This window comes from Delphinus delphis, chromosome 5, assembly GCF_949987515.2.
Source record: "Delphinus delphis chromosome 5, mDelDel1.2, whole genome shotgun sequence".
Classification (NCBI taxonomy): Eukaryota; Metazoa; Chordata; class Mammalia; order Artiodactyla; family Delphinidae; genus Delphinus; species Delphinus delphis.
The window spans coordinates 30,256,140-30,544,497 of NC_082687.1; the positions used below are offsets into that span (position 1 = coordinate 30,256,140).

Consider the following 288,358-nt stretch of genomic DNA (forward strand, 5'->3'; position numbering starts at 1 on the left):
TTCAATTCCCACCTAAAACCAGCAGCAATGGCTGTATGGGTATCAACAACAACAACAAAAAATGTGAGTGTCCCTAGGATGTGTGCTGTCCTTAGTGATAGCAATGGTAATAAGGAATCCTGTTTGATTGTACTACTGTACTTCTGCAATGACACTAATATCACTGTGCACAGATACAATCTCAGCCTTCCTTCTCAATTGTCTTGCTTTGCTCCCTGGACAAGTTCCTTCTTCCTGTCTGCCATCCACAGCAAACCACACAGGCTGAGTTAGGCAGGGGAAATGGCTCCAACGAGAGCGACCCTTGATGTTTAACAAGGTCGAGGACAGCGAGGTGTTGACATGAGTGTGAGTGGGCAGCTGAGACAAAGCTAGATAGTAAATCTGACATTTATTTTGGATAGAGAAAAAGAGTTAACAGTTACTGAGTGTCTACTATGTGTTAATCCCTGTGCTAGGCTTCCATTGTATATTGTGTCATTTAAACTTTACAAGTACCTACCAATACCTACCAAGGAGGTAGGTATTATTCCCACTTACCGGTGAGAAAACAAAGACTATAATATAAAGTCACATAGTAGGTGACAGAGCAATGATTTGAAACCAGGTCTGGCTTCAAAATCCATGTTTTCCCACTATACCTCGTGGCCTTTAAACTTTTTAAAGTCCTTTCCAAAACTTTATTTTCTTATTTTCAAATATATCATCTCCCTTATATAACTCTGAAGAGCATCTTCAAGAAATTTTCCAGGCCTTTAATGTGTTTGGCATGCCCGATAAGATATTCTGCAGCAGAATCCAGCTGATCCTTTGTTGCAGTGCAACAAAATGTGCCAGCTGGCAACAAGATGAGCTTAAGCTGGAATGCAAATCACAGTACTACTTCCTCAGTAGACGAAGTTTTACTATGGAAAAAAACAGTCAACTGAACTAAACAGTGTATTCAGTGACATAATTGATTTCATTCTCTCAAAAGCTCCTTATTTCATTGCCAGATGATCATAGTTTGTTGACCTGTACTGTTCTGATCATTGTACTTTGGGAGAAAACAGAGTACATTTTCATAATCACACCTGGAACACCTCTACAATGAGAACTCATTATACGTACTACTTCATTTTGCAAATAGAAAAGAAAGGAGAAAAGCTAAATTTCCAACAAAAATGTGTAATCTGACATAAAGCAAAAATATTACTCAGGATTCATCTATTGACTGAGTCATTCATTCATTCATTCGAGACTAGTATACAAAGAGAGATATGTAGGACTGTCTCTGCCTTCTTCTAAGAAGGGGATGGGGTAGGTAAGCACCAATTTAAAGAAAAATCATTATAGTAAAATGTGATTATCCTTGATTCCTTTTTGTCTTCCCGTATCAATTCATCAGCAAATCTTTTTGGCTCTTATCTTCAAAATATAATCAGAATTTTTGCTATGCCCTTCCACCCAGGGCAACTGCACTTCACAAGTCCAGAGGATGTCATCTGCATTTTATTGTATTTATTGTACTTATTTATTTATTTATTTATTTGGCTGCATCGGGTCTTGGTTGCAGGATCTTCGTTGTGGTCTTTTGGCATGTGGGATCTTCCGTTGCAGTGTGTGGGCTCTTCACTGTGGTGCACAGGCTTCTTTCTTGTTGTGGCGTGCGGGCTCAGTAGTTGCAGCATGCGGGCTTAGTTGCCCCATGCATGTGGGATCTCAGTTCCTTGACCAGGGATTGAAGCCGCATCCCCTGCACTGGAAGGTGAGTTCTTGGCTACTGGACCACCAGGGAAGTCCTGGGGAAGTCATTTCCATTTTGGTCTCCATGAATAGTGTCCTGTTTCCACAGCTCTCCACCCTCTGCACTCCCTCCTCTATCTCCCTAGACCAAGCTACCATCATCTCGTTTAACTTCTTGTTTCTACTCTTGCTCCACCACTCTTGCTTATTCTCCCCACAGTAGCCAGTGTCACTCTACTGCTGAAAAGCCTCCAATGGTTTCTCATCCCACACAGAAGGACATTGAGTCCTTCCTGTAGCCTGCAAGCCCCACCTTATCTGAAGTAGGCGACAAGGTCATTTTATAAAAATGACAGGGGACAGGCTGAGTTGGGGGCAGGAATAGCATGGTGAGCAACTGAAATATTGAGAGGAACAGGAAGGGGAGCTGACAGGTAAAAGGATTCTCAGGGACCCAATCCTTTAATACCATTAATTTCTAGTAGTTCCAGTCTGAAATGTGCAGTCTTCTCTAACCATACCATGAGGGTAAGGGTAAATGTAAGGGTAGAGAAAATACATGCTAGTTTTTGCTGCAAATCAAATTCTCCCAATACTTAATGACTTAAAACAGCAAACATTTATTATTTCTCATGATTCTATGTGTCAGCTGGGTCGTTCTTCTGTTCTGGGCCAGCTCAGTTGGATTAAATGGTCTAGGATGGACTTTTTCAAATACCTGATGGTTGGTAGACTTGTTGTTCTGGAAAGATCTCAGCTGGGCCTTGTTATTTCTGCTTCAAATGTCCTCTCGTTCTCCAGCAGGCTAGCTCAGGCTTCTTCACTTAGTGAGCTCAGTGTTCCAAAGAGCAGAACGAGCAAAGCCCACATGTGCCTGCATCTTTTAAGCCATTGCTCAAGTCAGAGCTGCTAATGTCCCTTGACTAAAGCAAGAAACACTATCAGGCCCAAAGTCAGTGTGGGAGGGGACAACACAAGGTCATAGATACAGGGAGGAGTGAAAGAACTGGGGGAAATACTACCATGGGAAGGTTAATTACGCATTGAACTAGGCTTAGGGTTTTCTGGGCAGGGTCAGAGAAGGCTAAGGCTGCAAGGAAGTACAGAGTTTTGGTGAAAAAGTATGTTGTTTACATGAACAACCATGGGCTGCAGCTGAGAAGAAAAGGAAATGAGGTCGGGGGTGTTTACAGACTGGGAGAAAATGATGTTACAACAATTTTGGAACCCATTCCAACATGGGCAGCTGCCATTCCCACACCAACAAGCAATTCTTGGGCACCAGCTGGGTGTCCTACAATTTAACTCAAATCTCAGTTCGACAGGTTAACGGCACAGTCTTACAAGACTGCCCACCCCGCTTCAGATGTCAATCACAATTATGCTTACTGGGTTTAGATCTATATCGAAGATGTCTGAAAGAATAAGGAACAACAAAGTGATATAAATTGAACGCATGAAACTTATATGATGTTATAAAGCAATGAAACCTCAATAAAAAATAAAGTTTAAAAAGTGAGAGAAACTGAAAGAGGATGAAATGGAACTTTTAGAAATAAAAAACATAGCAATCAAAATTCAAAAAATCATTGGATGGATTTAACAGATTAGTCACAGATGGAAAGAAAATTAATAACCTGCTACGGACACCTTTCTAGGTTTGAGGTACTCATGTTTTTCTGTTCCATTTTATTCTATCTGAATTTTGAAATTCCTAGATGGTTGAGACCCAATAAACTGATTTCACACCTCCCATGCTATCTTTTATTCAATATAATTTAATTAAAACTGATGATTGCACCATTTAATGTAACAGTGTAAGGGAAATACAATTTATTTTTAAAAAACCTTTCATTACAAGACAAAGTTGAGGACTGAAATTTGTACCTCTGACAAATCCCTTAGGTGCTGGTTTCTCCAGAATAAACTAGATGCAGCTGACTTCATTAACGCCTCCCCTGTGGCTCTTTCACTCTTGGGCAGAAAGAGGAATCAGACTTACCTTAGGTAGAAGGTAAGTTCAGTTTTTGCTTTTGTCTTTTTCCAGTACGCGGGCCTCTCACTGTTGTGGCCTCTCCCGTTGTGGAGCACAGGCTCCGGACGCGCAGGTTCAGCGGCCATGGCTCACGGGCCCAGCCGTTCCGCGGCATGTGGGATCTTCCCGGATTGGGGCACGAACCCGTGTCCCCTGCATCAGCAGGCGGACTCTCAACCACTGCGCCACCAGGGAAGCCCTAAGTTCAGTTTTTAGTCTGACCTGGGGGTCGATAACATTTTCCATTGGGAAATTTTTAAGCTAGTGAAGTGCCACATATGAAGTAAATTTAGTTAAGGTAACTGTAAGTATAGAATTAATACAGAGTTTATTAGACTCAATATTATATTTGGAAGGACTCATTGATTTCCACTGGTTACTAGTACTCACTAATTTGCGAGGAGACAAGAAAAATAAGGTCTGTGGAGTTTTTCATAAAGCTGATTTATTTATTTAAAAGGACTGACTTTTTAGAGGATATGTTTTTTATGTTTATTTGGGGGGTCAAAATATAATTTTTAAATGAAATGAGGCTAATAGAAAATGGAAGTTGTTTCTGGTTTTGTCTCACAGATTGTTGAAATTTTAAAATTGCTGTCATGTTGATTCTCAAAATTATTTTGAAAATTTAGACTGACCCACCAAGTTCAAAAGACTGGGAATATCATCAACGTTGTCTACTATTATTTATTCAGCCAACAAATATTATGAGGGCCCACTATGTGCTAAGAAATGGGCACAAATAAGAAAATGACTGTACTGTATGCCCTCCTGCTTACAGTGAGAAAGGGACACATTGATCTGTAGTTACTAACAAGTTAAGTAGTGTTAGGTCTTCTGGGAGCAGGTGTGAGGGAAAGCCTGTTTGGGGAATCAACCTCTTAGTGAAAGAAGAAATGAAGCTGAGCTATCTTGAACATGCACAGGTATTTGCCTGCTGATGAGGGGAAAAGCAATGGAGGCAAGAGAAAATTTTAAATAGCTCCAGATGGCCAGAGTTGGGGTATCCACTAAAGACTAAGATAAGGAGAGGATGAAAAGGGAGGTAACTCAAGATGAAAGAGGTTTTATAGGCTCAGCTAAGGACTTTGATTTTTTTTAATAACTGTGATAAAAAAACACAACATAAAATTTACCATTTTAACCGTTTTTAAGTGTACAGTTCAGTAGTGTTAGGTATATTCACATTGTTGTGAAATAAGAACTTGACTATCCTATAAGCAACTGAGATGAATGGAATGGAAAGATTTTAGGCTAGGATTGGAGATTTAGGAAGATTGTTTTAGAAAGTGAGGGTCATAGGAGGTAAGGGATGTAGGTTAGAAAGACTGGAAGAGATTAAAGGACTCAAAGGCTTGTGGGAGTGATGTGAGTCGGGGTAGGTTTCTGGCTTGGTTGCAGGTTTTCTTGCCAGACGGGAAGTTAGAGAAGGGAACTCAACATACCACTGGCTGAGTACCAAGCCTGTATGGGCCAGCTTTCCAGGGACGTCACACTTGAAGCTAGCAGGCCACATCTAGCCAGAATGTATTTCGTTATCCCCTGCAATTAAAATAAACTTCTCTTGAGAAATTGAAGTATCAGGGAACACTGGAACCATAGTCCATCAGGGAAAAAATGAGCAGAACTCACTCCATTAAAACAAACAAAATATCCAACACTTTTTATTAATGTATAAGAAACTTACAGAAAAGTACACAAGTAAGTGTACAGTTTGATGGATGTTCACAAAGCGAACGTACTCCACTAACCAGCATCCTTATCAACAAACCTTTCCAATAACCTTACCAGTACCTTAGAACCTTACCAATATCTCAGAAGTTATACATATTTAATCCTAACAATCTTACGAGATAGATCACACTGCTGCCTCCATTTTAAATACGAGGAAACTGAAGCACAGACAGGTCACAAGGCTAAATACTGAAATTAGCTTATGAACCTAGATCTGCTGTCTGATCTCTAATCCCACGCTGTTGGAGAAGAAACAGGCTTGAAGGTGAGTTCAGCTTTGAATGATGCTGAGTGGGCGTCCTCCCACGGAAACCTACTTCCGGGCGTCGGAGCCACGGGAACCCCAGGTAACCAAGGAGTCCGCACCTCAGATTGCCAGCGCCACCGCCTCCGAGCGCAGCCCCCGCAGCGAGCGGCCCGCGGCGTGCTGTGCAGACTCCCCCCACTGGAGGGCGCTGTCGCAGCCACGGTCAGACGCGTGCCTCTCTCTGTTGTCGCGATATTCTTGAGGCCGGAAGAACGTAAGATCGAAGGTCATGTAGACAGCGCGTCCCGCCCCCGTACCCCTAAGATCTCGCGTGAGTGTAATTTCCGTCCTTTTGGCTCTCGGAGCAGCACCATGGCGGTCGGAAAGAACAAGCGCCTTACGAAAGGCGGTAAAAAGGGAGCCAAGAAGAAAGTGTAAGTGGTAACTATCGTGCCCCCCCCCGCTATTGGGGCTCCTACTGGAGTCGGCGGGCGGTTTCTCAGTCGTGGTGTGGGCCGGATGGCGAGGATGCTAGTTGGATTGAGCGGGCCGTGCCGGGTTTGTAAATTCCGAACCGCGGCCTAGCGGATCCGGGTGCTGCCCTGTTGCGGACCCGTTGCTTCCCTCCTGGCCTTGGGGGCCTTATGCGCGCCCCTTTTGAGTCGGATTGCTGCCGTGACTAGGGACTGGCGTGTTCCGTTTTGTGAGTTCACGGGCCTTGTAAGTTCCTCGGGTAATGCCCTTCCAAGAGCTGGAGTTGTGAAAGGCACTTTTTTTGTCCACCCGGGACCTCGCGTCCTTCCCCTGCTTGGGCCGGGTGGAACCTGGGCGCTCCTGATAGCTTGAGGCCGTAAGGAGCCCGGGTTACCAGTATGTGTCTTAACGTACCAGTAAAGTTGAAGAGACGTGCATGTTGTTTGGAGTCAGTGTTGCCGGTGTAGTGGAAGCACCGATGGATGGGTGGGTGGGGTGGGAGTGTATATGTTCGTGGCATAATTTACCACAGTGTCAGGCCTGCACAGTGAAATAGACATGGTGGGAAGAACTAGATTTTACATATGCGCCCCTCACCTAACCGAGAGGAATAGTTTACACCAGTGTCTGCATGTCAGTTAGCCTTTTAGAGTAATTGAAATGAGGGAAGTTAAAAAAAAAAATTATGTGATCTGCGATAAAATTTAAGCATGTTTTTAAATCCAGGGTTGACCCATTTTCTAAGAAAGATTGGTATGATGTGAAAGCACCAGCTATGTTCAATATAAGAAATATTGGGAAAACACTAGTCACGAGAACTCAAGGAACCAGTGAGTATATTCTTCTTCGTTTGTATTTTTCTTAAACTGAGACATGTATGTATCTTGGTCTACTTTTCGTTGTGTGGTGGGATACATTAAGGAAGTGTCAGCTCTGGTTGCAGCTTTGGGCCCTTTGGGGCTTGTTTTTAGTGCAGCACTTGTAGAAGCAAGATGGCACTTTTAGAATTACCAATGAAATGTGCATGGGTAGTTTTGAGGTTCTAATGAGCGCTGTCAGTAAGTCGTTGGTGTCCATATGGATTTAGTTGACAGAAGTTAAGGTCTTTATAATTTATGATTAGGTTTCTAAACTTAATGCTTGAATATTAACTTGACTTTGCTTATGTGGTTCCTAACATTAACAATTGATTCTTGTTTTATAGAAATCGCGTCTGATGGCCTCAAGGGTCGTGTGTTTGAAGTGAGCCTTGCTGATCTGCAGAATGATGAAGTTGCATTTAGAAAATTCAAGCTTATTACTGAGGATGTTCAGGGCAAAAACTGCCTGACTAATTTCCATGGCATGGATCTTACCCGTGACAAAATGTGCTCCATGGTCAAAAAATGGCAGGTGAGAATAAAAGTTCTCTAAAGTGCATGGTGCTGTGCCGTGCATGACCAGAGATGTCATGATTTAATGTCAGGAAAGGAGCGTGTTGTGCATTTGAGGTTTAGATTTCATTTTAAGCCCTTGATGTTTTCTTGCTGTTATTAAGTGTGCGGTCTTGGATTGGCACTGTTGAACTTGAGCAACAGCAGTGAGGCTGTTTAAATTAAATTCAGTTATTTGTTTAAATTGAGTTCAAGATTTAATATTGGATTATCAGGGGTTTTTTGCTGCATGGATTGGTGGCTGGTTGAAGAACATTTAGGTGCAGGTTTGCAGTTTTAGCTTTGCCTGTCTTCAGAATACCTTTGGACATCAGAATCTAGTGAATTTTATAGTGAAAGGATGGATTGGGCTAGTTTTGATTATCTATTGTGCTATAATAGGAGTGTGAGACTGAAATTTTGGCTCTTTTTCCCAGTTATGTTCTCTTTGGAAAGTAACTTAAAGCTTGTTAAGCCTTGGTTTCTTTATCTGTAAATTGTAGGTAAGAATATTAGCTCATGGAGCTTCCCTGGTGGAGCAGTAGTTAAGAATCCACCTGCCAATATAGGGGACCGGGTTTGAGCCCTGGACCGGGAAGATTCCACATGCCGTGGAGCAACTAAGCCCGTGTGCCACAACTACTGAGCCTGCGCTCTAGGGCCCTCGAGCCACAACTACTGAAGCCCGCGTGCCTAGAGCCTGTGCTCTGCAACAAGAGAAGCCACCTCAGCGAGAAGCCCGCGCACCACAATGAAGAGTAGCCCTCGCTCGCCACAACTAGAGAAAGCCTGCGCGCAGCAATGAAGACACAGCTCAGCCAAAAAAAAAAGGAATATTAGCTCATGGAATTATGAGGATGAAATAAAAGATCCATGTAAACATGCTTAGTACAGAGCTTGACACAGCATTTAGTACCCATTGGTTTAACTACAGGAAATGATGGTTCAGATGTGTCTGGCTAACCATCACGTTTGGGGATGTTTTTGTGTGGGGAGGAATGATGACAAAATGTTGCGGTCTCGTATGATATGATTATTTTGTTACATTTATTTCTGATACTCTCCTAAGGTTTTATAGTTGCATTTCTGGAAATATTTTAAGGTCCTTTCACTATGATTGTATTGTATTCATTTTTTACACTAAGATAAAGTTAACAAAATGCAAAGAAGGCAATTCAGTTTTTGTTGGTAGCTAATTTTTTTTTTTTTTTTTTGGTGGTACGCGGGCCTCACTGTTGTGGCCTTTCCCGTTGTGGAGCACAGGCTCCGGACGCGCAGGCTCAGCGGCCATGGCTCACGGCCCCAGCCGCTCCGTGGCATGTGGGATCTTCCCGGACCAGGGCACGAACCCGTGTCCCCTGCATTGGCAGGTGGACTCTCAACCACTGCGCCACCAGGGAAGCCCTAGTTTTTGTTTCTTGAATTTAGGTAGTAGTAAGACTAATGATGGATTTTTAAAAATTATAGTTGTGAAATTGAATATTTAATCCTCAGTGTGGCTTTAGTTTGGAACATAAAGGACATTTTAAAACGTATGTATTTAGTGTTACTACAAAATTTCAACTATTCAGAGCACATTTTTTTAAATGGAATAGGTTTAGATGTTGGTATTGTAGAGTCCCTTCAAACCTATTTTTCTCTTCCTTGCAGAGTTAATTGATTGGGGGAGGAGCAGTGTCTGTAAAAGGCATGTATATGTGAAAGGGGGTGTTGCTGTGGGGAGATAGTGATAATGAGATAGAGAAGTTACCTAGAGGGGAGGGGCGAAGACAGCTGAGAGGACTCCGTACTTATTTAATTAGATATGGAGGATAGTAAGAATTTGGGGTAATTGTTGGTAAGTTCACTTCAAGGAGGTTAACTCTGTAAACTAGTCATTTATGTTATACTTAATATTGTGTAATGAGTACTTGGCCTCCACTTAAAAAATTTTTTTTAAAAAAATTTATTATTTTTGACTGTGTTGGGTCTTCATTGCTGCATGCGGGCTTTCTCTAGTTGCGGTAAGAGGGGGCTACTCTTAGGTGTGGTGCGCGGGCTTCTCATTGCGGTGGCTTCTCTTGTGGAGCACGGGCTCTAGGTGCGTGGGCTTCAGTAGTTGTGGCATGTGGGCTCTAGAGTGTGGCCTCAGTTGTGCCTCGCAGGCTCTAGAGCGCAGGCTCAGTAGTTGTGGTGCACGGGCTTAGTTGCTCCGCGGCGCGTGGGATCTTCCCAGACCAGGGCTTGAACCTGTGTCCCCTGAATTGGCAGGCGGATTCTTAACACGGCGCCACCAGGGAAGCCCCACTTTTCTTTAAATTAGATTTGAGAGGTAAAAATAGATAACATTAAAACCTGGCGCATCTTTTTTTCACTAGACCATGATTGAAGCTCATGTTGATGTCAAGACTACCGATGGTTATTTGCTTCGTCTCTTCTGTGTGGGTTTTACTAAAAAACGCAACAATCAGATTCGGAAGACCTCTTATGCCCAGCACCAGCAGGTCCGCCAGATCCGCAAGAAGATGATGGAAATCATGACCCGAGAGGTGCAGACAAATGACTTGAAAGAGGTGGTCAATAAATTGTAAGTATTTTCCCTCACAACACAACCCTCAGATGAGACAAGGTGGGGTCAGACCTATGTTTAATTCTATCTGTGAAACCGTCTATCTGCATCTCTTGAAATGAAAGCATATTAAGTGTTCAGTAAATGTTATTTGTTGGTTTATTTATCCTTTTTTTGGATGAAGGTCTCTCCTGGCAGTGAGACTTGAAGCCCAGGACTTGCCTTTGCCTTAGAAGAGGCATTGAATAGATAAACTCTTCACAATCAGTAACGTATGGGAATAAGTGATGATAAAATGTTTCGGTCCCAGATGATGTCCGATGATAAAACTGTTAATATTTTTCTGATGTTCCCATGCAGTTGGCTAAGAGGGGTGTATGAAAAAGGCATAAGGCTTGGACTCAGAAGGCTCAAGTGCTAATTTTGCTATTAACTAGCTGTATAATTCAGATCATTTAACCTTCACCTATGAAAGGGCAATAACAGAATGAGGATTACTGTGGATTAAATGAAGTGTAGGTTTATTCTATATTCTAATTTATCACTACTGGTTTGCAGGATTCCAGACAGCATTGGAAAAGACATAGAAAAGGCCTGCCAATCTATTTATCCACTCCATGATGTCTTTGTTAGAAAAGTAAAAATGCTGAAGAAGCCCAAGTTTGAATGTAAGTGAGAAACCACAGGATTCCTGAAAGAAAAAATTGTGTGGACAAATACATTGTTCGGTGGTTTTATGTTGTTGTTTTGAGGCCAGGTGATGGCACTTCTTTTTGTCTTGCCTACATAGTATTGAAGATAACTGTTTCAAGATATGGTACGCTATAACTAACAAAATTTCTTCTTCCTTTTAGTGGGAAAACTCATGGAGCTACATGGTGAAGGTAGTAGTTCTGGAAAAGCTACTGGGGACGAGACAGGTGCTAAAGTTGAACGAGCTGATGGATATGAGCCACCAGTCCAGGAATCTGTTTAAAAATCAGACTTCTAATGGTGACAAATAAAAGACCTCATTTGTGATACTTAATTTCTGATCACTCTTTTTAAATAATCTGACAATAGTCAGGTGTTCTGATTTGATAGTAATGTGGTGAATTTTTCTGACCTTTTGTGTGGATTTTATTCACTGCTCTTAGTTACTAAGTAGCTGAGAAAGGGTAGTGATCTGTTTTCACCTGGAATGGTTTGGACGTGTTAGAGATGGTGAATAAAAGGAAACACCTCCTTACATGGGTTAAGTTTTTTTTTTTTTTTTTTTTGGCTGCGTTGGGTCTTCATTGCTGCACGTGGGCTTTTCTGTGGTTGCAGCGAGCGGGGGCTACTCTTCGTTGCAGTGCATGGGCTTCTCATTGCAGTGGCTTCTCTTGTTGTGGAGCATGGGCTCTAGGGCGCGGGCTTCAGTAGTTGTGGCACATGGGCTTAGTTGCTTCACGGCATGTGGGATCTTCCCGGACCAGAGCTTGAACCTGTGTCCCCTGCATTGGCAGGCAGATTCTTAAACCACTGCGCCACCAGGGAAGCCCTGAGTTAAGTTTTTAAGGTGGTTCTCACATCATCTAGAAGGTTTGTTAAAACATTGCAGGGCCCTGCCCCTGGAGTTTCTGATTTAGTAGTTTTAGGGTGAGCTCTGAAATTTTGCATTTTTAACAAATTTTCAGGTGATGCTGGTGGTCAGGGACCATGCTTTGTGAACCACTGTGCTAGACTGATAGCATAGTAGAAACGGAAGAGCTCATTGGCATTTGGGTTTTTGGGTTTTTTTGGGGGGGGGGTTAAAAATCTAAATGCTCTCTTTCCTCTAGCAGTAAATGCCCCACTGTATCCCTTAATGGTCAAGCTGAAGTTGGCTAGAGAGAGAGAGAAATTGGTTATTGGTCTCCTATTAAGTGGGTATTTAATGCTGCCCACTATCCAGTATTTCCTCCTAGTCGGTCACCCATTCTGTTCTATACCTCTCTTCCCAAACCTCCAACTTTCTCATTCTCAGTTCAGCTGATGACCTTGCTTCTTGAGAATGGATGACAAGAGAACCTCATCAATGCCTATTATTTCTACCCTGCCATCTGTGCATGTGTTTCTCACTTTTTCTGCCTTCCCTCTTGTAACTGGGTGAATTATGCAAGGACAAGCATCAGATTCCACCTTCTCTTGCCTAGTCAAGTTCTGGGCTCCACCAGTTGTCACCTTTATCAATATTCCTTCTACAAGTTCTATCAGCATACAGAAATCCTCTGCCCTTCCAGATATCCCCCTATTCAAATCCCTTATAGCAAAGTTCAAAAGAGTTAACCATATTTCTTGTATTTAATTTTACTTTTCTTGAATCTACTCCAACCAGTCTAAGGAAACTGTTGCCATCAAGATTACCAGATGTCGTTGCTAAGTCCAGTGGTTCATTCTTGGCCTTCATTTTACTTGGTCTCTATTAGTGACATTTGACAGTTGATTTTCCCTGTGTTTCTTAACTGTCTTCTGGAATTGCACCTCGGTTTTTCCTCCCATGTTGCTGGCTACTCTCCTTTGCTAGTTTGTTTCAGGCCTTAGTGTTGGAGAGCCCTAGGGCTTAGTCCCTGGACGTTTGCCAAATACTCTTTCTAGGTATTCTTACTCAGTCTCTTGGTTTTAAATAAACTGTCAGATTTTTACTTCTAATCTGTACCTTTCTTTGAACTCCAGGTTTGCCTGTCCAACTCCCTACTTGATATCTTCATTGGATGTCAGTGAGGCATTTAACATGTTTGAAATGGTGTTCCTGAGCTCAACAATTTTACCCACCTTTCTGTTTTAGACCAGAGTCCTCTGTGGTCATCCTTGACCATTCACAGTTCATTCAAAATATATCTGAAAACTAACCAGTTCTTACTACCTCTGTTGCTATCACTTTGGAGCAAGTCATTACCAACCTGGATTTTTATTGCTTACCTGGTCTCCCTGTGTCATCGTGTCCCTGTCTGTCCCCCTGCCCACACACTTTGTGGAAGTTTATTTTAGATGGTCAGTTCACCCAAAAGGTCTCATGTGATCTTGCCTCTGACCTGTCTCTTACTACCACTTCCCTTACTCTTCTAGCCAGACTGTCCTGGACAAGCTAGGAACATTCTTACTGTAGGGCTCTGGCACTTGTTCTTCCTGTGCTTGGAACACTCTTCACTTAGATGGCCACAGTGCTTGCTCTTTTACCTCTTAAGTCAGACCCTGCTGATCGGTTCATTTTATTAAAAACCCTGTCCTTCAGTCCTTGTTTTCCCTGTTATTTTTTTCCCTATAGTTTCACTTGTGGCTACTAGAAAAATTCCATGTGGAGAGGTTTTTTCTTTTATTTTTTGGTCCAGCTCACTGATGACAGGGGCTTTTCAGGGTAGAAAGAAATTGGGTCAATAGCGTGGTTGTTGAGGGTGGGGACCAGGAATTGAGTTACGTAAGTGGTGGTTTTCTTGATGGGGGACATCATTTAGTCAGATGATGCTGCAAGTCAAGCTCCCATCTGCTACATCTCTGAATAGGGCTTGGCATGGTTCTCTTTTAGAAGGGTTCATTTGAAAATGCTTCCAAAAAGAATGTTTCCTTTTTTAAAAATGGTTTGGCTTGTTTGATGATTGATATAATCAAGTTACTTTCTTATAGGCCAACTTGAGGGAGTTTTAACATCCATCTAATAAAAAATACTATAAGAGGTAATTCTTAAGTTTCCCATTTAATATCTTACATACTTAATACATAGATATTAACAGGTGGCTTTTCTCTACTTGATTCTTTCCACCCAGAGCAATTTATCTTGGTCTTTCACAGGAAAATTTCTGTAACCAGGGATACAAATTTTGAGTCTTTTGAAAATGTTATTGAAGATCTTTATGTTAAGGTATGACTGAAATAGCAAAACTAAATAACACTTGATTTGAAATTGGTTTTTGCTTCTTTAATGTGTACATTTCAGCAGCACCACTAATTTGAGAGTGCTCATGTGGGGAGAAGAGATACTAGGGGGAGTATCCTAGATTATTAGGGTGAGCCTAATGTAATTATACAAGTTCTTAAAGGTGGAAGTGTGAGGCTGAAGAGGAGGTTGGGATAATGTGATGTGAAGACTGCCCGATGTTGCTGGCTTTGAGGATGGAGAAAGGGCCAGGGGCCAAGGGAAGTGAGTGGCCCCTTAAAGCTGGAAAATGCAAAGAAGTTCTCAGTGACATGTTGACTGATAGAATGTCCCATCATTATCCCACACTGCATGCGTAAGTCTCAAAATAACACCACCACCAATATAATTACTGAGAACAGTTTTAAAACTTTTTGGCCTATGGCCCACTACATTTTTACAGTATTGTGTTAACACTGCTTGAGCACATGGCCAGAACTTACATTCTCCTTCTTAGCCCTGTGTAGTCTCAGTGCTACAAGTATATGTTCTTAATGCCCACTTCCAGTCCTTAAGTTCTGTGCTCTAGTTTTTTTGGTTGAAGCTTGTTCTCTGGTTGATTGCTCAGGAAGTTCATTTTCTGAGTTCTTGTATGTTGAATACAGTTGGTTATTTGCTTTATATCTGAAAGTCACTTTTACTGGATCTAAAATCCTCAGTTCGCTCTTTGAGCACCTTAAGTATACCACTCCTATTTCCTTCTGGCAATAAAGAATTGCTAATGGAAGTCTGAGGATAATTAATTTTCCTTCCCTTACAAGTCACTTTCTGGTTTTGGCTAAAAGCCCAAAGAATTTTTTGTTTCTTTAAAATCGAGTAATTTTATAAAATGGGTTTTGGTAATAGTCTGATTGAATAGTCTCAGGTATGCAGTACAGGCATACCTTGGAGATACTGTGGGTTTGGTTCCAGACCACCTCAATAAAGTGAATATCACAGCAGAGTGAGTTCTGGGAATTTTTTTGGTTTCCCAGTGCATATAAGAGTTGTGTTTACCCTATACTGTGGTCCATTAAGTGTGCAATAGCATTGTCTTAAAATGTATATAACTTAATTTAAAAATACTTTATTGCTAAAAAATGCTAACCATCATATGAATCTTCAGTGAATCATCTTTTTGCTGGCAGAGGGTTTGAAATATTGCAAGAATTGCCAAAATGACGGGAAATGAGCAAATGCTGTTGGAAAAATGACACCAGTAGAACTGCTTGGTGCAAAGCGTAGTCAAACCAAGGAATGTCTGTACACTCTTTACGTATAGTTTCAAAAAAAACTGTTTTGGGGGGGGGGTAAAATTTTCCTAAATTACAGTTTTTGGCATTTGTTCTGTTTACTTGACTTTTTAAAAATTATTTTTGGCTGAGTTGGGTCTTCATTGCTGCGTGCAGGCTTTCTCTAATTGCGGCCAGCGGGGGCTACTCTTTGTTGCAGTGCACGGGCTTCTTATTGCAGTGGATTCTCTTGTTGCGGAGCACGGGCTCTAGGCGCTCGGACTTCAGTAGTTGTGGTTCACGGGCTCTAGAGCGCAGGCTCAGTAGTTGTGGCTCACGGGCGTAGTTGCTCTGCGGCATGTAGGATCTTCCCGGCCAGGGATCGAACCCACGTCCCCTGCATTGGGAGGCGGACTGTCAACCACTGCGCCACCAGGGAAGTCCCTCTTGACTTGTTTTTAACAGGACCTTTGCCTATAATCTTCTGGCAGCTGCTGTAGTCCCTAACCATCCATGGTGATAAACTCCTTGGGATGTATCTCTGTAAGACACGTTGGCCAGTTACTGCTCATGGAATAAATTTGGCCAGTTTTTGTTTTTGAATGGCTTGCAAACTAAGAATGGCCTTTCAATTTTTATATGGCTGAAAAAAGTTAAAATATTTCACTACATATGAAGATTATATGAAATTCACATTCCGGTATCCACAAGTAAAGTTTTATTGGAAGACAGCCACATTCATTCATCTTCATGTATTGTCAGTTGCTGCTTTTTGCACTACAGTGGCAGAGTTGAGTAATTGTGACAGACCATATGTGGTACCCTCATCACTTTGCACTACACTGCAAATCGCAGTGACTTAACTCCACGTTTTGAGTGCCACATCTATGACCTGTGTAAGAAAATATCCTCAAAGATGTAATACATAAAATCTCATTACACATAAGCATTAACAGGTGAATCAGTTTTTTCTCACATGTACAGATGAATCTTTAAAAAAATAGCACTTCAAATAAATTAAAAGGGACAATCATCAAGTGTTCAAATTGTGAAGAAATAGTTGAAAACCTAGACTCAAAGCTGCCAGGTGAATTGATTTAATGATGGAGGATCCCTAACTTTGAACCCTAATTAGGTGAAATGTTATACTCTTCCCCAAAAGAAAGGTCTGTATTATAGAAAAAAATTTACTCAATAATCATCATAGTTTGACTTCATTAATAGAAATTTTATAGAGATTTGTTTCCTCTCTTTATGCTTATGTAATATCCTCAATTTTGCCTCTTGGCCGTTTACAGAAAAAGCTTACTGGCACATGCTGTAAATAAGGAAATAAAGCATTCAAATCCCATGGATAGGGTTTCAGCAAAACTCACAATGAAGAAAAAGTTATTTTATTTATAAAATAAATATTTTATGAGTATTTATGTATGTGTGAGGTCCTCTGGGCCAGTCCAGTGTACTATTACACTTCCATTGCTAAAAGTGAGATTGACTGAAAGGAGGCCTGACTCCTTTTTGGATGCTTTGGGTATTGGGAGACCTTCCTGGTCAAGTAAAAATAGTGTTTTCTGGAATGCGCCAGCCTCAGAAACTCTTGGAAAACTGTCTCCCACCCCATTACCTGAAGCATAGCTGCTGCCTCAAAGGGACCCTCACTTCACAGAGACCCTTAAGTACCTGGACCTGAATCACCAGTGGCTCAGCTAAGTTAAAAGCTAATGGTATCCACTGTGCTGCTGTGGCTGTCCAACCTCAACGCCAGCTATACAGAGCTAAAGTGAATGAGGTTGGTCACTGCTCAGTGAGCTGAACTCAGGGGTGTTCTCGTAGGTCTGGTCATGAACAGTCACCTTTGCTGACTCTTGGGCCTGCCACTTCCAAGACTATCAGGCAGATTAAAACACCCCTTTTAGAGGCCGTATGTTGTGGGAACAAATTGTGGCTGCTGGTTGGACCATCTGGGTCACTCATGTAGATGCCTGTGGTAAAGGCCAGTTCTCTGATACGACCTAGTAAAATCAAGGTGCTGATCAAGCCTGCACCACCCAGACTGCCCTCACACATGGCTACATGTCCACCATCATGGGCTGTGCACACAGTAAAGAACTCTTCCTCATGCATGGCAGACTTGTGACTCCTGCCAAAAGTCAGCCCATTTGTCTTGAGGTAGTTGAGGCCATATCACATAGACTGACTACTGATGGACTAACTACACCGGTCCTTTGGTCACCTTTCAGGGTGGCTGATGGTGCCTCAGCACCGTTGACACACTTTTAGGTTACAATGTTGCTGTCCCAGTCGGATCAACTGACTTTGGCCATACAACTGCAGCCCTTCAAGCTAATATGTCATATGTGTCATGTTCTTAGTTTTCCGGACCACTTGCAATCTAGCAATGCAGCACTTCTTGTTACAAAGGCCACCTGGCAATAAGCCCATAGGGTATTTGATGGCTATTTCACAGCTGCCTACCATCCACGGATATCTAGCACTCTTGAGCTTTAAAAAGGTTTCTGACTCTGTCACCCTCACCTCCTGTACTACATACCTTACTGGGTCACAGAATATGGCAATCCCCCAAAAAGGATCATCTCATCTTGGCTGCCTCCAGGATGATAATCAGGACAGAAGGTCTAGGTCAAAGTAGGGATAACTGGAGAAAATACGAAATTATAGGTACAGATTTTGTGGCAGTGGAGGGAAGACAACCATGGCACCTGGGAAGAAAACAACTTAGATCCCAGGGAAGGGGAACAATTAATGCACTCTTTCACCCCTAGGTCATCAGTTCTCAACCTTGGGCCTATTGGTATTTTAGGCTGGATAATTCATAGTTGTGAGGGACTGTCCTGTGCATTTTGGGACATTTCGCAGTATCGCTGGCCTCTACCCACTAGAAGCCAGTAGCACCTTTCCCCAAGTTGTGACAAAAATGTTTTCAGACACTGCCAAATGTCCCCCACGGGGCAAAATTTCCCCCAGTTGAGAACCACTACTTTTCATCTAAAACTGCTACCTGAATCAAGTAGCAGTTGCAGCTAACAGTCTGACTTGCTACTGACTTGTCATTTCTGTCCATGTGCTATGTAAACAGGAAAATTCATATAGACATGGTTGGTCCTGAACTATTCTGCTGTGCCTGGTGCCATCAACAGCAGCTTCCAAATGCAAATGAGTACAAATGTACAAACAGAACAACACAATCTTGATTCAGTCTGGCTGATCACATGCTTTTTTAAAACAATTGAAATATAGTTGATATGCTAGTTTCAGGAGCATTACATAGTGATTTGACATTTGCATATATTATGAAACAATCACCACAATAAGTTACTAAACTATTCCGAAAGTTATTACAATACTGACCATATTCCTTATGCTGTATGTTATATCCTCATGGCTTATTTACTTTATAACTGGAGGTTTGCACCCCTTAGTCCCCTTCACCTATTCTGCTCCCCACTCCCCGGCAACCACAGAAAACTAGTTTGTTCTCTGTATCTAAGTCTTTTTGTTGTTTGTTTCTTACATTACACTTACAAGTGAGATCATATATTTATTTCTGTCTGACTTATTTCACTTAGCATAATACCCTCTAAATCCATCCATGTTGTCACAAATAGCAAGATTTTTTTGATGTCTAAGTAATATTCCATTGTATGTATATACCACATCTTTATCCATTCACCTATTGTAAAAATGCAGTGAACACTGGTGCACATATCTTTTCAAATTAGTAAATACCCAGAAGTGAAATTGCTGGATCATATGCTAGTTCTGTCTTCAGTTTTTTGAGGAAACTTCATACTGTTTTCATAGTCACTGCACCAATTGACAATCCCACCAGCAATGCATAAGGGTTTCTTTTTCTCCATATCCCAGATACTTGTTATTTGTTGTCTTTTTTGATGATAGCCATTCTGACAGGTGTGAAGTGTGGTTTCGATATGCATTTCCCTGACAGTGATGTTAAGCAGTTTTTCATGTGTCTGTTGGCCATCTGTATGTCTTCTTTGGAAAAATGTCTATTCAGATCCTCTGCCCATTTAAAAATTGGCTTTTTCTTTTTTTTTTAAATGTTGAGTTGTATGAGTTCTGTGTAGATTTTGGATATTAACCCCTTATTGAATATATTATTTGCAAATATACTTTCCCATTCAGTAGGCTGGCTTTTTGTTTTGTTGATGATTTCCTCTGCTGTGCAAAAGCTTTTTAGTTTGATGTTGTCCCATTTGTTTATTTTGGCTTTCATTTCCCTTGCCTGAGAAGATAGATCCAAAAAAATATTGCTAAGACCAATGTCAAAGAGCATACTGCCTATGTTTTCTTCTAAGAGGAGTTTTATGGTTTCAGGTCTTATATTTAGGTCTTTAATCCATTTTGAATTTATTTTTGTATATGGTGTGAGGAAGTAGTCCAGTTTGATTCTTTTGTATGTAGCTGTCCAGTTTTCCTGACACTATTATTGAAGAGGCTGTCTTTTCCCTATTGTATATTCTTGCCTCCTTTGTCATAGACTAATTGCCCATTTAAGTGTGGGTTTACTTCTGGGCTCTCTATTCTGTTCTATTGATCTATGTGTCTGTTTTTGTGCCAGTACCATACTGTTTTAATGACTGTAGCTTTGTAATTAGTTTGAAGTCAGGGAGTGTGATACCTCCAGCTTTGTCCTTTCTCTAGATTGCTTTGACTATTCAGGGTCTTTTGTGTTTCTATACAGATTTTAGAATTATTTGTTTTAGCTCTGTGAAAAATGCCTTTGGTATTTTGATAGGGATTGCACTGAATCTGTAGATTGTCTTGAGTTGTATGGTCATTTTAACAATATGAATTCTTCCAATCCATGAGCATGGTGTACCTTTCAATTTGTTTGTGTTGTCATTTTCTTTCATCAGTGTCTTATAGTTTTCAGAGTATAAGTCTTTTACTTCTTTGGTTAGATTTATTCCTAGATAATTTATTTCTTTTGATGTAATTGTAAATGGGATTGTTAACTTCTCTTTCTGGTAGTTCATTATTCATGTATAGAAATGCAACAGATTTCTGTATATTAATTTTGTATCTTGCAGCTTTACTGAATTTATTAGTTCTAACACATTTTTGGTTGCATCTTTATGATTTTCCATATAGAATCATGTCACCTGCAAACAGTTTTACTTTTTCCTTTCTAAGTTGGATTTTTCTTTTCTTTTTTTTTTTTTTTTGGTCAGATTGCTGTGGCTGGGATTTTCAATACTATGTTGAATAAAAGTGGTGACAGTGGGCTTCCTTGTCTTGTTTCTGATCTTAGAGGAAATGCTTTCAGTTTTTCACCTTTGATTATGATGTTGGCTGTCAGTTTGTCATAGATGGCCTATATTATGTTGGGGTACATTCCCTCTATACCCACTTTGTGGATAGTGTTTATCATAAATGAATGTTGTTTTGTTAAAAGCTTTTCCTGCATCTATTGAGATTATCATGATTTTTCTTCAATTTGTTAATGTGTATCACATTGACTTATTTGTGGGATAAATCCCACTTGATCATGGTATATGATCCTTTTAATGTGTTGTTAAATTTGGTTTGCTAATCTTTTGTTGAGGATTTTTGCATCTATGATATTGGCCTGTAATTTTCTTTTTTTGTGTGTCTTTGGTTTTGGTATCCAGGTGGTGCTGGCCTCATAGAATGAGTTCAGAACCATTCTTTCCTCTTCAACTTTTTGGAATACTTTGAGAAGGTTAGGCATTAACTCTTCCTTAAATGTTTGGTAGAATTAACCTGTAAAGCCATCTGGTCCTGGACTTGTTTTGTTGGGAGTTTTTTTTTAAATTACTGATTCAATTTCATTACTGGTAATTGGTCTGTTCATAGTTTCTATTTCTTCCTGATTCATTCTTGGGAGGTTGTATGTTTCTAGGAATTTATCCATTTCTTCTAGGTTGTCCATTTTAGTGGCATGTAATTGATGTAGTAGTATCTTATGATCCTTTGTATTTCTGTTCTCTTCAAAGAATCAGCACTTAGTTTTATTGTTTTTTAACCCTCTATTTCATTTGCTTCCACTCTTGCCTTGAAGAATTCTTTCCTTCCATTAACTTTTGGGTTTTTTTGTTCTTCTTTTCCTAGTTCCTTTAGGTATAAGGTTAGGTTGTTTATTTGAGATTTTTCTTGTTTCCTATGGTAGGCTTGTATTGCTATAAATATCTCTCTTAGAACTGCTTTTGCTGCATCCCATAGGTCTTGGATTGTGTTTCCATTTTTATTTGTCTCCAGGTATTTTTTTATTTCCTCTTTGATTTCTTCAGTTGTTTAGTAGTATGTTGTTTAGTCTGCATGTGTTTGTGTTTTTTTGCAGTTTTTTTCTTGCAGCTGATTTCTAGTCTCATACCTTTGTGGTCAGAAAAGGTGCTTGGTATTATTTCAGTTTTCTTAAATTTATTGAGACTTGTTTTGTGGCCTATCCTGGAGAATATTCCATGTCAGGTGAAGAGAATTCTATTTTTGGATGAAATGTTTTGTAGATATCTATTAATTCCATCCGGTCTTATGTGTTATTTAAGGTCAGTGTTGCCTTTATTGATTTTCTGTCTGGATGATCTTCCCATTGATATAAGTGGGGTATTAAAGTCCCCTACTATTATTGTATTACTGTCAGTTTCTCCCTGTATGTTAATATTTGTTTTATGTATTTAGGTGCTCCTAAATGTTGGATGCATATATATTTACAATTGTTATATTTTCTTGTTGGACTGACCCCTTTATCATTACATACTGCCCTTCTTTGTCTCTTGTTACAGTCTTTGTTTTGAAGTCTATTTTGTCTGATGTAAGTATTGCTCCCCTAGCTTTCTTTTCCTTTTCATTTGCACAGAATCTTTTTTCATCCCTTCACTTTCAGTCTGTGTGTCTTTAGACATGAAGTGAGTCTGTTTTTTTGGCTGTGCCACGCAGTATGCAGGATCTTAGTCCACTGACCAGGGATCAAACCTGTGCCCCCTGTAGTGGAAGTGCAGAGTCCTAAGCAGGGAAGTCCCTGGAGTCTCTTGTAGGCAGCATATATATGTGTTTTGTTTTTTTGAGTTTTAAAAAATCTTATCAGTCACTCTGTCTCTTGGTTGGAACATTTAGTTCACTTACATTTAACATAATTATTGACAGATATGTACCTACTGCCATTCTGTTAATTGTTTTGGGGTTTTTATAGTTCTTTTTTGTTCCTTCTTGTTTTGCTCTCTTCAGTTGTGATTTGATGACTGTATTTACTGTTATGTTTGCATTCCTTTCTCTTTTGTGTATGTGCATCTATTTTAGGTTTTTCGTTTGTGGTTACCACGTGTGTATGTGTGTGCATAAATTTATGATCTCTTATGTTTGAACACATTCTAACCACCCTACTACATTTTTACTCCCCACCACATTTAATGTTTTTGATGTCATACTTTACTTATTTTTGTTTTGTGTATCCCTAACTACTTATTGTGGATATAGATGATTTTTCTACTTTTGTCTTTTAATCTTTCTACTAGCTTTGTAAGTGTTGATCTACTGCTTTCACTGTTTTGCCGTTACTGATGAGATTTTTCCCTTCATAATTTTCATTTTCTGGTTGTGGCCTTTTCTACTTAGAGAAGTCCCTTTAACATTTCTTGTAAAGCTGGTTTAGTTGTGCTGAACCCTTGGCTTTTGCTTGTCTGTAAAACTTTCTCTCTCCTTCAAATGTGAATGAGAACCTTGCTCGGTAGAGCATGCTTGGTTGTAGGGGTTTTCTTTTCATCACTTTGAATATATCGTGCCACTCCCTTCCGGCCTATGATTGTGATATTCCTCCCGTTTGTGGGTCATCAACCCGGGGTGTGGGTCCTGACTATACTGAGTCTACACCCCTCATACCCATCTTGTTGGATTCCTTCTTTATGTCTTTAGTTGCGGAAAATCTTTTCTGCTAGTTTTTCGGTTTGTCTGCATAGATAGTTGCTCTGTAAGTAGTTGTAATTTTGGTGTGTCTGTGGGAGGAGGCGAGTTCAGCCCTGATGGTAGTAGTCCTTATTGCTAAATACTAAAGAAAAAAAGCTTACTTTCTGCAGCTGAGCACCAGCTTGAGTGATTTGGGTCCTGGCTTTGTGGGGAACATCAGTGTGAGGAGTCTGCTTAGCAGCTCTATTTGTGAATGTGTATCTCTCAAATAGAATATGATATGGAGGCCATCCATTCCCATCCAGCAGGGATAGCCTGACACACATGCATAGGGGCAGTCGTCCCACTTGGTAGTTAGTCTTATAGATGCACAGTGTCTTGGTGCCCTATTTTCTGTTGCTCTCTGACCTTGCCCCCAATTCCCTCATTGCAGTGGACAACTAGGCTTTTTCATAGCCCAGCCAGGCCCCTCTGGCCAGCAAAGATGGAGGCCTTTGCCTGCACCCCCGCATTCATCTTCCCTAGAGTGCTCTGTACGTAGAGAATAATCAGATACTTTATCACCACATTTATCTTTTAAAAGCTTTGATGTTTTATATGTCTAAAGAGAAGACACCACTGTTTCCCTAGCATAAGCTTAGGCATAGTACTGCACTGAAGAGTTAGCCACATGCTCTAAGGCTCTTTTGAATTAACAACAACTCTGCTTTAAAGCTGCTGGCCACATGGTGGCCTGAGAAACAATGTGGTGGGCCTCAGTGATCCTTTGAGTCTGAGCTCTATCAATCATCAATCATCTATTAAAACCCTGGATATGATTGGAGAGATAAATGTAGTTGTTTCTTATTTTAACTGTAAAGAAGTTACTAAATGTGGGCCAATATTTTTGTATTAAGAGATTGTCAGTCAATTCCTGTTAAAAGAGGACAGGTAACTGGCAGGTAATGCTCCTTTCTGAATAATGAATTTGAATCATTACTTTGCCTGAAAAAAGTTTCATTGAGTTGCCTTATTTGTAGTATTTGTAGATAAATAAACAGTCCATGGTGTACATACAATTAAGATTCCTTTAAAAATCCAAAATGTGTCCCAGACTCTGAAATATCAATTTATTGGCGTAAGTAGTTGAGCTGATCTATTAGACTCCAAAATACTAAAATAATGTTTTGTACTGCATGTGTATGAAAACCTCAGCTTAAGATTGCTTTGCTGTTGCCAAGAGCACAGCTCTGCAGACACAGATCTTTTCAAGATCTGATGTTCCAAGCATTCAAATATTTCCTATTAAACTAAAAAAGGAATCCCCATTAATGGATCAGTCCATGTTTGAGTTTCTAGGTAACATCAATATGAATTGCCTATATAAAACTGAGAAGCCAAGCACGAATCTTCTTCTTTTTTTAAATTGTCTTTTTTTTTTTTTTTTTTTTTTAAATATATTTTTGGCTGTGTTGGGTCTTTGTTGCTGTACATGGGCTTTCTCTAGTTGCAGTGAGCGGCGGCTACTCTTTGTTGTGGTGCACGTGTTTCTCATTGCAGTGGCTTCTCTTGTGGAGCACGGGCTCTAGGCTTGCAGGCTCAGTAGTTGTGGTGCACGGGCTTAGTTGCTCTGTGGCATGTGGGATCTTCCCAGACCAGGGCTTGAACCCATGTCCCCTGCATTGGCAGGCAGATTCTTAACCACTGCACCACCAGGGAAGCCCCTTCTTTTCTTCTTGAAAGGAATAAATTCAAGGCTTTGTTCTCTGCATTCATTCTAATAATAACTATTATATTGAGAAGTTACAACTTTTTACAATAAAACAAATCAATTCTACTTGTTTAACTGTTAAAGAGAAATATATCACTTTAGCAAAACAAATATAAAAAGTACTGAATCGGGAATCAGTAGAGCTAGGTTTTGCTTTAGGCTTTGCCATACCTTTATGACCTTAGGCAAATCATTTAACCTCTGCAGGTTGAGCTCTGATCCTCAGACTTTTCTGTGGTTTAACAAACAGGATGAGACTGCAATTAGGTGAAAAGCCCCTAGATGGTGGTGTTGTTCTGAGTTAGGCTTTGTATTCCCCCCCTCTGTAACTACAGTGAAATAAAAAGGAGTAGGTTAGAAAATTATTTCCTATTTAGTTCTGAAAAATTCACTGTTAAGCATTCGTTTAAAATGGCATTCAGAATGGCACTGAATTATGAATCATATGGTCCATGTACATCTGACATTAATTAAAAATAAACCATTAATGATTATACCAAATATCCCCTTATAATTAGCCTATATCATCACTATTTCTCTACGTATATTTATCTAAGCTTAAGAAGCTGAACAAAAACTATAAACAATTATTGTTAAGAGTACTGATATATAACAAACCCTACAGAAAAATATTTTTTGTTTTTTTCAAACTCCATTTCTAAAATTTTGATAAATGTACTGATTTTTCTTTCATTATGAATGTTTTAGACTGTATTAAAAACCTGTGATTTCCATGAGCACAAATGACAGCCATATAAGCAAGGGCATCTTTTAAAGAAATCTGCTGTCTTTTAGTGTTCAAAAGGGTAAGAATAACATATTAAATGACTTCGCTAGTTTTAACCCACCAAAGAAAAAGGATTTGGAGATTCTCGTTTGAGGAGGATTGGATGAACATTAGGTTTTCAACTAAAATTCCTGAAAGGAACAAGAATACATTTCTATTTCTTCACTAGGAAATTCACTGAGTATAAAAATCATGTTCAGTCAATATACAGAATAAGAGAGTACCTATGAAGGGGCTTCCCTGGTGGTGCAGTGGTTAAGAATCTGCCTGCCAATGCAGGGGACACGGGTTTGATCCCTGGTCCGGGAAGACCCCACGTGCCGCGGAGCAACCAAGCCCGTGCGCCACAACTACTGAGCCTGTGCTCTGGAGCCCATGAGCCACAATTACTGAAGCCTGTGCACCTAGAGCCTGTGCTCTGCAACAAGAGAAGCCACCACAATGAGAAGCCCGGGCACCACAACGAAGAGTAGCCCCTGCTCGCTGGAACTAGAGAAAGCTCGTGCACAGCAACAAAGACCCAACGCAGCCAAAAATAAAATAAATTAAATAAATAAATTTAAAAAAAAGCACCTATGAAAAACCTACACCATGCTACATTTTTACTTCTTGTCAGTTGAGTAGGTAATAAATGGCAAGCAAAAAATGTAGCATGATGGAATGGAAGACATAAAACTGCAAATTTTGTTTCAATAAAGATTTTTGTCAATAAAGATTTTTGTCAATAAAGAGGAAAGATATTGGAGCATATTGGATCCAAGATAGTATCACTATTATGTGAAAGTTGTCCAACCAGCCAGCCAAACAACCAACCAACCAAAAACCCTCTATTGAGCCTATATGGTGCAAAGGGCTGGAGCTATAAGATACCAACTCTGTTCTCAAAAACCTCAGTCTAATATGTATGAGAAAAGGACTTTGAAAAGTTCAGTTCGGTTTATTATAGTGTCAAGTAGATTTACAACTATTGCACTTATCATTCTGCTGACAGAGGCCAAAATTTAAAAGGAATATTTTTCTCCAGTAAAGCTAGGTTTTCATGATCTTTGATATAAGATGTTAAAATTACACAGGCAAAGAAATATACCTCATGTCCTATCCCAGACACTACCCCCCCACTTCTCTCTTTCCTGCTGTTGTACAAGCTTGCTGCAAATAGGAATTTAGTTGGGATAATATGCTTTAAGTCATCCATTTCTTATGAAATAACTTGAGTGAAATTTGACCAGTTTTCTTTATACTGTCCTCTTTACCCAAAACATGTAGAACAAACAGCCCCCATATTCCAAAATCAATTTTAACCATATACTGGGAAATGAGCTTTAATAAAAGAGTAAATATCTCCTCCCTTACAGAACCCCACATGGTGTTCACATGATGGTTTCACCACTTACTGCCTAACTTTGAATTCAGACAGTGGAAACAAAAACAAAAGCTAAAAAGTGGCCCAGCATATGAAACTCTTCTCAAAAATAGAAGAAAGTTATGAACATAGTTGGGAAAGTGTTTTACATTTTCAATGAAGTTCTGTTCCATTGATCTGTTCGGAAGATTGTCTTCGACCTATCTGGCTTTAGCCCATAAACTGTAATTGATTCAGTGTTGCAAGGAACCACTTTTATCTTAAGCCTGGAATGCATAACAATGGATAGCAGGAAAGTGGTTTTTTATTTACTCTAATAACTGTGCAGGGAAGAGCTGGAGAAAAAAGAAAACAACCCCAAAAGTATCAGCCTTCAGATTCTCAAATTATTTTTCGCTCTGATTATACTTGGAAGAATGAGCTGGGGGTTTGGCATTGTTTTCCATCTTAACAGTTGCTCTGTATTCTGAGATATATGTGATTCATAATGTACCACTATAACAAGACATAGTTTTATATATTACTGGGGTAACTCAAAGAAAATGAATTTTTCTTTGGGTACCAGTAATTGTCAAAAGAATGATTGCAGATTCAGAAAATGTGCTTATAATAACCCTGTTAACATAAAGTATACACAGAGGAAAGAAATTAAGTACTGTAGGTATGTGGAAGGGTTAGTTGTATTAGCAAGGCATTTCAGGATGGTTTTGGTTCTTTTGACTAAGATACATCAAATTTCAACACCTTTCAAACACTGGGACAAAGGGGAAACACCTGCTACCACAGGCGCATGTGGTGACTGTGAGCTGATTCACCATGTGCTCACAAAGGCTCCCACTAGTCAATGAACTACCCTTTCCTGGAGCAAGGCTTGGCTCCAGTAATAAGGATAATGCGCTCAAGCTGTTAGAATTAATTTGAATATCAGTGATGAAATTTAGGTTACCAACCATGGCCTGATAGTTACAGCATGTAGAATAACAAATATCCTCTTTTAAAACTAAAGTAGAAAATGAAGAAGCAGGTTAATTTACTTGTGCTGATGAACACAGAGGTCCAAGTGCAACTTCTGCTTCTAAGTGTCCTCATGCTGCCCTGTCACCAGACACTTTCCCGGGGGAAGGGTCCGCCTGCCTTGCTAATCCTGCTTGATGTCCTCCTTGGTAGAAATGTGCTCATGGGTTTCCGTGTGCACGTTTCTACTGTGAATGAAAGCTAACTACAAAATCAGATGTTTTCTGCTTTCAGAAAGTTCTAATATACCATGTACAGCATAGATATTTCTTTCAGTTTAAAAAAATAGTGCAAAAACATATCTGATAGTCAAAGTGATAGTTCAAGTGAGTTCTTGTGCCAAGGAACACAGTCAAGCTTCACCTTTAGCCGACTTGTAAAAACTGAATGTAGGTTTTGGGAAATATTCCAGATTTTCCCATCAATTCTCCACTCATCCAGTCATCATCTACAGATTCCAGCTCTGTTATTATGTCTCCAGCCTGTAAGAAGACAGGAATTGAAAATAATGATTAGTTTCTATTGAGGATAAGCATGGTAAGCAGCCCACCTGGAGAGGCATGTACATCTCCTCTTTATATAACTCATTTATCTTGATTTGCCAAGAGGATTAAACAATGTACCACAAAGATGATCTAACCCTAATGATGCCATTAGCTTGTATGCTCTTTTCGTCAAAGCGCATTCCTTTGCCATTGTCACCCTTGTTGCACTTTTATTTTCCTGGTTGTATTTTGTGCCCCCCAAATTCACCACTCGTAATCTAAAATTCTTCTTTAATAAATAAAAATACCAGCTATCATATATATAAAATTTTTTTTCCCCATCTAACAATTATTTATTGAGTACCCACTGTGTGTCAGACACTATTCTGGGCACTATGGATACAGCAAAGAGTAAAGACCTTATTCTAGAGTTGGGAGATGAATAAGCCAACAGAGGAGGACAGAAAGTGTGGGCTGCCATCTCTTTAGGGCAGCCAGGTGACACTTAAGCAAAGATCTGAAGATGAGAGAGTGAGCCATATGTTTACTGTATGCCTTGCCCTCTTCTATGTACTTCATGGGAATTAACTCATTTATTTTATTTTATTATTATTTTTTTTTGTGGTACGCAGGCCTCTCACCATTGCGGCCTCCTGTTGGGGAGCACAGGCTCCGGACGCACAGGCTCAGCGGCCATGGCTCACGGGCCTAGCCGCTCTGCGGCATGTGGGATCTTCCCGGACCGGGGCACAAACCCGTGTCCCCTGCATTGGCAGGCAGACTCTGCGCCACCAGGGAAGCCCTATTTTTATTTTTTAACAAACTAAGAATAGTGGAAATTAATTCATTTAAACAACAACACAGTCCTAGAAGTGGGTACTATTATTATCCCCATTTTTGAGAAATATTTTTATAGATTTCCTTATTTTAAAGAAAAGGAAACTGAAGGTCAGATTACGTGACTTGCTCAGTGTTGCATGTCTAGTTAGTGGTAGAGACAGAATTCAAACCTAGTGTGATTCCAGGGCCTGTATTGCTATTAGGCATGAGGTCACCACGTTTTATAGTAGACCTTTTTACTTAGAAAGGTTTTTACTGCAATTGCCTTTTCTCAACATCCTGAGCACTTTGTACTCTATATTCTTCCACATAATGGTATTCTCCTCTACCATTTGGTTTATTCCATTCCTCCACGGCCTCAATATCAAATTTGCATTCTTTCCTGTCTTAAAGAGCTTCACCCTGACTCAGCACATGATTTATCCTCATCAGGTTAGTCAAAAGGGTTGTGTATCTTATTCGTGTATGAATTATAATTCCTCAATTTCAAAAATTATGTCTTCTGTTATCTCCTGGAACTATTTTGTTCTTTATGGTTTCTAACTGTTGCTTAGAATCTGGGTTTAGGATTCTATAATGGTCCAAGATGACCCTGGCTACTTTTAAGAATATCTTTATCAGGCTAAATGGATTTATTTGTAGCCCTAGGACATTGCCCTTTGGAAAACAGGTTTGATTTAAGCCTTTCTTAAGGGAAAATGCTGACTATCCCATGTCATTAATTTACCTTGCTAAAATCTGTAAAAATTCTGGCATTCAAAGGTTCTGTTACAAGTAAGTTCCTTCCATTTCCTAAACTATAACATAATCACTGACTAACAAGTAAGTTCCTTCCACTTCCTAAACTATAACATAATCACTGACTAAAATTATTTTTCTTAGCTCTGGTCCATACATACATACTATGTCAGTTTTCTGAGGGCTAGGACAATTTTAAAAAGTTTTATTTACTAATATTCTGTGGATATTTAATAAAATATTAATGATCAACAACTCTGAAAGTGGTGCAGAATCCCTTAACTAAAAATCTCTAGAACTGTCTTGCTTACAGCCAGGCATTTGTAAAATGAAGACAACCTATCTTCTGGATGATACTGTGAATTCTGTTACATTGACATAACCTAAATGAAGGCCAAAATAATATCCCAAAAGTCTGAATCCAGAGTGTTCACTTGCAGTAACATTTTATGTAAAGATAAAAGGAATTAATTTTGAGCCACTGACTCTCAAGATTGAAAAGGACTAGGGCAACAGTTTCTAAACATTTGGATTTTATGGACCAATAAATTAAAAAAAAAACTGATATAGGGTTACCAATTATAATTTTGCATAAGAAATCTATACATTTACTAATAATATTTTATAATAGAAATGACATTTTAATATGAAAAGGAAGAAATTCTCAGAATAAAGTAAAACTCCATCACAAAATAGAAAAGTTAGCAACCTTATATATCTAGGCATGCCTCCCCTTCTCCATGGCTCCCCTAAAGCCTGCACATACCCAATATCACTGTTTTCCTCATTTTGTTGTAGACAGATGAAAACCTTGTTTGGGTACCCTCTGTCTTAAGTCTCATCTTGTCCAATCACTCCTGGATGCTTTAATTCCTTCTATGGCACCCCTGCCTCTGAGCATCTCCGATAATGGAGAATTTCCCACTGTCTGACACAGGCTCTTCTGACAGCAATGACTTACTAAAGCCACCCTCCTTCCTCTGGCCCAATCCCAAAGTACTACCCTGGGTGCTTTCCTCTGACCACCGTCGAACTGTGGACTGCGGAAACAGGATCATGGAAGTATTCTTTTTACTTTAAAAAAATAAAAGGTACTTCCTTGATGAAGTAAGATTAAGATTAGATTTTAGGCTTCTAAAAAAAAACTTGTGCAAAATACCTTAACCTTTTGGGATCATTTCCCTAAAGTCTAGTCAGTGTCTTTGTGGACAAGACTCCGGTGTCTTATGAGGCACTGCTGCAGAGGCCAGCTGTAGTGGTTGCCACCTGATTTCTCCGCTGGTTTCAAAGACATGAAGGCTGCAAGGGCCATGTAGAGGATCATCCTTTACTAGGGCTACCAATGAAACCTCCAACATTAGTGAGACGTGTTATAAGGCTAAGGAGTAAGGAATTTGGTAGGCGACTGTGGTGCTATGGATATCAATCAGGCTTTCTTTAAGTACCTAAATTCCTTGCTGATAATTTACATTTGCCCTATTCACTTTCTCTAATCTCATCCTTTAGAATGAGGGTCTGAGATCTGTTCATTTTTTTTTTTTGCGGTATGCGGGCATCTCACTGTTGTGGCCTCTCCTGTTGTGGAGCACAGGCTCTGGACGCGCTAGCTCAGCGGCCATGGCTCACGGGCCCAGCCGCTCCGCGGCATGTGGGATCTTCCCGGACCGGGGAACGAACCCGTGTCCCCTGCATCGGCAGGCGGACTCTCAACCACTGCGCCACCAGGGAAGCTCTGTTCATTCTTGACTAATGATCAGTACTCCACCCAAATGTTCCACCCTTCAGTGGAAGACATTTCAAAATTTATAGCTGCTTAATGCAATTACAAAAAGATACACATTCTGACCTTGAAGGAAAGCTCATCTTCATTCTCCCCATGGAAATCATACAAGGCTTTGGCCTTCCTCCCCTTCAGTGCTAAAGCAGCCGTACTTTTAGCCTCAGCTGTGAAGACACCAAAAATTCAAATATATAGAAAGACATTGGACTAAAACACAAGTCGAACATTTTAAGAAACCCCCTTGTCATTCCCAGGACATAATACTTCCAATTAATTTTGAATTTACCTAACTTGCAACAAGATGAAGGATGCTGTCTTAGCAGGAAAAAAATTATACAAAATATATTAACATTTAGGAGACAAAATTAGCCATTATTAATTGAAGGCATTTTAAAATCTCTTTTCCCCATAACTTCAATAAATTATATGAAGAAAGTTTGCATGACTTTATGAATCAACTTGCAAATGTAGGCAAACAACTTAAATTGAACATGGCCAGAGGGAAACGGAATATGTATCATTTCAAAGGCCTCACACTTCCCTTAGAGGGTAAGAGCCTTCCTTGCAGCTGTCGCACCTGGGCAGGGCCGCACGAAGACTGCGGGGAAGATGCCCTCCCTGTCGCGCAGTCTGCCCTTGTACCAGTCGGAGTCCACACGTTCCATGATCAGGATCTGGTCTCCTCTCTTGAAGGACAAGTCATCACTGGTCTCCGCTGTGAAACTGTGAAGAGCTTCGCACCATTCTGCAGAAAGACTGTTCTCCTGTTTCAAATCAGAAGTTTGGTAAGAAATGTGAGATTTTGTTTGAGAGTAATTTCTACAAAGCTTAAAAAGTGGTGGAAAAAAAGCTAAGGGGTCATAAGATTTCAACGCCTGAAGGCCACTTTAAATCACTCAATACCTTATGTCACTATTGAGTTTCAGAAATAAAAGTTTCCAATAACTTTTTCTTAAAATAGAATTCTAAATGACAGACGTGATAAAATTTGTGACTTTCTGCTTTAAAGGGCTATATAATGCTTAAGCAAAATTTTTTTCTAATTATTATCTATGACAGTTACACTAAAATTAGATAAAAGCTTGCAATTTGTGTATAGTATTTATGACACTATGAAAACATTCTGGCAAAGCATATAATTTTCAGTGAGGTTCTTCTTTATCTAAATTAGGAAGGATCAGAATGGGCAGTCTGTTAATTCCCAGGTCTCTACATGTTTCAGAGGCTATCAGATTCCATGGCACAGGACTTCATTAGTTCACACTTTTAATTTTTTTTTTTTTTTTTTGGCTGCATTGGATCTTCGTTGCTGCATGCGGGCTTTCTCTAGTTGCAGTGAGCAGGGGCTACTCTTCGTTGCAGTGCACGGGCTTCTCACTGCGGTAGCTTCTCTTGTTGCAGCACATGGGCTCTAGGCGCTCAGGCTTCAGTAGTTGCAGCATGCGGGCCCTAGAGCACGCAGGCTTCAGTAGTTGCGGTGCATGGGCTTAGTTGCTCCACAGCATGTGGGATCTTCCTAGACCAGGGATTGAACCTGTGTCCCCTGCATTGGCAGGCGGATTCTTAACCACTGTGCCACCAGGGAAGTCCCCACACTTTTAACTTTATGACGCATAGTTAGCTCCAAGGCTGGCAGGATAATCACCCAGATATGGTGGGCTAGTGTGGGGGAATGCTCCAACAGTAATGCTTTTACTGCAAACACATCAGAAGAAGGTTCTGCCCTGAGAAGAGGCATCACTGCCAAGTCACGATGGGAGCCCTATGTTCAAGAAGCCCAAGCGAGAGGCAAGGATAACACTAAGAGCAAAGGCTTGGAGCCCGCCAGTCAGCTCTGCCACCTCCTTGCTGACACTGGGCAAGAAGCTTCTCTACTCTGAGCCTCAGCTTCATCTTAGAGTTGCTTTGGGGATCAAATGAGGTAATGCGTGTAGAATGCTTAGCACAGTGCCTGGTACATCTTAAGTTCTCATCAACTGATGGCTTGAAAGAAAAACAAAAAATTAAACAAAAAACCCTAACCCTACCGTTTTGTTCCTGTACTTGGGTAACCAACCCTAAAGAACGGTACTTGTCACTCCCAAGAAATACAGGGAACCATGTGAACATTTCCTTTTGGAGAACTGTAGTCCCTTTCTTTCCTGTTTGACTTTAGCAGTGGGGGGAAGATGAAAGAATTGAGAGACACACAGCCTAATTACCACTGACATTTTTGACAAACAATGACCCCATCAGGCTCACTCTTCTAAAATAATGTCACAAAAAACAATGGGAAGTCACCCACATTCCTATTCAGTTTAAACACTTCTGAAGCCATGTTATACAGTGTAAAAATTTTAATCCATTTTTTTCTCTCTCCCATTATAAAATAATACAAATGCTCCTAAACACTTGGCAGTTCGGAAATATATGAAGAATGGGAAGAACACCCAACCACCTATAATCTCACTACCTAAGGGCAACTGAATGGTAACAAACACATTTCCTCATAGTCTTTTTATGCTATATATTCAACTTCCCTATAATACATGTTTTCCTCCCATGCCATTTACTTTACAAATCTAGTTTTTAATGTCCTCAGAACATTCTCCCGATAATGACCATATTTAGGTTATTTCCAGTTTTTTCTTGTTACAATAACACCACCATGACCATCTTTGTGACTAAAACCTTGTCTCATTTTTCATCCTTTTCTTAGGGTGAGAAATAAAAATAATGATAACAATAATCTGCACTTTCTCTGTTTTAACATTCACATACTTATAATTATTTACTGTTGAGTTGTATTGAATCTTCATTAGATACGTTAAATGGTATTTTATTGTCTCTTTACAAGGCATTTCTTTGATTACTATAAGGTTAAATACTTTTTTAATATCAGCCACTTATAATATCTCTTTCATGAATATTCTAATAATATCTCTCCTTGTTTTTTATCAGGGTTCGCATGTCTTTCTAACTCATTTGTACGAGCTCTATATGCAATAAAGATATTAATCATCTGTTTACTTCAAATATTTGCTACATGAATTAAAAAATGACTTACAGGGCTTCCCTGGTGGCGCAGTGGTTAAGAGTCCACCTGCCAATGCAGGGGATATGGGTTCAAGCTCTGGTCCGGGAAGATCCCACATGCCGCAGAGCAACTAGGCCCGTGCACCACAACTACTGAGCCTGCACTCTAGAGCCCACGAGCCACAACTACTGAGCCCGCGTGCCATAACTACTGAAGCCAGAGTGCCTAGAGCCTGTGCTCCGCAACAAGAGAAGACACTGCAATGAGAAGCCCACACACTGCAATGAAGAGTAGCCCCCGCTCTCTGCAACTAGAGAAAGCCCGCACACAACAACGAAGACCCAACACTGCCAAAAATGAATAAATAAATAAATTTAAAAAAAAACACAAAAAATGATTTATAACATTTTCTTTTGATAATTATGATTTTAATAGTCCTCCCAGAGATAAAACTTGGCTTTCACTACAGTTATCTATTCAAGCAGCCTACCTGATAATTTGCACCAGAATCTTCTTTTTTGGTTTTCAGTGGTACCTTTGTGCCTGTATTTTAAAAAAATGTCAAAACTTCAGCTGTAAAGACCATATAGTATTGGAGAAAAACTTTGGGGGGAGAGTGAAAAGTCTGGGATTCCAGATCAGTCTCTTCATGTACTGGCTGTATAACTTTGCCCAGCACTACCCTCTCCAGATTTGTTTCCTTTACTGTAAGGTGAAGGAGGATACACATTAGTTATATTCTATAGGCCATTTCTGTTTGAAAGTCAGTGATTTTTTTTTCTGCCATTTCTAATATGAAGCCACCACTAACTACCTAAAACACCAAAGCCAGCTCTTTGAGAGACTGCCACAACAATGACTATCCCAATAATGATGTTGACCATTTAAAAATCATTTTTCCTTCTACCTTAAAAAATATGGCAATGTAGATTATTATGCAACTTAAGAATTAACCTATTATCTGGTTTATTTGAATTAGGATAGGACATAATAAAAAACCATATTCTCTGTACTCACTTAAAACATTTGTACCAGAGGTGGGATGATCCTCAATGAGTTCCACAAAGTTAAGGGGGAAGATCCCAGATCTCTCTCGAAGTTCTCCTCTCGCCCACTCGTCATTCACATACTCTTTAAGAATAATAATTTCTCCCTCTGAGAAACTTAACTCATCCTTCTGGTCTCCAATATACTCAAATCGAGCAACACATCTTGGGCCTCTGAAGAAAGAAGACCACATTTGTGGGTTAAACTAGAGAGTACTAACTTTCAGAATGCTTTAAAACCTTCATTTAGTCTTTCAATAAATATTTATTCTGTGTTTACTGTGGAACAAGGTATACTAGGCATAGTTTAAAATTTTCCATGAAAAAGAATAAGCTATATTTCTAAATGATAGTCCTTACTTTTTAGATATGAACCTATTCACTCAGAAAGGCTAAAGTCAAGGTCACAAGTACAGGCAGAATCCCTGATAAGCAGCTGGTGGTTGGTTAATGTTGCACATCTTTTGATCACCTTTTCTTCATGACAGAATCTCCCCAGTCTCCTTGGCTTTGTATCCTTGGGCCACAGTAATCCAGGGCCAAGTCTGAACCCTCAGTCATAAATGCACTGAGTTTAGGAGTGTTAACCCTGAGAATCTCAGGGCAAGACATCAAACTTCCATGGCAGAAATGCAATGGGCACCAGCTGGGCAGGGTAGATGCTCAATGTATGCTGAATCAGTGAGTTGTGTATATAGATGAATGGCCTTCAAAACTAGAAGGTTCGAAGAAAACAGAAACTCGGCTTATTATCTTATAACATTTAATCTTATATCTTACACTGTTGTTTTAAAAATTATGTTTGTATCTCCTTTAAAAAGGCTTCATTTCTGAGAATTAGAATGATCTACAATTTTGACTGAAAATAAGATAAAAACAGAGATGAAATTGTGTCCCTAGAAGACATGACTGATTCCCAAACTTTTGATTTGAGGCTTTAGAAAGGAAGTTTCAACAGCTATGACTAAGGAGATACAATTGCCTGAAGAGAATAGGTGGGTACTCGCTCCAATCTAAGTCTGATTTAAGTCAGGTCAATGCATCAACAGCCATGAAAGCCCACTTTAAATTCAACCTGCTGACACAGTAAACACTGCTTAAAAATAGGAGAAAAACTGAACCTGAAACAGAATTAAACTATTGTGGCATCAGAAGTTTCCTTATTTGTGATAACCTTTGCATTTATTTTCTGAAGTCCTCAGGGAGCATATCTTCTTATGTCTGACCGATTCAAAGACAGGTTTACAGTCTTCAGCAGGTACTGAATTCTATTAATTTGCTCATTTAACTGGAATATATAGTTGCATTGTGGCAATGTTTTAAATCACAAAGGAGTTACAGTGATGCAGAAAAGGGTACATAAATTCACGGAAAGGTCTTCAAACATAAAGACGACCCCTCCAAATTAACTCTTCCTTTACTTTCAAAAACAAAAACAAAACAATACAAAATGCCTAGCAGTTTTTGTAGGGTTCATATTTCTGTTAGGTTTACTTTTTTGTTCATTAAAAATATATATATTTATTTATTTGGCTGCACCGGGTCTTAGTCGTGGCATGTGGGATCTTCGTTGTAGCATGCGGGATCTTTTAGTTGCGGCATGTGAACTCTTAGTTGCGGAATGTGGATCTAGTTCCCTGACCAGGGATTGACCCCGAGCCCCCTGCATTGGGAGCATGGAGTCTTAGCTACTGGACCACAAGGGAAGTCCCTCTATCAGGTTTAAATATTTTCTATTGTTGCAGGAAGCGGGGGGACCCCTTCCAGGGCCTAAGAGTGGGCTCTTGTCTAACACTCAGAAATGAATTGTCCGAGGAGACACACGTACTGACAAAGCAAAAGACTTTATTGGGAAGGGGCGCCTGGGTGGAGAGCAGTGGGGTAAGAGACCCCAGGAGAACTGCCCTGCCACGTGGCTCGCAGTCTCAGGTTTTATGGTAATGGGGTTAGTTTCCGGGTTGTCTCTTCCCAGTCATCTTGGTTGGCCCATATTTAGTCTGACTGAGGGTCCTTCCTGGTGGTGCGCCCATCCTCAGCGCACCATTCCAGTGTGAAGGATTCTGGGACTTTGGTAGGACAATATTATGGGCTAGTGTATCCTCCCTCCCTTTGGCCCCTCCTGAATTCTTCTAGTTAGTTTTACAAGACATATTATGGGCTGGTATCTCTTCCCTCTTTTCAGCCCCTCCTGAATTCTCCTGGTTAGCAGCAAGTTCCTTATCAGGACCTCCTGTTGTGAGACAGCTCGTAGAAGTGGTTACCACCGTGCCTAGCCAAGGTGGGTGGTTTCGGTCAGCAGTTCCCTAACACTATGACAAAAATATTTGAACCTTCTAGAAATCTGTTGGTAGATAAACAGCAGAAGCAACACAAAATGCCCTGGATGATGAAACCTCTCTGCTTGGGTGAGGCCAGGCTGTGGGACACACCGGGATAGACTGTTTGTGCCTGTCTATATGGCCTGTATTGATATGGGGAGTTGCTTCTATCAGCATGTTGCAATTTCACCAGAATTTTTAAACAAGTAGTTTTCCTCATAATTAAAAAGACACATTGAGAATCTGAATAATCATACATCTGAAGTGTTTATTCTGTATGACATAAATGCTCACATCCTTTGTATCTTGTGCAAAACAACACAAGTAAAACTTACTTAACACAATGAGATGTGACGGATTCCCTTTTCCCATTTCCTCCTGGAACATCAGTCTAGTAAAGACAAAAATCAAGACAACAGCTGTATTCTTTCAGATTTTAATAAGATAAATTTAAGCTAAGTAATTAGCAAATTCATGACTAAAGTTAGCCAGTTTAGCTAGGTGTTAAACCGACGAAATGTACCACAGGTGCTACGAAGGTATGAAATCCAGAATTTGGGTTTTTAAAAATATGCGTAACTTGTGATGTAGCCTTCCTTGAATAACCAATCAATCCTCTTATTTGCTGGAATAAGCACATTAATGTCATTCTACCCCTGACTGAGTATACTCTACCCCTTATCCCCTAAGTTGAAAACTTCAGGTGAGGAGGGCTTAGGATAGAAACTAGGCATCAGGCACTACATAGACACCTATTCAAACTGTTGGTAGAACTCTGCAATACTTTCATGACCCTAAAATAAAATCTTTTAATCAACTTGTGGATTCTCTCCATTTTCATAACCCTGGAACACTTTTTCCCCTTCAACGTGAGTAGGGAAGGAAGAGAGGACTTAGTACTCAGTGAGCATCTACTAAGAGGCGAGCACTTTATATAATAACTCATCTACAAGGCTCCAGAGAACTGGGTTGTGATGAAATATTTGACCATAATGCACCATAAGTCTGAAAACTACTTAAGGCTTTGAGGTTTACATTAAATAAATCAGTGCCCTTCTTAATGAATTTCAAAAGTTCGAAGTCTTAAAACAATTTTTTAAACTTGTAGGCTTAGAAATAACACTTACACCAATAATCTGGCAAATTCAGTATGATTGATTTCAGTGTGGTAATTGTGCTTTTTAAAGTACTGCTACATTGGGCAGAAGAAAAATGAGGAAGAGTGCTAAAACTAACATTACTCTTTAATATTAATTTAGAGAATGTGGTTGGATTTCTCCAAAGAATCAGGGAATTTTTATATACCAGACAATTTTTAAGACCCACACTTCGTAATTCAAGAGACTCAACCTCATTCATACTTGAAAAATACAGGTTTTCTGTTATATTTGTTTGCTAAGTTTCTGATGTAATGGAAAATCATTTTCTTACCCCCACCCTGCAAAGCAGTTAATGCTCAACTATTTAAGCCAGGTTTATTGATATGTTCCAGTATCGATAAGTTATATTAGAGACTGAGTCATTCTCTTCCTACTGATATAAACGTTCAAGTGGCAGTCTGATTTCATCCCCATGTTTCTCAGCCACCCGGGCTTAGCACTCAGGGCTCTACTTACACAAGTTAGGCTTTGAGGGTGTATAAAATTCGGACACTTTAATATATGTTTCCCAGTCAGATTTGGAATTATTATGTGAAAAATCATTAATGGACCATTACCGCCAATGAAAGTACTTTGGTATTCCCAAATCTATTTTTTTAAAGGTTGAAATAAATGGGAATGGAAAGGATGAAAGAAACCAGTAACGAAATGTACTCCAAAGAAAAGGAGAAGTGGTACCATAACCTCAGAGAACAAACATTCCTTCAGGACAATCCAGTATCATTTAATTCTTTTTTTTTTTTTTTTTTTTTGCGGTACGCAGGCCTCTCACTGTTGTGGCCTCTCCCGTTGTGGAGCACAGGCTCTGGACCCACAGGCTCAGCGGCCATGGCTCACGGGCCCAGCCGCTCCGCGGCATGTGGGATCTTCCCGGACCGGGGCACGAACCCGTGTGCCCTGCATCGGCAGGCGGACTCTCAACCACTGTGCCACCAGGGAAGCCCCTCATTTAATTCTTGTTTGCCGAATGTTGCAAAGAATTAACATATACCCTCAAGTGCTTATCAACCCTCCAAGAATAGCTGATTCACCAGTGGACCTGTAGTTTTTCACCTTAGGATTTCCGATAGCATTTAAGCATTAAGTGCTAATACTCCATAATATATGAATAATTAACTAGTATCTAATTGAACAAACCTTTATTTCTGAATTTTTCAAACACCAAATGAATTAATGGAAGAGAGAGAACCAGAACCCAAGAATCTAGGCTTCTGGTTATTTTTTTTCCAAACTGCAAATTACACAGAATTCACTGAATATATGACCAATTTAAACAAGCACAATCTACTTACAATCACTTTGACGTAGGTGGCAGGAAATACACCAGTCTGGTTTCTACATTTCCCCCTGTACCAATCTGTACCTATTTTTTCCAGAAGATAAACAATTTCTCCTGAAGTGAGGTTCAAATCATCAACTTGCTCTGTAACATAAAATAATTATGTATGATGAATTACCCTGCTTGCAGATCTGATTAAAGTAGCATTTAGTTCTGTCCACCGAGGCAGTATGTTCTACTGATTCTGAGAACAGGTTATACTAATCAAATTGACTTTAAAAATATATTATTTTTTCCTGGATATCGTTGTTATGAGCCTCCTCTTTTAAGATCAAATTAGATATATTTACCAGGCACTGATTGATAGGAAATGGTTAAACACACACACACACAAAACATTGTGCTGGCCAAGGATTTTTCCTGTGTCAATATAAACCCTCTGCTGAATACATATTTTAACAATGAAAAGAGTTTTATAGACATGGTATAATATTCATATTATTCTCAACCATGCTTAAAAATCATTTCAATCTCAAAATATTAACTAAGGGAGTCCTACAGCTCTTTTGCAAATAAATTTACTCACAGTGAAATAAAAATCAGTCTACCAAGTGGATAAAAAACAGGTTATAAATAAATCAGGAATTTATTTTATTTGTAGCCTTGGATATAAAAGGTATTTAAAAATTGATTACAAAAATTTATATTATTTATTTATTTATTTATATTTATTTATTTTTGGCTGTGCTGGGTCTTCGTTGCTGCATGCAGGCTTTCTCTAGTTGTGGCTGGGGGGGCTACTCTTTGTTGCAGTGCACGGGCTCTAGGCGCATGGGCTTCAGTAGTTGCAGCACGTGGGCTCAGTAGTTGTGGCACACGGGCTTAGTTGCTCCGCGGCATGTGGGATCTTCCCGGACCAGGGATTGAACCCGTGTCTCCTGCATTGGCAGGCGGATTCTTAACCACTGCGCCACCAGGGAAGTCCCTATTTTTTATTTTATACTCATTTCATAAGTAATAGCTGAGCTATGTGCGTTGGTTTTACAACCCTTAGGAGAAAAGAACTCCACTTATTAAATTCAAATTAATTTCATTATAACTGGTATTTGGTACCCCATTTTGAAAGAGTGAAAAAGTTTGCAACTGGTAGGCGATTTGCTAATTGTTCATTTGTAAGGGAAACACTCCTCCTCTCTCTGTCACAGGGAGTTTCAAAGGCAAAGCTATTACAGCTAAGCTTTCTGGAATGCCTCAGTACAACTGACTTTTCCTGAAGGTGGGGTGATGGATGAGATGACCTCTCCAGTCCAGGGCTCTGCTGGTGCAGAAAATGAGAAGGATGTCCTTGAGAGGTTAACCTGGGGAGGATGCCTGATCCCAGATCCTAAGGTTCTACCACTTTATTACTTACGTCCTTACCTGCCGGAAAATCATGAAGAACGACAGCATGAGGGGCACCACTGTCAACAGGCTTCTGAGCGTGGCTTGGATCCTTAGGGGGAAAACAGGGCGGTGAATGGAGTGTGCAGGATGGACGCTGGATTTATTATTCACTCTGAGACCATTTTATTTTTCCTCATTAGGGTCCTCTTGACACAATTACATTATGAGTGCAAGATGCAAACCACACAGTTGAGCCACACAAGGGAATCATTACCAAGTTGAAAAGGCATGTGTCCTTGCCAGAGGAAAACAGAAATAACTCTCAATTATAATATCCCTTAGCATTTTTTAAAGCAAGAGAGTAAAACAAAAGGAAATTACTTAATTTTTTTTTTTTTTTAAAAGCAGTACCTATTCTATCCTGAAGTAGTGGTTTTTGACCTTTTTACCTTTCAAGGGTCACTTTTCCCATAAACTGTGATCAGGACTAAACCTTAAGAACAGAGCCTTAAAAGCAGTCTCTTCATTAAGATGGGAAAAGAAAGAAGTTCTGCAATTTATGCTCTCGTCTTTTGTAATGAAAAGAGCTAATGACTTCCACAAAAGTATAATTCACAAAAAGTTAAAATCCATTTCGTTTATTACCACTTAACTGAATGCTTTCTCTAATTTGAAAGCCAACGCTACCTCCCATGCCTGGCCTGGATTTCCTATTTAATCTGAACGGTTTATTCACCAGTAATTCTAAGTAAACTAGCAAAGAGAATTCAGTATTCTCTATCCATCTAACCAAGTGCTTAGACTGGCCAGAGGAGAAGCTGAATTTGAAGAGTGACCATTTCTTATTGACAGGCAGCTGTTATTCTTAGTTTCTTTATATGAAGAGACAGGCTTATCCACATCAACATCATCAAATCTGACTGAAGGATATTATTTGAAATTATAACATTGGCAAACCTGTGGAATAAATGAAGGCAAATTTTGTGCCCTTTCTTTCTTTTTTTTTTTTTTTTTTTTTGCGGTACACGGGCCTCTCACTGTTGTGGCCTCTCCCGTTGCAGAGCACAGGCTCCGGATGCGCAGGCTCAGCGGCCATGGCTCACGGGCCCAGCCGCTCTGCAGCATGGGGGATCTTCCCGGACCGGGGCACGAACCCGTGTCCCCTGCATCGGCAGGCGGACTCTCAACGACTGCGCCACCAGGGAAGCCCTGTGCCCTTTCTTTTCTCTTCCCTCCTTCAATGGCTCCTGTCCCCTCAGGGCTCGCCCATCCCCTGGCCATGATGTTCAGCAGGGATCGAGGTCCACTCCTTCCACTTCTGCCCTGCAGCACCTTTGCTCGACTCTTTTCTGAATCAGTCAAAACGCACCTGCACAGGCACGCTGTCTTCTCTCATGTCAGCTGAATGGTAATAGAGGAACAGTTAATGGCAGCTCAGTGTATTAGTTTACCAAAGCAACATTGACATTTTCTTAGAGGATGCTCAGCGCTTTTCCCTAAATAAATGGGCATTATGGGAATTTCAGGGATTGTGGAAAGGAACTGTGAGATATTTTAAGCCTAGAGGGCTTTAAAAATTATTATTTACACAATTTATTACATGTGTGTATGTGTGGTTTTCATTTTTTCTGATTTACATCTGTGGAAAAAGGAATGACCGCTCACTAAGGGGTGTTAGGCTAGATGGCTTTCCATCTGCTGGAAAAAGTAAAGTCAGAGACCTACCCCACACCAAACACAAACATGAACCTCCAGATGGACCAAGATCTAAACACAAGCCTGAGAAGGTAGAAGAGGTGGGATAGTAACCTGGGCCTCCCAGTTTCCCTTCTCTGCCTTCCATGCATGGCTACCCCTGGAATGCTGCTCATCACCTTGGCCTGGCAGATGAAGGGGGAGAGGCACAGGTGAACAGGGTTGCCCACAGGGGTCTGTACAACTCACACCATACCATTAGGGTGGGTATCTGGGAGGAAAATTCAACATATTTCAAAGCTCTTTCTAGTATGACAGTATGGCTATAATGGTTAATACTAATGAGTAAAAAGAATAGCTAACATCAGGACTTCCCTGGCGGTCCAGTGGTTAGGGCTCCGCACTTCCACTGCAGGGGGCACGGGTTCTATCCCTGGTCGGGGAACTAAGATCTCATATGCTGCGCAGTGCCGCCAAAAAAAAAAAAAAAGCTGATATTCACTGTTCACCCACTATGCACTACTCACTGTGTTAAACACCTTATATGCATTAATTAGCTCATTTAATTTTTTAAGCACCTTTGAGATATAATTCATATACTACAAAATTCACCCATTTAAAGTGCACCTAGGTTTAGTATATTCACAGAATTGTGTGACCATCACCACAATCTAACTTTAGAACATTTTTATCACTCCCTCAGGAAGCCTCCCACCCATCAGCCGTCTCTCCCCACTCACCCTCCCCTCCGCCCTGGGCAACCACTAATCTACCTTCTGGATTTACCAATTCTGGACTTAATATAAATGGAATCATAATGATAAATCAATTGTATAATCAACTCTGTGAGGAATTACCACACATATTATTTCACATATTAAAAAAATGAAGTTCAGAGAGGTCAAATCACCGCCTCAGGTAGTGGGAGAGAAACTGAAACCCGCGTCTGTACTGAGAACCAAGTGAGGTGATGATCCCCCGCCTCCCAGCTCTGACAGCCCAGCCTCAACTGATAATCTGCAGTGCCTTCTGTTGACTCAGGTAGGGGAAAGCATAACACATTTTTAGAAATATTTACCTTACAACTAAGCTTTCAAATAGGTTAAGTTTTATTTTTCTAAAAAAAATGTCCTGTTAGCCATGACCCAGAGCCTAAGAGAGGCTCCACTTTAGTGTCACCAGCTGTCGGCCCTCAGCGGCCACCTCTCTGCCAGTCTACAGCACAAGCCTGAGTATGAATGTTTCAAGTGGACAAAACTGTGGGCTTCTATAAAAGAACAACTTGTAATTTTTTCAGCTTCTATTTTCATCGAGGAGAGCTTTTTGACAGTACCACTCCCATGGTTACCCATCAGTGTGCTCTGAGAGAGGAAGAAGAGCGGTGACAGATGTTATGCTACATCAAAACAGAGAGAAAATGAGTTAACAGAAGAACCCTCCCCGTGTGGACCCAAGTCAGAAATCTCAGTATCCCGGCTGCAACTAGCGTAAGACATAGCTTTGCTGCTCTCCAAAATTCAAATTTTTAGTTTCTTAGCAAACGTCAAATGATAAGCTGCCTTCTAAGAAGAAAGAATTGGACGAGATTATGAAAACTAGGCTGAATGACAAACGAAGTTCTTTACTTGGTTTAAATGACAGATGGGTCTCATTTTTCATGTTTGCTACATTACCTAATAGATAGTGAAAATTTAACTGGATACCTTAAGAAGCTCTTTTAAAAGTATAACTCTAGGGCTTTCCTGGTGGCACAGTGGTTAAGAATCCGCCTACCACTGCAGGGGACAGGGGTTTGATCCCTGGTCCGGGAAGATCCCACATGCCGCGGAGCAACTAAACCCGTGAGCCACAACTACTGAGCCTGTGCTCTAAAGCCCGCGAGCCACAGCTGCTGAAGCCCATGAGCCTGGAGCCTGTGCTCCGCAACAAGAGAAGCCACTGTGATGAGAAGCCCGCGCACCGCAACAAAGAGTAGCCCCCGCTCGCCGCAACTAGAGAAAGCCCGCACCCAGCAATAAAGACCCAACTCAGCCATAAATAAATAAATAAAATAAAAATAAATATATATAACTCTATAAACTGTCCAATGGCATTTTTCTTGCTGAACAAACGACCTTCAGTAATCATTATATTGGCGCTCCCACCTCTCGGGGATGGGTGTGTGGGGCGGGAAGATGGGAGCGGTGATGGAGGACGGGGGCGGGGAGGGTGAAGTCTCAGATTCCCAGGCGAGATCTGGGGTCCTGCAGCAGGCTGGGCGTGGAGAGGCTTCCAGGGGAGGCGTGGGGTCGGGCTGCCTCGGGCTGGGGTGTGAGCTGACCAGGAGGAGCCGAGTTGGGCGGGGGGTGGCAACCCTCGGAGGTTCCAGTTTGCCAAAGGGCGCAGGTTGACGTTTGGTGTGGGGAAGCCTCGGGAAGCGGGTCGGGGTTTGGGTAAATGGTAACGGGGCGGTGTGGGTGTGTGTGTGCGCGAGTGCGCGGGCGTGTGCAGAGACCACCTTTTTCCCCCTTGGAGAAACTTTAGGGACGGAAGAGTAGATAAGCTTTGGGTCAACGAGACGAAGGAGTAGGTGAACTTTGGGATGACCTGGGCGGGAAGAACAGGTAAGCTTTGGGGTGCAGTTTGGTGGGGGTTGAATTTAAGGGAGAGTCGCTTAGAAGGTCAAGGCCCTGACCTCGGAATAGTGTTTGGGTGAACTGGGGAGCTGGTTAAAGACCTAGATCTTAGGTTACAAAAAATGACTTTGGATTTGGTGACGGGAAGGGGTACGTGGGGCGTCAGAGCAGTCCGTGTCCCAAGGCGGGGCTCGGGTATGCGGGCAGAGCTATGAGGACTGTGGGAGAGTTGGGGTGGGGTGGGGTCAGACGCCCCCCGAAGTTCAGAGGGCTCCTGGCGGGTGAGCCAGCCCCTCTCGGGTTCTTTGTGCCTCTCCAGCTCGGTAGCGCAGCGGGCAAGGCAGGTGCCGTGGCCCTGACCGAAGGGGTGGGTGATGAGGTGACCATCCTTTTCGCGGTGCGTGCGTGCCTGCCTTCCGGTGCTGGCTCTCGCCTGTGCCTCAGCACACACTGCCGAGGGCGCTGACCCACTGCCCCAGCCGTCAGGGACCCCGACACCGACACAGCCCAGAGGAGCCATGGCAGTCACCAACAGCATCGGAGGGGAGGCCCCAGGAGCCGAGACCCCCAGCCTGAGACGCAGAGGTCAGGCTGCACAGCCAGAGCCTGGCGTGGGGCTCCCAGCAACGCCGCCGCCTCCAGAGCCTCCCCAGGAGCCCCTAGTACTTCGGCTGAAATTCCTCAACGATTCAGAGCAGGTGGCCAGGGCCTGGCCCCATGACACCATCGGCTCCCTGAAAAGGACCCAATTTCCTGGCCGGGAACAGCATGTGCGACTCATCTACGAAGGGCAGCTGTTAGAAGACGACACCCAGACCCTGGGCAGCCTTCACCTCCCTCCTAACTGCATTCTCCATTGCCACGTGCTCACTCGGGAGGGTCCCCCACACCCACCCTGCCCACCGGGGTCAGAGCCAGTCCCCTCTGGGCTGGCCGCAGGTGGCCAGCTGCTGCTGCTCTGGGACTGCCAGATCCAGTACCGGCCCTTCTTTCCCCAGACCGCCACTCTGGGTCTGGCCGGCTTCACCCTGCTCCACAGTCTTCTGGCCTTTGCCGTGTTCCGCCCGTAGTGCCTCCGCGGGCTCTTGGCAGTGTTGCTGGCCCCTCCGGATCTTGCTCCCCATGACACGGCGGGAGCTGCTGTCTGCCTAGGCCTGCCTCTCCGACCTGCCTCTTCCCGCTACCCTGGAGCCCAGCCCTGTGCCGCAGAGCACTCCAGGGGCCAGTGGAGGCCCCTCCCTGTGACCTTCATGGCTCTGGGCCATCCCCCGGGGCAGCTGGCCCTCCGCACCCACTAACAGTCAGCTCCTCTGGGTCAGACAGCTGCTGTTGCTGCCCCGGTGCTGGGCAGAGCTGGGCCACGCCCCTGGGCCCTTCTTTGTGTTCTGCCTGAGAATCCAGCCTCCTCTAGTCCCTGACAGCTCCTTGGGCTGATTTAGGGACTCCAGGACTGAGGGGCTGGAGAAGGGGAGCTGGGAGGGGTGGAGGGGGTTCTCTGGAACATGTGCAGATTAAATAACTGTGAAGTTTAAAAAAAAAAAAAAAATCAGGCTCGACAAATTGTTAGGCCTAAATTGTGACTTCAGGTTGTTGGAACATCTCATTTCATTATGTTTATGGGCTATAAGCAGAGAAATGAGGTTTATATTAAGCTTAAATCTTAAAGGGAAGTATTTTTTAATGTCAGGCTTAGCATTTCTAGGGCCGCCTTTAAAATAATTATCCATTCTGTTAGAAAACTAATCTCTAGTACTTTGGTAAACATGTTTACATTACTTCACAAATAAACAGCTCTCACGGTTGAAAATTAATGACTGAGTGTCCTGGCTGCTGTAAGTCAGCACGATGCGAGAAAGGCAAAACACATGGTAGTCACTCTGTATCAAAGTGATTAGTATGGTAGTGGCAAGTCTCTCAGAAGTAATTTACTCTTAAAATGGAATAAAACGCTACCGTAATTTTTACTCTGGTTAAAATAAACGTGCTAATAAAAACCTGAGAATGAGCTATAATTAATAGTTCTATGGAATGTGCTGCCACGTGTGATATGAAGGCGGTACAATATTAATTCCTCACGTTCGGTCTGCTTCTGAGATGTTCATCAAGTGGGGTGATGATCTTCATGTGAGACAGGTGAACTCTGCCAGCGGCGGCTCCCTTCCGGCACTCCAAGTAATTACCTTCCACCTGCTTCAGTATCACAAGGACGTCCCCACGCTGGAAGGTACGATATCACTCTCTGAAGCAATTATTATTTAATAGAACATTATTACTCTTTCCACATTTTAATCTTTGGAGCCTAAAGCATTTATAATAACGTGTAAAACAGTAACAGAGGCCAGAGGTTTTTTTTTTTTTTTTACATTAGTCAGTAAAGAAAGAGCTGTACTTTACCTTACAAGAAAGTTCTCCAGGGTTTTGCGGGACAATGTCTTCACTGGCAATTCCGTGAGGCACAGACAGCTTAAACATAAACCAATAAAAGGATTATTCACGATCAAATAACCTCGTCCTAAGCGGCTGATCACGCGGGGATTTGGCACATTCGCCTGCAGTATAACCTCCCGCAGTTAAGCTCTTCACTCGGCTTCCTCAAGCTCGGGATCTAGTTGGTGGGGCTGCCGTTTCTCAGGCTGCTCAGAGTCCTCGGGGGCCTGGGGCTGAGCCCACAGGACCTTGGCAGCTGAAGGTGGCCTAAAGTTCCCTTAACAACCACATCCAGGAAGTTCTGCTCTACAGGACAAGGTCCACCAAGTCCCCAGGGCGTCGGAAGGGTAAACACTCAGCACCTGACCTCACGGCCTTTAGTTCAGGGGCGGCTGATAGGGGACTGGTGCCTCCCCTGCGGGGTTGGACTGGCCGCTTCCATCCGCCTTCAATCTCATCTGCTCCTGCAGTCGCTCTGGTACAAGCATCTACTTAAACCCATCTCACTGCCTGACCTCAGTCATTCCTGGTCCACTCAGCTCTGTCTGATCTTAGAATGGCTTTTACTCTGGCCAGAGAACTCTGTTCCCCGCGCCTTGGTAAATTCTGGCTGTTGAGCGCGGGTCGGAGGGCCTGGGCAATATAAAAGGCATGCCCAGGACATGGGATCACACAAGCTCGCTTCCAAAAAGGAAAGGGAGGCTGCACTCGGGAGCAAAGCTGTAGAGTACGAGGGTGTGGCCCTGGGGGGCTGCTCCCCAGCATCTCTGTCAGAGCACCAGGGCGCCCAAGGTACCCAGGTTACCCTGGTTAGCAATTTAATGGTGGGGCGGCCACAGGAACAATGAGGGATTTAAGGAATTATTTCGTAAAGAGACACACTAATACACCGTCATTTTGAATTTATTAATTTCTTTGAGTTGTTCAAATGCTTTGTTGACATGATACCGCTATGCTAAGACCTATAAGCGAAGTCTCATTCCCCCAAATGAGGCTCTTGACACGGGACAGCCAATGCAAGCGGAGACTTTACAGTTAGTAACACTATTTTCTGGGTTGTTTTTGGCTGCACAGCATGGCTTGCGGGATCTTAGTTCCCCGACCAGGGATCGAACCAGTGCCCCCTGCAGTGGAAGCGCAGAGTCCTAACCACTGGACCGCTGGGGAAGCCCCACTAACCCTATTTTCTTAGTATGGCCTAATGGTAAAGAGCATGGGCTCAGAGCCAGTCAGTCTGTGTTCGAATCTTGGCTCTACCATTACTGGATGTGTGACCCTGGACAGGCTACTTAATCTCTCTGAGTCTTATTTTCTTCATCTGTATAATAGAGATAATAATAGTATCTACTTCACAGGGTTGGTGTGAGGAATAAATGAGTTATTTATACATAAAGTGCTTCGAGGAATGCCTGGCTTATAAGTATTCAACACATCAGCTACTGCTTTTATTTATTCATTATTTTTAAGTATCCTATCCCAAAGTACACCCCTGGGTTTTAGCAATTAAAATTTTATCAGTTTAAATGAATATGAATATATATGAATATCCTACACCTCCTTCTTATCTGTCTACACCCTTCCCTTAGGAAGATGAAAAAAATCCTAAATTGCTTAAAGTGAAAACAATTTCCAGCTCAGTGATGGAAATGTAGAACAATATGAAATGAATAATTGCTGTTCTTGTTAAGACCTACTGTTGTACAATTGTTTTAAAAAGTGCCAACACCCCTGCTCTCCTTATCATCTTAATTTGTTCTAGATTTCATCAGGTTAACCTGACCAAAATAGAGAGAGCACATCAACTCCGAAGACAAAGGCTTAAGGTCATATGATGAGAAAAACATTCAAAGGGAACAAAATTAATATCTCAACTATCTCAATTACTGATGAAAACTTCTAACTGGTAACTATTAAATGGACCATGATAATCAGGTTTACAAAAGTGGAAAATGAGGGAAAAACCATCCATTTTAATAAGAACTTTCTACTTCAAATTTTACTCTGTGGGCAAGGCAGCTATAAGATATAAACTATATCAAGATACGAATATAATATCTGGCAGAGATACTCCCATCAGTGTAACCTACTGGGTCAGGTTTTTCAGAGTTTCTGTTTGGTCAAGCCAGACAGCAGGTTGCAATCCTTGTCTGCCCTACTTCCTTTTCCTGTATTTCTCCTAATAATGAAACCCTGTTTTAAAAGACCTAGGTTTAAACATGGCCTACTTGTCTAAAGCACTCAGTGTCAAGGGGCAATTCCACAGTTGTCTCATCATCTTTTTCTAAGAAATAAGGATCTTACGTATACTTTAGGACAAACCTCTTGACCACAAACATTTTTAAAAGCTACATTTACCATGTATTTCCTGTAGAGAGGGTGTCCTGGTTTGGGGCGAGGGGGCAGCACCGGATCTTGATTTTTAAGGACTTGACTCTTGGCTTTTGAGAGTCCAGACGCCAGGTTACTTGTTTTTTTCTGAAGATCCATGTCAGAAGAAGACCGATTAAAAGGCAGCTTTTTATCTGCTGCTCTGGTTGCAGGAAGTTTTGGGGGAGGTGGTCTCTCAGGGGCCCCCTTGGGAGGAGGCTGTCGAGCTAGTATGCCTTTTCCATTCACAGGTCTGAAAGTCAACGTGGTAGCTGTGAGTCAGTGTTTGATCGACAGTAGGTTCTGTTTTGTCCTTTCTTACACACACACACACACACACACACACAGCGTTTTGCTAGTGTAAATACCATTTAATGAAACATGCAGGCTATGCTATTTTTTAGCAAATGACTGCTGCATTAAACATTATATTATTTGAAGAAATGCCATGATGTTCCAGCTTCCTCTTATCTTGTACTACATATTCATTAGTTCAAGACAAACAAGCATTTACTATCATGAGCTCTTTAAGGCTCCATTTGCTTTTAAACACACCATGACTGTTTCAGAAAACTAAGGACTTTCTACCAAAATCTGAGATGAAAAGCTTATAGTAAGATATCAGGTATATGTGATGGAGTCTTGTACATGATTAGAAAAGGTACATCAAACTCCCCTAATGTTCATGTTATAGGAATCATTATTAAAACACTAATTTAGATTAATATAAAGAAAGCTAGTTCTGAAAATGGGACAATTATTACTTTGAAAGCCTTTCCTTAATCCCTATGATAAAAATAATGTCGAACATAGTAACGTCTTATGATAACATCACAGTTTTTTGTCTAAATAGCCCTGGAATTCAGGAGGGCTGGTCACCTCTGAGCTCATGAGGCCTGTCTCCCTTTGGAAATGCCAAAAACCAGGCTGGTTTCTGGGAACAGGGAGAGAGCGAGCGAGTGTGTGTACGTATGTATGTGTGTGTATACACGCGTGTGTGTTCCAGAAGTGGAGTTTTAGGTTCAGAAAGGAGTCTTGTTCATTTGTTTGAGGAAAAGTAATAGATATCCATGTTTGTGCTCTGTCAGTTTTTGGATTGCATTAAAAAAGGAGCAGAGACTCCTACACCTGCTGTCAGAAGCAAACTGTGGGCTAGTGGCCTGGGTGAATTTGTGAGTTAAATGTATCTCTAAAAGAAGATCGAAGGCCAGCAACACTCAGTTTTCATGATAGAAAAGAGAGTCCAGTCTCGGAGTCATTAGTTTTTCTCTAACTGACTTTTTAGAAGTTTTCCCATGCTTACTTACCTCGGTGGCAACTTTGGGGGTCCTCGCACAGAACCTCCTGACTGACCAGCATGGTCAGATTCCTGCAAGTATCAGAGAATGATTTTTAGTTAAGATGAATCTGAAACAAGAGCTTTTCAAGAGGAATTATGGACAGATTTTGGGCTGGATCTATAAAGTGGAAATGTAGCTGAATTACAGAAAGGAGATTAAAAGAATTTTTTAGTCTTAAGCAATATTAACTCATTTCTCATTCCTACCTACATTGTCCATGTCACAATGCAAGTGAAAACAGAGGAAGAGGCTGGCGCAGGGAGGGGGGTGTCCTGCTACTGTGGACACCAGCCCAACCAACTGCACTGCATGGTTACACATCCAGCATGTTCTGAGGAATTAAGGATGCTGTTTAAATCATGTTGGGTTACACAGCAGCAATTTAAGCAGACATTGTAGGGAATTTTTAAAAAATATGGCAGCTATCTATCCCATGACAACATTTAAGATATGCAGTGCTCCTAAGTTTAAACACATAGTAAGTGAGGTGGTGATCAGTTTGTTTTGCTTAGAACAGGCAGATCTCTCATACTGGATGGTTTCCACATTGTGTGGTGGGTTTTGAACTGGAAGGAGGTGGAACACAACAGAAGCTTAAGGGGTGGCCTGAAAGGAAGGCATGTGAGGAAGAACAGAAAAGGCCCAAGAAAGCAGACAGCTTAGCTTGTACCACTACAGCAAAGGGGTTGGATGTACTGAGAAGAATTTTGTAGGAAAAAGAAAAGGGGGACAGTGCGAAAAACAAAAGATAGGGAGAGTTGGAATGTTTTGGCCTGAAAGTAGATGAGAGAAATTGGAAGTATGGGGATCAACAAGAAGATTTTTTCAGAAGGGGTTCAAACTGTGCTAATTAAATAGGTTTTCCGAACATGTTATGGTCCAGGGATTGGGAAATGAGTATAATACATGGAAAACATTTTCAGATATTCTGTTGAATGAGAAGTCAAAGGATCTTAAAGCCAAGACTTCTGTTTTTTAGGGAAAAGTCTTCACTAAATCCTTCTAATTCTGATTCTCTTTTTTCACCTTTCCTACTTTCTAAGCCCTCATCACTGACCTCCAGGAAATAATATTTCTCCAAGACCACCTGAGAGGGAAAAATGCCAGCTCTTTAAAATTATACTGCCTTTTTAAAAAATATTTATTTATCTTATTTATTTATTTATTTTTGGCTGCGTTGGGTCTTTGCTGCTGCGCATGGGCTTTCTCTAGTTGTGGCGAGCGGGGGCTACTCTTCGTTGCGGTGCGCGGGCTTCCCATTGCAGTGGCTTCTCTTGTTGTGGAGCATGGGCTCTAGGTGTGCGGGCTCAGTAGTTGTGGCACGTGGGCTCAGTTGTTGTGGTTCGTGGGTTCTACAGCGCAGGCTCAGTAGTTGTGGTGCATGGGCTTAGCTGCTCCGTGGCATGTGGGATCTTCCCGGACCAGGACTCAAACCCGTGTGCCCTGCATTGGCAGGCGGATTCTTAACCACTGCACCACCAGGGAAGCCCATATACTGCCTTTTTCTGTAAAAGAGGTTTAACTATAGCTTGGAAATCTTTGGGCTAATTCAGGCTGTTTTCCCCCTTCTTATCTTACAAATGAGTTAAAACTCACTTCTATGGTTTTTAATTCAAACTGAATGTTTACAAGTTTTCCTTAAATACCAAATGATTAATTGCTAATAACTGCGATCGTGTGAATATGTTTCAGCGTTTTATAATCCCATTTTGAAAAACAAATTAAGCTTGCCCTTAAAACTTGGTTTCACTAATGAACTCAGTTAATGTAGTGAGGCAAGTCACCAGCTCATAAACCCTGCAATATTCCAGGCTATCATCCATGCCTTATAAATACACTGTTGCCTATGTGCCCCCTGACAAATAACTGCTATGATACTTGAAAAACTCATTTATTTCTTTGGCTGCCTTTAAAATTAAAACAAACAAGCCAAGAGAAAAACACTCTAGCAGATAGGTAGGAACTTTTATAGCTTTCCTCAAAATTACAGTTGTTAGACACCTTAATAATTAGGGGCAGATTTTTAAAAATATAGATATATAAATCTGACATGGAAAGTTATAGATGGTGTACTTTAATAAACACATACCATAAAATGCAAATCTTGTACCAAATATAGTTTTCTCTGATTGGTTTTACTTTTATGGGAAATCTTAAATATATTTTTAATTTCTCAATTTTCTATAATGAGCAAAAATAAATCAGCAAAAAAGGCAGCACACTCAAATCCCCCGGGAATGTTAGGCACATTCCAAAAGGCACTGCTGCACCTGACACGTCAAATACTGAGAGTAGGGGCTTGGTTCCTGTAGGAGCCACTGTCTCGTGTTTGCTAAAGTCCAGGTTTGTGTGCAGGTTCTGCTGACAGTCTTTGGAAGATTACTGATTAGGGATTTCCTGCTCTTCAATAGTCCACACATGAATGGAGCTCCTCTGTACCTGCTTTTTGTAGTTTTTCTCTAGCTCTGACATCCCTGAACTTTGGCTTCTGATGTGTTCCGGTAAGCATTTTAGCTCCTGGTGAAGTTGGTTTTTCGGCTTGTACTGCCCTGTAGATGCCATCTTTTTTTTTTTTTTTTTTTTTTTTTTGCGGTACACGGCCTCTCACTGTTGTGGCCTCTCCCGTTGCGGAGCACAGGCTCCGGACGCGCAGGCTCAGGAGCCATGGTTCACGGGCCCAGCCGCTCCGCGGCATGTGGGATCTTCCCAGACCGGGCACGAACCCGTGTCCCCTGCATCGGCAGGCGGATTCTCAACCACTGCGCCACCAGGGAAGCCCGCAGCCATCTTTTTGTTCATGTTCTTTGGAATGGTTTCCTATATTCTAATTTCAAAATAATTCCCTGTTTTTTTGTTTGTTTTTTCAAAAAACAGATATTTCTTCCAAAACCATATTCTTGTCTGTTGGAATCACTGAGCAGCCTCTGAAGATGTGCCTTCTCTTTTTTCTCCAGGAATTGGTACCACTTCTCATGTCCTGAATTCATTAGCCATCTCCTATGCTGCAGCTGTGACTCCTTCCACCTTCTGGGCAGCGTCCCCTGACTCTCCTCTGGCACCGGCTGGCAGACACCTCGCGGGCGGCTCTGGCAGCCTTGGGTTTCCACAGAAGCGTCTGTTCCTGCTGAGAGAATAGTGCCAGTGGCTCCTGTGGTTCCTCACCCTGGATTCCCTCATCGTTTAAGCGAAGAAAGTGGGATTCTGCAACTACAGCCACCTTGTCCTGCGATGGAAAGTTCCCTGGCACTCAAGGCAGGAGAAATAGTCAAGGGTCTTTGTCCTGTGTCTCATCAGAAGACACAACTTTCAAAGACCGTGCCTTTCCTCATGGATCATCACAGTGGTGAAACACTCTTTCTAGAGACCCTCCCCACCACCTGAAGCCATTCTGGCCTCTGATCTAAAATTCACTCAGTAACTGTAATTCTCAAAACCAAAGGAATTTCTCAGGCACAGTTTTGACTTTTGGGCCCTGGAAATCTAAGTGCATGACTTCAGCCAAATCATTTAACTTGGGGTCTTTTTCTCTCCTCTTCTTCCTTCAGACCCAGTGTGTCTATTATGGTATGTATTCATTACAGTACAGCACAGAGTGCTTTGACCACGCCCCCCTCCGGCCCCCATCCTTTGTAAACAGCGCAGGACAGGATTTCCCTCATGTTGTTTATGCGAGATACAAACTGTTATGAATATGGTCCCTCTCCAGATGGCTTAGTTTATTCTAACTTCCTTTCCTTGTTTTTTCTAAAATGTTTGAGTTGCTTTGTGAACTGCTTAACACCAAATGGAATAATACTTAATATTTTAATAGAGCTTTATGGGTTTACAAAGCCCATGACATGATTCAGTGAATGCTTTTGTATGCCTACTCATCATCCTCTCATTCCTCGTTACAACCCTTTAGAGTAGAAGCCAGTAACCTTCTCAAGTAACTTTTCCTCTATGGAAATTTGGGATTTTCCCATTCAACAATAGTATGGTGGGAGCCCTATCATCCTCTTTTGGGTCATCTTGGCCGTTTTTTTTTTTAATTTTTTTGGCTCTGCTGCACGGCATGTGGGATCTTAGTTCCCTGACCAGGGATCAAACCCGCACCCCCTGCACTGGAAGCGTGGAGTCTTAACCACCGGACTACCAGGGAAGTCTCTAGCCCAGTGTTAATAAAAATTTATTACCAAGTATTTTGAAATGCAAGTGATCACTAAATTTTAATTCAGCCCACAGAAAAATCTCATTAACTTGACATTGGCTAATTCAATTTAATGTCTCCTTCAAAGAAATTTCTCTTCACTAGATGATTAGATGGGTTTGCATGTATAATAGCATAGTTAATGCACAAGTGTAAAACTATTATGAAGTTTGAACTGAAAATTTTGCTCAAAGACTTTAAGAACTGGTTTCTTTTGAAACAAACCTTAAAGATAATCTATCATATGGGAATTTGAAAAAGTATAGAAAAACAGTATCGAGGTTGAAATTAAAAAAAAAAACTTTTTACCACCATCTGTTAACAAGTACATGATAAAGCACTACTTTTTAAATTTAAAAAATAATTCTCTCCTAAATTTCAGATGAACAAATTCTTATGATAATTATCTTAAAATTATGTCACTATTTCAGTATTTTATTTTTTTAAAGATCTATTTATTATTTATTTATTTTATTTTTGGCTGCATGAGGTCTTAGTTGTGGCATGCAGGATCTTCACTGAGGCATGTGGGATCTTTTGTTGTGGCGCACGGGCTGCTCTCTAGTTGAGGTGTGTGGGTTTTCTTTTCTCTAGTTGTGGCACGCAGCCTCCAGGGAGCATGGGCTCTGTAGTTGTGGTGCACGGGTTCCAGGGCACGTGGACTCTGTAGTTTAAGGCACATGGGCTCTGGATGAGGTGCGTAGGCTCAGTATTTGTGGTGCACGGGCTTAGTTGCCCCGTACGCGGCATGTGGGATTTTAGTGCCCTGACCAGGGATCGAACCTGCGTCCTCTGCATTGTAAGGCAGATTCTTTACCACTGAACCACCAGGGAAGTCCCTAATTTGGTATTTTAAATAAAACCTGATAATTGAACTAAATCTTTACACAAAAATTAAAGGGTTTTAGAGATTTTCAATAACTTTCTCATTACTAGTGCTATTTAAAAGACAATGCCATAATATCGGTATAGGGCAAATTATTTTATGATGAAGTACAATGAATTAGCCTAATTCTTTTATTTTATAGGAATTTAAAAAATATTAAATAAGTACATGGAGCTTAGAAATTGGTTTTATCTGGCCAATAGTAAAATAATTTAGACATCAGCTGATTACTTAAAATTAGTGCATAGCTTAGTCTTCAACCTAAGATTACCTATAATGACCACTTACCAAGTTTCTAGTTCTGTTAGCATTACCGAGTTTTCCGGATACTGTGCTGAAGGTGTTTCCAATGGGTTTTTCAGTAGGGAGAGGAGGTGGGCTTTGTGGATCCTCCTCATGTGAACCTGGAAAAATAGCAGTAATTAATTAATCAATAATTTCTAGTCTTCTGGGGTTTCAAGGGATGAAATGATTACAGCTTGGTTCCCTATTAAGAAAATGGCTATTGTAACAGATGCACACAGGGGCTTCCCTGGTGGCGCAGTGGTTGGGAGTCTGCCTGCCGATGCGGGGGACGCGGGTTCGTGCTCCGGTCCGGGAGGATCCCACATGCCGCGGAGTGGCTGGGCCCGTGGGCCATGGCCACTGAGCCTGTGCGTCTGGAGCCTGTGCTCCGCAATGGGAGAGGCCGCAGTGGTGAGAGGCCTGCGTACCACAAAAAAAAAAAAAAAAAAAGATGCACACAAAGAATGGAGAGCTAAGCAAATGAGAAAGGTATTCTGGCAAACCTCAGAACATTGACGAGCTAGTAGGCATCGGTTACTTTTTACCAAGTGTTTTATAGAGATTAAAAATAATACTAAATAATTATAACAGCAAGCCAGCACTTGTTGAGAACCGTCTATGGGCCGCGCATTAAGTTAAGGCACTTTATTCATATACATTTCTCCAAACCAACCTCAATCTAAGTGCTAGATCTGTTGAGTCTACTGGCTAGTAGCCACATGTGGCAATTTAAACTTAAATCTTAATTAAAATTAAATAAAATTAAAATTTCAGTCCCTCAGTTGCATTAGCCACATTTCAACTGCTCAGTAGCCACAGGTGGCTATTGGCTACCATATCGGACAGCACTATACTAGATAATATCCTACCCATTTTACAGATGAAGAAACTGACGCTGAGAAGAAAATAAATGCGCTAGCCAGGTCTTAATGCTAGTAATGGTCAGATGGGTTTGAAACCAAAAGCCTGTATGCATTGTAGTAAGGCATGCGGCTTCCTAATAGGTGGTGTATCCAACCCTCCCCCATCCAAATAATTAAATGTGTTTTCTAATATATTAGCTCCAGATTAATGGGCTTCATTGCTCCCATTTTAACAAGCAATAACTTTACATCCAAACTACATCCTTAACCCAGAGATAGTGCACTCCCAACTTATTTTAAAAAGAAGAAAACAAAGATGACCAGATTTAATTAGTGACAGCTAATTAAAATCTGTGTGCAAAACACTTGGAGAGAGCATGACTGTAACATACTAAAGGAGGCTAAAGCCAACTTTCACTGGTTCGGGCATTTAAAGGAGAGAGAGGAATTTTTCCCATTCAAATGAACACTCTCTGCTTCCATTTCACATGAAAAACCTATAACAAAACAAGAGGATGATTTGTCAGGTTCCTGTTTTATCCACAGACAGGAAAACACTCTCAAAAGGGGGAAAACACCCAGGCCAGCTCCTAGGAGAACAATGATTTAGAGACAGACGAGCGTTCTTAGTTGAGAAGCAGTGCTGCGTGGGGAATTAAGACACACACAGGGATGGTCCAACTCAGTCACCATCTTGAAGATTTTCTCTGTGCTGCAGTTTCCTTACTGAAGGGTACAAAGCAGTAAGAATATGAAAGCAGAGAGGAGATAGCTTATGGGAAGGAAGGGACATAGTAATTATCTGGTGTGGGTATGTGGGGGAGGTGCAGATTTTCAATTTCAAACTGTGTGGTCAGCAGAGTGCTCAGTGAGAAAAGTGACATTTCAGCAAAGACCTGAAGGAACAGTGAAGGAGCGAGCCATGCAGAGATCTGGGGAAAGGACATCCTAGTCAGAAGAAACAGGTCCCCAGGGGAAGAAGCTGACAGGTTCAGAGCAAGGAGTTTTGCACCACAAAGCTGTTCCTTTCTTTTCTTGTCCATTCCAAGTTCTTTTTCCTCCACAGCAATATACGCATTGCTTAATAATCGTAATAATAAAATTCTGGGGAACTGGTTTTTTTTTTTTTTTTTTTTTTCCAGTACGCAGGCCTCTCACTGTTGTGGCCTCTCCCGTTGTGGAGCACAGGCTCCGGACGCGCAGGCTCAGCGGCCATGGCTCACGGACCCAGCCGCTCCGCGGCATGTGGGATCTTCCCGGACCGGGGCACAAACCCGTGTCCCCTGCATCAGCAGGCGGACTCTCAATCCCTGCGCCACCAGGGAAGCCCTAGGGAACTGGTGTTTGATATACATAGAATTCCCTAGGAACTGGCACTTCAGTTCTCTCACATATAGCGGTACAGAACTCAGCTTTCTAATAGTTCCTGGAGCTTTGTCAGGATAATAAATAAAGGTGCTTTCTCAATATACCCTTCTCAGGATTTCAGGACTATTAATCCAATTTATAAGTGTGTAGAAAAGAGTAAACACAGCAGGCCTGAGTTACAAGGTTGGTCCTTGCTGGCACCTAGGAACTTGCATTTTTGGAAGCTTCGCACCATTTCTAGAACAGATAAAACAAAAGAATATGGTTTATGCTGAACACCTGCTTTCCTTCTGGGAAATCTGGAATTTTGATACATGCCCAAATTCCTAGAGGTGTCCATGTAACCAGCCCCCAACAAAAACCCTTGGGTATTGAGTCTCTAATGAGCTTCCCTGATTGACATTTCACATCTGAGTGGAGTTAGGTACACCCTGTGTGACTCCACTGGGAGAGGACTCCTAGAAACTTGTGCTGGTTTCCTGCAGACTTTGCCCCGGGCACCTTTTTCCTTTGCTGATTTTGCTTCGCATACTTTTGCTATAATAAATCACAGCCACGAACACAACTATATGCTAAATCCTGTGAGTCCTCCTAGCAAATCGTCAAACATGGGGATCTGGGGGACCCTGACACATAGGAGAATACATTTAAATGTAAAAGTTATATTACATAAAGCCACATGAGCTTCAGGTAATATTTATTATCATTCTATCTCACGCAGCTTATTAAAACTCCAAATACTTTTTTTTTTAAATGCTTGGCTTTTTTTGTTTGTTTGTTTTTGTTTATTTATTTATTTATTTTTGGCTGTGTTGGGTCCTCATTTCTGTGCGAGGGCTTTCTCTAGTTGTGGCAAGCAGGGGGCCACTCTTCATCGCGGTGCGTGGACCTCTCACAATCGCGGCCTCTCTCGTTGCGGAGCACAGGCTCCAGACGTGCAGGCTCAGTAGTTGTGGCTCACGGGCCCAGCCGCTCCGCGGCATGTGGGATATTCCCAGACCAGGGCTCGAACCTGCGTCCCCTGCATTAGCAGGCAGACCCTCAACCACTGCGCCACCAGGGAAGCCCGCAAATACTTTTAACAAGGTAACAGTGAGCAGGCCGACAACCCGATGAGCGGTCCTGTCACTAATCTGTAGGCTATATAATACTGTCAAAAGAAACATACGACCAGTTCTTCAGTCTAACACTACCATATAAGCTCCTAAGAAGCGAGAACCCACTAGAATTTGGTACCCTTGACTTTCTCTCCTCCTCATTCTTCATAGAAACTCCGTTCAATCTTCTCACTACTTGGCTTAGAGCCATCAGTTAATAAAACCATCAACAGACTAAAACCAATATGATTCTTCCAGGTAGTATTTTATAGAGAAACCATACCCCTAAACTAAGTTTCATGGCATTCCAGGGGATGCCTACAGTGTAACCCTGGGATGCTGCAGGTGAAGGACTGGGACACTTGCTCTGCTGTCGGCAGGAATGGAGTGGCAGAATCTTGTTAGACAAAGGCAAGGATGCAACTGGGCTGTGCAAAAGCACTAAAGGAAATGAAACGAAAGCAGAGGCTCACAGAGAAAGCTGTGTGATCACCCAGGAACTGCTCTGGAACCCACTGTACGTGCATTCACGTGCATACATACTCAGCTTTTTCTAATCTCTAGGGCCTAAGGTAAACAGTTCTGGCCCTCTTGGCTTCTCTCTTATGATAATATCAGATGTATCTGCAGGATTTATTAAATAAAATTCATCCAAAATTTCATTTATTGTAACACTGAAAAATCAAGTAAGGAAGTGTATGAAAACGTAGTGTTGGGGCTTCCCTGGTGGCGCAGTGGTTGAGAGTCTGCCTGCTGATGCAGGGGACGCGGGTTCGTGCCCCACACCGGGAAGATCCCACATGCCACGGAGCGGCTGGGCCCGTGAGCCATGGCCGCTGAGCCTGCACATCGGAGCCTGTGCTCCGCAACGGGAGAGGCCACAACAGTGAGAGGGCTGCGTACCATAAAAACAAAACAAAACAAAACAAAAAAACCCCGTAGTGTTATACAAATTAAAATAATATTTTTATACACTGTTATGTTTTTATAACTCTTGGTTACTCCCCTTCAGACAACTCACACATAGCTATATTTAGATTATGCTCATTCGAGTAATACATTCCTGACAGACATATACAACTGTATTTGCTATCAGTTTCAAAACTTTCCTACCAAATCTTTACTACTGGCACTAACATACGATATTACAATTACTCTGAGTTTCAGCCTCCCTCTATTGTTTCTGCCTCAGACAATGTTAAAGAGAAGTAAAAACCAAATTTACTGTACTGGACTTCCCTGGTGGCACAGTGGTTAAGAATCCGCCTACCAATGCAGGGGACATGGGTTCGAGCCCTGGCCTGGGAAGATCCCACATGCCACGGAGCAACTAAGCCCATGTGCCACAACAACTGAACCTGCGCTCTAGAGCCCGCAAGCCACAACTACTGAGCCCGTGTGCTGCAACTACTGAAGTCCGTGTGCTCTAGGGCCCATGTGCCAGAATTACTGAGCCTTCACGCCTAGAGCTCATGCTCTGCAAAAAGAGAAGCCACCGCAATGAAAAGCCCGTGCACTGCAACAAAGAGTAGTCCCCGCTCGCCACAACTAGAGAAAGTCTGCATGCAGCAACGAAGACCGAATGCAGCCAAAAATAAATTTAAAAAAACCAAAAAAATAAAATTTGCTGTACTAATTGTCTAAAGAATTATGAGAAAACAACTTGTTTTTAAATGTTCTCGAGGGGAGGACCTTCAAGATGGCGGAGGAGTAAGACGTGGAGATCACATTCCTCCCCACAAATACATCAAAAATACATCTACATGTGGAACAACTCCTACAGAACACCTAATGAATGCTGGCAGAAGACCTCAGACTTCCCAAAAGGCAAGAAACTCCCCACGTACCTGGGCAGGTCAAAAGAAAAAAGAAAAAACAGAGACAAAAGAATAGGGATGGGACCTGCACCTCTGGGAGGGAGCTGTGAAGGAGGAAAAGTTTCTACACACTAGGAAGCCCCTTCACTGGTGGAGATGAGGGGTGTGGCGGGGGGGAAGCTTCGGAGCCACAGAGGAGAGCACAGCAACAGGGGTGCAGAGGGCAAAGCGGAGAGATTTCCGCACAGAGGATCGGTGCCGACCAGCACTCACCAGCCCGAGGGGCTTCTCTGCTCACCCACTGGGGTGGGTGGGGGCTGGGAGCTGAGGCTCGGGCTTCCGAGGTCAGATCCCACGGAGAGGACGGGGGTTGGCTGCGTGAACACAGCCTGAAGAGGGCTAGTGTGCCACAGCTAGCCAGAAGGGAGTCCGGGAAAAAGTCTGGAACGGCCTAAGAGGTAAGAGACCATTGTTTCGGGGTGTGCAAGGAGAGGGGATTCAGAGCAACGCCAAATCGAGCTCCAGAGACGGGCGCAAGCTGCGGCTATCAGCACGGACCCCAGAGACAGGCATGAAATGCTAAGGCTGCTGCTGCAGCCACCAAGAAGCCTGTGTGCGAGCACAGGTCACTATCCACACCTCCCCTCTTGGGAGCCTGTGCAGCCCGCCACTGCCAGGGTCCCGTGATCCAGGGACAACTTCCCAGGGAGAGCACATGGCACGCCTCAGGCTGGTGCAACGTCACACCAGCCTCTGCCACCACAGGCTCGCCCCACATCCGTACCACTCCCTCTCCCCAGCCTGAGTGAGCCAGAGCCCCCTAATCAGCTGCTACTTTAACCCCGTCCTGTCTGGGCAGGAAACAGATGCCCTCAGGTGACCTACATGCAGAGGCGGGACCAAATCCAAAGCTGAACCCCAGGAGCTGTGGGAACAAAGAAGAGAAAGGGAAATCTCTCCCAGCAGCGTCAGGAGCAGCAGATTAAATCTCCACAATCAGCCTGATGTACCCTGCATCTGTGGAATACCTGAATAAACAACGAATCATCCCAAAATTGAGGCAGGGGACTCTGGGAGCAACTGTAGACTTGGGGTTTGCTACCTGCATCTAATTTGTTTCTGGTTTTAGGTTTATCTCAGTTTAATATTTAGAGCTTATTATCATTGGCAGACTTGTTTATTGATTTGGTTGCTCTCTTCCTTTTTTTTTTTTTTTGCGGTACGCGGGCTTCTCACTGTTGTGGCCTCTCCTGTTGCGGAGCACAGGCTCCAGACGCACAGGCTCAGCGGCCATGGCTCACGGGCCCAGCTGCTCCGCGGCATGTGGAATCTTCCCGGACTGGGACACAAACCCGTGTCCCCTGCATCAGCAGGCGGACTCTCAACCACTGTGCCACCAGGGAAGCCCCCCTTTAAAAAAAAAAAAAAAATATATATATATATATTTTTTTTTTCTCTTTTTGTGAGTGTGTATGTGTATGTGTATGCTTCTTTGTGTGATCATGTCTGTATAGCTTTGATTTTACCATTTGTCCTAGGGTTCTGTCTGTTGTTTTTTTCTTTGTTTATGGTTATTTTTTTAGTACATTTTTTAGCACTTGTTATCATTGGTGGATTTGTTTATTGGTTTGCTTGCTCTCTTCTTTTTCTTGTTGATTACCTTTTTATTTTAATAATTCTTTTATTTTTTATTTTAATAACTTCATTTTATTCTTCCTTCCTTCCTTCCTTCCTTCCTTCCTCCCTTCCTCTCTTTCATTTTCTCCCTTTTCTTCTGAGCTGAGTGGCAGACAAGGTCTTGGTGCTCCGGCCAGGTGTCAAGCGTGAGCCTCTGAGGTGGGAGAGCCTGGTTCAGGACATTGGTCCACCAGAGTCCTGCCAGGTACACATAATATCAAATGGCAAAAGCTCTCCCAGAGATCTCCATCTCAACACTAAGACCCAGCTCCACTCAACGACCAACAAGCTACAGTGCTGGACACCCTATGCCAAACAACTAGCAAGACAGGAACACAACACCACCCGTTAGCAGAGAGGTGGCCTAAAATCATAATAAGGTCACAGACACGCCGAACCACACCACAGGACGTGGTCCTGCCCACCAGAAAGACAAGATCCAGCTTCATCCACCAGAACACAGGCACTAGTCCCCTCCACCAGGAAGCCTACACAACCCACTGAACCAATCTTCCCCACTGGCAGCAGACACCAAAAACAATGGGAACTATGAACGTGCAGCCTGCAAAAAGCAGACCCGAAATGCAGCAAGTTAAGCAAAATGAGAAGACAGAGGAATACACAGCAGATAAAGGAGTAAAGTAAAAACCCACCACACCAAACAAATCAGAGGAACTAGGCAGTCTACCTGAAAAAGAATTCAGAGTAATGATAGCAAAGACGATCCAAAATCTTGGAAATAGAATGGAGAAAATACAAGAAACGTTTAACAAGGACCTAGAAGAACTAAAGAGCAAACAAACAATGATGAATGACACAATAAATGAAATCAAAAATTCTCTAGAAGGAATCAATAGGAGAATAACTGAGGCAGAAGAACGGATAAGTGACCGGGAAGATAAAAGAGTGGAAATAACTACCACAGAGCAGAATAAAGAAAAAAGAATGAAAAGAACTGAGGACAGTCTCAGAGACCTCTGGGACAATATTGAAAGCACCAACATTCAAATTATAGGGGTCCCAGAAGAAGAAGAGAAAAACAAAGGGACTGAGAAAATATTTGAAGAGATTAGAGTTGAAAACTTCCCTAATGTGGGAAAGGAAATAGTCAGTCAAGTCCAAGAAGCACAGAGAGTCCCATACAGGATAAATCCAAGGAGAAACACGCCAAGACACATGTTAATCAAAGTATCAAAAATTAAATACAAAGAAAAAATATTAAAAGTAGCAAGGGAAAAGCAACAAATAACATACAAGGGAATCCCCATAAGGATTCAGCTGATTCCTCAGCAGATTCCTCAGCAGAAACTCTGCAAGCCAGAAGGGTGTGGCAGGACATATTTAAAGTGATGAAAGGGAAAAACCTACAAGCAAGATTACTCTACTGAGCAAGGATCTCATTCAGATTCAACGGAGAAATTAAAACCTTTACAGACAAGCAAAAGTTAAGAGAATTCAGCACCACCAAACCAGCTTAACAACAAATGCTAAAGGAACTTCTCTAGGCAGGAAACACAAGAGAAGGAAAAGACCTACAATAACAAACCCAAAACAATTAAGAAAATGGTCATAGAAACATACATATCGATAATTACCTTAAATGTAATTGGATTAAATGCTCCAACCAAAAGACACAGACAGGCTGAATGGATACAAAAACAAGACCCATATATATGCTATCTACAAGACAGCCACTTCAGACCTGGGGACACATACAGACTGAAAGTGAGGCGATGGAAAAAGATATTCTATGCAAATGGAAATCAAACGAAAGCTGGAGTGCCAATTCTCATACCAGGCAAAATAGATGTTTAAATAAAGACTATTACAAGAGACAAAGAAGGGCACTACATAATGATCAAGGGATCAGTCCAAGAAGAAGATATAACAATTGTAAATATTTATGCACCCAACATAGGAGCACCTCAATACATCAGGCAAATGCTAACAGCCATAAAAGGGGAAATCAACAGTAACACAATCATAGTAGGGGCCTTTAACACCCCACTTTCACCAATGGACAGATCACCCAAAATGAAAATAAATAAGGAAACACAAGCTTTAAATGATACATTAAACAAAATGGACTTAATTGATATTTATAGGACATTCCATCCAAAAACAACAGAATACGCTTTCTTCTGCTCATGGAACATTCTCCAGGATAGACCATATCTTAGGTCACAAATCAAGGACTGGTAAATTTAAGAAAATTGAAATTGTATCAAGTATCTTTTCTGACCACAACGCAATGAGACTAGATATCAATTCCAGGTAAAAATCTGTAAAAAATACAAACACACGGAGGCTGAACAATACACTACTAAATACCCAAGAGATCACTGAAGAAATCAAAGAGGAAATTAAAAAATACCTAGAAACAAATGACAATGAAAACACGATGACCCAAAACCTATGGGATGCAACAAAAGCAGTTCTAAGAAGGAAGTCTACAGCAATACAATCCTACCTCAAGAAACAAGAAACATCTCAAATAAACAACCTAACCTTACACTAAAGCAATTAGAGAAAGAAGAACAAAAAACCCCCAAAGTTAGCAGAAGGCAAGATCATAAAGATCAGATCAGAAATAAATGAAAAAGAAATGAAGGAAACGATAGCAAAGATCAATAAAACTAAAAGCTGGTTCTTTGAGAACATAAACAAAATCGATAAACCATTAGCCAGACTCATCAAGAAAAAAAGGGAGAAGACTCAAATCAACAGAATTAGAAATGAAAAAGGAGAAGTAACAACTGACACTGCAGAAATACAAAGGATCATGAGAGATTACTACAAGCAACTCTATGCCAATAAAATGGACAACCTGGAAGAAATGGACAAATTCTTAGAGAAGCACAACCTTCTGAGACTGAACCAGAAAGAAATAGAAAATATAAACAGACAAATCACAAGCACTGAAATTGAAACTGTGATTAAAAATTTTCCAACAAACAAAAGCCCAGGATCAGAAGGATTCACAGGCGAATTCTATCAAACATTTAGAGAAGAGCTAACACCAATCCTTCTCAAACTCTTCCAAGATATAGCAGAGGAAGGAACACTGCCAAACTCATTCTACGAGGCCACCATCACCCTGATAACAAAATCAGACAAAGATGTCACAAAAAAAGAAATCTACACACCAATATCACTGATGAACATACATGTAAAAATCCTAAACAAAATACTAGCAAACAGAATCCAACAGCACATTAAAAGGATCATACACCATGATCAAGTGGGGTTTATCCCAGGAATGCAAGAATTCTTCAATATGCAAATCAATCAATGTGATAAACCATATTAACAAACTGAAGGAGAAAAACCATATGATTAATCTCAATAGAAACAGAAAAAGCTTTCAACAAAATTCAACACCCATTTATGATAAAAACATGCCAGAAAGTGGGAATAGAGGAAACTTACCTCAACATAATAAAGGCCAGATATGACATACCCACAGCCAACATTGTTCTCCATGATGAAAACTGAAACCATTTCCACTAAGATCAGGAACAAGACTAGGTTGCCCACTCTCACCTCTATTATTCAACATAGTTTTGGAAGTTTTAGCCACAGCAATCAGAGAAGAAAAAGAAATAAAAGGAATCCAAATCAGAAAAGAAGAAGTAAAGCTGTCACTCTTTGCAGATGACATAATACTATAAATAGAGAATCTTAAAGATGCCACCAGAAAACCACTAGAGCTAATCAACGAATTTGGTAAAGTAGCAGGATACAAAATTAATACACAGAAAACTCTTGCATCCCTATATACTAATGATGAAAAATCTGAAAGAGAAATTAAGGAAACATTCCCATTTACCACTGGAACAAAAAGAATAAAATACCTAGGAATAAACTTACCTAAGGAGACAAAAGACCTGTATGAAGAAAACTATAAGACCTGTATGAAGAAAACTATAAGACACTGATGAAAGAAATTAAAGATGATACAAACAGATGGAGAGATATACCATGCTCTTGAATCAACATTGTGAAAACGACTCTACTACCCAAAGCAATCTACAAATTGGATGCAATCCCTATCAAACTACCAATGGCATTTTTCACAGAACTAGAATAAAAAATTTCACAATTGCTATGGAAACACAAAAGACCCCAAATAGCCAAAGCAATCTTGAGAAAGAAAAAACGGAGCTGGAGGAATCAGGCTCCCTGACTTCAGACTATACTACAGAGCTACAGTCATCAAGACAGTATGGTATTGGCACAAAAACAGAAACACAGATCAATGGAACAGGAAAGAATGCCCAGAGATAAACCCATGCACATATGGTCACCTTATCTTTGATAAAGGAGGCAAGAATATACAATGGAGAATAAGTCGTGCTGGGAAAACTGGACAGCTACACGTAAAACAATGAAATTAGAACACTCCCTAATGCCATGCACAAAAATAAACTCAAAATGGATTAAAGACCTAAATGTTAAGGCCAGACACTATAAAACTCTTAGAAGAAACACAGGCAGAACACTCTATGACATAAATCAAAGCACGATCCTTTTGACCCACCTCCTAGAGAAATGGAAATAAAAATGAAAGTAAACAAATGGGACCTAATGAAACTTAAAAGCTTTTTCACAGCAAAGGAAACCATAAACAAGATGAAAAGACAACCCTCAGAATGGGAGAAAACATTTGCAAATGAAGCAACTGACAAAGGATTAATCTCCAAAATCTATAAGCAGCTCATACAGCTCAATATCAAAAAGACAAACAACCCAATCCAAAAATGGGCAGAAAACCTAAACAGACATTTCTCCCAAGGAGATATACAGATTCTCAACAAAGACATCAAAGGATGCTCAACATCACTAATCATTAGAGAAATGCAAATCAAAACTACAATGAGGTATCACCTCACACCAGTCAGAATGGCCATCATCAAAAAATCTACAAACAATAAATGCTGGAGAGGGTGTGGAGAAAAGGGAACCCTCTTTCACTGTTGGTGGGAATATAAATTGATATGCCACTATGGAGAACAGTTTGGAGGTTCCTTAAAAAACTAAAAATAGAATTACCATACGACCCAGCAATCCCATTACTGGGCATATACCCTGAGAAAACCATAATTCTAAAAGAGTCATGTACCACAATGTTCATTGCAGCTCTATTTACAATAAGCAAGTCATGGAAGCAACCTAAGTGTCCATCGACAGATGAATGGATAAAGAAGATGTGGCACATATATACGATGGAATATGACTCAGCCATAAAAAGAAACAAAATTGAGTTAATTTTTAGTGAGGTGGATGTACCTAGAGTCTGTCATACAGAGTGAAGTAAGTCAGAAAGAGAAAAACAAATACCGTATGCTAATACATATATATGGAATCCTAAAAAAGAAAATGGTTCTGAAGAACCTAGGGGCAGGACAGGAATAAAGATGCAGATGCCGAGATGGACTTGAGGATATGGGGAGGGGGAAGGGGAAGCTGGGACAAACAGAGAGTGGCATGGACATATATATACTACCAAATGTAAACTAGATAGCTAGTGGGAAGCAGCTGCATAGCACAGGGGGATCAGCTCAGTGCTCTGTGACCACCTAGAGGGGTGGGATAGGGAGGGTGGGAGGGAGGGAGATGCAAGAGAGAAGAGATATGGGGATATATGTATATGTATAACTGATTCACTTTGTTATAAAGCAGAAACTAACACACCATTGTAAAGCAATTATACTGCAATAAAGATGTTAAAAAATTAAAAAATAAATGAGGGAGGAGATATGGGGATATATGTATAGGTATAGCTGATTCACTCTGTTATACAGCAGAAACTAACACACCATTGTAAAGCAATTATACTCCAATAAAGATGTTAAAAGAAAATGTTCTCGACAGAAAAATAATAATAAGTGGCTGATTACACATAATTTCAAAAGCAGACATTGACAATTAGCATATATTTCTCCCTGGCTCTTGGAGAAGCAAATAAATGAGGCAGAGAAGTGCTTACATTTTCCTGGTTTGGCTGGAATTCGAATCACAGTGGGCTTCCTGGTGGGTGCTGGTTGAACTGCTCGTTCCTTTGCTGGTTCTGTTCTTGTGGGGAGCTGAAAGGGATCTAATGAAAAACACAGTGTATTTTGCATGTTTTAGTTAACATGGACTCAAACAAAAAAACCTCATTCATAATTAAAGAGTCATATTTTTCATGCTCTAGGGAAAACTATTCATGGATAAACAAAATCTCAGTTTGCAGAGACAAAAACAAAGTCAGGGCTCATGAAAGGAAATAACTTGGCGCTCCGTAAATAATTCATGTGGCTTTTCTTCCTCTCTGATGAGAGAGATCCGGGACAATCTTCAATTATGTAGAAGCTATCTTTCACAGGAGTGTAATCATTCCATAAGTGTCTGCCTGAAAATGAAGGGCAATTGAAACATGCAGCCAATTTCCCCCCTATAGTGAAGCTTCCCGGATCCCCCAGGAAGGAAGGTCTCTTTGCCCCACCCCTGTGCCTGCATTGGAAAACCTCCCTGAAGGGCTGGCCCTGGGCCTGGTCCCCACCCCTCATCCCACCCTGCCGGAGCCTGGCAGCAGCACTCTCGGATTGAGTAGTGAAGTGAAACTACACCTTGCTAACATGAAAACGGAAAACGTTTTATCCTGGAAATAAAATAAGACATCTCCCTTCAAATATTTAATTTTGGGCCAAGGATATATATTCTCCATCTTAACCCACTCATTTAAAATGGACAGTATGTGCTTAGGGAGAGTATTTTAAATAAAAGCACAACCACCAAACTTTTTTCTTCCTTTTTTCATTTTTGGTCATGCCGCAAGGCTTGTGGGGTCTTAGTTACCCAACCAGGGATGGAACCCAGGCCCTCGGCAGTGAGAGCGTGGAGCCCTAACCACTGGACCGCCAGAGAAATCCCCCACCAAACTTTTTTACTGAAAGAAATAGTCTTTTCTTCTTTAATGTAAATGTTCTTTTTAGTAGTTTGGGAAGATGACCAAAAAATTTTTAGAAGATGAAAAACCTAAAAATAAATAGATGAGCAAAAATAAAATCAAATACTGTATAATGCATACTCTATACGGTGCACAGGGTCTCGAGAGGCCGCTTTTGCCTTTATTCAGCAAGAGGCAGAATGAATACATACTGTATTCAGAACCTGTTCTCTGGATCTCGCCTGTAGGGAGATACTCCCTATAAACAATGCACTTCACAGCACTTGTGATGAACAGCATTCATGTTCTGCCTGTTATGAGCTGCAGTTCAATAAAGCATCTTTTGCTGACCAGATCTTTTCAGAATACACGAAGAGCTGAGCTAAGGATAAGATGGCCTTTCAGCTCCTTGATACTTGCCCTTCCCTTCCACCCAGCTCTCAGGCAACCCCACTCTCAGACCTGCTACCAGAGCATCACCCACTCACTAGTCACTTGATCTCACATGTCTGCTTACCATGTGCCAGTAACGGTGCGAGGTGGGGAGATAGGATGGTTAAGTACAATCCTATTTTAAGTTTATTATCTATCACCTAAGTAAGGCCCCCAGATGGCATGCTAGGTAAAATAATAATTATTAGGCTAGTTAGGAAAAAAAAAATTAGATGACCCCTCTATGGAAACTGGTCTATTAGCTTATTAGTGAGGCGAGTCTTGTCTATGCTCAAAAATCCAACTCAACATCATCAAAACAATATCAAACTTTCAAAAAAGGCTCTTGTAATAATATCACTTTCTTCCATTGTAACCTATATCTCCAGAAAACAAACAAAGCTTCTTCTTTTAGGTCTAAGGAAATTCGTCAATTCCTTATTTTGTTATAGCATTATTTTTCATTTCAAAAGTAACATTTATTGTAAAAATAGGAAACATTAAGAAATATATGATAGGGACTTCCCTGGTGGCGCAGTGGTTAAGAATCCGCCTGCCAATGCAGGGGACACAGGTTCGATCCCTGGTCCGGGAAGATCCCACATGCCGTGGAGCAACTAAGCCCGTGAGCCACAACTACTGAGCCTGCGCTCTAGAGCCCACAAGCCACAACTACTGAAGCCTGCATGCCACAACTACTGAAGCCCGTGCACCTAGAGCCTGTGCTCCACAACAAGAGAAGCCATCGCAATGAGAAGCCCTCGCACCACAATGAAGAGTAGCCCCCGGGCTTCCCTGGTGGCACAGCGGTTAAGAATCTGCCTGCCAATGCAGGGGACACGGGTTCGAGCCCTGGTCTGGGAGGATCCCACATGCCGCGGAGCAACTAGGCCCATGAGCCACAACTACTGAGCCTGAGCGTCTGGAGCCTGCGCTCCACAACAAGAGAGGCTGCGCACTGCAATGAAGAGTGGCCCCCGCTTGCCGCAACTGGAGAAAGCCCTCGCACAGAAACGAAGACCGAACACAGCCAAAATTAAAAACAAATAAATTAAAAAAACCTTAACCTGAGTTGCCAAAACTCAGGTTAAGATAGTGGTGATTCTTCAGATGCCTTAAAAAAAAAAAAAAAAAAAAGAGTAGCCCCCACTCGCCACTAGAGAAAGCCCGCACGCAACAATGAAGACCCAACACAGCCAAAAATAAATAAATTTATTAAAAAAAAAAAAGTTGATCTTTAAAAAAAAAAAGGAATATATGATAGAAAGTCTCCTGTAATCCTATCCCTGCAGTAATAATTATTATCTAAAATATGTGTATCTGTCTACAGATTTTTTTTCTGTATCATATGTATTATTACCTACGTATTTTGAAAAACACAAACCTGTATCATAAGTATTATTACGTAGGTATTTTGAAAAACACAAACAGGATCATTTTATACCTATTTCTTTGTAACTTACTCTTTCACTTTTTTTCATTCAGTATTGATCGGGTGCCTGCTACACATCAAATACTATTCTAGATGCTGGGAATACGTCATTGAACAGAGCAAAGAACTCTGCCCTTGTGATGCTTACACTCCAGCAGGAGATGGAGACAATAAACAGTAAATATATTGTTGATTCATGTGGTATATTAGAAGGTGAGACATGCTACTGAAAAAGGGAAACGTAGAGCAAGGCGGAACTTCAGTTGTGGGCAGAAGGGAAGCAGGTTGCAGCGTGAAACAGGAGTGCAGGGGGCGAGGGAGAGGAGGGCTCCATGATCCTCTTTCCAACAGATGGATTTTGCATATTCTAACAGTTCTTCCAAGCTGAAAAATACACTTTGGGTTTTTAGGAAACAGCAGTGCTGATGGATAAACAGGCGAAGGTAGGCTGGTATTAAAGCCCATTATTGCAAACATTACCTGAAACTGAACTCCCTGAACGTGTCATCTGTTCTGAGTAATGCTAGCTAGAATGAAAGAATTTGAAGACCCCAATCTCGGCATTTATTTTATTCAAACACAGAAACATAGTATCTCTCTTGTGGGCACACCTTTCCTTCCTATTCGTCTCTCTCCCCTGCCGTTGCCCCTGCTCTGCCTCCTTGGCCCTCACTGGAACCCACTGACCTCCAAGGAGCGACTTTCCTTCCCCCACTGCTGCAGACTTGACTGTCCCCCGTCCTCTCAACCTTGGCTGTAACAGCCCATCCTCTCAGGGCTCTGTTTCCTGCTGGGAAAAGGACCAAAATTCAAGAAAAGGATTAAGGCTGATAACTGTTCACAGTGCTCTCCCATTCAAGTGGTATTTCTGCTTTAACAGCTGCTTTGGGCCCCTACGATCTGGTGGTTATTAGGATAGGTTTTTAGTTGGTGATTTTGGGGAGGTGAGTGTGGAGGGAGAAGAAAATCTTGAGTATGGAATCACTTCAATTATTTCCCAACCCATCTGATGTTCTGGGCCAGGATACCACGTACAGTCTCTCTCTCTCACATCCCAGGAGTGAGAGCACGAACAAGGGGGGCAGAGAAGGAGAAAGAGGCCACTCAGTGCCCTTGGAGGGCTGGGCACAGGGGGATCCCAAATGTGCTTGTTCTTGGAGGACCAGCCTCAGAGAACCCCGTCCCAAATCCTGCAGGTCTCAACTACCGCATTAAAGGGTCCAGTCATTTTTTAAAACCTGCTAGATTTAAACTGAAGTAGCAAGATACAACTTAAATACAAAGTATTCAAAGTGTCCTAGCTACCCACTTTCTCTCTCTTTCTTGGTCTTTAATTTTAGTATCATTAGCTGCTCTTTGATAACTGGCACTCAGATCATGTGTAATTATTCTAGTATACATGTCTCCAAAACAAAGAAGAAAAAAAATTCTTTGTCAGTACAGTGAAGCAAGGAAGTCTGAGTGTTCCAGTACTGTGGCTGTTTGGCAGGAGTGGGTCTGCTTCATGACTTCCCCTAGCTGTGCTCCCTGAGTCAGTGAGCTCGGCCTGTGCCTCGCTGCGCCCTGTCCCAGGCTGCCTTCCAGAAGAGGCATGCCGATGAGCGGAGAGGAGAGACAGCATCACTTCAGTGAGAAGGTGGAGCCAGAGGCCTGTTTTTCATCTTGATGATGGTGTGAGAGTCTCCCTCTAGCTACACAGTATGCTTACTTTTTGCGTGAGAGGGGTATTTTTCTCCAACAGCAATGTTAAGGGGGCAACCTAGAAGGCAAGGATGGTACCTCACGTTTGGGAACTCCTGGCACTGCCAGGTGGGAAACTGGATTGTTGGTACTGTTAATAAGTTTAAAGTTCATGATCTTTAAGCCAGGAGTCCCACTTCTGGAAATTTCTTTATAAAAGCACTAGTAGAAGTAAAAATATTTACAAGAGTGTTTACAAGAGCATTTTTTGTAGTGGTGTCCATCAATAGGGGAAACGTGGACTTGCCTGTGCTGCGCTCATACCAGGGAATATCAGGTAGGTATCAGGGAACAAGGAGTCAGACTTAGATCTACTGACCTGGAGAGAAGTCCCTAAACCTCATTACTAAATGAATAAAGTAAGCTGCTGGGTAATGGGTACAGTTAGGTAAGTAAACATTTTTGCTGCTGAGTAATGGGTACAGTTAGGTAAAACTTTTTGTAAAAAACAGGAAGAAGTACATGTACGTGTACGTGTTTGTAAGCTTTGGCTTGGAATGTCCAAAGGCACAGAAAGCTACATACAACATGGTTCACACTGGTTATTCTGGGGATTTGAATGGATTGGAGGGAGATTCATTTTTGCCTTTTACTAAATGTTTATATTGTTAGACTTGTTACCGCAAATATATGTTACTTTGTGACTGAAAAAAAAATCCAATAAAATAAATTCAATCACATGAAAAAAGTTACAAAATGAAGCTGAAATAACACCCCTGCCAAACAAACTGAAACAAAAATCACTTAGAAATAAGAGGAGGGACTTCCCTGGTGGAACAGTGGTTAAGAATCCGCGTGCCAATGCAGGGGACACAGGTTCGATCCCTGGTCCGGGAAGATCTCACATGCCGCGGAGCAACCCAGCCCGTGCGCCACAACAAAGAGTAGCCCCCCCTCACCGCAACTAGATAAAGCCGGCACGCAGCAGCCAAGACCCACTGCAGCCAACAATAAAAATTAAAAAAAAAAAAAAAGAAAGAAGAGGAAAAATATGAAAATACTTGTCCCTTTCGCTGCTTTTTCAAGACAATAATGGCCATAAAATTTTCCATAAAGTAACGAGAAAAACAAAAACTCTTTTTTTTTGGCTAATACTCCTCAGTGATTCTATTTAATAGGAAATAATGCAGATACATATTTTTGAATTTGTCTAATTTAGACATATTTAGTTCATAATAATTAGCTTTTATTTGTAACCTTGAATAATATAATTGTTTAGAAAAATCGCATTTTATTATTCTTAAAATTTCTACTCGTCACAGGCTGAGGAACAGTGTGGGGGGCAGCTCTTTCTCTGTGGCAAAGACAAGGGATATGCCTCCTAGTTTCTTTCATCCTAATTCTGCTTACGGTCATCTATTTGAAGACCAGCTTCCCCCATCCTCTCCTGCTGATGGAGTTCCCTCATAAAAGACCACCTTTGTTAGCATTTTTAATACGTCTTCCAAAGACACAGCATATGTACATGTAAATATGTGTTTTAACACCAACACTATAGCTAAAATACCATGAATACTATCTATACCTTGCATTTTTCACCCAGAGTACCTTGGAGGTTGGTCCATAGTAGGGGATAATAGGTGGTCTGCCTCTTTTTTAGCTACTGCCCAATATTCCATTGTATGGATGCAACCAGAATTTATTTCAGAAGTCCACTGAAGGCAATTTCCAACATTCTGTAGACGTCCTTAATCTGGGTTCCAAGAATAGGCCCTTGAAGCTCTGGAAACTGTACCTCCAACTGTGCATACGTGTGCAAAAGGGTTATTTTCAAGGGAGAAAAAAGATTCATAGGCTAACTGAGCTCTGTGATCCAGAAAGGGTTAAGAACCCCAGTGTCATAATTTCCTCTATCACAGACTCTTTGCTCTTGCTTCTATAGAGAAAACACAACTACCTGCAAAAGCATCTCCTAACCAAGTCTAAGGAAAGTCCATGGCATCTTTCTCTACTTTTATTTGCAGTGTTTACTCTGCCCTCCTTCCAGCCCCCTCACACCTGCTGCCCCTTTACACCTATAGCCACATGGTCTTCATTACTGGGTTGGGAAAAACACTGATGATAATGTAGTTTTCTGCCCATTACCTGTCTCCAATAATATGCTTGTCATCATAATTAGTTTCACCATCCTTGGCTAGCTTTTCTGTCATTTCTGTCTTTCTTTCCCTTGAGTTCTGTTAATAGCAGAAATTGGCTGCTACACTATCATTCTGGTCTGTGTAATGGGGTTGACAGCAGAAGTATTCTGCTTTTTTGACACCTGGGTATGATTTGTAAAGGTGTGAAGACGAATTGCTAATGCTTCTCAGCTCCACTACATTAACCTGGAAGGCATTCTACCTAAGAAATGAATCCAGTATTAAATTGCCTGTTTTATGAGTTTCCCTTTAATAATTTTTCTAATCCTTACAGTGTTTTCATAGCTTCAGTATTTTCTAATCTCTATTTCCTGAGATTAATATGGCAACTTCATTTTATGAAAACTACTTTATTGGATTTTCTTTATTTTTTGAGGGAAAAGAAAAAGAAGGAAAGACGTATCTGTGAGTTTCTCTCCTTTCTCCTGTGTTCCTCCCCCAGTTTTTGGCTGATGCCAGGACGATTAAGCAAGGTTTCACCAAAAGACCATAACCCTTTATCTACAAGACAATGCTATTAATACACCATCAAAAAGTCACAAAGCCTTAGAGCATGGGGAATATAGTTAATAATACTGTAATAACTTTGTATGATGGCAGATGGTAACTAGACTTATGGTGATCCTCTTGAAATATCAACTCACTAGGCTGTGCACATGGAACTAACATAGTGCTGTATGTCAATTATACTTCAATTAAAAAAATGTGTAGCTCCCCCACCCCAAAAAAGTCACAAAGCCCCAGTCAGTAAACAAACAAAAATTCCCTCTGCATTTTGAGGAATTCAGAGGTGATCTTGAAGGCCTCTGGAGGGCAATAAGCAAGGAAGCAACAAGGTCCAATGTACACTGTAGAAAAATCCGTTGGGTAACCATGATATGATGATGGGTTTGAGGCAGAAGCAGAGGCTCAATTTAGGAGGCTACTGCAGGAATCTGGGCCTAAAGATTAGAAAAGTGGGCCAGTAGCAGGAGTGATGAAAACTAGAGGAAAATTTAAGAACTATTCAGAAAATAAAACCAGCAGGACTTGACCACTAACTGGATGTGAAGGACAAGAAGTAAGAATAATGACTACCACTTATTGAGCACATACCATGTTTCAGACAATGTGATAAGGCTTCCCTCCATAATCATATTTAACACGTGCAATGCCTCCAGGAGGAGTATTATTACCGTGTTTCAGACAATGTGATAGGGCTTTCCTCCATAATCATATTTAACCCTACAATACCTCCAGGAGGAGTATTATTATCGTGTTTTACAGACGAGGAAACCGAGGCATTGTGGAGTTAAGTAAATTGCCCAAGGTCACATAGCATTTAAGTGGTAGACCCCGACCTGCCTGACTCTAAGTCCAAACAGCTAGTCACTGTGTGTGAGAGGTAGGAAGGCTCAAGGATGATGGATAGGATCCTTTGTGGGGGCTGGTGTGTGATGGTGTCACTAGGACAGGAGCAGAATACAGGAAGAGAAGCAGGTTTAAAAAGAAGACAGAGTGGACTTCCCTGGTGGCGCAGTGGTTAAGAATCTGCCTGCCAATGCAGGGGACATGGGTTAGAGCCCTGGTCCGGGAAGATCTCACAGGCCGCGGAGCAGCTAAGCCCATGTGCCACAACTACCGAGCCTGCACTCTACAGCTCGCGAGCCACAACTACTGAAGCCCGCGCACCTAGAGCCCGTGCTCTGCAACAAGAGAAGCCAGTGCGATGAGCAGCCCACGCACCGCAACGAAGAATAGCCCCCGCTCGCAGCAACTAGAGAAAGCCAGTGCGCAGCAACAGAGACCCAACGCAGACAAAAATAAATAAAATAAATAAATTTATAAAATTAAAAAAAAAAGAAGACAGAGTGTTCAGTTCAGGATAACTCCACAGGTAAGAGCAATGGTTAAAGTCAGGTGGGGCAAGCAAATTAGACCTTTTGCTGAAACACTGCCTCAGTAATTAAACATTGTGCAAGGAAGTGGTAGAAATCAAGAAACAGAAAAGGCTGAGTAGGAAGCACGATACTGTATTCATGTTGATATATACTGCTGACCTTCCTTTTTGAAGATGACTGTAATTATCTGCTTGATGACACAGAATAAATTCTCAGCAATTATTAACCAAGGTGCCATTCCCACAGAGTCTAGCAGCGTCTACAGAAGGTGGTTATTATTTTGGCTTGTACTGTTTCCACCCCTGAACAGCCTGCGGCTGTTGGATCTACCCCTCCCTGTCCTACTCTGAACCCTGTTAACACCACAAGGGTTTAAGTAAGAAAATGGTATAACAAAAACTTGAAAAGTTTTTAATGTGTTGCCTGGTTTAAGGATTCGTGAAAATGCTGAGTACTAACATGATGGAGTGAACATTAAACTAGACTTAGAAAGAAAAGACGGACTTTGAATCCTGCTTTGGAAAACCGAGTAATTACCCTTTGATCTCTCTCAGTCTCATTTTCTTCATCTGCAAACTGAGGCCAATGATGCCTTGTAAAGGGTTAGGGTAAGTATTAAATTAAATAATGTATGTCTGGACATCTAGCAGAGGGTCTGGAGCTAGGCAGAAGTTCAATATATCCTAATGTTTTTCTTTCCACTCCTTATGGACAAGAGGCATGCTATAGCCAGTTACAATGTTGTGTGCATGATAAATATTTAATAAATATGTGGTTGTTATTTAAAATATGCCTGTACTTAGCAGAATTTGGTTTTGAATCACAGAGCTTATATCATTTTGATGCATGTTAAACATTTAGAAGATGACAGCTAACCTTTTGAAAATACTATTACGCTTACATGTTCATAAATTCTGCCCAAGTAAGTAAACAGCAGTGAAAGGAATCTTAGCAATGACAAGTACAGCAGTTTAGTTTGACAAATCGAAGATAAGCTTTACCATCACACTCTCCATTTGAACAGTGTGAGGAAAGAAAACATACTCTCTGCCTCTTGGGAAATCTAATTGTCCCGATCCTGGCAGGAAACTTACAACTGTTGTAGTTTATTTACAAAACTTTCCATTCCCAAGGGAAGGTGTTCTGTGAAGATTATGGAGCAACATATGGCCGGGTTTACTGCTCCTGCCAGAGTCCTCCGCAGGGCTGGCCCCTTTCCCGGCACTCCCGTGGGGCTGGCTCCATCTGAGGAGCCCTTCTGGGGCATGACTTCCCCACTCTGAGAAGTTTCCCTCTCTTCCTCCTAATGCTTGAATCTCCACCTGCCCGAGGAGGGAGCCGGCCTCTCATCTAGTTAAGTCCCTGGTCCCAGTCTGCTTATGTCTGGCTCATGTGAGAGTAATCAACACGTGTGCCTCCCTCTTTCTCCGTCACCATCTCCCCATCCCAGATTTTCCCTTCGCTCTGATTCCATCTCCCACCCGGCTCCTTGTTTCTTTTTTTTTTTTTCTGTACGTGAGCCTCTCACTGTTGCGGCCTCTCCCGTTGCGGAGCACAGGCTCCGGACGCGCAGGCTCAGCGGCCATGGCTCACGGGCCCAGCCGCTCTGCGGCACGCGGGATCCTCCCGGACCGGGGCACGAACCCGTGTCCCCCGCATCGGCAGGCGGGCTCTCAACCACTGCGCCACCAGGGAAGCCCCGGCTCCTTGTTTCTTAATCTCGCTGTGTTTCTCCCTGTCTCTACACATCCACACACACACACGTCCACATGCACGCATGTGCACACACATGCACGTCCACGCCTCAATAACTTATTGCCAGAAACGCAAACAGCAGCGCCACTTGAGATGTCCTATGATGAATTTAGATTGCCCTCCTCTTCTGAGTTTTACTCACCCAGAACCATCTCTGAATCAATAGAGTCTTCAGCCAGGTTCCCAGATGGGGCGGGTAAAACCTCATCGTCAAAGCTGATGAGGTCGATGTCCCCCGGAGGCTTGCTTTGCAGAACCGGGACTGGGGGGCTGGCCGGGGGTCCTTCTCCCAGGGACCTGAACGCTTTGGCTTGTGACGCCACGGAGAGTCGGGGAGGCACAGTGATGGGTTTCAGCAAAGCCGCAGGGTAGGGGGGCGCTTCTGAGGCCGCAGGGTAGGGGGCCACTCCTGCAGAAGCTGATTTCTTGGGCAGCAAAGGCCGAGGAGCCGGAGTCGGGGCTTTCTTCCCACTGGCGGGGCTCTCGGCCATGGACCCTCCTCCCAGACTCTCGGGATTAACACTTCGTATGAGGCCAGGATTCGGTTTCTTTGGCAATTCGGGTTTGGTTGCAGGGACGCTCCCTGCTTCTTGCGGTGGAGAGTGTGGGGTGAGGACTTCCCTAGAGGCCCCCCGGAGTCTGTTTGTGGTCCAGGAGTCCCAGCCTCCAGAGGCTCTGTCAGCTGCCGGTTTGGGAGCCACGGAGGGTTTCCCTGAGGCAGGAGCAGGCCTCGGGGGGACTGTGCGGGGGGCAATTTCTGGCTTCTTGGGCAGTCCCACGCTTTCCGCATTTGTCTGACCCTCAAGTGCTTTGATCCTGGAAACGACGGTATTTGGGCTCCGTTCTGCGTTCATAATGTTCATCACTGCCTGACTGTCCGAGTGGCCGGTATCGTCCCACAGAGGCTGGGGCCGGCTCGGGGTTGCCTCCTCTGGCGTGGCCGCTGGGCTGCTTTTCTGGGTATCCGGCTCTTTAACGTGAGGCTCTCTGGCCACTGGTCTGAGGTTGCTTTTTGATCTTGGTTTGGGCACTGGACATCTTGTAGCACTGGAGTTTTCTGGACAACTCTGTTCTTCAGAAATATCAAAGACTATTAAAGGCGTCTCGTCTGTCGGAGGATCGCTGGCTGAGGCTGCTGGGGAAGGCAGGAGAGGTTTCAGAGGTGCCGGCAGTGCTGACAAGACCAAAACGAACAGAAGCGGCCATGTTATAATTTCAAAGAAAAAGGATACACAGAGTTTAACAATAGACATGTAGACTATCAAGAGATTCTGGTTTCCTTCCTTAGGAAAAAGTAATTCTAAAATCAATGGAGAGATGTTTATATTCAGCTTCCTGCAGGAGGGTTCTTCACATTATATTTATTCATATAGAAATATTCATTATATAATATTTTATTTTTATTTATTTTTTTGTCACACTGTGCAGCATACACGATCTTAGTTCCCCGGCCAGGGATGGAACCCGTGCTTCCACTGCAGTGGAAATGCAGAGTCTTAAGCACTGGACCACTAGGGAAGTCCCTATATAATATTGTAAAACACCATTAAATTCCTGATTCTCAGTAGACTTATCAATGACCATTTCTCTCTTGTCAAAATTCCCAAAATTCTTGCTTTACTTTTCCAGAGTAACTTACTCTCATTTGTTATCTTAATATAATGCTTTTTAAAAGCCTAACAGGACAACCACTTTTAGCATCCTATCAAGTTAAGTGCTAAATATAACAGCTTTCTCAATGGGAATAAAGGGCATCAGCAGTATGAGTTAAAAGGATAATGAGTTAAAAGGATGAGTTAAACCATGAGTTTAATGAGTTAAAAGGATGATGTTTTGGGGACTTCCCTGGTGGCGCAGCTGTTAAGAGTCTGCCTGCCAATGCAGGGAACACGGATTCGAGCCCTGGTCCAGGAAAATCCCACATGCCGCGGAGCAACTAAGCCTGTGCGCCACAACTACTGAACCTGTGCTCTAGAGCCTGCAAGCCACAACTACCGAGCTCACATGCCACAACTACTGAGCCCGCGCACCTAGAGTCCGTGCTCCACAACAAGAGAAGCCACCGCAATGCGAAGCCCGCGCACCGCAATGAAGAGTAGCCCCTGCTCGCCACAACTAGAGAAAGCCCGCACACAGCAACGAAGACCCAACGCAGCCAAAAATAAAATAAAATAAAGAAATTTTAAAAAATAATAAAAAAAGATGATGTTTTTGTGATATGAACTAGGGTGAACCCCAGAGATTGGGGCTGCGGCTTGTGAGGATGAAGAATGGCCTATTATAATAATCACAGCAAACCCAAATAAAGCAAGCACACAGTGATCACGACGACTGGGAAGCAGAGCTCAATGAATTATGCACAAATCGCAAATTATTTTAAAGGCAGGAGCCTACTGACTACTTCCCTAGAACTAGGTCAGAATTAGGGAAGACAAATTACTTGCATTACTTTGAGGCAGATGGTTGTCTATTTCTTCTGAAAAGTCAGTCTGAGTTGCTGAAGTAATAGTGTGCCTTGGAGTGGCAGCAGCATTATTATTATTTGTAGTGTTAACTTGAACTTGGTTGATTTCTTTTATGACTTGTTCATACGATGGTGGGAGCTGTAGAAGGAAGGATGAAGATTTTAGACACCTATGGGTGATAGCCAAGGTGTTAACGGTCTCACTGTTCTTATCTTTGAACTTCATTAAAAATAAAATGCAGAGAGATAATGCGATGTTTACTCACCTCGGCAGGAACCAGCTCACTGGGCCTCCAAGGGCCTGCTGTGGAAGATGGGGGAAATGCCAGTCCTGGGGGTGGGGCTCCTGGAAACCACGAGGTCGGCCTCAGTGGCTCAGCTGCCACAATGGTGATCTCTGGGCGCCTAGCAGACAGAAGCCTCAGTGAGATTTTACAGCCTGGTAACAAGCTATTGTCTATTTGTAAATGTTCAAAGATTCATGAAAATAACTACCACCCAAGAAAGTGACATAAGAACTGCCATAGTCACAGAAATGACCTGTCTGACCTGCACTTTTTCTAACAGTACACCGAGGCAGGCTTCGAGGGAGCATGTGACAGCCATCCTCCATGACACTGGCCTCAGAGAGTTAGAGATGTACCCTGAGTACACTTCGCTCTGCCCTGGCTGATAAGAAAGAGGACCAAGACCCATACAACCTCTTCAACCCAGGGCTCTGCTATCTAGCCTATGGCACAAACACAGGGTATCGTAAGACAGAAAAATGCACTGGTTGAATGGAAATGTTTAGTTTTCCGTTATTATAAAGTACATACTCTGAAATGATACTATGTATTAGAAGAACAGCGCCCTCCTCCTCACTCTACCTCTCCCCCATTCAGAATGATCTTTAAGTGTTTAGAGTTTACTTGTTCACTTCTAGACCCTGATGTGTGTGTCTGTGTTCCTGGTCAGTTTGTATAGGAATCTGATGCTTAATCTTCAATACTTGGAGCCACAGTGATTTAGGTGTGGCTTCTTTCATCATTTTCTTAACCTGATTCTACGGTCTCATGTTTACACTTTATTCAACCTGATTTCCTAACAAATACCAACTGCGTGACTCTGAGCAAATCAGTCAAGCTCTCTGAGCCTCACTTTTCTCATTTAACAAATAGGTATGATGATACCTCCTCTGCCTTTCTCTAGAACTCTATGGAAAATAAAAATAAAAAGCACTGCCATTATAAAAACTGTACACGTACACACACTCTCATGCTAGCCTGTGAATCAGGAGAAACTGCCCATTGATTAAATGAACTGCATTACCTAAGAACCTCTACTTATAGCTTTTAAAAATTTAAATAACAAGGATTATTTATTAGCACAAATAACTGAAATAAGAACACATATATTCAACATGAGAAAAATGATTAAACAAAGAATATGATCACCTCACAGACAAATATTATTTAAACACAAACAGTCATATAGTAGAAGAGATTGGATTGACAAAGGGAAATATAAGATCTAATTATAGAGAAAAATGAGATTCTGAGATGTATGTACAGAATCCTGTTACCTATCTTCATAATCTGGAATGTACTATTCAAAGCTATTAACTGTTGCTGTCTTTATGTAGGAGAGTGAGTACACTGTGCTTTATTCTTTATATTTTTATTAGTTTTCCAATATTTTCTGTAATGAGCATGTATTATACTCAGGGTTAGAAAAAGCGGTTCACAAATTGCGTTTAGCCAATCCCCTCTTAGACATTATGCTAAGTGTGCCACAGTGAACTTACTTTCACTTCCCCGTGTGGAATCCAAATGAGTCATTCCAATTGTTATATAGCTTTTATCTAACTAGATAATGAATTACTAGTTAACAAATGTTAACCACTATACACGCATTAACCCTTATGACAACCCTATGAGGTAAGTATGATTAGCGCCATTTTAAAGGTGGGGATATAGAAGCTAAGAAAGGTTAAGGAGCTTGCCCAAGGTCACATGGTGAGAAACGAAGTCAGGATTTGAACTTGGCTATGTCTGACTATAAACTCCTTGCTCTTCATTAGTCAACACGATACTTTAAGAAATCTGACAGTAGGGACCATAAATCTATCTTTCTATTTATCCACCTGTCCACACTTCCATCCATCCTGTCATCCGTCTGTCTATTGGTCCTTCCTTCTATCTATCCAGTGACTCACTCCTCCCTGCTCCCCTCCATCCCTCCCTCCCACCAGCCATCTAGCCATTTTTATTCATTCAGCTATCCACCTAGTCTGCCTGACTCTTTTCCTTTCTTTATCCTTCCTTTATTCAATTTTCTATGCTGTCATCAGTTCATTCATCCATGTGACATTTACTAAGTAGCTATGAGGTACAAAGCATTTCTTTGAAGTAGTTACAACAATGCTTCCCATACAGCAGTTGCTTAATAAACATTTTTAGATTGGCTTCAGTAAATAATTACTGTCAAAAGAAGATTTTCAGGCTTGTACTGCTTCTTCTCTCAAGCGAAATCATCATTCAAACTTACAGATTAATTCAGAAAATGTACTGATGAGGCTGTAATACACTCCTTATGAGAGAGAAATATTTAACCTGCTAACTGATGACACACTTTTACTTCATAATTAGCAGAATATATGTCCTCTATTATAAATATAACCATACCTCCTATCTCGATGAAGCTCACTCTGAATAGAAGTCCGAGAAGCTATAAAAGAAAGAATACACTGATAAAGTACAAAATTCGTATATTCAATAAAGGTTTAAATTTTTATAGGATATACTATTGGAAAAAGTTAGCTTATATTTGACATCAGAGAGAATGTATGAATTTTAACATCCATAGTAGAAAAGCAAATCAAAACAATCTTTTCATATGGCATAAGGTTAATTATAGTTATATATCTGAATTGCATAAGAAAATATAGATTTCAAAAACTCCTCAAAGCACATTCCATGGTTCTGAAAAATAATTTGAAGAATGAACAGAGAAAAGACGACAGCTACTAAACAGAAATTGCATGGCAAGAGCATTATGATGACATGAAATAACAACGGGCAGAAAAAATTCTAAATATCTATTCTAATCCATATTACTACACTTTTGTAATGTTTGTTTATAACTCTATTGTAAAGAGAGTGGAAGTGGTCAAATTTCCATCTATTTTCTAATTTTTCTGGAGTTTTACAAGCCTTAAGTTGTTTTATTACTTACATTAAGAGATAATAATAATACATGCAAAAAGTGTTCAAAGCACTTTTATAAAAATGTTTATAGCAGAGAGTATTATTGTATTTGCAGCACTAACTCTTCCCTTAAACCTCAAACTCAAAAAGCTAGATGGTTTAAGTTTTTTCCAAATTTTATTTTAAAATTAAATTATGTCTTAACCAGATGACCTGGAAAATGTGTCACATATGGGATCACATATTACACACATGTGTAATAGAGAATAGTATTTCTATTTTAAGGAGCACATTTAAAAGATACCTTTCAAAAAAAATCTTCAAATACTATACTGTAAAAATTTGTGGACAAAGGGGAATTTGTTTCAGATATAAACTACTTCTACTTTCCTATGTCTCCAATACTCTACTTTTTCAATTCTTCTGACTTGAAAAGGTTGAAGGTATGAATCTTTTCTTTCTTCCTCCTATTAAGTTCTGGTTCTCTCTGAACAAGGAGGATGCCAAAGCTGGAAGGCAGGGGTGAAGACGGGAGGTGGGGATGAAATTTAGGCTGGGGTTGGAGCTGTGACAGCGAACCTACGTGGGGTTAGCAAAGCAAACCTGACATCTGAAACCATAACCCTTGGATCTAGAGTTGGAGGATGTTCTGTACTCATACCATCAACGGGTATGATGGACTAGTACATTTCTATCAAGAGTTAACCAAGTTGAGGTGCATTTTCTCTACTGGAATAAAGGAGGACTGAGAGGCTAAAGCTCTGAGTGGCAGGTCTGATTTGTAAGAACGGTTTCATTAAGGCAGAGGCTCACCGAGCGTGCTACAATCCCATCACCACCATCACTAAAGCCAGAATCAGCAGACACAGCACTTTTAAAAGACATCATGTTATTTATCGTCACACACATACCTCGTCCACGGGGCATTTTTGCTGTGCACTATTCATGAGTGCTAAGGGAAAAAAAGATGGGGTTACAGAAGAGGAAAGGGAGAAAAAAGAGTGAATGCAGTTGCCTAAGCTCTAAAAAGAATAAGCAGCAAAACTGTCTTGTCATGCCACTGTTTCTACCCACCTCTGTGCTTCGATGGAAAAGTTGATGAACCATAGTTTCAGAGAGTAAAGAAATATGTTGCAGGCAAAGATATATCTGTACAGACCAGGATATCCACACATATAACCACGGTTAAAAAAAAAAAAAAAATCTTCCTACAGTTTTTAGTAACAGTGCCAAAAAAAAAAATCTAAAAATCATTCTGCAAAATCGATTTGCTACTTCGACAGGGATCAATTTTAAAGTATGAATAGTACTCAAAAGGTAATTCAGTAGTCAGTTTACATCTTTCAAATCAGTGGCCTTCCACTTGATTCTGCCCCTTCACCCCAGCGGTCATTAGTAACAGCACCCCAACCCCCGGTTGGCACAGTGGTATTCCCGCACTGCATGCAGCAGGATGAGGGGAGAGAAGAGCTCCCAGTCATGCTTACAGACCTTCTCCACACTCTTGGAGAAACACTTGCTCTCCCCTCTCCTGCTCTGAGTTTTTTTTTTTTTTCTCATATTCACTCATCTTTGAAATCTCTTTTTTCTCTTGATCCTTATAAAATGACTAGCACTTTTTGTCAGTTTTGAACAAGTTTAGTAGCTAGAAACACTTTAGATTTTCATGGCAGATTTTCATGTAGTGCCTCACATTCTTCCTGCTAATTTCTCAACTATCTGCTTAATCTCATTCTCACTTTCCCAGATTAAACAGATTTGATGTGGTTGTTACCAGGAGACTCAAATTTGCCCCCAGGGCCCACACAGAACATGTTCCTTTTAAACCCTGCCACACAAGGCCGGTCTTCCATGCATTTTGGATTAAGGCCGCAGAATAAAGGCAGGTTTTTCAGTCAAAGTTATATCATTTTACAGAATTATTTTCAAACTTTTCTAGTTCATATGGCTAAATTCTAAGTACAGGGCAAATTCATATTCAGCTGTTTATAAAAGACTGCGATCTGGATTTGCATTATTAGCACTAATAAAGAATTCTCCTAAGTTTCCACAGGATCATAAGCCTGGAGGGACCCCCCACCCTTTTTTTTTTTTTTTAGTAAATTTCTGCTTTAAAAAATTTTTATTTATTTATTTATTTTTGGCTGTGTTGGGTCTTCATTGCTGTGCGCAGGCTTTCTCTAGTTGCGGTGAGCAGGGGCTACTCTTTGTTGTGGTGCGCGGGCTTCTCATTGCGGTGGCTTCTCTTGTTGCAGAGCACGGGCTCTAGCGGTTTGGGCTTCAGCAGTTGTGGCACGCGGGCTCAGTAGTTGTGGCAGGAGGGCTCAGTAGTTGCGGCTCGTGGTCTCTAGAGCGCAGGCTCAGTAGTTGTGGCGCACGGGCTTAGTCGCTCCGCAGCATGTGGGATCTTCCTGGATCAGGGCTCAAATCTGTGTCCCCTGCATTGGCAGGTGGATTCCCAACCACTGTGCCACCAGGGTTGGAGGCACCCTTAATGATCATCCTACTCCAACCTTACAGATGAGGAGACTGAGATCAGAGAGGGTCAATGAATTATCCCACCTCACACAGCTCATATGGGAAGGGCTGGGAGCAGTTTGCTTCTTGAACTAAACTCTTTGTGGAGCCAGGAGAGCTGGATGCTAATCCTAATTTTAAATAATTCAAAATTATCAATTAAATGATTGTCAGAAGAAAAAAACACAAAGAAGGATTATTATATTACAAGCATCCTTGCTCCAGTGCTACCTTACCAATGAAAATCACAATAATAAAAATAACTCACTAACTACATTTGCTTGGGACAGGGTATAAACTAGAGGTGTTTGACACGATAACAGGAACACCCAAGGAGTGGAAAGCTCAAAATGGCCCTGGAGTCAGGAAGTCTAGGTTCACATCTCAGATCTACCTTGTGAGGCCATTTAATCTCCGAGACTCAGTATCCCTACCATCTGTAAAATGGGGTTAACGCCGACCACGCAGAGTGTTATTTTACAATGTAAGTGAATAGTTCCTGACTCACAGAAAGCAATAAATACTAGTTAAGTCTGTGAATTTCAAAGAATAATTTTCTCTTAAAAAGTCAATGAAAGGAAAAGCACGAACTTCCAGAAACATCCACTTAGAACACTTTCAAGATCTTTGCCCAAAATATTTAGGGCTCCCAAGAAGGAACACAAAAAGAAGGATCTCAAGTCTTGATTGGATCCAGAATCATTATGAAAGAATTTAAAATACAACCAGTTAAGGAATATTACTTTAACAATGTGATAAAGTCTTTCTCCTTGCCAAGGACAGATGACTGAGTCTGGGATAGGAAAGCAAACATTTTAATGAGTTGGCTAAGGCAAAATTTGCTTACAACTTTTTCTTATAGAATGGGCAAAAAGGGAAAACACAGAGGGAATGACACAATTATTCTTCATTCTGTATTTACGTGGCAGCACCTGAGGATCTGTTTGGCCTTCTTGCCTAAACGTCAGGAATAAATACAACCAACACATATTTCTTCAGTGTATACAAAGTGAGTGACAAATAAGAATTAAAAGATCACTGGGCTATTATTATTTTTAAAGACACCTCAAAGCAGGCGTTTTCCCTCTGTTTCATCTCCTCCTCCCTCCCTCTCTCCTAGGGCCCTGCTTCACTATTTCCTCTCTTCTCCTGCTCCAATCTGGTCTCACCCCTAGTTCCTCCCTCCCCAAGTCTCCAGACTTCCTCATCCTACACAGTGTATAAATGTGCCCAGATTTCCTCTCTGCTTGACCCTCCATCCTTCTCCTCCTGTTTACCACCACGGTTCATGAAAGAGTAGCCTACTCAGCTGCCCCAACCTCACGAGCTCCATTCATTGTTGAAATGAAGTGTGGCTTCCAGCTTCAACGTTCTCCTGAACCTGCCCGCTCCAAGGTCACTGCTGAGCACCGCACTCAACGGCCTATTCTCAGCTCCTGTCACCTCACCTGCTGCAGCATTAAGAGCTATTTGTGGTTCACTCATTCTCTTTGAAAACCTCTCCCCCCTTGACCTCTAACATATAGCTGTCGCCTAGTTTTTCTATTACTGGGATCATTCTTTTTCAGCTTTTTTTGGCCCACTCCTCCTTAGCTGCCTTCTCCTAAGCCTTGCAGGGCACCGGGGCCTCAGTGTAAGCAAGTGCCATGCTGGAGGACCTACGGGAACTCAGGAACGGATTACAGTCCCCAACAAATCCCTTCTGAAACCCAAGAGGGAGGAAAGGTAAGAAGCCAGGGAACAAAGGCAGGGGCCAGCAGACAGGACTCAGTGAGAGGACCTCACGCCTCTCTGGCCCTATGGAACCTTAAAGGCACAGCTTGATCTCTGACACCAATATTTCCTAAGATTCTGTCTTTTGTCACCTTCACTATTCTCTTGTTTTTTTTTCTTTTTTTTTTCGCCTTCTCTGTTCTCAACACTATCTCCTTAAATACTGAGCGACTCCAAGGTTTTTTCCCTATAAGCTTAATTACCCCGAATTGTATCTTCAGCAAGAACATCTTGCCTAAATTCCAAACCCTACTTTCCTTTTTAAATTCCCTCCCTGCCTCATCTGCCCCTTTCTCCCCAAGGGCTCTAAGGCATATAAAGTTACCATGAATTTTTCATTTTCATATATGAATTCCCATCGATATCCACCGTGGCATTCCCACACCTTCATAATTCACCACCACCAACAAAAAATTAAATGTGGGAAAGCGTGGAATATCTTTCTGTGTTGCCACCTGACAACTTTTTTACTGCAATGGCTCAAATGCATGCTCTTCACACCTGTGGAGATCCTAAATTCATACTAAATATTATAACTTATGTTTCTAGAAATAGGATACATTCTCCTCAGGGTGGTGACCTCAGCTCAAAGAATGCGAAGAACATTTAATATTCCTTTCTTATCTTTTTAAAAATAAAAACAGGTAATCCATGCGTTTTTTGGAAAAGGGACATTTGCAGAGCCTTTTATTAAAAAGAATGTTGAACTCCTGCACCCAAAGCAAGTTTTAAGGCTTTAACCAAGAAGTAAAGTCAGAAAGTATGAACGCGCCATTTTAGAGAGAATTCTGTTACAGCACTTCTAGCATGTATGTGGAAGTGTGAGCTGATCTCCATAAGCATTTATTTACAGAGTCAAATTAAAATACTGTGGAAGTAAATCAATAACAAAGGACAGGGTTTGATATTTTTGAAACCCATCAGATGTCTCCACCTATAGAAAATGGTTACATACAATTTATATTAGATCATTAAAATTGACTACATAATATAGTTTTTTTTTTTTAACAGCTTAGTTCTCTAGAGAAAAATACTGTTCTGAGGAACTCGCTTATCAATAAACAGAAGTTGAAAAGAACGCTGAAAACCTAGCTGCTTGTCTGAAATGGTTTATTATTCCTCAGGAGAAGCTACTCTTGTCAGATTCTTTGTAAGATTCATCAAATACAATCACTTGCTGGAAATCTAAATCATCATTCAAAATTATTGCAGAGGAAAATACAGAGCAGGAAGAAACAAACTTACATCTCTTGATTACTGCTCTAATGGATGACAAGGGTCCTTGGCTAGAAAAAGAAAGAAAGAAAAATTATTACACATTGATTAATCCTTTTAAAGAAGGATTACTTACAATGCCAGGTCATTTCTGGGACTCAAATGGCTCCAAGCAGCAAGTTTGATACATGAGTTACTGGTCTATCCTATTTAAGAAACATAAATTTTAAAACTTTTCAAATTGCCTTTGATATTTAGGATGCTTTATGGGAACTGACGAGGCTGGTGAGGTGTCTACGGCATAAATAAAATTTTGCCTTAAGCTTGCTTTCATAGCTATCTACATACTGAGTCTTCCAGTGAACTTCTGGACACTACTTGAAATCAGGTAGAAATTACATGGTGCCCCAAAGAATTCTGACCCCCCTATATCTCTTTTGTGTTTGAAATCAGAATTCCTGTCTTCTCATATCAGATCAAAATACATCATTTTTAGAGTCAATTTGACCTCAGGCCCAACAGCATTTCTTTCAAAGATTAGAATTAAAAGTATCACCACCTAAAAATAGAAGTCTTCTGCTTGCTTTGAGTTTTGTTCAATAGCTGGTTGGTCCTAGCTACCCCGGACTATGTGACCTTGGGCGAGTCACAGAAGCCTTCTGAGCCTCACCTTACTCACTGGCCAAAACTCTCCAGCCGCAAAGGTTAGTGCTTCTAGTTTGCAAGGTTGTTTGCTCATTTGTTTCTTGTCTTTATTCAAACCAGCTGGATTAATTATCTTTGGAGTCATTTAGAAAAAATATACAACCATGAACTTTTAATGATGTGATTTAGGGAAAAAAAAACTTGTTTATAAATTTTTTTTTCAGAATGGTTTTAAAAAAATTTATACTTATTTTTGAATTTGTGCTCTTTTAAAGTTTATGCTTGTGGTAATCTGTATAAATCCTCTTGCCAGTTACTTAGGTAGATAAGATAAAACTTCAGGAAGATACAATGATATATCAGTTCATTTTATGGGAGGGATACTTTAAGAATATACTATTCTGACAGACAAGAAAAAAAAAAGCTCCAGGAGGTCTCCAATATTATGAAGCTAGGATCGTAATATAAAAATATAAGTATTTTCAGCAATACTTATTTTTTTTAAAAGGTTCTTGAAGTCTTTCTGTAGACAACTACTTAAAAAAATTATATAAGGTAACACAGAAGAGGCAACAGCACTAAAATGCAAATAGGATGACTGAAGTTTTCAGAAGAAACTTCTTGGTGTAAAAGTGCAGAGACTGCATGTTAGTATTATGTTGACTCAGGTACAGTAATTAAAAAGATCAGAAACTGTACTTAGAAGCAGGGCTCAAAAAGCCAAAGTTTAGGGGACTTCCCTGGCGGTCCAGTGGTTAATACTCTGCGCTTCCACTCCAGGGGGCAAGGGTTTAATCCCTGGTCAGGGAACTAAGATCCCGCATGCCGTGTGGCAGGGTCCAAAAAAAAAAAAAAAGCAATGCAAAGTTTCATGTATGTATCCAGGCAGGGTATAAGGGATGTTATTGAATGTCTCTACTGATCTGAAGGGATGTTACAACACTGTTACCTTTGTGAAGGAGAAAGGTATATTGACTAGGGTGGAACACGGTAGGGGTCATTTGGGTTGAACTGTTTCCTCCCTAAAAAAGATACGTTGAGGTCCCAACCCCTAGTACCTCAGAATGTGACCTTATTTGGAAATAAGGTCAATACAGATGTCATTACTATAGTGAAGATGAGGTCATACTGGAGTGGGGTGGGCCCCTAATTCCAATGTAACTGGTGTCTTTAGAAGAAGACCATGTGAAGACACAGACGCAAAGGGAAGACGCCATGGAGGTGGGGAGACAGGGATGCAGCTGCAAGGCGAGGAACACCGAAGACACTGGCAGACCCCCAGAAGCTAAGAAGAGGCAAGGAAGGACCCCCTGCGGCTTTCAGAGGGAGCGTGACCCCTCTGACGGGCTGGATTCCAAACTTCTAGACTCTAGAACTGTGAGACAATAAACTTCTGTTGTTATAAGTCACTCAGTTTATAGTATTGTTAGGGCAGCTCTAGGAAACTAATACAGGGTGGCCTTCAGGGGTGCTGAGTAGGTGTGATAATTCGTGGCGCTGTACACTTTGTGTATTTTTCTGTATGTTATACTTTAATAAAAAGTTGTGTGTCGGGGGTGGAAACTTTGGCACAAAACAGAATTTTGACTGAGGTCAGCTCAGGTTCTACAATTCAAGACTTGCAGCATCATGTTCAGGCTAGATCTAAAAACCAACCAAACCAAGCAACCATCTTATGTCTAAAACAACATCTTCCAAGCTCTAAAGTTCTCCTTTAGAGGTTGACAGGTTTTGTGGAAGGGAGAATTAGAAAGAAGGCCAGTGGTCCAACACATCTCTATGGGAAGTAGTTTTGGGAGATGCTGGAGTAGCCTCCAGGCTGTGCAGTGCATACAATGTCTGTATCTCAAACATAGCTGTAGGTGCAAAATCTGGGGTTTTGAAGATGCGCCTTTATCTCCATCTTTCTGCAGAGCCCAGACTGCAGTGGAAGGTACCACTCTCTAGTCTTAAGACCTCAGAGGAATCCTCCCTCAGCACGAGCTCAGGCTCATGTCTCAGCTGGGAACATCCAGGCAGGATGGCCACCACGGGACAGTAGACACGGCCACATGACCCCTGGTCAGAGGAGGGGGCAGCAGAGCCTGTTCTGGGTCCAACTGCCCATATTCACTTTTGGCGCCTCTGCCTGTCAGCTGGTGTGACTTTGTGCAAATTAAATTACTTAGCTTCTCCAAGGCCCCTCGTTTCCTCACGTATAAAATCAAGAATAACTCAACTCCCGCATGAGGTCATTGTGAACAGTAAGAGAGAGAATCCATTAAAGCATTTGACACAGTGCCTGGAACAAAGTGTGTGTTCGTTCAATAAACGTGAGCCGTTATTAGCATGATTCATGTTTGTTCACAATCTTTAAGGCCATCACAACACATCTGACAACACACACAACCCTTGACAGGGTCTCACTTTGGGGTCTGATATCATACAGATAGTAGGCCTAACAGTTTGTGTTTTTAAGAGATTTTTTTTCTTTGAGATTCACTTGCTCTCCTCTGGTTTCTGCCGTTCAGACAGAACCTGAGCCCAGGCCCCTTCATGACAAAACACAGGACTGTGAAACTGCATCTTTACTCCATTCTAATTTTATAAGCCCACGTCCTGGCGCCTGGCAGAGCTGACCCAGATCTTTTGCCTTCTGCTCTTCAAGCACTGCTGCCCTATTATCAGGTGCCCTTGTTCTTGGTGCGGCAGATAAACCCACTACAGAGTATGAGAGTCAAAGAACCTTCCAAGGGAAACGAGGGCTTGGGGAAATGGCTTTCGATCCTGAGGAGGAGAACCAAAAGTTGCGGTCAAGACAGAACTGTCTCAGGTGTGACTCCTGATGCTGATTTGTCTTCCTCCAGGACTCTGGGGTCCCCAGCTGTTCACGGTCCCCTTCTATCCTTTCTTCCCACTTTCTCCCAATAGCCCTTCCCAGGCTGTGCTGTAGGATCACTCTCTCCCACTGTTTTTGCAGAGAACCTTGCTTAGTTGTTAAGAAAGTGTCTTTAACAAAGAAAATTGCATTAAAAAAAAGTTTCTCAACATAATGAAATGAGATTTCAGCAATGAAGATGACGATGAGAACAGCTTATTATTACGTGTGCCAAACACACGATCCATTTTGAAAATGAGGAGGAAACTGAGGCTTAGAGGTTAGGGCTGCAGTCACACAGCTGGTGAGTGGCAGAGCCAGATGTGGATTCACTAGTGTCTGATTATAATCCAAAAGTCTACAATTCAGGCTTGGGTGGATGGGTGTTAAGTTTTTGAATGTTCCACTGTTCCACAAAGTTCAATATGTAAGCAAATTGCCCCTAGGCATAAAGCTGGCCCCCAAAATTTCACATTGAAGTTTCATCCAGACTCTGCAGATGACAGGAAAGAACAAAAGTTGCTAAGTATGACACTGTAATGTTGTCAACAACAGCAAACACAATGGTTGTTCTTAATCTCATCTAAGAAAATCCAATCTCTCTTTATTTTGGATCATGTTTTATCAAAATAAAACAGACTAAAAAAAATCTTTATCCAACTTTCAAAGCAACAGCTTGTTCCCAAGTTTCAATTCATTGCCCCACCACTCTCTCTGGTAAGGAAAAAAACTGTTTTCCCAAATCCAGGAGTTGCTGGATTTGGCTTGTCTGGTAAACAAATCAGAACAGTGCCTGCAAGTGCCCATCCCGCAACATCTTATAGGTTTTGGAGTTCTTTCTATGTGCAGAGGCAACTGAGTATATTTTAAAAAATGCATTCTATATAAAAATCCTCAATAAAGGCCATGGGCATATCATTAGAGTACTAGTTAATAAAGCCATCAGCTTAACAAGGAGTTAAACTAATGTGATCTAGAGGTACAGCCCTCTAGTCAAGCTGATAAAGCTGCCAATGAACATAAACGTTATCTCCTTGTACGTAGCATCTTCTCCAAAGGCTCTCAACATTTGGACTGATCTATCTCCACCTCCCAGCAGAAAGGTTTAACCAGATCCGTGCGATATTTGCAGGCTGGAAGAGGTATTCTGTCTTATCCATTCTCTCATACATCTAATACTTATTACATGTATAATATGTACCAGGCACCAGAAATGCCTTGAAAGCACAGACTCTGACCTTGGTGAGAAAGACAGATACTGCAACTGCTTTTCTATTAATAGTATACAGGGGTAGGCACAAGGTGCTGTGAAGGCACAGAAGGTATACATCACTCAATCTTGGGGTCCAAGGAGAGGCTTCTAACATGTGACATGTGTCTTGACTGAGACCTGAAGAATGTGTAGGAGGAAAGGTTCTAAAGAGAGAGCGTCAGGTAGCAAACCATCAGGAGTAAAGAGATTGAGCATGGTTTGAGCCCCACATTTGAAGAAGCCATAGTCAAAGATAAGAAGGGAATGGAACCCAAATGCCATGCCAAAGGATGTGGGAACATGCTACAGAGGGCAGTGTTGATGCCAGGCATGACTAGCTAGGTCAAACACTAAGAATCCATGGGTCAGGGATATGACAGCAAAGTGCTTCAAAAGCAAGTAGGAATTTGTCTGGGACATCTCCCTAGAACAAGCCCTGTTGACTGTAGCTGGTCTGTATGCACCAGCCATGATGTTTATGGCATGCCTGACATTTTTAAAGGGTTTATGAATAAACCCAGGAGTCTGGCATTACATGTCTTCTTTTTTTTTTTAACATCTTTATTGGAGTATAATTGCTTTACAATGGTGTGATAGTTTCTGCTATATAACAAAGTGAGTCAGCTATATATATACATATATCCCCATATCTCCTTCCTCTTGCATCTCCCTCCCACCCTCCCTATCCCACCATATGTCTTGAATTGTGGGTAGATCCATATTTTTAGGAACTAAATATATGAATGATAGGGTTGACACACTCACGTTTTAAAAAATAAGTAATGAGTAGATGTAGGAAAAAGAAGATAAAAGTGAGCAAGAGGAGGTTTCTGGAAGTTCCAGAAAGGCACTGGAGAAGTCTAGGGTGTCTTATTCAAACATGCATTTATTCACGTATGGAGTTCTCACTATGTATCTGACATTTTGCCACAAACTGGGGACACAAATATTGGTAATCAATACCCTCTTCCCTCAAGAAGTATGCAATCTTATTGACAAGATCAACAAATAAAAGATATAAACAGGATATGAAAAAAATGTTATACAAGGTATTATGGGAGTTCAAAAGAGGAATGTCTAAGTTTAGCCCTGGGAGAGGTGAGGAAAAGACAGAGCTGATGCTTGAATAGAACTAGTGCAGGTTTTCTCACCTTTGGTACTGCCGACATTTGTTAAGGGGGCAGGGGTAGGGGGCTGTCCTGCGTATTATAGGAGGATTCGCAGCATCCCTGGCCTATATGTACCAGATGCCAAAAGCACACTCCCCCCACCCCTCTGCAGTTCTGACAACCCAAAATGTCTCTAGACATTGCCAAATGTCCCCTGGAGGAAAATTGCCCTCAGTTGGACCACTAAGCCAATGGCAACAAAAAAGAGTAACAGTGTTTATACAGATGGGAAAGATGTTGGCTTTGCCATTTCCGGCTGCCAAGTTGATGGTGGCAGCAGTCGGAATAAATGGGGCAGGGGTAGAGGCTCAATGCGAGGGAATAGGACAAAGGCAGTGATGAGAAGAGAAGAAGTAAAAGAAATTTCTAGCACCAAGAACAGTTTTAGAAAAGCGGTACTATGGCTATATCAGGTGAAAAAATTAGTCTTTCTAAGAAGGAACATAAGAAGTCAGTCATTCTATGAAAATAACCTTTTTAAGTCAGGTGTTTACAAACCAAGGATTATGTGCACGGATTTTTTTATGATACTAATTTCAGGACTACAATAAACCTTGACTTGCTGCACTGCAGAAAAACAAATCATCACATACATAGCACTTTTATAAACAAAGCCTTGGGCCAACCTTGATTTGCTTCTCAAAACAGAAAGCACTAGTGTTACAGAATAACAAAAATACTTGTGCTTTCATCTTCTGCGTGCATCAGTCAAAATTTATCACCCTATATTGCCTGCTAGATGAAGACAATATCATGTAATGGGAGAAGAAAGTATGAGTTAGTAAATAATATTTTGCCACTGAGACAAATATAAAGCTATGATGTCATTTTAGAAGTGTCTAAGTTAATATCATCATCATAATATGTAGAGCCAGATCTGATACACTGTGGGGAATGGAAAAAAATAAGATTAAGTGTAGTTATCTGAAACTAATGAAAACAAATTATGTTTTAGGTTTAAAACTCTGATTGGCTTCCATAAAGTTTGGGTATGGCAAGGGGAGTGAATTCCTTCTTCAGAATTAGAAAATAAAGGTTAGTAAAGAAAAATAATTGAGGTCCAATTAGAATGACTTTTGCTAAAGTTAAAAACTAAAACAAAACGATAAAATACTTCTATTAATACTTTGAAAGCTTTAGGCAAAAAGTTGTATGAGTTCTGAGTTTACTAACTTTCTTTTTCATCACCTTGACAGCTCAAGTATAATCACTGAGATCTATAATATAACATCAAGTTACATCAGGTATTTTTCTACTTAATCTTTTTCAAAGACAAGAAAATCATATGTATAACCTTTATTTACATATTTGGTTTCTGGACAAAAAAAGTTAATACATATTTAAATGAGTTTCATTAACACACTCTATGTGTTACAAAATTTGTAAAATGAGTTCTATTGACAGTGTGCCGGTGAACCTGAAGAATACAGAGGACAGGCAGAAAGAAAGCAAACAGAATGCATGATGTACCTCCGGGGTATCATGACTGCAGTGGGAAAAGGACAGAATCTGGAGCTGGCCAGAGACCTGCTTTCCTATTTGTGTGAGCTCGGCCAATTTACTTCCTTGCTGGGATTGTTTCTTATTTGTAATATGTGGATACGAATGCCCATCTTTTGGCTTGTTACTAAAACTGAATGAAAAAATACTACATAAGATACACAGCACGGTGCTTGGCATTTATTAGAGTCTCAAAAAATGTTAGTTCTCTTTCCCACCCTGTTTGCCAATAAACTTCTGGAGTCCATAATTACATGTGGTTGAAATTTTTGGAGCTATTCTGCCCACGCCAGTTGAGTTGCCCTGTAGTTATCATAACCCTACCTTATAAATTCACATAATTGACCATTCGCATTTCAGTTGCAATGATTATTCACAACTTAACAACCATTCTGAGTTTCACAATGCATGCTTCTCATGTACCTAATCTCTTACGAAGCTGAAGCAACAACAAAGCCAAGAGAACAAAGCAGACCTCCAGGCTTTTGTGAGCGCTGTATTTTCCCCATTGAGAACACAGATCTCTGTTCCTTTAGGTCATGCTTCCCATGACGTTTTTCACAAAATGGGCATGGTGATCAGTAGCTCTGCAGAGTTTCATATTTCTCTAGCTCTATTAAAAAACAAATCCCACAAAAGTGTTCAAAGATCCTGCAAAGAGGCTTTCAACTCTACTATTAATAACTAGAGTACATTTAAAATTAGAATATGTTGTCCTTTCCAATGCTTTTTGTTTTTTTCTTTTTTCCCACACTTGCATGTCTTGACTTCCTAATTAGCCTGCAAACTTCTCAAGGAAAGAGACGGTCTCCACTCGTTTTTATAGTGCAGCTCAGTGGGATCACGTGCTCACTGAACTAATGCAAACTCAATCCTACTCACAGACAGAAACACATGTAACTTGAATAGTACAGGTGATCCCACCTACAATCTACTTAATAAGCAAATCCCCAGAAATAATTTTGCTGCTGGCTTTGTTCTGTTGGTTTCAGTTCCCAGGTACATCTTGTATGCACATCTTGCCGAAAGTGTCTGGGTCTGATGTTTAAAAATAGGTATTTTTCCTACAAAATGTCACCTTGATGAGCATCTGGTGCTCAAAGAAGAACAGAACTCTCTCCTAACAGTAGATGGAAAACTGGCCAGGTTCACCTTATTAAGAGATGGCATCGACATGGCACCTAATTTGGCAACAAATACTGTACTTTAAGTGTCAATTAATGGAATTTCAGGGGTAATTTTATAAGTTAAGCCTCTGGTAATTCCCAACCCATAAGCAGCACAAACTTCACTGGTGTGCTGCTAAATTTCAAACCACGTCTCATACACAATAGCATACAGTGATATTAATCAGATGCAACTGTGGGTTATGTTATATGATGTAGAGCACGTACAACTTACTCTGAGAAGAGGAATAGGCATAATGTCAAGTCAGCACCTAAGAAAGGTGGCGTTTACTGCAACATGTGAGAATAGGGTCTTTAGCTGGATCTTCAGATGTTAACACAAAAAGGGTGAAAACTGTGGGTCTGATGTACAACTGTGTTCAACAAACACCTATTGAATGAACCAAGGAAATAATAATCAGAATAAATCTTTTCTGGGTTTATATCTTTCCTTTATAGTCAACCTAAAGTGATCTACAGAATGAGTTTACATAGAAAACCCAGAAAGAGAAAAAGGGCTAAAATTTACCCCTCCCCTTGCTGGATATATAGCAATATAGGAGGATTAAATTTTATGATTAAAAGTTATTTGTTGCGGGCTTCCCTGGTGGCGCAGCGGTTGAGAGTCCGCCTGCCGATGCAGGGGACGCGGGTTCGTGCCCCGGTCCGGGAAGATCCCACACGACGCGGAGCGGCTGGGCCCGTGAGCCATGGCCGTTGAGCCTGCGCGTCCGGAGCCTGTGCTCCGCAACGGGAGAGGCCACAACAGTGAGAGGCCCGCGTACCGCAAAAAAAAAAAAAAAAAAAAAAAGTTATTTGTTGGTAAAGGGCATGAAAAAGATCTCACGGTTCTAAAGGGGCGTCCATTATATATATGCCAGGACAGAGTGAGGGATAATAAAATGTCAAATAAATAGATAGCAGCTTCAAGCAGTTTCAAGTTTGAAGCACCCAACACATCCAGAGCCTGATTTTTCAAACTTCTGTCTTATTAGCTGATGATGTCTGTATTTTTGACCAAAAGACAGGCATGTACCCAGTTACGAATAGAAATTTTTCATTTTCAACCAGGAACTTTAACGCTTATTTTATTCCAGGTATTATGCTAGATACCAAAGAAATAAAATCTACAATTAGGACATGGTCCCTGGCTGTAAGATGCTCATGGTCTAGCGAGAAGCCTGTGGGCAGGAGCTCACAATTTGTGTGTAGTTCTGCTTTTCTTAAAATTAGGTCTTTCATATTCTTGGTACCTTGTATTAGAGGTGTTTTGTTGTATTATTTCCTCTGCTAGTCTATAAACTCCTTCTCAGGCAATGTGCATATTGGAATGATGTTGCATATAAACCTTAAGTTAAAAAAAATAAGTACGGACAATTTAAAAAAATTAAGACAACTTTTAAAGTACTTTTGGCATGTTCAGATTCCATGCCATAAAATATTTTAGATCATAAGTAAAGAAAAAGTCTCCTAAAGACAAATGACTCATGCAATTCTACCCTATTTAACAATGACTTTTAAATTTTTTAAAGAGAAGTTCTTTTTAAAAAAGAAAAAAAAGAAAATCCACACCTTTCCCTAAAATCTGTCATCCTGCAGCAGAGCTTCTACTGGAAAAGGCTGCCACATCCCTTTGGACACTTCCTTATGGATGTTAGGGAAAACCTGGGATAAACTCCTGTGACAGACAGGAGACTGGCAGGGGACTCTACCTGGCAAGAAAAATTAGGACACAGGAAGCTTGGTGGAAATCCAGAGTCACTTGGTCACACTACAGAAGGAACAATTAAAGGCAGATGTTTCCTACATCACAGACCATATACAGAGTCCTAATGCCTAGATGATAAGAAGCAAACACCAAGTGAAAACCCTCTGCTCAAGGATGAAAAAAATATTCAGGGAGAAAAGAGAAGGAGGAAGAGTTTCTCATAACATTAATTTATCACCTACCTAGAAAAATCTGCTTTTTGGTATAAGTGTGTTTTTTTATGACAGTTCTCATCAGAACATGTAATCTATTTTTCTATTCTCTTGGTCCTATTATGCAAAAGGATGGAAGAGCGTGGGACGCAGAAAGAGGTAATGACCCCACCCCTTCACTGCTGCTGTAAACTCAGAGACGTAGCTGGTAACACTTTTTGATGTCAGTTATGGAGATGAGCTCTTTTCTAACATTTCTGGTTACAGCTTTTATTTATCTTTTTCCTTCCTTAGTACATGAACAAATCTAACACTTAAAAAATAACCTGAGATTAACTCTATTCCTTTGGAGACACTGAAAAAAAATCAAAGGAATATATATGTAGATAAGTAAGGGAGAGTATCTGATTAATAGATTAGTTGAATTTTAGGTCATATAAACAAAGGATGCAGGAGGACAAGGTAGGAAGGATGGAAGGAGGAAAAGAGGAATTACACTCTACACACAACTTGATAAATCTATCAGAGTGAAAGTGAGGGGATTGATTTTTAGTGGAGGTACAATTAGGTACAATAGTATAGACCAATATTTTTGGCCTTGGTTTTGACATCATTCCTAACTCACTTTGAATAATTCAGGATTAACTAGAAGAGATAATTGCATAGCATAGATGCTTGGCGTCTCCTGATGACATGGGCAATCAAAATCAGTACCAAAGGACTTCCCTGGTGGCGCAGTGGTTGAGAATCTGCCTGCTAATGCAGGGGACACGGGTTCGAGCCCTGGTCTGGGGGGATCCCACATGCCGCGGAGCAACTAGGCCCATGAGCCACAACTACTGAGCCTGCGCATCCGGAGCCTGTGCTCCGCAACGGGAGAGGCCACAACAGTGAGAGGCCCGCGCACCGCGATGAAGAGCGGCCCTCACTTGCCACAACTAGAGAAAGCCCTCGCACAGAAACGAAGACGCAACACAGCAAAAATAAATAAATAAAATTAATAAACTCCTACCCCCAACATCTTCTTTAAAAAAAAAAAAAAATCAGTACCAAAACTCAGAAGTTCCAGAAGCAGCTGATATTTGGAGCTGGGCTAGCAACAAAATATGTTCCAAACAAAGGAGTGTGTGCAGGCATATGAATATTTGGGAAGATGCCTTAACCTCAGCATGTGGTAGTTTTCAAATGAGATCAAATTCATCTCAATTAACCACTGTAGTATCCTCTTGTAAAAAATGAACTCTTACTATTAATAATAGCATATGAAAAATCAGTGGGTTTAGTAGAAGGCAGCAGGGAAAGAAAAAAGGTGAGAAACATGATTTCGTGTTTCTCCATTATTTATTTATTTTTGGCTGCATTGGGTCTTCGTTGCTGCGTGCAGTCTTTCTCTAGTTGCGGTGAGCGGGGGCTACTCTCTGCTGTGGTGCGCGGGCTTCTCATTGCAGCGGCTTCTCTTGTTGCGGAGCATGGGCTCTAGGTGCGCGGGCTTCAGTAGTTGTGGCTCTCGAGCTCAGCAGCTGTGGCTCGCAGGCTGTAGAGTGCAGGTTCAGTAGCTGTGGCGAATGGGCTTAGTTGCTCCGCAGCATGCGGGATCTTCCCCGACCAGAGCTCGAACCCGTGTCCCCTGCATTGGCAGGCGAATTCTTAACCACTGCGCCACCAGGGAAGTCCCCTCTCCATTCTTTATGGGATGAAAATAAAACTGCCACAAGGCAGTTTTGCTATTTTTCATTGCAAAAACAAATATATATTTTAAGCATCTGAAACTGATCAAAATATCAGTTAAGTGATGCTTCCAATAAGATAGAAAATTAGGTCAGTTTGAAACCTTGACTTTAAAACTTAACAAAGATATTATTTCTAAAATGTTGGCTCCATTTTTTATTTGAAATAGTGAGGCAGGTATTTTTTAAAAGCTAGGTTTAAATGTTATTAATAAAAATGCATAAATTATTTGTTATAAGGCACTACAAGATTTTTCTAGACCAATACTTTTTTAAAAATCTCTTTTAAAAGTGAATGTCGTAGCCACGCATTTCTTAGCTTTGTAATTTCTTGATCAAAGGTTTTAGGTTGGCTAAGTCTTTCCTTTTACCCTTTTATAGTTTCCTACAGCATTACATGTCTATCTTTTCACCAAATCTCAGTGATGTCTAAGCCAGAATAAAATAGGCTCAATCAGTGGTGGAGGAAATAATAATGAAGCAATAAACATAACAAAACAGAAAAATCTGATCATTTTCATATGTTGAAGGCCTAAAAAAAGGCTTTTGTTTTGCTAATAAAAACAAATACATTAAAAAAATCATTTAACCAAGTACTTCAAAAGCTGGCAGTTCTTAGAGTTTCTGTTAAAGCTTAAAACTTTGACTAAGAATTGTAAAAGAGAACACAGAGATAGCTGAGCTCATTCTAACAACAAACATGCAGACTTGTTCTCCTCTGGGAACTGGAACAGAACTTTAGCAGCGGGTAGGCATGAGAACGTTTACTGCGATATTCAACAACTTCTCCATTACAATAAGGATTGCAAGCAGCGCACCTACCAGCTAATACCTAGTTTTTGCAAAGCCACTGGAAATCTTTCTCATTGTAAAACAAGAACATATTTGGCAGCCAAAAGACTTTAAAGGCATTTAAAATGATGACTACTAAGAATTACATGAAATTACCTAACAGGTACAGTAAATCGCTAGATTAGGGAGCCCACAGAAAAACAGGTTTTAGGATACACATTAGATATTTGAAGATACCTTCATTTAAGGGTATGACTGTTGATGAAGACTGCAGACACCGAGTACAACTGCCCCCAAACTAGCAGTTCTATTTTTTTTTTAAATATTTTTTATGTTGACCATTTTTTAAAGCCTTTATTGAATTTGTTACAATACTGCTTCTGTTTTATGTTTTGGTTTTTCGGCTGCGAGCCATGTGGAATCTTAGCTCCCCGACCAGGGATCAAACCCACACCCCCTGCACTGGAAGGCGAAGTCTTAACCACTGGACCGCCACGGAAGTCCCAGCAGTTCTATCTTTACAGGACATTTTAAAAGATTCAGAGAGAGTAAATCTGCCTGCTATAAGCACTAGAAAACAGCAGAAAGGAGGGAAGCAAGAAAATGCCGAAGAGAACACAGGAGAGAATGGCAGGGATGGGGTCCAGCTATATAGAATGTGGATGAGCCAAGGCTCTAAAGAGAAGAGGAATGAGCAGCCCACACCAGTGCCACACCATGATATAACCGGCCCGCTACTCAGGAGATTTCTGGGGTCCCCTCCCCATTCTTTCTTTCCTCTTCCCTCCCACACTGGAGAGGAGAGGCGTTGTATTCAGCCATTCTCACCCAGTCTGCCTTGTGACCAGCTATACCACAGTGAAATGGCCTAAAGTACAGTCTGTGGCAAAGCAACAGAGTGTGACCAGTACAGAATTTACTTCTATAAGGTAGATAAACAGATCCCCAAACTGAATATTCAGTGTGATCCCAATCTTATTTTTTCAATCTTACCTAAAAAACCATATATATACACATATACATATTAATATATATACCCACATTATATATACACATATATAATTTATATATTTATATTTTATATTTATACAAGAAAAGTGAGAACACATCTACCCAGCAGTGCGCTGGAGACAGCTCATACTGGCTCATGAAAGCTGACAATTAAATTTTCAGAAATTCTACAGGCCAGTTTTTAAACATAGCCATTATTAAAAATTATATAAACTTATTTAAATTATATAAACTTACAAGCAAATAAATCACATAAAAAAGGTAATAAATACTCAAAACTTATCATTTCCTAATTACTTTACTACATTTCACTATTATCTATGCTCTTGAGATGACGTATGCCTATCATTTCTGAATGGTGGAAATACTATAATAATGATGTGCTACTGTGCAACTTTTTCCAATTCATCATCAGTGGTGTCATGTTGGTCAAGGTGGGAGTATTTACACCGCAAAAGTTGGCAAACCAGGGTTGAATTTATCATTTTACTGATTGTCTAGACTTAAGAAAGTGATGGAGAAAATGTTAATAATGCAGCTTCAAAATAAAAGTATGTTGTGTTTGTAGCTGTTCCATGAGGAACATACCCCAAAATTGAGGAAACAGTCTTCCAGTATTTGAAAACTATTATCTGAATCAGCAAAAAATTTGCTCAGGTCACTGACAAAATGGGTGGAAATTCTGACCTATGTTTTGCTTGTTTCACTGTCATCTTATTTATATAAACAAAAGTATCAACCAACATTCATACTGCAATTACACTTAGCTGGTTGTTGAACATTTATCAGGACACCACTGCATATGATCTGTTATCGACCTGTATCTCTGTATTTTCCAAGTTTTATGTAATGAACATTATTACTTTTGTAATTTATTTAAAAAAAAGATCTGTTATGGCAAAAAGCAAAAAAAGTGACCGGTTTATATCAAAGTCATGACTTTATAATTATTAAAATTACATTCAAACCATCAGATAATGAATCACTTTATGGAAGTAGCAGGCTAGGTCAAACCTAAATGCCATTATGGGGTGAAAATCCCCCAGAATCCTAGTATGGATAGCAGCATGCATACAACTTCACGACAGTTTACAAAAAGAAAATGATCTATATATTTTACAAAGCCCTATTGCTCCAGCATGAAAATTTAAAAGAGGGAGTTAATAATCAAATTAAATGAACATGAACATCTAGAGTTTAAAAATCATTAGTGTAACTACTACTTCCTTAGTGTGTTCTACGTTCCAGAGATTCTCCTAGGTGCTGGGGATAAGAATAAAAATGGTGAGCCCCGCATTCAAAGAGCTTATAGTTTAGTGGAAAAGACAGAAAAGTAAACAGGTAAGCTCCTTTTCCTTTTTTTTCTTTTAATCAGGCAATTTTAATCTGCATTAGGAAGTGTGGGACAACCTAAGGACATCTCCAGATATCCTTTAAAAAATAATATTGCAAATATAAAACAAATCAGGAATGTCAATTCAAATGAAATGCAATTGAAAGAGATGGTAAAGTATAATCAAACTTCAAAAAATAATAAAATGGGTTCTGAGTGGCAAGACGGTGCAGATAGGAAGAGTCACATCTACCTCCTTGCAGCAGCCAAAGCCAGAACCACTCCTCAAGCTCCCAGCTCGTCCTGGGCTGGTGTTTCTAGAACAGGCTTAGCACAACAATCCAGTCCTAACTCAAACTTCCAGGGGCGCCAGGGACATCCTGCTCACCTGCCACCAATGCCTATGTCACCTTAAGAATGCCTATAAGATACGTCAATTGTTTCCTGGGCCATGGCCCCTCCTGTTACAAGCATTCCTGACAACGGGAATCAACTGAAATGAATGTGTGGATGGACAGATGGATGGACAGGTAGGAGGGTGGGCAGAGAGGCAGATGGACGGGTAGACAGACTTGTTTTTTCTTAATGATGTTACTTTTAAAAAAGAAGATACATTATTTAGTAACTCCTACCACCTATACATCCCACCTATCTAGGTAGCAAATATCATTCCTGCTTTAATGGAGTTGCGAAAACAGGAAAGGCCCCCCCACACCTGAAGGTGGTGTGATAATATTACACATTTTACTTCTAGACAAACACTCTGTTAAAACTGGGGCCATAGCTTTCCTAGGAGAGATGTACCACTGTTTCAGTCTGAGTTGGACCCAGTCCAATGATACTTAGGGTTCTTCCTGGAATTTCAAGAAAAGAAGAAAAAAGGAGATGGAGACAAAAGAGGAAAGAAATATAACTACCGATGGTGGGGTTAGAATCTAAGACATGTTTCTCACCTCATTCCCACAAGCCACAACCCTGATGGCAAGGGTCTAAGAAAGACGGGGTGGGATTCCCGGGACAGAAACAGCAAAGGTTCCCTCTTCGTTCCCACCAGCACCTCTACCAGAAGGTTTGCTGATGTGGGACTATGCTTGGTGGTGGGGCAGCAGGGCCTCTGGAGGATTTCAGCAGCCGGAGAAAACAGCAGTGCGTGGAGATAACCGACACAAGTACAAACCAGAATGCGTTTTCTACATCATTTATTTACTTTTGCAAGTAGCCTCAAAACGGGGTACACTTCTTGAGATCCTCAGATTTCTAGTTGTTTCTAATTCATTTGAAAGTATCTCTTCTCAAGTTGGGAAACTAACTGATCATCTGTCATGTACCAAACCTGGAGATACAAAGATGAACAAGTGCCTTCAGTTGGGGAGTGAGACTTATAAACATATAATGATGAACTATCATGCAGGGTGATCTGTGCTCTAGACAGAACTATGCCGAAGTAATTAGGAAGCAGTCTTCAGTCGGTCAGTTTGTTTCTTTTAGTCCCTGGATATCAAAATGTTGCAGACAATGACTTTAGGCCCCATTTTAAATTTTTAACATAAAGACTGTACTCATATTCCCTTTTACATCTAACATTTCCTTAGAAACGTTTGTTTTCAAACTAGGACTTCGTATAAGAATAGTGACCTTTCTCTTATTGAAGTGATTCAGCCTTGACCATTTTATCTTAGATTATCTGGTAAAGTAGAATAAAAACTGCTCACTGTGCTAATACTGAATTGCTGTAACTTATTTTGTCACAGTAATTTTATATGTATTTTGGGGTGGGGGGAAGACCTTTTTAAAAAATAAAATTTTAAATTTTGTAAATAGTTTTAGATTTACAGAAAAGTTGTGAAGATTAGTAGTTTCCATATACCCCACACCCAGTTCCCTCCGTTGTTCACATCTTACATTAATGTTACATTTATCACCATTGTGTGTTTTTAAACACCCTGATTGGGACTTCCCTGGTGGCACAGTGGTTAAGAATCCACCTGCCAATGCAGGGGACATGGGTTCAAGCCCTAATCTGGGAAGAACCCACATGCTGCGTAGCAACTAACCCCGTGCGCCACAACTACCGAGCCCACGTGCCACAACTACTGAAGCCCGTGCGTCTAGGGCCCGTGCTCTGCAACAAGAGAAGCCACCGCAATGAGAAGCCCATGTGCCGCAACAAAGAGTAGCCCCTGCTCGTCGCAACTAGAGAAAGCCTGCACGCAGCAACAAAGACCCATCGCAGCCAAAAATAAAATAAATTAAAAAAATATATATAACAAAAAAACCCCCACTCTGATTATGCAGATTCTGCTTTTCCATGTTTTATTTGTAAGAGATTACAGGAGGTACTAGAAAAGCTCCCCTACAGGAATTGTAACTTTGTCAAAACCCAAATATTTTTTTCTCAAGGTGAGGTCACATTCAAAATGAGGAGTGAGGTCAAGAAGACCCAATCATGGGGCTCGCCACTTTGACTAGCACCACTAGAAGGAACATCTGGAGTGCTGTTTTACAGAGAAGAGAAGTACTAGTAAAAGGAAGACAGAAAGACTGCTAACCTTAAGAATGTAAGGTAAATCAGGGAGGGGCAAAATTTCTGTAGATTATTTTTTAGGGTTCCAATTCCCCAGATTTAGTATACAACTACCTCAATGCCCTATAAATGCTTATCACACACAATAACTACTTGTTGAATATAAGTGAATCCCACTTTCAAATATATCATCATACAGAAACCCCAATACATTGGTTTGATATCAAATTTGCATTCATCGATGTTTCAGGGAGATTTTTTTTTTAAGTCACGATCCTTTCCCAACATGAGGCCTACCCTAATGCGAGTTGTGGTTTTGCCTCAGACTTAAGCAGAACAAACCTGCGGGCGATCTGAAGGCTATATTCTCAACAATCACTATTATAAAATAATACCAAGATCAAGTCTCTACTCTATTCAAGTAAGGGCCAAACAGAAGAGGGGAGAGGTGATCCACCCCTGTAAAGCATCTGATAGCATTAATGCTACAAGTGAATTCCTGGAGACACAGGGCATGTAGGGCTCAGGACCAAGGATCCTGACAGTTGTCAGACACAGAGAGTGGACCGTGAGAAGAGTTCAGAGGTCCGAGGTCCAGTTACAGCCATGCCACTACTCTGAGCATAACCGTAATGTCAGTTTCCTCATCTATCATATACTTTGACTGGATGATCTCTATTCTACCTTCTAAATATTTTTTCAATATGAAACTTAAAAAACTCCAAGATCCCAATTTAAATTCCACTTAATAAGAATCAATTACTTAATCCACCTGGAATGAAGGACATTGGAGTTGATAACATCCATTCCAATGGTAATAACAGCCAACCTTATTGAGCACTGCTCTAATGCCTTACATCTTTTAACTCACTTAATCCCCACATCCACCCTTAGAGGAATGTACTATTGTTATCCCAATTTTACAGATGAGAAAAGAGTTTATGTAATTTAAACATTCAAGATCTCACAGCTTGCAAATGATGAAGCCAGGATTTAAACTTTGATAGTCTGGTCCCACAGCCTGAGTTCTTAGCTACTACTGTTCATCACTGCCTCACCTACAGCTGAACATTGAGAGGAAATCACCAAAAAAACACTTAAATAAGTAAGAATTGTGAATCAATTACCAAGGAACCTTGAGAACTTGTCTTCTTTCACTGACTCTCCATGGGTGGAAGGTTTAAAATCAGAGGAAAGGGGAAGGTGTCTTGAAGAGTATTAGAAAATTATTTAAGACTTTCATCACTTCTGGGATTTATTCATAATATATAAAATGTCAAGGAGTATATGCAAATAAATGTTTGAAAATTCATGGGTCTGGCTGTATTTTGTGTTTTACAAAATCCTACATTAAAGAGGGGTGTTAGCCTCAGGAGCAGCGGATTAAAGCTCCACAATCAACTTGATGTACCCTGCATCTGTGGAATACCTGAATAGACAACGAACCATCCCAAATTGAGGAGGTGGACCTTGGGAGCAACGATATATATACTTTTATCCCTTTTTCTCTTTTTGTGACTGTGTATGTGTACGCTTCTGTGTGTGATTTTGTCTGTATAGCTTTGCTTTTACCATTTGTCCTAGGGTTCTGTCTGTCCTTTTTTCTTTTTTTTACTATAGTGTTTAGCACTTGTTATCATTGGTGGATTTGTTTTTTGGTTTGGTTGCTCTCTCATTAATTTCTTTCTTTTTTTCTTTATTACTTAACAAATTTTCCTTTTAATAATTATTTTTTATTTTAATAACTTCATTTTATTTTATTTTATTTTATTTTATTTCTTTCTTTTTTCCCTCCCTTTTATTCTGAGCCGTGTGGATGACAGGCTCTTGGTGCTCCAGCCAAGCATCAGGGCTGTGCTTCTGAGGTGGGAGAGCCAAGTTCAGGACACTGGTCCACAAGAGACCTCCCAGCTCCACATAATATCAAACGGCGAAAATCTCCCACAGATCTCCATCTCAACGCTAAGACCCAGCTCCACTCAACGACCAGCAAGCTACAGTACTGGACACCCTATGCCAAACAACTAGCAAGACAGGAACACAACGCTATCCATTAGCTGAGAGGCTGCCTAAAATCATAATAAGGCCACAGACACCCCAAAACACACAACCAGACGTGGACCTGCCCACTAGAAAGACAAGATCCAGCTTCATCCACCAGAACACAGGCACTAGTCCCCTCCACCAAGAAGCCTACACAACCCACTGAACCAACCTTAGCCACTGGGGAAAGACACCAAAAACAATGGGAACTACGAACCTGCAGCCTGCAAAAAGGAGACCCCAAACAAAATAAGTTAAGCAAAATGAGAAGACAGAGAAATACACAGCAGATGAAGGAGCAAAGTAAAACCCCACCAGACCTAACAAATGAAGAGGAAATAGGCAGTCTACCTGAAAAAGAATTCAGAATAATGAGAGTAAAGATGATCCAAAATCTTGGAAATAGAATGGAGAAAATACAAGAAACATTTAACAAGGACCTAGAAGAACTAAAGAGCAAACAGACAGTGAAGAACAACACAATAAATGAAATTTAAAATTCTCTAGAAGGGATCAATAGCAGAATAACTGAGGCAGAGGAACAGAAAAGTGACCCAGAAGATAAAATAGTGGAAATAACTACTGCAGAGCAGAATAAAGAAAAAAGAATGAAAAGAATTGAGGACAGGCTCAGAGACCTCTGGGACAACATTAAATGCACCAACATTCGAATTATAGGGGTCCCAGAATAAGAGAAAAAGAAAGGAACTGAGAAAATATTTGAAGAGATAATAGTGGAAAACTTCCCTAATATGGGAAAGGAAATAGTTAATCAAGTCCAGGAAGCACAGAGAGTCCCATACAGGATAAATCCAAGGAGAAACATGCCAAGACACATATTAATCAAACTATCAAAAATTAAATACAAAGAAAAAATATTAAAAGCAGCAAGGGAAAAACAACAAATAACATACAAGGGGATCCCCATAAGGCTAACAGCTGATCTTTCAGCAGAAACTCTTCAAGCCAGAAGGGAGTGGTAGGACATATTTAAAGTGATAAAGGAGAAAAACCTACAACCAAGATTACTCTACCTGGCAAGGATCTCATTCAGATTTGACAGAGAAATTAAAACCTTTACAGACAAGCAAAAGCTAAAAGAATTCAGCACCACCAAACCAGCTTTACAATATATGCTAAAGGAACTTCTCTAGGCAGGAAACACAAGAGAAGGAAAAGACCTACAATAACAAACCCAAAACAATTAAGAAAATGGTCATAGGAACATACTTATCGATAATTACCTTAAATGTAAATGGATTAAATGCTCCAACCAAAAGACATAGACTGGGTGAATGGATACAAAAACAAGACCTATATATAGGCTGTCTACAAGAGTCCCACTTCAGACCTAGGGACACATACAGACTGAAAGTGAGGGGATAGAAAAAGATACCTCATGCAAATGGAAATCAAAAGAAAGAGGGAGTAGCAATTCTCATATCAGACAAAATAGACTTTAAAATAAAGAGTATTACAACAGACAAAGAAGGACACCACAGAATGATCAAGGGATCAATCCAAGAAGAAGATACAACAACTGTAAATATTTATGCACCCAACATAGGAGCACCTCAATACATAAGGAAAATAATAACAGCCATAAAAGGGGAAATCAACAGTAACACAATCATAGTAGAGGACTTTAACACCCCACTTTCACCAATGGACAGATCATCCAAAATGAAAATAAATAAGGAAACACAAGCTTTGAATGATACATTAAACAAGATGGACTTAATTGATATTTATAGGACATTCCATCCAAAAACAACAGAATACAATTTCTTCCCAAGTGCTCATGGAACATTCTCCAGGATAGATCATATCCTGGGTCACAAATCAAGCCCTGGTAAATTTAAGAAAACTGAAATCATATCAAGTATCTTTTCTGACCACAATGCCATGAGACTAGATATCAATTACAGGAAAAAATCTGTAAGAAATACAAACACATGGAGGCTAAACAACACATTACTTAATAACCAAGAGATCACTGAAGAAATCAAAGAGGAAATCAAAAAATACCTAGAAACAAATGACAATGAAAACACGACGACCCAAAACCTACAGGATGCAGCAAAAGCAGTTCTAAGAGGGAAGTTTATAGCAATAAAATCCTACCTTAAGAAACAAGAAACATCTCAAATAAACAACCTAACCTTACATCTAAAGCAATTAGAGAGGGGGGAACAAAAAAACTCCAAAGTTAGCAGAACAAAAGAAATCATAAAGATCAGATCAGAAATAAATGAAAAAGAAATGAAGGAAACTATAGCAAAGATCAAAAAAACTGAAAGCTGGTTCTTTGAGAACATAAACAAAACTGATAAACCATTAGCCAGATTCATCAAGAAAAAAAGGGAGAAGACGCAAATCAACAGAATTAGAAATGAAAAAGGAGGAGTAACAACTGACACTGCAGAAATACAAAGGACCGTGAGAGATTACCACAAGCAACTCTATGCCAATAAAATGGACAACCTGGAAGAAATGGACAAGTTCTTAGAAATGCACAAACTTCCAAGACTGAACCAGGAAGAAATAGAAAATATGAACAGACCAATCACAAGCACTGAAATTGAAACTGTGATTAAAAATCTTCCAACAAACAAAAGCCCAGGACCAGATGGCTTCACAGGTGAATTCTATCAAACATTTAGAGAAGAGCTAACACCTATCCTTCTCAAACACTTCCAAAATATAGCAGAGGGAGGAACACTCCCAAACTCATTCTATGAGGCCACCATCACCATGATACCAAAATCAGACAAAGATGTCACAAAGAAAGAAAACTACAGGCCAATATCACTGATGAACATAGATGCAAAAAATACTAGCAAACAGAATCCAACAGCACATTAAAAGGATCATACACCATGATCAAGTGGGGTTTATTCTAGGAACACAAGGATTCTTCAATATACGCAAATCAATCAATGTGATATACCATATTAACAAATTGAAGGAGAAAAACCATATGGTCATCTCTATAGAGGCAGAGAAAGCTTTTGACAAAACTCAACACCCATTTATGATAAAAACCCTGCAGAAAGTAGGCATAGAGGGAGTTTCCTCAACATAATTAAGGCCATATATGACAAACCCACAGCCAACATCATCCTCAGTGGTGAAAAACTGCAACCATTTCCACTAAGATCAGGAACAAGACAAGGTTGCCCACTCTCACCACTAGTATTCAACATAGTTTTGGAAGTTTTACCACAGCAATCAGAGAAGAAAAAGAAATAAAAGGAATCCAAATTGAAAAAGAAGAAGTAAAGCTGTCACTGTTTGCAGATGACATGATACTATACATAGAGAATCCTAAAGATGCTACCAGAAAACTACTAGATTTAATCATGAATTTGGTAAATAGCAGGATACAAAACTGATGCACAGAAATCTCTTGCATTCCTATACACAGATGATGAAACATCTGAAAGTGAAATTAAGAAAACACTCCCATTTACCATTGCAACAAAAAGAATAAAATATCTAGGAATAAACCTACCTAAGGAGACAAAAGACCTGTATGCAGAAAACTGTAAGACACTGATGAAAGAAATTAAAGATGATACAAATAGATGGAGAGATATACCATGTTCTTGGATTGGAAGAATCAACATTGTGAAAATGACTATACTACCCAAAGCCATCTACAGATTCAATGCAATCCCTCTCAAACCACAATGGCATTTTTCACAAAACTAGAACAAAAAATTTCACAATTTGTATGGAAACACAAAAGACTCCGAATAGCCAAAGCAATCTTGAGAAAGAAAAATGGAGCTGGAGGAATCAGGCTCCCTGACTTCAGACTATACTAGAAAGCTACAGTAATCAAGACAGTATGGTACTGGCACAAAAACAGAAATATAGATCAATGGTACAGGATACAAAGCCCAGAGATAAACCCACGCACATATGGTCACCTTATCTTTGATAAAGGAAGCAAGAATATACAGTGGAGAAAAGACAGCCTCTTCAATAAGTGGTGCTGGGAAAACTGGACAGGTACATATAAAAGTATGAGACTAGAACACTGCCTAACACCATACACAAAACTAAGCTCAAAATGGATTAAAGACCTAAATGTAAGGCCATACACTATCAAACTCTTAGAGGAAAACATAGGCAGAACACTCTATGACATAAATCACAGCAAGATCCTTTTTGACCCACCTCCTAGAGAAATGGAAATAAAAACAAAAATAAACAAATGGGACCTAATGAAACTTCAAAGCTTTTGCACAGCAAAGGAAACCATAAACAAGACCAAAAGATAACACTCAGAATGGGAGAAAATATTTGCAAATGAAGCAACTGACAAAGGATTAATCTCCAAAATTTACAAGCAGCTCATGCAGCTCAATATCAAGAAAACAAAGAACCCAATCCAAAAATGGGCAGAAGACCTAAATAGACATTTCTCCAAAGAAGATATACAGATTGCCAACAAACACATGAAAGAATGCTCAACATCATTAATCATTAGAGAAATGCAAATCAAAACTACAATGAGATATCATCTCACACCAGTCAGAATGGCCATCATCAAAAAATCTACAAACAATAAATGCTGGAGAGGGTGTGGAGAAAAGGGAACACTCTTGCACTGCTGGTGGGAATGTGAATTGGTTCAGCCACTATTGAGAACAGTATGGAGGTTCCTTAAAAAACTACAAATAGAACTACCATATGACCCAGCAATCCCACTACTGGGCATATACCCTGAGAAAACCAAAATTCAAAAAGAGTCATGTACCAAAATGTTCACTGCAGCTCTATTTACAATAGCCCGGAGATGGAAACAACCTAAATGCCCTTCATCGGATGAATAGATAAAGAAGATGTGGTACATATATACAATGAAATATTACTCAGCCATAAAAAGAAACGAAATTGAGCTATTTGTAATGAGGTGGATAGACCTAGAGTCTGTCATACAGAGTGAAGTAAGTCAGAAAGAGAAAGACAAATACCGTATGTTAACACATATATATGGAATTTAAGAAAAAAAAAATGTCATGAAGAACCTAGGGGTAAGACAGGAATAAAGACACAGACCTACTGGAGAACGGACTTGAGGATATGGGGAGGGGGAAGGGTGAGCTGTGACAGGGCGAGAGAAAGGCATGGACATATATACACTAACAAACGTAAGGTAGATAGCTAGTGGGAAGCAGCCGCATGGCACAGGGATATCGGCTCGGTGCTTTGTGACGGCCTGGAGGGGGGGGGATAGGGAGGGTAGGAGGGAGGGAGACGCAAGAGGGAAGAGATATGGGAACATATGTATATGTATAACTGATTCACTTTGTTATAAAGCAGAAACTAACACACCATTGTAAAGCAATTATACCCCAATAAAGATGTTAAAAAAAAAAAAAAATGGGCAGAAGACCTAAATAGACATTTCTCCAAAGAAGATACACAGATTGCCAACAAACACATGAAAGAATGCTCAACATCACTAATCATTAGAGAAATGCAAATCAAAACTACAATGAGATATCATCTCACACTTGTCAGAATGGCCATCATCAAAAAATCTATGAACAATAAATGCTGGAGAGGGTGTGGAGAAAAGGGAACCCTCTTGCACTGTTGGTGGGAATGTTAATTGATACAGCCACTACGGAGAACAGTATGGAGGTTCCTTAAAAAACTAAGAATAGAACTACCATACGACCCAGCAATCCCACTACTGGGCATGTACCCTGAGAAAACCATAATTCAAAAAGAGTCATGTACCACAATGTTCATTGCAGCTCTATTTACAATAGCCAGGACATGGAAGCAACCTAAGTGTCCATTAACAGATGAATGGATCAAGAAGATGTGGCACATATATACAATGGAATATGATTCAGCCATAAATAGAAACGAAATTGAGTTATTTGTAGTGAGGTGGATGTACCTAGAGTCTGTCTTACAGAGTGAAGTAAGTCAGAAAAACAAATACCGTATGCTAACACATATATATGGAATCTAAAAAAAGAAAAATAAAAGTTCATGAAGAACCTAGAGGCAAGACGGGAATAAAGACACAGACGCACTAGAGAATGGACTTGAGGATATGGGGAGGGGGAAGGGTAAGCTGGGACAAAGTGAGAGAGTGGCATGGACATATATACACTACCACATGTAAAACAGCTAGCTAGTGGGAAGCAGCCGCATAGCACAGGGAGATCAGCTCGGTGCTTTGTGACCACCTAGAGGGGTGGGATAGGGAGGGTGGCAGGGAGGGAGATGCAAGAGGGAAGAGATAGGGGGACATATGTATATGTATAACTGATGCACTTTGTTATAAAGCAGAAACTAACACACCATTGTAAAGCAATTATACTCCAATAAAGATGTTTAAAAAAAATAAAAGAGGGGTGTTTTGTTTTGGTTTTTTTTTTTTTGGCCTTTTGTTGAAGAGGACAGAACAATAAAGCCTTCTATTACTCACCAAGGCATAGATATGCTGTCAATGTTCATAAGACAAGCAATACATTTTCTTCTACACACAATATATTGTATGGCAGGGATTTGGTCAATATACTCATGGTACCCTAACCTCTGTGGAAATAAATCCTAGAATCAAGGCTATAGTCTGGGCTAGTCCTAAAGTCAATGTAAGTATTTGATTTTCATTTCTAAATTACAGTATTGTTGATATTCCTTCTAATGATATTATATTAACTCACGAGGTTAAAAGCAACTGAAACCCTTTCAACTTGAATTAAATAAAAGGAATTTTCATCATGAGTATACAAGGTTATCTCAGGAATTCCCACAAAGAGGAAGTACACCTGAACTTCATGCAGCACTGGAAATAAGGTAGTTTCTTACACAAGCTCTCTTCCTCTGAGACCACACTATCCCTGCCTCTTTCTTTAAAACTCCTGCTAGAGCTGGACTCTTTCTGCTTGTTCATCAGCATACCTCGGCAGCGTTAATCAATATATACGCCCCGACCAACCCCAAAGCTAAATAATTAAAAAAAAAAAAAATTCCAAAGAGTGCAATTCAGCGTATAAGGACTTTTTCTACTTACAGCATCTCTCTGGAATCTGTAACCAAAGAGAAACTACTGGGCAAGGGATGGTGATAAACTTTAAGGCCTGCTTGTCATTCTGTGATAACATCCCTGGACTGTCTACACAAGGCAGTGCAGCCAGGGACAATTTTATCTCTAGAAAACAGATTTACAATTGATGGGATGTTTGTATTTTAGACACAATGTTACTCTGAAGCATTCAGACAATCTATACTTTCCTTCTATTCTTTTATTTTCTTAATTATCAAAGGGTACTCATTCTCAATTCTCCTTTCCAAAAGGAGAGAGAATCACACAAAGTCCTTCTTTGGCACACCTGCCTTATTTTTGCTGCATTTATCAACAGAAGTGTTGTACAAGGGTGGGCAGGCTCACTCTGCATCTCCTGAGAGCTGCTCTACAACTGGAACGAGATGGAAAGTGACAGAAACTTCTCACGGGGCAGAACTGAATGCTCTGATTTGGTGTCCAGAGGAACCCCTCATCAAAAAGGAAGTCCTCAACCCCGAAATTATATTTTTGGGAGCAGGCCTGATTTCTGGTTTCAAGAATGGTTTCATGACAGTATGGAGGTTCCTTAAAAACCTAAAAATAGAGCTACTGTATGATCCAGCAATTCCATTCCATATCTGGAAAAGATGAAAACTAATTCAAAAAGATACCTGCACCACAATGTTCACAGCAGCGTTATTTACAATAGCCAAGGTATGGAAGCAACCCAAGTGCCCATTAACAGATGACTGGTTTAAGAGGATATGGTATATATACACAACAGAATGTTACTCAGCTATAAAAAGAACGAAATACTGCATTTGCAGCAACATGGATGGATCTTGAGAATATCGTACTAAATGAAATTAAGTCAGAGAGAAAGACAAGTATTATATGATATCACCTATATGTGGAATCGAGAAAATAATACAAATGAATCTATATACAAAACAGAAACAGACTTACAGACATAGAAAACAAACTTACGGTTATCAAAGGGGAAAGGGAGGAGAGGAAAGACAAACTAGGAGTATAGGATTAAAAGGTACACACCACCATACATAAAATAGATAAGCAACAAGTATTTGCTGTATAGCACAGGGAACTATATTCAATACCCTGTAATAGCCTATAATGGGAAACAATCTGAAAAAAATACATATAAATACATATATATAACTGAATCACTTTGCTGTACACCTGAAATTAACACAATATTGTAAATCAACTATAGTTCAATTTAAAACAAAAAGAAAATAAGGAAGGGTTTTATGTATGAAACAAGACTGAATTTTGATCAACAGCAGTTTACTGTTAACGAGACAGCAGATGACTGGGCTTCTGAATGACTGTTTAGGAATTCTGTCCACACTAAGATGCTTCCAGGAATTAGTTAGTACACTTTTATGGTTTATAGTCCTATTCAATACACACACTGAAAAATGTGATCATGCTCTGCCAGTAAGGGAAAGCACTTAAATAAAAAATAAAAAATTAAAGTCTAGCTGTACAAGGATATTTATTAATCGGGGTAAAATCATAACCTAAGGGCAGATAGAGATCCACAAAGATGTATACAAAGTTCACTCAACTAAAGGCTATTTAATATAGATTTTGTAGAACTGTGTAAATAACTGCTTCTAAATTATACTGCAGAAAAGTAAAGAACTAATATAAAATATAACCCAAGGGAAAGAGAGAAAAGAATTAGGATGAAAAGATTTAAGGGCCAGGATGTCCACATGCTCCCTGGACTGCTGAGAAGTACGGGCCGCACCTGCCAGTTTTGAGAAAAGCAGCAAACACAGAACCAGCTGCTGTTCCAAAGTTAACTGCCTGCTGATAGTTTAATTTGAAACAGCTTCAGAGAGGCCCCCCCACCCCCCCACACTAAGCACTAGGGCAGTGATAGGCCAGCTGATAAAACTTTTCAATTACCCAACTGATAAACCATATAAATGCTTCATTTTCATTCCCATCACACTAGGGGGGAATGCTAAAGTCATATTTCTGAAAACCACAATAAAAAGTATATATTCTCTGTAGAATGACATAAAATGTTAATAATCCTTTCTCATCTCCCATTGCAAAAGGATTTTTTTCCCCCAAAACCTGCATACACTTTAATTTTTCATCTTGTTTACAGCATTAGAGATGCTACAGCAAAAGTAATGTTTTTCTTATAGCTTAGAAAACATAATGCCAGAAAGTAATTACACACAAGTTATAGTTTATAGAGGTATGGGAATCAGAACATAAGGGTAGGGAAATGCTACAGAATGACAGTAGTTAAACTAAGCCCAGCAGAGCATGACATTTTAATAGACATATTTAGAAAGGAGAAAAGCAAAAACAAGTTAAATCTTCTGCTTTTAGCTAATCTATTTAAACCATAATGTGATAATGGTAAAGTGTCAAAATCCTAAACATCTTTATAAGACCAACAGTAGGGTACCAATGCAGAAAACCAAGACCCTTTCAAATTCTTAATGATAAAGTGGTTGCTATGAGTTTTAATATCATCAACTATTAACTGTGAGTGCACCAAACTATGTGCTATAAATATTCTTCATGTTGAGTACACGTACCTCTCTGTGTGGGTGACAGTTCAGGCCCATTATGGGGACAGTGGTTGCAACAGGCCCTACTGAACCCGCGCTGGGACCAAACCACCATGAAGCCATCTGAGATTTGCAAAGAAAACAGAAATGTAGGGTATATAAAATGTCAAAATTTAAGTGTGAATGAGAATAGGAGTTCGACAGAAACGAGTAAAAAATTTATCTCGTAAGAAGCAAGAGGTTTTCTCACACGTGTACACAAAGGTATGAACATAAAGATGTTTACTGCAGCATCATTCCTGTTATGCTATCAATAAGCAATCCAAATGCTACCAATAAAAGACTGGTTGAATAAATAATAATATAACTACACTAGAAAATTCTATGTAGCAGCTGAAAAAAACAATGAAGTGGAAAGTGGCATGATAAAACTTTCTAAAATACAAGTGAAAAGGCAAGTTGGCATAAATATATATATGAATATATATACACACATATATATATATATACATATACACTACACACATATATATATCCTCATTTATTGTAAATATTATTTGAATATATACTATGTATGTGCATAGAAAGCAGACTAGGATAGACAATGAACCATCAGACTCCTTTAATAATAGTTGCTTGTGGAATAAAGACAGACACCACATATTTCTATACTACTAAAAAATGTTTTCACGTGTTACTTGTTTAACTCTTGGGTAACAAAATGAGATAAAAATCCACAGAGCAATAAATAGTGCTTTGAGTAGTGGGAACTACAGGAGTAGACTATGAGTAGAAATGAAATGGGAGCAGTGTTTGATCATGTTTTTTTCTGAACATTCTTTTTCTTTTTTTTTGCGGTACACGGGTCTCTCACTGTTGTGGCCTCTCCCGTTGCGGAGCACAGGCTCCGGACGCGCAGGCTCAGCGGCCATGGCTCACAGGCCCAGCCGCTCCGCGGCATGTGGGATCTTCCCGGACCGGGGCACAAACCTGTGTCCCCTGCATCGGCAGGCGGACTCTCAACCACTGCGCCACCAGGGAAGCCCCTCTGAACATTCTTGATTACTTCCTCCTTTTTGTTTTCCTCTTTCAGAAATAATCAAAGAAAATTTCACTCAATTTTACACTCATGTCCTTATAAAAACCATTTGCTGACCTCTGCTTTACATATACGGTATCATACTGTACCTATTTTTCTTCTACAACTTGCTTTTTTTTTTTTTAATTGAAGTAGAGTTGGTTTACAATGCTGTGGCAATCTCTGCTGTACAGCAAAGTGACCCAGTTATACACATACACTCATTCTTTTTTTAAATGTTCTTTTCCATTACGGTTTATCTGAGGAGACTGGATACAGTTCCCTACAACTTGCTTTTTATCATCCAAAATTCTGTTTCTGAGATTTATCTATGTTGTCACACGTAGCTGTAGTTCCCTCAGTCCAAAGAGTGCTACTTTCAACATTCCTATACATAGTTCCTTTGGCACAGGTGAAAGAATTTCTCTAGGGTATATAACACCTGCTGGGTTGTATGGTATGGGCATTTCTAGCTTTACCAGACATTGCTCAATTACTCTCTAAATATGACGTACCAAATTATTTTCAACCTCTGAGAACTGTTACTGTCAATCTTTGAGATACCTGTACCAACTCAATGGAAGTGAAATGGTACCTCATTATCCCATGGAACACATCTTCTTAGTAGTAGCAAGGTAAAGAATCTTTTCAAATATTAGTTGGTTCCTTAGGTTTCATCTTTTCTGAGCTCCCTGCCCCTATTTTACTGAGTTATTTGTCTTTTTCTTTCTGATGCATAGTTTTTTATTTATGTTGGACACTAACTGTTGTTGCCTATGTGCATCGCAGTCATGACTTGTCTTTTCACATGCTTTTGCTGTCTCGATGTACATAAGTTTAAAGTTTTCACAGAGTCAAATTTATCATTTTCTTTGTGGTCTGTACTTGTCTAAGAACTCATTCGTTACTCTAAAGTCATAAAGATATCCTTACGTATTTCTTCAAAATGTTTTACTTTTTTACTTGTATGTCTTTAGATTCTACCCTACAGGATAAAGTAAAGCAAATTCCATCTAGATTTTTAAATACGGGTAATCAACTGCACCACTTGTTGACACATCCGCTTTCCCTGCTGACCTGTACTGCTAGCTCCGTCACAGCATGTGACACAGAACCATGCGCATACATCTGTGTCTTTGCTGGACTCTCTATCCTGTTCCCTTGACCTGTTTCTCTGCTGACAAAACACTTGCAAGAGTCTACCTCCTGGTCTTGATCTTTAAAGTTTCCTTGGTTATTTGGTTATTCTTGTTCTTCCTTATAAATTTTAGAATCATTTTGTCTAATATTTAAAAAATTTTGTGATTTTTACTGAAATTCCATTGAACTTTATAAATGGGTATCAAAGGGGATTATGACAGGCTTTAGGAAGACTAATATTCAAATGATAATTTTTTTTTTTTTTTTGCGGTACGCGGGCCTCTCACTTTTGTGGCCTCTCCCATTGCGGAGCACAGGCTCCGGACGCGCAGGCTCAGCGGCCATGGCTCACAGGCCCAGCTGCTCCACGGGATGTGGGATCTTCCCAGACCGGGGCACAAACTCGCGTCCCCTGCATTGGCAGGCGGACTCTCAACCACTGCGCCAGCAGGGAAGCCCTCAAATGATAATTTTTGAGAAATAGATTAAGGGTTCTCTGTTTTGTTGCCTTCTTTTTTTTTTTTTTCCTGCTATAAGTTATTTCCTTGCAGTTGGTAAAGCATTTAAGGCAAAGTAGCTGGTTTTTCAGCCTCCATAAGTCACTGGGATCTATTATTCAGAGCTGGTGGGGTGATAAAAAGAGTTCCTAATTTTCCATTGCTGGCATGGATTGCCACCGGGCTTAACTTTCTTCATTATCTTTAGCTCTTACCTCCCTCTCAATTAGTTTCCCAAACTGCCATTCCATAGTACATTTTTCTAGATGTTATTAATAGCTGTGTCTGGGAAAGGAAGTAACAAATTCAAACAAATTTTAAAAATCCTTTATAGTAAGTCTCTCACTTGGAGTTTTATAATGCACTTCAGTATATCAAAGACTCTCAGTAAAGAAATATGTCTAATTTTGTCTTAACTCACCATTTCCAAACTTTTTGCATGCATTAATTATTCACTTCTTGTATCCTAACTGATATCCCACAAAGAATGTTCCATGGGACAGCAATTTGGGAAATGGTATATTTAAACTAATAACGAAAAGACAAGAAGAATTCAGGTATTTCTTACTTCTACAAAACAAACTAATCAAATAGCACCCAGCAAGCCTCTTGAAAATGCCTTAGTGATGTTTTTTAGCTTGGGGTCTTAGTGTTGACCTATACCTAATAAGACTTTTCCTTTAACTTGACAAGAGTTTTACTTTCCTTCTTATTTCAGCACCGACATGAAAGAACAGGCAGCCGTCCCAGATTTATTCACCTCTCACTGTGAAAGCTATAGGAGTGTTTGGCCTTAGAAAAACACAAACCAAATAAATGCATCTCTTATCCTTGCTGGGCGTTGAGCCCATGTTCTTGCTGCCAAGTGGCCTGAGGAGAACCAAAAAACATACCAAAATTAAGTGACTTTTATTTATATTTTCTCCTTTCTGCTCTGTTGATGCAGCAGGTATTAATTTGCTTGATGCACTGCTGGACTGGCAGGGTGGCCTGGCTCAGCTAAGGATGGGAGGGGAAGAGGAGGTCGCTGCCAATCTCAGCAGACACCCTGGACAGACAACGATGGCCTTTCCTGGAAAACATTTCTCCTTTCTTACAGGGCATTACTCCTTGCTGCTGTAGTAACAAACATTCAATAACAGTCATGGGTGGGCTTTTGAGAGTCAGGTTCTTCCCAACCTGCAAGGGAAAAACACTGGCACTTCCTTTCTCTCTTCGTGCTACATTTGACATTTATTCCATTATTCCATATTCATTTATTAAGTGCTCATTGTGGACCAGGCACAAAGCTAATTGGTAGGGAGGGTTACCAAGACCAGCAGCAGAGTCCTTGAGAACCTGAAAGTTTAAATTAGAGGCTGAAGACGGAGTACCACAAGCATTGCCTGAAGCAGAACTAGGAAGACTTGGATCCTGACATGAGAGACTGGGAATGTAAATCCCAAACAATGGGCGCTCTGTGCTCCACGAAGCTGGAGACTTTTTCTTGTTTTCTGTTGTATCCTGAGCCTGGATATTTATCTGCTACTGAATGATCAAGCGCTGGAGCCATCTAAAATCATGATTTAGCCATGCATCAATCTTTCCTATTTTATCCCAGCACTAGTTTGTCCAGCTTTTCCTTGACATGTTCCCCTACAGAATGGCGCATTCCATCCTTGGCCTGCTACGCCTGGAAATCTTTCCTCGCATTGTGCAGAAATCCACCCCCTCAAGGTTCCACCCACAGACGCATATTCTACCCTCTGGGATGCCACAGAACACACAGAACCGTTCCCCTCCACTGCTACTTTTTATTGTGAAAATTTCAAGTCTACAGAAAAGTTAAAGAAACAGTACAATGAACACCCATATATACTTATCATCTGTTCACCAATTATTAATATCTTCCCATATTTACTGTTTTATCTCTTGCTGTTTTTTTCTTCATGAATTATTTGAGGGTATGCTGCAAACATAACCCTGCATCACCTCTAATACGTCTGCATACATCTAAGAATAAGGACATTCTCCCACATAACAGCTTTCCTACTATACACCTAAACAAAGTAATATTAATCAAATATTATCTAAAATAAAATTCGTATTTAAATTTTCTTAATTATCCCCAGTGGTTTTTTTATTCTTTTATTTTATTTTTATTCTTTATTTTTTCTTGGCCACACTGCGTGGCTTGTGGGCTCTTAGTTCCCTGACCAGGGATCGAACCCAGGCCCTCGGCAGTGGAAGCATGGAGCCCTAACCACTGGACCGCCAGGGAATTCCCCAAAGTGTTTTCTGGTTTTTTTTCTTTAAACCTGGATTTTAGAATTCCAGATTAAAAAAAATCACAGCCTTTTTTAACCTAGAATATTTTTCTAGCCTTTTTGTATTTTTCATAACATTACCTTTTTTTTGGCCGGGAACACTACTACATAAGTGATATCTGTGGTCTTGATTAAGAATGTGATCACCAGATCTCTTCATTGAAAAGGTACATTTTCCCCTTTATAATTAAAAACTTAAATATCATCTTATGGGAGTGTGAATATCTACTCCTCCAGCAATTGTTTTACCCAAGTTTTAGGAGCCACTGGTGATCTTTACCTGAATCAACTATTACATTGAGAATTATAAAATGATAATTTTCTGATTCTATTTCTTCTTCTACATGGATTTTTAAAAATCCGGTGTGTTAGAATCCACTATTGTTTAAAAACTTTTTGCTACTCAAATTGTCCCAGATTTGGCCAGTGGGAGCCTCTTGAAGCTGCCTCCTAGGCCTTTTTGACATGACCCCATTAGTCGAGCACTTCCTACTTTCTGTCACTAGGGGTCCAAGCTTACCTGTACTTTCCCCTTCCCAGGACCTAGAATTAGCCATTCCTCTGAGGCTCCCTGGTTCCTCTTAGAGGGAACAGCACTTATGAGGAACAGTTTTGCTAGTCTCTTCTATACAGCCCTCCAGGTGTTGGAAGCCAGTTATTTCTGTCCCATACCCCCCCCCAAACTTCCAAACCGAGGCTAACTTCACCCAATTTCTTACACAAGTCTTCCTGCAACTTAGCTTTGATTTCTACCCAGCTCGTCTCTTTCATAGTCCCTGTCCCAACTCAGCTGCTGTCTTCTATCCCAGTGGTTGGTTCCCAACCTGGCTCTGCATCAGAATCACTGGAGGACTTCTTTAATACACAGATTCCCAGGATCCACTCACTCCACACTTACTGGATGAGAATCTCTGGAGTAGATCATGGGACTCTGTTTCTGTTTTCTTAAGTTCTCCAAGTGATACCAACATAGCCAGCCCACTGCGTATGCCAATTTTTTAAGGCCTTGTGGACCCAGTATTGGATACAATATCAAAAGTGTGGCCTAGAGCTACCCACTTTTCTTGTACCGGACCTTAGAGTTCTTTCAGCATAACTAAATCAATGCTGACATTTCTGGGGAGGTGGAGGCAATGACATGAAATTTTTGACTCACGATGACTGAATTTATTTATTTAGTTGATGTTGTTGGCCCCGCCACGGGGCTTTTGGGGGATCTCGGTTCCCCAACCAGGGACTGACCCTGGGCCACAGCAGTGAAAGCCCAGGATCCTAACCACTAGGCCACCAGGGAACTCCCCTCATGATGAATTTATGAATCCTCCAGATCTTTTCCAACATATTGTTAAGGTCTATCTCCCCTATCTCCTCATGCTCCACTGATCCTTCAGCCTTAGGTGTAAGGATTTACATTTGTTCCAATGAAAACACATATTGCTTAATTCAGTTAAACTTTTGGTATGTCAAGGGTCTTATGCATCCTGATTTTATCATCCTAATTATTTTTTACCCTTCCAACTTTATGTCAGTCAAGCACACTGTCAAAGTCCTCTTACCTTGTCTCTTTTTCTTTTTTTTAAAGATTTTTTTTTGATGTGACCATTTTTAAAGTCTTTATTGAATTTGTTACGATATTGCTTCTGTTTTACATCTTGGTTTTTTGGCCGCGAAGCATGTGGGATCTTACTTCCCCGACCTGGGATCAAACCCGCACCCCCTTCATTGGAAGCATAGAGTCTTAACCACTGGACCGCCAGGGAAGTAAGTCCCTGTCTTTTTTTCTATTATTTATTTTTTTAAAATAAGTTTTTGAATTGGACATTTTAAAGTCTTTATTGAATCTGTTACAATATTGCTTCTGTCTTATGTTTTGGTTTTTGGTTGCGAGGCATGTGGGAATCTTAGCTCCCCGACCAGGGATTGAACCCACACCCCCTGCAATGGAAGGCAAAGTCTTAACCACTGGACCGTCAGGGAAGTCCCTTCTATTATTTTTTTAAGTATTAAAAAATCACTCTTACACATATTTCTATGAATGTGGTTGTGGTTATATAACTGTATGTGTTTGTCAAAACGCACAGAATCAAACAGCAAAAAGAGTAAATTTAAATGTATGTGAATTACAACTGAAAAAAAAAATCAGCCTTATATCCCAAATACTCATTTACATTTTCCTCCCAGATTAGGTCTCACTAACTTATTCTGATTGACAGTCTCTGCAAAATGTATTGCTGTTCTAACTAACAGAGTTTTCATAGATTTTGTATTTTTATTCATCTGAGGTCAATGCATTCTAGAATTTGATACCTTGAAAAAGCATCAGGATTTGTTTACCAGGCCACTCAACCCAGTGAATGTATTATTACCATTTTATCAATTCCCACAATATAAAATGCAAAGAAAAAGTGATGGAATGTGGAATAAGGTGAAAATAGTATTTAAAAAATTACAATCCTTCACAGAACTGGGTTAAAAAATCGAATACAGGTCTGTCATTCTTGCCTAGGAGTGGAAGTTAGACAATTTTCCACATATAAGTTTGACAAGGATTTAAAAAAATACTCTTCAGTGCTGGTGAAGGTCTTGTGAGACATACTCTCAGACAGCACGAGAAAGAGGCTGAAGTAACAGAACCTTCCCAGCCATTTGAAACTATCTAACAAGAACTTAAAGAATTCAGCTGGAATACATATATACTGATAAAATCTAGAAAGAATTACATCAAATTTTTAGCAGTAGCCAGCCATTTCTAGCTGATGAAAGACATGCTGTTTTTTTTTAATGCTTTATATTTTAAAAAATAATTTAAAAATTTCTACAATGAGCCCATGTTAGTTTTATAATTAGGAAAAAAGCAGTACATATTTATAAAAATACCAATTAAAGAACAAGGAGGAAAGTAAACCACAAAAGGAAAGAAGCAGGGATAAAATAATTTTTTGCAAAGATATAACTGTCACCGATAGGAATTCTCAAAATAAAATATGTCTTCCAGGTAGTCAATAATTTTATAAAGAATTTTTGTTCAGAGAATGAACAGTATTTCCCTTGTGAAGCTTGAGTGCTACAGAGGATTCAGGTATACAGTATTTCTAAAAGGGACACTTGCACTCCCTCCAAACAATATTTTCCAAATGAGAAGCTTTATACAGAGCTAGTAAATACTATAAATTCATACCTTGAAGAACGATGCTCTGGTTTATTTCGTTCGTTTCGATCTGTAAAGAAAGAAGACAGTTACATTTTAAAATGCTCTTTAGACGTCCTGGAAAAGAAGTTCTTACATCCCAGCTGCCGTACCCTTAGATTTCACAAAGGACTGTTCAAAGGTTGCTGTGTCTTCCCCTTGTAAGGCTCTTCTTCAGAGTTGAAAGGATTTGTCTGACAGAGGAGGTACGAAGGATACAAAGAAGGACAGGCGTGTAAGGGTTTTACAGTTTGTTAAAATCATCTACTTAGAAAATATATCATTACATGTATTGTTTCATTTTCAAAGATCTTTGCTGTTTTAAACACTTTGCTAAAACCAAAACAAATTTAGCTAAGGAAAGAAAGTAAGGAAACTGAAAAGCCACAAATTACTCAGCTCAAAAAAATCATTCCATGAATCATGGTTGGCAAAAGCTTCTAACAGGATGGGGAGGGGGAAAAAATGAGCAGTCAGCTACATCTGCAAATACCCAGAGACCAGTAGAGCCTCTTCCTTAACTCTCTACCACCCAGAACTTTTCAGAAGTTGGATTTCCATGTTTCACAGATAATTAGGTCTAATGTGCCACAAGGCAGTGGTTCTCAACCAGTGTCCACTTTGCTCCTCCTCCCCAAGGGGACATCTGGCAATGCCTGGAGACTTTGTTTGGTTGTCACAATCAGCCTGAAGACTATTATATACAAGAGAAAGAGCCACGAAACCCACAGGATGTCTTTTTTTTGACTCTGAGTAATTATTTTTTCTTCAGTGCATGCTTAAAAATAAATAAATGAAGTAAAAAGATCTCAGTGTTATGAAAAAACTAACAACAGAAAGCAGTGGGTAAGGGGCTTCCCTGGTGGCGTAGTGGTTGGGAGTTCGCCTGCCGATGTAGGGGACACGGGTTCGTGCCCCGGTCCGGGAGGATCCCACATGCCGCAGAGCGGCTGAGTCCGTGAGCCATGGCCGCTGAGCCTCCACGTCCGGAGCCTGTGCTCCGCAACGGGAGAGGCCACGACAGTGAGGGGCCCGCGTACCGTGTAAAAAAAAAAAAAAAAAGAAAGAAAGCAGTGGGTAAGCCACAATTAAATCCTACACGATGACTTTTAAAAATCCTATGCAATGTTATCAAAATACAGTTCTCTAAAGTATCTTCTGAATTAACACTAACATGATATAATTTAATGGCGAAACAAAGATTAGACAAGAATTCTCTTTTTTTTTCTTCCTTAATTTTACTGCTGATGGAGCAGCATAAAGGCAACGAAGACATTCTCTAAAACTTCTAGAGAGATTTATGGAAGAAAAGGAATCAGATTTACATATAGAAAGAATATAAATTCTTTCTGAATGGGTTCATAATAAACAAGAAATGTCTTTTTAAACCAAGGAGTTAGCACACAGGAAGACACTGTACTCTGAAACACTAACAAGTAGGAAGAGGCACAATAAAACATGTTTGTTAAGATATAATGCTCTTCAAAAGGCACAAGGTTAATATGCTTCTGGTTCCAATTTCTCTACACACTGAGTGCTACTGCTGCTTTTAAAACTTTTGTTTTAATTTAACTTGGTTTACCCCTCCCTTAAATAGAAATAGAGTTTTTCACTTGTTGAGTACTAAAAATTTAAAGTCAGGAATACAGTGCACATCACCTAGATGTAGATCAGCTATCCTCATAACAAAGCAACAAGTCTTACCTGCGGCTAAGGATGAGCTAAAAGTCTGCCCGTAACACCATTTGCTGTGGCTGCGGTCCCAGTTTCGTTCAGTTTTTTTAGGCATGTAATAGCGAATTCCCCTACAAATCTTCCTAGTCGTACAACACCCAGGAGGAGGGGAGAAACAGAGTCACATGCATGTAAACAAGACCCAGCATCTGAGGGCTCCCCTCCAGGGCCTGTTCTGATTGGCAGATGTGTTATGATCAGTCTGCACAGCTGGAATGTGGCCATTCAGGAAGTGAATGGCTCATGGTTCTCCTTTCCTGGTTAAAACAGGAAATTCTACAGTCACTTTAATACTTTCTGCTCTAAGAAAATACAAATATCTCCCCACTGTACTTCCCTATTGAGAAGTAATTAAAATCTGAGACAATAACTTGATAATCTGTTGGAGGACATTTTAAACATTTCCTTGCAAATTCACTCTTAGTGTTACATGTGTTACATTTCTATGTAAATATGCATACACAATTACTCCTAAGACCCACGTATTTGATAATTTCAGGGTAAGGGTAATTTATCCATTATTCACAATATTCCCCAGCCCCTAGCTCTTGGCAATGGAAAACAAATTAAAATACATGTTCTTGGCTTGATCTTTTTTCTTAAAGTGTACAAATAATTGTACTTCACATTTTGCCATAAGCCATCTTTTAGCTTGAAAACATATAAATATGTAATGTCTGTATGTTGTGCACCTCTGTGTCTACACATATTTTTATATACTTATTTTAAGCAAAGTAATTTTCATGACAGCCGAGGCTATTGTGCAATTGTCAAGAGATACATTAGCGGTAACACTGAATTTCTGGCAAAATAGTAAGTGGTTATTTTGATCCAAAAGCTAAGACTGAACAAAACAAAGCACTGAGGGCAGATTTGGGATCTGGATCTTGCCAACAATAATAAAACATTTGGATTAAAATCCCCTTACGAAAAATGAGAACAGATCTGTAGCAAACATAGAAATTTCATCTTGACTACATACAGTGCTTTAAGCATATGGTTTCTATTTATTTCTAATTAAATACTCTTTGGCACACTCCCCCCAATTTTTTTCAGAGTTTCTAATTTTTAAATAATTAGAATATACTTGCAAAGGCTTCCCAAACTTTTATATACTTAGAACTCACACAAATAACTTACTAGCCCAAAGTCTCACCATTTCCACAAAGAAAAGAGTTATTAAAGATAAGAATGCCCTAACTCTAAAATTTAGTTGCCAAATGGTGCACATTTGCTGTGGATAATGCACTAACTCTGGGGGCCCACCGAGTAGAGTGTGATGATCTTTAGGTCACTCAAAGATGAGCAGTACACTCTCAATGTGAAGGTCAGCATGGCTGGGTGGCTGTGTGAAAGTGTGTTGGTTTCATAGGTGTCTGTCACACCCCCCACACACACGCTAATGGAGAGACAGAGAGAGGGAGAGCGAGAAACCTTGCATTCCCTGTCCCCATTCATCCACGTCTCCTAGTTGATAAAGCTAACTGAGGAAATGGAAGAATACCCTGCAAGAAGAACAAAGGCAGAAAGTAGGCAGAACTGGTGCAAAGGGTGCTGAAGCCTGGATGTGTGTAAATGTTGTGAGGACACGGAAAGGAGGCAACGTGCACATCAAGGGGACCAAGAATCAGGAGAGTGCTGGGAAGTTTCCATGGGTCTGTGTGAGAACTCCAGATTACCCAAATTTTCCTGCCATGATGACTCCTGGTTCTAAGTAATCTGACATACATGATGATTCCAATGTTCATATATTTAGGTGGTATACCACCATTGTAGAAATAGGCCCTTACTCTGGCAGGGACAGCTTTTTGGGAATGGCTAGACAGATTCTACTGATGCTAATTATTCAGGGTGATCTTGAATCTAATAATATGACAAACACTTTGAAATGAAGATGACAAAAATGCAAATGTCATCTTTTGCTTTGATTAAGAATGGCCAACTCAGAGCTTATTAGAATCTACTGTTAGACATTCAGGCTTTGAGGATTTGGCTCTGATCACTTAACTGGAGAGAAAAATCAAACCCCATTGGGTAGGGACTTACACTACTTGCTCAAGTCGGCAACAAAAGGTCCGAAATCATTCTTTGAAATTAGTGGGAAGACAGTCCATGGGAATGAAAATACACAGAGTGGGAATCTGTCTTGTACCTCATATTGGAATACTAACATGTCTCTTTAGAATGACCGTTATCTGTGAAGGGATTCTGGATCAGACTCCAAAGCATTACTTACATACTCCGGCTTGGGAGTACGTATGAATAGTTTATGTTTTTTAAAAAAATGGTCAATGCCAGTCAGTATTCACTGAAAGATACACACATTCTGAAGAATTCCTTGCACCTACGGTATTATCGCCTCTTTACTCATGATAAGCAGAATAAATAAAACAATGAATCCCTCCATTAGAAGACAGGGTATCTACGCAGGGTTCACAAATCCTACTTTAATGACTCTTTAAAAGATAGCAAAACTGGTTCTACTCAAATAGAACGTGGAATGGAATTTTATATATCTCAGATGAGAGTTTCAGAGGTTTTCCTAAAATCTTTAAATGGTTCTTATATGTAGGCTGAGAAAATGGCAAATACGCCTACTTGAAAAAAATCCAGCATTCGTTCTAGAAATTACTGACACCAGCTAATACCTATTCACCTCCTCTTTTTTCTTCTTTTTTTTTTTTTTTGGCTGTGTTGGGTCCTTGTTGCTGCGCTTGTGCTTTCTCTAGTTGTGGCGAGCAGGGGCTACTCTTCGTTCCAGTGTGCAGGTCTCTCATTGCGGTGGCCTCTCTTGTTGTGGAGCACAGGCCTAGGCACAGGGTCTTCAGTAGTTGTGGCACACAGGCCCTAAAGTGTGTGGGCTTCGGTAGCCGCGGCACGTGGGCTCAGTAGTTGTGGCACATGGGCTCTAGGGTGCGCAGGCTTCAGTAGTTGTGGCACACGGGCTCAGTAGTTGCAGCACATGGGCCCTAGAGTGTGCGAGCTTCAGTAGTTGCGGCTCATGGGCTTCAGTAGTTGTGGCACACAGGCTCAGTAGTTGCGGCACACAGGCCCTAGAGTGTGCGGGCTTCAGCAGTTGTGGCGCATGGGCTCAGTAGTTGTGGCATGCAGGCTCAGTAGTTGTGGCTCGTGGGCTTAGTTGCTCAGCGGCATGTGGAATCTTCCTGGACCAGGGCTCGAACCTGTGTCCCCTGCACTGGCAGGCTTCTCAACCACTGCGCCACCAGGGAAGTCCCTCACCTCCTCTTTCTAATTCCATTTCACCACCCTCATTCAGGTGTGTTTCCAGACTGATTTTTAGCCACTTTTGAGACTCCCACAGTGACTAGTATATTGCTCTTTTAAATGGTAGGTTTTCAATACATATGTATCTGTTGTTGTTGAACTTAAGCAAGAAAGTTACTACTCTCTTGGTCCAAGGAATGAAAGACAACATCTGTGAGTGACGGTTGCATGAGAGAAGTGAGGTGTATTTACATGAGCGCTGCCCACGCTTCTGTGGATAAGTGGAAACATCTGGTCTACAGCACTGCCAATACTGACGCCTTTCATTAATTCTAATTATAAAGCGCCTCAACTCGTTCAAATGCAGCAGGCTAAAATCACAGGGGGAGAGGAATTAGAGAGGGAAGGGAAGTTTTTTCCATGTGGAAGTTATGTTTCAACAAAGAAGCAGACTGTCTCTGGAATCTTGTTTTCTCCTTCCCATGCCTGCTGCCTTTACCTGCATTTTAGGTTCTGATCAGCACTTGTATGAATGGTTGTGTCTTGATCGAATTTTCTGGTTCCTGTCTCTTCCCCTCCAATACAGCCGTATTGCTGGCCAGATAAGTCCATGCCTCAGAAAAATTACAAATTACTATGTGCCCCAGATCCTGAGAGGACTCCATGAGGTAATGACAGTGACATCCTTAGAACTCTGCCTGTGCATAGTAATAAATGTCAGCTGCCATCTGGCATTCAAAGGCCAGCTATTAACTAGGTGGAGTGCCTAGTACTGCAGAGTAGTGATTGCACAAGTTACTTAACCTCTCTACACCTCAGTTTTCTCATCTACAAAATGGGGAAGAATACTATCTTTGTAGAGTTTTTGTGAGGATAAATGAATTAAACTGTATAAAGAGCTTAGCGCAGTACCTGGAACATAAGTTTTACAACTCGAATTCTGCCACGACTATTCTTTTTTCTTTTCTGGCATGCCGCACAGATTGCAGGGTCTGGTTACCTGACCAGGGATTGAACCCAGGCCACAGCCCAGAATCCTAACCACTAGGCCACTAGGGAACTCCCGTTATGACTCTTCTTATTATCCTTCATGCCTGGCTCAAGAACCACCTTCTTCATGAAATTGCCCCTGACTCTTCTTCCTCTTCAGCACCCTTGTATTAGTTTCCTGTTGCTGCTATAACAAATCACCTTAACCTCTGTGGCTTAAAACAACGAAGATGTATTTATTATCTTACAGTTCTAGAGGTGAGAAGTCAAAATAGGTCTTACAAGGCTAAAATCAAGGTGTGTGCATGGCTATAGTCCTTTTGGAGGTCCTAGGGAAGAATCAGTTTCCTTGTCTTTTCCAACTTCTCGAGGTCACCCGCATTCCTGGGCTCATGGCCCCTTCCTCCAACAATGTAGCATCTTTAAATCTCTGACCCTGATCTCTTCTTCCGACTCCCTCTTCCACTGTGGAGAAGCCTTATTATTGATTACACTGGGGCTGCCGGGATAATCCAAAATAATGTTACATCAAGATCAGTTGATGAGGAACCTTAATTCCTCTTTGCCATGCAATACAACATGATCACAAGTGCCAGGGATTAGGACATGACATCTCTGAGGGGAGAGCATTATTCTGCCTACCACATCCTACCTGAACTCTCGTACTATCTATACAATTCACTTGACATTTAGCAATACTAAATAATACTGTAGTATTATTTAGTTTTAGGCATCTGTCTACCCCCTTATCCTATCAGTGTGTCTGATGAGGCAGAACTCTATCTTAGACTCTGCTTCACAGACTGCCCCCTGTAAATGTTTGTTGATAATGGTAATACCCAATGCCCTCCCAAGCCCTTTCCTTTCCTGCGCTGCATTCTTTAGGCTGTGGTTGGTTCACTGATATATCTGATACTGCTGAAAAATGTGTCTTCCTAAGAATTCCCAAACATTTTTACTTTTTATAAACACCCTAGTGATTTAAGGATCACCTCTGCCCTAAAACAATCCACATTTGGTCTATTCATCTGTCTCAAAGTAGCTCTCACCAAACCAAACTACATACAGGAGAAAAAAAAACTACATAGCACATTTGAACTGGAAGAAGAATCAGCTATTTGATAACAGGCTGCTACTTCTTTTTAATAATTCTTCCTTAAATAGTTCAACTAAATCTTTTTTTTTTTTTTTTTTTTTTGGTGGTATGCGGGCCTCTCACTGTTGTGGCCTCTCCCGTTGCGGAGCACAGGCTCCGGACGCGCAGGCTCAGCGGCCATAGCTCACGGGCCCAGCCGCTCCGCGGCATGTGGGATCTTCCTGGACCGGGGCACGAACCCGTGTCCCCTGCATCGGCAGGTGGACTCTCAACCACTGCACCACCAGGGAAGCCCCAAACTGAATCATTTTGATTGTTGAGTGCAACTCACTACTGAAAGAGGCTTTATATGACTTGAGGTTTTTATGTTAGTTTCACAGATGAAACATCAGAGCCACCATCTACAGTGCCCATGTTCACCTCAAAGTGAATTCGGTAGAGACTTCTGGAAGATGGGCATTCCATCAGAGCCACTCAGGTCCTGGGAGGCAAGGTGATGAGGGGAGTAGATGGAAGCAGGCTTCGCAGCAAGGTGTCCTCAACACTCCCTGCTGCTCCCACCTCAAGCCCCCTAGTGAGTCTCTTAATAATTACTTTTGTAACTCTTTTTTAAATAAGTTTATATATTTTATTTATTTTTGGCTGTGTTGGGTCTTCGTTGCTGTGCACGGGCTTTCTCTAGTTGTGGTGAGCGGGGGCTACTCTTTGCTGCGGAGCATAGGCTCTAGGCTCACGGGCTTCAGTAGTTGTGGCACGTGGGCTCAGTACTTGTGGCTCACAGGCTTTAGAGCGCAGGCTCAGTAGTGGCGCACAGGCTTAGCTGCTCCGTGGCACGTGGGATCTTCCTGGACCAGGGCTTGAACCCATGTCCCCTGCATTGGCAGGCGGATTCTTAACCACTGCGCCACCAGGGAAGCCCCTTTTGGAACTCTTCTTGTTACAAAATCTCACTTTTTTCAGCAAGTGAAACTTGTGATTTAAGACGGGATAGAAAGAACTTTTAGTTAAAAAAAAAATCTCTATTCCCCCAACTGCCAAGTTAAAAATATTAGACCCATATTCAAAATATTAGGCCACTCCTAAGGGTTTTTCTAAAGGAGGCATAAATTTTACCTGGAATAAGATATGCTACAAGAAAGGTAACCTAAGAAAGTGACCCAATAACAGGGATTGCTTCCAGTGTTTCCCAAATTCTAAAAACCTCTGGGGTAGTCACAAAGCATATTAGTATCTTAAAGGCTCTAAGAAATATTACAATTAAAAAAATTTGTTCGACTTTAACTAGCATTTCCCAAAGTAATTTGAAGAGGAAACATTTCGTACAAAACCAGACTTGATATCTGGTACCTTAGCATGAACAATGTTCTTTCATTATCACCATCCACTCCCCTGGGAACCCAAGGCCCCTTTACAGAGCTAGTATTTGCATCTCCACGTCCAGCGCCACCCCTGACATGTAGATGGCACTTCTCTAATTAACTCAACTCCAGCCGATGTAGGGCCAGGCACGGTACCCAAACGCAAAAAGGAGAAGGAACTAATGATGAACAAATCCCCCAACCCGATCGGGTTAAACCCTGATCTTTGAAGATTATATTAAATGTGTCCTTCCTTTAATCCCGTCACTTAATTATCTTTGATTTTGCATTGTTTGGGTGAATTTGTGCTTTTTAGAATTACAGGTTCCACAGAGAAGGTTTGTGCATGTAGTGCTTCCAGGTCTCTACTACCGGGTCATACCCATAATGGGAAATCAGTTGCTATTTCAGGATGACAACCTAGATAGAGGTTAAGGGCAGGAACTCTAGGTCAGACAGGCCTTGTTTTGAGTTCTTGCTCCACTGTTTGTATATTACCTGAATGACCTTAGCAAGATAGCTGGCCTTTGTAAGCCTCAGCATCCACATGTAAAAGGGGGACATGTCACAGTAGTACTCATCTTATCAAGGTGAACAAGGATTAAATGAAGAGATGCATATAGAGGATAGCATGGTGGCTGACCATGATAAATGCTCAATAAATGTTTGCTATTATGATAACAGGAGGGATACCGAATATTCATAGAGTTCATAATATTGTGAGTAGAATTATCTAAAAGGTTAATCATCCTTTGTCCAATATGGATTTTGAAATTCTGTAGGATTTTTTTCTTGCTTATTAGTGGTGAAGAGGACAGGAATGCACTAATAAATCATTTCCAAAATCTTCCTTTACCCAACGGCTCCAGCCTCTTTCCCTTCCCCTACTTTTGAACCAAGGGCTACTACGAAAAATGAATACATATGATTTTCACTTTTTTTTCAGTTTCCCATTGCAGCCTCTGACAGAAGTGATAAATAAGCCCCGAAAGTAAGCAGTAGAAGGGAGAAAGAGAACTAAAAGGCAGACACAGGTAGTTCCTTCAGGATGAAAAACGGTGCCAACCAAGGATCACCACCCCTCCCACCCCTTGAAGTCTTTTCCCAATCCGAGTTCATCCTGAAGGTGTTAAGCCCTCACAGTCATTTTCTGAGACTCAAGGATGAATGAGTGATATAAGGACAGAAACTAAATAGACTAAATATAGATATTTTATCTGTTTACGAAATTACTGAAATCTGCCTCTATATTTTAGGATTCTATGGATTTCTTCTATAAGAACCCAGAAAACAAAGATTAAAATGTGTTATTTCAGATGTCAAAGGATAGGTAACATCTCTCACCACAGGTTGCCTTTTCAGCTGTTAGGGTAAAAATAAAGATGATTCTTTTCCCCCTTAAAGGTCCATTCTTTTTTTTTTTTTTTTTTTTGCGGTATGCGGGCCTCTCACTGTTGTGGCCTCTCCCGTTGCAGAGCACAGGCCACGGACGCGCAGGCTCAGCGGCCATGGCTCACGTGCCCAGCCGCTCCGCGGCATGTGGACCCAGACCAGGGCACAAACCCGTGTCCCCTGCATCGGCAGGTGGACTCTCAACCACTGCGCCACCAGGGAAGCCCTAAAGGTCCATTCTTACTGCTCCTTTCCCTTTAACTCAGGATGAATTTACAGATGTCGCAACAAGGTTTTACCTTGGTAGAACTGACTCTGCAAAGTGAGCAAATATCAGAAACCACTGGAATCAAGAGACTCCCTTATCTGGGCAAGCAGGAAACAAAGGGAAGATCACATTATTCCAAACACCACACACTTCACTCTGACGTGCAAACCTTTCCCACATGGTTGAGGAGTTTTCTGATCTGAGTCTTATTTTTATCCACAGTGGGGCAGTCTTGGCCTCTAATCCAGAATGATGAAAAACATTTTTATTCTTTTACTCAAGAAAAGGTAAGGTCACATCCAAGCCTGGCCATGTTACCTTACTGACGGGTAGAGAATGTATTCTCTGTACAACAACACACGGCTTCTTGCAAGTTCGGGCCCGCCGAGCTCCCTCCTCTCCACTCCGTTAACAAACTACCATCCACGCAGGCACCTTCAAAGGCTACTGGAACACAGACAAGGAGCATGCCCAGTGGCCTCCTGCTCTTTAGCTGTGTGGCTCAGTTATGACTCTTCAAAGGAACTCGGGGTGAGAGGAGGCCCGAGAGGCATCTTCCATCTCTGCTTTGAAGCTTGTTTGTTTCCCATGGGCAGAAATAATGCTTTCCCTCCAACCCCCCGAGGCCTCCCACCCCCGCCAACACACACAGTGCCCCGCACCTGTTGGCACTTATCACATTTTGACTCACGTTATAATTTTCTTTATGTCTTCACGCTTCCACCACTATCAGCTCCTCTAAGACAGGGCCTTACGTTCCCTGTAATGCCTGGCAGAGCCCCTTACACACAGTAGGGAAACCTAAGTATCTGTCATTGAATATACTGGTATGAAACCTCTCCAACACCTCTGCAAAGTGGACAGCCTTTGTGTTGTTGTTGTTTTTTTGGAAGAGGCGGCTGTTATTAATTCCTAGAGAAGAGATTTTGTGCATTACCATGGGAAGGCTTCAAATAATTTTGATTCGGAATGAAAGCATTTTGAAGTGCTACTTCAGAGTTGCAGAATTAGTAAAAACATATTCATGTCATGAAAAAATGCACTGTTTAAGTGAGGGCAGGGAGGCAATGCAATGATCACAAAGAAGCACAGGAAGCTGCACGAGGGATTCACTTCTGTGGGTGCCTAGTCACAAAAAACAGTTGAGGTCAATTCGAGAACTGGCTATCAGTGGGCCAACTCCACCACCAATGACAGCTGTTATTCACCCAGCGTTTACTATGTTAGAAGCATTCTTAATACATTCGCATTTAATCTTCACAGAAGTCCCATGATGCAAGTCTTTTCCATTTTACTGATGAGAAAACAGAGTCTCAGAGAAGCCAGTTAAATTAAAAGGGAGTATGAATTTTCAATCTGGATCTGAAGAATCCCAAAGTCCCTGCTCTTCCCACTACATCAGAAGGCTGGCAGTCCCACTCGTTTGATGAACTACAGGGTAAATGTGCAGAAATGCTGTTCACCAGAAGCCACACTTATATTTCAGCATCAGATGGTGTATTGTTTGTGTAGAGACTGAATCCAGGGCCTCAAATTCCTTCCAACTGTTTCTGAGGTTTTCTTCAGCTCCACAAAACATACAAACGCCCTCTTATAAATTCCTAAGAATACAGAAGATTTTGACTTGGGCGTCTTATAACAAGATGTCTGGGCAAACAGTTTCAATTCACTACCTCGTGCTCTCAATAATCTTATGCTACTAACATGAAATTTATGGGCTCAACAGAGTACAGACACAGGTACATGATGGGCGGGACAATTCATTTAAAAATTAACAGATTGTGAGACAAGCTTGAATTCTGTTGGAATACTGTTTGTTGTTAATTCTTGTACCCTCGGAGTGAAATTTTTAAAAAAGAATAAAGTGACCTCAGAGAATTATTATATTTTTATAGAAAACCAATCTGGATGTTGCTGATTTTCTTTTCAAATACAACTAGCTATCTTTTTTTATTGCAATGCGAAGTCCACTCTTCATGACAGCTAAGACACACAAACATTGGGGGATGAGGAGGAAGAACTATAAGATATATTAGCCACGTGACCAGAAATTGGCTCTGGGGCAGCTGGTGTGTCATTTATGCACACCAGACTTTCAGATATCTTGGGTTTGCCTGTCATCACCACACTACTACACACCCAGACTCATGGGCACGTGGTGAAATATGTTTGTTTACATCATTCATGGATTAACCCATGCACCACAGGCAGTTAAAAATTAGGTCTGAAAAACAGAGTGATCATTTGATCAGGGGACAAATGCAGCAATATAGGGATGAAATACAGGACCTATTCAACGTTGTCAGAAACCAAAGTAAGGTGTCGTGTGCTTGCTCCTCACAGAGCCGTACATGAAACACCAGCAGATGCAGGTGAGTGAGATGATCTCAGCCACTTTCTGGCTCAGTTTGCTCAGGTAGAGAGCCCTCTGATCTACTCAGCTCTGGGGCCAGAGAAAAAAGAAACAAAGATCATGCTGACTGTCTTGGAGGATAAGAGATTAGGAGGATAAGAGATTAAGGAATACAGCTGGAACACGACAAAATCTGCTTTCAACAAGCTCACAATCCATGTTGAGGACTGTAAGAAGAAACAATTTCTAAAGCATAATGCGAATACAAAAAGTACATAAGAACCTTAACATTCTTTTTTTTTTTTTTTTTTTTTTCTGTTTTTGGTACGCGGGCCTCTCACTGCTGTGGCCTCTCCCGTTGCGGAGCACAGGCTCCGGACGCGCAGGCTCAGAGGCCATGGCTCACGGGCCCAGCCGCTCCACGGCATGTGGGATCTTCCCGGACCGGGTCACAAACCCGTGTCCCCTGCATTGGCAGGCGGACTCTCAACCACTGCGCCACCAGGGAAGCCCAAGAACCTTAACATTCTTGATTGACATATCAACAAGAATTGTGAGAATCTGCCAAGTCTTCAACAAAAATATTTGCACAAATTCCCAGACCTCTCTCAAATAACAATTTCATCAAAATCCATGTATTTCCTGTGTATATCTTTGTAGCATGAGTCAACTGCATTTTCATCTTTCACTAGTTTTATCAATCACTTGCACAGCTGTACTTACTTTGCAGCAGGAATAAAAAAATTCCTGCATCAGCTGACATGCAAATTACTTGGACTTACAGAGTTGCTAGTGAATAATCAAATGGTGAATATCAAAATAAATGAATGCCCAAGAGCTACCAAAATACAGAATTATAAGAGGTTTAGTTGTGACTAAGAAATCTCCAAAGGCTTCCCAGAGTAGACAGCATTTGATTTGAGCAACACTTTATTTTTTTAAAACAGTATTTATTTTATTCATTCATTCATTCATTCATTTATGTGGCTGTCCCTCGCGGCTTGTGCAATCTCAGTTCCCTGACTAGGGATTGAATCTGGGCCCATGGCAGTGAAAGCGCTGAGTCCTAACCACTGGACCGCCAGGGAATTCCCTGAGCATCACTTCAGGTTGGCAAAATTTGAGAAGTAAAAAGGGATGAAGTGCATCTAAGTTTAGGAGAATCATACGTACAAAAGTGTGACAGTGCGAAGAACTGAGGGAAAGTGTTGAGTAATCCAGTTGTAGGTAGACCTCAAGGTGTGAGGAAAATATACTGGGAGATAATATTACAAAATTAATCCAGGATCACTTGGAGCAATTCATCAATGTCGTGCCTCAGCATCTGTACTTTTCTGTAGGCAATGGAGGAAAGGTAACCTGGTGGGATGGACTTGGTAGAGGGGTGCGGAATGGAAGCAGAGAGACCACTAACAACAGTATAAACCAGGATTAAAAGCAGACATAAGGAGTGAGTAAGAAGAAATGAAAGTGGGAAGGTTGAGGGGATACGACAGGATTAGGAATGGATGGTACGGTTTTGCAGGAGGAAGCAGCAGTAATGACATGGTACGGGGCATCTGCTACCAGTAACTGAGGTTAGCAGAAAAGCAAGATGAGAGAACAGGCAGGGAGATTTTAGGGTTAGGATATATTAAGTTTGAGGCTTCTAAGTGAAAAATCACATGGACATGTTTACTTGACTCATTCAAGATGGCTGAACAAGTAGTTACATCCACCTCCCCTCCCTCTAAATGTGAAATGACAATAAAATAGAACTTAAAAAACTGAGTGGAACCATAACAAATGAACAAACAAACCAAGAATGAGAGTCATCAGGGGATCAGAGATCCTGAGGAACCAGAGTCCAAGACATCAGAGGTTAAACAGGAATTCTCCCTAGGGAGCTCCTTCTGCATCAAAGAACAAAAAGTAGGCCCTGAAGCAACCAAAAAGACAGTTAATTAAAGAGCTGCATTCAGGTTACCAGATCCAGCTACTCAGCAGTGCCCAGACCACTCCACAACCAATTACACCTTAGTAGGCAGTCAAGGCTTCCCTTTTGAGCTAAAGGCAGAAAACTACTGTCCACACAAAGTTGGTGATCTGCCTGGGAAGATTCCCTGTGGGGGACCTGGGGCTTGCGAGGGAAAAAGACTGGAGTTTAAGGTAATTTATGATTTACGGTAACTTCAGTCCCAGAAATTGAGAGATGGAGAAGAAAGACATGTCCTAGAGGTAAAACACAGTCAACTACTCCATCTCCAGATACATCTAACCTCTTCCTTATTTTGGCAATTTGGGGGGTCCTGAGCTCGCCTTCCTCCTCCCCTACAGGAAAGCCCACCTATTACTGGTACACCCATTACTATACCTGTTGACACAGGCAGTTATATCATCCAGAAGAAAGCATTTCTGGAGAAACAAACCCACTACCTATACCAGTCAACTTAGTCTTTTATTCATAAACATGTACCTACAACCAATGATAAGCAAACATCTACGGAAAATCAATGATATAAAAATAGAAAGACCAAAATGTACGATCATCTCTGGATCATAAAGAAAGAAAATTTACGGAATAAAAGGGAACATTTAAGATATTCTAACTGGCATCCTCATACATGAACAAGCATGTTACATCTATAAAAGAAGAAGATTCTGCCATGAAAAAGGAGCAACCAGAAAATAAGAATTAAATATGATTGTGAATATGAAAGATTAAACAGGTTAAAAACCAGAATAGACACAGCTGAAAGCTGAATTTGAAATCTGAAAAATAAGTTGACAGAATTTTTAAAAACACAAAGAGATGAAGATAAAAATTAACAGCAATGGAGACTAGATTTAGGAGGTGCACATCATTTCTAAAATTAGCATTTCAGGAGAAGAAAACAGAGAGGCTAGAAGGGACAAAATGCTCAAGAAGTGACAGATGAAAAGTTATGAACAAGAAATAATCTATCCTGAGGACTTAGTACATAAACATCCAGAAGGAGATTTATTTTAGGAACATGCTGTAAAATTCTGTCAGGAGAAAATCTCTCAAGAAGGATGGACAAAGGAAAGGCAAAAAGAAAAGGCTGTTATGGCTCTGTTCGCTCTGCTGTAATATCTATAGAGAGGGGTTGCTGGAGGAGAGCTCATAGGCCCAGGAGAACTGCTGGAAACAGAAAACTGCAAACCAGGAGAAAACAAAATAGAGATTATGGGAAGAGAAAAAGTCTAGGGAAGTTCTGTTCACTAGGTATTCAATAAGGGAAGATTCTGCAATATGAGGCTTAACTTCTCCATCACTCTCAGCATTGATCAGATATTACTGTACCAAAGCATGAGTCATATGATTTTCATATATTTAACTTTAAGAATTGGCTAAGAATCCACAAGAAAATATCACTTGATACCCACTAGGATGGCTATAATTGAAAAGGCAGACAGTAATAAGTGTGAAAAAGGATGTGGAGAAAATGGAACCCTCACGCACTGCTGGTGTGAATGTAAAATGTGGCAGCCTCTTTGAAAACAGCCCAAAGTTACCATATGACCCAGAAATTCCACTCCTAGATGTATACCCAAGAGAAATGAAAACATAAGTCCACACAAAAACTTGTTCACAAATTTTTATAACACCATTATTCATAATAGTCAAAAAGTGGAAACAATCCCCAAATCCATCAACTGGTGAATGGATAAGTAAAATATGATATAGTCATACAATGTAATATTATTCAGCAATAAAAAGGAATGAAGTACTGATATATGCTACACATGGATGAACCTTGATAACATTAGGTTAAGGAAAAGAAGCTAGTCACAAAGAGATCACATATTCAATGATTCCATTTCACGTGGAATGTTCAGAATAGGCAATCTATAGAAAGACAGATAGAAAGTCAATTCGTGGTTTCCTAGGGCTGGGAAGGATGAGGGGTGAGGGTGAAAGGGTTCAGGGTTTTTTCTTGGGGTGATGAAATGCTCCAACACTGATTATGGTGATGGGTGCACAGCTCTGTGAACCTACTAAAAACTACTGCATTGTATACTTTAAATAGGTGAATTATATGATATGTGAATTATATTTAATGAAGCTTTTACCAAAAAAAGTTGCTCAAAATAACAGTCCAGATTAAATGAGTGAATGGCTGAGGTTTTTATTTTAATATTTATGGAAGATTAGGACTACATGAATTGGAACTCTGAATATTCAAATTTTAAAAGTTCAGATTTCCAATTTAAAATACTGTAGAAGTGGACTTCTGGTTCTTTAATATTTGTGAAGTTCACACATTGACCTGGTCCAACTGGAGAGAATTGGTAATAATCTGAGCTGCACTTACAGACTTCCATTTCATGTGCCATGGGCATCAACCCTAACCCTCACAGCCCTGCAATTATTCTCATTTGAAAATGTGGAAACTGAAGTTCCCAGAGGGTAACTAACTTGCCCAGGATCACAAGACCAGCAAAGGGCAGAACTGGGACTGGAACTCAGCTTGATCTGACTCCAATCTCATGCTCAAGATGGCTTTTCACAACAGTCATTCCTGATCTTTTTTTAAAAATAAATTATTTTTTACTTTATTTATTTTTGGCTGTGTTGGGTCTTCGTTACTACGCGTAGGCTTTCCTGATCTATCTTTTAAAATAAATAGTAAAAGAAAGTAAAAACATCACATTTCTATTAATAAGTCAAAATTTTGCTTGTAAAAAGAAAAAAACTGCAATGAAACAGAAAAGGAAAGATGTATTTAGAAGTATAGGTTTTATGTGACTTTAAGCTGTTCTTTATACCCTTGGGTGACAGTTGATTGGGAAATTAACGACAATATTCTAAGACATAAAGCCTCTGGTATGACAGCTTCAATAATAAAGGGGTTTGTATTTAACTAGGGCTAGAAGGTTCTTAATCTCTAAATATGATACATGGGAAATAAAAATGAAAAACGATCTTTCAATAAAAAGCTGTAAGGAAGTCTCCCCCAGACATAGATTTGGCACTGATAGTAGTACAGCTAATTAAGCTGGAGAAATCAAGAGGGAAAAAAGAATAAGCAGAAGAAATTTCCAATAATAACTCCACGTGAAAGACACACTGATAATTCCACAGGAATAATTCTGACTATTAGACACATTGTAAAAGGATTTAGAGAGAACAGAATATCTCCAAACTTTTCTTCCTTTTTCCCAGAAACAAACAGCATTGTTTAGAGGAAAGACCTCTCACTGGTTCCCTCTCCTCAAACTTTACGATGTTAATCAACTAAAGGCAAATAAAGCCGCAAAAAATCACTTAATATGTAAGTTGAGAGTACTCTGCTGAGATCAAATAAAAATACAATAAATAGCAAATAAAAATGTAAGTCCTTACACTATAATGGGGAAAAAGAAATGTCTCTTGCTTTCTGTTTCTCTCCATAAATACCATTAACATGCGGGAATAAAACTGTATTAAGGGGTAAGTTAAGTGACTTCCATCTCTGGTAAGGACAACTGACAACATGAAGTTCTTAACTGTTTTAGGCATTCATACCATGTTGCCTACTGGCAGAAATTAAGTCATAAATGGACAAACAGATTAACAAATGGCAACCAATACTGTGATTATTTTGAAAGACCAAAACAAAGCATAAGATATTAGATCTATACCATGTGTTCCCAAAGCTATTTCCTAAGTCAATGCATCACAACTGTTGGAAAAAAACTGAATATTCAAAAACTCTTGATTTATTACTCCTTTCCTGAGTATTGAGGAAAACTGTCATTCTTTGATATAAGCGAAGGGAAGACCTGGTAATGTGGTTTGAGAATCACTGCTAAAAAGGAGGCAAACCATAAACAGAGAAATTTTCGAATCCTTGCAAGAACAAGAAGTGAACAGGGAATATATCTCCAAACACATCCTCTTCAAAAAGTGAAAAACTCAATGGATTTTCAAGACTCATTGTGGAATTTAACTTCCAAGGTGTTAACATATGTTTCTTCAAAGTATTAGCAGGCGCTGATTGGTAGGGAAGCTAAGTGATTTCTGTGGGTTAGTGAAATAGCTACTGGCACCTGAATTTAATAATAAGGAAACGAAAGCTGATTTGACCTTTAAAAGTCTATAGTAAACAAGACATGGACATCTTACTGTGAAGCCACAGAATCTTTTCACATCTTGGAAAAAAGAATGCTTAAGGATTTTCTTGAGCTCAAAGACACCCTAATACATGACTGTGGGGAACTACACCTGTAGATTTTAGAGACATCATTCAAAACTTTAATAGGGGGAGGAGTCAAGACGGCCGGGTGCGAAAGCGCGGAGTTAGCATCTCCCCACAACTTGGGCACCTGCTGGCCGCTGGTGGGGGACTCTGACCCTCAAGGAGATGGGAGGAACCCCAGAATGAACTGGTAGGACGTAGGGGGACTGAGGCAGGGAGGGGCAGTGGAGGCCAGACAGGATCGGTGCCCCTGAGGCCAGAGAGATCAGGAGAGGCAGGGGGGAGGGGCCCTCCCAGACCCCAGACCAGAGGAGCACGAGAGGAAAGGAGGGCGTTTGCCCTGGCCACTCGAGCCCAGGAAGCCTGCTAGGCTCCCAGGTGAGGTCCCTTGCCCTCTGAGACCAGGGGTGGGGGCATGCCTGGGCCCCTTCTCTTCCTTGAGCCTAAGCCCCACCCCCCACAGCCCCCGGGCCTTTTCCAGCCCTGTGGGTCCTAAGCACTGGCCCCGCCCATCGACCAACCTTACCCTTGATTAGGCCCTGCTCTCCACAGCCACCGCCTTCCCCCCCCACCACCTTTTTTTCTTTCCTTTTCCCTCCTTTTTCTTTACTACTGTGGTACCTTCCAGTTGTTGATTCATCTTTTCTACTACTGTGGTACTTTCCAGTTGTTGATTCATCATATTTTTATTTTTAGATTCTTTCTAACACATCTGTTAGTTTCCTAGTCTAATTTTATCTTTTACTTTGTTATTGTTTTCTTTTTTTTTTTTTGCCACCCCACGTGGCTTGTGGGATCTTGATTTGTGAGCCCGGGGTCGGGCGGAAGCTCCTGCGGTGGGAGCTCCAAGTCCAAACCACTGGGCCAACACAGAACCTCAGACGCCAGGGAATATTCATCAGAATGAGGTCTCACAGAGTTCCTCATCTCAGCACCAAGACCCAGCTCTACCCAACAGCTTACAAACTCCAGTGTTGGAAGCCTCAGGCCAAACAACCACTAAAATAGGAACACAATCCCACATATTAAAAAAAAAAAAAATTGGAATGGCAGAAAAATATGTCACAGGTGAAGGAACAAGGTAAAAACTTACAAGACCAAATAAATGAAGAGGAAACAGGCAATCTACCTGAAAAAGAATTCAGAGTAATAAGAGTAAAGATGATCCAGAATCTCGGAAACAATGGAAGCACGGAATGAGAAAATACAAGACCTAGAAGAACTAAAGAACAAAAAAATAGGGATGAACAACACAATAACTGAAATGAAAGATATACTAGAAGGAATCAATAGCAGAATAACTGGGGCAGAAGAACAGGTAAGTGACCTGGAAGACAGAATGGTGGAAATCACTGCCATGGAACAGAATAAAGAAAAAAGAGTGAAAAGAATTGAAGACAATCTCAGAGACCTCTGGGACAACACTAAATGCAGCAACACTCGAATTATAGGGGTCCCAGAAGAAGAGAAAAAGAAAGGGCCTGAGAAAATATTTGAAGAGGTTATAGTGGAAAACTTCCCTAACATGGGAAAGGAAACAGTCACCCAAGTCCAGGAAGCACAGAGAGTCCCATACAGGATAAACTCTAGTAAAAACACACCAAGACACAAATTAATCAAACTATCAAAAATTAAATACACAGCAAAACTATTAAAAGCAGCAAGGGAAAAACAACAAATGACATACAAGCGAATCCCCGTAAGGTTAACAGATGATCTTTCAGCAGAAACTCACTCTATGCAGCCACCATCACCCTGATACCAAAATCAGGCAAAGATGTCACAGAAAAAGAAAACTACAGGCCAATATCACTGAAGAACATCGATGCAAACATCCTCAACAAAATACTAGCAAACAGAATCCAACAGCACATTAAAAGGATCATACACCATGATCAAGGTGGGATTTATCCCAGGGATGCAAGGATTCTTCAATATACACAAATAAATGAATGTGATATACCACATTAACAAATTAAGGAATAAAAATCATATGATCATCTCAATAGATGCAGAAAGAGCTTTTCACAAAGTTCAACATCCATTTATGATAAAAAAAATCTCTAGAAAATGGGCACAGAGGGAACCTACCTCAACATAATAAAGGCCATATATGACAAACCCACAGCAAGCATCATACTCGATGGGGAAAAACTGAAAGCATTTCTACAAGGATCAGGAACAAGACAAGGATGTCCACTCTCACCACTCTTATTCAACATAGTTTTGGAAGTCCTAGCCACAGCAATCAGAGAAGAAAACGAAATAAAAGGAAAACAAATTGGAAAAGCAGAGGTAAAACTGTCACTATTTGCCGATGACATGATACTATACATAGAAAAGCCTAAAGATGCCACCAGAAAACTACTAGAACTAACAAAGGAATTTGGTAAGGTTGCAGGATACAAAATGAATGCACAGAAATCTCTGGCATTCCTATACACCAACAATGAAATATCAAAAAGAGAAATTAAGGAAACACTCCCATTTACCACTGCAACAAAAAGAATAAAATATCTAGGAATAAACCTGCCTAAGGAGGCGAAAGACTTGTACTCAGAAAACTATAAACCACTGATGAAAGAAATTAAAGATGACATAAACAGATGGAGAAATATACCACGTTCTTGGACTGGAAGAATCAATATTGTGAAAATGACTATACTATCAAAGCAATCTACAGATTCAATGCAATCCCTATCAAACTACCAATGGCATTCTTCACAGAATTAGAACAAAAAATCTTACAATTCGTATGGAAGCACAAAAGACCCCGAATAGCCAAAGCCATCTTGAGAAAGAAAAATGGAGCTGGAGGAATCAGGTTCCCTGACTTCAAACTATACCACCAAGCTACAGTAATCAAGACAGTATGATACTGGCACAAAAAGAGAAATATAGATCAACGGTACAGGATAGAATGCCCAGAGATAAACCCACGCATATATGGGCACCTAATTTATGACAAAGGAGGCAAGAACAGACAATGGAGAAAAGACAGCTTCTTCAATAAGTGGTGCTGGGAAAACTGGAAAGCCACATGTAATAGAATGAAATTAGAACATTCCCTAACACCATACACAAAAATAAACTCAAAATGGATTAAAGACCTAAATGTAAGGTCAGACACTATAAAGCTCTTGGAGGAAAACATAGGCAGAACACTCTATGACATAAATCACAGCAAGATCCTTTTTGACCCACCTCCTAGAGAAATGGAAATAAAATCAAAAATAAACAAATGGGACCTAATGAAACTTCAAAGCTTTTGCACAGCAAAGGAAACCATAAACAAGACGAAAAGACAACCCTCAGAATGGGAGAAAATATTTGCAAATGAAGCAACTGACAAAGGATTAATCTCCAAAATTTATAAGCTGCTCATGCAGCTCAATATCAAAAAACAAACAATCCAGTTAAAAAATGGGCAGAAGATCTAAATAGACATTTCTCCAAAGAAGACATACAGATGGCCGAGAGGCACATGAAAAGATGCTCAACATCACTAATTATTAGAGAAATGCAAATCAAAACTACAATGAGGTATCACCTCACACTGGTCAGAATGGCTATTAAAAAAGCTAGAAACAATAAATGCTGGAAAGGGTGTGGTGAAAAGGGAACACTCCTACACTGCTGGTGTGAATGTAAATTGATACAACCACTATGGAGAACAGTATGGAGGTTCTTTAAAAAACTAAAAATAGAACTACCATATGACCCAGCAATCCCACTACTGGGCATATACCATGAGAAAACCATAATTCAAAAAAAGACATGCACCACGATGTTCATTGCAGCACTATTTACAATAGCCAGGACATGGAAGCAACCTAAGTGTCCATCAACAGATGAATGGATAAAGAAGATGTGGCACATATATACAATGGAATATTACTCAGCCATAAAAAGAAATGAAATTGAGTTATTTGTAGTGAGGTGGATGGACCCAGAGTCTGTCATACAGAGTGAAGTAAGTCAGAAAGAGAAAAACAAATACCGTATGCTAATGCATATATATGGAATCTAAAAAAAAAGGTACTGATGAACCTAGTTGCAGGGCAGGAATAAAGAGGTAGGCATAGAGAATGGACTTGATGACATGGGGTGGGAGGGAGAGGCTGGGGCGAAGTGAGAGTAGCATCAACACATATGCACTACCGAATGTAAAAGAGTTGGCTGGCAGGAAGCAGCAGCATAGCACAGGGAGATCAGCTCGGTGCTCTGTGATGATCTAGGGGGTGAGATAGGGAGGATGGGAGGGAGGCTCAAGAGGGAGGGGATACGGGGACATGTGTATACATATGGCTGATTCGCTTTGTTGTGCAACAGAAACTAACACGGTATTGTGAAGCAATTATACTCCAATAAAGATCTTTTTTTAAAAAAAGCAAACCTTAATAGGGCATGGGGGAAAGCTCAACATCCAGTTAACATAAGGAAAACAGAATCTGCAACTAGGTTAAGAAAGGAGGATGCTAATACTTGATTCTAAATTGCTTCTTTCTACATCTGAGGATAACAGAAATGACTTTTTCTCAGAATTACCTTAAAAAAAAAAGCAATAAGGGGTTGGGGGGCATGAAATAGGCCAAGGGGATTAAGAGGTACAAACTTCCAGTTATAAAATAATTAAGTCACAGGGATGTAATGTACAGCACAGAAAATAGAGTCAATAATATTATGGTAATTTTATATGGTGACAGATGCTTACTAGACTTACAGTGACCAATTCATAATGTATATAAATGTTGAATCACTATGCTGTATACCTGAAACTAATATGATATTGTATGTCAACTGTACTTCAATTAAAAAATTAAAAGGAAATAACAACTACAAAAAAGGAGATTAAAGCTAAGATTTAAATATAAATCCAAGGTTTATTTTTAAAAGGTCTAACTATGCCATGTTATAGTCAGAGACCATAAGATACATATGTCAAGTGAAACATACATTCTGGAAGAGCCTGAGACATTAGCTCACATCAGAACCGTGGTAGTCTCTTAGTTGTGCCATCCAATTTAAGATAATTAATCTGTACAGAGACCATGTTTCCAATATTGGATTGAAATGTTCACCACGTGTCAATGGGTATGGCTGTGTCTAAAACACAGCCATAGAAAACACGACAGGTGAACAGGAGCAATCTCTATTAGATAGAATTCAAATATATACAAGAATAAACTTCTAAGGAATTTTATCACTGCTGAACTTTCTGACTTTAAGTCTTAAAACTAATATATTAATATTAATTCGTTCAAGTCGAGTAAATAGTGCAACAAGACACAGTTCCCTGTTAATTTGTTTTCTAGGGAAAAACTAAGGGGACCTCGCTATATGGCAAGATTTCAGATGCAAGTTCTACTACGGGAAAAGGGACTCCTCCCTTTGAAGTGTCAAGTCTGCAAGAGAACAAATCCAGTACAGAGATGGGTTCTTTTCACCCTCCCGGCTTTTAGTGATGACTGTACCCAAGGCTCTGCTAGATAGTCCTAGGACAGACATACCTGTTCCCTGTGAAAGATCATAAAAGTTCCTGGTGTGCTCTAGTTGAAAAGTCATCTAAATTCAGATTTAATTGGATGGATTTACGCTGGCCCAATGCAGTCTTATGAGTCTTTCTCTGAGACCTGAACCATTCTCAGTTCCCAAAGAGTTTAAAGAGTGGGGGACTTCCCTGGTGGTCCACTGGTTAAGACTCCGTGTTTCCACTGCAGGAGGCATGGGTTTGATCCTTGGTCAGGGAACTAAGATCCTGCATGCCGTGCGTGAGGCATGGCCAAAAAAAAAAGTCATTCGAAAGATTGGGATGAAGTTACCTGGAGAAGGAACAATACAGAGAAGGGCTGGAAAGATATATGACTTTAGAACTGTCTTGGAGGCAAAATAAATAATTAAAATAAAGCTGAAAATATAAACAGTTTTCCCTGGTGGCAACTGTTTTGGTAGATTATTTTTTAACTCATGTTTTTAGGAAAAATTTCTCCATCAGATTAAGTAGCTAAAGCAAAGCTACAAAAGGCAAATATCCTAACAGCATGTAAAATTTGAATATGAAAATGAAAACTCAACTCCAGGTATCCATCTACAGGAGAACTGAAAACATTTCTATTTTTCAGGGTTTCAGGTGTTTTGGGACAATGTTTGAGTTAAGGTTGCGTTGTATGCTCTCAATAAATGAAGATAAAATGATTACATTCTATTTGGGGCTAATCCAATCACCTCAGATTTTCTTTGCAATGATGATGTTCAGTAGTGGTAGGAGTAATGCAAATATAAACACTCTTATCACCATCGGTAGGAAGGGGTATGATCTTTCTGAAGAGCAACATGGGCCTTTAAAAAGTTTACGGCTTTTCCATAAAAACAAATGAAATAATGCCATTTGCAGCAATGTGGATAGACCTAGAGATTATCATACTAAGTGCAATATGTCAGAAAGAGAAAGACAAATACCATGTGATATCACTTATATGTGGAATCTAAAATATGACACAAATGAACTTATCTACAAAACAGAAACAGACTCACAGACATAGAGAACAGACTTGTGGTTGCCAAGGGGGTAGGGAGTGGGGGAGGGATGGGATGGACTGAGTTTGGGATGAGCACGTGCAAACTATATATTACATCAATATATAGAATAGATAAACAACAAGGTCCTACTGTATAGCACAGGGAACTATATTCAATATCCTGTGACAAACCATCGTGAAAAAGAACTTAAATATATATGTGTAACTGCCTCACTTTGCTATACAGCAGAAATTAACACAACACTGTAAATCAATTATACTTCAATAACTTTTTAAAAAAAGTTTATGGCTTTTTCTCCAAAATGCTACTCCTAAAGATCTATCTTCAGGAGAGAAAAGTGAGGGAAATTTCCATATGAAGATAATTATTGCACTGTTCTTTATAATAGCAAATCCAAGTGATCAACAATAGAGGAATGACAAAATAAATTCTGACACATTCATACTTTTATAAGCTAGGCAGTTATTATCATATTCAACATTTACTGAGTGTCAGGCACTTACTTAAGTGCTTTACTCATTCAGCCTTCACAAGAACCCTATGAAGCAAGTTCTCTTATTTACTGGTCCCACTTTACCGATCAGAAAAGAAAGAAGTTGCGTTACTTTGCTGAGGTCACGAAGCTAGGTCCTGGTACTGGGATTCCAAGCCAGTCCAGCTACAGAGCCCAAACTATTCAGCATATAATACATTGCTGTTTTGTATGTTACTTTTCAAATGTGATACTGAATTCTATTTTATAATTTTTCTTCCAACGATTTTTGTTTCAATATTCACAGCAAAACTGATCTGTTTTTCTTTTAGGAGAAATATCTTTTCCTTGTTTCAATATCAACGTTATTTTCCCTTCATAAAAAGGAATATGGAAAATTTCCCTTCATTTTCTATCTTCTGAAACAGTTTAAAATCATATTGGTAGGGAGGGTGGGAGGGAGGGAGACGCAAGAGGGAAGAGATATGGGAACATATGTATATGTATAACTGATTCACTTTGTTATAAAGCAGAAACTAACACACCACTGTAAAGCAATTATACCCCAATAAAGGTGTTAAAAAAAAATCATATTGGGATGATGTGTTAAGGTGTGACAGATGTGCCTTGTAAACCTGAAGGAGAGGGAAGGGAGGGTAGTTTTTTAACAGCTTTATTTCATCAATAATAAATTTTCTTTCAGATTTTCTGTTTTCCGGGGTCACATACTTTCCGTTTCAATAAAAAAAATTAACAGCTTTACTGAAGCATAATTTACATGCCATAAAATTTACCTGTTTGAAGCGTACAATTCAATGATTTTTAGTAAATTTACAGAGTTTTGCATTCATTACCACAATCATTTTCAAACATTCCCATCACCCTAAAAAGATCCCATCTGCCCATTTAGAGTCAATCCCTGCTGCCATCTCCTGCCCCTCCATTTAATAGTACAAGTCTATAACCTTAATGTTTATGGAAAGATGCATCTATTTTATATGGATTAAATAAAACAGTAAGAGTCAAATCTTGAGTCGAATTGCATATAATGTGACTATATTATATTAAAAAGTTCTTTACTTTTGAGACAACAATGTGGTGCTGTGCACAAGTGGAATAATTTTCTCGTTGCTCATTAAAGCTACCTGGTACTCATGGGAAAAAAGCAGGATGATTGTTCTCACTTTCCTACCTTCAGTACTGAGACTTCCAGAAACACTTATTCTTAATAGCCCCATGGGCAGCAGGCAAATACTAAAATATGATCGCCCTGCCTTTTGACACATCAGAGATTGCCATTCTTCTTTATTGCACGTTAACCTTGTTCTCTAACAATAAAATAGTTTTAAATAATTTTCATTTTCTTAATTTCTTTTTTTCCCCTAATAAGAGTCTGGCTATTTCTAAACTGGACAAAGTGTTTTACCCATAATGTTCAGGAATTCAGGGCTGAGAATCAAACCCAGCTGACCAAAAGTCCAGCCAATATATTTTTAGTTAGGATTAAGTAGAAATTTCTTTAATTAGGAAGCATTTGTGTCATCTGATTTCTGATCTTTGCTTCAAAGTTCTCCCCATACAATAGGGAACATTTAGTAAAAGATTAAACTTAATTTAACATGAAAATATTTTTACATGTTCAAACATGCATAATCCAGTCAGGAGATATTTAGATCTAAGATTAGCAAAACTTCTTTGAGCATCAAGAATTTCTTCCAATGATAAAAATCCTGAAGAAGTTGAAAGAGCACTGACTTTGGAACCATAAACATGGGTTGAAATCTATCTCGGTCCTCACTCTGAAGGACTCAGGGAAAGTGAAAGGAGAGCCATGGATCTCCGCGTGCTCCTGATAAGCCTAACATTCACTGCCTTTCCAGCATAATCCACCTTTAGGACTAACTGATCTTTTCACCCAGCCTCAGACGCTACTTCTGTGGTCCTCCCTGGCCTCGGAATCACCCAGAACTGCACCCTCTCCATGATCTCAATGTTAAGCATCTCACCTTCCCAGAACATTAATTATCTCTCTTCCACTCCCTATAGCAAAAATGCCAATTCCACTATTTTTCAACACCATTAGGATTTATAATCCACTGATTTTTACCCTGCTCTACTCTCTGCACACCACCTCCCTCATTCCTTACTTCCCTCCTTTGCAGCTGAAGTTCCTGATTTATCATTATAGTCACTCCCTTCTCCCTCCCTCTTCACCACACGCTCGTCAGAAATCCTCAACCCGGTTACAGTCAACCTTCTGCCCTCTCTAGGCCTCCACCCATGTTACTGAACACTGCTTGTGAACACACAACTATGCCAATTTCACTTCCTATTCAAGAGGATACTTTCTGTGCTCAGCAGTCACACTACTGTTTCTCTGGTCCATTCATCTCCCACACTCAGTTCACTCCTTCTTAAGCCCTCAATACCTCCCTTCCCATCCTCCGCAGACGATGTCTTTCCTAGTTCACTGAGGAAATGAAAGCCATCAGCAGATGACTTCTACAACCACATCTCCCACCAGCTGGCATCTGTGCCCACATGCTTGCTTGTGCTCTTGTAGGAAAGACCAGTCTGTGCTCCAATCTAAGCATCCTCACCCCCAACTAGTGAGTTAGGCTCCGTCCCCTCCTGTCTGTCAAGGACACCACTTCAGTAATTCTCTCACTTTCTCTCCTGAATCATCAATTTCCCCCTCTTTCCTGGATAATTCCATCAGCACACAAACAATGATGTAATTTCCCTCATCTTAAAACAAAACAACTAAAAACTCTGCACCACCCAGGTTCTTCTGACAGCTGTGTCTCTACTTCCTTTAACAGCAAACCTACTCTTAAAAATTACCTATATTTGCTGTCTCCAATCACTCTCCTCTTTCTCTTGAATCCCTTTCACGATACCAAATCCAACGGTCGGTTCTTCATGGTTTGCAGCATTTGGCAGCCAATCACTTCTTCCTTCTTGAAACACCTTCTCTACATACTTGGCTTCCAGAATACTTCTGTCAGTTCTCTGCCTTCCTCTCTGCTTTCCTCTCAGTCTCTTATTGCTTCCTGCTTATCTCATCCCAACTTTGGTGTGATCAGTCCTTAAAACTCACAGAGGGTTTTATTTATGTTCACTCCCTAGGTGACCTTATCTCATCTCTTGGCTTTAAATACTATGACATGCTGACAGCACCCTAATCTAACCCTTCAGTTTGTGGAATCTCCTCATTCCAGAATGGTATATTCAACTGCCTAGAGGACATCTCCAGTTGGATATCTATCAAGCATCTTTTTTTTTTTAATATTTTATTTATTTTTGGTTGTGTTGGGCCTTAGTTGCGGCACTCAGGATCTCCGTTGTGGCATGCGGGACCTTTCGTTGCAGCGTGCAGGCTCTTCCTTGCGGTGTGTGGGCTTCTCCCTAGTTGTGGCGGGTGGGCTCCAGAGCGCATGGGCTCTGTAGTTTGCAGCACATGGGCTCTCTACGTGTAGTTGAGGTATGTGGGCTCAGTAGTTGCGGCGCACGGGCTTAGTTGCCCTGCGGCATGTGGGATCTGTTCCCTGACCAGGGATCGAACCCACGTCCTCTGCATTGGAAGGCGGATTCTTAACCACTGGACCACCAGGGAAGTCCCTATCAAACATCTTAAACTTAACATGCCTATGAATGAACTTCTTGTCTACCCCTCAACAACAACCTCCCCCTACTGTGCACCCCATCTCAGTAAATGGATAGCCTACACTTCTGGGGGCTCAGGCCAAAAACCTTGGCGTCATTATTGACTCCTACCCACAACCAATCCATCAGCAGGTCCCATTTGCTCTGCCTTTAAAATGCAACCAGATCTGCCACTTCTTAACCACTTCTGTCTCAATGGCCCTGGTCCAAAGCCACCATCACCTCCTGCCCAAATGACTGCAATAGTTTTCTGACTGGTCTCCCTGCTTCTACCCCTGACCATTCTCAATCCAGTAGCCAATAGGATCCATTTAAAACTTTAAGTCAGGTCAAAATGTTGCCCTTCTACTTAGAACAGAAACCAAAGGCCTCACAGTAGCCTATGAGGGCCCATGTGGTCTGGCCTTGTTCCCTGTCTGACCTCATTTCCTATCACTGGAGGCCCTGGCCCACTCTGCTCTAGCTTCAGTGTTTCTCAAATATCCCAAACACACCCCTGCTCAGGAATCTTGTAAGTTATGCTCCGTGCTTCAACCCCTTTATCCCAGATAACCCTTTGGCTCACTGCCTCTCTTTCCTCAAATTCCTGCTCAGAAACCACCTCAGCGATGCCTCCCCTGATGGCTCTATTTAAAAGTGGTGCCCAGCCCAGCATCTCTACCCTGTTTTACTTTTCTCCAAAGAACCTGTCATGATATGACCTAAAATTAGAATATAAGCTCCATGATGAAGGGCTTTTGCTATGTTGTCACCTGACTATTCTAGAACAGCACCTGGCATGGGCACTGAGAACATGACTGCTACATAAATGAGTGTTGACCCTGGACCTGGGAGGCTGCCAGAGCATGGAGGCAGATTTCTAGACAACAAATCAGAAGACTTAGATTTAAATTTGATTACTAGACTAGGAAATAGAAGCAACACCCAACTTTGCTAGTGAACAGTATGATACAACTTGTTAAGTCATTTAACCTCCAAGAACCTCAGTTTCCTCAATTATAAAATAGAAATGAAAACATGCTTCTCTCACGGAGTCAATGTGTTGATGAAAATGTTATGCGAATGTAAAATACTGTCAAGCTTCTGTAACTGATCACGTTAAACTGTTTAGAATCAATTTAACATTTGTAGACACTAGTTCATTCTTTTCGTAAACCAAAAAAAAAAAAACTTGAATTATAACAAAGATTTTAAACAGTTCTTCCTGCTCTAGAATTTTTAATTGTCTACACTATTAATTATACACATTAGTATCTTTTTTTTTTTTTTTTTTTCTTTTTGCCGTACGCGGGCCTCTCACTGTTGTGGCCTCTCCCGTTGCGGAGCACAGGCTCCGGACGCGCAGGCTCAGCGGCCATGGCTCACGGGCCCAGCCGCTCCGTGGCACATGGGATCCTCCCAGACCAGGGCACGAACCCGTGTCCCCTACATCGGCAGGTGGACTCTCAACCACTGCGCCACCAGGGAAGCCCTAATTATACACATTAGTATCTTAATACGGGTGTCTAACTTCTAGCCTCATGGCTATAATTATTTTTGTTTTCTATTCTGAGACCTTATCTATTCTCTTCTAAATAGGGACAGAAGAGACTTGGTATCTCGAGGTCTTTGGTACTTGCATTTGGCTCTGGAACTGCCCTTCCTACAGCCGACAACCAGGCAAAGCTGAGGTGGGATCTCACAGAGGCAGCAATAAGAGCCAGCTTCCTTAGGAAGTAAAACATCACTAAAATGTCAAGACAGTCCAAAAGGTATCCAGAGAATGTGGACCCCACCAAAGCACAGCTGGCAAGAGAGGCATCTGAAAGCAGCAAGAGGCATCTTCTCTAAATTCTACATTTATTTCAAATTACATAACGAGAAATATCAATACTTCTTTTAAGTTAGTTTAGTTCTTCACAGAAATGACTTAATCGTGATTCAAAATGATGGCATCGCCATTCAGTGAGAGATAAGGTAAAAAGCAAGAAATGTTTCTTAGTCACCTATAAATGTGCTTTTTATACTATTGTAACAAACTCATTGAATTAATTGCCAAGGGGAAAAAAGTTATCTCCTGACTAAAGAATATGGTTCCTATTATCAGATGATGTGAGCTATGTAGTTCACCTTTTTTTTCCCCACACCTTGATCTTGAAAGCTTCAAGTTAAATAAATTCTCGATTTCAGTAACTGTAATAATCCCATTCTCGATATTTGCAAGTATAAGCTCCCCCTTACTCCCACAGGCCTTCTAATCCCGTTCATTTTATGTACCCATGATGCCCTCCTGTGCCAAGCAACAGGCATGGAACGTTAGAGTCTCAATAGCTGTCTCATCATTGCCATGTTTTTAAAAACAGCAGCAACACTTGCTCAGCGCTTAGGTTCCGTGTCTTGTCTAACTTTAAAAGTTCTCAAAACCAGTCTGTGGCGGAGCCAGGAAAGAGGCTCAACACTCTGGACCAGGACCAGGACCCAGCGCTCTGCCCTCTGGTCTCAGAGCCACCCGCCCCTCCTTTTGTAATGAACAGGGTACCAATCGTAAGGCAAAACCTCCAGGGTTACTTCCTTACTCCGCCTCTCTCGGACTAGACTGTCAGCTCCTGGGAGGCAGGCACCCCCATGATTCATGCCCCTTTATAGGTCCTGCTCCTTGTACACAATAAACATCCAATAAATATTCCCTGACTTAGGGAGGCAAGGAACCAGTTACAATAGGTAGAGATTGAAGCAGAAAAGGGAAAGTGAGAAAGCAGGACGTATTGGTCAGCTAACTGACTGGCTTATTTCCTCTTTTTTATCTTCTCCTGTCAGTCCTGTAGCCGTTCTCGAGGCCCAGGACTCGGGGCAGCCCTCTGCACAGCCCTCCGTGACCCAAGCTCAGGGACCTGCCGTGGACTGTTCACCCTCGGCCGGGGGGCGGGGGAGAAGATGGGAGCAACTAGGGCAAGTCCCTGAGATGTGGCAGACGGGGCAGAGGGAGCCTATGAGCCTGGCCTCGGCCCACACCAGGGTCTCTGCACTGCGTGAGCCCTACTCCTTCCAGCGCCCTCCCCCAACGGCCCCTCCTCCACCCGCAGGCAGGAAGCCCAGGTACCCTGCTCTGCCTCGGGCCCTAGCTCCGCCCCCTGGGTCCTGCAGCTGCACCCTTCAGTATCTGGGCTGGCCAGGGTGAGGACCAAAGGACAGGAGGGGGCGAAGCCGAGGACCGGCTAGGAGGTGAAGCTGGCCCTGCTCCTCTCCTCCCCGGCGGGCCTTGCCCTGGGAGCCTGAGTCCAGACGGCAGGAAGTGCTGGCTCTGAGGACAGAAACATGGGCCCTGCGGGCTGTGTCTTCCTGCTGCCCCTTCTGCTGGGGATCTCAGGTGAACCCCTGGGGTGAGGAGCGTCCCGGGAGGGGGCTGCACAGGGCCTGGGGTGTGGGCCGCCCTCGGCAATAAGAAGCCATCCTGGGTGTCCCCACGGTCCACCTTTCCTCTTCCTAGGCACAGATGACCAAAGAATCTCGTGAAGTCAAGTAAGGCTCCCCAGCCAGGGCCAGCATTGGGGGGGGGGGGGGCGGGGGGATGGGGCAAAGGAGGAGGGAGGAGGGGACACCAATGTGGGGAGGGGGCAGGCCTCCCAGGACTTTCTCCTCTTTGTCTGCAGTCTGTGGGCGGCCCACGGCCTTATCTGGCACTGCCTCAGGCACGGAGGCCAACGTGGGGCAGTGGCCCTAGCAGGTCAGCAACCGCCAGGGCTTGTTTCACATCTGTGTGGCCACCCTCATCTGAAAGCAGTGGGTACTGACGGTGGCAAGCTGCTTCCGGTGAGTGCGGAGCCTTGCTTCGGGCAGACCCATCAGGGACGAGGGTGACTGGAGCTCCTGGGCTGAGGACAGAGAGTTGTTCACCTTGCACTGCCCGATACAATATCTGTGCCTAAGAAGCGGGTCCAAATGTTTCCTGCCCTAGCTCTCAGTTCAATACGACTACTCTTAGACTTCGGGTATCTTTACGTTTGACAATCATCTTGACTTAAATGAGTGCCTAGAAAATGTCACACACACACCCCACCCCCCATCTAATTCTTTACCCAAGGAGACATTCCCCAGGGGGAGCCACTCCCTCTACTGCATGCCCACATCCGCATACCACTCTGGATGCACAGGTCTGAGCCCTCTTCACTCTCCCTAGGTGGCCTCATCTATTCCCATGGTTTAAAGTGTCGTAGATTTGTTAACATCGCCAGCTCCGAACTCTAATTCTGATGCATTTCCATTCAGATATCTCACTGGTATCTCAAAGATGACGTAATCAAAAGAGAACTACAATTCTACCACCAGCAATATTCCCAAACCTTTTCTCTCCCTTTCTTCCCATCTCATTCAACAACACAGCCAGTTGCTCAAGCCAGAAATATGAAGCCTCACTTTCCCTCACCCTTCATATTCACTGCACACACCAATTCTTCAGTTTTACTTCCACAGAATACTTTGACTCCAGCACAAACGTTCTGGACCACTGCAATAGCAAAATAAGTTTTGCTACCTTCATACACACAACAAAGTGATTTTTTTTTTAAGTCAGAGGCAGGATCGTGTCATTCCCCCCTTCCAATCCTCCAGTCGCTGCACATGCACCTAGAATAAAACCTATTAAGCTATGAATTGCCAGGTACCTGCTCATTTCCCTAACATCATCCCATTCTACTCCAGGTATATTTCAATTCCTAGAGACTTCCAAGCTCTTTCTTACGCTCAGCGCCTTTGCATACGCTATTCCCTCTGGAATGCTCTTCCTTATAGCTCTTCTCATGGCTGACTCCCACCTTGTGGGATTCAGTTGAAAAGTTATCTCTTCAACGAGACCTTCCCTGATCACCAATTCATAGGCTCTTCCCCCATCTTTTGCTCTCTACCTCAAAATCCTGTTTTCTTCATAAAATTTATGACAATTTAAAATTCTGTACCTGTTTACTTGTGTGTTCTCTCTCTCCCTCCCTCCCTCTCCTCCACCCTCTCTCTTTCTCTCTCTCTCTCTCTCACACACACACACACACACACACATAATCCTTGAGACCAAAGCCCTGTGAGGGCCAGATCATGTCTAAGTTTCATTTATATTTTCAGGAGATGCTCAGCACTTATTGAAGGAACATATGCTTAGGAAGAGCTAGATGAAAAATACAACCTCCAGAACTCTGGGCTCTGCTGTGACACTCCATGACAGAGTCACAAGAAACCCATGGTACTTGCTCTGCTCCTCTTCTTCTCAGGTCTAAGGACACCAGAAAATACAAGGTATTGGTGGGGTCACTTCAGGTCTCTGGTCACCAAGACTCCAAAACGACAATCATCCCCGTGTCCAGGATTATTCCCTACCCCAACTTCCAGAGAAATGCATCCAGCGCCATTGCTGTGGCAGAACTGGCCCACCTGCTTTCCTTTGGCCCCGCTGTCCTGCCCATCTGCCTCCCATCATCGGCAGTCCAGCTGAAGAACTCAACCTCCTGCTGGGTGACTGGATGGGGCAATTCTGGGATATCCCAATGTGAGGATAAGTAGACTTTCTGAGCTCTGTTTCCTCCACTGACAGTCCCTCCCCCTACTCTCTATCCCACTCCTGGCACCAGATATGGTGCGCTCTCGCTCTCCGGCAATTAATCCGAGGTACTGCAGACTTCAGTTCTCCTCGACCCCCAGCTTCCCTCTGCCTCCTTCATACTTCTGCTGCTGTAATCGCTTTGCTTATCTACATCTGCTTCTGCTCTTGTTTCACAATACTACTAAGACCTTAAAAGTGAAATGGACAGGGCAATGAATTTAAGGAGAGTTGTCAGTTCTCCTGCGGCACCTGGGTAGAGTGTGTGCGGGTAGGTGGGTAGGGGCAAGCAGACACAAAGATGGATCCAGGAAAGTTAAGGGTGCTCAGCAGGTCCCAAGTCAGACTAGGAGAGTAGGGCTTCATGTATCAATAGTCCTTTTTTTTTTAAATTTATTTATTTTTATTTTTGGCTGCATTGGGTCTTCATTGCTGCATGCAGGCTTTCTCTAGTTGCAGCGAGCGGGGGATACTCTTCGTTGTGGTGCACAGGCTTCTCATTGCGGTGGCTTCTCTTGCTGTAGAGCACGGGCTTTAGCCACGTGGGCTTCAGTAGTTGTGGCACACGGGCTTAGTTGCTCCGTGGCATGTGGAATCTTCCCAGACCAGGGCTCGAACCCGTGTCTCCTGCATTGGCAGGCAGATTCTTCACGACTGTGCCACCAGGAAAGCCCACAATAGTCTTGATTCTTCTTAATCCATTAGATCCACCTTCTTATGTTCTATGGGATATAAAAATATATTCCAAAGCCAAACAACTTAATACTACATCTTTCATGATTTTAGGTTTTTCTGAATCAGAAGATTCTTCTGTTTTTTGTGGTACAGCAGGAGCAACTGCCATCAGTCTTGTTCAGACCCAGGGAACTCAGCCTTTAGACCATTTGCCAAACCAGAAATCAGAGTGCTGCCTGTTATGGGGGCAGAAACTTGAAATCAGAGCTATCCCTGAAAATCAAAGGCATGAAAGCTATTTCCATAGCTGAAAGTTGCTTCCTCATTTTTTAAGACAACTTTGACTCTTTTTGACCTTACAGCTATGAAACCATCTTATACACTGAAGGAGCTAAAAGTGCCCCTCAGTGATCTCCAGACATGCAACAACCGCTACAGAAAGAAAGCTTGTTGCACGGAGTTGAGCCCATCAGTGAAGCCGTGATCTGCTCCAGGCTCCCAGTGGGGCAGACAGATCAGTGCATAGTAAGAATCCATCCTGTAGGCACCTTTCAGAGCCCTTCCATTCCCCAGTGTGCTTCCTCCATGTCTCGTAGCTTCGGGGTCCTTGCGTGAACCCAGGAGTGTCTGGACAGGCCCTAACTCCACTGCTCTTGGCTAAATTACTGGAGTCTCTCCCTTTGCCCCGTGCATGGCCCAGCCATCTTTCCTCTCTCCCCCAGGGCAGTAGAGGAGATCCCCTGATGTGTAAAGTGGAGGATTTCTGGGTCCTGGCAGGAGTGGTGAGCTGGGAATCAAACTGCATCGGAACCAATGAGCCTGGAGTATTTACAAACATCAGTTTCTGCAAGTCTTGGATTGAGAAGTCAGCCATCTCGCACGCTGACCTCAGGCCGGACTTCTCCGGGCTCTTCCCTGTTGTGCTTCTGCCTCTCATTTTCCCAGGGCTACCCTAACTGGATGAGGTCAGTATGGCCAAGGTGAAGTGGAATTAAGAATGACGGAGAAAGTGGAAATTCTAGAAGTTGAGGATTTTGAGGAGAGGTTCAGAAGCTTCAGCAAGACAGATACAGTTCTGCTACCTCTGGGTGCAGCCCCCAGGAGCCCAGTCTGCTTGCTGCCTTGTCTCCTGTAGGTCAACCTGGGAAGCAAGGTCCCCGGCATGAATAAAGTTTGGTTGGTTCTAACTATTACTTCTCATATTCATTTTTTTTTTTTTTTATGAAACTGGAGTCAGGGTCTGGGGAAATACAGAAGCAAAGAACTTTAGGGCTGAAAGGGATCTGGAAATCACCTGACCCAACCAATTCCTCACATTCTAAAGAAGAAGTAGCTAGGGTACAGAGAGGTTAACTAGTTTGCCCTTGGTTGAAGTCAAGATGAAAACCACCCAGTCCAGGAGTAGACTGGGTTCTGGAGAAAAAGCAGGGACTCAGAAGATTAGAAGGTTTCAGTTGAAGCACGCCAGGCAAAAGGAGCCTAGGGCAGTGTATTGGCTATCTATTGCTGTATAACAAATTACCCCAAAACATAACGGCTGAAGACAGCAAATGTTTACTATCTCTTGGTGTCTGCGGGTCAGTAATCAGGGAGGGCCTAGCCAGGTAGTTCTGGCTCAGGGTCTTTCAAGAGGCTGCTGCTGTAAACTGTAGTCACCTCCAAGCTCAAATGGAAAGGACTTGCTTCAAGCTCACTCACACGGGCCTCTCTGCAGGGCTGCCTCAGGGCAGCTGGCTTCACCCAGGGTGAGTGATACAAGATAAAGCAAGAGAGAATACCCCAAATGGAAGCTATAGTCTCTCTATAACTCAAAACGGACATCTCATTACTTCTATTGTATTCTATTCTTCAGAAGTGAGCTGATAAGAATCACTGAGGACATCTCAAAGGCTGCATTCTGTAAGGGCAATAAGGGAAGGGTCTGGATTAAGGAGCTGGGAGGCGAAAACTGACTGTGTTTAGTGGTCACAGATTAAGGAGAGGCATGGGGGCGGGTTTAAATTGAGGTTTTCAGGGAGAATGCCTTCGGAGTCTCCTGTTCACCCCACCCACTAAGAGCACTTCATGGTTGTGCTCAGAGGTGCACTGGGGTTAGGGAAGGTGTTTATTAGAGAGATATCCAACTTGCAATATCCTGTGACCAGAGAGGGGTCCAAGAACACGTCTCATATAAGAAACGTATGTCTGCTTTATCCCCATCCTTTTCCTGGGCCTGTGGTATATGTATACAAAGAGTAGTTAGGAACACGGGATCTGACGCTGGCCAGCAGTGAGTTAATTTATGGATTTCATAAGATACTGATTAAAATAATACAGGATGCTCTGTATTACTCAACAAATAAGAGTGAAAAATGATTAGAAGGAGTTTGGGCAAGATGGTGGAATGAACAGCAGCAAAATGATCATCCCTTGCTCAAATTTCATTAAATACCAATAAAATCACTGTTTGAGAATGAAAATTTTCATTAATAACTGCAAAGATAAGATAATTACATAAAAATAAGGAAATTAAATCTGGGCCATTAAAAAGCTTTCCGCACATACAAATAGTAAGAACTTTGAAAAAAATTAATTTTCCAAATGTAAAAATTATACAAAGTATAAGCAGGATTCAAAGATTGATTACAATTTATTCTCAAAGGAACACTGTTCATGTTAACAAGATCTACTCAGAATTTTTTTTTAGAAGGCAACACTACAGAATTGGAAGCAAGGCATAATTGACACTGTGCAAATGCTTCGGCAAAAGAAGAGATAAACCTATTAAACATGTGAGATGCTAAATAAGTAAAAAATGATAAAAGAATGTGAGCAAAGAGGATGGATCCAGATACTAAAGCCAAGAAATCCAACAAAGAGATAACAGCAGGTTTTAGAATCATAAAATAAAATAGTTGGAAGGTACCTTACAAGTTATTTGATATAACTCTCAGCTCAAGGCATGTTTGCTTGTTTCACAGACACGAATGGATGATCTTACACTTCTTAGTATCATAAAACTGGAAAACTAACTATCTAACTAACTAACTAACTAACTTTTGGTAATGGAGGAAAGGGAACTATTTTCACTACATGGCACTGTCCCACCACTTGCCCACCAGAATCCTCTAAAACTGAAACTTAACAAGTAAAGTATACGCAAAATGGGTGAGATGGAAGGAGATCGTTTTCTGTAGAAAGGATGCCCAAAATTTCAGTAAATACAGGTCTTATGTGTTTTAGGAGTAAGCTAAACTTGGAGATTTGGGTATAATCTCAAAGCAGCACACCAGGAACAAGATCATACCTGAGAATGCTTAAGTGTCATCAACAGTATTGGGCACTGAACTGAAGAAAAACGTCATTAGGAAAGGGAATGGTCAGCATGGAATCTAAGAAAGCAAAAGCCAGACAGCTCTGTGTTCATCAGACCCTAGGCTGTAAAGGAAGAGAGACTCTTGAGTCTGATGAATATAAACTTTGTATTTATTTAGAAAAACATGCTCTGTTAGGGAGAAGCACTGTTTCACCCAGTTTTTGTGAAGAAGGGATATTTCCTCCTAGTGAGTGAAATGCTTGTGGAGATTTGCCACTTCCACTTGTTCTGATCCGAAGACTCTTCAAACCACCACCCACCTACTAATTTAGTTTTCCTACTCAATATCGAGAAGGTGTGCCCTGGTTGGGAAAAAATGCAAATTCCAAATGATAAAAATGAATAGTCCTCTTTGCAAATCAACATTCTGGTTCATATACAAGTCTCTTAAATTTTAGTGAGTCAGTCTCTTGAATTTGATCTCTTCTAGGTGCCCTGACAAGAACTTCAGAAGCTAAAAAGCTAAGGGATGACTTCAGCCTAGTCATGCTGCCTGCCAAAGTGGATTCTCTGAGGGTCATGCCATCTTTATCTTACCTCTAACTATGGCAGGAACTTGTATTTACTTATGCCTTCTATCAGTTACTATGCGGGCCACTTAAAAATCATCTTATTTTGTCCTAACAACTCAAGAAGGTATTATTTATTCCACTTTTACAAATGAAAACACACACAAAAAAAACAACTGAGGATCAGAGAGGTTAAGTGACTTGCCTAAGATCACACGGCTAATATTTGATTAAACAGATTTACCCTGGACTGTCTGACTCAAAAGATTTGGCTCTTTCCACTATACCAAATTACCTCCATTTACTGTTAGAAAGCTCTAATAAAAGATCTTCCTTATACAATGCCAAAATAACATCTGCCCTTTGGTTCTAGTTATTTGTACCTCTTATTATACTCCAGTCTCCATCTGTAATTATTTGAGTACACACAGCTTTACTTCTTCTGAATAGATAAGAACAACCTTGAGAAGAGAAACTGCTGTCCTAGTCATCTTCTTGCTCTTCTAACAGCATCTATTAGAGTGTCGCAAACAAAGTATCAAATCTTATTTTCTAAATAACAAAATGAGAGCAATAGACTGTAGAAGGCTAGATGTCAAAACGGAAAGGAAGAATTCATTTAGTATAAGTGAATAAACATACAAACATTTTATTTTAGTGATCAAAAGAACAGGACCAACTCTTGCCAAGGGGAACTAGTTAAAGGGCAGTAGGGCCCAAAGCAAGCAGGATGGAGTTCCGAGCAGGATCAGTCCCTGTGGAGAAGGGGAGTGCAGGGGAGGGAAACCGTAGACTGGACAACGAGGTGGAGAGCGACAGAGGAAGAAGGCTGTCTCTCCAAGGCTGTCCAGGCCTTGGCCCTGACATAACGGAGGCCAGGTATATGGACTAGTTCTAGGACATACTGGTTAGTGGAACTACTACTGGACTAAAAGTTTCCTGTCCAAGTTCAAGAACGAAGACCAAACTGGATCTTTTAATAGAGGGCATAGGTGTCTGTTGCTGCTACACACGTGCTAGAGAAATCAATTATGCTTTTTTTAAAATGTTTTTTTTATTGTGGTAAAAGTCACATAATAGAAAATATACTATTTTAACCATATTTAACTGTAGAGTTCAGTGGCACTAAGTACATTCACGTTGTTGTGCAACTCTCTCCATCATCCATCTCCCGAATTTTTCACCTTCCTCAACTGAAACTCTGTCCCCATTAAACACTAACTCCCCATTCCCCCTCCCCACCCCTGGCATCTACCAGTGTTTTTTCTTTTTTTCTTTTTTGCGGTACACGGGCCTCTCACTGTTGTGGCCTCTCCCGTTGCGGAGCACAGGCTCCGGACGCGCAGGCTCAGTGGCCATGGCTCACGGGCCCAGCCGCTCCATGGCATGTGGGATCTTCCCGGACCGGGGCACGAACCCGTGTCCCCTGCATCGGCAGGCGGACTCTCAACCACTGCGCCACCAGGGAAGCCCTACCAGTGTACTTTCTGACTCCATGAATTTGACTAGACTATTCTAGGTACCTCGTGTAAGTGGAATCAAACAGTGAGAAATTAGTTATTCTTTAGGAGAATTTTATAAAGAGGTTTACTGATTTTATAAAGAGATTTATTCATTTTCAATTATTCATTTTCAGATCAATATAATAGATTGATCTGATGGATTGAATTAGAAAAGAGACAATGGAATCCATTTGCCCTTCTTAGAACTACAGATAAAAAGCTACAAAACTGGGGGACTTCCCTGGTGGTCCAGTGGTTAAGATGCCACTGCAGGGGGCGCAGGTTTGATCCCTGGCATGCAGGAACTAAGATCCTGCAGGTCGCAAGCTGCGGCCAAAAAAACAAAAAACAAAAACAAAAAAAAATCTACAAGACTTGCAATTCTACTGTCGTCCCTGTTTTATTTTCAGGGTGCTCAAGAGAAGACTGCACCCTGAAGTGGCATCCTTACTCTACAGCAGTGGTTCTCAACCAAGGGTGATTCTGCTCCCCACCCCAACCCCAGGGGACACTTGACAGTGTCTGAAGACATTTTTGGTTGTCACCACTAGGGATGGGTGGTACTCCTGGCATCCAGCAGGTTAAGGCCAGAGATGTGCTTAACATCCCCCAATGCACAGGACAGCCTCCCACAAGAAAGAATCATCTGGCCCCAAACATCAACAGTGCCAAGGCTGAGAAATCCTGGTCTACAGGCACCATTCACATCAATCTAAGCCATCACCAAGATGACCTGTTTGCCCAGAATTAAGTTAGTACTTAAAACTAGGATATTAGTTCAACAAAAACAATAATAAAAACAGCGGCTACTATTAGTTTGTGCTTAAATAGCCTAAACGCAAGCTAAGTACTTGCCCTCTATCTCATTTAATTCCTACCAAAATCTTGTGAGGTATTATTATTCCCATTTTGCTGAGATGAAAAGGTTGTAACTAGGCAACAGCCACATGGCAAGCAATAAAGCTCTTACCAACACCACCACATGGCCACTTCCCAAACCAACAGTTATTGTGTACGGTAGAGGTATTTAAAGATAACGTTAATGATAACAGGGTAATGATCTGGGAACAGAGACTCTAGGACCTCAAGACAGGGCATGAAGAGAAGGCAGAAAGCGACAAGCGCTGTCTTCAGGAAAATCTCTAGAGTGGATATCAAGCACCTGCTCTCTCACTTCCAACTCCTTGGCACTTCCTTACCTTAGAAGAAGCAAGGGAGCATTAAAATGGAAGACCCGACACATTTCTTGATTGCTAAACCAACAATAATGAAATATTTGCAGAGGAGTAATGGAGGTAATAGATAAAGATAAGTAAATACAGGTAAATAGATAAGGAAGTCAAAATTCAATGTTACATCTGCAAAGACACTTTTGAGATCATCAGCTGATTCCAGTGCCTTCATGGTACAACGGGAAAACACAGGCCTTAGTGGAAAGGTGACTTGCCTAAGGTCATGCAGTCTTCCCCATAAAAATGACAGCATAGCTCTGTGGGCTGAAAACCAAAGACGATTTCTCCAATATGATAGAAGAGTTTAGCTTAGATTTAGAAAGGACTCATAGGCTCCAACTGTCTCTTTAAAAATTGACATTTTCTTACTTAACTCAGTATCGTTATTACACCCATCAAGATTAACAATACTTCCTTCTAAGACCCAGTTAATTATCAAATTGCCTTGCTTGTATCAAAATGTCTCTTAGGGTTGATTTGCTAAATCAGGATCCAAACAGGGGCCACACACACTTATGACTCTTATGTTTCTTTTCACCTAGAGGAGTTTCCCTCCCTTTGTACCCTCATACCATTGACTTGTTATAGAAACCAGTGTTAGTTGTTTTATAAAATGTCCCACATTCTGGATGTGACTGTTAACTTCCTTGGCCTTGTCATTTAACTTACTCCTTCATCCCTTGTATTTGCTATAAGTGGAAGTAGCTTTAGAGATTCAGGTTTCACTTTTTTGACAAGAAAACTTCATTGGATATTCCTTCACGTTACGTCACATGGGGAGGCTCATGTCTGCCTTATTCCACTTTTCATGATGTTAAGATTGAACAGATCATTCGAATAGTAACAGCCTGAGTTGTTTCATCTAAAACTTTCAACTACTAATAATCATCCCCTGAATCAATTATCTCATAAAGAGCTGTAAGTATTGCTTTCAAATTCTATCACTTTCCAACCAGTAAGAATTTATTAGCTGAAATTCTTCCCTCATCAACTAAGCCCGTTTTGTTACCCTGAACTACAGTTTGGACAGGAAAAGCAAGATAGCTATTTAATTCTTTCCTTTTACTTCCAATTTTAATAGTAAGGAGCTCATGTCTTAGTTACAATAAAGTTTATTTCCAGCTAAATTAGAACCAAAAATATATTTTCACAAAACATTTAAGCAAAAGGGAAAAAAGATCGTGTGAATGACCCAGTTAATATGTAAAGTTATGTAAAGTTATGTATGTAAATATGTAAAGTTAATATGTAAAGAGTTCTCTTGTCCAGGGATATTAAAAACGTCCAAAGGTCTAGGACAACCACAGGACCCTCAGAGGGAAAGGAGTGTCTGGTCAAATTTTGTTCGTTTGGTAAATCAACAGAAAGCCCTGTTCAGACCTTTAGTAACTTTGCGAAAAGATGATCTTTACTCCAAACATGACCTGAAGGCAAATCTCAAATTGAGGTCTGACTCTTAAAAGCTATATTTAAGTGAGTTGACTAAATAGTTAAAATTGCCTGTGAATACAATAAATTAATTGGAATACCAATTGTGATATGAATAAGGAATCTTTTCTCTGATTAAATGAACAGGACAAAATTGCAGGTTGCAATATTAATTTCAGGTGAAAAGTACCTAGAGGGTCATCATATAATGATAAAAAGCACAGTGAGTGGTGGACACATAACCAGAATGAACGGATAAACCACACACACACAAAACATAGGATGCATAAAACAAAAACCATTAAAAATGTATGGAGGAGGGCTTCCCTGGTGGCGCAGTGGTTGAGAGCCCGCCTGCAGATGCAGGGGACACAGGTTCAAGCCCCGGTCCGGGAAGATCCCACATGCCGCGGAGCGGCTGGGCCCGTGAGCCATGGCCGCTGAGCCTGCGCGTCTGGAGCCTGTGCTCTGCAACGGGAGAGGCCACAACAGTGAGAGGCCCGCGTACCGCAAAAAAAAAAAAAAAAGAAAAAAAGTATGGAGGAGATAACATAAATATAATAGTAGTAGATTTTCACCTCCACCAAGCAGTCACAAATGAAGACAACTAAATCTGAAAAAGACAGTTGTGGCAGTCAGTAAACAGAGATGGAAAATTAATTTTTTTTGAAGTGTTCACTTCTAAAGTCTGAAAAAATGTATTGAAAGAGGTAAACACCTTACTGTACTGAGATACAGCAAATGTGGCATCTGCTCCACCACAACAGTCCCTGCAGCTTAGCTGGCCATATTCCTTCATCCTCATCATGCACAAGGGCACTTACTGCAAAGACGCTTAGTCCACAGCCAGGTACCTAAGGGCTGGTAAGAAAAGATCACCTGTTCAAATTCTGCGGAATTTGAACTGAAAGTAAGGAAAAACTTGGGTAGTTTACAGTGGGATAGAATGAAAAGACATGGAAAGTGCTGGGCCATCCTGACGGCAGAGGACCAGAGTGAGGATGCCGAACTGCTGCTCTGAGCTCTCGAGCCATCATGGATCCAGAGCCCCCTGCCAGCTCCAGTCTCCCACCCTGGTCTCCAGTCTGTCCTAGGATAGCTCCAGATGTCCTTGCTACTCTGTTCTCCTTACTGTTCCTCAGAAATCTGTATTGGTTTGTTACAGCTGCCGTAACACAGTAGCACAGACTGGCAGGGGAGGGCGGTGCTTAAACAACAGAAATGTGTTTTCTCACAGTTCCAGAGGTGAGAAGTCTGAGATCAAGGTGTCAGCACGGTTGGTTCCTCCAGAGGGACGGGAGGTAAAGATCTGTTCTAGGCTTTCTTGGCTTGTAAATGGCCGTCTTCTCCCTCTGTATGTGTCCAAACTTCCTCTTCTTGTAAGGACATCAGTCATATTGGATTAAGGCCTACCCTAATGACCTCATTTTACCTTAATTACCTCTTTAGAGACACTATCTCTAAGTACGATCACATTCTAAGGTACTGGGGGTTAGAACCGCAACACATAAATTTGGGGCGGGGGGAGACACGTTGCAGCCCATGACAATATCTTTAAAATAATCTCTCTCTGTTTAAGCTAGTTTCATTGAGTCTCTGTTGCTTGTAACTGAATAACACTTACCAAAACAGCTATATTTTCTGGTCTTATTTTTTTTAATTATTCATGTGTTTCTGTCAAACTTGCCCAAATTTTAAGCTGCAAGAGAGCAATAACATGCTTTAACACTTCCCTGAATTCTGCCTCCACAGACCTACTACCCTACAGACTACGGGCACAGAAAACAAAAAAGGCGCAGAAAAGAATTCTGTAGCAGAGGCTGTGCTACGTGGCCCAGACCCCCCTTCAGGACTGAAGCTTTCACTTTCCTAGCAACCAGGAGTGTCGGCTGCAGACAGTTCGAAGCCAAGTCCAATTCCAAGAACTGCTGCCAGAGCCACCTCACCCAAGGTAATGCCCCCTCCCCTGCAGGTAACCTGCACCCAGTCATTCAGAAGTCCAAGGGCTCAGCCTTCCAGTCTCAGTTCAGGGCATCTTTGAAGGGCCACCCCAGCTCCAGAGCAACCTTTGGGAATGGCTGAGGCCCCTGCTGCAGATGCATTACATCAGCTCTCCCTCTGCCCAATCCTGCTTCCATCCCCCCTCGAGGTGTTGATCCTAAGACCACTCCCCAACAAACTTCTTGCACACAAATCTCTGTCTTAGAGTCTGTTTCCCAGAAAAACTGACTTGCAGTACAGTCTATGGCCAACACTGTAAATGAAGATGAAGACAAAAAAATTTAGAAAAAATTAACCAGGTACTAGGTTAATCTCCTCTTTTTCATTTCTAGCTTCTGAAGAATCCTGCCCATCTTCCATTTCCTTGCTAGCGACAGGGTTCCATTCCTTTCTGTAGCCTCCAACCTGCCCTGGAGGCAGAAGCCTTAGACACCCTGTTCTCCCTGGACAGCAGGGGGCACCTCGAGCCCCAGCTCCTCCCCCTGGGTCCTGTAGCTGCATTTCTCAAGTCTGGTCCCTTCAGCACCTGGCCAGGGTGAGGGCCAAAGGAGAGGAGGGGGCGAAGCCGAGGATCCAGCTAGGAGGAAAAGCTGGTCCTGCCCCTCGCCTCCGGCTGCTCCCCAGCTGGCCTGGCCCTGGGAGCCTGAGTCCAGAAAGCAGGAGGTGCTGACTCTGAGGGCAGAAACATGGGCCCTGTGGGCTGTGTCTTTCTGCTGCCCCTTCTGCTGGGTGAGCCCCTGAGGCTGGGGGTGGAGTGGAGACGAGGAGGCAGAGGTTTTGGGCTCAAGAAGTTACCATATAGAGTAACAGGACACTTCACCCATGGGATGTGACTTCTGAATGGTGTGGCCTGCGAAAGTCCTGAGGGGACCCTCCGTGCCAGGCCCCAAGCAGTCCCGGGCTCATGGATATAGAAGTAAACACAAAGATCCCCACCCTTGGGGGGCTTATAGTCAATGCACATATCAAACATGTAAATTATAAGGCAGGTTAGAAAGCAATAAATACTGTGACCGGAGAGGGGCGTCTAAGGTACAGGGACACTGTCATTTTAAATAGGGTGGTCAAGGAAGGTTTCACTAAGAAGAAGCTATTTGAGCAAAGACTTGAAGGAGATGAGTGATTTAGCTAAGAGGATTGAGGGAAAGAGCATTTCAGGCAGAGGGAAATGGAAGTACAAACGCCAGTCAATGATTTCAGGAATAAGCTTGTTCATTTATTTTTCTGGCCCACAGTGATTTAAAAGCCGGGTAGGCTGAGAGCAGCAAAAAGATAACAGGTAGCAAAAAAGAAAGATATACAAATACTGCAAAATGCTACTTCAGTTCAAGAAAACATGACAAAAGTAAATAGCTTATAAATCTCAAAATCATCTGAAGGCATTAATGTATTTACAACCTCACATGCTTGATACTCCTGATGGCAGCCGTGAATCATCAAGTAGAAGTTAAACCATGTTCCATGTATGCTGCTAAAAAAGTTAGGTAAGTATGTAATTATCAAGATTACCACTACTGGGTAGATACTTATAAAAATTTGGCCTTTAGGGCTTCCCTGGTGGCGCAGTGGTTGAGGGTCCGCCTGCCGATGCAGGGGACGCGGGTTCGTGCCCCGGTCCGGGAGGATCCCCCATGCCGCGGAGCGGCTGGGCCCGTGAGCCATGGCCGCTGGGCCTGCGCGTCCGGAGCCTGTGTTCCGCGACGGGAGAGGCCACAACAGTGAGAGGCCCACGTACCGCAAAAAAAAAAAAAAAAAATTGGCCTTTAACACCAATCTGAGAAATTTAAGTAGGTAGAAAGCCTCTCTATTCAGTGAATCTGGATATAAGAGGTGTTGTTATATATTAATGATAGGCTGTATTTGTTGTAAGGTCTTGCCTATCCTTTTCTTTCCAAAGGAAATCTCTGCAGTCAGGTGAGTGGTCTCCCCTTGGGTCCAAGACTGCTGCGTTTGGAACTGGAAGAGGATGGAGTATGGAGGCTCGGGAGGACTCAGGTCCCAGGAATGGATGGGAGTTTGGAGATGATGAGATGGGGATCAGAAGAACAGCACAACCAGATTCCCATGTTTCTCTCTTTCCTCTTTCTCTAGTGTGTGGACGACCTGTACACTCAAGCCGTATTGTGCGTGGTGAGCACTGGCCTTGGCAGGTCAGCCTGCACTTGGGCGAGTCCCACGTCTGTAGAGGTTCCCTCATCGGTGACAGGTGGATACTGACAGCAGCACACTGCCTACACAGGTGAGTCCTAGCTGGCGCCTAGCACACAGAGAGGTTCTTGATAAATATCTGAATGAACCCATGAATGAACCAACAGACTAAGGAAAGTGCCGAGATGAACAGGCAGAAGGAAACCTAGGTCATCTTGGACTAGGGACGGGGCATACAGGTAGAAAAAAAAATGATGAAAATAGTGACTATATTAGAAACTTTGCTTACTTTTCACCACATCACTTCCTAAACACCAGTCAGGGAATTCTGTCTTCAGCTGCTTTGGGTCACAAACACAATCTCTGAGAGAAGTAAGGTACCATGTGGTGAGTAAGCTGTAGAGAGAGGCACATGTAAAACTGATGTCTCCAGCCAACAGCTAATGAAGACGTGACAGACCCTCCTGAGTCGGGCCTTGAGATGACACTGCAGTCTACCCTGAGTGCTGCCTGGTCAGAGGCACCCAGATCCTGATCCACAGAAACCGTGAAATGTTTGCTGTTCTAAGCCTCTAAGCTTTGTGGTAACTTGTTATGCCACAGGAGATGACATATATACAGAAATCAAAATGACAGGACTTTTCAATAACAAACTGAAAGCTCAAAGAAAAGAGAGGAATAACTTCAAAATGCTGAGAGAATTCCAACTTAGAATTCTGCTTATATTTACAAATGATCAATCAAGTGTGGGATAGAAATAAGACATTTTCAAATATACAAAGCAGAAAAAATATTAACCCTCATGCACATTTTCTCGGGAAGCCATAGGAGAATGTGCTTCACCAAAATAAAGGGTGGGGTGGGGACAGGAAAACACGGGATCCAGAAAAAACAGAATACAACACAGAAGAAAACCCTCAAGAAAATCGTAAAGTACCAAGGTTGGAGTTAGAGGGCAGAGGTCTTAAAAAAGAAAAAAAAAAAGACTTCCCTGGTGGCGCAGTGGTTAAGAATCCGCCTGCCAATGCAGGGCACACGGGTTCGAGCCCTGGTCCAAGAAGATCCCACATGCCGTAGAGCAACTAAGCCTATGCGCCACAACTACTGAGCCTGCGCTCTAGAGCCCGCAAGCCACAACTACTGAGCCCGTGTGCCACAACTACTGAAGCCTACACACCTAGAGCCCGAGCTCTGCAACAAGAGAAGCCACTGCAATAAGAAGCCTGCGCACCGCAACAAAGAGTAGACCCCGGTCACTGCAACTAGAGAAAGCCCGTGCGCAGCAACGAAGACCCAATGCAGCCAAAAAAATTAATTAATTTTAAAAAAAGGATAGTATTGATAAAAAGCCTAACAGGTGTCAACATATTGAGAGATTTACACTTCTGGCAGACAGTTTGGGGAACAAATAATGAGTCAGTGATAGGTACATAGAAAACTAAAAAAAACAAACAAGTGAGACCACATTATTAATTCCAGGAGAAGCAAAAAGTTTTACAAGAAATCGCATTATGGTACTCAATATGGCCTCATAGTGAATAATGTTTTCACAGTCACAAGAACATATATACTAAATACTCATCTAACAGAAAGTTATATTAGATGAGGAGGATGGTGAAAAGGAAGTGCATAGTTGGCAGTAATTGTTGGGTCAATCCTCACCTTCTACAGGAGGAATACAATATTCTAAAACTGAAAGAAAAATATTAATGGCAATATATAGGGTTTCTTGAAAACACTAGGGAAAATGCTAAAAGAAAGAGCTAAGAGTTGAAAGTGATTGCCTTTGGATAGCATGAATTGAGGCCAGTAGGGCAGAGAACTTCTGTTATTTATTTATTTTGTAAATCTGATCAAACTACTGAACATTTAAATTACATATATATGAACTTTGGTGGTTATATTTTGCTTTAATTTTTAAATTTAGAAATAAAGGTCTAGTGCTCACAACTCAAAAGTGAAAATAAAACAATGACTGTTAAGCATATAGGCTATGGCTTAAACCACGGAAAACAGCAGAGGTGAATAAGAGAACCAGGGAAAACATACAGGACAAAACTCTGGCCATAATCATATAAAAGGAGACCACAGAAACAGCAGACAACAAAAGAAAGAGTGATCAGGGAGTGAGGGACGGAGAAAAGAAGACAAACCAACGCTATGCCAAGTTGGAAGCAGCCTGGTTAATTCCAAGTCTGTTACCCTCCTTTCTTACCTAAAGACTTAGTGCTACACACAGGCAGCTTGTTCTGACCCAGCTGTAGCACAAAAGCATGCTCCACTTTTATTCTCCTCTTTCTCTTCCCCTTAGGCGCCGGATTCCTTTCTTATATACTGTGTGGCTGGGATCAACTGACATAGGCCATTCAAATACAGGCGTTAAGTATCATGTGTTCTGAATTGTCATCCATCCCAAACACCACGGTACCACGGCAGACACTGCCTTGTTGAGGCTGTTCTCTAGAGTCACCTACAGTTCTTCCATCCTGCCTATTTGCTTGTCCAGTGTCAAAAAGCAGTGGACAATTCCAGACTCTTGCTGGGTGACTGGATGGGGAAAAGCAGAAGACGAAGGTGAGAATAGGAAGAGAATAGGAAGAGAAAGGGGTTGTTTTATACATCACCTTCTTGTACCCATTCTAGAATATTCGTATTCTAGGCATTTCATTACTACGGCAAATATTTTCAACAAAACCAGACACTATCTAAACGTCTTCAAATAAAATGTTTGCTTATTTATATGTTTATTTACTCTTATATCCTGCCTAGAGTCTAGCTATAGCAGCAAGAAAAGATACTAACAATTTATTTATTTAATTTATTTTTTAATACTAACAATCTGAACACACAATTACCCCTCTGAAACAGAGGTTAACAAGCCTGATGTAAGGTTGGAAAGAGTCTAGTACTTTAAATCTGTTTTTAAAGTGTTGTGTTGTGTCACTCTTTCCCAGGATAAAGTAAAGACAGGAAATGATCTGGGAGCAGAAAAATGAGAAAGGAAAAAGTTTTAGAATACTGTAGAATACTCACGTCTTTACTTAATCAAAATGTATCAGCACTTCTCTTTATTTAGAACATTAGGAATGCCCCACATGGCACATTAGAAAAGCCCCAAACAAATAGAATTTTGAATTATCCATTGTTTTAGATTAACTGTACCAAAAAAAACCTCTTCCATTAGCCAACATGATTGGAAAGTGACTGTGTTCTGCTTTTGGATTCCCATTCAGAGATGTCTGCATATCATGACTGAATGTTGTCCCTGCACCTTTCCAGGCTGCTTTTCCTTTCACTCCTATTTATCTCTACATATTCTGACTACCCTACCATCCTCCAAGAAGCAGAAATACCCATCACTGAACACCAGCATTGAGAAATAATCTACAACCCGGTGGGTTACCTCCTACCACAAACAGAGCCTGTCATCCAGGAAAGCACGCTTTGTGCTGGTGATCTTGAGAAAAGAAAGGATACTTGCCAGGTCAGGGTTTGCTCTTGAAATTATTTTATTTTAACATGAGATCTTAATTTGGATCCAGGTTTGCCCATCTGTAAACAACAGTGAATTGGGAATCAGGAGACAAATGTTCCGACGATAATTCTGTGTTAACCTGGATAAGTCACTTAACCTTTATCTATTAATTTAATCTCTTCAACTACTGATCTAGAGCAATGCTAACCACTGGTGCTTGGATTTTCACAGTCTCATATGTTTTTATAAATATATTAAGAGGTTGACATAGAAGTGCCAATTTTTTAATTTTTTGAAGTAAGAAACATTTCATTGTACACTTAAAAGATGTCATTCCATTGTCTCCTGATCATAAGTGTCTGATGAAAATTCAGCAATCATTTGTGTCTTCCTCCACTGGGTGGGATGTGTTTTGTTCTGGTGGCTTTCAATACACTTTCCTTCATATGTGATTGTTAGAAGTTTGAATGTCATGTCCTAGGTGTGACTGTCTTTGTCTTTATCCTATTTGAGATTCACTGACTTGTTTTTTTAATCTACTCTTTTACCTTTCATCAAAACTTGGGAAATTTTCATTCATAATTTCTTCAACTATTATTCTGCCTTATTTCTCTCTTTTCCCCTTCTGGGTGAAACTGAAAATTTGTAAGTTACAACTTTTGATATTTTCACATAAGTCCCTGATATTTTATTTTTACCTTTTTCTGTTTTCAAATTGGATAGTTTAATCTATATTCAGAATCATTGCTTCTTTCTCCTGCCAACTACATTTTACTGTTAAGTTCATCTAGTGAAATTTTTATTTCAGATATTTTATTTTTTAGTTCTAGAATGACCATTTGGGTTTTACTTCCTCCTTCCCTCCCTCCCGCCTCACTCACACGCATTTTTCTATATCTCTGCAAAAATTTCCTGTCTGTATATTCACTATTTACAAATCAAACAACAATGAGACACAACTTCACACCCAGGAGGATGGCTATAAGCAAGACAGATAATAACAAGAGTTGGCAAGGAATGTGGAGAAATGGGAACATTCACATACCTAGTGAGAATGTAAAATGGTGCAGCCACTCTGGAAAACCTCAAAAGGTTAAGTATGGACTTACCATATGATCCAGGAATTCCACTCCTAAGTACACACCCAAGAGAAATGGAAAATACATCCATATAAAAATTTGTACATGAATATTCATTGCAGCATTATTTATAATAGCCAAAAAGTAAAAACAACCCAACTGACCATCAACCGATGACTAGATAACAAAATGTGGTATGTCAATAAAATGGAATATTATTTAGCCATAAAAAGGAATGGAGTACTTACACATGCTACCGACATAACATGGATGAACCTTGAAAACAGTACGCTAAGTGGAAGAGGCCAGACATAAAAGGTCATATATAGTTTCATTTATACAAAATATCCATAATATGCAAATTCACAGAGGCAGAAAGTAGGTAACTGGTTGGCCTAGGGCTGGAAGGAATGGGAGGAAATGAGGGTGACTGCTAAAGCGTATGGAGCTTTTTTTGGGGGGGTGACAAAAATGGGTTGTGGTAATGGTTGAGCAACACTGTGAATATACTAAAACTGAACTTTAAATGGGTGAATTGTACAGTATGTGAATTATATCTCAATAAAGCTGTTACCAAAATAATAGCAAGATTGAGAGATAGATCACCAACTACTGTCACCACCATTTTATATGAGAGCATTATCTTAACACTAAAAAAGGACCTAAAAATAGAAAACTAAGGACAGTTCATTCAACTGAATGAATTTAGGGAAAAACTCATCCTATTTCTTTCTTTTCAATCAGAGATGAGTAGTTTGAAACTATTGATATATTTAGCTAAGGTCTCTGCCAATTTCAGATTCTATGATTCTAAATTTCCATGTCAGTGGGAAGTCCAGCTGCCCCCGGATTTTTACAGCTCCATGGGCTCCACTGCCCCATTCAAAGGAACCTCCACCCCTGTGACCACGCTCCTCTTCATGGTCCTTCTTCACTAGGCTCATGACCTTTACCTCTTCCTTAGGGTGATTCTGGAGGGCCTCTGTCACGTCATATTGATGGTATATGGATCCAGATAGGATCGTCAAGCTGGGGAACAGGATGTGGTCTTTCTTTTCCTGGGGTCTACACCAACGTGACCTACTACCAAAAATGGATTACGTCCATTATCTCAAGAGCTGAGGCCTTGGATGCCAACAACCTGGACTTATCTGACTTCTTGCTCCCTACTGTACTGCTGTCTCTGGCTCTCCTGGGACCCTCCTGCGCCTTTGGGCCTAACATTTTACTGGGAGAGCAGGCAGTGTAGCTGAAGCTCCTGGCCAAGTACGGGGCTAGGAAGGAATGCGTGGAGAAGAAGCCCCAGGGGCAGAGAACTCACAAGGAGAGTCGCTGGGAACTCTGGATGACTTCATTAAAATAAGAAATGATTTTGTTTTTGAGATTCTTGATTCTGGAAGGAGGTTTCACTGGCTGGAATGTGAACAACTGAGAAATAAGAATGCCGCTTCTGTGCATGGCATTCTTTGTCCCTGACTATGCGTCTTGCAAGGCAGGAGGGATGCCTTCCATGAAGAAGTATTTACAGACACAAATGAAATGGCGACAGAAGCAGGCAACAAAAAAAGTATCTGGGAAAGCAAATGGGAAGGTCCTCAAGAAGGTACATTATGGGTTTACTTCGTGCCCATAGGTTGCATTCTGAGCATCTTATCTGGTCTTTCTCTACTTTCTCTGCACTTTGTGCTTCCCCTCTGTAACAAGTCATCAAATAAGAAATCCATGTATGTAGTTCAGCTCTGAATATTTCTGAAATGTTTACTTTTTGAAATACCTACCACCAAAAATGGAGTAAGGCAATAATCTCAAGAGCTGAGGTTTTGGGTTTCAATAATCTGGACCTATCCAGGTTAATTTTACTTCTTAATAAAGTACTTTAAATGTTTATAAGGAAAAGATTATTTCCCTTGCTTAACTAGTGTGCTTCTTTTTGTTGAACAATCATGTGACCTATACTATTTCCTTTTCTGCCTAGGCTTCCAGGAGCTCAGAGCTAAGTTTTATACATGATTTCAGTCATTATCTTTATCCTATACTCTCTGGTATAATTCTACTCATACTCCTTTTGATTTCAATCATCCTTCATTTCTCATTTGAATGAATTTAAGTTTTGTTGCATCTGTGTCTTTTGGGGTAAGTCAACTTGAAAAACAATGTTTTTGGATAAATAAATACATTTAACAGGAAGTGAGGGTAGGTTTGGAAAGTTAAAGTCCTTGCTAACCCTGAACCTCACCTCTCCTCCAGGCTGCCACTACAGCCTCCCAACTGCTGTTCCCACCTCCTTACCGTCACTCACACCTATGCTCGAGTGCATTTGTTCTCCACAGAATTCAGACTAGTGTTTTAAAATAAAGATTTTTAAAATGCTTTTCTCCTCCTTTCTCCTGTTTACCACACTTCAAAGGCATCTCATTGCTCAAAGAATAAGAACCAAAGTCCTTAACAGGACCTACAAAGCCCTGCTGGATCTGATCCCAGGCTGCCTCGTCAGCCTCATCTGGCCTCACCCCACCTGCTCTCTACACTCCCACTTCCTCAAATGCTCCAGAAGCCCCTTCTCAGCACCAGACTTCTGTATCTGCTATTTCCCCGTCCCTGCTGTCTTTGCGTAGTTAAGTCTTACTGATCTCAGTTCATTCTTCACTTCCTCAAGGAAGCTGTTCCCAGCTCTCCTGACAAGAACAAATCCCCCCAATATACAGTCTTGCACTATGGTGTCCTCCTTGATAGGACTCAACACAGGTGTAATTTAACATTCATTTGTGTAACTGTCTAATTAATGTATGTCTGTCTTACCAAAATGCAATGAGGTCCATGAGAAGAAGAATTTTTGCTTTTGCCAACCACTATATTCCAGTCTTAATAAGTATTTGTTGAATGAGTGAATGAATGAATGAGAAATAAACACACAATCTCTTTGTCTCCCCAACTAAGGACGTTTTGTTTACTGAGGTAGCCCAGAACCTGGCACAATGTCTTACACAAAGTAGGTTTTCAAATACAGTTTAAATAAAAGGATGAAGGAAAGAATGTTTTGGCCCCATTCTCTTTCTTACCTCTCTCCACCTATAAGGCACAAAGGAACAAAGAGTACACAAAGCAGGTAAACTGAAATCTTTCTCAGAGACAATAATTCAAGCTAAGCAAGCTCTGGAATGATACAAAGCAAAGCAAGATGGCAGCTGAGAGAAAAGAAAAAGAGAAAGGAGGGGCAAGAAAGGAAAATGGAGGAGAAAGGACAGACTAAAACCAAGAACTGGAGAAGAACAAATAGGAAGAGAAAACACACAAATGTATGAGTCAGAATGACATGGCAAGGGGCCATAAAGAAGGTCCAGAAAGCCAAAACACTGCTTCCTATCATTCCTCCAGACCCTTAGGAAGCAATTGTTCCACAGCATGGGAACCTGACAAAATTTTCTCCTGAACCAAGAGTTGAAATGTAAACCTTTTGGAGAAACCAGGCCATTCAAGTGGGAAGAAAGGGATAACTATAGAAGAAGACCACATGACCTCACTGACCTGACCACTACTGGCTGGACTTACTAGGGACGACCACCTGACTTAAGAGCTGTCTAGGACTTCCCTGGTGGCGCAGTGGTTGAGAGTCCGCCTGCCGATGCAGGGGACACGGGTTCGTGTCCCGGTCCGGGAGGATCCCACATGCCGTGGAGCGGCTGGGACCGTGAGCCACGGCCGCTGAGCCTGCACGTCCGGAGCCTGTGCTCCACAACGGGAGAGACCACAACAGTGAGAGGCCCACATACCGCAAAAAAAAAAAAAAAAAAAAAAAAAAGAGCTGCCTAGCAGGTAGGGGGGCAGGTTGGCCTAGCATCTTACCCAACAGATGCACTAAATACTGGACAATCCAACAGACCCCTTCTCATGCGAAGTCTGAAAATGGGCCCTACAGTATGTCAGTGTGCAATCAACAATATTAAGTGCCCACCATGTTCCAGGTATGTTCTAGGTACTGAGGATACCGCAACATATACAGTGAACCAAGCCTGCCTTCAAGGAGTTTACATTCCAGTGGGGGAGAGAGACAATAACCAAATGCAAAATACAGTCCTCCCTCAGTAGCCACTGGGGTTTGTTCCAGTACCTCCAGGGGTACCAAAATCTGCAGATGCTCAAGTTCCTTATATAAAATGGCACAGTAAGCTGACCCTCCAAATCTGTAGGTTCCACATTCGTGGATTCAACCAATCCCACAGATGCAAAACTCTGGTTATGGAGTGTCAACTGTAAATATTTATTATAATGCCAAGTACAAGAAAGTCTGATAAAGGAAGATAACACAGAAGCAGCAGATAAGGTATCAGGGTGTGGGACTCCACTTTAGGTCAGGTGGTCAAGGAAGTTTCTCTAAGGAGCTGACATTTACAGAGGCCCGCATGAAGGAGGGAAGCAAAACAAATACCTGAGAAAGAACCTTCCAGGTAGACAGAACAGCAAGTACAAAGGTCCTGAGGTGGGAGGATGAGTTAGCACACAGCTGTGTGTGTGTGAGCTCGAACAGAGGTCACTGCTGAGCGGAGGGCGGGGGACAGGGCTGGCAACTGGGAGCAGAGGGGGAGCAGCGCCCTAGGAGCCGCAGTAAGGGCTCTGAATCACATTCTCGGTGGAATGGGAAGGTATTGAGGGCTGAGAGCAGGGGAATGATCAAAGAATAGAAGAACAGACGATCCCACACCACTGCTCATGGGAGTTTGCAGAGGCTGTGAGGGAGCTAGGATGGTACACAGGGTAGCTGGATGGTAGCAGAACTAGACAAGAAGCAGAGAGAAAGACAATCAACCCCAGTGAGCTAACAAGCAAAACACCAGAGGACTACGGCACCTGAACATCAGTGAGGAAGGCTCGATTCCAGGAGGCTGTGGGCTGTTTCCTGTTTTCCCTGTCCCCTACCTGCAGCACCCTTATAATAAGGCCCCGTGAACCAAGGTGGCACAAGCCCAAGTTTTTTACCATCTACTTTATAATTCATCACTAAGACACCTACCTTACTCCCTATTTGTTTTTTCCCTTCTTACCCAGAGCAATATTTTTCTCATTCCTTCCTCCCATTTCCACCTCAAGGCCTTATTTAATCTGTCCTCTATACCTGGAATGCCCTTCTCTGGTATACCTCAACCCAATCAATCTGTTGATTATTAAAGGAGGCAGTAAATATCTGGAAAACACACTGAAAGGACCCTAGGAAATGGTTTTAAAAACTAACAGGGAATGGGTGAAGTATACGGTATGTGAATTATATCTCAATAAAGTATTTTTTTAAAAAATGAGCAGGGAAGTTTTTTTCCTGCTTATACAAAAAACAACTGGTCTATGGTGTATTTAGGGCTTTCTAAAGATCTTCTAAATAATTCTTGTGATTGTATTTCAAGAAAAGGCTCAAAATAACTACATACATTTTCTGTTTCCATTGCTGAAACACAAAATATAAAGCTTAACCCAATATATGAGTACAGCAACTGGTAACACATTACTGGAGGACCAAAAAATCAATAAACATTTGTATTCACAAAACTAAAATGTCACACTTACTGGTAACGAATTTAGTCCATACCACTACTGACCAAATGAGGAGAAAATTAATAGGAACAACTTTACATCTTATTTTGAAGGTGGGCTCAATAGCCTTTCTGCCTTAAAAATCTATTTTAATTTGCAGAATACTTTATTCCTTGGAATATCTGCTTTAATATGCTCCAATTTTCATTTTCTTGTCTTGAGGAATTTTAATTAAGGTTGGATTTGCTAAGGTCTCATTTAACAAATAAAGCTATACACTAAGGCTGCTGAAATCCAACCAGAATTTTTTTTCCCCCAAAAGTGAGGAAATACAGTTACTTCCAGGTCTTCTATTCATATAACAAATAGACTATTTCAAGTAATCGCCCATTTTTTTCTTTATTTCATTAAATTGTAAAGTCACCCCCAACATGTAGCAATATTACAGAAAAAGGATTCAGAATAATAAACTGTGGACGCTTTATTTTTATACTATTTCAACAATGGGTATTTTACCTTTTCAGATGCTTGGCTTCATCCTGAAGCTATAATAGTCCCTACACCAAATTTGACTACGTACAGTTTATTTACATACTAGAAATCAGTTGCCTGAGAATTCTGTTAAACATGTTCCTTCTTCAGGAAGGAAGGGAAGGGAAGGAGTCATTCAAAATAACCAGAGATTAATTTTATTCCCTACAATCAATAATTGAGAGGAAATGTTCACCGTCATAAGAATAAAAGAAGACTGAAATCTTTAATGGGAAATTATTATTATTATTTTTTTTTTGCAGTACACGGGCCTCTCACTGCTGCGGTCTCTCCCATTGCGGAGCACAGGCTCCGGACGCGCAGGCTCAGCGGCCATGGCTCACAGGCCCAGCCGCTCCGTGGCACGTGGGATCTTCCCGGACCGGGGCACGAACTCGCGTCCCCTGCATCGGCAGGCAGACTCTCAACCACTGCACCACCAGGGAAGCCTTTTAATGGGAAATTCTAATTGCTTTCCAGGATAGTTATCCTCAACCAATCCAAATTCTCTCCACAGTGTCTTCTACCATGTAAGTCTTCACTTCCCATCTCCGTGTGGTTGGAATAAAGTGACTGAAGTCTAGTCCCGTGGCTCTTTGTGCCACTCTTATGACACCTAGCCCACACTGCCCTGTACCATAATTAACTTTGATAATTAACACCCAGGAGTAAAAAGAATAGGATGGGATGAGGCCCTAAGCTCCAAACTGCTAAAGGCATCCTGATTTTAGTGGAAATTAGAAGAGGACAGATTCTAGACACAGTTGGGTAGGACTGTGATAACATTTTGATTGGATTCAGATGTGACTCGATGGATTGGATGTGGGTGATGGGAGTGAGGGTGGTAATTGGAATAGGAGGATGGGAAAGATAAAGATTTGAAAAGAGAAATCAAGAATGACTGCTAGGCGGTCACAAAGCACCGAGCCGATCTCCCTGTGCTATGCCCATCTCCCTGTGCTATGCCGCTGCTTCCCACTAGCTATCTATTTTACGTATGGTAGTGTATATAGGGGTGGGATAGGGAGGGTGGGAGGGAGGGAGACGCAAGAGGGAAGAGATATGGGAACATATGTATATGTATAACTGATTCACTTTGTTATAAAGCAGAAACTAACACACCATCGTAAAGCAATCTTTAACTCCAATAAAGATGAAAAAAAAAAAAGAATGACTGCTAGGTTAGTGGCCTGAGAACAGCCATACTATTAAATAAAATGAGGAGGGCTGGAGGAGGAACAGTTTTCTGGGCTATCAAATGCAGTGACAGGCTGAATAATGGCCCCCAAGGATGTCCCTGTCTAATCCCCAAACCTGTAAATATGTTACATTACCTGGTAAAAGCAACTCTGCACATATGATTAAGTATGTTGAGATCTGGAGATTATCCTGGATTATCCAGGTGGGCCCAATGTAATCCCAAATCTTTTTAAAGAGGAATGCAGGAGAGTCAGAGTCAGAGGTGTTTATGAGACTATGCAGAAGAATGGAAGCAGAAGGAAGAGAGGAACAAAGATGCTATGCTGCTGGCTTTGAGGATGGAGCAAGGGGCCACAAGCCAAGGAGTGCAGCTGGCCTACAGAAATTTTAAAAAGGCAAACATGATTCTCCCTTAGGCCTGGAGATAAAACGCAGCCCTACCAACACCTTGATTTTAGCCCAGTGAAACTGATTCCAGACTGCTGACCTCCAGAACTGTAGGACAATTTGTAGCAATTTGTTACAGCAGCAATGGGAAACATACATACATGTTAGATTTGAGATGTCTATTAGATATACAAGTAGAGATGCTGAGGAGGCAGTCTGGAGCTCAGAGAGGGCAGGACCAGAGAAAAAAAAATTAGAAGAATCTGTTTGAATTATGGACCCTCTTTCCCACATTACTCTAACCCTGCATCCCAAAAAAGCACTCATGCACAAACACAACATTTTTTTCATGAAATTTCAAGATGGTCAAGAACCTCTATACTCATGGAACCTCTAGAATAGTGTAAGTAATCACAAAGCAGCCTGTTCTAACTCTGATGATTGTTCCCTCCCTAAGGAGGAGGAAACCAAGTAACTCTTCATTTAAAAAAAAAAAATCTTTTTAAAAAAATTCTTTTTCCTAATTCTGCTTATTAAAAAAAAACCCACAATGTTACAGAAATATTTAACACAGGAAGTTCAAATCCCCATGTACCCAGTGTTCATCATTATCACCCTTTACATGTTCTCCTCTTGCTTAAAGATGTGGCCAACACACCTCTGACTCCTTTTTAAATGTTTATACAGATATACAGGTTTTTTTAACCTTGATTTTTTCTTTGATTAAGCTTGCTTTTTAAAATTAGCTTATGATAACAGAAAGCTGGTTACAACAATTGCAAAGCTTCAGAGTTGAGACTTTTGATTCCTTCTATTAAAAATTCCACATAGGGCTTCCCTAGTGGCGCAGTGGATGAGAGTCCACCTGCTGATGCAGGGGACACGGGTTCGTGCCCTGGTCCGGGAAGATCCCACATGCCGCGGAGCGGCTGGGCCCGTGAGCCATAGCCGCTGGGCTTGCGCCTCCAGAGCCTGTGCTCCGCAACGGGAGAGGCCACAACAGTGAGAGGCCCGCGTACCGCAAAAAAAAAAAAAAAAAAAAAAAAAATTCCACACAACTAGGCTAGATAAAAAGAAGGATAGCAGTTGGTTGATCAAAGAAATTTTGTGTCAATGAATTTTAAATAATGAAAACATTTTTGCCTGAAAAATTAAATTCACTAGAGCATCTTCAAAGGCAAGTATTTGGATTTCTACTATCCCCCTATGAGTTCAATGAAGCTATTTTTATTTCTGAAACAGAGAGCTAACATGAAAGACCTAGAGGAGATGGTATTTTTAAAAAATGCATTTGCTTCACATTCTTTTTGTCTGAAGTTGCTGAGTTGGTATCATAAGGAAAAATATGTTAGCTCACTTAAAGAGGGCCAATAAATGACTAGTTCCAAAATGGGCACATTTTAAACTTCTAAAAACAGGTCACAAAGAAAGTAAAACAAAACTGTGTCAACCTGCCTTTCTCTGGAGCCGATCTGGCTTATCCAAGCCCTTCCAAGAAGGAGCAATCCACTGAGCATCAGGACAGGAGCATCCTCAATACTGCACACAGTCAGCTTTGCACAATGCTTTTTATCAAGTGTTTGAATCTCTACAAGTGAAAAACGTCTGCCAAACTATGTGAGTTCATAAAATATGCTCTAGAAAAATCTTTCTAGAAGAAAGATTATATTTTTCCAGCCATGAATGTAAGCTAAGTATAAGAGGACAGACCTGGGAATTCCCAGAAAAAAAAAAAAAAGGAAAAAAAGGTTCAAGGCCATGCTAAGAAATTTGAGCTTTAAGGGGAAGATTAAATAAGACATTGAAAGGTTTTAATACAGAATAACATGATCAGTTTGCATTTTAGAAAAATCACTTCAGTGGTTGTGTAGAGAATGGATTACAGACAAGCAAGTCAGGAGGTAGAAAGGCTAGTTAGTTACAAGGCTGTTGTGCATGGTGAGAGATGCCTGGACAGGGATGGTAGCAATGAGGATGGAGGGAAGGGGACTTAGTCAAGGGCTACCTACGGGATGTATTCAATAGACTCTGGTAACTGACTGGTTAGATATAAGTAATCATGGGGAGGGAGGAAGTTAAGAACTTCACCCAGGTTTCTGGCTGGGGCAACTTGAGTTGTGTCATTATATGGAACCCTGGTAAGACAGCTTAGGGGTGAGAATTATAAGTTAAAAACATCAGGAGTCTATAAAAGAGAAATCCAAACAGATACTACATTCTTACAATGAGCATTTATTAAATATGCACATTGAGAGATTTAGAATATATTCCAAAAGGTCAACGGGCCAATTTCTAGTTACTTGTTAATTGCAGAGAGTTCATGAAAAATATAACACACAAAGAATTCTGAAACCAAGTTTTTGCCATTAGTTTCAGTCTGCTCACACCAGGGAACCCTTAAGGAGGCTGTGGTAGATGACGTTATTCTCAGTGTTCCACAGCTCTCCCTGCAGAAGGATGAGCCAGCCACCCACTCGAGGTACCAGGTGACTTGCAGGGTGTCCTACAGAAGGATTATCCTTCCCTGTACCACTAACACCCAGCTGGCTAAAGAAATGTGCGTAGAAGTAATATATGCCACTTCTGAGCAGAAGTTTTAAAAGCCGGCACATCGTTTGTCCATGGCTCCTTTTCCCAGTTAGGAACTGCTCCTCCAGCCAGGATCCCAGAATGAAGAAGACAAGTGAGGCTGAGCTGTAGCTCACCTCTGAATATACCTGTCATAAGATACTGAGCTTTAGAGGTTGTTTGTAACCACAGCATTAACAAAATATGACAGACGTATGATGGATATAGGTGTTTAACAAATAACAATGTATGATTTGTATTTCCCCTCCTCCAGTTGAAATTTTCTGGTGATCTGCTAAGAAGCAATCTGATGGGAAAAAAGAAATAGTTGGCCCAAGTATCCCAAAACGGAAACAGAGAACTTCTAACCTGAAAGAAAAGCTGATAGTCTGGAGTCGGCAAACTTCTTCCGTTAAGGGATAAACAGTAAATATTTTAGGCTCACAAGCCGTACAGACACTGTTGCAACTACTCAACTCTGCAGATACGGCACAAAAGCAGCCATAGACAATATATAAAAGAATGAGCGTGACTGTGTTCCAATAAAACTTTATTTACAGAAACAGGCAGTGAGCCAGATTTGGTCCACAGGGCAATGGTTTCCAGATCCCTGGTCTAAATCCTTCATATTGTCAATGAGGAATCTAAGACCTAGAGAGATTAAATCAAGGACATACAGCTGGCTGGTGGCAAGCTGAGCATTACAATGCAGGTCTCCTCAATCTATTGGTTTAGAACAGGTTCTGTTGCATCACAACGTGGAGATGAAATACACAGCAAAAAATAAGGCGGAGAACGCTAAGGGTAGGTTTTGATTATGTTAAACAGCTTTCAACAGTGTGGTTATAGATGAGGATTTGCTTTTCAAGTGATTATGGCTTTCATAAAAACAAGTGAATGTCATAAGATGGAATAGGTGAACGAATGATAAATTAGCCAGTGTCTGAAAAATGATCTTCAGAGGAAACGCAATTATATACTTCCTTCCTACTGTCATTTTCTCCAATACTTATCAATCATTTCTTTTATCAACAGGACAGCATTTGCTATGGTCATTGCAGTAACTCATCTTAAGGCAAAACAGGTTTAAAAACATACCACAAAATGAGCAACAAATACACTAGACCAGAAGGCAATTATTTCACATGGTATTTTTCATTTATTTTCCTTTCTTTTAATTTCCAAAATAATAGTCATTGGAGGAAACTGAATACAGAAGTATATAAAGTTAAACACTCCACACCCTCCTCAATTCCACTCCCCAGTGTTAACCCATGACTGATTTATATCAGGAGAGTGCAATAAAGCTACCTTCTCTAAGTCATTCTTTCAGAAACAAAGAGGAATATAGGTTTCCTGACCAGATATCCCTTGAAAATCATGTTTTAAAAAGCAACAGACAGGTTAGGTGTGGTCTGTGGCCTGGAACTGAGAAAAGCAAGCTGCCTATGCAGGGTTTAAATGGAGGGTCTTGACCCCAGCACTGTCACCAGATGAGTGAGGCTCCTCAAATACCTTGATGATGCTACTGTGGGATGTGCAAACACTTCAAAAATGAGTAAGACTATCCATACTTTCTCGTTTGGTATTTTATTGGGAAAACTTGGGCCAATTTGCTCATAAAAAGACCAACAATCCTAATCAGTTTTTCTTTTAATCCATACTTTAGGGACATCAGTGACAGAGAGTAAAGAACTCCAAAAGTCTGTCCTCCATAAAAGCAATTTAAAACTGGCAGAAAACTGGCAGAATCAACCCTTTTTGAACACTGAAAACTAAGCAAAAGCTTTCAGCAACCACCTGATGCACTTAAGCACAGTGAAACACTTAATCAAGGAAAACTAGCTGGGTTTTGGTTGCAGTAGCAAGTTTTGTGGCATTTTAACTTACCCTGGTCCCATCCCCCATTCTCCAGCTCAGTGGAAGCCTTGAAAATAATAGACTGCCCTTGAAAATAACAGCCTACACTCTTGGTACTGGTACCAGTACCAGTACCAGAGGGAGCAGAAAAGACCTCATTCACAAAGAACTATAATAATTTGCTTTGATTTGTCCGGTGGAACCCTGGAAGACCAGCACAAAAGACTTGCCTTTATCTTGCCCAACTCAAAACTCTCCAAGTGCTGAAAAGTGGCTAGCTCGAGAAAGCTTACTGATATCATTTACAGGCAAATAAATATATTTGTTGCTGCTGCATGAGGCAATGGATAATAGCTGGGGCAAACCACAGACTAACCAAAGAAGTTGGGGGGAAAGGCTGAAGGATGAGATGCTTTGGGAAATAAGGGCTTTGAAAAGGTCCCACATATTCCTAGGAATCTAGAAGTCCATGTGCATTCCCAGGGTGAGGGCATGCTCAGAAAGAATCTGAGAGGGCCCTAACCTCAGCTCTGGCTGAACTACAGGCTCTGCACAAGCAGAAAGTGAAGGCTAAGGTTAGTTGTACACTGCTTGACTGAGAATTGAAGGTGTGCTGTGATACACACACAGAGCCCCCTGCAAAGACTGGGAGATTTTTTTTTGGTTCTAGGCATTCATTTAAGGAAAACTCTGTCCAATCACTAGCTGACCACTAAGCTAATGAAACTGAGACTTCAGTGCCTCACATCACACAAAAATTACACACTCTGCAAAATTAGTTCAGAAAAATCACTAGACAAGCAACAACAATCATAATAGGCAGCAATAGCAAACCCTGGGGAGGGAGAAGAATCTGATTCCAGAGTTGCCACCCTGTAATATTCAAAATGTCCAATTTTCAACAAAAAATTATGAGGCACACAAAGAAACAAGAAAGTAATGGCCCATGCACAGAAAAAGAAAAAAAAAAAGCAATCAATATAAACAGTTCCTGTGGAAGCCCAGACATTGGACTTACTAGACAATGACTTTAAATCAGCTATTTCCAATATATTCAAAGAGCTAAAGACACTGTTAACAGAATGAAAAAATAAACTGCAGACTAGGAGAAGTATTTTCATATCTCATATCCAACAAAAAATTTGAATGCAAAATATACAAAGAACTCTTTAAAATTCCATAATATGAAAACAAACAACCCAATTTTAAAATGTGCAAAGATTTGAACATTCTTCACCAAAGATGACATAATGGATGGCAATTAACCACGTGAAAAGATGCTCAACATCATTATCCATTAAGGAGACACACATTAAAGCCACAACAAAGTATCACTACACAACTATCGGAAAGGCTAAAACAAAAACAAAAGCAAACGAGAAAAACCTGATAATACCAAGTGCTGATGAGGGTGTGGAGCAACTGGAACTTTCATTCATTGCTCATAATAATGCAAAATGGTTTAGCACCACTCTGGAAAACAGTTTGGCATTTTCTTGTAAAGTTAAGCATACACTTACATATTACCCATTAAACCAACATCTAGGTACTTAAACCAAAGAAATAAAAACTTGTGTTTATGCAAAAACCTGTATGTTTACAGCAGCTTATTCATAAATACCAAAAACTGAAAATCACCTAAATATCCTTTATCAGGTAAATGGATAAACAAACTGTGGTGCATTAATACAATGGAATACTACTCAGCAGCAAAAGGGAACAAACTATTGACACAGTTAACATGAATGAATCTCCACAACAATGTGCTGGGTGAAATGATTCCATTTATATCATATTCTGGAAAAGGCAAAACTACAGAGACATAGAACAGATCAGGGGTTAAATGGTATAGAGAAGATATGACTGCAAGGGGCAGCACAGGAATTTCGAGGTGATGAAACTTCCGTATTCTGACTATGGGGGTGGTTACAAGAATCTGTACGTGTATCACAGCTCACAGAAGTACGTACCCAAAAGAAGTCACCTTTACTGTATGTAAATTTAAAAATTAAAGGAGAAAAAAGACTGCAGGGCTTCAAATCCCAGCTCTATTTCTCTTTGCCTCGTTGTTCTTATTAAAAACAACCTGACTTTCTGTGTTGTTAAAGGATTACGTGAGTTCCTGGCGTACGCTAAGCACTAAATTGGTGAGTGATCAATAAAATGTTTTGTTCAGACATGCTAAAAAGTTGGTACTTTTAAAAAACCCACTGCAAGAGGAAGAAATCTAGTTTTTAATTAAAAGAGCAAAGAATTGAAGAATATTGGGATTAAAACCCCTAATTCTTCAACACCTTCACTAAACATTCATTGGAAACCTATGAGGTGATCAGTATCAAATTACGTTCTTCAAGGTTTACAGAATCCTTGAGCTTAAGGAGCTACTGAAAGGCTTGTTCCCAGAGCTACGTGGGTATTGGCCGTGATATTTCACATGAAGAGCAAACGCGCTCTAATCAAGGCTTAGTACTCAATGGTGGGTATCACTGCCTCTCTCCTGGGAAGGTGCCAACTTCAAGCTCCTTTTCCCGAGTCGGGGCAGGTCAGCATCCTTAGACTTGGCGTTCGCTGTGCTGCCCTACATCCCATCCATCGTCAGCCGGGTCCATCCTTCCTCGAAAACATCCTTAACATCCACCCTCTGCCCATTCCCCACAGACAGGGGGTTTGGAGCTTTTTAAGAGGCAGCAGCTGCTGTAAGTAACAACGACTCCCATCTTCCCAGTGTCTCCTTCTTTACCTGAAAAGTAGCCTCCTTTCCTTGGCCAAACGTCCAAATCCACACTTGACCTTTCAGAGCCGATGCGACTGGGACCCAAGATGGCTGCGCCCTTGGATGGGGAGGGGCCACTCGCCTCCCAGAGGAGAAACCACCACGGCCAAGGTTACCCTAGACGGAGGCCGTTAGGAAGGACTCCGAGCGCTGGACTTGACATCCATTTGCTGCCCCTCATCCCAAAGCCTGACGCCAGCCGTACTGATGCCGCCAAGTGGCAAACATCTAATGCTCATCACTGCTAAAAAGGCAACAAGAGGGCTTCCCTGGTGGCGCAGTGGTTGGGAGTCCGCCTGCCGATGCAGGGGACACGGGTTCGTGCCCCGGTCCGGAAAGATCCCACATGTCGCGGAGCGGCTGGGCCCGTGAGCCATGGCCGCTGAGCCTGCGCGTCCGGAGCCTGTGCACCGCAACGGGAGAGGCCACAACAGTGAGAGGCCCGCGTACCGCAAAAAAAAAAAAAAAAAAAACGGCAACAAGTAAAGATCTGGCGCGTCAGAGCATATTGCTTCGGTGAGCCACGAGCAGAGTAGAAATTCACTCTCCACAGTTGCCCGTGCATTCGGGTTAGAATAAAATGTAATCAAACGAACAATAAAGACAACATTACATCGTTTGAAAAATTCTATTCTATTTGACAGACATGTATTGAATATACGTGCCAGGCACCGTTCTGCGTTACGGGGCTATAACAATGAACAACATAAATCTTCCCTCGTGGAACTCCTTACTGAAAGAGTGTCCGCATGGAATCTGCCAATTTTACCTTCTCTCCATTCTAAGAAACCTCAGCACACCCCCCAGACCCAGAGTGCCATCTGACAGAATCAGCTGCAGGCGATGCTCAAATTCTCGTGTGGGACCACGAGAAGGGACCAGGGATGGGCCTGAAAAGTTGGCTACTATATACTTTGTCATTAGCCTCTGAGATCAACCAGCATGAGACCCCTGCCCCAAAGGGGCACTCTGTGCAGGACCCTGATTGGCCAGCCTACTTAAGAGTCTCTTTCTTAGGGAGGCTGACTGTATGTAAGAGAAACAAGAGTCAATGATTCGGTAAGTTCAGAAGCCATGGAAGGAGACAGAAGTGAACTGAGTCACCAGAATGGTGGTGTTAGTAACATAAAGAATAACAGCCTTTGCAACTTACAAAGGAATGTTCTCTGGGGGTAAATATTTGCTGTCAGTTTCCTAGAGCTACTCTTATTTCCAAATGACTTCCAAGGCTACTTCCTGTGTCTTCCAACTTACTGGAGTATCCTTATAAGCTGCCTCCCGTCAGCTGAGGTTAGCAGAACAGACCTCCGTTTCTTGCAATCTGAAAGAACGTTAACTATCATATACGTTGCTTTCCAGTTACTTCAATGATAGGTCCTTACATCATTCTTTATGTGGAGTCTTCTTAGGCTATGGATAACTGAGGGACTGAATAAAATCCATGTATAAAATGCATGGTGGATCCCATTTATTTATTCTGTTTGACTAAAAGGCATCACAACGTAAATTACTTATGATGGAAAAATATTACGGTTCAAATTACAAGAAAGCACACTGAAACCACTCAACATCACATTTTTTAATAGGACACTAAGCCAGTGAGTCTCACCTCACATAGAACTCCCAAAATACAGTTCTCTAGATACTATTCCAAAAGTAATTAATCAGGAAAATCTGAGCGTGGGGTCATGAGTATAGGTCTTTTTAAAAACTCCTCACTTAATTCTGATGCCCAGCCAGCACTGAGAACCCTGGCACTGAGATAGAGGTAACTGAGTACCTTGTAACTCAAAGTGTGGTCCAGGGACCAGTAGCAGCAGCATCACCTGGAACTTGTTAGAAATGCAAAATCTCAGGCTCCACCCCAAACCTACTAAATCAAGATCTGCAGCTTTACAAGATCCCCAGGTGATCTGTAAGCATATTAAAGTTTGAGAAGCACTGTTTAAAGATCCCATTGCTACAGAAATGCAAGAAATACCACACCACGTTTTAAAGTTGAATGCCTCAAGAAGAAAGGAGAAACAGGAATAGAACAGCATAACAGATAAAATGTTTGTGATATTAGGCATTTCACATTATTAAGCATCTAATTAAGAGTAATATTCAAACACAAGTCTGCACCTTTTAAAACTCGAAATACCACGCCTTATTCCAAATGAATTTCACTTACAAACCACACCTTCCACTGGCAAGAGTTATACCTCAACGGAGTGACACAAATCTACCTTATAATCTCCAGATAGCTCATCTCCACTGAGCTAGTGTGTATTAAGGGGGGGGGGGGGGGGGTCCTTGTGAGGAAATAAAGAAACAAGGGTGGTGACAAAGCAAGAAAGGGTCATTTACATGGGTGGCCCCATGCTGAGGGAGCGGCCTTCCAGTTTTTTGTGAACACCTCTGTACTAGTTTCAAAGGACTCTTTGGAAATGGTGATAGTTATTCTCCACATGTGCAAATGTTTTCTTCTGTGCCTTGTTCTTGGCCGGCTCTCAGAAAAAGCATTTACCTTTCTTCCAGGATAGCGATTCCTTGATTAATGTATCTTCAGAAAACAACACTCCGGTACACTGAAGGCAGCCGTATCGGAAACAAACTCTGAATCCTACGCAGCAGCCCCGGCATGAGTTATACGCTCATCAGTGGTGCCACTGAGAATCTGCTCGTATGCATATCAGAGCAGGACAAAATCACCTCCTGTCACAGCTTCTATTTATTTGTTCCCTGAGAGGTATTCAGACCTGGCACTCAGCAAAATGACAAAATCAGAAAACTGTTTTCAGATTCTATAGGTTTCCTTTGCAGTACCCTTAAACTTGTCCAAGTATGACCATGACCCTCTTCAAGAAATGTACATCACTCATGAGAACGTGACGTTTAAAAGCGTGTTTCCCATAGTAAACTTGTATTTAGAGAATGAATAATTCCCATTCAAAAGATGCAAAAAGGGAGGGGTCTTTAAGTTATTTGTCCAAGGTCACATTATAATAAAGTACAAAATAGCAACAAGAACCTAGGTAACCTCATGTTAACAAAAATAGCCTGGTGGTAAGGAGAGAGAAATATGATCAAGTCAGAACTTTTATCAGTTAGGAATTGCATTCAGCTGCTAATTAAAAGACCTAAGAGAACAGTGGCTTAAATAAGACAGAGTTTATTTTTTCTTAAATAAAGGAGAAGCAGGCAATCAAAAGTTCATATGATGACTCTATTACCACTGGAAACTGAGATTCCATCCATTTTTCTGCTCCACCATTCTCAGCGCTTGGCTTCCATCCTCAAGATAACCTCATGACCAAGGATGGCTGCTGTGAGCCACACACCCTTGTTCCTGGTAGGGGGATGGAAGGTGATAAGGGCAAAAGGATATTCTGTGCAGTTGAGTCCCCTTTAAAGAATTTTTCTAGAAACCACACTCAACAACTTTTTCTTGCCTCTCATTAGTAGGCTGGGTGAAGCAGTTTCACAGGTGGGTACCTTGCCACAGTCATCAATATAGGGTTCCACTGACCAAGGAAGACGAGAATAAATACTGGCTAGGAGTCTGCACAGAATCCTACTCCATAGCTTTCTAGCTACGTGACCTTGACTAGATTATTTACCCCTCTGGGTAAACACCCCCTCCGGTTTCTCATCTGCAAAAATGAAGGAAATCATCCCACATATCTCGTAAGGTTGGTACGAGGACTAAGTGAGGAAAATACATGGAAAACAATTAGAATGCCACCTGGGACCTAGCACACAATAAATATTATCTCATTATTGTTTGATTATCCTAGTCCAGGGCTTTTCCAAATTCCTCTCATACTCGAACTTCCTCTCCATTTCCAAAATTGTACCTGCTGATACTCTAGTGTGAGTGAGTCTTAGTCACAGGTCATCTCAAGTTGGATACTCATTTCATGCCTTCCTTTCTAATTATGAAAGGAAGCGCCAGACAGCAGCACACATGGGATATTCTGGACAGAACTGGGTGGAGGAATTGAGCTTACAGTCCCCAAAAGGCAGGGTCTAAACACAATCCCAAGGCAGATGTTTGGAGAACCTGAAGAAACTAAGGTGAGAGTAAAAAAGAATGATATCTCCTGTGCAGAAGAATTCTAAAAGATGTATGTAGATATTCTACCCCCAAGGAGGTGGAGCCTAACTCCTGATTCCCTAAGTGTGGGTTCTGCATAGTGACTTCCTTTACTTCCTACAGTATGGGGGGCGGGCACGGGGAGTGGTAACCTTGGCCTAGAGAAACCTGAAAAACACTCCCTCAGCCAGGAGATCAGAGTCAACATCAACAGTTATAAATGGTGTTATTATACCCTTAATATGTGGTTAAAATGGTACTTTACCTCCCAAACACCCAGAAGTCCAGTCTAAACATGAGAAAAACATCACACAAATCCCCACAGAGTAACATGCTACAAAATATCTGGTCAGTACTCCTCAACACAGTCAAGGCCATCAAACACAAGAAAAACCTGAGAAACCATCACAGCCAAGAGGCGCCCGAGGAGACACAACAGCTACATGTGATGTGGTGTCCTGGATGGGATCCTGCAGAGCAGGAAGACATTAGGTAAAAACTAAGGAGATGTGAGTAACAGGGAAATCTGGATGTGAGGTAGATGGGAACTCTCTGTACTATCTTAACAATTTTTCTGTAAATCTATAAAACTATTCTAAAACAACAAAGTTTATTTAAAAAAAAAATAAAACAATGTTTTACTGCCTGTACACCCCTCCTCCACCATGCACCCATCCCCACCCAAAGGCAAGCTTAGAGTCCCTAAAGGTGAGGCCTACAGCTGCTGAGGGGCAGGAATGGATGTTGAACCTTCATACAAACGAGGGGGCCGGGCCTCCTTCCTCCCCACCTTAACGCTGCTCTTTGCTCTGAAGCTACTAGACATATATTTTCATCTTGTACTTCATGGATAATACTTTCATCATACCTATGTCCAGTATTATAAACTCCCCCAGAACACATCCCATGTTCTCCACTGATGAAGTGAAGTGCCCATCTTGAAAGGCAGGTCCCTGCGGCACAACTTAAGCTAACGTGACTGCCTTTTTCCCAGTGAGGCGACATCTTGAGTGTGGCACCTTGGGCTTTTCCCTCAACACAAGAAGCCCGGAGAAACACCCCCTAGATCGGACCCTGCACACCGGCAGGCTTCTGTAAACCGAGTCAGAAGTTATTTTCCTCCTCATCCCCTAGAATCATAAAATGTAATGTTGGAAGCCTCATCCTTTCAATTCATAAGGCAAAAACTAAGGCCCAGAAAGATGCTGTAAATTGCTGGAGGCTAAAGCTAACTGAGAGAGACCCAAGAGTTCTCAGGATAAGACTCTAAGTACCATTAAATGTAAAGCTGAAACGATCTGAGGGAAAATAGTTGCCCCCAGAATGTAACATGCCAATGACCTTATAGAAGCACTGCATGAATAGTGGCAAAATTAAAAAAAGAAAAAAAAAATGAAGGGATGCACCCTGGTTAAAAAGAGGATGTAGAGTCATCAACTTACCTTTGATTTGTTGAAATCACTTTGAACACAAATAGTTATGTCACAAGAATGAGCTTTTCATTTGTGATGATGAAGAAAGGGTAAACATCAACGACAAGCCACGTTAAAATAGTTTGTATGGTGCAAGGAATGTCAAATGAAGAACTAGTCTCAGTCTTTTGGGGTCTTGTAAGATTCATATATTTCAAAAAGATGTATGAACTCCAAAGCAAAGCAACTACATTTGATTAGAAATGGTGAAGATGCAGTTTTAGCTCCTTTTTCTCTGCCAACCTGAAACCCCATAACTATTGCCAAAGGGAGAAAAATGTAGACTCAATGAAGCATCAGATATTTTAACAAAAATATACATAAATAAACACTAATAACTTTATAGGAAGTATTCACTACGTGCCTAGCTATGTTCTAAAGGTATTACATATACTAATTCACTTAATCCTCAAACCCTATGCAACAGGTTTTATTAATATTCCCACTTTACAAATAAAGAATGGATGTACAGAGAGGTTAGGTAACTTGCACAAGGTCACACAGTAAGAGGTAAGCCAAGAAATGAACCAAGACTGCCTGGTTCTCTTATGCTAAACTCCACTTGCTAGTCACCATGGACTACTTTATACTCTTATTTATTTCTTTAAAGTATATTAGTCCTACCTTCCTTAATTCTATGACATGTTCTTTAAAAGCAGGGAGCCTATTTTATATAGTTCTTTGTATTCCTTGTATTTTCTACACCTGACAGGATAACTAGACAGGTCTTCTAAAAGAAGTTGGTGAGTGCAGGATTTTCAAACAACGTGTATATATATCCATAGTTTCTATGGGACTTAAAATAACTTCCTCAAAATCAATTAGACAACTTTGGAATTCTAATAACAAAAACTGTAAGATGGTGGCCCAGAAGAATTAATGCAGTTTGCAAAACTACACAACTTACTAGACAGAGCCACAAACTCTGGGCCATATGACCTAGCATGCTACGTGAATCAAATTAAGGAAACGACAGTTTGCGCTCCCCTGTTGGCGCAGTGGTTGGGAGTCCGCCTGCCGATGCAGGGGACGCGGGTTCATGCCTAGATCCGGAAAGATCCCACATGCCGCGGAGCGGCTGGGGCCGTGAGCCATGGCCGCTGAGCCTGCGCGTCCAGAGCCTGTGCTCTGCAAGGGGAGAGGCCACAACAGTGAGAGGCCTGCGTACCGCAGAAAAAAAAAAAAAAAAAAAAGAAACGACAGTTTATGACTTGAAACACCCAAAAGAGGTAACTGAGGTGCAGCTATACCTAGCTGTATTCTTTTAGATTAAGTCTTTTAACACTTCTGAGGCTGAATTTACTTGTCTTTAAAATGGGAATAATAAAAATGTACCCTCTTCCCTCTCAGGTCGTTGTAACAATCAAGTTCCATGAGGCTGTGAAAGCCCCTCCTAAGCAGAAAAGCATTAAAGTATTTCTAAAATATAACAAGCAACATGCAGATAGAAACGTGTGGAGCATTAAAAGCAATTGACTTGTACTTGCAGCCAGTGGGATAGCTTGGAAAAACATGGACTTTCAGGTCAAAGAGACCCGGATTCAAGTCCGCATCTTGCCATTTACTAGCTGCGGGATCTTGAGCTAGTCACTTAAGTATTTTTGAGCTTCAATCTTTTTTTTAAAATTTATTTTAAAATATGTATTTATTTATTTTGGCCACACCAGGTCTTAGTTGTGGCATGTGGGATCTTCATGACAGCATGTTTAGTTGTGGCATGTGTAGTTGCGGCATGCAGGATCTTTTAGTTGCAGCATGCAGGCTTCTTAGTTGCAGCATACATGTGGGATCTAGTTCCCTGACCAGGGATCGAACCCAGGCCCCCTGCATTGGGAGCACCGAGTCGTACCCACTTCAACTATAAAATGGAGAAAATAATACCTCCCTCACAGGCGCTAGCATGTACGAAGTAACTGGTTCATAAAGAATACAAAGAACTTTATTCTGTGACCTCATACTGACAATATTAGTTATTTTACTCAAAACACACTGGAGAAGTTATATCTGTTCTTCTAGCATTTACCATAAACACATCAACATATAGAGAGAGTACATTTATTTAGTATTTACTAAACCCTATTAAGTGCCTACCACTCTTCCAGGCGATTAAGGGAGGACCTAGAATTTTGTATTCCCTGCCCTTTGGAGAAACAATATAAAAATGCTGTAGGTCAGTCAGAGGTTCTCAGACCCATTTGAGAGTCTGAAGAAAGCTATGGCACCTCTCCACAAAGAAAGTTAACAAAACTTTAGGAGACAATACAGAAGATATAGGAGAATATCTTCATGACCTTGGGGTAGGGAAAGCATTCTTAACCAAGGGGGACAGTGAGGGGAGGAGGGACACTAACTACAAAGAAAAAGATTCATAAATACACCTACGTTAACATTACAAATGTCCACATCAAAAGAAACCACAAACAAACATTTTTTAAATAAACCACAGAGTGGAAGCAGATTTTGGAACACATGCAACCAACAGAAGTTGAGATTCCTGAGCAAGTAAAGAACTCCAACAAATCAATAAAAAATAAGCAAAAAGTGTGATATGAGAATACAAAGAAAAGAAGTTACAGCTGCATGCAACAATAGGGATAAATCTTACAAACTTAATATGGAGTGAAAAAAGAATGACACTAAAGAATAATTACAGGATGATTGCACTCATAAGAAGTTGTAAAATAAGCAAAACTAAATAATATTGTATAGGGATGCACAGATAAAACTGTACAGGTAAAACTGCACAGAAAAGCACGGGAATAAAAGTAGTCCCCTCAAGGGGAAGGAAGAAGCCATGACTGGGAGAGAGTAGAGTTTGCTTCGGAGAAATGATAATATTCTATTTCTCAACTTGGGCACAGGTTACAAGAGTTTTACTTTATGATTTACAGGTTTTATACGTTCTCCTGAACGTACATTACAAAGTAAAAAAACACATTTCCACAACCACACCTAAATTTAGCATGGAGAGAAGAAGTTCACAGACTCTCTCAAGTCCATAAACCCTAATTTTAAGGTGTCAACCTCTGTGAGATCAAAGAAAAACGGAAAATCTTTAGACTGTGAGGTGGTGGAGGGAGGAGGGAGCGGATGAGAACAGGAAAAAGTGAAAGATTAGAAAGATGTTAAAAAGAAGAAACATGAAGCCTCTGGGCCAGTTCCTACTTTCTCACTTGGAGAGAGAACATCCAGCACAAAACATAACTAACAAATGCCCAAGCTTGGTAAGGAATGCGATGGAGTCTGAAAAACACACGGGAACTAATGAGCAGAAAGAGGAGCACAGCTTGCAAAGAAATGTAAACTATTAAATAATGTGTCTCAAAAGAAAGAAGCCCGATAACAGCCAGTTTAACTCTCTGCCCACTCCATAATATCTCTGCCCCTCACCCCCTAACGGAGACAGGGTACACTAAATGGTTAGAAACTGCAAACACCAATTTCTGAGTGAAAAAGGACACTGTGTCACGTATCAGCAAAATATTATCATGGAACTTAGAAAAGCTTCTGGTAGCCTTGGGAAATTAAGGAACTGGGAAAAACAAGTTACAAAATGCCATTTCCACCAGCCTTGGAATAAATACACATATTGCAACTAAATGATAAAGATCTATCTGGATCATATCTAGTCTGACCTCGGGTACAGCTCTGCACAGTACCTAAGTGAAGCTTTTTGCTGAAGATAAGAGGAGTCCAAGGCATGTTCAGATCAGTAATTTAACAGAGGAACATCTTTGTAAAGTTTTTTCATTGTATTCTTGCAAGAATTATTTACTCATATCCAGCAATTACCCATTATTTCATTAGGTCTGGGTTTATACTGAACAAAACTATCAGTTATCTTCAAGACAGCTGGTGTTCATGTGGTTAGTCAAATGCCTCCTTTCGATGGAAAGAGTAACGGGCAAAAGGAATTATTTTTAAGGCTCCAAGACTGACTATTTCTTCCTGTTCCACTCAAACTCTTTCCTTTCATCCCATTTTCTACCTCCAGTTGTTCCCCACAGACCCATCATCTTCTTTTAATTCTTCAACTTTCTCTTAGGTTAAGGGAGCCACATAGAAAAGCTGCTCCATGGCTGGGTGGAATGTTCACCATATTCCACTTTCTAAAGGGGCGTTAATGAATGTTCCCATCTGAACCTTTCTCACGGCCTTATCTCCCTTTTATTGTCACCTCCCTAGGTTTGTTCTTCCCTCTTGTTTTAGGATACCTGGCTTATCCGGTGGGAACCAAAGACCAAAGAATGTGTCCTCTCTATTCTGTTTAATTGAAAAGCTGCCCAGGAAAGAGGGAAGGGGTGTGGAGCTACACTTATTTACTCTTCCACTTCTGCGCCAAACTATTGATCCGCGCCGCCTTTGCGCACCCCCAAAACACAAGTTACAGGCCCAGAAATGATCAATCCAAGTGCATCGCCTTTTGGAAGGCTATATTCTGGACTGGGGGTGGGGCTGGGGGTCATCAAGTAACTCGAAAGCAAGTCCTATAGAAAGTAGGTGAACTCGGGTGTCTGGGGGGTGGGAGGACAGTCACAGGTCCGAAGTTCAAGAGGCACCGAAACCCGCCTGGACGATTAGCATGTGGTTCGACCCGGTTGCGACAGCGGAGGCAAACCTATCGGGAGGAGGCATTCTCCACTGGCCTCTGACTCATCCAGAGATAAATAACCACCCGGGCCACAAGTTCCAAGCCAGCAGCTCGTGGATTTAGTGTGCATGGAAAATTTGTAGTTTCGGCTCCAGGGCCACTAGCAGGTAGAGACAGGTTTGAATTTCCTCGGGCTCGGCCGCAAAGTTCGGATGGAGATAGAAAAGCCACTCTCCCTCCCGTTCGCCTCCTAGAGTTAAAGGTGCCAGTCCCCTCCCGGCGGGCGAGGGAACCGCCGGCGTCCGGGGCAGGACCTGCGCGGCCCCGGGACGCCCAGCCCTGGGTCCCCGGTGCCCCGGTCCCCCCTCACGCTGTCCGCGCCCCTCACCTGCGGCCGAGTGGCCCGACAGCGCACGGCCCCGGGCGCGGCGCGGGCCCCCGAGCTCCCGGCGCTCGTGCAGCTCTTCGTCCTCGTCCTCCCGCCGCCGGCCTTCAGCCATCGACGAGCTGCGGGCCCCGCGCGCCGGCCGTCAGCTCCGGGCGTCCCGCGCCAGCAGCCTCCGGGCCTGGGAGGAGGCCCCAGGGGGGAGGAGGCGGAGGAGGCGGCAGCGGCGGCGGCGGCGGAAGCGGCTACCCCCGCAGCTCCACCTGCAGCCCGCGGGGGAGCGGCCGGGCGCGGGCCGAGCAGGTTTCCCCGCCTCCTCGCGCGCCCCGGCGGCCTCCTTCTCACAGCTCTGCCTCTCCCACTGTCTTCCCCCTTCCTCTCTCCGTTAGCCCGCCCCGCAGAGCTGGAGTCGGGATCGGGCGGGGTCTGGCCGGGCCTCGCCTCCTCGGGGAGGGGTTACCGGCCGCCGAGGCTGCCCCAGAGCCGCACGCGCTGCAATCACCCGCTCCACCAAAACAAACATGTACAAAATAAATAAACCGGATAGGAAGGGGGGAAAGAGGAGGCGGCCTGGCCTCTTCCTGCCCTTTCACAGTATTCCGGTGTTAACAGGAAACCCATTTGCTTGACACTTAAACCAAAGGAGGAGGAACCTGCCGGTAGCCGGACTTGGAGAGCTGGGGCAGCTGGAGCCTCTGTACTTGGGAACAAACTCGCTTGGAGTTTGGTAGCGCCTCCGCAGTTGGAGGCTTTTTTCTTTCCCTCTCTTTTCGCCCTTTCAAATCGAGCCTCTGGGCAGAGCCCAGAGGATTTTTAAGGCAGTGAATCGACTCTGTATGATACTATAATGGTGGATACATGTCATTACGCATTTGTCCATTCCCACAGAATGTACAACAGGGAGGGTGAACCCTAATGTAAACAAAAGACTTTGGGTGATTATGATGTGTCCGTGTAAATTCATCAGTTATAACAAATGTACCACTCTGGGGGGGGGGTTGTTGATAATGGGGAAGGCTGTGTAGGGGTGGGGACAGGAAGACATGGAAAATCTCAATCTTCAGCTCAGTGTGGCTGTGAACTGGAAGTGCTCCAAAATATAAAGTCTAATTTTAAAAAAGTACATCTTCTTCCTTAAGAGCCCGGGACCTGATTATTTGCAGAAAGGCAATTTGGTGAAGTGACAGAGCAGTGGCTCTGGAGTCAGAAGCTGTCACTTGAAGCACTTCCCTAAAGCTGAAAAGATTGGGGTAAGAAAGTTATTCTGTGTCTCTGTATAGTACACGTCTTCGGTTCGCACTCGCACGTACACATTTTCGCACAGAGAGGGGCAGATTCTCACATCTCGGAAAAAGATATCCAAGATGCAGGCAGAGACGTTGCCCGGACATGACTCCGTAGGACACTCCCCGATGGAATGAACAGGCCTTTATCTTCAGCCTCTTGCTCTATTTTTGAAAGCTTGTGAGAGCTCCTAATGTTCAGCATGTAAGAGAGAAAAAGAGAGGGAGAAACGGGTCACTGAAAATAGAATCGCCAGCCACACCTGAGCGCTGTCTCTTTGCCTTTTTAATAGTGCTTGTTGCTGCCAGAGAAAATCTTTCTGCTTTGAGGCAGAAAAGAACCACGATCGATTTTGTGGAATTGTAGTCAAATTCACAAGTGAAACTTTACTGCATAAGCAGTTAAATAAGTAGACATCCGGACCACTTGAAGTTAAACTAGAAAGAAAAAAAGGTTCTGGACCTTTAGGGTTGTTTTCAGTGTTTGGGTATTTGTCACTTACCTTAGAGGATAAGTCATTTGGAAGCCCCTACCCTGACAGCAGCCCAATTTCACAAAGCTGTCATTCTCCACTATTCAGTTTCTCAGTTTGAAAAGGGCCGAAAGTGTTCTGAATGTCCATCCAATCAGAGCTTTAGGAACCCATGCCCTTTCGAGGTGTAGGCTCAAGCTGACTTTCCATTCAACAAACACTTATGTAACTATTGTATGACAAATACCACAATAAGTGCTGTGGGGAGATTCAAAAGAAGGAAAGAAATATTTACTCTGGGGCCCTATGGTAGGTGCTTTTCACATAGGTTTTCTCATTTTCAATGAACAAAACATATTTCCTGTCCTCCCCTGACAGAGGGGGGCCGATCCAGTTTACCACAAAACAAGGCAAAATTTGGTAAATTCTACAATAAATGTATAACCTTAGATAAGAGTGCCAAGATAATTCAATAGAGAAAGAACTATCTTTGCAAAAGAGAAAATCTGAACTCCACTTTATACTGTATAAAAGAATTAACTCGGGCTTCCCTGGTGGCGCAGTGGTTGAGAGTCCGCCTGCCGACGCAGGGGACACGGGTTCATGCCCCGGTCTGGGAAGATCCCACATGCCGCGGAGCAGCTGGGCCTGTGAGCCATGGCCACTGAGCCTGTGCATCTGGAGCCTGTGCACCGCAACGGGAGAGGCCACAACAGTGAGAGGCCCGTGTACCGCAAAAAATAAATAAATAAATAAATAAATAAAAGAATTAACTCAAAATGGATCATAGATCTAAATGTAAGCGCTAGAATTATAAAGCTCTTCAAAGAAAACTTCAAAGTAAATTAAATTTAAAAGGTTTAATCCTTAAATAGGACTAAACTCTTATGACCTTGTGTTAGGCAATAGTTTCTTAGAGTGTCGCTTATACCAAAATTTGTAAGTGACAAAAGAAAAAATAAATTGGGCCTCACCAAAATCAAGAACTTTTGTGCTTCACAGGACATCATCAAGAAAGTAAAAAGACGACTCTCAGAATGTGAAAAAATATTCGTAAATCATATATCTGGTAAGGGACTTGTATGCTGAATATATAAAGAACTTAAAACTCAAAAAAAAAATTAGCCTAATTTTTAAAAGGACATTCTCCAAAGAAGATATACAAATGGCCAATATGAACAAGAAAAGATGTTCAACCTTATTAGCCATTAGGGACATGTAGATTAAAACCTCAGTGTGATACCACTTAACACAAACCAGGATGACTAAGGTAAAAAAGATAGACGATAATGTGTTACAAGGATATGGAGAAATTTCAGCCCTCATACACGGCTGGTGAGAATGTAACATGGCACAGGCACTTTGGGAAACAGTTTGGCAGTCCTCAGAAGGTTAACCGTAGAGCTACCCTATAACACAACACTTCTACTCATAGGTATATACTCAGGAGAAATGAAAACATGTCCACACAAAAACTTGTACCTGAATGCTCACAGTGGCATTATTTATAATAGGCAAAAAGTAGATAGAACCAAATACTCATCAATTGGTGAATGGATAATCAAAATGTGGCATTACCCATACGATGGAATATTATTTAGTCATAAAAATGAAGTACTGATATATGCTGCAACATGGATGAACCTTGAAAACATTATACTAAGCTTAAAAAACCAGAGATGTATGGCCCTGTTTATATGAAATGTCCAGAAGAGGTTAATCCATGGAGAAAGGAGGTAACGTAGGGGTTTCCAGGGACAGAGGAGAATGGGGAGTCACAGTTAATAGGTATATTATTTCTCTTTGCTGTGTTGAAAATATTTTAAAATCAGATAGTGGTGATGGTTGCACAACTCTGAATATACTAAAGGATGAATTTTATGGTATGTAATTATATTCCAATAAAGCTGTTTTTTTTTTTTAACATCTCTATTGGAGTATAATGCTTTGCAATGGTGTGTTAGTTTCTGCTGTATAACAAAGTGAATCAGCTATATGTTTACACATATCCCCATACCTCCTCCCTTTTGCATCTCCCTCCCACCCTCCCTATCCCACCCCTCTAGGTGGTCACAAAGCACCGAGCTGATCTCCCTGTGTTATGCGGCTGCTTCCCACTAGCTATCGATTTTACATTTGGTAGTGTATATATGTCCATGCCACTCTCTCACTTCATCCCAAAGCTGTTATTTTTTAAGAAAGGTATAACCCACTCACGGTGAAAGCAAGAAAACAAGGACCAGGGAGAGGACTGCACTCCGAAGTCATCATACTGAACTACAGAAACCAGATAGGAGTTACAGGCAATAACTGCTTAAACATATGAAAGAAAAGGAAAGGTGTGGCCAACTGGCAACTCAATAAATCTGTCAAAACACCCCACCCATCCCAGTGACACAGCAAGAGCCAAACCCATAGAAGGAAAATATTAATGAAAATCCACAGCTAAGAGTAGAACAAGATTTGCCCTCAAAGCTTTAAGGTATTAAGAGAAAATTTTGTAAGAGATATTGAAAAACAGCCCGCATTACAGAGGAAAACGTTCTTTGCTTCTCACTTTGGATATACAGCCTGAAACAAAATGGTGTGAGAATAGAACACTACAAAAAATGAGAATATACTATATAAATACATATGTAGTACAATACTTGGCAAATAGAAGGCACAATAAATATTTGTTTAATGACTGAGTGAATATAATTCCTTTTTGTTGTTTTTTTCCTGCTGAATGATCAGAAGACATGGGTCTCAAGGCCTTCAACTTAAATAAAAAGTAAGTACCTGAAATTAAAAATTCACAGTTGAACACCTCAAAAAAGAAAAAGCAAGGATGAGCAGGGGTATACAGTGGATTTTAAAAGTATAATATCTTCATAGTTTTGTTTCTTAAAATATCTGTACCAAATATGACAGAATTTTAAGATTTGTTAAAGTAGGATAGTGGGTTCATGAGTGTTTCTTATGTTACATTATTCTCCATATTGCCTGTGTACTTTTAAAGTTTCATTATTTTTTTGAAAAAAAATGGAAAAGATCAATGAAACTAAAAGCTGGTTCTATGAAAAGATAAACAAAATTGATAAACCTTTAGCCAGACTCATCAAGAAAAACAGGGAGAAGACTCAAATCAATAAAATCAGAAATGAAAAAGGAGAAGTTACAACCAACACCACAGAAACACGAAGGACCATATGAGACTATGAGCAACTACATGCCAACAAAATGGACAACCTAAAAGAAATGGACAAATTCTTAGAAAGGTACAATCTCCTAAGACTGAACCATGAAGAAATAGAAAAGATGAACAGACCACTTACAAGTACTGAATTTGAATCTGTAATTTTAAAAACTCCAACAAAGAAAAGTCCAGGACCACATGGCTTCACAGGTGAATTCTACCAAACATTTAGAGAAGAGTTAACAGCTATCCTGAAACTATTCCAAAATAATACAGAGGAAGGAACACTTCTGAGCTCATTCTATGAGGCCAGCATCACCCTGATACCAAAACCAGACAAAGAGATCACAAAAAAAGAAAACTACAGGCCAATATCACTGATGAACATAGATGCAAAAATCCTTAACAAAATATTAGTAAACTGAATCCAAGAGTACTTTAAAACAGCAGTCCCCAACCTTTTTGGCACCAGGGATTGGTTTCTCGGAAGACAATTTTTCCACAGACCCAGGGGGGTTGGTTTCAGGATGATTCAGGCGCATTACATTTATTGTGAATTTTATTTCTATTATTATTATACTGTAATATATAATGAAATAATTATACAACTCACCATAATGCAGAATCAGTGGGAGCCCTGAGCTTGTTTTCCTGCAACTAGGTGGTCCCATCTGGGGGTCACGGGAGACAGTGACACCCGAAGTGTGTTGCAATATTCAGTCTACTCTGTAATCTCGTTTTGGTGGCTGTCACGCAGAAAACCCTGCTTCACAAAGATAGGATGTTGGAAATGGAAGCAGGCTTTTCAATGCTTTTGTGACAGTCTCGGGATATTCCACCTCGACTTTAATCCAGAATGTATGGAGATTTGAAGCGGTCTCAAACATACTTTTAAGGCCACCATCATTTGTGATCTCAAGTAGTTGATCCTCTTCTAGCACGGACAAAGTCGATTCACCTGGCTTATTCACAAATGGGTCGTGGATCCATTCCTTCCCAGTTCGGGGGTCTTTTGTGGTTGGGAAGTAACGCTCAAACTCTTTTGAAAGTTGATATAGGTGATGATGCACCAGCTGGGAGAAAGAAGGCCCTGGCTCAGTCTCTTTCAAAATCTCTGCTAATGTTTGAAACATGTCAAAAATCCCAATGTTCACTCGTTGGCCCATAATTCCAGTTTGGCTTTGAATGCAGCCACTTTATCTGCCGACTTGAACACAGTTGTTGTTCTCCCCTGAAGTGACAGATTGAGTTCGTTGAGCAGGTTGAATATGTCACACTAGTAAGCAAGTTTTGCGACCCATTCTGTGTCACTGAAATGTGCTGCCAGTGGTGACTGTTTTTCTAAAAGAAATCTCTGGAGTGGCTCTCTTAACTCAAAAACTCTGGCCAGTGATCTACCTTTAGAAAGCCATCTCACTCTGTGTGTAAGAGAAGACGTGTGTGCTCTGCGTCCATCTCCTCTCAGAGCTGCATGAACAGACGTGAGTTAAGGGCATGTACTTTAATATGGTTGATAATTTTAATTACATCCTGCAAAATGTTGTTGAGTTCAGGTGACATTTTTCGGCTAGCCAACATTTCTCTATGGATGACACAGTGTGTAGACTCCCATTCAGAAGCGACCTCTTTGACCCAAGTAGTGAGACCAGAAAGCCGTCCAGTCATGGCAGCTGCTCCGTCCATATATACACTGACACAAAATGACCAATTCAGTTTTCCTGATACGTAATCATTCAAAGACTTGAATAGTTCTGCAGCTGTGGTGTTGGCTGGCAACAAAAGTGCACATAACATATCCTCATGCACATCCTCCTGAAAAATATATGGCACAAAAACAAGCATTGTTGCCTTGTTGTCAACAGCGGTAGACTCATCAACCTGGATTGCGTACCACAGTGACTCATTAATCCTCTAACAATTGTGCCTCAATCTCCCCTGCTATTTCATCAATTCGTCTAGTTATGGTGCTAGCCGAAAGAGGAACACCTGCCACCTTTTGAACTGCAGCAACTCCTAAAAGTTCATGACAGGGCTTCCCTGGTGGCGCAGTGGTTGAGAGTCCGCCTGCCGATGCAGGGGACACAGGTTCGTGCCCTGGTCCAGGAAGATCCCACATGCCGCGGAGCGGCTGGGCCCGTGAGCCATGGCCTCTGAGCCTGCACGTCCGGAGCCTGTGCTCCGCAACGGGAGAGGCCACAACAGTGAGAGGCCCGCGTACAGAAAAAAAACAAAAACAACAACAACAACAAAAAAAGAAACATTACTGTAACAAATTCAATAAAGACTTAAAAAAATGGTCCCCATCAAAAAAATATAAATAAATCAATAAAATAGGGATAATAATAATATCTCACAAGGGAGCTGTGAATATTAAAATGAGTTAATATATTATGTTGATTTGTTGGGGCTGCTGTAACAAAGTACGATAAACTGAGTGGCTTAAACAACAGAAATCTATTGTCTCACAGTTCTGGAGGCTGGAAGTCCAAAATCAATGTGTTGGGAGAGCCAGGCTCCCTCTGAAAGCTCTAGGGACGGATCTGTTCCAGGCCTCTCTCCTTGTTTCAGGTAGTTCCTTGGCTTGTGCAGAATAACTCCAATCTTCACATGGAGTTCTTCCTGTGTGCATATCTCTGTGTCCAAATTTCCCTCCCCCCCCCTTTTTTTTTGTGGTAAGCGGGCCTCTCACTGTTGTGGCCTCTCCCGTTGCGGAGCACAGGCTCCGGACGCGCAGGCTCAGCAGCCATGGCTCACGGGCCCAGCCACTCCGCGGCATGTGAGATCCTCCTGGACCGGGGCACGAACCCATGTCCCCTGCATCGGCAGGCAGACTCTCAACCACTGCACCACGAGGGAAGCCCCAAATTTCCCCTTTTTATAAGAACACCAGTCATATTGGATTAGAGGCTCATCCTGCTCCAGTTGACCTGATCTTAACTAAATACATCTGCAGCTACTCTATTTCCAAATACGGTCACATTCTTAGGTACTGGGACTTTAACATAGGAAGTGGGGGCAGGGGCCATAATTCAACTCATAACATATATGTAAAGCACTTAGAACAGTTCCTGACACATAAAAAGCACTATGTAAGTATTTGCTATTGTTGATTGCCTACCATGTGTGGAGCACTGTGATAGGTACTGAGAATGTAACTGAATCAGGTACAGGTCTGTCCCTCAGGGAGCTCATAGTGTGATAAGATTCATGGTAGAGGTGACGTAGGGTGACTATTGTCCCAGTGTGCTTGCCCATGCCTGGGGGCTGAGGGGTGGGAGGATGTCCCTGGGACACAGGGACTTTCAGTGCAAACACCAGGCAAGTTTGGGGCAAACCAGGCCAAATCAGTCACCCTAGAGGTAAGCAAGATGGGAAGATACAGGATCCAAGAGGGAGCATAGGAGAAATAGAAACTACCTGTTTCCCCCAATATCTGTTATCTCCTTGGTATTTGGTGGTCAAGAATAAAGACTACTTTCTCCAGTGTCCCATGGCACTAGGCATGGCCACGTGACCAGATTCTGGCCAATGGGAAACGGTGTGTACAACTTTAAAGAAATGTATTAAAGGGAAGGGACATGCCCTTCTTCACCCCTTGCCTCTGTTGACTAGAATTTGGATGTAATGGCTGGAACTGCAGTAGCCATCTTTAACTACAGATATTAAGGAACTAGAAGCCTGTCCCTGTAGTGATCATGGAGAAGGCATACCTATCAGACCTCATACATCTAGACTTCATTTATGTCAGAAATAAACTTCTACTTTTTAAAGCTATGATCATTTTGGGTTTTCTGTCACACAGTTAGTGTGGTTCCAACTGTTACAGATATTAAACTCTGTCTTAAACAGTCATGAAAGGAGGTAAGAGGGAAGGAAAGTGTTCTGAACAGAAGAAAGATTATATATAAAGGTTTCCAAGCAAAAGAGAGTCTAAAATAACTTCTCTTTTCACAATGGAGTGAACTAAATAATCAGGAAAAGACCTTTCTATTACAAAGTATTGCTACAATTCTGCTCCCAATTCCAACATGTGAGGGTTTTTCCCACATCGCCAAGCAATTCTCAGATACCACCATGTGTCTTACAGTTCAACTCAATTCTGACACTGTCCACCTGGAGACAGCAGCAGATTGGAAATGCTAACCTCCCCCCACTTCCTCCAACCACCCCCTGAGTTCGCTAGAGTGGCCCATAGAACTCAGAGAAATATTATACTTAGTAGATTACCGGTTTATTATAAAAGGATACAACTCAGGAACAGTCAGATGGAAGAGATGCATAGAGCAGGATATAGGGAAAGGACGTGGAGCTTCCAGGCCCTCTCTGATTTTGCCATTCTCCCCAAATGTCCATGTGTTCACCAATCTGGAAGATGTCTGAAGCCAGTCTTTCTGGGTTTTCATGGAGGCTTCATTGCAAAGGCATGGTTGATTAAATCACCAGTCATTGGTGATTGAACTCAATCTCCAGGTCCTCTTTCCTCCCTGGAGGTCAGAGGTGGGACTGAAAGTTCCAGCCCTCTAACCACATGGTTGGCTCCACTGACAACCAGGCCCCATCTTTTGATGGGGTCCAAAAGATACCTCATTAACATAACAAAAGACACTTTTTATCACTTTCATCACAGAAAATTCTAAGGGTTTTAGGAGCTCCTGATAGAAGTTGGACAAAGACCAAATATATATTTCTTATTATAAATCACAGTATCACTCCCCGAATAAATTAAGGGAAATCTACAAGGGCTAAAAATGAATAAGGAGCTATAACCAGGGTGTTATAATAGCTGTCACACATATGGTACTATTCAAAGTGTTTTAAATATCTTAACTTATTTAATTCTAACAACAACCCTATGAGGTGGATACTATTTGTATTCTTATTTAATTGGTAAGGAAGCTAAGTCACATAAAGGTTATAGAAGATATAATGACAAGGTTTGATGGATGTCCAACTAGAATTCTAGAAAGGAAAAGCGAAAAGAATTAAGGAAGGACAACATTTGAAAATGACTGAAAATTATCCAGAATTAATAAAAATCATGACTCTTCAGATTAATAAATTACACCAAATTCCAAGTAGGTCTCTAAAACAATACTAATACAAAAAATAATAGCTAACATTTATTGAGAACTCAAGAGTTTGGCACTATTCTAAGTGCATTATATAAATTATATCATTTAACCTTCACAACAACCTTAGGAGATAGTTCCTACTATTATCCCCAATTTACAGATAGGGAAACTGAGACACAGAGAGGTCAGGTAGCCCTCTTAGGAGGGAAAAGCCTGCAAATGGTGGAGCCAGGATTGAAACTCAGACAATTTGTTTCCGAAGAATGCATTTTTTACATCACTCCTTTGTGAAATCTCTGGGGAAAGCAATGAGTCTAGGATATTTAAGTGGAGTGGACCAGATGGCAGTGAAAGGGGTTGGTCTTTTCCACGTCCAGAAGAACTTGCTCTGATGATAGCAATGCTCTATGTTGTCCAAGGTGGTAGTCATGGGTAACACTGGCTATTGGACACGTGAAATGTGTGCCACCGAGGAATTAAAATCTAAATGTTATGTAACTTTTTTAAGTAAATTAATTAATTAATTAATTTTTGGCTGCATTGGGTCTTCGTTGCTGTGTGCGGGCTTTTTCTAGTGCGGCAAGTGGGGGCTACTTTTTGTGGCAGTGCGCAGGCTTCTCATTGTGGTGGCTTCTTGTTCCGGAGCACGGGCTCTAGGCGCACAGGCTTCAGTAGTTGTGGCTTGCGGGCTCAGTAGTTGTGGCTTGCGGGCTCTAGAGCACAGGCTCAGTAGTTGTGGTGCACGGGCTTAGTTGCTCCATGGCATGTGTGATCTTCCTGGACCAGGGCTTGAAACTGTGTCCCCTGCATTGGCAGGTGGATTCTTAACCACTGTGCCACCAGAGAAGTCCCTAAATGTTATGTAATTTTAACTAATTAAAATTTAAATTTAAATCCCCACTCGTGGCTAATGGCTTCTATATAGGACAGCAGAGGTTCAGAGCTAAAGAAGAGATCCAATGTGAAGACAGCGTAATTCACTAACCCTCTTGACCTCATACCAAAATGTCTGGGTGACTCTCAATTTTAGATGAGAAAAACGGATAGAGTGAAGTTGTTTCTTGAGCAGGGGATAGTCAAAATTACCCTTGAATACCTTTTAACTGCCTATGAAGGACTATTGCATTTTGTTTACACCACCCTGCAGGGTAGGGTAATATGTATGTGTAACGTATTTAGGAAAATCTACAGTTAAGGAAGAAGAAGAGAAACCTGAAAAAGACTGAAAAGAAGTGTCTAGTAAACTGGGAGGTGAACCTAAAAGGAGGTTGTTCAGTAGGCTACATGAAAAATGTGTTGCAAGAAGAGAGTGCAACTCTGTCAGATGTTGCTGATGGCTTTTTGAGGGCAATAACCAAGAGGGGTTGTTGCCCACACTATTTAAATTATTTTTTTCTCTTTTTTCCTCCAGTACATACAGTAGACTACATGCAAGCTAAATGCACATATTATGTGGATACATTATAAATATATGTATGTATGTGTACATATATATTGCAAACTTCTTTGACATATAAAATGTCATATTAGTTTTCAACTGCTGCACAACACATTACAACAAATTTAGAAGCTTAATACAACAGCCGTTTAATAGCTCACAGTTCTGTATGTCAGAAGCCAATGCAGGCTCAACTGGGTTTTATGGTTGGGGTCTTCCAGAGCCCAAATCGAGGTGTGGGCTAGGAAGGGCTCTTATCTGAAGGCTCTGGAGAGGAATCTGTTTCTAAGATGATTCAAGTTGTTGACAGAATTCATTTCCTTGTGGTTGTAGGACTGAAGTCACCACTTTCTTGCTGGCTCTCAGCTCCTGGAAGTCACTCTCAGGTCCCTTCCATCTTCAAGCCAGTAATGGGACATCAAATCCTAGCTTCTTCTTTTGCAACCAGCCAACGAAAACTCTGCTTTTAAAGGATTCATGCAATAATGTTAGATCCTTGAAAATCTCCTTTTTGCCATATAACATAGCATGACCATAGAAGTGATATCTCATTATAGTCACAGTTCCCACCCACACTCACAGGGGTAAGGGTCATTGGGGGTCATCTTAGAATTCTGTCTACCATAAATACTATCTCATCTACCTTTAAAATGATATAAGATAGAAAATACTTATGGGTTGAGAAACCTAAAAAGTTCCCTAAATAGAGTACTTTTAAAATCCACAATGTCTTGAAAATTAGTGAAATAAGATTATACAAAATCTGTATTTACAATTAAGTCAACGTGTGTTGATCCTCTATTATGGCTTAGGATTATTATGGATTATTATTTATTTAATTAATAATATTAATTGTAATATTATTAATATTATATTAATACAATTATTAATTATATTAATCAATTATATTATATATTATTATATTAATATATTATTAATTATATTAATAATATATTAATTAATATATTAATCAATTGTTAATTAACTGTTAATTAATATTATTTATTATTATGGATTTATTATTTATTATTATGGATTATTAGGATATTATGGATTATTATGGATTATTCCCACTCTCTTGGGCAGTGGGAATACAGAAGTAATTGAGGCAGACACAGCTCCTCGTGTATGGCTCCTCTTCACTACTCTCTCTCTGTCTTTATCCCCCCTCCTTTGCCTTTGTCCCCCATATTCAATCAGACTGCAGCCTCAGATTTCTCCCAAGGATCAAGTAGGTAATATAAATGAGGAAGACAACATAGACTGGGAAGATAGAGGTGAATGGGAGACTTCATGTCCATCTAACAGGGACAACAGGAACTCAGCTCCAGCAGGAATATGGGAACAGTCTTGCCATGTGTTCTGGTTATGAGAGCAGAACCCACCTGAGTACCCAAAACAACAGTTCACAAAAAGGGATCTTAGGGCCAATGCAGAGAAGTCTATTACCAGATATCCTGTCAAACGCATAGCCATGCCAGTTCAGTTTCCACTTCATAGGGCCAGGGGAGGTATAGTCAGTGGCCAGAGGAGCTGAAAAACAGCGATTCCTGAACTAGACAACAGACAAAGCCCTGAGCAGTAAATCCAAGTATTGTGTGCTATGTATGCAGAGAAAACAAGTAAAAAGAAAGGTCAGAGTCTTTGGGTCCAGTCTTAGGAATGCTGGGGCTGGCCTTGATGGGGGTGGTTTTCATCAGGCAAGGCTTCCTCTGGACCTCCTTACCAGCCTTATCCTTCCTGCTTCCCTGCACGGAAGAGCTACTGAAGAGAACAAGTAGCTGGTCTCTGGACGAGCCCTGAGCTGACCCTTGAAAACACCAATGCCAGTGCTCAACCTGGAGCACCATCCTGCCCTCTCCAGCAGCAGACATCCTCCACATCTTCCTGGCTCAATTAGAGACACTACCTCCCTTGGGAAGCACCTCCTGAACCCCCTCCCCTCCCCAGTCTTCATGATGTTTCTTCTCTATATGGCTCCCAGACCACTTTCTACTTCCCCTTGGGAACATTTTATATTTGTAAATGCATCTCTTTCACCCGTTTATTCTTACCATGTGCTCTATACCCCAAAGAAAAAATTTTAATATTACTCTATGCCTTGTATTTTAATATTACGTCTTACATCTTAATAGTCTACGTCCTTGCTACGAATTATGGTCCACGGACTGGCGGCATCAGCATGACAGCACATTTAAATACAGAATATCAGCTCCACCCTAGATCTACTGTATCAGAACCTGTATTTTAATAAACTCCGCAGGTGATTCACATGTGAAGTTTAAGAAGCACTGTTCTATGCACTCACAAGCCCAATCTTCTTGCAATATAGTAATAAAAATGTCTAACTTAACCCTTTGATGCAATTGTTTATAAATTTTGGTATTATTAATTAGACTATAAATTCCATCAGGGTGGGGATTGTGTCTGTCTGGATTATGACTATATTCTTAGTACCTGACACCAAGCTGGGCAACAGTAGATCCTCAATAACCAGTTTGGTTAAATAAGTAAACAAGTATTGGCAGAAAACAGATTTTTTTTTATGGGAGCAAGAAAATATGGTTAAAATGACCTCCATTGGTTTGCTTTCATTGAAGTCATACTTTAAAAATATATCAGATTAGTAGGTATTGGTAATGTTCTTCAATTGTTCTGAATTGAAAGTCAATGCTAATATTTTTTCTATTATATTAAAATCAATGCCAAATACATTAAAAATAGCTAGGCAGAAATTAATTTTCATTTTCTCCCCAGAAGAGAAAAATTCAGCTCTGATGCTTTCAAGCGTATAATAGAGATCAAAGGTAAATTTTCTACTTATTTCTATTCCTCAAATAAAGAAGCCGTTGGATGATAAAAGGAAATGCCCCCACAAGTTAGCATTCCTGTCACCTAGGGGGGAAAGCAGATGGGTCTTCTGTAAAGACTTGGACTCAGTCAATTTAAATTCCATTTCCTGAAGCTTCTCTTCAAATTGGTGTTTATTTGCAAAACTTGTTACGTATGGAATCTTAATTTACTGTGCTTCCCTCTAATTTTGCTTTCGGAAGTCAAACGTTTTTGCTTATCTTTGCTTATGTAGTGTCTCAATAGCAATTGTCAGAACTCTCCCTCAGCAACAAACCCACCACACTGACCTCAGCAAGACCAAAAATGTCTTACACAGAGCTTGTCTTATTCCGTGCACTCCAAACGGAATGTTCAGCTTCAGCAGTTCTCAGAGCTAAATAGCATGAGCAAATGAGCGGGTTGGGAGCATTTTATGATCTTCAGTACTTGGGAGTCCTTCATAGCCTGACTGACCAGCCCCACTGCTCACTGCTCCTGTCCTCACCCTCTGTGCTCCAGTCACTCTCAACTTGGCACTGTCCCCAACACACCCTTCTCTTTAATGTCTCTACCTTGGGACATGATGTCACTTCTGCCAGGATCACCGAGACAAGAAGAATATAGAGGGCACATGGACTTGGGACAAGCTCAGATTCACTTCCTTCTTCTGTGATTTTGAGCAAGTTAATTAATTACTTTGAACTATTTATTGATCAGAAAAACAAGAGATAGCAATATACAGGGGTTAGGGCTGTTGTAAGGACAAAGTGAAATAATAATAGTCAGCATTTTATGAGCACTTATTATGTGGCATTATTGTGACAAGTGCCTACATTATCTGAATTACTACTTATATCAGCAGGATACCTACTCTTTTAGTAACCCTTTTCATACTGTGAAGTGATGAATTTTTTTTAATATACCTGTCATACACTGAACTCTTAGTTCCTTGAGGACTAGGAAATTATCTTCTTATTGCTCTCGGAATCAAGTAAACACTGTGCCCGACACAAAGCAGGGACCAATGAATGTTTATTTAATGGACAGATAGTAAGGCATTATTGATACTTTGACTACTTCTGCACTGTCACCTTCCCTCTCCAAGTCTCAGGTGTTCATCTACTAAAATAATACTTAGCTTGCAGAGTTGTTTTGAAGATTAAAAATAATAATGTGCCACAAAAAGACAGAGAGGAAACTTAAATGCATATTGCTAAGTGAAAGAAGCCAGTGTGAAAAGCCTACATCCTGTATGATTCCAACTCTATGACATTCTGGAAAAGAAAAAATTATGGAGACAGTAAAAAGATCAGTGGTTTCTAGGGGTTTGAGGGAGGGAGGGAGGATGAGTAGGTGGAACACAGTGGATTTTTAGGGGAGTGAAACCATAATGTATGATACAAATGTAACTATTTGTCACAACCCTTAGACTATACAATATTTTACATTTGTCAAAACCTGTAGGCTGTACAACATGCAATGTGAGCCCTAATGTAAACTGTAGATTTTAGCTAATGATAATGTGTCAATATTGGCTCATCAAGTGTAACAAATATACCTCATTACTGCAAGACGTTAATTACAGGAGAAACCGGGTGGGGCAAGAGGGGGAATATAGGAACTCTGTACTTTCTGCTCAATTTTCCTGCAAACCTAAAACAGCTCTAAAAAATTAAGTATGTTAATTATTTTTATTTTTTTTTAATTTATTTATTTTTGCGGTATGTGGGTCTCTCGCTGTTGTGGCCTCTCCCATTGCGGAGCACAGGCTCCGGACGCGCAGGCTCAGCGGCCATGGCTCACGGGCCCAGCCGCTCCGCGGCATGTGGGATCTTCCCGGACCGGGGCACGAACCCGTGTTCCCTGCATCAGCAGGCGGACTCTCAACCACTGCGCCACCAGGGAAGCCCTGTTAATTATTTTTAAAAGAAAAAAATAATGTGAACGTAATTTCAATATGATAGGCTTTATAAGAATTACATTCATCAAATATTTATTTGACTGCTTACTCTATACTAGACCTAGGTACTGGAGTGGCAGAGATGGAAGACCTTGGCCCTATCTTCAAGGAATTTAATGTAATGAAAGACACAGAGAGATAAATAGAGAATTTTCAGTACAGTGTGACATGCACAGAGGAAGCACATCTAACCCAGTCCAGGGAAGAGCGGTTGCTAGGGTAGTGGAGCTTTACTGGAGGAAGTTATGTCTGAACTGGGTCTTGAAAATATGTAGGTATTAACCAGGCAAAGAAGAAGGGAGGGTGTAAGAAGAGACTTCTAAGCTTGACCAAAGTATTGGGTTGTCCAAAAACTTTGTTTGGGTTTTTCGTAAGATGTTATGAAAAACCCGAATGAACTTTTTGGCCAACCCGATAGTTGTGAACACAGTAGCCAGGGAATTAGATGAATATTGCTGTGGACAAGAGAAAAATGCTATAAGGGACCATCACAGGTGAAGCTGGCAAGGTAGGGAAAAGTGAAATGAAAACGCTTTGTATGCCATCCATTGATGGGGCGATAGGGATCATGGGAGGAATTTAAGCAGCAAAGTGACCTGGTAGCCAGGAGCAAGGTTGAGAGGGCCCAGTATTTTGGACTCAGCTCTGTCTCCTTATCACACCCTTAGTCTCTCTGCAGCATTGCTGCTACCACTTAGGTATTTTCTTTTGTTTTGTTTTGCTTTGTTTTTTCCTCGAAAGGGTCTAGTACTGGCAGCAGGGGAAGGTTTGGAATTGGAGATTTTAGCAGCCAAATGGAGATGATGTGGGACATGAAATGGAAGCAGAGAAGATGGATGCTTTCTCAGCTATTCAGGTCCTTTGAGGCTGCTTTTCTGCAACACAAACTCTTTCCACTTCTATCCACTACTCATTGGCTCAATCCTCAGGATTTCATTTCCAAAGTCCCAGGTGAGGGAAGTCATCAAAATAAATAAGGAATACCACTATCAAACATCTGTTTTTCCTCAAATATTTTATCAACCACCATATGTGGTTAATATAAAACTGAGCAGCAAGCAGAAACCCAGGTGTGTAAGAAAAAGCACAGGAAGGCTCTGTTAGATGATCTCCAAGAAGATAAGCTAAAGAGAATTTCTAGCCCATAATCTGGCTTCAGCATCTATGAAAGTGTATAATAGCCATTTCTGGAGAAATCAGTGGATAAGGTCATGAGTGAGACTTGGGAAACATAGGACTTATTATAGTCGGGACCATTGGCAGGTGGTTTGGGTGCAGGACATCTGGCAAGACTATGGTGGGGGAGAGGATTGCTCTGCATTTTCTAAATTCACCAAAACCCATCTCCAGTTCTGGAGTAGGTCCATGCAGAAAACTTCTGTGAGGTTTAATGAGCTTTCTCAGTTTACGCAGGCAGTAGGTCATAGTGTGGAGGAGGGGGAGGGCAGGCGGGCAGGAGAACAGAAACTCCGTGAAAACATGGGTAAGGAAATACCAAAAACAACCTGGATTATGCTTATTCAGGCATTCCATCTTCAGATTTTAAAAAGTAATAGCAGTTGACATCTTAGTGATAACCTGCCTCAATGTGTCTTCTCTCCTGAGTCACATCACTCCTATGTGTACTTGTTGCCCTCTAAACCTGGTACACACCTCTTACACCACCATCATCCTGAGGACTCACTTCACCTATTTCCTTACGTGGCTTTTCTGTTTCCCTAGAATCCACACCTCCACACCTTCTTCTTCCTTGGTTTACTCCCTTTCTCTCTCTCTCTCTTTCTGATTTAACACGTCGTCCCTAAGCTTCTTGAGAAAGGGTGCACGGAAAGTAAGCTTTTTGGGAATTTATGTATATTCTACTTTTATTTTTGATGGACAGTTTGTCTGGGTATAGAATTTTAGGTAGGAAATCATTTTCTTTCAGAATTTTGGAGGCATTGCTCTACTGTCCTCAGAGTTCAGGGCTCAGGGTGGTCGTTGACAAGTCTGATGCCATTCTGATTCCTACTCATTTGTATATGTGCTTTTTCTCTTTAGAAGTATAGAGAATGTTGTCTCTGTGTCTGGTGTTCTAGAATTTCATGATAATATGCTTGATATGTTTCCATTCATTGAGCTGGGTAATTGTGGGCTCTTTTAATCTGGCAATTTAGGTCCTTCGGTTATCTTTCCTATTAAGATTTCCTCTGATGTTTGGTAATCCTAGTTGCCTGCTTATATTTAAAGGGTGGGATAGCAAAAAGCTGACGAGAAGCTCTATGCTTTCAGGAAGACTTATTGACCATAAATTTTACTGAAGGATGATATGAGTAAGCTCTTTGTTAGGGAATTCCACCCCTCACCCCATCCCACTCCGTATCACTATCTTTAGGGATTTTTTTTTTCACTTGGGCTAGTCATATTCCTTAGAGAAGTCTTCTCCAATCTTCTGTCTGGAGGGTAAGGGTTGATTTCTAACCCATCAGGAATTGGGAGAAGATCTGAGCATTTGGTGTGCTTATATTAATTAATCCCTGTTTTCTTGCTAGAGTCCCTAAGCCCCTTCAGCTTTGGGGAAAAAAAAGTGAATAAACCTCCACTTCTGTTAGAGTAGGAAAGGGGAGTCACCCAGTGGAAAAAAGTGGGGGAGAAGGTAGGGTATAAAAGTAGCTACCTCTCAAGTAGCTTCCAACCTCCAACCAGTTCTCTTATTTCAGCCCTCCTGCAACTTCACTCCACATCCAGAGGGTTTTGCAATGCCACTAACTTAGCATTTGGTTTTCTCAGGTCTGCCAGGTCCTTTATCATTGCTTTCTAGCCTCCAAAATTATGTTGTTATTGCTTCTTCTCCCTCTCCCCGATCCTTATGAGTTTTAGTGGGGATTCTGGAGGGAGTCAGATTAGAAGTATTTGCTTAATCCTTCATTTCTACCTGGAACCAACTGTCAAACATTCTAAAAAGCTGAGATTCATTTGTCTAATAAATATTGAGTATCTATGATATTTTGGGCACTTTAATAAATGCTGGAGATGAACTATGATTTATCTGCCATCATGATGATTGATGCTCTAGGTAATGGTTTGAAAGGAAAACGTTCCTTTCCTTGCTACCACCCCGATGTCAGAAATTTATTTTCTAGGGATTGCTCTATGCTGGGGTTTACTTGGGCAGCTTCATAACTGATCCTGATTTGAAACTACATGTTGAAGCCTTGGATCATTTCAAATGTCACTCACCCACTCCCTTAACCTAGCTGTGTTTCTGAGTCTGTAGGTTAATTGGCCTAATACCTAATTCCAAGACTGTATGGGGTGTCAGGGCTGATCTGCCTTAAATACTGTCCATTCTAAATATTGCAGAAGCAAAGATCAGATGCCTCAGGCACTGACTGAAGGAGGGATGTGTGGTCGTCTTAACAGAGTCCTGACATGCCCCTCATATGTCTCTGTTCCCAGAGACACTTTATTCTATATCTTGTCTTCAATGTTTGGCAATAAAACTTCAATGATTACAATGTTAGAAAGAGGCTTGGAGGGAGGTATGACATTCATTCATTCATTCTTATTTTATGGGATTATAGTTGAGGTACAATATTATATCAGTTTCAGCTGTATTACATAGTGATTTGACATTTTCATACATTATGAAATGGTCACCATGGTAAGTCTAGTAAACATATTCCACTGTACGTATATACCATGCCTTCTTTATCCATTCATCTGTTGATGGACACTTAGGTTGTTTCCATGTCTTAGCTATTGTAAATAATGCTGCGATGAACATGAGGGTGCAGATGTCTTTTTGAATTAGTGCTTTTATAGTCTTTGGATAAATACCCAGAAGTGGGATACCTGGATCATATGGTAGTTCTATTCTTATTTTTTTGAGGAACCTCCATACTGTTTTCCATAGTGGCTGCACCAGTTTACATTCCCACCAACAGTGCACGAGAGGTCCTTTTTCTCCACACCCTTCCCAATACTTGCTATTTGTTGCCTTTTTGATGATTGCCATTCTGAGAGGTGTGAGGTGGTATCTCATGGTGCTTTTGATTTGCATTTCTCTGATGGTTAGTAATGTTGAACATTTTTTTTTTATGTGCTTGTTGGCCATCTGTATGACTTTGGAAAAATATCTGTTCAGATCCTCTCCCAATTTTTTAATCAGATTTTTTTGATGTTGAGTTGCAGGAGTTCTTTGCATATTTTGGATATTAGCCCCTTATTAGATATATCATTTGCAAATATCTTCTCCTATTCAGTAGGCTAACTTTTTGTGTTGTTCATAGTTTCCTTGCTGTGTAAAAGCTTTTTTAGTTTGATGTTGTCCCATATGGTTATGTTTGTTTTTCCTTCCCTTGCCTGAGGAGATATACGCAAAAAAAAAAAAAAAAAAATTGCTAAGACTAATGTCTAAGAGCATACTGCTTATATTTTCTTCCAGAAGTTTTATGGTTTCAGGTCTTACACTTAAGTCTTTAATCCTTTTTAAATTTATTTTTGTGCACAGCATGAGAAAGTTGTCCAGTTTGATTCTTTTGCATGTAGCTGTCCAGTTTCCCAGCACCACTTATTGAAGAGGTTATCTTTTCCCCATTGTGTATTCTTACCCCTTTTATCATAGATTAACTGCTCATATAGGTATAGGTTTATTTCTGGGCTCTCTATTCTGTTCCATTGATCTATGTACCTGTTTTTGTGCCAGTACCATATTGTTTTGATTACTGCAGCTTTGTAGTATAGTTTGAAATCAGGGGGCATGATCCTTCCAGCTTTGCTCCTCTTTCTCGAGATTGCTTGGGCTATTTGGGATCTTCTGCATTTCCATACCAATTTTATAATTATTTGTTCTAGTTCTGTGAAAAATGCCTTCAGTATTTGGATAGCAATTACATTGAATCCGTAGATTACCTTGGGTTGTATGGTCATTTTAACAATAGTAGTGCTTCCAATTCATAAGCATGGAATATATTTCCATTTGTTTGTGTCATCTTCAATTTCCTTCATCAGTATCTTATAGTTTTCAGAATACACATCTTTTACCTCTTTGGTTAGGTTTATTCTTAGATAGTTTATTCTTTGTGATGCACTTGTAAATGAGATCATTTTCTTAATTTCTCTTTTATTAGTGTAGAGAAATGGAACAGATTTCTGCATATATTAATTTTGTATCCTTCAACTTTGCTGAATTCATTTATTAGTTCTAACAGTTTTTTAATGTCATCTTTAGGATTTCTATACATAATACCATGTCATCTGCAAACAATGACAGTTTTATTGTTTTCTTTTGAATGTGGATGCCTTTATTTCCTTTTCTTGTTTGATTGCTGTGGCTAGGACATTCAATACTATGTTGAATAAAAGCAAGAGTGTGTATCCTTGTTTTTGTTCTTTATCTTTTATACAGCAGGTTCTTATTAGTTATCTATTTTATACATATTAGTATAGATATATGTCAATCCCAATCTCCCAGTTCATCCCACCCCCCCTCCCCACCTTCCCTCTTGGTAGCCATATGTTTTTTCTCTACATCTGTGTCTTTATTTCTGCCTTGCAAACCGGTTCATCTGTACCATTTTTCTAGATTCCACATATATGTGTTAATATACGATATTTGTTTTTCTCTTTCTGAATTACTTCACGCTGTATGACAGTCTCTAGGTCCATCCACATCTCTACAAATGACCCAATTTCGTTCCTTTTTATGGCTGAGTAATATTCCATTGTATATATGTACCACATCTTTTCATCCATTCATATGTTGATGGACACTTAGGTTGCTTCCATGTCCTGACTATTGTAAATAGTGCTGCAGTGAACACTGTTGACTGACTCTTTTTGACTTATGACTCTTTTTGAATTATTCTGAATTATTTTGAATTATTCTCTGGGTATATGCCTAGTAGTGGAATTGCTGGGTCATATGGTAATTCTATTTTTAGTTTTTTAAGGAACCTCCATACTGTTCTCCACAGTGGCTGTATCAATTTACATTCCCACCAACAGTGCAACAGGGCTCCCTTTTCTCCACACCCTCTCCAACATTTGTTGCTTGTAGAATTTCTGATGACGCCCATTTAACCAGTGTGAGGTGATAACTCATTGTACTTTTGATTTGCATTTCTCTAATAATTAGTGATGTTGAGCACCTTTTAATGGGCCTCTTGGCCATCTGTATGTCTTCTTTGGAGAAATGTCTATTTAGGTCTTCTGCCCATTTTTTGATTGGGTTGTTTGTTTTATTAATATTGAGATGCATGAGCTGTTCATATATTCGGGAGACTAATCCTTTGTCTGTTGATTCATTTGCAAATATCTTCTCCCATTCTGAGGGTTGTATTTTTGTCTTGTTTATAGTTTCCTTTGCTGTGCAAAATCTTTTAAGTTTCATTAGGTCCCATTTGTTTATTTTTGTTTTTATTTCCATTACTCTAGGAGGTGGGTCAAAAAAGATCTTTCTGTGATTTGTGTCAAAGAGTGTTCTTCCTATGTTTTCCTCTAAGAGTTTTATAGTGTCTGGCCTTACATTTAGGTCTTTTTGTTTTTTTGCGGTACGCGGGCCTCTCACTGTTGTGACCTCTCCCGTTGCGGAGCACAGACTCTGGACGCGCAGGCTCAGCGGCCATGGCTCACAGGCCCAGCTGCTCCGCGGCATGTGGGATCCTCCCGGACGAGGGCACAAATCCATGTCGCCTGCATTGGCAGGCAGACTCTCAACCACTGTGCCACCAGGGAAGCCCCACATTTAGGTCTTTAAGCCATTTTGAGTTTATTGTTGTGTATGGTGTTAGGGAGTGTTCTAATTTCCTTCTTTTATATGTAGCTGTCCAGTCTTCCCAGCACCATTTACTGAAGAGATTGTCTTTTCTCCACTGTATATCTTGCCTCCTTTGTCATAGATGATTCGACCATACGTGCGTGGGTTTATCTCTGGGCTTTCTATCCTGTTCCATTGGTCTATATTTCTGTTTTTGTGCCATTACCATATTGTCTTGATTACTGTAGCTTTGTAGTGTAGTCTGAAGTCAAGGAGCCTGATTCCTCCAACTCTGTTTTTTTCCCTTAAGACTGCTGTGGCTATTCAGAGTCTTTTGTGTCTCCAAACAAATTTTAAGATTTTTTGTTCTAGTTCTGTAAAAAAGGCCACTGGTAATTTGATAGGGATTGCATTGACTCTGTAGATTGCTTTGGGTAGTACAGTCATTTTCACAATATTGATTTTTCCAATCCAAGAACATGGTATATCTCTCCCTCTGTTTGTGTCATCTTTGATTCCTTTTTTCAGTGGCTTACAGTTTTCTTAGTACAGGTCTTTTACCTTCTTAGGTAGGTTTATTCCTAGGTATTTTATTCTTTTTGTTGCAATGGTGAATGGGATTGTTTCCTTAATTTCTCCTTCTGATCTTTCATTGTTAGTGTATAGGAATGCAAGAGATTTCTGTGCATTAATTTTGTATCCTGCAATTTCACCAAATTCATTGATTAGCTCTAGTAGTTTTCCGGTTGCATCTTTAGGATTCTCTATGTATAGCATCATGTCATCTGCAAATAGTGACAGCTTTACTTCTTCTTTTCCAATTTGTATTCCTTTTATTTCTTTTTCTTCTCTGATTGCTGTGTCTAGGACTTCCAACACTGTGTCGAATAATAGCAGCGAGAGTGGGCATCCTTGTCTTGTTCCTGATCTTAGAGGAAATGCTTTCAATTTTTCACCATTGAGAATGACGTTTGCTGTGGGTTTGTCACATATGGCCTTTATGATATTGAGGTAGGTTCCCTCTATGGTCACTTTCTGGAGAGTTTTTATCATAAATGGGTGTTGAATTTTGTCAAAAGCTTTTTCTGCATCTATTGAGATGATCATATAGTTTTTATTTTTCAATTTGTTAATATGGTGCATCACATTGATTTGTGTATACTGAAGCATACTTGCATCCCTGGGATAAATCCCACTTGATCATGGTGTATGATCCTTTTAATGTGTTGTTCGATTCTGTTTGCTAGTATTTTGTTGAGGATTTTTGCATCTATATTCATCAGTGGTATTGATCTGTAATTTTCTTTTTTTTGTAGTATCTCTGTCTGGTTTTGGTATCAGGTGGCCTTGTAGAATGTGTTTGGGAGTGTTCCTTCTTCTGCAATTTTTTGGAAGAGTTTGAGAAGGATGGGTCTTAGCTCTTCTCTACATGTTTGATAGAATTCACCTGTGAAGCCATCTGGTCCTAGACTTTTGTTTGTTGGAAGATTTTTAATCACAGTTTCAATGTCATTACTTGTGATTGGTCTGTTCATATTTTCTATTTCTTCCTGGTTCAGTCTTCGAAGGTTATATATACCTTTCTAAGAATTTGTCCATGTCTTCCAGGTTGTCCATTTGATTGACATGGAGTTGTTTGTAGTAGTCTCTCATGATGCTTTGTATTTCTGCGGTGCCCATTGTGACTTCTCCTTTTTCATTTCTAATTTTATTGATTTGAGTCCTCTCCCTCTTTTTCTTGATGAGTCTGGCTAAAGTTTTATCAATTTTGTTTATCTTCTCAAAGAACCAGCTTTTAGTTTTATTGATCTTTGTTATTATTTTCTTTGTTTCTATTTCATTTATTTCTGCTCTGATCTTTATGATTTCTTTCCTTCTGCTAACTTTGGGTTTTGTTTGTTCTTCTTTCTCTCGTTCCTTTAGGTGTAAGGTTAGATTGTTTACTTGGGATTTTTCTTGTTTCTTGAAGTAGGATTGTATTGCTATAAACTTCCCTCTTAAAACTGCTTTTGTTGCATCCCATAGGTTTTGGATCATCATGTTTTCATTGTTATTTGTGTCTAGAAAAATCTTGAGATTTTTCTTGTTTCTTGAGGTAGGATTGTATTGCTTTAAACTTCCCTCTTAAAACTGCTTTTGGGCTTCCCTGGTGGTGCAGTGGTTGGGAGTCCGCCTACTGATGCAGGGGACACGTGTTCGTGCCCCAGTCCAGGAAGATCCCACATGCCACGGAGCAGCTGGGCCCGTGAGCCATGGCTGCTGAGCCTGCACGTCCAGAGCCTGTGCTCCGTAATGGGAGAGGCCACAAGAGTGAGAGGCCCGTGTACTGCAAAAAAACAAACACAAAAAAAAACTGCTTTTGTTGCATTCCATAGGTTTTTGATCGTCGTGTTTTCATTGTCATTTGTGTCTAGGTATTTTTTGATTTCCTCTTTGAGTTCTTCAGTGATCTCTTGGTTATTTAGTAGTGTATTGTTTAGCCTCCACGTGTTTGTGTTTTTTATGTTTTTTTCCCCATAATTGATTTCTAATCTTATAGCATTGTGGTCGGAAAAGATGTTTGATATGATTTCAATTTTCTTAAATTTACCAAGGCTTGATTTGTGGCCCAAGATGTGATCTATTCTGGTGAGTGTTCCGTGTGAACTTGAGAAGAAAATGTTCTCTGCTGTTTTTGGATGGAATGTCCTATAAATATCAGTTAACTCTATCTGGTCTATTGTGTCATTTAAAGCTTGTGTTTCCTTATTAATTTTCTGTTTGGATGACCTGTACATTGGTGTAAGTGAGGTGTTAAAAGTCCCCCAGTATTGTTGTGTTACTGCCAATTTCCTCTTTTATAGCTGTTAACAGTTGCCTTATGTATAGAAGCACTCCTCTGTTTGGTGCATATATATTTATAATTGTTATATCTTCTTCTTAGATTGATCCCTTGATCATTAGGTAGTGTCTTTCCTTGTCTCTTGTAACATTCTTTATTTTAAAGTCTATTTTATCTGATATGAGTATTGCTATTCCCCTTTCTTTTGATTTCCATTTGTGTGGGATATCTTTTTCCATCCCCTCACTTTCAGTCTGTATGCGTCCCTGTGTTGGAAGTGGATCTCTTGTAGACAGCATATATAAGGGTCTAGTTTTTGTATCCATTCAGTGAGCCTGTGTCTTTTGTTTGGAGCATTTAATCCATTCACATTTAAGGTAATTATCAATATGTATGTTCCTATGACCATTTTCTTAATTGTTATGTGTTTGTTTTTGTAGGTCTTTTTCTTCTCTTGTGTTTCCCACTTAGAGAAGATCCTTTAGCATTTGTTGTAGAGCTGGTTTGGTGGTGCTGAATTCTCTTAGCTTTTTTTTTTTTTTTCAATATGCGGACCTCTCACTGTTGTGGTCTCTCCTGTTGAGGAGTGCAGGCTCCGGATACACAGGCCCAGCCGCTCCACGGCATGTGGGATCTTCCTGGACCAGGGTACAAACCTGTGTCCCCTGCATCGGCAGGCGGACTCTCAACCACTGCGCCACCAGGGAAGCCCTCTCTTAGCTTTTGCTAGTCTGTAAAGCTTTTGATTTCTCCATCGAATCTGAATGAGATCCTTGCTGGGTAAAGTAATCTTGGTTGTAGGTTCTTCCGTTTCATCACTTTAAATATATCATGCTACTCCTTTCTGGCTTGTAGAGTTTTTGCTGAGAAATCAGCCGTTAACCTTATGGGAGTTCCCTTGTATGTTATTTGTCATTTTTCCCTTGTTGCTTTCAATAACTTTTCTTTGTCTTTAATTTTTGTCAATTTTATTGCTATGTGTCTCGGCATGTTTCTCCTTGGGTTTATCCTGCCTGGGACTCTCTGTGCCTCCTGGACTTGGGTGGTTATTTCCTTTCCCACGTTAGGGAAGTTTTTGATTATAATCTCTTCAAATATCTTCTCATGTCCTTTCTCTCTCTCTTCTCCTTCTGGGACCCCTATAATGAGAATGTTGCTGCATTTAATGTTGTCTCAGAGGTCTCTTAGGCTGTCTTCATTTCTTTTCATTCTTTTTTCTTTAGTCTGTTCCATGGCAGTGAATTCCACCATTCTGTCTTCTAGGTCACTTCTCCATTTTTGTGCCTCAGTTAGTGTGTTATTGATTCCTTCTAGGGTATTTTTCATTTCAGTTATTGTATTGTTTATCTCTGTTTGTTTGTTCTTTAATTCTTCTAGGTCTTCATTAAACATTTCTTGCATCTCCTCGATCTTTGCCTCCATTCTTTTTCTGAGGTCCTGGATGATCTTCACTATCATTATTTTGAATCCTTTCTGGAAAGTTGATTATCTCCGCTTCATTTAGTTGTTTCTGTGGAGTTTTATCTTGTTCCTTCATCTGGTACATAGTCCTCTGCCTTTTCATTTTGTCTATCTTTCTGTGAATGTGGTTTTCGTTCCACAGTGCAACTCATTTAATTTAATGTAATTCCATAAGAAATTCATAAGCATGGCAAAATTCTTTTGGAACAATGCAAATAATTCAAGAATTTGTCATTCTCTCTTCAATCTCCTGCTCATTCAGACTTTGTACTCCTGTTCTACATTTCCATATTCTATTGTACAAAATCTCTTGAAGTCAAACAGACATATTTACACAAATCACATGCATATGAGGGTGTGTTCTCAGATGCACTGATTACCTTAGTCCACCTTGTCTTTATATTTCCAAGAGATGAACTGCATACATCTAGTAGCACAACCCAGCTGCTGTGATTTTTGGTTTGGGGTGCCTGTGGAACAGGATGAGGCCAGGCAGGCTCCCATCAGGACTAGCCTCCATTTTTGTCTGAAATGCCAGTGTCCACTGATGATAGGATTTTTCTTTGGGAAAACTTTCTTTTGGCCACCAAATTTTGTTCAAACATTAAAAGCATGCACAGCCTTGTTTGAATGAATTGTGTCATTTGAAATTTCTGGGCTGGCTATTGATCAAGTCTAGGATGAATTGGAAAAAAGAGAAAATTATCTCTGCTTGTTACTGGTATCTTACACTGATAAGGAACAGAAAGACCTCTGGAGTTTTTTATCTTGTACATTGAGTCAGGAAAATCACATGTTTAGGACAGCTACAAGTAATAATTGTGTCAAAAATAACATCTTATTTTTGCATAGTACTCAGAGGTTACAAAGCATAGTTACACACACTAATGCCTCTAAATAGCCTTGAACTTGGTTTTCTTTGATTTACTACTGTGTGATTCAAAGATTGCTTAACAATTTATTAATAACATACAATAAGCATGCTTTATCAGCTAGCAATATCCTAACCTCAGTTTAAAGGTGTGGTTTATATTGAAAATTCCCCCTCCTACCCTGCACTTTGCACTAATAGCACCTGAAAAAAATCAGTAGCACAAGGAAGTGTGGGAACCAGCTGCTTGAAGTTTGAAGCAGCAACTTAAGACAGAATCATAAAATCTCAGTGAGGGAAGAATGTTAAAGTTCAGCTAGTTCAAACCTCTGTCTAATCCTGTTCTACATTCAGATATCCTCCCCAAGGGGAAGGCTCTGCACTCTCCTGAAAACATTTTGCATTTCCTAGATAGCAGATTGCTCCACATCATCAGAAGGCAAATTACCACAGGAGGTAGGGGAATAGGGTCAGTGGATAAGAAGTTGGAGGAGGAGAGGAATGGAGAGAAATGGGAACTGCCCATGAGAGAATAGAGTTCATTTTTTCAAGGGACACTGACCCCTCATCATGGGCTTAGTACAGTTGGTGCTATGCTAGGGGAGAAAACGCACCTTCGTGGAGTTTACAGCCTAGTGAAGGAGGAGAAGTTTTCATATAAAGCAGTTAAATGTGGAGTGTGCCAGTGAATCACCCCTTGAACTCTAGAATTTGATTAATAAAATAAAGGCACAGGTACTTTAAAGAAACTGAACTGGTCACAGGCCAGGTGTGTGATTTGTTTAGAGAAGAACTGGAGATTTCACTTGTCTAAACAAATACTATATTAAGCAATTGGGAGGGGTTGCAAATTAAGACAAAAAAAAAGTATGTCTGAGTGGGCCTTGGACTCGTAATCCCCTTCTGAGAAAAGACCCAAATTCAGCCTCCAGAGTTCTTAGTTAGGGACAGAGCGTCACAGGGTCCTAGAAGAGCCATACCCAGGACGGCCCACCACATTTTACTGTGAGTCCACTCTTTTTTTTTTTAATTAATTTTTATTGGAGTATGGTTGCTTTACATTGTTGTGTTAGCCTGCACTGCACAACAAAATGAATCAGCCATACACATACAGACATCCCCTCCCTTTTGGACTTCCCTCCCATTTAGGACACCACCGTGTATTAGGTAGAGTTCCCTGTGCTATACAGTATGTTCCCATCAGTTGTCTATTTTATATATAGTATCAATAATGTATATGTGTCAATCCCAGTTTCCTAATTCCTCCCACCCCACCTATTTCCCCCTTGGTATCCATACATTTGTTCTCTATGTCTGTGTCTCTATTTCTGCCTTGCATATAAGATCATCTGTACCATTTTTCTAGATTCCACATATATGAGTTATTACGATATTTGCTTTTCTCTTTCTGACTTACTTCACTCTGTATGACACTCTCTAGATCCATCAACATCTCTACAAGTGACCCAATTTCATTCTTTTTTATGGCGGAGTAATGTGAGTCCACTCTTAACAACAACCTTCTAGATGATACTTGGTTTTGAAGGTACATTTCCTCTGTGAAATTTTCCTGAACATGGTCTCCCACCTCCCAGGGAGAGTTACCCACTCCCTCTTCTGTCTCCACATTTACTGTGTACTTACCTCTTTTATGTACCAAATATACCACACAGTATTTGTAGTGCTCAGTTTACACATCTGTCTCTCCTATTATATTGGACATTTGGTGTTCTTGGTGCCTCTGCACAGCAGCTAGCAACCAACAGATGCTCAGTGAATATTTGAGTGACAGGATGAATGAGTGAATAAGTGAATGAATGGATACATGACTGAATAAATGAAAAGGTACATGAAGAGTTAATATGAGAAAAAACTTCATGTCAACTGCGTATACCCAGGGAACGATGGCAAGAACCACCTGCATGAAGCATATTTAGAAAGAGCCAAAAGAAAATGGATTAATAGAGTTAGGCTAGATAATGGAGAGCCTTGAGTGTCAAGAAACTTTCCTTTGTTTATTCATTCAGTCAACAAAAAATTTATTGTAAATTCCTTTAGGTTGTGTAGATAATATAAAGCTATAGTCTCTAGCCTAAGAGAGCACACAGTCAAGGAGGAGAGGGTGCACTCACAAGAGCTACACGAAAAGGAAGGGTCACCAGAGAGGCACAATCAAGGAGCCCTAGGAGTTCAAGGATCAATAAGTCACATTTCTGGTTGTACCAATAGAAAAGCATCTGAGCTGGCCTTTAAGGGTAAGAGGACCAGCAGAAGGCATGTCAGCAAGGAAGCAGAGATGGGACCACGCAAGGCATGGATGGGACGCTGAGAGTAGTTCCCTGAGGCTGAAGCAAATCAGGAAACAGGGGGGTGAGGTAGAAGTTAAGATATAAGAAGAGGCTGGGTGAGATTGCAAAGGGTATTTCTCAGGTTAAGGCGTTTACACTCTATTCCAGGGGAGTTAGGGAACTGGTGACTTGCTGCATGTTAGTGTAGGGATAATAACCATGAGCCCAGAGAACTGTCAGCCCAGGCTTGGTTAAAAAGTGAGGAAAATATTTCTGACAGGCCTACCTGAGGTTTTGAAATTTTTTTACTCTATAATTAAGCTTCAAATGCTGAGATAGTTTCTGAGGTTTCTACATGGTAACTCATTCTTCATGTGCTGCTCTTTCATTGCACCAGGTCCTGTCATTATCATTGTTAAGTGTCCTAAGGCAGACCTCAGCTGAGACAGACTGGGACCATGGGAGGTTATCCCCCGCCTAGTTATTATATACTTGTTCACGGGTTCGGCGAAGTGCTAGCAAAAGTACCACGGAAACTTTCAGTTTGAGTTAACAGTGCCCGGCACTTATTAAACCCTCAGTTACTGTTAGCCATGTATAGCTATATTCAATTATGGTAAAAATATTTCATTTTCTATAGTCTTAGAACAGAATCCAAGTGTATTCTTCAGGATTCTATTGGTTGTAAGTAACAGAATGCCAAACCCAGCTTAGTTTCAACGTTAGATTTATTGGATAGGTACTGGGGTAGCTCACAGAGCTGAGAGGAAAGCCAGAACCAACAGAGGATTCTGGGAAGATGACAGAGTGGGGAGCACCAGGAATCCACCTCTCCACCTGGACAATAATTACACTGGTAGGATCTATCTGATGTAGATATTTCGGAACTCTGGAGTCTACTGCAGGCTTGCAACTTTCAGGGGAAGTTTGGATGGTAAAACTGTGGTCAATTTCAGCTCGTAGCTACCCATCCCCCACTTCCAGTCCCATGGCAAGCAGCTGCGCACGTGTTCTTGGAACTGCTTGCACACAGCTTTGGGAGCCAGGGTGGGCAAGAAGGACCTTGTCCTCCAAATCTCAAGGATCTGTGCTCTAATTGCATATGCTCCTTCTCACCACAAAGTGGTCAGTGGCCATTGTTGTTGCATCTCCCGCCATTGTTGCAAGTCCCTCTCCCTCCAACTGGAGACTTCTAGGGAACTTACAGCGCCCCTTCATTTTTCTCTTTTTTCCTTTTTAGGCTCCAGATATTAAAGGTTAGGGCATTCAGAATCAATTGCTTATATTAGGGAAATTAGAGTCACCACACATGACCAGGGAAAGGTGTAGGCTCACAAAAGACCTGAGAAGACCTTATGTTTTCACCTCAGGCTGCTCCAGGGCACGGAGACAGCCTACACTAATTTAAAAACAGAAATAAAAGCAAAAACCCCAGCAAACCCGGGGGAAGGAGGATAATCTAATTTCCAGATTTAGCACATTATTAGATTCAAATGTCCAATTTCCAACAACAATAACAAAATCATGAGACCTACAAAGAAACAGGAAAGTATGGCCTATTTATTTTTTAATTTTTATTATTATTTTTTAACATCTTTATTGGAGTATAATTGCTTTACAATGGTGTGTTAGTTTATGCTTTATAACAAAGTGAATCAACTATACATATACATATATTCCCATATCTCCTCCCTCTTGAGTCTCCCTCGCACCCTCCCTGTCCCACCCCTCTAGGTGGTCACATAGCACTGAGTTGATCTCCCTGTGCTATGCAGCTGATTCCCATTAGCTATCTATTTTACATTTGGTAGTGTATATATGTCCATGCCACTCTCCCACTTCGTCCCCGCTTACCCTTCCCACTCCCTGTGTCCTCAAGTCCTTTCTCTATGTCTGAGTTTTTATTCCTGTCCTGCCCCTTAGGTTCTTCAGAACCACTTTTTTTTTTTTAGATTCCATATATGGAATTTGTTTTTCTCTTTCTGACTTACTTCACTCTGTATGACTTCACTATAGGTCCATCCACCTCACTACAAATGACTCAATTTCATTTCTTTTTATGGCTGAGTAATGTTCCATTGTATATATGTGCCACACCTTCTTTATCCATTCATCTGTCAATGGACACCGAGGTTGCTTCCATGTCCTGGCTACTGTAAATAGAGCTGCAATGAACATTGTGGTACATAAGCCTTTTTGAATTATGGTTTTCTCAGGGTATATGCCCAGCAGTGGGATTGCTGGGTTGTATGGTAGTTCTATTTTTAGTTTTTTAAGGAACCTCCATACTGTTCTCCATAGTGGCTGTATCAATTTACATTCCCACCAACCATGCAAGAGGGCTACCCCCTCTCCACACCCTCTTCAGCATTCATTGTTTGCAGACTTCTTGATGATGGCCATTCTGACTGGTGTGAGGTAGTATGGCCTATTTAAAGTAAAAAAATAAATCAACAGAAACTGTCCTCGAAAAAGACATTATGATGGATCTCTTAGACAAAGACTTTAAAACAATTGTCTTAAAGGTGTGGAGAAAGTCAGGAAAAAGATGTATGAACAAAGTGGAAATAAAATAAAGAGATAGAAAATCTAAAAAGAAACCAAAAATAAGTTTTGCAATGGAAAAATACAAGAATCGAAATTTAAAAATTCACTAAAAGCATTCAAAGGCATATTGGACGAGCCAGAAGAAAGAATCAGTGAACTTGAAGAGAGTACAATGGAAGTTATTGAATCTGAGGAACAGAAAGAAAAAAGATTGAAGAAAAGTGAGTAGAGCATAAGGGACCTATGAGTCACCATTAAGTAGACCAACATACACATTGAGAGAATCTTAGAAGGAGAAGGGAAAGAGAAAGGAGCAGAGAGAATATTGGAAGAAATAATGACTGAAAACTTCCCAAATTTGATGAATACAGACATCCAAGAAGTTCAATGAACTCCAAGACAAACTCAAAGAGATTCACACCAAGACACATTAGAATCGAACTTTCCAAACACAGAGACAGAACCTTGAAAGCAGCAACAGAGAACCTACTCACATACAAGAGATCTTCAATAAGACCATCAGCAGATTTCTCTTCAGAAATTTCGGAGGCCAGAAGGCAATGAGCTGATACAGTCAAAGTGCTAAAAGAAAAAGAGCTGTCAACCAAGAATCCTACATCTGGCAAAACTGTCGTTCGAAAGTGATAGAGAAATTAAGACATTCCCTGATAAACAAAAACCTAGGGAATTAATTGACATTAATTTGCCTTGAAACAGATGCTAAATGGAGTCCTGTAGGTTGAAATGAAAGGATGTTAGACAGCAACTTGAAGCCATATGAAGATATATAGATGTCAGTAAAGGTAAATACATGGGCAATTATAAAAGCTAGTATTACTGTAACATCAGCTTGTAATTTCACTTTTTATTTTCTATATGATGTAAGAGACTAACACATTAACAAAAATAATGGTTAGTCTAAAAGCTAGTATTATTGTAATTTTGGTTTGTAACACCACATTTTGTTTTCCACATAATTTGATACTAATGCATTTAAAAGAATTATTAATTTATGTTTTGCATATACAATAAAGACACAATTTTATGACATCAGTAACTAAAAGGGGTGGGGATGGAACTGTAGAAGAGCAGAGTATTATATGTTGCTGAAAGTAAGCTAGTATAAATTCAAGTTAGAGTGTTACAAGTTTAGTATGTTCAGTATAATCTCCATGGTTACCACAAAGATAATAGATATAGAATATACACAAAAGGAAATAAAAAGTGTAAATGTTTCATTATAAAAAAATAAACTAAGCATAAAAGAAGACAGTAATGTAGGAAATGAGGGACAAAAGATAAATGACATATGGAAAACAAATAGCAAGATGACATAAGTAAGTCTCTCCTTGCCAGTAATTAATTTAAATGTAAATAGATTAAATTCTCCAGTTAAAAAGGAGAAATGGGCAGAATGGATTTAAAAATTGACACAACTTTATGCTGTCTACAAGAGATTTGCTTTAGGAGAAAATATTTTCAAATCATGTTGCTGATAAAGGATTAATATCCAGAATATATAGAGAACTCCTACAACTCAAGAAACAAAAAAATAATCTGATTCAAAAATGGGCAAAGGACTTGAATAGACATTTCTCCAAAGAAGATATAAAAGTGGCCAATAAGCACATGAAAAGACGCTCAACATCACTAATCATTCGGGAAATGAAAATCAAACTACAGTGAGATTCTACCTCACACCTTTTAGGATGCCTACTATTAAAACAACAACAACGCCACCAAAACAGAAACAAGTGTTTAGAAGGATGTGGGAAAATTGGAGCCCTTGTGCTCGGGAATGTAGGAATGAAAAATGGTGTAACCACTATGGAAAACAGTATGGTGGTTCCTCCAAAAATCAAAAATAGAATTACCATATGACCTGACAATTCCACTTCTGAGTATATGCCCAAAAGTATTGAAAGCAGGGTCTCAGAGAAATATTTGTACCCCATGGTCATAGTAGCGTTATTCACAACAGCCAAAAAGCGGAAGCAACCTAAGTGTTCATTGATGCATGAATGGATAAGCAAAATGTGGAATATACATGTAATGGAATATTATTAAGCTTTTAAAAGGAGGGAAATTCTGACATATGCTACAACATGGAGGAACCTTGAGGACATTATATTAAGTGAAATAAACCAGTCACAAAAAGATAAATACTGTATATTTCCACTTACAGAGTATATGCAGTTGTCATATAGTCTATAGAGAGTACATAGATTAGTCCAAATCATAGAGACAGAAGGCAGAATGGTGGTTTCCACTGTCTGGGAGGAAGGAATGAATGGGGAGTGATTGTTTAATGGGTATAGAATTTCAGTTTTACAAGAGGAAAAGTGTTCTGGAAGTGGATGGTGGTGATGGTAGCAGAACATTATGAATGTATTTAATAATAGTGAACTGTACACTTAAAAATAGTTAAGATGATAACATTTATGTTATATGTATTTTATCACAATAGAAAAAGTTTGGGGAAAAAAGGAATGAAGTACTGACACATGCTACAACACAGTGGAACCTTCAAAACATTATGCTAAGTGAAATAAGCCCGTCACAAAAGGACAAATATTGTAGGATTCCACTTGTTTGAGGTCCCTAGAGTCGTCACATTCATAGAGACAGAAAGTAGAAAAGAGACTGCCAGGAGGAGCAGGGGAACAGGGCGGGGGAGAAGGGGAGTTACTGTTTAATGTGTACAGAGTTTCAGTAGGAAGATGAAAATGTTCTAGAGATGGAAAGTAGTTAAGGTTGCACAAAAATGTGAATGTACTTAATATCACTCAACTGTATACTTTATTATTCATTTATTCATTTATTTATTTTTGGCTGTGTTGGGTCTTCGTTTCTGTGCGAGGGCTTTCTCTAGTTGTGGTGTGCGGGGGCCACTCTTCATCACCGTGCGCGGGCCTCTCACCACCGCGACCTCTCCTGTTGCGGAGCATAGGCTCCAGATGCGCAGGCTCAGGAGTTGTGGCTCACAGGGCCCAGTTGCTCTGCAGCACGTGGGATCCTCCCAGACCAGGGCTCGAACCCGTGTCCCCTGCACTGGCAGGCAGACTCTCAACCACTGCGCCACCAGGGAAGCCTCCTCAACTGTATACTTTGAAATGTCTAAAATTGGAACATTTTTGTTATGTCTATTTCACTACACACACCAAAAAAGTTCATCACCCTCTAGGTATGAGTCCACTAGAAGCTCCAAGCTAAGAGACAAACTTAGGTCATCTGCCCAAATTATGGGATAGAGGGGAGGGCCCCCCACTAGGGTATCTTCTTTCCCTGAGTGCCTGTCAAGTATCCCTAGCTCCCTCCCAGGACAGTCCCTGCCTTGGCTGGGGAGGCAGACCCCCAAACAATTTTAAACCAGTGTGAGAGTAGAGTGAAACTGTCCAGAAAAGGCAAAATTCAGAGCCAGTAGCAGACGGGTGGTTGCCGGGGACTGGGGGAGGGGTAATGCGAAGTGAGTGCTAACAGGTGCGAGGTTTCTTTTTGGGGTGATGAAAGTGTTCTAACGTTAAATGGTGAAAGTTGCACAACCTTGGGAATATACTAAAAACCGTTGAACTGTACACTTTAAATGAGCAAAATTAATGGTGTGTGAATTATATCTCAGTAAAGCTATTATTTAAAAAAAATTTTTTTAATTAAACAAAGGAAAGCCAGAGCAAGACAACTCTGGATTCTTGGAGATTATAACTGGGCACTCTATATTTTTGGCCACGCAACGTGGCTTGTGGGATCTTAGTTACCTACCAGGGACTGAACCCAGGCCTGGCAGTGAAAGTGCATAGTCCTAACCACTGGACCACCAGGGAATTCCCTGGGCTCTCTGTTGAGCCTTCACTTCATTGCCCGTGCTGGTGGTGACAGCCCCAGATTCACGTCCTCCTCAAATTGCTACCCAGCAGGCAAGAGTGAGCTTCCTTCCCACAGCTCCACTGGAAAATTCTGGATAAGGGCTTGAAACAACTTGGTTTGATTCATGTGTGCATCCGGGCTGAATACTGCAACGGGTTGGGTGGTGGGGATGGAGCTAGACTAACTCAGTGTGGGTTACACGGACTCCCCTGTGGGCAGGGGGCTGAGGCTGTCACCGGAAGGATTGAGGGAGGACACTGAACAAAGACAACAGTTGCTTTGCAAAAGCAAAATGTCTCCTGTAGATGCTCAGGTGACTTTGGCTAGAACCCCTCTCCTGATTCAAGGTCCAAGGGCTCCAATTTGTGATTGGGTTCCACTCTTCTGAGTATGAATTAACCCTGTCCCTTCAGTGTGCCTTAATTATGTCTTAATTACTTCTGAGTCACTGGCACATAGTCCTTCAAACAGTTTGATTTCTAAGGTGTCCCTTTGTACCTCTAATATCTGTTTTATCTTGAAAGACATCTATTTTTTTAACTTCCATAGCTCAGAATAGAAATTTCAATATATAAGAGCTAAGCTTATGCTTTAAAAGACACCCACAGTAGCTTTTGTGAGGTTTTTCCCTGGAGATGAAGCAGTAGCGTGATGGGGACTCCCTGGCTGCCGCTCGGTAGCAGCCCCTCCAGTGTCTGAACCTGGAGTGGGAGCATTGGTGTCACTCCTGCTGGGTCAGAGATGAAGAGGGAACAGAGGTGGAGGGTTTTTTTTTTTTTTTTTTTTTTTTTTTTTTTTTTTGCAGTACGCAGGCCTGTCACTGCTGCGGCCTCTCCCGTTGCGGAGCATAGCCTCCAGACGCGCAGGCTCAGCGGCCATGGCTCACGGGCCCAGCCGCTCCACGGCATGTGGGACCTTCCCGGACCGGGGCACGAACCCGTGTCCCCTGCATCGGCAGGCGGACACTCAACCACTGCACCACCTGGGAAGCCCTGAGGTGGAGGGTTTTATTACTCATTCTTAAGCATCCAGTGTTCCTTGGCTCCTTTTATGGGTTGAGTTGTCTCTCTCCAAAATTCATATGTTGAAGTCCTAACACCCGATATCTCAGAATATGATCTCTCTCGGAGAGAGGGTTTTTTTTTAGTGATAGTTAAGTCAAAATGAAATCTTAGGGTGGACCCTAATCCAATATGATTGGTGTCCTTGTAAAGAAGAAATTTGGAGACAGACATACACACAGGCAGGACATCACACGAAGATGAAGGAGGAGTTCGGGGTGATGGTTCTACAAGCCAGGGAATGCCAAAGATTGGCAACAAACCACCAGAAGCTAAGGGACAGGCGCAGAACAGATTCTTCCTTGTGGTCCCGAGGAGGAACCAACTCTGCCGACACCTTGATCTTGGACTTCATGTCTCCAAAATTGTGAGAAAATAAATTTCCATTGTTTAAGCCACCCAGTCTGTGGTACTTTGTTACGGCAGCCCTAGCAAACTAATACAGATCCTTTGAGACAATAGTACAAACTTAACTAACATCCCCAGTTGGAGCCACACTTTTTCCCTTGCCTCTTGCCCTATAAGCATGTCTCTCTCTGCCCAGTTTGGGCCACACATCTTTACCTCCCCCCAGCCTTATTCTCCTCCTACCTCACCTTCCAATCCTTACCTCCCTTTGCCTACCCTGTGATCACATCATTCCCAACCTCTCTGACAGCTGTTCTGGATCCTCCCCTATCACCTATCTCCATAGCAGCTCATCCTGTATCACCTCCTCATGGATCAAAATCTGACTTGGAAGTTATCCTGTTCCTGGTGTGGGCTGAACCCAGGTGTCTAAATGCACTTTCAGTAGGCACTTAGAAGAAGAGCTCCTCAAAGGAGCAGTGATGGGGTGACATTCCCATGGCCACAGTGGGCAAGAGTCAACCGTGAGTGAGAGACGACTTTATGTCACAGCCATCATCACTCCTTTGCATCAACCACAGTGGGACCACCAAAGCAATCTCTCTGGGATTTTGGATAATTTATTTCTTCTCCTGGCTTTGGTTCCCTTAATATGGCAGTAAACAAATGGTTAAAACAGGATTTAAGGCCAGAAATATCTGGGTTCTAGACATAGCTTGGACATGCTGTGGTTGTGTGACCTTGTGGAAGCTCCTCCACTTCTCTGACCTCATCTGCAAAATAGGGATAATAACTTATAACTTAAAGAGTTCTTATGAGGATTAAATAAGATGATAATAACTATTCAGTTATTAAAAGCTAACATTTATGTACCAGATACTACGTTGCATGAACCGCTTCATTAAAAAATGTTTTTCAAGCACTTAGGACAGGATCTGTGTATACAGTAAAAACTTGCAGTGGGGCAGAAGAGGAGAGATGCGCAACCTACAGAAACGTTTTTCTTACTTATTCAGATGTTTTGAATAAAAGCCTAGTATGTCAAATATACTTGATTAAGAACAACAAATTGCAACAAAATTTAAGGGCCCATTCAATTTTTTAATACTCTAACTATGCTGTATTTTATATTTCTTGAGATAAAAATGACTCTCGGGGAGGAGATATGGGGATATATGTATACGTATAGCTGATTCACTTTGTTATAAAAACAGAAACTAACACACCATTGTAAAGCAGTTATACTCCAATAAAGGTGTTTAAAAAAAATGACTCTCAGTTAGAAATATTTCAGTTCTAGTGAATTTTTTTTTTTTTTTTTTTTTTGCGCGGTACGCGGGCGTCTCACTGCTGTGGGCTCTCCTGTTGCAGAGCGCAGGCTCCAGACACGCAAGCTCAGCGGCCGTGGCTCACGGGCCCAGCCGCTCTGCGGCACGTGGGACCTTCCCGGACCGGGGCACGAACCTGCGTCCCCTGCATCGGCAGGTGGACTCTCAACCACTGCGCCACCAGGGAAGCCCAGTTTTAGTGAATTTTATATGGCTGTACTTTGTTGTGGATGTGTGTATGCATGTATAGCCCATCAAGACCTTAATTCAAGTAATTCACTCAACATTACTCTATACCAGTGCTTCTTAGACAGGGACAGTTTTCCCCGCCAGGGAACATTTGGCAATATCTGGAGACATTTTGGTTGTCATGACAGGACAGTCCCCAAAACAAAGAATTATCCAGCCCAAAATGTTAACAGTACTGAGGCTGAGAAGCCCTTCTCTGTTTCTCTGTCTCTGCCTCTCTTTGTATATATATATGTATTTGTTATATATATATATATATATATATATATATACATATTTTTTATACGTATTTATATAAATATACATATATTTGTTTTATATATAAAACAAAATTTAAAATCTTTATATATAATATATGACATCTATATTATATATAAATATATATGACATGCAAAGGTACAGTCATCATAGAAACAGAATGAAAGCGAGCTACCTAGTAAAAAAAAACTTTTCCAAGGAAAACTACTGATGCGGAGAGGAGGTGGTAAGATTCAGATTCAACTGGGTGTCAGGAGAGTCTGCCCATGGGGGCTGGAGATGACCAGGATGTCAGGTTTCTGAGCAAGTCGGCCAACTTTCCAGTCCATCTGCCAAGAGTACAGCCCAGTTCGGCCGCAGCCGAGTGACCCATCTGTGAGCCTTGGCTGGTGGAGACAACAGTGTTGCTATCTCCTCGTAGAACTGGGCACAATTGCAGAGCAATGCACACTAGCATTTTTGTTTGCAGTTGGCAAGTTCACAACTAGCGCGATTGTTTCAGAAAGTGTGCGAGTGCACGATTGCTTCATGTCGTTAATGTCTGCAGTGTGCTGAGCATAAAGGGATGGCTGGGGGAGGGGGCTCAGAAGTTTGAATTATTCAAATACATGCAGAATTACACAGCCTTAAAGACTCCATTTCTGAGGCTCCTTCCTGCATCGACACAATGTGTTAGTTTCTGCCGAGGACTCAAAATAACTCCCTTGCTTCGAGTTAGGAATTGAAAAGAGGTCCATTAATTCTTTCAGGCTACCAGGTGATCATTTTTGTTGTGGGCAAAAGAAAAAAAAAAGTCAGAAACAACACAAGACTGGATTGGCTAAAAGTCCCTCAGGCACCCCGCTACCTCTTTTTTTTTTAACATTGCAGCAGCTCAGAGGCCGTCAGTCTTTCATTGTAAGTCCTACAGTTTATACAGTCATGTTTATCAATGGTTGTTATCATTGCTTTTCCTTCTAATATTTTTAAGTAAAATAAGTATTTGGAGTCCTATCATTCCAGTATCAAAAGACTCACGCTATGGGCTTCCCTGGTGGCGCAGTGGTTGAGAGTCCGCCTGCCAATGCAAGGGACACGGGTTTGAGGCCTGGTCCGGGAAGATCCCACATGCCATGGAGAAACTAAGCCTGAGAGCCACAACTACGGAGCCTGAGCTCTAGAGCCAGCCAGCCACAACTACTGAACCCACATGCCTAGAGCCCGTGCTCCGCAACAAGAGAAGCCAACGCAATGAGAAGCCCGTGCACCGCAACGAAGAGTAGCCCCCGCTCGCCGCAACTAGAGAAAGCCCGCAGGCAGCAAAGACCCAACACAGCCAAAAAAAAAAAAAAAAAGACTCACTCTGTGACAAATTAAATCCTTATATTTCCAGAGAATGGTATCAAGGTCAGGCCACCAAGATGCTGTTTTGTGTTGGGCTTCCAGGTCGAGGAGTGGATCAGAGTAGACTGCTGCTCGGTCCATGTGATCAATCAACAAACATTTGAAGTGACCCCGGGACTCACCATGGAGCTAGGTGTTTTGAGATATACAAATCTATATTAAAGATCTATAAATAAAAAGGTAAGTATAAATATACAAAGGAAAATATCAGATAGTTTTACTTTAGTGGGTTCAGAGGCAGTATCTGTGGTGTAAGGGCGTTTGGTAGGGAGTGGATCAAAAGACTGTAGCGGCCAATAAACAGAGTTTCAGGTTTTCAGGGTATCATAATCTAGTTAGGGAGACAAATTACACTGATAGGAGAGAAACAATGATTGCTAAGTAGTTTGATCTAAATTATTAGTGAAATGTAAATTTATAAAAGGAGAAACCAGATTGGCTTGAGTAAAGGGTTTACTTTGTGAAGCAGCTGAAAATAACATGGGATAAATAATTCATATTATGAAGAACTAGTCCAGCTAAGAAGTCTGAAACTGATCTCTCTCTCTCTCTCTCTCTCTCTCACACACACACACACACACACACACACACACACACACACACACACACACACTGAAGCAACTCCCCTGAGCAAGGGAAGGACCATCAGTCAATAGCCATAACTGTGCCAGACACTGTGCCAGGTGCTGGGAGCACCAAGATGCCCGGTGTGCAGTACTTGCTCTGATGGAGCTCACAAAGAGGCGTTTTAGGAGCCTGATTCAGCTGCCATCCACAGGACAGACAGGAGTGAGGAGGGTCCAGAGCTAAAGAGACCAGCTGTGAGGATGGGCAGAGGGATGATGAGGGCCTGGGCTGGTGTGTGGGTATCAGGAGAGCAGAGAAAAAGTGTCTGAAAGGCACTGAAGTATTTGGAGCCTGGAAAAAGGGATTGAAAGAGAGGGAAGCAAGAAGAAGGGCAGGAACATGGGGACAATGGCACGGCCACCAATTGCAGTGGGGCACTTGTAAAGGCAGCCAATTGGAATGCAGGAGACTATGACGTTTTTGGAGATATTGAAAGTGAGTTAGTGGCAGGACATATGTGTTGAAATAAATATGCAATAAAGATGGAATTATGGACTGATGCAAGGTAGATGAGAATGGGTGACTTGTACAGGAACTTGGGGTGGGGGGAAGAGAAGGAACTAGAGATCATAGCAGTGGGGAGGGGAGAGGGGAATCAAAAGTCGTTGAACAGGTCAAGAAGAAGTAGGGAAATGTAGTGTCGCTGGATCTGAGAGAGGAAAGAATTTGAAGGAGTGGATTGTCAGGGTGGTTAAATGCCACAGAGAGGCCAAAGAGAAGAAAACCAAGATAAAGCCATTCACTGTATAAGACTGTGCTCTATGAAACAGCATGTGGTTTTTTTGTTTTAAGATTAAATGAAAAGTATCAGATATTAATAAACTCTGAAATCAAACATATATGCAAATGAGCAACATCAAAGTTTTAGTGACCTGCAGGGCTGAGATAACAGTATCTTATAATCACATGGCATTTTTGTTTTCAAAGCCTTTTCAGATGTATGATTTCAACTGATCATTTACAACATTCCCGGGATGATTGTAGCCTAAAAGGAATCAAATTTCCTTTTTTTTCATCTTTTACTTGCTCGGTTACAGTTTGCATTTGTACAGCTATCAGTACTACTAACAATAAGTAACTTTCCAGCAACGTTTTAATCTTATTTTATTTTAAAATTTTTCTCAGCTGTGCCGCATGGCTTGCGGGATCTTAATTCCCAGACCAGGGATTCAACCGAGCCCCCTGCAGTGGAAGCTCAGAGTCCTAACCACTGCATCGCTGGAGAATTCCCTCTCCAGCAACTTTGCTGACAGAAAATGAAATATGATGATAAACCTGTAGGAATAATACCCAACATTTATACAGCATAAGGTGATTTCACATATGTTATTTCATTTTACCTTCAACAGTTCTGCGAGATAAGTTTCATTATCTCCATTTTGTTCATGTGGGCAGCTTTTAAAAGCCCATGCCAAAACCAAATACATTGAACAGGGCTCTAAACTAGGCCAAGTAAGTGGGCTTTTTCATGTTTAATAAACTTAAGCTCTGCTAAAAACAGTGAAGGAAATCTTATCAAAAAACAAGGAAAAAACCCCAAAACCTCAGCATATCAGGACACGTCAATTAACGTACCCCTTTCCTATAAGCAGACAGAATATAAAGTTGCTTATCTCATTTGAAAGTCTCATAAATTTCTGTTAGAAATTTCGTGCTTGCAAATGACAAAATCCACCTCAAACTCATTTAGGGAAAAATGTGGCAGGGGATTAATTTGCTCAGTAATTGGAAAGTTTAAGGGTAGACGTTCAGTCTAAAGGTTCAGATGTGGCTGAATCCATGTGCAATTCAAGTTGAAAAAGAAGCAGATTCAGAGCTTGGATGGGCTGTGTGTGCAAGTACCACCTACGAGCGCCCATGTATGTGTGTGCTGGGAATCAGTGGGGGTGGGGGCAAGGATGAGAATCAGCCCTACCTCAACTGCAGGGACTTAGAGCAGGGAAGGGGTGGTTCTCCAGAGGAAAATCGAGGGGCTCCTAGCAGCAGCAGAAGAATGGATACTGGGTAGGCAAAACCAACAGATTTTCCAAATTACTCCTGTCTTCAAATAGTGTTCCACCAGCTTACTTGAAATTCTCACTGTTTTTGCTCACTGTTGAAGACTGGGGCTCAGGAGTTTCTTACAATGATACAGATACTCTGGGGCATTAAAATCACGGGGTGGCCAAAAAATGTTTTAAAAAATGCATGCCTGGGCTTCCCTGGTGGCACAGTGGTTGAGAGTCCGCCTGCCGATGCAGGGAACACGGGTTCGTGCCCTGGTCTGGGAAGATCCCACATGCCGCGGAGCGGCTGGGCCCGTGGAGCCTGCGCGTCCGGAGACTGTGCTCCGCAACGGGAGAGGCCGCAGCGGTGAGAGGCCCCCGTACCGCAAAAAAAAAAAAAAAAAAAAAAAAAAATGCATGCCTGAGCCTAACCTCTCAAGTGAGGTGCAAACATTGGACCTCAACACCTCAAGCTTTGTCCACGCCGTAGGCGTTTGAAAGGAATAACGAATTGTGCAGTTAATAGCAGGAGGTATCAGTTTGTCATCTCAGACCTCTTCTCGCCTCCCTGCTCCCCTCCCATGCTGTCCGAGAGGACTCTTGGACAGGGTAGGTGTCCCATCAATATTGGCAGAACTGAATCCAGTGGAAATGAATGGAGAGAATATACTATATTGTCCATGTTCATGTGCTTTCCTCCTTTGAACATACTAGATTCCTACTCTCTGTGATTTACTGTCTCCAAGGCGAGAAAAGTGGTGGACAAAAGGAGGAAGAGTCACGTGTGTGCTCAAGGACCCTCCAGTCCAATAGGGGAGAGAGAGGTGAGTTTACAGGGAGCCCCGAACACCAATCAACCATCAACCTCATCTGATGGAATCAGAAGGAGCCTAAGTCTTAAGGAGATTTAGAAGTCAGGCGGGGGTAGGGGTGTGAGGTTGCTTAGCTCGTGTAAATTCCACTAAAAGCAAAACGAAGCCTGGACCATTAGGAAACTTGTAAGTAGTTCTCTAGAGCTAAGGGATAGTGCCTAAGGGCAGAGTGACCCGACTGAAGCTGGAGAAACGAGCAGGGGACAGAAGGACTAAGTTTATTCTCATTCAAGTGCTCTAAAGAAATGTTCTAAAGAACATTTACAGGGCTCTTAAAAAATGTTTATTACAGACCAAAATCCCACATATTCTATCATTTTGAGCTTGTACATTTTCTGTTGCTTAGCTGAAAAAAAAAATTACAGTTTTAAATTGGATTTTAAAAATCAGTCCAAAAAATAACCCAAATGCCTCCTGAAAACCGCTAGGCTCTGGTGCTCCTGTGCTGCAGTGTCGCAGCTGGGCCACAGGGGTGCAGTGCAGCTCAGCGGACGGCGGGAACCGGCGCTGCCCGACGAAGGGTCTGGGGGCGGGGTCCCAGGAAATCCCTCCCCAGAGCAGCAAAGGCGGTTCTTCCTGAACCAGGTGGGAGTGCCCCAACTTCTACCCCTCCACGCTTTCTTCCTCTACCATCCATCGACCTTCCCCGCCCAAAACAAAACCAAAACTCTATCATAAATAGTGTGTGTGGAGTACAGAAATGTTTGTAAATTGATGTTCCCTACAGGACTTACTTGTACGTCCCCATGTCCCAGTAAACAGTGGACTTGCCTTGTAAAAAAATTGGAAGTAACGGAAGTGTTCAATGATCAGGGGCTGACTAAACGACTTCTGGTATGTTCATACAAAGAAATAGAATGCACCCTTTTAAAGGTAGGATACATGATAACGAAAAAATGTTATGTGAAAAAAAAAGCAAAATCCAAACAATATATAGTGATATCTTAGTTTTATTAAAGTGTTTATAATATATATATTTACATAGAATTAAAATCTTGGAAGTTACCAGTGATAATCCTTGATGATAGAATTACTGTTGATTTTTGTTTTCTTCTTTATATTGTTTTATATTTATAAAATAATGAATATGATACTTTTATGCTTAGAAGAAAATTAATAAGGGAAATCCCAAAACAAATAAGCAAATATTCATCCCCAAAGAAGAACAATTTTATGATTTTATCACGGTTACATGAGGCTATGTTGGCTCATGGGACTAACTCCATGTGTGCTTATTAACATTAATGGATCTTGTGCTTATACAGGCCAGGGATTGAGAAACACACTCACAAGTCCTTGAAAGGATAATGAGATTTGAGAACATATTAGTAGTGATTATAGATAATTGTTTATTTTCTTCTGAATATATTTCTGTATTTTTCAAATTTTTCTATAGAAAGCATGTACAGATTTTATTTTAAAATACAAAAAATAATAACAGGTACAGACTGACTTCCAGATGAAAAACACAGTTAAATGAGTAGGAAGGGAGAAACATATCTTCCAGTCACTGAGAGAGAGATCTTCCTTCTCCAGTTTGAAACAGGATCTTAAATTGTCAGGTGTCATTTGATATAGCCATTATTTTTTTATGCTAAAAATGACTATTTTGATAAATATATCTTTCCAATCATAAAACTTCAAAAAGTCTAAACTTTAAAAGCTTTTTCAAAATCACAAACGCATTATGCAGTTTTTGTGAAAAATAACTGGTAATTTCTTCACTTAGAACTGTAAATATTTTGTTATATACTCTTCCAGATATATAAACAAACATTTTTTTAACAAAGTAGGAACTATTGTTTTGTGACCTGCTAAATTCATATAACTGTATATACTGGACTTTTCCCCATGTCATTTAATACATGATTTTTGATGTCTGGGCTGCATATTTATTTTAACATAAGTGTATATCATAATTTATTTAACCGGTTTCCTTTTGTTAAACATCTGTTTATTTTCTTTTTAGCCACTAAGAATAATGATGATTTTAATATTTTTGTTCTTGTGTGTGTTTGACTATTTTTCAGTAAAAGTTGCTAGAACTGAACTACTGAGTCAAAGACTTTTCAGGTCTTTGCCAATTGACACATAGAAAGGGTGCTCCAATCTACACTTTGCTCAGTAGTATCTATTTTGAATATTATAGTGTTATAAGTCTTAAAATCAGATAGCGTTAGTCATTCAAATTTGTTCTTCTTTTTCAAAGCTCTTTTGCATTCTAGGTCCTTTGCATTTCCATATAAATTTTAGAAACATTTGTTAATTTCCACCAAAATAAAAAAATCTGCTGGGATTTTGATTGGGATGCCATTGAATCTAGAAATCAATTCAGGAAGAATTGACATAATTTACTTAATTGTAAATTTATATGTTAGTTTTTAAAAATTAATAGTTTTTTTTTAGAACTCTGTTAGTTTTGTAGGAAAATTGATCAGAAAGTACAGAGAATTCCCACATACTCTCCCCACTCCCCAGTTTCCCATATTATTTACATTGTGAATTATTGTGGTATATTTGTTGTAATTGATGAACCAATATTGATACATTATTATCAACTGAAGTTTGTAGCTTATGTTACGTAGGATTCACTCTTTGTGTTGTACATTCTGTAAGTTTTAACAAATATATAATGACGTCTATCCACTATTACAGTATCATAGAGATTAGTTTCACACTATTGATTTTTGTATATTGATCTTGTATCCTACAACCTTGCTAAAATCACTTGTTAGTTCTAGTGACTCTTTTGTAGATTCTATTGGATTTTCTGCATAGATGATCATATTGTCTGATAATAAGAGTAGTTTTACATCTTCCTTTCCAGAACCTGTAGTACAATGTTGAAAAGGAGTGTTGGTTCATCCCTGGCTCCCGATCTTAGGGAGTAATGCATTCAGTCTGTCACAGTTAAGTAAGATGTTAGCTATAGATTTTTCATGGATGCCCTTTATGAGGCCGAGGAAGTTTCCTAGTTTGCTGAGAAAATGGATGTTGGATTTTGTCAAATGCCTTTCTGCATCTGCTCAGATAATCTTATGATTTTTCTTTTTCAGTTTAAGATGGTGAATTACACTGATTAATTTTCTGATGTTAAGCTAATTATGCATTCCTGGGGTAAATGCCACTTGGTCATGATGATGTATTATCCTTTTTAATGTTCAATTTTGTTTAGATTTTTTTTCTTGCATCTATATTAAAGGGTGATGTTGATCTACAGTTTTCTTGTAACGTGTTTGTCTTGTTTTGGTGTTAAGGGAATGCTGGCCTCAGAAATTAAATTTAAAATTTCTGGAAAGTTTGTTTACAATCGGTATTATTTCTTCCTTAAACGTAGTATTCACCAGTAAAGCCACCTGAGCCTGGAGTTTTCTCTTTGGGGAAGGCTCTTAACTACATATTCAGTTTTGGAAATAGATATATAAGGCTTTTTTTTTTTTTTTTTTTTGGCTGTGCTGTGTCTTTGTTGCCGCACGCGGGCTTTCTCTAGTTGAGGCGAGCGGGGGCTACTCTTCGTTGCGGTGCGTGGGCTTCTCACTGCGGTGGCTTCTCTTGTTGCCGAGCATGGGCTCTAGGTGCGCGGGCTTTAGTAGTTGTGGCTCACGGGCTCAGTAGTTGTGGCACACAGGCTTAGTTGCCCCGCGGCATGTGGGATCTTCTTGGACCAGGGCTCGAACCCGTGTTCCCTGCATTGGCAGGTGGATCTTAACCCCTGGACCACCAGGAAAGTCCATAAGGCTTTTTAAGTTGCCTAATTCTTCTTGAGTGAGCTTTGGTAGTTTGTGCCTTTCAAATAATTTTTTCCTCTCAGTGTTGTGTTTTCCTCACATGCATGCACTAATCAATACTCTGCTGGAAACTTAAGTGGGCCCTCTGTATATCTCCAGAGTTCTCTCTTCGTGCAGGTCTTTGTTCTCTGGTACTCTGGCCCGTGAACGCTAACCATCTTGATTTTCTTGGACCCTCAGCTCCATCTCAGCTCTGGGAATCTGTTGGGCTGTGCCCGATCTCCCCACACAGCAGCCTGGAACCTATCCCGAAGCTGTACACTGCAGCGAGAGTGGGCTTCCCCTTCCTTGTTTTCCACGTTCCAGGTATCATTTTACTTCATTGCCTGATGTCCATTGCCTTGGAAACTCTTGTTAAACTTTGTCTCTTTCTTTCTTTTGGGGGCTTTCAGGCAGGAGAATAAATCTGGTCCATGTTGCTCCATGTTGTATGTTGACAGAAGTCCCTTATGTGTTTTTATATCTTCATAGCAAAGTTTGCCCTTTTAATAGCCCCAAATTCTTAGTTTACATTTGACAGAGGCTATGTACCTTTGAACAACAATGAATTCTTCAAGAACTGTTGTTTTTTTAAAACTCTGTGAGAATTCCTCATAAGTCCTTATTACTTACTCTGTGAAAGCCCTGTAAACTGTAAAGCTCTATACAGTTATTAAGTAGTATCACTGTTACGTATTCCATGGTGTACAAAGCTTTATAGATATTTTAGGCTTATGTTGTTCTGCTTTCACACAAGATTTAGAGGCAACTGAATAATGAAATTCAGGAAAATAATATTATGAAATGCTTAATTTTGGTAACTTAACCAATTATATTTAATAAGTTAAAATTTCTAGCTTAATGATGAGTCATTACACCTGAGGATCCTGGATAGGACTATTTTAAAAGTTTATACTGGGGAAAGCTTTCTCTTAATATCTTGCCTTTACAAGTTCTAGAACTTTAGGGAATGTTTAAATGAAAGGAAAGGTAGCAAAAATTATAGTAATTAATGAACATTAAGGACAAAAATTAAAATACCCATTCAGAGCTGCAAATGTAGAGCTGTATCTCTTTTCATGGTTTGAACTGAATATGCTCTAGTGAACACTGAAACCTATCAAGTTCAATTATTTTAGAAATGATAAAATAATTAGAAGTTTCCAAAGATGATGGCAGGAATCTCAGTAAGTGCTTTTGGAGCATTAAACTCAGTTGTTGTTTTTTTTTTAGTAACTGGTAATAGCTTAGTGAATAGTTTAGCAAACTCTTAAAACTTTTTTTCACCCATGGTGGCTATTTTAAATGTATCGTATGATTGGAAAGAAGAATAAACCTAAGGGAGCCTTAAGATAAGGTTAAGCCAGCGAGAAGAATTTCCCTTTCCAAAGAAATGCATTTGCCCATTCTGCCACTGTTTGGCAGACTAATAACAACAGCCAACCAATCAGCCAAAAAAATTAACAACCAACTCTTATAAGACCACCTCATTAGTATTCACAGGAAACTGTTTCCAAGGCTGTAGAGATATATGAATTAACTCTGAATCCTTACTTGAGAAAAATTCTATTCTCTTCATGATGAAAGAGGAAATGAAACTAGCCCTTTGATGGGTGAGCATTAATACAATGCATTTTTTTTTAATACAATGCATGTTTTAAAAGTGTAACTTGCAAGTTGTCATAAAGTCAGTCTGAGGAACTGAGATTCTAAATCAAACTCTATTCTGTATTTTGAGTCATCCAATTTTGATTCATACAGATACCACGTCCTATCAAATACAGAAACCAGTGAGCAGGATAAGTTGGCCACGGACAGCTTTCTAGTTAAGTAGCTGCGGACTCTTACACCGCAACTATCAGGAAATTTCTACTTGACTTGACTAGAACCACAAGACTGAAGTTTCTTGTATGAAAAAATGATTACTGACTATTCTATCAATTTGAGACTTCTGGGTTCAGTAGGAACAAGCACGGTATCTTTCCTCCATGGGAAATGCATCACATCAGGCACAGAGTTTATTCTAATCTTCTGCTTCTTCCAGACAAATATGTCCTGCCGCAACTACGAGATGCTGGCCAATGTGAATTAGTTGGGTCTTTGTTGCCGCGTGCAGGCTTTTCTCTAGTTGCAGTGAGTGGGGGCTACTCTTCATTGCAGTGTGGGTGCTTCTCATTCTGGTGGCTTCTCTTGTTGCGGAGCACAGGCTCTAGGCATGTGGGCTTCAGTAGTTGCGGCATGTGGACTCAGTAGTTGTGGCATGTGGACTCAGTAGTTGTGGCTCGCGGGCTCTAGAGTGCAGGCTCAGTAGTTGTGGCCCACAGGCTTAGTTGCTCCGTGGCATGTGGGATCGTCTCAGACCAGGGATTGAACCCATATCCCCTGCATTGGCAGGCGGATTCTTAACCACTGTGCCACCAGGGAAGTCCTAGGAGGGAAACTTTAATCCTTTCCTTTAAAAAAATCAGTCCTGGTAGCTCTGTCATATCCTACAGCATGGGTGAATCTGGAAGACATTATCCTGAGTGAAATAAGCCAGACGCTAAAGGACAGATATTGTGGGATTGCACTTATATGAGGTCCTTAGAGAAGTAAAATTCATAGAGACTGAAAGTAGAATAGAGGTTGCCAGGGACTGGCAGCAGGTGGGAATGTTTTATTTTTAAACTAATATAGAGTTTAATTTGGCAAGATGAGAAGAGTTCTGGTGATTGGTTGCACAACAGTGTGAATAGATTTAACCCTATTGAGCTGTACGTGTAAAAATAGTTAAGATGGAAAATTTTATGTCATGTGTACTTTACCACAATTTAAAATCAAACAAACAAACCTCCAGTTGCTTCCCATTGCTGACAACAATAATTCCCAGTCTTTTTTTTTCATCAAGGCACACATAGAAATGATTACTAAGCACACTTGGGTGACCAAGCCAAGTCGTTCATGGTCAGAGGTGACCAGCTGGCGTTTCTGGCCATCTCAGGCTCCATTTGTTTGCCCAAAAGCCTGAAAGGATCAACCGCTTGGCACTTCAGTGACCCATTCACAGACCCCTGGTTAGGAATATTTTTAAACAAAAAAAGCAGTGTATTGATTTATATATGCAGGTATTGACTTACATATCCTACAGGCAAGGATGTTTTGAGGGGTGCAAACAATTTTGTTGGACTTGTGCTCATCTGCCCTTTGACTCTGCATCTCACTAGATGTCAGCTCCATTTTTTCAGAAAGGCTCTCTCAAAGCTACTGATTTTCAGTCAGAAGTAGAGCTGCTTTGCAAAATATTTAGCATCTCTAGTCTAAACATGTGTGTACCTGCCTCCTGATATACGTAGGAAGAGTTTCTCTAGGGAAATGGTTCTCAGCTGGTGGTCCTACTCTGTTTCTCAAGCTTTGATGTGTTTACAAAGCACTGGAGAGCCTGTCCAAATGCAGTTTCAGATTCCCTAGGTTTGGGGTGGACCCCACCTTTTGCCCTTTTGCATCTCTAACAATATCTGTAACATTGAAGCTGCTGGTCCAAGGGCCACACTTTGAGTATCAAGGAATTAGAGGATGTTCAGACATGTGCAGGAACATTTTTGGTTGTCACGTGACTGGGAACACTCCTGGCTACAGTCTCTGGTGGGGAGCAGGGATGTTAAACTTCTTGCAATGTGCAGGAGAGTTCTACATAATGAAGAATTATCCCACTCAAGATACCAATAGCTCACCCTTTAAAGGGGGGAAGCCGTGCTCACAGTCCTGATAGGATGCAAGCCTAAATATTTTAGGATAAAAGTCACTAAAGTTCTCATAACACATCAGAATAGAATATGACACTCAAAAAAAGTTAAAAACCACAGAAACGGTTTAAAAGTCATTATTTAAGTTTTTTTCTTTTGGGGGGGTTAAAAAATACCATTAAGGTTTTAGCATCTATTTTTCACGTGCTTAGATCAGAATTCAACCTGATTTCAAATCCTGGTTTTGATCTAAAAAAAGTGTTGAGAAGCCAGACACTTCCTCCATATTTTATGTGGTGGTTCACACTTTAGTGCTATAAGTATAAATGCCTGTATATATGACTGGAGCAGGTGCTGTGAGGTATTTTAGTTAAGATGTGGATTCTCTGCTTGGTGGAAGCATGCCAAGTAGGTTAGATTTCATCTTCACTGCATCCTTTTCTCTCATTCTCACATCGATTTTCGTTAGATGTTTGGCTACATCAGCCGTTATACTGGGTTCTGAACATTAAGCCAAAATGATATGGTCTATGTTTCTGAGAGTATATGTAGTGTTAAGGAAACAGGCTCTGGTCCTAGACAGACGGGATTCAAATCCTGGCTCATCGTGTGACCAGGAAATGCTTCGTTGTGTGACCTTAAACAAATTACTTAACTACTTAGATTCTCAGCTGTGAAATTGGATCATACTGACACCTACTTCCTGGGTTTTTATGAGTCATTAATAGATGAAAAACATTTAGAATAATGCCACGCACATGGTCAGCATTCAATAGATGTTTATTACTACTAAATTATCCATTTGAATTTGTAAAAGGGTATATTTCATGGTATAGTGTGGGAAGACAAAGGAGCCTCATAGTACAGAGAATGTTGTGCTTCATAATAAATGTGAAATGGCTCCAAGATAAATTAATTGGGGTGTTTCTATACAACTGAATACTATTCAGTAGTTTAGACCAGTGGTTCTCACTTTGCTGTGCATCAGAATCACCTGGAGTATTTGTTAAGCCATAGGTGCTGGGCTCTCCCCTCTAAGTTTTTGATTCACTGGGTGAGGGGCAGAGTGCTAGAATTTGCAAATTCGAGCAAATTCCCACGTGATGTTCATGCTGCTCATCAGGGACCACACTTTGAGAATCACTGGTTTAGATTAGGGTTTCTCAACCTTGGCCCTACTGACATGCCAGACCAGGTAATTTTTTGCTGTGGGCCTGTCCTGTGCACTGCAGGATGTCTAGCAGCATCCCTGGCTTCTACCCACGTGATGCCAGCAACCCCTCCTCCTCCCCCATTGTGACAACCAAAAACACGTCCCCAGATGTCCCTCGGGGAGGCAAAATTGCCTCCTGTTGAGAACCACTGGTTAGGAAGAATGAACTAGTAAAAATTTGTCTATAGTAGGCTGCAAAAAAAGACTTCCAGATGGTATGCATCCATTCATGTAAAATTTAGAAACACACAAAACAATACATTTTCATAAATACAAGAGTATGCATTAAAAGTATCAAAACTATGGAATTGAAGGAGACACAGCAAAATCATAAAAACAGTCTCTGCAGGGAGAGAGGAAAGAAAATAGGCCTGGGGCTGGGTGTTCTGTCTGTAGTGGTTGAGTGTTTTTTTGTTTGTTTGATTTTTGTTTCTGCGGTACGTGGCCCTCTCACTGTTGTGGCCTCTCCCGTTGTGGAGCACAGGCTACAGACGCACAGGCTCAGCGGCCATGGTTCACGGGCCCAGCCGCTCCGCGGCACGTGGGATCTTCCCGGACCGGAGCACGAACCTGTGTCCCCTGCATTGGCAGGCAGACTCTCAACAACTGCGCCACCAGGGAAGCCAGTGGTTGAGTGTTTTATGACTTAAATATTTTTAAAAATCAGGAACTCATTTGACACCTGACCATTTCCGTTAATTGTGAGCCATAGGTATGTGCATATTTATGATACTATTCTCTGTATTTTCCTATATTTAGAACATTATTTCCAAATAAACACACACACACATATTTAGTAAGGAAAGGAGGGCTTCCCTGGTGGCGTAGTGGTTGGAAGTCTGCCTGCCAATGCAGCGGACACGGGTTCGTGCCCTGGTCCGGGAAGATCCCACATGCTGCGGAGCGGCTGGGCCCATGAGCCATGGCTGCTGAGCCTGTGCGTCCGGAGCCTGTGCTCCGCAACGGGAGAGGCCACAACAGAGAGAGGTCCGCATACCGCAAAAAAAAAAATTAAATAATAAAAATTGTAAATCAACTGTATTTCAATAAAAAATAAATTAATAATAACAAAAGACAGCACCAGTTCATATCAGGAGGGGCTAAGAGCAGGGAACCTTTAAAAAATATTCATGGACTCACCAGTCATCTTCCCTCAATGAGAGAGGACAGGACAGGACTTTCTGGCTGTCACATAAGAATTGTGACCGTAAAACAATGAGATATTTCACAAATCGCACATAAAAACCAATCTTAAGACTCCTCCTTGCGAGAGCACCAGAATCACAACTAGCTGCTGGACAGTCATCCACAGGAAGACACTGGAGCTCACCAAAAAAGACACCCCACATCCAAAGACAAAGGAGAAGCCAAAAGGAGACGGTAGGAGGGACGCAATCACAATAAAATCAAACCCCATAACTGCTGTGTGGGTGACTCACAAACTGGAGAACACTTATACCACAGCAGTCCACTCACTGGAGTGAAGGTTCTGAGCCCCACGACAGGTTTCCCAACCTGGGGGTCCGGCAACGGGAGGAGGAATTCCTAGAGAATCAGACTTTGAAGCCTAGTGGGATTTGATTGCAGGACTTCGACAGGACTGGGGGAAAAAGAGACTCCACTCTTGGAGGGCACGCACAAAGTAGTGTGTGCATCAGGACCCAGGGGAAGGAGCAGTGACCCCAGGGGAGACTGAATGAAACCTACCTGCTAGTGTTGGAGGGTCTCCTGCAGAGGCAGGGGGTGGGGGGCTGTGGCTCACCATGGGGACAAGGACACTGGCAGCGTAAATTCTGCAAAGTACTCCTTGGCGTAAGCCCTCCCAGAGTCTGTCATCAGCCCCACCAAAGAGCCCAGGTAGGCTCCAGTGTTGGGTTGCCTCAGGCCAAACAAGCAACAGGGAGGGAACCCAGCCCCACCCATCAGCATCAAGTTTTACTGATTAAAGTTTTACTGAGCTCTGCCCACCAGAGCAACACCCAGCTCTACCCACCACTAGTCCCTCCCATCAGGAAACTTACACAAGCCTCTTAGGTAGCCTCATACACCAGAGGGCAGATAGCAGAAGCAAGAACTACAATCCTGCAGCCTGTGGAACAAAAACCACATTCACAGAGAGATAGACAAGATGAAAAGGCAGAGAGCTATGTACCAGATGAAGGAACAAGATAAAACCCCAGAAAAACAACTAAATGAAGTGGAGGTAGGCAACCTTCCAGAAAAAGAATTCAGAATAATGATAGTGAAGATGATCCAGGACCTCGGAAAAAGAATGGAGGCAAAGATCGAGAAGATGCAAGAAATGTTTAACAAAGACCTAGAAGAATTAAAGAACAAACAAACAGAGATGAACAATACAATAACTAAAATGAAAACTACACTAGAAGGAATCAATAGCAGAATAACTGAGGCAGAAGAACGGATAAGTGACCTGGAAGACAGAATGGTGGAATTCACTGCTGCAGAACAGAATAAAGAAAAAAGAATGAAAAGAAATGTAGACAGTCTACGAGACCTCTGGGACAACAATAAATGTAACAACATTCGCATTATAGGGGTCCCAGAAAGAGAAGAGACAGAGAAAGGACCAGAGAAAATATTTGAAGAGATTAGAATCGAAAGCTTCTTTAACATGGGAAAGGAAATAGCCAGCCAAGTCCAGGAAGTGCAGTGAGTCCCATACAGGATAAACCGAAGGAGAAACACACTGAGACACATAATAATCAAATTGGCAAAAATTAAAGACAAAGAAAAATTATTGAAAGCAGCAAGGGATAAACGAAAAATAACATACAAGGGAACTCCCATAATGGTAACAGCTGATTTCTCAGCAGAAACTCTAGAAACCTGAGCCTGCGCGTCTGGGGCCTGTTCTCCACTACGGGATAGGCCACAGCAGTGAGAGGCCAAAACAAAACAAAACAAAAATCTTCCAACAAACAAAAGTCCAGGACCAGATGGCTTCACAGGTGAATTCTTTCAAACATTTAAAGGAGAGCTAACACCCATCCTCCTCAAACTCTTCCAAAAAATTGCAGAAGAAGGAATACTCCCAAACTCATTCTTCAAGGCCACCATCACCCTGATAACAAAACCAGGCAAAGATACTAGAAACAAAGAAAATTACAGACCAATATCACTGATGAATATAGATGCAAAAATCCTCAACAAAATACTAGCAAACAGAATGCAACAACACATTAAAAGGATCATACACCATGATCAAGTGGGAGTTATCCCAGGTATGCAAGGATTCTTCAATATACACATATCAATCAATGTGATACACCATATTAACAAACTGAAGAATAAAAACCATATGATCATCTCAATAGATGCAGAAAAAGCTTTAGACAAAATTCAACACCCATTTATGATAAAAAACTCTCCAGAAAGTGGGCATAGAGGGAACCTACCTCAACATCATAAAGGCCATATATGACAAACCCATATATGACAAACCCACGGAAAACATCATTCTCAATGGTGAAAAACTGAAAGCATTTCCTCTAAGATCAGGAGCGAGACAAGGATGTCCACTCTCACCACTATTATTCAACATACTTTTGGAAGTCCTAGCCACTTCAATCAGAGAAGAAAAAGAAATAAAAGGAATACAAATTGGAAAAGAAGAAGTAAAGCTGTCACTGTTTGCAGATGACATGATACTAAACCCAGAGAATCCTAAAGACGCTACCAGAAAACTACTAGAGGTAAACAATGAATTTGGTAAAGTTGCAGGATACAAAGTTAATGCCCAGAAATCTCTTGCTTGCCTATACACTAATGATGAAAAATCTGAAAGAGAAATTAGGGAAACACTCCCATTTACCATTGCAACAAAAAGAATAAAATACCCAGGAATAAACCTACCTAGGGAGACAAAAGACCTGTATGCAGAAAACTATAAGACACTGATGTTAGAAATTAAAGGTGATACCAACAGATGGATAGATATACAATGTTCTTGGATTGGAAGAATCAATATTGTGAAAATGACTATACTACCCAAAGCAATCTACAGATTCAATGCAATCCCTATCAAATTACCAATGCCATTTTTTACGGAACCAGAACAAAAAATCTTAAAATTTGTTTGGAGACACAAAAGATCCCGAATAGCTTAGGCAGTGTTGAGGAAAAAAAATGGAGCTGGAGGAATCAGACTCTCTGACTTCAGACTATACTACAAAGCTACAGTAATCAAGACAATATGGTACTGGCACAAAAACAGAAACATAGGTCAATGGAACAAGATACAAAGCCCAGAGATAAACCAACGCACCTATGGTCAACTAATCTATGACAAAGGAGGCAAGGATATACAATGCAGAAAAGACAGTCTCTTCAATAACTGGTGCTGGGAAAACTGCACAGCTAAATGTAAAAGAATGAAATTAGAACACTCCCTAACACCATACACTAAAAGAAACTCAAGATTGATTAGAGACCTAAATGTAAGACCGGACACTATAAAACTCTTAGAGGAAAACATAGGCAGAACACTCTCTGACATAAATCACAGCAAGATCTTTTTTGATACACCTCCAAGAGTAATGGAAATAAAAAGAAAAATAAACAAATGGGACCTAATGAACTTCAAAGCTTTTGCACAGCAAAGAAAACCATAAAAAAGACAAAAAGGCAACCCTCAGAATGGGAGAAATATTTGCAAATGAATCAATGGACAAAGGATTAATCTCCAAAATATATAAATAGCTCATGCAGCTCAATATTAAAGAAACAAACAACCCTATCCAAAAATGGGCAGAAGACCTAAATAGACATTTCTCCAAAGAAGACATACAGATGGCCAGGAAGCACACGAAAAGCTGATCAATATTACTAATTATTAGAGAAATGCAAATCAAAACTACAATGAGGTATCACCTCACACCAGTTAGAATGGGCATCATCAGAAAATCTACAAACAATAAATGCTGGAGAGGGTGTGGAGAAAAGGGAACTGTCTTGCACTGTTGCTGGGAATGTAAATTCATACAGCCACTATGGAGAACAGTTTGGAGGCTTCTTAAAAAACTAAAAATAGAATTACCATATGATCCAGTGATCCCACTGCTGGGTGTATACCCAGAGAAAACTGTAATTTAAAAAGACACATGCACCCCAATGTTCATTGCAGCACTATTTACAATAGCCCGGTCATGGAAGCAACCTAAATGCCCATCGACAGACGGATGGATAAAGAAGTTGTGGATCATATATACAATGGAATATTACTCAGCCATAAAAAGGAACGAAATTAGGTCATTAGTAGAGACGTGGATGGATCTAGAGACTGTCATACCAAGTGAGGTAAGTTAGAAAGAGAAAAGCAAATATCGTATATTAACACATGTATGTGGAACCTAGAAAAATGGTACAGATGAACTGGTTTGCAGGGCACAAGTTGAGACACAGATGTAGAGAACAAATGTATGGACACCAAGGGGGTAAAGCCTCGGGGGTGGGGTGGGGGGGTGGGGATGGGGGCGTGGTGAATTGAGCGATTGGGATTGACATGTATACACTGATGTGTATAAAATTGATGACTAATATGAACCTGCTGTTTAAAAAATAAATAAAATAAAATTCAAAAATTCAAAAAAAAGAAAAAAAAACCTTAAGAGTTTAGAGATTTACATATATCCAGACCAGAGCATTGAGATAATACCACATATGTAGCTGGCCATTCCTAGTCTACATGAATTCTTACAAAGCTGTTTGGTTTTACTCATTTTTCATCCAGCTGGGCTATCTCACATCCCTTGAATATAGATATATAACTCCATATCATAGTTGAAATCTTTTTAAATTTAATTTTATTTTTTAAACATCTTTATTCGAGTATAATTCCTTTACAATGATGTGTTATATCCCCATATCTCCTCCATCTTGAGTTTCCCTCCCACACTTCTTCTCCCACCCCTCTAGGTGGACACAAAGCACCGAGCTGATCTCCCTGTGCTATGCGGCTGCTTCCCACTAGCTAGCTATTTTACCTTTGGCGGTGTGTATATGTACATGCCAATCTCTCACTTCGTCCCAGCTTACCCTTTCCCCTCCGCGTGTCCTCAAGTCCATTCTCTATGTCTGCATCTTTATTCCTGTCCTGCCCCTAGTTTCTTCAGAACCTCTTTTTTCTTTTTTAGATTCCATATACATGTGTTAGTATATGGTATTTTTTTTTTCACTTTCTGACTTACTTCACTCCGTATGACAGACTCTAGGTCCATTCAACTCACTACAAATAACTCAATTTCGTTTCTTTTTATGGCTGAGGAATATTCCATTGAATATATGTGCCACATCTTCTTTATCCATACATCTGTCGATGGACACTTAGGTTGCTTCCATGTCCTGGCTATTGTCAATAGAGCTGCAATGAACATTGTGGTACATGACTTTTTTCAATTATGGTTTTCTCAGGGTATATGCCCAGTAGTAGGATTGCTGGGTCATATGGTAGTTCTATTTTTAGATTTTTAAGGAACCTCCATACTGTTCTCCATAGTGGCTGTATTAATTTATATTCCCACAAACAGTGCAAGAGAGTTCCCTTTTCTCCACATCCTCTCCAACATTTATTGTTTGTAGATTTCTTGATGATGGGCATTCTGACTGGTGTGAGGTGATACTTCATGGTAGTTCTGATTTGCATTTCTCTGATAATTAGTGATGTTGAGCATCCTTTCATGTGTTTGCTGGCTATCTGTATATCTTCTCTGGAGTAATGTCTATTTAGGTCTTCTGCCCATTTTTGGATTGGGTTGTTTGTTTTCTTGATAATGAGCTACATGAGCTGCTGCTTGTATATTTTGGAGAGTATTCCTTTGTCAGTTGCTTTGTTTGCAAATATATTCTCCCATTCTAAGGTTCTCTTTTTGTCTTGTTTATGGTTTCCTTAGCTCTTCAAAAGCTTTTAAGTTTCATTAGGTCCCATTTGTTTACTTTTATTTCCATTTCTCTAGGAGGTGGGTCAAAAAGGATTTTGCTGTGATTTATGTCATGGAGTGTTCTGCCTATGTTTTCCTCTAAGAGTTTTATAGCGTCTGGCCTTACATTTAGGTCTTTAATTCATTTTGAGTTTATTTTTGTGTATGGTGTTAGGGAGTGTTCTAATTTCATACTTTTACATGTACCTGTCCAGTTTTCCCAGCACCACTTACTGAAGAGGCTGTCGTTTCTCCACTGTATATTCTTGCCTCCTTTATCAAAGATAAGGTGACCATATGTGTGTGGGATTATCTCTGGGCTTTCCATCCTGTTCCATTGATCTATATTTCTGTTTTTGTGCCAGTATCATACTGTCTTGATTACTGTAGCTTTGTAGTATAGTCTGAAGTCAGGGAGCCTGATTCCTCCAGCTCCACTTTTAGTTCTCAAGATTGCTTTGGCTCTTCGGGGTCTTTTGTGTTTCCATACAAATTGTGAAATTTTTTGTTCTAGTTCTATGAAAAATGCCAGTTTTAGTTTGATAGGGATTGCATTGAATCTGTGGATTGCTTTGGGTAGTAGACTCATTTTCACAATGTTGATTCTTCCAATGCAAGAATATAGTATATCTATTTGTATCATCTTTAATTTCTTTCATAAGTGTCTTATAATTTTCTGCATACAGGTCTTTTGTCTCCTTAGGTAGGTTTATTCCTAGGCAGGTTATTTTTTGTTGCAGTGGTAAATGGGAGTGTTTCCTTAATTTCTCTTTCAGATTTTTCATCATTAGTGTATAGGAATGCAAGAGATTTCTGTGCATTAACTTTGTATCCTGCTACTTTACCAAATTCATTGATTAGCTCTAGTGGTTTTTCTGCTAGTGTCTTTAGGATTCCCCATGTATAATATCATGTCATCTGCAAACAGTGACAACTTTACTTCTTCTTTTCTGATTTGGATTCCTTTTATTTCTTTTTCTTCTCTGATTGCTGTGGCTAAAACTTCCAAAACTATGCCAAATAATAGTGGTGAGAGTGGGCAACCTTGTCTTGTTCCTGATCTTAGTGGAAATGGTTTCAGTTTTTCACCATTGAGAAAGATGTTGGCTGTGTGTTTGTCATATATGGCCTTTAATATGTTGAGGTAGGTTCCCTCTATGCCTACTTTCTGGAGAGTTTTTATGATAAATGGGTGTTGAATTTTGTCAAAAGCTTTTTCTGCATCTATTGAGATGATCATAAGGTTTTCTCTTTCAATGTGTTAATATGGTGTGTCACATTGATTGATTTGCATATATTGAAGAATCCATACATTCCTGGAATAAACCTCACTAGATCATGGTGTATGATTCTTTTAATGTGTTGTTGCATTCTGTTTGCTAGCATTTTGTTGAGGATTTTTGCATCTATGTTCACCAGTGATATTGGCTTTTTTTTTTTTCTTTCTTTGTGACATCTTTGTCTGGTTTTGGTATCAGCGTGATGGTGGCCTTGTAGAAGGAGTTTAAGAGTGTTCCACCCTTTGCTATATTTTGGAAGAGTTTGAGAAGGATTGGTGTTAGCTCCTCTCTAAAGTTTGATAGAATTCATCTGTGAAGCCGTCTGGTCCTGGGCTTTTGTTTGTTGGAAGATTTTTAATCACAGTTTCAATTTCAGTGCTTGTGATTGGTCTGTTTATATTTTCTATTTCTTCCTGGTTCAGTCTCAGAAGGTTGTGCTTTTCTAAGAATTTGTCCATTTCTTCCGGGTGTCCATTTTACTGGCATATAGTTGCTTGTTGTAATCGCTCATGATCCTTTGTATTTCTGCAGTGTCAGTCGTTACTTCTCCTCTTTCATTTCTAATTCTATTGATTTGAGTCTTCTCCCTTTTTTTCTTGATGAGTCTGGCTAATGGTTTATCAATTTTGTTTATCTTCTCAAAGAACCAGCTTCTCAAAGAACCAGCTTCTCAAAGAACCAGTTATATTGATCTTTGCTATTGTTTCCTTCATTTCTTTTTCATTTATTTCTGATCTGATCTTTATGATTTCTTTCCTTCTGCTAACTTTGGGGTTTTTTTGTTCTTGTTTCTCTAATTGCATTAGGTGTAAGGTTAGGTTGTTTATTTGAGATGTTTCTTGTTTCTTGAGGTAGGATTGTATACTATAAACTTCCCTCTTAGAATTGCTTTTGCTGCATCCCATAGGTTTTGAGTCATCGTGTTTTCGTTTGTTTCTAGGTATTTTTTGATTTCCTCTTTGATTTCTTCGGTGATCTCTGGTTATTAAGTAGAGTATTGTTTAGCCTCTGTGTGTTTGTATTTTTTACAGATTTTTTCCTGTAATTGATATCTAGTCTCATAGCATTGTGGTTGGAAAAGATACTGGATATGATTTCAATTTTCTTAAATTTACCAAGGCTTGATTTGTGACCCAAGATATGATCTATCCTACAGAATGTACCATGAGCACTTGAGAAGAAAGCGTATTCTGTTGTTTTTGGATGGAATTTCCTACAAGTAATAATTAAGTGTATCTTTTTTAATGTATCATGTAAAGCTTGTGTTTCCTTAATAATTTTCATTTTGGATGATCTGTCCATTTGTGAAAGTGTGGTGTTTAAGTCCCCTACTATGATTGTGTTACTGTTGATTTCCTGTTTTATGGCTGTTAACATTTGCCTTATGTATTGAGTTGCTTCTATGTTGGGTGCATAAATATTTACAATTGTTATATCTTCTTTTTGGATGGGTCCCTTGATCATTATGTAGTGTTCTTCTTTGTCCCTTGTAATAGTCTTTGTTTTAAAGTCTATTTTGTCTGATATGAGAATTGCTACTCCAGCTTTCTTTTGGTTTCCATTTGCATGGATTATCTTTTTCCATCCCCTTACTTTCGGTCTGTATGTGTCTCTAGGTCTGAAGTGGGTCTCTTGTAGACAGAATATATATGGGTCTTGTTTTTTTATCCATTCAACCAATCTGTGTCTTTTGGTGGGAGCATTTAGTCCATTTACATTTAAGGTAATTATCTATATGTATGTTCCTATTCCCATTTTCTAAATTGTTTTGGGTTCGTTATTGTAGGTCTTTTCCTTCTCTTGTGTTTCTTGCCTAGAGAAGTTCCTTTAGCATTTGTTGTAAAGCTGGTTTGGTGGTGCTGAACTCTCTCAGCTCTTGCTTGTCTGTAAAGGTTTTAATTTCTCCATCAAATCTGAATGAGATCCTTGCTGGGTAGAGTAATCTTGGTTGTAGGTTTTTCCCTTTCATCACTTTAAATATGTCCTGCCACTCCCTTCTGGCTTGCAGAGTTTCTGCTGAAAGATCAGCTGTTAACATTATGGGTATTCCCTTGTATGTTACTTGTTGCTTTTCCCTTGCTGCTTTTAATATTTTTTCTTTGTATTTAATTTTTGATAGTTTGATTAGTATGTGTCTTGGAGTGTTTCTCCTTTGATTTATCCTGTATGGGACTCTCTGCGCTTTCCTTACCCATATATAGGAAGTTTTTGACTATAATCTCTGCAAATATTTTCTCTGTCGCTTTTTTTTCCTCTTCTTCTTCTAGGACCCCTATAATTCAAATGTTGGTGCATTTAATGTTGTCCTAGAGGTCTCTGAGATTGTCCTCAATTGTTTTCATTCTTTTTTCTTTATTTGCTCTGTGGTGGTTATTTCCACTATTTTATCTTCCAGGTCACTTATCTGTTCTTCTGCCTCAGTTATTCTGCTGTTGATTCCTTCTAGACAATTTTTAATTTCATTTTTTGTGCTGGTCATCATTGTCTGTTTGCTCTTTACTTCTTCTAGGTCCTTGTTAATGTTTCTTGTATTTTCTCCATTTTATTTCCAAGATTTGGGATCATCTTTACTATCATTAGTCTGAATTCTTTTTCAGGTAGACTGCCTATTTCCTCTTCATTTGTTTGGCCTGGTGGGTTTTTTCCTTGCCCCTTCATCTGCTGAGTGTGTCTCTGTCTTCTCATTTTGCTTAACTTACTGTGTTTGTGGTCTCCTTTTCGCAAGCTGCAGGTTCGTAGTTCCCATTGTTTTTGGTGTCTGCTCCCAGTGGCTAAGATTGGTTTAGTGGGTTGTGTAGGCTTCCTGGTTGAGGGGACTGGTGCCTGTGTTCTGTTGGATGAGGGTGGATCTTGTCTTTCTGGTGGGCAGGACCACGTCCTGTGGTGTGTTTTGGGGTGTCTGTGACCTTATTCTGATTTTAGGCAGGCTCTCTGCTAATGGGTGGGGTTGTGTTCCTGTCTTGGTAGTTGTTTGGCATAGAGTGTCCAGCACTGTAGCTTGCTGGTTGTTGAGTGAAGCTAGGTCTTAGCCTTGAGACGGAGATCTCTGGGAGAGCTTTTGCTGTTTGATATTATGTGGGACCAGGAGGTCTCTGGTGGACCAATGTCCTTAACTTGGCTCTCCCACCTCAGAGGCTCAGACCTGACACCAGGCCTGAGCACCAAACCCTGCCAGCCACATGGCTAGGTATGTGGGGAGTTTCTTGAATTTTGCGAAACCTGAGGTCTTCTGCCAGCGTTCTGTAGGTGTTCTGCAGGAGCTGTTCCACCTCTGGATGTAGTTTTGTTTTTTGCGGTACACAGGCCTCTCACTGTTGTGGCCTCTCCCGTTGCGGAGCACAGGCTCCGGACACGCAGGCTCAGCGGCCATGGCTCACGGGCCTAGCCGCTCCGCGGCATGTAGGATCTTCCTGGACTGGGGCACTAACCTGTGTCCCCTGCATCGGCAGGCGGAATCTCAACCACTGCGCCACCAGTGAAGCCCTGGATGTAGTTTTGATGTATTTGTGAGAAGGAAGGTAATCTCCACGTCTTACTCCTCCACCATCTTGAAGGTGCTTCGCTATCCTTTTTCATAGGAAATATTTTCTTTACCAATCTTGACCTATTGAAAATCTAAAAACTCCATCAAAGCTTTGGTCAAATACCATTCTTTTATTTTTTTATAAAAGTTGACGTATAATTGACGTAACATCATATTAGTTTCAGATATGCAGCATAATGATTCAGTATTTGTATTTTTCATGAAACAATCACAAATGTATATTTAACATTCACCACCATATGCAGTAACAAAACTTTTCTTGTGATGAGAACTTTTAAGACCTACTCTCTTAGCAACTTTCAAATATGCAATACAGTATTGTTGAATATAGTCACCATGCTGTGAATTATATCCCCAGGACTTATTTATTTTATAAGTGGGAGTTTGTACTTTTTGACCCCTTTCACCCATTTCTCCCACCCACAGCCCTTGCCTCTGGCAATTACCGATTTGTTCGCTTATCTATGAGCTCAGGATTTTTTTGTTTTTGTTTTATATATTCCTCATATAAGTGAAAATCATACAGTATGTATCTTTCTTTGACTTATTTCCCTTAGCATAATGCCCTCAAGGTAACTTCATATTGTTGCAAATAGCAAAATTTGATTTTTTATAGCTGAATATTATTCCACTGTGTATATATACACACCAGATTTTCTGTATTCATTCATCCATTGATGGACACTAAGGGTGTTTCTATGTCTTGGCTATTGTAAATAATGCTGCAGTGAACTTGGGAGTGCATATATCTTTGAGTTACGGTTTTAATTTCCTTTAGATAAATACCTAGAAGTGGAATTGCTAGATCACATGGTAGTTCTATTATTAATTATTTTGAGGACCCTACATACTCTTTTCTATATTGGTTCAACCAATTTACATTTCACTGACAGTGCTCAAGGGTTCCCTTTTCTCCACATCCTCTTCGACACATTATTTCTTGTCGGTTGATAGCCGTTCTAACAGGTGTGAAGTGGTACCTCATTGAGGTTTTGATTTGCATTTCTCTGATGATGAGTGATGTTGAGCATCTTTTCTTGTACATGTTGGCCATTTGTAGGTCTTTGTTGGAAAACTTTCTGTTCAGGTCCTTTGCCCATTTTAAAAATCAGGTTGTTTTCTTTTTTTGCTATTGAGTTGTGTGAGTTCTTTATATATTTTGGATATTAACCTCTTATTAGATATTTGATGTACAGGTATTTTCTCACATTTGGTAAGTTGCCTTTTCATTCTGTTGAAGCTTTCCTTTGCTACGCAGAAGCCTTTTAGTTTGATATAGTCCTACTTGTTTCTTTTTGCTTTTGTAGCCTTTGATTTTGGTGTCAAATCTACAAAATCATTGACAAGACTGATGCCTATATTTACTTCTAGGAGTTTCATGGTTTCAGGTTTTACATTCAAGTCTTTGATCCATTTTAATTTGCTCAATTTTTGTGTATGGTGTAAGATAGTTCTTTTGCACGTGGCTGTCCAGTTTTCCCAGCACCATTTATTTAAGAGACTCTCCTTTACCCATTGTATATTCTTGGCTTCTTTGTCATAAATTAATTGAAGATACTTGTGTGGGTTTTTCTCTGGGCTCTCTGTTCCATTGATCTATGTGGTCTGTTTTTATGCTAATGCCATATTGTTTTGATTGCTATAGTTTTGTAATATATTTTGAAAACAGGAAGCATGATGCCTCCAGCTTTGTTCTTCTTCAAGGTTGTGTTGACTGTTCAGGATCTTTTGTGATTTCATTTGAATTTTCGGTTTATTTGTTCTATTTCTCTAAAAAATGCCATTGGAATTTTGATAGGGATTGCATTGAACCTATATTAGATTGCTTTGGTAGTATGGACATTTTAATATTAATTCTTCCAATCCAGGAGCACAGAATATCTTTCTATTCATTCATTTGTATCATCTTGGATTTCTTTCATCTATGTCTTATACTTTTCAATGTACAGGTCTTTCACCTTCTTAAATTTATTTTTAAGTATTTTATTCTTTTTGATGCAATTGAAAATGGGATTGTTTTCTTTTTCTTCTTTTTTTAAAATTTTATTTTTTTTTACAGCAGGTCCTTATTAGTCATCAATTTTATACACAGCAGTGTATACATGTCAATCCCAATTGCCCAATTCATCCCACCACCACCCCAACCTCCACCACTTTTCCCCCTTGAGGTCCATACGTTTGTTCTCTACATCTGTGTCTCAATTTCTGCCCTGCATACTGGTTCATCTGTACCATTTTTCTAGGTTCCACATACATGCGTTAATATACGATATTTGTTTTTCTTTCTGACTTACTTCACTCTGTATGACAGTCTGTAGATCCATCCACGTCTCAACAAATGACCCAATTTCGTTCCTTTTTATGGCTGAGTAATATTCCATTGTATATATGTACCACATCTTCTTTATCCATTCATCTGTTGATGGGCATTTAGGTTGCTTTCATGACCTGGCTATTGTATATAGTGCTGCAGTGAACACTGGGGTGCATGTGTCTTTTTGAATTATGGTTTTCTCTGGGTATATGCCCAGTAGTGGGATTGCTGGATCATATGGTAATTCTATTTTTAGTTTTTTAAAGAACCTCCATACTGTTCTCCGTAGTGGCTGTATCAATTTACATTCCCACCAACAGTGCAAGAGGGTTCCCTTCTCTCCACACCCTCTCCAGCATTTGTTGTTTGTAGATTTTCTGATGATGCCCATTCTAACTGGTGTGAGATGATACTTCATTGTAATTTTTTTTTTTTTTTTTTTTTTTTTGCGGTATGCAGGCCTCTCACTGTTGTGGCCTCTCCCGTTGCAGAGCACAGGCTCGGGACGCGCAGACTCAGCGGCCATGATTCACGGGCCCAGCTGCTCCGCGGCATGTGTGATCCTCCCAGACCGGGGCATGAACCCATGTCCCCTGCATCGGCAGGTGGACTCTCAACCACTGCGCCACCAGGGAAGCCCCCTCATTGTAGTTTTGATTTTCATTTCTCTAATAATTAGTAATGGTGAACAGCTTTTCATGTGCTTCTTGGCCATCTGTATGTCTTCTTTGGAAAAATGTCTATTTAAGTCTTCTGCCCATTTTATGATTGGGTTGTTTGCTTTTTTAATATTGAGCTGTTTATATATTTTAGAGATTAATCCTTTGTCCGTTGATTTGTTTGCAAATTTTTTTTCCCATTCTGAGGGCTGTCTTTTCGTCTTGTTTGTAGTTTCTTTGCTTTGCAAAAGCTTTTAAGTTTTATTAGGTCCCATTTGTTTATTTTTGTTTTTATTTCTATTACTCTAGGAGGTGGATCAAGAAAGATCTTGCTGTGGTTTGTCAAAGAGTGTTCTTCCTATGTTTTCGTCTAAGAGTTTTATAGTGTCTGGTCTTACATTTAGGTCTCAAATCCATTTTGAGTTTATTTTTGTGTATGGTGTTAGGGAGTGTTCTAATTTCATTCTTTTACATGTAGCTGTGCAGTTTTCCCAGCACCACTTATTGAAGAGACTCTCTTTTCTCTGTTGTATACCCTTGCCACCTTTGTCATAGATTAGTTGACCATAGGTGTGTGGGTTTATCTCTGGGCTTTTTATCTTGTTCCATTGATCTATGTTTCTGTTTTTGTGCCAGTACCATATTGTCTTGATTACTGTAGCTTTGTAGTATAGTCTGAAGTCAGAGAGTCTGATTCCTCCAGCTCCGTTTGTTTTCCTGGTCTTGAGATTTTTTTTTATTTTTCTTTTGATTTGTTGACCCATTTGTGGTTTGGCACCATGTTGTTGAATCTCCACATATTTGTGAATTTTCTACTTTTCTTCCTGTAATCGATTTCTTTATAACTTTTTTTTTAACTTAAAAAAGTTTTTATTTTATTTATTTATTTTTGGCTACATTGGATCTTCATTGCTGCACGTGGGCTTTCTGTAGTGGCAGTGAGCAGGGGCTACACTTTGTTGTGGTGCACGGGCTTCTCATTGCAGTGGCTTGTCTTGTTGCAGAGCACAGGCTCTAGGTGCGCGGGCTTCAGTATTTGTTGCTCGCGTCTTCTAGAGCTCAGGCTCAGTAGTTGTGGTGCATGGGCTTAGCTCCTCCGTGACATGTGGGATCTTCCTGGACTGGGGCACGAACCCGTGTCCCCTGCATCGGCAGGTGGACTCTCAACCACTGCGCCACCAGGGAAGCCATTGTAATTGATTTCTAGTTTCATAACATTGTGGTTGGAAAAGATGCTTGATATGATTTCAGTCTTCTTACATTTATTAAGTCTTGTTTTGTGGCCTAACTTATGATGTATTCTGGAGAATGTTCCATGTGGATTTGAAAAGTATGTGTACTCAATTAGGTAAATAAACAAGGACCTACTATATAGCACAGGGAACTATATTCAATATCTTGTAATAATCTATAATGGAAAAGAAAAAGAATCTGAAAAACTATATAAATATATTTATATATATTTATAAATAAATAGTATGTGTATTCTGTTGCTTTTGTATGGAATGTTTTATGCATCTGTTAAGTCCATCTGTCTAATATGTTGTTTAAGTTTGATGTTTCTTTATTTATTTTATTTTTAAAAGTTTTCATTGAAGTGTAGTTGATTTAATTTTTAAAAATATTTATTTATTTGGTTGTTTCAGGTGCTAGTTGTGGCTCATGGGTTCCTTAGTTGTGGCTCACGGACTCCTTAGTTGTGGCAGGAGAGCTCCTTAGTTGCGGCACGCATGTAGGATCAAGTTCCAAGATGTGGGGTTGAAACTGGGCCCCCTGCATTGGGAGCATGGCGTCTTAACCACTGTGCCACCAGGGAAGTCCCAGTTGATTTACAGTATTGTGTTAGTTTTAGGTATACAGCAAAGTGATTCAGTTATCCATATATAACTTTTTCAAACTCTTTTCCATTATAGATTATTACAAGATACTGAATACAGTTCCCTGTGCCATACAGTAGGTCCTTGTTGTTTATTTTATATATAGTGATGTGTATCAGTTAATCCCAAGCTCCTAATTTATCCCCACTGACACCCCTTGCTTAACCCTTTGGTAACCGTTTCTTTCCTACGTCTGTGAGTCTATTTCTGTTTTGTAAATAAGTTCATTTGCACCATTTTTTAAGATTCCACATACAATGATATCATATGATATTTGTATTTCTCTGTCTGACTTACTTCACTTAGTATGATAACCTGTAGGTCCATCCATGTTGCTGCAAATGGCATTATTTCATTCTTATTTATGACTAATATTCCATTGTATATATATATACCACATCTTCTTTATCAATTCATCTGTCAATGGACATTTAGGTTGCTCCTATGTATTCTGTATTGTAAATAGTACTGCTATGAACATTGGGGTGCATGTATCTTTTTGAATTATAGTTTTTCCTGGGTATATGCACAGGTGTAGGATTGCTGGATCATATGGCAACTCTATTTTTACTTTATTAAGGAACCTCCATACTGTTCTCCATAGTGGCTGAACCAATTTACATTCTCACCAACAACCTAGGAGGGTTCCCTTTCCTCTATACCCTCCCCAGCATTTATTATTTGTAGACATTTTTTTTTTTTTTTTTTTGCGGTACACAGGCCTCTAACTGTCGCGGCCTCTCCCATTGTGGAGCACAGGCTCCGGATGCGCAGGCCCAGCGGCCATGGCTCACGGACCCAGCCACTCCGCGGCATGCGGGATCCTCCCGGACCGGGGCACAGACCTGTGTCCCCTGCATCGGCAGGGAGACTCTCAACCACTGTGCCACCAGGGAAGCCCTGTAGACATTTTAATGATGGCCATTCTGAACGGTGTGAGGTAATACCTCATTGTGGTTTTGATTTGCATTTCTCTAATAATTATCAATGTTGAGTATATTTTCATGTGCCTGTTGGCCGTCTGTATGTCTTCTTTGGAGAAATGTCTATTTAGGTCTTCTGCCCAGTTTTTGATTGGGGTTTTTTTTTTTTTTTTGATATTGAGCTGTATCAGCTCTTTGTATATTTCGGAAATGAATCCCTTGTCAGTAGCATTGTTTGTAAATATTTTCTCCCATCTCATAAGTTGTCTTTTTGTTTTGTTTATGGTTTCCTTTGGTATGCAAAAGTGTTTAAGTTTAACTAGGCCCATTGGCTTATTTTTGTTTTTATTTCCATTACTTCAGGAGATGGATCCAAAAATATATTGCTGCGATTTATGTCAAAGCACGTTCTGCCTATCTTTTCCTGTAGAAGTTTTATAGTATCTGGTCTTACATATAGATCTTTAATCGATCTTGAGTTTATTTTTTTTTTAATTTTTTTTATTTTTTAGAAGATGTTGGGGGTAGAAGTTTATTAATTAATTAATTAATTTTTGCTGTGTTGGGTCTTTGTTTCGGAGCGAGGGCTTTCTCTAGTTGTGGCAAGTGGGGACCACTCTTCATCGCGGTGTGTGGGCCTCTCACTATTGCAGGCTCTCTTGTTGCGGAGCACAGGCTCCAGATGCACAGGCTCAGTAGTTGTGGCCCACGGACCTAGTTGCTCCGCAACATGTGGGATCCTCCCAGACCAGGGTTGGAACCCATGTCCCCTGCATTAGCAGGCAGATTCTCAACCACTGCGCCACCAGGGAAGCCCATTGAGTTTATATTTGTATATGGTGGTAGATAATGTTCTAATTTCATTCTTTTGCATGTATCTGTCCAGTTTTTCCAGCACTACTTATTGAAGAGACTGTCTCTTCTCCATTGTATATATTGCCACCTTTGTCATAGATTAAGACAGTAAGTGCATGGATATATTTCTGGGCTTTCTATCTTGTTTCATTGATTTATGTGTCTGTTTTTGTGCTAGTATCATATTGTTTTGATTACTGTAGCTTTGCAGTAATCAAAGTCTGAAGTCAGGAAGTGTGACTGATTTGATTACTGTAGCTTTTCAGTAATCATAGTCTGAAGTCAGGAAGTGTGATTCCAGCTTTGTTTTCCTTTCTCAAGTTTGCTTTGCCTACTGCGGTCTTTTGTGTTTCCATACAAACTAAAAAATTTTTTGTTTTATTTCTGTGAAAAATGCCATTGGTAATTTGATAGGGATTGCATTTAATCTGTAGATTGCCTTGGGAAGTATGGTGATTTTAACAATATTGATTCTTCCCATCCAAGAACATGGTATATCTTTCCATGTGATTGTGTTATCTTCAGTTTCTTTCATCAGCATCTTATAGTTTTTGGAGTACAGGTCTTTTGCCTGGTTAAGTAGGTTTATTCCTAGATATTTTATTCCTTTTGATTCAACAGTAAATGGAATTGTTTCCTTAATTACTCTTTCTGGTATTTTGTTGTTAGTGTACAGATTTCTGTATATTAATTTTGTATCCTGCAATGTTATGTATTCATTGATGAGCTCTAGCGCTTTTCTGGCAGTGTCTTTAGGATTTTCTGTATATAGTATCATATCATCTGCAAACAGTGACAGTTTTATTTCTTTTCAAGTTTGGATCCCTGTATATAGTATCCCTGTATATATATAGTTAGGATTTTCTGTATATAGTATCATATCATCTGCAAACAGTGACAGTTTTATTTCTTTTCAAGTTTGGATCCCTTTTATTTCTTTTTCCTCTATGATTGCTCTGGCTAGGACTTCCAAAACTATGCTGAATAAAAGTGGTGAGAGTGGGTATCTTTGTCTTGTTACTGATCTCAGAGGGAATGCTTTCAGATTTTCAACACTAAGTATAATGTTAGCTGTGGGTTTGTCATATACGGCCTTCATTATGTTGAGGATGTTCCCTCTATGCCTACTTTCTGGAAAGTTTTCTTAATCATAACTAGATATTAAATTTTATCAAAAGCTTTTTCAGCATCTATTGAGATGATCATATGATTTTTATTCTTCAATTTGTTAATGTAGTGTATTATATTGATTGATTTACAGATTTTGAAAATCCTTGCATCCCTGGGATAAATCCCACTTGATCATAGTGTATCATCCTTTTAATGTACTGTTGGATTAGGTTTGCAAGTATTTTGTTGAGGATTTTTGCGGCTATGTTCATCAGTGATATTGGCCTGTTATTATTTTTTTTTTTGGTAATCTTTTTGTCTGATTTTGGTATCAGGGTGATGCTGGCCTCATAGAATGAGTTCATAAGTGTTTCTTTCTCTGCAAGGTTTTGGAATAGTTTCAGAAGGATAGGTGTAGTGGGGCTTGGTCATGAGGTGGCTGGTTGCAGAGCCCTAGTGTGTCCCGGGGCTATTTCTGGCTCACCGTGTGTAGAGTCAGGGTCCCAAAGACTCTTGAACTGTTGCCCACCCACTGGCAGGTGAAGTCCAATTCTGGGGTTAGTGCCAGACTACTGGCAGGCAGAGCTGGTTCCTGTAGTCTGGCTGCAGGGCCCGGGGATCCCAGAGTTCATTTCAGATCATTGGTTGGGGTGGGGGCTGACACAGTTGGGTATGGGATTTACAGTGTTCCAAAGGTTGTGTTGGCCTGCTAATGGGCAGGGCCAGGGCCCAGCTGGTTCCAGGGAAGGGTCTGGCCTCCTGCATTGTTGGACTTGTTCTGCAGGCTATGGGATGGTAGTTTTCTTGCTTCTGGTGTGTGCCTCCTGGTGAGTGAAGCTGGTCTAGAGGCTTGTGCAGGCTTGCTGGTGGGAGGGGCAGGTGCCTGCCCACTGGTAGGTGTAGCTGGGTCTTGGCCCTCTGGTGGGCAGATCTGTGTCTAGGAGGGTGTCTAGAGGTGGCTGTAGGCTCAGGAAATCTTTAGGTAGCCTTTCTGCTGATGGGTGGGGCTGTGTCATTCCCAATTAGTTGTTTGCCCTGAGGAGTCCCAGCACTGGCACCTGGAGGCTGTTGGGTAGTGCCAGGTCTTGGCACTAATGATCCAAGATGTCAGCTGCCAGCAGCAGCAATGTATTGAATACATGTGGTTGAATGTTCCCAGTTATGTCTGCCACCAGTGAGCTGCAGTTGCCCCCCTGCCTCTCCAGGATATTCTCCAAGACCAGCAGGTAGGTCTGGCCCATGCTCCTATCAAATTACTGCTTTTGCCCATGTCCCAGTGGGTGTGAGATTTTGTGTGTGCCCTTTAAGAGTGAAATCTCTGTTTCCACTAGTCCTATGGAGCTCCTGCAATGAAGCCCCACTTGCCTTTAAAGCCAAATGCTCTGGGGGCTCATCTTCCTGGTGCCAGAATCCCTGGCTCTGGGGAGCCTGACATTTGTCTTAGAACTCTTACTCCTGTGGGAGAACCTTTGCAATATAATTATTCTTCAGTCTGTGGGTTGCCCAGCTGGGGGTTATGGGATTTTATTATATCACGAGTCCACCCCTCCTACCCATCTCATTGTGGTTTCTTCTTTATGTCTTTAGTTGTAGAAAACCTTTTCTACTAGGTTTCAGTCTTTTTCACTGATGGTTGTTCTGTAGATACTTGTGGTTTTGGTGTGCTCATGAGAGGAGGTGAGCTCAGGGTCTTGCTACTCCGTCATCTTGTCCCACTCGTCCTTATTTATTTTCTATTGGATGATCTATCCATTGATGAAAGTGGGGTATTAAAGTCCCCTACTATTATTGTATTTCTGTCTATTTCTCCCTTTAGGGCTGTTGATATTTACTTTATATATTTAGGTGCTCCTAGCTTGGGTACATAAACATTTACAAATTGAACATTCTCTTTTGGATTGATCCCTTTATCATGATGTAATGCCCTTCTTTGTTTCTTATTACTGTTTTTGTTTTAAGGTCTATTTATCTGATATAAATATATTTGCTCCACTTTGTTTTGGTTTTCATTTGCATGGAATATCTTTTTACATCCCTTTTCTTTCAGTCTGTGTGTGCTTACATCTGAAGTGAATCTCCTGTAGGCAATGTGTAGGTGAGTCTTGTTTTATCCATCCATTCAGCCACCCTATGTCTTCTGATTGGAGAACTTAGTCCATTTACCTTTGAAGTAATTTTTGATAGATATATACTTACTCCCATTTTGATAATTATTTTCTGGCTCTTTTGTTGTTCCTCTGTCCTTTTTCTCTTGCTCTCTTTTGTGATTTGATGGTTTTCTGTAGTGGTATACTTAGATTCCTTTCTCTTTTCTTTCTTTTTTTTTTAAAAATAATTATTTATTTATTTTTGGCTGCATTGGGTCTTTGTTGCTGCACATGGGCTTTCTCTAGTTGTGGCGAGCAGGGGCTACTCTTTATTGCGGTGTGCAGGCTTCTCGTTGAGGTGGCCCCTCTTGTTGTGGAGCACAGGCTCTAGGCACATGGGCTTCAGTAGTTGCAGCACGCAGGCTCAGTAGTTGTGGCTCACGGGCTTAGTTGTTCTGCAGCATGTGGGATCTTCCCGGACCAGGGATCGAACCCATGACCTCTGCATTGGCAAGCAGATTCTTAACCACTGCACCACCAGAGAAGTCCCCCTTTCTCTTTTCTTTTGTGTATCTACTATAGTTTTTTGCTTTGTGGTTAACATGAGGCTTACAAATGATGACTTATATTTATAACAGTCTATTTTAAATTGATAACAACTTAAGTTTGAATTCATTCTAATACTCTGCACTTTTACTCCCCACCCTGCCCACATTTTATGTATTTAATGTCACATTTATCTTGTTTATCCCTTAACTAATTATTGTAGTTACAATTATTTTGACTACTTTTGTCTTTTAACTTTCATACTGGCTTATAAGGGATTGATCCACCACCTTTTCAACACTAGATTATTCTGAATTTTACTATGTATTCACCTTTACCAGTGAGATTTACACTTTCATGTGTTTTTTTGTCAAACATTTAAGTGCTCTGTCATTTCAGCTTGAAGAAGTACTTTTATCATTTCTTATAAGGCTGGTCTAGTGGTGATGAATCCCTTTAACATTTTCTGTCTGGAAAACTTTATCTCTACTTCAATTCTTTTTTTTTTTTTGCGGTACGCGGGCCTCTCACCGTTGTGGCCTCTCCCGTTGTGGAGTACAGGCTCCAGATGTGCAGGCTCAGCAGCCATGGCTCACAGGCCTAGCCGCTCCATGACATGTGGGATCTTCCCGGACCGGGGCACGAACCTGTGTCCCCTGCATCGGCAGGCGGACTCTCAACCACTGCGCCACCAGGGAAGCCCCCTCTACTTCAATTCTGAATGATAACTTGGCTGGGTAGAGTATTCTTCATTGGAAGTTTTTTCCTTTCAGCACTTGAATATGTTGTACTACTCCTTCTGGCTTACAAAGTTTCTGCTGAAAAATCTAATAGACTTATGGGGGTTCCCTTGAATGTGATAAGTTGTTTTTCTATTGCTGCTTTTAAGATTGTCTCCTTGTCTTTAACTTTTGACATTTTAATTATAATATGTCTTGTTGTAGGTCTCTTTGGGTTCATCTTTTTTGGAACTCTATGGGCTTCCTGGATCTGGATGTCTGTTTTATTCCCCAGGTTAGGGAACTTTTTAGTCATTATTTACTCAAATAAGTTTTCTGCCTCTTTCTCTCTCTCCTCCTTCTGGGACCCCTATAATACGAATGTTGGTCTGCTTGATGTTGTCCCACAAGTACATTAAGCTATCTTCATTTTTTTTTCATTCTTTTTTCTTTTTGCTGCTCTGATTGGGTGTGTTACACTGCTCTGTGGATCTCTTTCTTTCCTCCATCGAGTTAGCTGTTTAATGCGTTTAGTGTATTTTTCAGTTCAGTTATTGTAGTCTTCAGCTCTTTGACTTCTATTTGGTACTTCACTACATTTTCCATCTCTTCTTTGTTTTAGTGCTCACTGTGTTCATCAATTCTTTTCCCAAGTTCAGTGAACATCTTTATTAAAAAAACCCTCTTTATCAGGTAAATCACTTATTTCCATTTCATTAAGGACTTTTTCTGAGATTATATCTTGTTCTTTCATTTGGAACATATTCCTCTGCTTTCTTCATTTTTCTTGACTCACTGTGTTGGTTTCTATGTATTAGATAAAACAGATACCTCTTTAGTTTTGAAGGAGTGACCTCATGTGGGACATGAACCTTATTGTTCAACACTGCCCTAACTCTTGGTTGTCTCTCAAACATTTGTGATTGTCCATGCAGCCTATTTTAGGGCTCCCAGTAGTTGAGGATGTGCCAAGACCTGTCAGTGTCCCAAAGGAGAGCTTCTCAGTCAACACCTAGGTTCAAGCTGATTGGAAGCCAGACTCTCAGGTAGCAGCTTTTAAAGTATGCAAATATATACATTCCTGTGGGACCACAAGTGTAAGTCCTGCTGGCCACCAGAGCCAGGTGATATGGAGGTGTCCCCTGGTGGCAGCTACAAAACTTGGGGCACCAGAGGAGGGTACAGTCTCCTTTCTGGGAGATACTGGTGAACTGGAGTGTGGCAGAGGGAGAGCAACAAAGATGGCACTAACCAGCCTCTGTCTCTGGAGAGTACCCCAGTAGGTCCCTAGATGAATGTTAAATTAGATGCCTGCCCCTTGGTCCAGTGCTTTGTGTTTTAAACAAACCTCTTTTAAAAAAACTTTTATTTGTTTATTTGGCTGCATCAGGTCTTAGTTGTGGCACGTGGGATCTTTTGTTGCAGTGCCCGGGCTTCTCTCTAGCTGTGATGTGGGCTCCAGGGTGCGCACCTCAGTAGTTGCGGCATGCAGCCTCTCTAGTTGTGCCACGCAGGCTCCAGAGCACATGGGCTCAGTAGTTGTGGCATGCAGGCTCTCTAGGTGTGGTGCTCAGGCTCTAGAGGGCACAGGCTCAGTTGCCCCATGACATGTGGAATCTTAGTTCCCCAACCAGGGATCGAACCCACGTCCCCTGCATTGGAAGGTGGATTCTTAACCACTGGACCACCAGGGAAGTCCCCCAGTGCTTTAATATAATCAAATGAGCTTCTTTCATGTAAGATCTGGACACCTTACAATTGGCTGCCTCTCTGCTCCCTGGGGTGGGTGATCTGAATGCACTAGGCCTTTAAGAGTTGTTTCTCATTTCACTGTACCTTGGCAGGTCCCATGGGTGTGAGCCCCCTTGGTTTTCAAAGCTCATCTGTGTCTCAGATACAGGTGTTAAAATTTGGGGTGCCTGATGTGGGGTTAAAACCCTTTGCTCCTCAGGGAGAAGCTCTGAAGTTTGAGTCCCCTCCTGATTGTAGGTTACCACACCAGGGTTGGTTTTAAGCCTCTCCTACCCACTTTTTTCTAATTTTCCCGATGTGTAGGAGTTGCTTGCTAGTTCCCCCCAAACCCCAGGAAGTTGTTCATATGTAGCTGCAGATTTAGTGTGTCTGAGGTAGGAGGTGAGTTAATTTTCAAATACCTGTCTTTAAGACCTTCCCAGAGCCCCATCTAAAATTACTACCCTCTAAAAAAATATCCTGTAACTCTAATCATGTTATACTTGTTTACAGGGATTAGGACAGACAGTTTATTTTCCTTTCTGGATTACAGTGGTGAAGACGGTATCGTGTTCATTTTTATGGCTCCTTCAAGCACTAGTGGAATGTTTGGAATTTGGTGGGTTCTTGAAATGTGTGTAAAATACTGAAAGGAAGGAAAAAAATAAATGTATCTGTACACACACACATATGGTATCTTCCTTATCCCTAAGGTATGTATTTATACTTAGTGAAATATATTTGCATCAATGTTTGATGCATTAAACCGGGGACTTCTGGTGCTAGATAAGATGGTGAGCTAAGAATGGCTGCTGGATCTTTCTCATGCACACCAATTCTGGAGATGCCAGAAGGGAGATCTCCACCTCTGGAATAGAAGGGAAAAATTTCAACCTAATGAAGGACATCAACCAAAAATCTACAGCAAATATCACATTTAACAGGAACTTTAGATGCGATATTATCTAGGCATGTGTTTGCTGTATGTAAATGAAACCTAAACAACAGTGGTATAAACATACAGGGATTGGCTTTTCCTTATAACAGACAGGAAGTCCAGAGGTGGGCAGTACAGCCTTGTACACGGCTTCACAAAGCTTCAGTGTCCTAGGCCCCTTCTAGCTCTCTGTCCCTTCATCCCGCACATTCAGCTTTTGTTCTCATCTTCTCAAGGTTGTTTCTGCCTCTCTAGGTAATCATGATCCAGGCAGGAAGAAGAGGATGGAGAGAAGGGTAAAGAGATGTGGACCAAGCCAGCTGGGGTTTCTGAAAGCTCATGCAGGCACGTCCTTCTAACATACCATGGGCTTGGACTGTGTTACACAACCACCTTCAGTTGCAAAGGCAGCTGCATTTTGCTTTGTTTATACAAAATTGGTTCCTGGTAGAAAGGAAAAAATAGAGACTTGAAATTGGGTTGACAACTGGTAGTGTCTGCTTTGTATTCACTTTAACTTGAGAAAAGCACAGTGATCCCCACCATGACCACTACCTTTCAAATTAGTACTTGATGTCTTGGCCATTGCAAAAGGACAAACATAAATGTAACATATAACTCTGTCAGAGTTCTGCCACAAACTTCAGCGACTCTATCTAGTTCGTTCAAAAGAAAATAACTTATTAAGCAATGCTAGGTAGCTTACTGAGTTTATAAAGTTGACCACAGATACAAATTTGGAGCCTATGTAACTAGAAACTATACCCAAATCATACTGCAGGTCTGTTCCACTAGACATACCACTGTTACCATTATTTGGCAAAGACACTGCAGTGGATACCGACAACTCCACCAATCTGGGCACGGGGTATTACTGCAAGAATCTCTGCCACAACCCAATTGCTCTCTCAGAATGACTCCTCATAGTGCTTTATTCTTTCCTTCATCAATTTCTCTTTCAAAATCAGTGTTCTAGCTGCACAGGAGTCTGAAAAAAGCAAGTTTCTGTCTTTCATCATAGGAGCTGGGGACTTACAAGTAGAGAAACCTCTTTGAATATCTAGGAAGGATATTCAAACATGCTAGGTGGCTGGAAAGAGTGATAAGCATCTGTTATTACACAGAAGGATGGGAAAGAAAGGGGTAAAATTCTCATTTTCAGATGTTGATCATTTATATAAATACGTCTTCAAATTCAACCTATCTTTAGAACTAAAAAGAGAGTTCAATAAGACAACCAGGCATGTGATCAATATATAAAAATTAATTCCTCCTTACCAATAATAACCAGTTAGAAATTTTAATAGAAAATATTTTAATAACAACAAAACCATATAATATACAGAAATTAAACTAAAAAGAATATATAAATAATTATGGAAAAATTGTATGACTCTATTAAAGGATATTAAAAACACCTGAATAAATGAAGCAAAATACCATGCTAAAAGGTGAGATGATTTAACATTTTAAAGATTTAATTCCTGCAAAATTAATCTACAAATGCAGTGTAATTCGAAAAACAATTCCAGAAGGATTTTTGGAGGTAAATCAATAAAATGATTCTCAAGTGTATTTGGTGAATATTTAAA

General features: G+C 40.9%; 3 protein-coding genes, 2 non-coding genes and 2 pseudogenes across 10 annotated transcripts; 6 read left to right on the forward strand and 1 right to left on the reverse strand.

Moving 5' to 3' along the window:
- Nucleotides 1-6,045: 6,045 nt before the first annotated feature.
- On the forward strand, nucleotides 6,046-11,403 carry RPS3A (ribosomal protein S3A). Of its 2 annotated transcripts, XM_060012139.1 has the most exons (6): nucleotides 6,046-6,175; nucleotides 6,942-7,045; nucleotides 7,420-7,607; nucleotides 9,985-10,193; nucleotides 10,734-10,843; nucleotides 11,030-11,403. In XM_060012139.1, the coding sequence occupies exons 1-6, from the start codon at nucleotides 6,114-6,116 to the stop codon at nucleotides 11,149-11,151; spliced, it is 795 nt and encodes a 264-aa protein (XP_059868122.1). In that variant the 5' UTR covers nucleotides 6,046-6,113; the 3' UTR covers nucleotides 11,152-11,403. The 2 variants fall into 2 exon arrangements, with proteins under 2 accessions (XP_059868122.1, XP_059868123.1); XM_060012140.1 differs by lacking the exons at nucleotides 9,985-10,193; nucleotides 10,734-10,843; nucleotides 11,030-11,403 and adding an exon at nucleotides 8,131-8,187.
- LOC132426412 (small nucleolar RNA SNORD73) lies at nucleotides 8,622-8,688 on the forward strand. Its single transcript, XR_009519700.1, has one exon. It is a non-coding gene; the product is annotated as a small nucleolar RNA SNORD73 (small nucleolar RNA).
- LOC132426411 (small nucleolar RNA SNORD73) lies at nucleotides 10,455-10,526 on the forward strand. The gene has a single exon (XR_009519699.1). It is a non-coding gene; the product is annotated as a small nucleolar RNA SNORD73 (small nucleolar RNA).
- Nucleotides 11,404-15,371: 3,968 nt separating the features above from the next.
- SH3D19 (SH3 domain containing 19) lies at nucleotides 15,372-207,987 on the reverse strand. 5 transcript variants are annotated; one of them, XR_009519507.1, is made up of 23 exons: nucleotides 207,613-207,987; nucleotides 129,993-130,032; nucleotides 92,282-92,322; nucleotides 86,225-86,267; nucleotides 83,825-83,963; nucleotides 83,544-83,697; nucleotides 81,237-82,268; nucleotides 70,776-70,883; nucleotides 57,968-58,083; nucleotides 52,572-52,633; nucleotides 51,253-51,517; nucleotides 48,865-48,933; nucleotides 48,547-48,687; nucleotides 42,197-42,269; nucleotides 40,791-40,921; nucleotides 38,674-38,729; nucleotides 35,992-36,194; nucleotides 35,465-35,517; nucleotides 32,536-32,722; nucleotides 32,025-32,122; nucleotides 28,479-28,597; nucleotides 25,123-25,280; nucleotides 15,372-17,955 (listed from the first exon to the last, which is right to left on the reverse strand). XR_009519507.1 is itself a non-coding variant. In XM_060012135.1 (22 exons), the coding sequence occupies exons 1-21, from the start codon at nucleotides 207,722-207,724 to the stop codon at nucleotides 28,481-28,483; spliced, it is 3,240 nt and encodes a 1,079-aa protein (XP_059868118.1). In that variant the 5' UTR covers nucleotides 207,725-207,987; the 3' UTR covers nucleotides 20,480-25,280; nucleotides 28,479-28,480. The 5 variants fall into 5 exon arrangements, 4 of the variants coding, with proteins under 4 accessions (XP_059868118.1, XP_059868120.1, XP_059868117.1 ...); XM_060012135.1 differs by lacking the exon at nucleotides 15,372-17,955 and having other exon boundaries at nucleotides 20,480-25,280; XM_060012137.1 differs by lacking the exons at nucleotides 15,372-17,955; nucleotides 25,123-25,280; nucleotides 207,613-207,987 and adding exons at nucleotides 87,658-87,698; nucleotides 130,115-130,862 and having other exon boundaries at nucleotides 27,045-28,597.
- LOC132425816 (transmembrane and ubiquitin-like domain-containing protein 1 pseudogene) lies at nucleotides 46,678-48,538 on the forward strand (annotated as a pseudogene).
- On the forward strand, nucleotides 174,250-180,422 carry PRSS48 (serine protease 48). The gene is made up of 2 exons (XM_060011901.1): nucleotides 174,250-177,781; nucleotides 180,089-180,422. Exons 1-2 carry the CDS (start codon nucleotides 177,516-177,518, stop codon nucleotides 180,411-180,413), a joined length of 591 nt encoding a protein of 196 aa, XP_059867884.1. The 5' UTR covers nucleotides 174,250-177,515; the 3' UTR covers nucleotides 180,414-180,422.
- On the forward strand, nucleotides 180,947-183,593 carry LOC132425814 (serine protease 48-like; annotated as a pseudogene).
- Nucleotides 207,988-288,358: the final 80,371 nt, after the last annotated feature.

Bases quoted from the DNA above. Each gene is read 5' to 3' on its own strand.
- RPS3A (XM_060012139.1), top strand. From the start codon at position 6,114: ATGGCGGTCGGAAAGAACAAGCGCCTTACGAAAGGCGGTAAAAAGGGA. The intron at 7,046-7,419 runs GTGAGTATATTC...CTTGTTTTATAG, and splicing joins CACGAGAACTCAAGGAACCA to AAATCGCGTCTGATGGCCTC. The intron at 7,608-9,984 runs GTGAGAATAAAA...TTTTTTCACTAG, and splicing joins CCATGGTCAAAAAATGGCAG to ACCATGATTGAAGCTCATGT.
- PRSS48 (XM_060011901.1), top strand. From the start codon at position 177,516: ATGGAGGCTCGGGAGGACTCAGGTCCCAGGAATGGATGGGAGTTTGGA. The intron at 177,782-180,088 runs GTGAGTCCTAGC...TCATGTGTTCTG, and splicing joins GCAGCACACTGCCTACACAG to AATTGTCATCCATCCCAAAC.
- SH3D19 (XM_060012135.1), bottom strand. From the start codon at position 207,724: ATGGCTGAAGGCCGGCGGCGGGAGGACGAGGACGAAGAGCTGCACGAG. The intron at 36,195-38,673 runs GTAAGTTTTACT...TTCTTTCTTCAG, and splicing joins GTCACATCTCATTGTGTTAA to AGGCCCAAGATGTGTTGCTC. The intron at 28,598-32,024 runs GTCAGAATGTGT...GTCTTCTTACAG, and splicing joins AAGATGAGCTTTCCTTCAAG to GCTGGAGACATAATAACAGA.